The 248,762-nt window shown below is 48.1% G+C and overlaps 4 protein-coding genes and 4 long non-coding RNA genes across 15 annotated transcripts; 4 read left to right on the forward strand and 4 right to left on the reverse strand.

Moving 5' to 3' along the window:
• Positions 1-10,835: 10,835 nt before the first annotated feature.
• On the reverse strand, positions 10,836-31,747 carry TRIM25 (tripartite motif containing 25). The gene is made up of 9 exons (XM_026517405.4): positions 31,021-31,747; positions 27,022-27,117; positions 24,293-24,526; positions 21,565-21,736; positions 19,967-20,032; positions 18,283-18,309; positions 17,865-17,942; positions 17,685-17,783; positions 10,836-14,567 (listed from the first exon to the last, which is right to left on the reverse strand). Exons 1-9 carry the CDS (start codon positions 31,621-31,623, stop codon positions 14,038-14,040), a joined length of 1,905 nt encoding a protein of 634 aa, XP_026373190.2. The 5' UTR covers positions 31,624-31,747; the 3' UTR covers positions 10,836-14,037.
• Positions 31,748-43,266: 11,519 nt separating this feature from the next.
• On the reverse strand, positions 43,267-47,516 carry LOC130544730 (uncharacterized). The gene is made up of 2 exons (XR_008961263.1): positions 47,427-47,516; positions 43,267-43,973 (listed from the first exon to the last, which is right to left on the reverse strand). It is a non-coding gene; the product is annotated as an uncharacterized LOC130544730 (long non-coding RNA).
• Positions 47,517-50,599: 3,083 nt separating this feature from the next.
• On the reverse strand, positions 50,600-67,235 carry COIL (coilin). 2 transcript variants are annotated; one of them, XM_026517406.4, is made up of 7 exons: positions 66,956-67,235; positions 58,853-59,966; positions 58,645-58,731; positions 58,167-58,214; positions 55,779-55,848; positions 53,099-53,187; positions 50,600-51,569 (listed from the first exon to the last, which is right to left on the reverse strand). In XM_026517406.4, the coding sequence occupies exons 1-7, from the start codon at positions 67,198-67,200 to the stop codon at positions 51,486-51,488; spliced, it is 1,737 nt and encodes a 578-aa protein (XP_026373191.2). In that variant the 5' UTR covers positions 67,201-67,235; the 3' UTR covers positions 50,600-51,485. The 2 variants fall into 2 exon arrangements, with proteins under 2 accessions (XP_026373191.2, XP_057174088.1); XM_057318105.1 differs by having other exon boundaries at positions 50,600-55,848; positions 66,956-67,220.
• Positions 67,236-77,172: 9,937 nt separating this feature from the next.
• Positions 77,173-109,409, forward strand: SCPEP1 (serine carboxypeptidase 1). Its single transcript, XM_026517409.4, has 13 exons — positions 77,173-77,309; positions 80,531-80,679; positions 84,628-84,717; positions 88,737-88,892; positions 89,219-89,293; positions 94,776-94,848; positions 98,886-98,923; positions 99,375-99,503; positions 100,109-100,202; positions 100,985-101,098; positions 103,490-103,627; positions 105,118-105,281; positions 108,826-109,409. Exons 1-13 carry the CDS (start codon positions 77,240-77,242, stop codon positions 108,886-108,888), a joined length of 1,353 nt encoding a protein of 450 aa, XP_026373194.1. The 5' UTR covers positions 77,173-77,239; the 3' UTR covers positions 108,889-109,409.
• Positions 109,410-109,514: 105 nt separating this feature from the next.
• On the reverse strand, positions 109,515-171,531 carry LOC113268849 (uncharacterized). 5 transcript variants are annotated; one of them, XR_008961164.1, is made up of 7 exons: positions 171,233-171,531; positions 169,590-169,797; positions 163,208-163,318; positions 147,167-147,289; positions 130,861-131,632; positions 128,223-128,391; positions 126,334-127,025 (listed from the first exon to the last, which is right to left on the reverse strand). It is a non-coding gene; the product is annotated as an uncharacterized LOC113268849 (long non-coding RNA). The 5 variants fall into 5 exon arrangements; XR_006411518.3 differs by lacking the exon at positions 126,334-127,025 and adding an exon at positions 127,644-127,761; XR_003321281.4 differs by lacking the exons at positions 126,334-127,025; positions 128,223-128,391; positions 130,861-131,632; positions 147,167-147,289 and adding exons at positions 109,515-109,865; positions 109,978-110,109 and having other exon boundaries at positions 171,233-171,519.
• LOC130544696 (uncharacterized) lies at positions 114,378-120,462 on the forward strand. Of its 2 annotated transcripts, XR_008961166.1 has the most exons (3): positions 114,901-115,791; positions 117,804-118,247; positions 119,341-120,462. It is a non-coding gene; the product is annotated as an uncharacterized LOC130544696 (long non-coding RNA). The 2 variants fall into 2 exon arrangements; XR_008961167.1 differs by lacking the exon at positions 117,804-118,247 and having other exon boundaries at positions 114,378-115,791.
• LOC130544697 (uncharacterized) lies at positions 157,762-163,397 on the forward strand. The gene is made up of 3 exons (XR_008961168.1): positions 157,762-157,966; positions 158,390-158,630; positions 162,219-163,397. It is a non-coding gene; the product is annotated as an uncharacterized LOC130544697 (long non-coding RNA).
• AKAP1 (A-kinase anchoring protein 1) lies at positions 171,433-207,429 on the forward strand. 2 transcript variants are annotated; one of them, XM_044390755.3, is made up of 11 exons: positions 171,433-171,556; positions 190,504-192,118; positions 194,673-194,806; positions 196,388-196,514; positions 197,100-197,227; positions 199,275-199,452; positions 200,871-201,021; positions 201,478-201,545; positions 202,764-202,837; positions 203,066-203,128; positions 203,687-207,429. In XM_044390755.3, the coding sequence occupies exons 2-11, from the start codon at positions 190,528-190,530 to the stop codon at positions 203,759-203,761; spliced, it is 2,589 nt and encodes an 862-aa protein (XP_044246690.2). In that variant the 5' UTR covers positions 171,433-171,556; positions 190,504-190,527; the 3' UTR covers positions 203,762-207,429. The 2 variants fall into 2 exon arrangements, with proteins under 2 accessions (XP_044246690.2, XP_026373193.2); XM_026517408.4 differs by lacking the exon at positions 171,433-171,556 and adding an exon at positions 171,582-171,779.
• The last annotated feature ends 41,333 nt before the right edge of the window (positions 207,430-248,762 follow it).

The following is a 248,762-nucleotide window of genomic DNA, read 5'->3' on the forward strand; positions in this document are numbered from 1 at the left end:
CTGCCCGACCCCGTCCCCGCTGCTCTCTCACCCCCCCAGCAGCGCGCCGAACAGACACAACAGGTGTGGGCAGACGCACCGCGCTGCCGGGCACTGGGACGGCCGGGGTTTGTGGTAAGCCCTCCAGGGACCCCCACACAAGGAGAGGGGCCACATACATACTAAAGATGAATTGCTTGTGGAAGGGGGTCCAGAGGTTTGGAGGAGCCAGAAGCCTTCCGCGGTGGCCGTAAAACTGAATGTTTTCGGCAAGTTTGGGAACCAGGAGATAGAAACAGCATTAGTTAGCCTGTGAGAAAGCTGTAGACAGTCTGAGCTCCTGAGCGCAGGGAGCTCCCCTTGTTCATCTCTGCATTCAGACTCAAGAGCGTGTGCGCGTCTTCTGTGAAGATTCTGTTCTATGCATTCTAGAACACTTACTCTGCAGGAATCACTCTCAGCCTCCAAACGAAGTCGCTAGGGCACCGTCCTGGGGGGGCCCAGGCCAACCACATACCTGCGTGTGTCTCACACCCCACTCCCTGGGAAGGGCCCCCAACCAAAGACTCTGCCAAAGGGCCGTGCGATCGTTCTTCCCTTGTGGCTGATTGGACCCGGGGAGCCCATCGGCTGACCCGTAACCAGATTCTCTGCAGGGCCTGGTTTTCATGTACCCTCTAAATCCATACAACTCAAAGCGTGGCCCACAAATTGCTTCCATCAGGAAGTACGTGCAGAAATTGAGTAAGAGTTGAGAAATTTTTATGGCTTATTTTGACAGTTGATTATTGAATCTAATGATAATAAAATGTGGTTTGTATTTTATATGTCTTTTTCATGTCATTTTTCTCTGTTTCCTAAAAATACCAATACATGACATATTGGAAATTTTAAAAAACAAGAACAACAAAAAAACACCCTGGTCCTCCACAGTTAGTTTTGAGAAACCCTGCCTGAAATCCTCACTTCCTTCTGTACAGGAGGGAGGCCAGTTGCCGTGAGTTTCCTTGTAAATAAGCTCTGACTGAAATATTGCAGGAGGCTTGCTTTAATTTGGTGATAGAAGCGGTGACCTTTAGTGTCCTACCAAAGCTTGTGACCATGACTCAGGTAATGACAATGGACTCTGAGCCAAGGAAGCACTCAGATCACAGGAGGGAGCAGGGAGAGAGGACCAATGAGGACTTGTCAGCTCTATTTCAAATCAAAAAGACAGGGGCGCCTGGGTGGCACGGTGGTTAAGCGTCTGCCTTCAGCACAGGGCATGATCCCAGCGCTCTGGGATCAAGCCCCACATCAGGCTCCTCTGCTGTGAGCCTGCTTCTTCCTCTCCCACTCCCCCTGCTTGTGTTCCCTCTCTCTCTGGCTGTCTCTCTATCTGTCGAATAAATAAATAAAATCTTTAGGTTAAGGAATTGTGTGAACTGGAACCTATACCCAGAATGATATGGTTTGGAACTAACCAGCATAATAACTTAGGTTCATAGAGCATTTGATCTTTTATGAAGCAATTTCATATATTTTATTTATTCCTCACAAAAACCCAACTGAGTAGGGAGGGAGAGGAGGAATCATTTGCTTTCCAAACGAGTGCACCGTGATTCAGGAAGGTTCGTGACATGCCAGTGTCTCACGCAGCTGGAGTCTCGTGACTCCAAACTCTCACGGGGCTTGCTGCTGCTTTGGCCCTAAGTTATGCCAGGTTCTTTCCAGGTCTGGGGTTCTCACCCCTTCCTGGGTCACAGGCAGCCCTCTGTAAGAAGCTGGTTGTCATTATGGACACACACACACACACACACACACACACACACACGGTGTTAACAGTGCTGCTGCACACACAGCAGAATTTTACAACCAGCTTCAGGGGCCTCCCGACCCCACGTAAGAACTCCTGAGCCCAGAACGTCAGTCCCAGCCGGCACGCCTCGGACAGTCAGTACCAGCTGGCAGCGAACTTGCTTACTCTGTCTAGTTATCCTCTGCCGTCTCTAGTCATTTTCTTTTCAGACTCATCCACGAAGCCACGGGATACTACAGAGAACTCAGTGGCGTGCAGGTGCAGGAGAACGAGGGGTAAAGAAAGGCTTCAGGAAGGAAGAAAGGGGCACTTAGCTTGAACTTCACGGGAGATGCCATCCGGTTTATTCCAAGAACATTGTGGTGACCAAGCTGGTGAAAAGAAAAGGTTAGCGTGGAGGATGCGTGGAAGATGAATTTGGAGATACAGCAAAAACTGGAGAGCCTTGAACAAGAAGCTAAAACATGTCAGCGTTAAGCCTGTAAACCTTGGGGTGTCACGTATGAAATGGCATCTTGACATTACCCAGGCACTACTGTGGAAGATGAGTTACAAGGAGAAGGATTAGAAACAGGAAGCCTAGTTCAGAAATTTTACTACCATGGAGGAGTGAGTGGACGAGGGTTTGAATTCAGGTAGAGACAAGAGATGGGAATAGAGGCAGAAATGAGAACATTTAGAGAGGAAGGATTGACAGGTCTGGACGGAGGATACCTCAAGGAAATCGTTGTTGAGATTTCCAGCCTTGGCAGAACGCATTTGTTCAACAAAGATTGTGAATACGTAAATGACAGGAATGGGGGAGGTGCAGGATTTCGAGCTCCCACATACAGGGCCAAGGCCAAGGCCTGACTGATTCAACCAGTGAAGTTCAAGGAAACACTTCAAGATTTGAAGAATTTGTTACTTAAAGACAGCAAAAAGAATAAACCAAAGGTGCAAGCTCCCTGTGAGTTTTGCCTCACACACCAAAAAGCACACCAGTAAAAACCAAAGGGGCCAGGTGACTGCAGTGTGAGCGTGGAGCAGCCCACACTGAGCAGTGACTCCCATCCTGCAGGGAAGTGGTTTGAAACTCTGAAACCCACGCCTCGCCAGAACCTCAGAGAAATGAGCAACTTTCTCATGACAGCCTCCCAGGAGAAATAAGGAGGCCAGCAGAAGATGGCCTTGCACCCACACCTCGCAGACCGCCCATCCTCTCGTTTCTGGGAGGATCACAAGGCCTCCTGCCAAGATTCAGCGGAAGCGTGGTTCAGGACTTGGCCTAAGTGGGTTAGCCCAAGGACACCACGATACCCGGCGGTTTTGAGCAACAGAAGATAAGCGTGGTTCTCAACGCTCTGGATACGGACTGTGAAGTTACAGTAGGACATTCACGTAGGACTGGTTGGGCCCGGCCAGGAGCACACGTGCAGATGTGTGTGTCATTGGCGGAGAAGTGGGGGTGCTGAGTGCGTTTCAGCTCCGGGTCTTGGGTTCAGGCTCTGTCACTCACTACATGTGTGTTCCAGTCACCATGGCCGTGCGACCAGTTACCTGAATACCTAGTGGCTTGAGTAACGATGTTTATGCTGCTCCCGAATCTGCAGCTTGGGCGGGGCTCGGAGCCTTTCCCATGAGCCTGTTTGTCTGCCCCCGGGGTCTGCTGTGGGCTGAGCTGGCGGAGAGCTCGATCCGTCACACACCCCGTGGGTAGGGACTGAGTTCCCAGGAAAGCGTTCGGAGAGCGAGAGCCAGGCAAAAGCCCTAGCTCCTTCTGTGACCTCGCCTGAGAAGTCACACGGTGTCACTCTTATCACTTTGCATCACCAAGGTGGTGACAAAACTGCCGAGTCTCAACAAAATGAGAAATAGGCTCTGCATCTGAGTGAGGGAATGAGAAGGTTCTAGAAGAGCATGTGGGAATGGAAAGAGGGCTGTAGCCATTTTGGGAATCTCTCTCTCTCTCTCTCTCTCTCTCTCTCTCTCTACTGGTAGAATACACATAACATAAAATATATCGTTTCAACCATTTTTAAGTGTGCAGTCCAGTGGCATACGTGCATTCCCACTGTTGCATCACCACTGCCACCATCCCTTTCCAGAACTTTCTCATCTTCCCCAACCAAGACCGCCCACCTGTGACACATGGCCTCCCTATTCCCTGCTTCCGCCAGCCCCTGCGAGCCACTGTGCTGCCCCCAGCTTCACGAGTGCACCTGTTCTGCATACCTCATACAAGGAGCATTGAACACCACTTGTCCTTTTGCCTCTGGCTTACTTCACATGGCATAAGCTTCCAGGGTTCTAACATGATCTCTTGCGCCCGTGTTCCTCATCTACAAAGAACAAACAAAACAAAACAAAATGGAACCCACTTCTCAGGGTTGCTTGGAAGACGTAATAAGGTAAGATGTGTTATGGTCCGCAGTGTCGTGACCACGTGGAAATGCCTACAACCTTTGCAGTCCCTCTCTGACCACGAGGTCAGCAAACCTGTAGACAAAGCCAATAGGCCAAGAACGGCAGTGTGGAAGGAGGGAAAGACCCACTGATGACAGTGTTGAGGCACTGAGTCAGCCAACGCTGGAACTGTCCTACCTTGGGACTACCTAGTATGTGAGATGAAAAGTTTTCCAGTGTTTTAAAGTTGGGTTTTCCGTTCATCGGCATCAAAAGCAGTATTCTCACTAATATGTGTGTAGAGTCTGGTACGTTACCAGGAACACCTTAGGTGGAAATCAGTGTTAGCTATGGTGATGATGATGATGATGGTGATGATGATGATGATGATGGTGATGATGATGATGATGATGGTGATGATGATGATGGTGATGATGGTGATGGTGATGATGGTGATGGTGGTGATGATGATGATGATGATGATGGTGATGATGATGATGGTGATGATGGTGATGGTGATGATGGTGATGGTGATGATGGTGATGATGGTGATGATGATGATGATGGTGGTGGTGATGATGATGATGATGATGATGGTGATGATGATGATGGTGATGATGGTGATGGTGATGATGGTGATGATGGTGATGATGATGATGATGATGGTGGTGATGATGATGATGATGATGATGGTGATGATGATGATGGTGATGGTGATGATGGTGATGATGGTGATGGTGATGATGGTGATGATGATGATGGTGATGATGGTGATGATGATGATGGGGATGATGATGATGGTGATGATGGTGATGATGGTGATGATGGTGGTGATGGAGATAGTGGATGGGTTCCTGGAGGGCAGAATGCTAAGGTGGGTATAGCAGGAACCCTGGACACTTAACTTTAAGGGGGAGTGGACAAGTAGAATCAACAGAGGATGAAATGACATATAACCAGGAAAGGAAAGGGGAAGTGAAGTATGATGCAAGCTGAGGAGATAAGAAATATCTGTACGCATGGGAAGTCTCCACCGTACAGAATGCTACAGAGTGAATGTTCTTCCTCTCGTCTTAGTGGACCTCAAAGGGGCCCAAACTGGACACACAAAAGCCCAGATGGATGTATTTATTGATCCCCCCTGAGGTGTTTTTCTAGACCAGTGATTCTCAAACTGTGGTCCCCAGATCCACAGCCTGAGAACTTGCTAGAAATGTAAAGTCCCAAGACCTACTGAATCCGAAACTCTGCAGATAAAGCCCAGAAATCTGTTTTAACAAGTCCTCCAGGTGATTCAAATGTTTCTCATGTCTGAGAATCACCCAGGCTAAATACCTAGGTGCTGGGAATTTGCTCCTAACGATGTCGTGTCCTATGAAGCAGGGGGATGGAGAGAACTAAATCCCAGGCCAAAATCAGTCCCTTTGAGGGGCTGACGAGAGGGATGGAGGTTTTCTCTGTGTGAGGTTGAAGAAAGGGCTCTCTCCTCCCAATAAAATCAGATGGACCCAGAAGAGAAAAGATAGGCTAAGCTCCAGAGTGCTTCAAGAGAATGCCTGTAAGGATTTAACATTTGCTTTTGCTTTTTTCCTAGGACTCTGGGAATAGTCATGCTTAGCATCAGGTGTTAAATATTACTTGTTTGCTCTGTTATAAATTCCTCTGGCTGACCCCAAACATAAAACAGTCTTTTATGCACGTTGGAGCTTGTATTCACGATGTTCATTCACAAATCTGACAAACATTTCTTGTGCATCTACTATGTCCCACTTTTCTGCGTGTTTATGAAATAGCCATGAATGAGAGAGACAAAACTCCAGCTCTCGGGGAGCTTACTTTCTGGAGGGAAATGAGAGAGGGGGACTAAAGGAAAGTGTGGCCTTCCTCGCATTACCTCACACTTGGAATAAAATCCAAAACTCTGCCACAATGTCCTCCAGACGACAGACACATTCCTGCCACAGGGCCTTTGCTCTTTTCCCCGAGCTTAGCTTCACGTGGTCGAACCCTCTACATCACTTCATTCTGGATGTTGATCAAATGTCGCCCCATCAAGGGGGTCTTCCCTGAACATCTTATCAAGACCACCACATACGCACATAAATCTATCACGCCATGTCCTAACCTTGCTTTATTTTCTTTATAGCACGTTTTCCCTAACTAATATTTATCTGTGTTGTCTGTTCCCTCTACTAGAATGTTTATTCCATGAAGGCAGGGATTTGGGTTTGTTTGGTTTTTTTTCACTGCTGTATCCCCAGCATGAGAATACCTGGCATAGAGTAAGGACCCCAAAAGTATTCACTGAATGAATAAGTCACCCCTCCAGGAGGCCAGTGTGGCAAGAGTAGCACTGTAGGGAGGGATGTGGAGTCAGAGTTCCACGCAAGGAGCCACTAAGGACCCACAGAGGCGTATCCGGGGCAGGGGCGGGACAAGAGTCCTAAACAGAGCAACAGAAGATGACCTGTGGCCTGGCCAGGCACGCCCTTGGGCTACACCCGATCTGGCAAGCTGGCTTTCACTAACTATTGCTGCTTTGTTAAGGAACACAGGACCTACTCGGCAGCCTACCTCGTGGAAAGGGAACCATCAAAACTGCAACAGAGAAGAGACAACTGTGGAGTACAATTCCAGCACGTACTTTTCACCTTCTGCTAGTCCCCACCTTGCCATAAGGTGGGGTTAGCGCTTCCAGGATTCTCTCCTCTTTCCCATAGCAAAGCCCGCTGTGTCCTAAGTACAACCTAATACTGTTGTACTTAGTTTCTGGTTGTTGGCCACCTACCAGAGAGGCAACAAATGAAAGGTCACTTGTGTGTCCCTGTTTGAAGGTGCTAAAGAAACATCCACTGTCGGACATCAAGAGCAATGTTTCATTATGAGTCATTATACAAAAGCGAAACAGAAACCACCCCACCCAAAAGGCAGGACTCCTGGAAGAGAGCAGAGGTCTGCTCATAGACTAGTACGAGACAGTGCAGCCGTCCCACAACAGGGAAATACACGCAGACGCTTTTTTGTTTACATTTCATTGACTTCTTCAAGATGACATCATTGGCATCTATTTCTGACTAAAGATAGTTGGCACTTCCTCTATCATCAGGAAATTTCAATTTATATTTTTAAAAAATAACTTTCCAAAAAAGCAGCAGAGCACAGACTGCATTAGGTGTTGCCTAAAGAGGCGTCATTCCTTCATAAATGAGTGTTTTGTGAAGTGGGAATGCATTTCTGAGCCATTTCTTTTTTTAAAGAAGCAATCCCTGTTAACAAAGCATTGATCTGGTTTGGTTTTTTAAGAATTTAGTTTCTGGGGGCGCCGGGCTGGCTCAGTGGGTGGAGTGTGTGACTCTTGATCTCAGGGTTGTGAGTTGGAGCCCCATGTTGGGTGTAGGGATGACTTGAAAATAAAATAAATTAAAAAAAAGAATTAAGTTTCTGTGCAACTAAACAGGTGATGCTACTCTTTGTGTCACTTCAAGAGTTACTGCATTTGGTAGTTCCAGAAGCATCAGGATAATCCAATATTATTAATGGACATTGGTAGTGAGGCTCAAATGCTAGTGTGTGTGTGTGTGTGTGTGTGTGTGTGTGTGTGTGTGTGTGTGTGTGTGTGATTCTTTTACATAGAGAAGATGAATGTAAAATTTTTCATATGAACATTTCCCTAGCCTCAAGAGTAGAATAACAGTAATTGCACAGAACAGAAAATAAATTAGCATACATGCCGGCAAACCTGAAACCGGTATATAAGTGTTCAAAGAGAAAAAAAAAAAAGGAAAGCAGTATGGCAGTTTTTCCCCCCCCAAAGATGACCACAGCATTATTTCCCATTCTACATGCTTTGTTACATTAAGTATAAATGGTCTAAACACACAGTTAAAAACAAAGGTTGTCAGATTGCAAAAAGAAGCAAGAACTAAATATATGCCATCTATAAGAAATACACTTCAAATATAATGACACAGGTTAAAAGCAAAAGGATGGAAAAAAGTTATGCCATGCTAATATGAATCAAAAGAAAGCTGGAGCATCTGTATTAATATCAGACAAGCAGTTTTCAGGGCAAAGAATTTTAGCAGGGACATAAAAGATTGCTTCCTAAGGATAAAAGGGTCACTTCAACAAAAGGACATAAAAATCCTAAATATTCAGGCGCTTAATAAGAGAGCTTCACATTTCATAAACCGAAGACTGGTAAAAAGGAAAGTAGGTACACCCACAGTTTTAGTCAAAGATTGTAACACCCTTTTCCCAATAATTGATACAACCAGACATAAATCAGTAAAGATATAAATAAAAGACTTGAACAACACTATCAACTAACTTGACTGACATTTACAGACCACTCCACCCAGCGAAAGCAGTATACACAATCTTTTCAAGTGCACGTGAACATTTTCCAAGCTAGATCATATTCTGAGTCATAAATCAAAACTTGATAAATTTCAAACAATTCAACCAATGGAAAGTATATTCTCCAACCAAAACGGAATTAAATTACAAACCAATAGCAGAAAGATACCTGGAAAACCCCCAAATATGTGAGAACTAAAAAAACCCACTTCTAAATAACTGATGGGTCAAAGAAGAAATAAGGGAAACTAGAAGTAATTGGAATGAATAAACATGAAAGCATGGATACCCAGTTTCCAGTTCCACACACAGGAAGCTTGGAAGTTGCAATTCCCTCCTATAAAGTAAAAAGCTGACAGACTGAACGATCCACCACTCTCCTTGGACCCATACGGGGGGGGGGGGGGGGACACAGGGCAAACTGCTGTCCCCAAGATTGGAGACACAGGCAAACACCAGGAATCATGAGTTCTGAAAGCAGACTCACCCAGTGGAACCCGTGCTGGAGTAGACAGCTGGAGACGAAGTGATGAATGGCTGGGGGCTCTGTGTGGACGACTCTGAAGGTTCAAAACTCCAAGGGGACCCCGTCGCACGGGGACTCCCACCATGCTGAGATTTACTTCCAAGAGCTCAGTCAGGTTCCCACAGTGAACATGGGAGAAAAGTCCTCCCGAGCTTCCAGGCGGGTAGGGAGGAGGAGCCGTTTTGAAACACAGCCGAGCTCTCTGCTCTCCTTAACAAGGCCTGTCCTCAGGAGAAGCTACTGAACCACAGCCGGCCCTGCTGGGGTTTTAGCAGAGCCTAACGGATCTGGGGGCAGAGCCATACCCCCCTCCGGCCCCCTCCAGCCACCCTGACCGCCTTCGGGGGAGGAGAACACAACTGTGAAATCCTGGCGAAGCGCACCGTCGAGGCACGGGCTCACGTCGAGGCACGGGCTCCCGCCGAGGCACGGGCTCCCGCAGCAGCGCCTCCACCCAGCACGCCACGCCGGGAAAAGCTGCCCAGCATACCAAGGGCAAACACAATCTGAAGAGAGAGGGCAGACATGGCAGGGATGTTGCAATGGTCAAACCGGGAATTTAAGACAACTATAATTAATGAGCTAAGGGCTTTAATAGATAAAGTAGGCGGCAGACAGGAACAGCGGGCACTGTAAGCAGAGAGATGGAATTCCTTATAAAGAACCAAAAAGATGGGGCACCTGGGTGGCCCCCGTCGGTTAAACGTCTGCCTTTGGCTCAGGTCATGATCCCAGGGTCGTGGGATCGAGTCCCACCTCGGGCTCCTTGCACAGGAGGGAGCCTGCTTCTCCCTCTGCCTGCTACTCCCGAAGCTTGTGCTTGCTCTCCCTGCCCCACCCCCTCCATGTCAAATAAATAAATAAATAAAATCTTCCAAAAACACACAAAGTTTGTGATCCCACCACCTCTATGCTGACAACACCTGGCGCATAACAGAATTCTGCTGACAGCCTAGAGTTTGGATTCTACAGGCTGGAGGATGCTGTCCCAATGGGACCGCCTTTGCTTCAGACAGCAGCCACACTTCGGGGGTCCCCAGGCCACCGACACTTCTGACTGGCCAATCCAGAAGGTAATGCTAACCTTGAAAATGAGAGTTATATCACCAGCAAAAATAGATTTATTCAGGAATAGCAGAGAATTGCAATTAGGGACATGCAAGTCATGGCAAAACCACACCCAAGTCCTGAGAACAAAGGGGAGGAACACTTTTATAGAGGAAACGGGGGTAGCTGGGAAGGCTGTTATGAACGAAAAGTCTGTTGGAGTAAACTGGGAGTTCCAGGTGTAGTGGCTTTTCACTGGCTGAGTTGTAACAGCCTCTCGTTGGCTGGGCTGTTGCCGGGGGAGGGCAGTAAAGTTACTACCCCTCCTGCTGGGGTGGTGAAGTGTAGGCTTCTTCCTGCTGGGGATGCAAGGTACTCTCTTCCCATTGGGTCTGCAAAGGGCTGCAAGGAGTGGTATAGCCTGAGAGCTCCCCCTGCCAGCCTCCCAACTCCATTTTTTTTTTTAAGATTTTATTTATTTATGAGAGAGAGAGAGAGCATGTATGAGCGGTTCGGGAAGCAGCAGAAGGAGAGGGAGAAGCAGACTCCACGCTGAGTGTGGAGCCCGAGGCAGGGTTCAAACTCACGACCCTGAGATCATGACCTGAGCTGAAACCAAGAGTTGGACTGAGCCATCCAGGTGCCCCCCCCCCATTTTAAGGAAGGTTTCCTTTATTCAGTTTTGCAGCTCCTGAGGTGTCTTAGTCTGAAGTGCTATGACAAAAAACACCAGAAATGGGGTGGCTTAAATCACACACATTTATTTCTCACAGTTCTGAAGGCTGGAGGATCCAGCCAACATCCAGTGCTCGTTGATTCGAAGTGTGGTGAGGAACTGCTTCCTGATTCAGACACCCGTCTTCTTGCTAGGGCCCCACATGGCAGAAGGGGTGAGGGAGCTCTGGGGGGGGGGGGTCTCTTTACAGGGGCACTCATCTCATTCCTGAGGGCTCCGCTTTCATGACCTAATCTCTCCACCCCTTACCATTATATTGGGTGTTAGGTTTCAACGTATGATTTTTGAAGCAACACAAACATCCCATCTGTGGCATATGACCACCCTCGGGCTCAAGAATTCATGAGAACTTCTTTTAAAAAATTAACAAGAACTCAGAGAACTTAGAAAATGCAATACTTTTCAGCGTGTGTAGACACTGCATACAATGTCCGGGATGGGAGAAGTACCAGATGCTGCTTTGTTACATTCACAGAGTCTAAGGCTTGTCAACCAGCCTCAGCCCTAGTCGTTCTCGTGGGTTTTCAAAAGATCCGTGCCTACAGCCCTAATTGTGTCCTGAAAAATCGACTCCTTTAAAAAATCAGCCCATGAAATAATAGCTCGAATATTCCGAATTAACTAAAATCAATATGGGGGGGATAAAGTGATGACATCGCATTATTAGTTACAGATCACAGATCCATTTCAGAGTAATGAAAACAGAGGCACCGGCCGGTCTTGAATAATACAAATCCCTGACCCTGACCTGCTCATGCCAGAGTGGCCGAGTCAGTCCCTGATACCTGCGTCTGGGGTAGTAGTTTTATGTTTGTTTCTGGGGATTTCTGACTCTTCCCCAGGGCACCAGGGGGCGTCTCCTCCATGATGGGATGGAAAGAGTAGCAAGCGGAGGAACCCAAGACCTCCTCATCTGACTTACTTGCGAAAGGAGAAGTCAGATGAATACAAAGTTGCCCCAACCTCGAGGACTCTGTGTGGGGCAGGGGCGAGGGAATGCTACCGTCTCACCACTGCAAACAGAATGGCTCGAGACAGCAAGGGCTTCCATCTCCAGAGCACCTTGCACGGAGCTCAGCTTGGGCTACCTACTTGCCTCTCTCATGCACGGGGGGATCCGTGCTTCCCTGTCCTGAGCTGTCTGACCCCGGGCGAAGAGCGCTCTGTTGCCCTCAGCTCGGCAGAAGACAGCCACGGCGGGACCCCCAGATTCGTCTTCGGCATTCTCCTCCTCTCAGCCCAGCTGTTTCCAAGGAGGAATTGGCTTCAGACAAGGCTTTTGTTTCAGAAGATCAATGAAGATGCTTTGACCTGGGCCAACAGCAGAGAAGAATCACCAAAGAACTCTTCTTCCCAGGATCAAAGGAAGAAGACTTTTTAAAAAACCACATCTTGGCTACTGCAGGGATCTCCTCCCTACAAAGATCATCTCCCTCCCAAGGAAGTGAAAGTCCTTGCCGGGAGAGGACACAGAACACCTCTGTCAGGAATTTCCGGTGCTCCGGGCCTGATTGGAGTGCCCCGGAATTCCAGAGCAAGGCCAAAGATGTGTTACATTCTCAAATATTCATAGGAGAGGTCTGGGGTCCCCATGCCCCCAATGGTGACCCCTTTTTTATACCACAAAGAGCCTGATCCGAGCTCCCCCTCTTAGGAAAGTCCAGAGCAGGATTCGTTTCACCAACAGGAGGCTAAATTCCTCCCACTTCTGGATTGGGAATTTACATCCTGACAACATCAGGAGACAAGGAGCTCAGGAAATTCTGGCAATCCATTCCCTCCTCCCCTTTCGCAGACTGGGGTTATTTTCACTGCACAGAAGCACTGCAGGAAAGTTAGCCCCTTGTGCTCGAGCCCTGTTTCGCGTTCTCTCCCTGGCCCTTAATTAAAGTCTCTGTGCCCCCGTGGCCTGGTCAATCCCCACATCTGGAATTGGTTCAAAGGAGGAAAAGAGAAGGGGCTAGAGCCAGTGACAGGTATCTGACGCCCATGCGGGCCAGCACGGGGCGTGCAGCCGGCGGCCAGGGGTAAACAGGAATGCTGCCGCTTCCCAGGGATCTGCTAGAAGACGCTTTGGGCCATAGGTAGTCACCCTAGCAGGTGAGCTAGCATGGTCCCCGAGGCAGCCCCGCATGACCTGTTCGCGTGATTACAGGCTACAGAGATCAAGCCCAGCTGTCCACTCGGACTGTGCTGGCCACCGAGGTAGCTCCACCAGCCAGCCCAGGATCTCACAGTCCTGGGGAGCAGAGGCGATCACTGAGCCCGGCTATCAGTAAGAAGGCAAGACGACACTCTACTAAGAGCAAAACATCACGCCGTCAAGCCAGAGCAGGGTCGCTCTTGCCCTGTGGAGTTCCTTGCCCCAAAGCCTACGCTATGGGAAGCAGGCCTCCCACGAGGCTCTGTGGGTACAGCCAAAGAATGTCTGCCGAGAGTGGGAATGGGAGGGGTTTGCATCTGTGGGACCTGGGTCACCTTGACCTTGAATCACAAATTCCACAAAGGCTGACTCAGATCATGGTTCAGAACCTTAGCCTGAAAAGCTTCCTGTTGCATTAAACATTTGGAAAACCATCGGCGGGGTGTCAGGTACGAGGAGAGGAAGGGGAGCAGGGCTATTTTCCAATGGAGGGAGAGGACACACTTCTTCCAGAAACTCTGATCTGGGTGGAGACCTGCCATGGGTAGTTTCTCTTAAGGACAGAAAATAACCAGGAGTCTGAGCACACACCCAAATCCCCACATGTTGGGGGGGGGAGGGTGTTGGGTGAATAATATTGAAATTCAATTACTTTGGAATTTTTTTTAAATCTATTGAGTTGAATAGCCCTATAGAGAATCATCAAAAGCTCCAGAGAGCAAAGGCACTTATACCACGTCGCCTGAGAAAGAGCGTGTTGCGGCTACAGACTCCCTCCCGGAGGAAAGGGTACCCCAAAGCCCCGTCCGGTGCCAGCACCTGGACACCTACCAGAGCAAGGAGGAGGCGGTCACCCTGCCCTGACGGGCACCAGGAGGTGGACGTGCTTCCTGGTCCACCACGCCATCACCCCCACCCCTTCCCCCGGCCAGATCTCTCCTTGTACCCCATCCCCCGGCCCTCCGCCTTCCACCAGGTCCCTTCCCACACTCTCAACGCTTGGGAGTCTCAGGAGGCTCGCGGAGCGGTCGGCCGGCGGCTCCGTGGCCGCGGCCTGGGCCCACCTACTCGTAGGAGCAGATGGACAGCATGGCTCCGGCGGAGAACACCCAGAAGGCGGGGTACAGCGCTTCTGTGAAGTCCACCTTGAACTTGTACATCAGGTGGACCTTGTCGGCGACGGCGAAGAAGAGGACAAAGCCATGGTCGCAGTTGAGAAGCACGCCGACCCGCGTGGCCTTGGTGGGGGGCAGCGTCTTCTCCACGTTGCTGTGCCACGCGGAGATCTTGGTGTTGAACCACTCCACGCACCACGAGGCACTGTTGCGGCCGAGGCGGCTCTCGGGGCCCTGGCGCGGCATGCTGCCGTAGCAGACGCCCACCCCGCAGAAGTTGTTCCTCTGCAGCTCCACCTCCCAGTAGTGGATGCCCTTCTTGTAGCAGTGCAGGCCCAGCACCTGGGAGCAGTACGTGAACCTCTTGGGATGCGGCTGGTAGGTCAGCGGTGCGTCGGCCACAGAAGCGACAGTGTAGTTCTCCGACAGGGCCACCTTGTTGTGCGCGGTGTTGTAGTCCAGGCTGAATTTAACGGCATCTAAGCAAGCATCACCCAAGGGACCGATTACAAGGAGCCCGAAGCGCTCTCATGTCTAAGCCTTTCCCCAACCAATAGTCCTTCTTCATTTTATCCATCCGTCCATCCTTCCACCTAACCATCTATCTACCCACCCACAGATCCGTATCTCCATCCATATCTCCATCCATCCGTCATCCATACACACGTCCATCCATCCCTTCTGTTCAGCCAGCTAGACATGTGTCCATCTGTCTATCCAGCAACCCAGCCAACTGTCCATCTATCAGTCACCCATCTGTCTATTCGTCCACTCAAACCCATTTACCAAGCACCTGATTCTGGGCAAGACACACAACTCTGACCAGACATGGTACCTGACCTCATGGCAAGGCAAGCCCATCAGTGACAACACTGTGAGGCCGCACTCTGCTAAACGGTGGGCACACTGCTCTAGGGACTAGTGGCTCTACTTGAAGGGTGCGGAGAGCACAGGGGAACATTTAGCAGGTAGGCTGGAATCTGAGCCAAGCAACAGGAAGCTTAGAAAAATTAAAAAGCAAGCAGAGTGGGGCAAGGCTATTCTGGGCAGAGGGGACAGCGAGAGCAAAGCTTGGAGTCACAAGGATGGTGGGCATGTGCTGTGACCAGGGAAGGTAGGGCAGCTGGGAGAGAGGCCCTAGCAGGAGAAGGGAGACAGGTCAGGGCCACAGAGCAGAGAGCTAAAGGGTCTAGACTACTTGGTGGGCAGAAGGGAGCCAAACACAGCAATTACCTAAATATTATTCCTGGTCGGGACACTCTCATGGCCTCCCTACCCTTCCTGCCACACTTCAACCAGCTCCAGGAGATCTGAAGACTGGGCTCAGCTGGGTGTTGTCTTTACGCTCAGCCTCCTTCCCCGGACACACCCATCTCTCCCCTCCCGTCCCAGGAGACCCTGCCCTGTGAGAGACAGGTCTCCAGGCAGCCCGACAGAAGGGAAATCCCTAGCTTGAGAACGTGGAACCAAGACACTGGGGTTTTCACCACTGCCTGCCACTCCCTTGCTAGGTGGCTCAGGGCAGGATGCTTTTCACGGAGGCCTGAGGTTCCCCCTCCCTCCAGGGCAAAATGAACGGAGGACGGAAAACGTTCTCTAAGGTCCTGCATTGCTAGAATTCCCTCTCTTTGCTCACGTGGCTGCTCTCACGGAGCCTAGGGCTCCAGAAACACATGGCTCAGCGTGCCACCAGCAGCCCTGCGGCACTCAGCTCTGGCCAGCACCAGGCCTGGCTCTTGCACGGGGGCGGGAACAGCCCGAAGCTCCGCGGAGGCAGGCCCTGAGACAGCCCGGGCCACCGCAGCTGCAGAGGAAGGAGGGCCAGGGGCGTGCGCTGCAGCGGGAGGTCTCGGCTACCGCATCCAAGGGCGTGCGGATGCCTGCGTGAGCTCGAGGGTGCCGATGGGAAACAGGAAGAGCCAGAGCTGGAAGAGCCTAGAGCCGGTGCTGACGAAGGAACGCCAACCACTTCCAGGCGGTCAAGGGAGGACAGGCTCACAAAGGTGCTTAAGAAGGAGCACCCACGGGGCGCCTGGGTGGCACAGCGGTTAAGCGTCTGCCTTCGGCTCAGGGCGTGATCCCGGCGTTGTGGGATCGAGCCCCACATCAGGCTCCTCCGCTAGGAGCCTGCTTCTTCCTCTCCCACTCCCCCTGCTTGTGTTCCCTCTCTCGCTGGCTGTCTCTCTCTCTGTCAAATAAATAAATAAAATCTTAAAAAAAAAAAAAAAAAAGGAGCACCCAGACGCCTGGGCGGCGCAGTCATTAACCGTCTGCCTTCGGCTCAGGGCCTGATCCTGGGGTTCCGGGATCGAGCCCCGCATCGAGCTCCCTGCTCCGCTGGGAGCCTGCTTCTTCCTCTCCCACTCCCCCTGCTTGTGCTCCCTCTCCCGCTGGCTGTCTCTGTGTCAAACAAATAAATAAAATCTAAAAAAAAAAAAAGAAGAAGAAGAAGAAGAAGAAGGAAGCCCAGAGGAGCAGGTGGTGCCCAGGGGGAGCACAAAGACTGCGGACAGAGGGAGTGTTCCCTTCTAGAAGGATGAATGCCGCTGAGAGGTCCAGCCAACTGAAGGCTGAAAGGTGTCCTCGACGTGTAGCTGCACGGAGGCTGCCGCCAGCCTCAGCCAGAGCTGGCCCACTGGAGGGCAGGGACAGAGGCCAGACTCGAGGCTCCCGCCCCTCCACAGGGGGGCTTTTGGCAACACAGAGACGTGCAGCTAGCAGCGGGAAGGGGGTCAAGCTCCCCGGGGGTTCTGACACGCAGCCACAGGAAGGTGGCTGTATTTTTCTGACTTCCCTCAAAAGGATCACGGGGGAAATGAGATTACCACACGGCTTTCTGCACTGGTCCCCTGTAGCCAGATCTTGCAGCCCTGGCCCGGGGCCCAGAAATTTGTATTTTTCACCAGTATTCAGGTGAAAGGGAGGCTTTTTGCATTGGCCGCTTTTGTGTTCCTTTGTTTGCTTTTGCTTTCACGATGAGGGGAATTTAAACATGCTGTGCAGGGGCAGGCTCCAGGAGAGCCGGTGAGGGTGAAGAGGTGCGGGTGGAAGGCCTAAATGAGAGCATGAGTGCAGACAGAGCAGGAGGAGCGGGACTGATGCTGGGGAGGGGGCAGGAGAGGGCAGGTGGAGATGCAGGAGAGATGGCAGTAACAAGAGGACAAGGGGCCCCTCTTCTCTGTGAAGCGGAGGAGGTTGGGTGGGACAGGGAGGAGACTGGTTATGGCAAGTGGGAAGGTTCTGGAATGGCTGCGGAGCCGAAGAGAAAACTGGAGCCGGAGTGCTGGCAGTGGGCCCCCAGCGATGCCCGAGGCACAGCGGTGGGCTGCAGGTGCGAGCCCAGAGAAAGGGGCAAGCTGGGCTCACACAGGGCTGGGTGTTCAAAGTACCACCTATGGAGTCTGCGCTGGCGAGGCGGGGTGTGGGGGAAGCGAGTGAGGCTGCGGCAACGTGGAGGGGGACAGGCCAGTGGCTAAGAAGGGGAAGGGGGAACCAAGCTGGACCGCCAGACAGAGGCGAGGGCAAAGAGGTGAGCAGAGCTACACAGGAGGGCCCGAGAGCAAACGGGATCGCTCCTCAGAGTGCCCGCTACTCACACTCCAGGAGCTCGGGCCTGGACTTGGCTAAGAAGGTCTCCAGCACCTTGGCCTTGACGGCCACCGCATCCGGCTGCATGGTGGTGGCTTTGCCTACATCTGGGTGAGGACACAGAGAGCGGTTTTCAGAACAAACTCAGCGTGGACATCCCACACTGCCCCCTGCCCACAATAACTCACTCTCCACGCCGGGTTGTTTTAGACCCGGTGACTGCTCCGGGGCTCCGAAGGTGGGCATCTTGGTGGCAGAGGCAGAGGCTGGGGATGAGGAGGAGAAACATGAACTGGACACATGACATAGTGACCAGATGGTCTGTCCTCCCCTCCACACTGATCTTCGAGAGGTGTTTCCGCAAACACACACCTGGGCCGTCGGAGCAAGACAGCCGCGTCCAGACAGGGCTGCGCTCATTGTTCGTCTCACTCACGTGCCCTTGGGCTCACCCCCGACCCCAGGCCCGCCTGCCATGATAGATCAGAATCACAGAACTCGGGCCCCATCACAAAACCCCGACCAGAGAGGTCAGCCTTTGCGGCCGGCATTTAGTTCCACACTTGGGCAATCTCAAGAAACAAGAGGCACAAATGCATAACTTACGAGGTTTCTTGGATTTCTTTTCTTCCTCTGAAAGAGAAAATTTTCTGAATTAAGATATTGTCAAGCACAGCACAATGACACTTTGAAAACACCATAATAGGGGCGCCGGGGTGGCTCAGTCAGTTAACTCTCCGCCTTCGGCTCAGGTCCTGATCTCAGGGTCCTAGGATCGAGCCCCAAGTCGGGCTCACTGCTCATCGCAGAGTCTGCTTCTCCCTCTCCCTCTGCCTCTGTCCCTCCCCCGCTCATGCTCTTACACTCTCTCGCTCTCTCAAATAAATAAAATCTTTTTTAAAAAAACCACCGTAATAATAATCATTTGCATGAATGTGACCCATACAAATAAAGCCAGGATGTTTCCCTGAAAACAAGCAAATGAATCTATGGTGACAGAAAACTGCATCAGCAGTTTTGGGGGCTGGGACGGAAAATGAGGAGCATGAAGGAATTTTCTGGGGTAATTCTTTAACTGGATTTGGGTAATGGTAACACACATACACGCTTACCAAAATTCATATTACTGCACATTTAAGATCTGCACGTTTTAGTGTAGTGTGTATCTCTATAAAAAAAAAAAAACAGGGGCGCCTGGGTGGCACAGCGGTTAAGCGTCTGCCTTCAGCTCAGGGCGTGATCCTGGCGTTCTGGGATCGAGCCCCACATCAGGCTCTTTCGCTAGGAGCCTGCTTCTTCCTCTCCCACTCCCCCTGCTTGGGTTCCCTCTCTCGCTGGCTGTCTCTGTCAAATAAATAAATAAAATCTTAAAAAAAAAAAACAAACAAACAAAAAAACCCCCACAAGAACAAAAAGGGAGTCAGCAAAGAAATGTGCTTGCCAAATATCACAATAGTTTTTAAACACTGTCCGGAGTGTATGCCTATGAAAACTGAGTTTAGCTAAAGCAATGACTCCCAAGCCAGCAGCATCAGCACTGCCAGGGAATCTGGAGGCAATGCAAACTTGGGTCCCACCCAAGAGCCTGCGGACTCTGACAGGCTGGATGTGGGGCCCAGCAACCTGGGTTTTATACATCCCTGGTGAGTCTGAAACATACTCAAGTTTAAGTGACCTAAAAGATTTCGGGTTCCCTCCGCCACCTTCCCCACCACTGGAATGAAACAGGGTGTTGTGGGTCTTATCCCTGCCAGTAAACAAACCCTGCTCTCTCCTATCAACCTCTGCTTCCCCGCCCGCCCCCACTCAGCCCCACAGGACCCTCTAGATCCCACTTCCGAGTCGTATTTCCAGACGCTGTCTTCCCTCTGGCCCCATCTCCTCCTCTCCCGCCCACTCCCACAGGACCAGCATCCTGGGAGGACCCCAGGCTGTGCGGCAGGTGTAGGGCACAGGCCCCCTCTGAGCTCCCGGCAATGGGGAGCCACTGCTCCTCCTGGACCATCGCCAGGCTCCTCCAGGGGGCGCTCTGCCCGAGTGCCAAAACTTGGGTGTCAGCAAACATTTCTCAAGACGCACGGGTGTTGGTAACCTTGCCGGCCCAGGCCGGCCGCATAGCCAGTGCCGACGGGCCAGTTCTCCTAAGCACCCCAGGGGAGCCCCTGCGACAGCCCGTCCATCTCCACTCGGTTGGGGCCATGGCCAGACTCATCTACAGAAGCACTCGGGCCCCTGCGGCCATGTGGGACGGGCTGGCGGGAGCCCCAGGAACAGCAGCAGGGTTACTTACTCAGGACCTTTTTCACGAACTGTACGGGTTTGTGCGTGGATGCTGGGCCATGCTCTCCGGGGTTCCCTGTGCCAAAGAAGAAGGGGTTAGTTCATGCCGCTCTTCCGAAGCAGCCCTAGGGCCGGCTTTGCCAGGGGCAGGGCAGAGAGGGTTTACAAAGCTGATTCCCACTGACTTTCCTTCTCCAGTCCTTTACAAGAGCGAGAAACAAAGGTGACAAAAAAATGAGTTTCGTGTGTCCCTCTTTTCTTAGGCTTAAATTGTAGCTGGGGTCAATGTTTTCTCCGCCAGCGCCCTGACCTCTGAAGCCTCTCTGAGGTTCCAGTTCTTCCTGTGTCAACGGGGATGAGCCCTTTGCTTGTGGCGATGAGGCCAAGAGGCCTCGTTCCTCTCTCTCTGGTTTTTCCATCACCCTTCCCCAGACCAGCAATCACTGATATAGCAGGAAAACAAATATGCATGGTCAATTCATCAACAGCTGTACCTTCCACATACAGCATGCCATGCCTGTTTCCGAGGCCCTTCTGCAAGGACTCTCAGCTCAACACGCTGAAACTCAAGCCCCTCCCCCGGGGTTACACCGTAAGTAAGAGTCACTATGTGCCAGGCTCTGTGCTAGGCACTGGGGAGAGCCCCTGCCCTCACAGAGACTGCAATCTAGTGGGGGAAGAACAATATGACAGATGTGCAAAGGCTCCCAAGGGATGATAAGGATCCTGGGACCCAGTCTGAGGAGTGGGAGTGGTGGTGACAGGAGGTTTGCTGAGAAATACAATGTTTCAACTGATCTCTGAAGGGTGAGAGGAGTGAACTAGTGAGGATGGTGGAGTCTAAGCCTTCTGGGCATTGGGAAGGGCACGTACAATGGCCCTGTGGCAGGAAGCTGAGCATATGCGAGGGACTGCATGCAGAGAGATGTGTGGGAGGAGGGGGCACTTCAGGGCTGGTGACACGGACAAGGCCTGACCAGGCAGGGGTTTGTAGAACAGTGTCAAGAGTGTGGTCTGAAATCAAAAAGCAATGGAAATTCTCTGAACAGAGTGAGGGGAGATGGTCCCAGGAGATCAGATTTGCACCCTGAAAAGCTCTCTCTGGCTGCAGCAGGAGTGGATGTGAAAGGGCTATCTAGAAAGCCATGCAGTTGGGGGCAACAGAAAGCAGGCAGGTGGCAGCTGGCAGGGGGGCCGGCCGACTGAGTCAGGAGAAATTTAGGAAGTAAAATCTGTGTGGCTTGGATACAGGGGGGCAAGAAAGAGGGTGTCAGAGAGGAATGCCAGGTTTCTCTGACCCAAAACTAGCCATCCCCACCAAATACACTGAGAACCCAGAGTCCATTCAAAAGCCATCGGAGCCAGCCTCAAGATCACACACAAGAACAGCCCGTCCAGAAAGTCCCGTCGCTAACATCGAGGCGCCCAGAAACGTTTTCGGAAGGGTGGCTATAACTGAGGAGGATTCCCTGCTACCTCCCAGGTGGAGGGCTGATGTGTCCGGACCCCTGCGACTCAAGCCCCAGTGCTCTGGATCAAGACCCTCTTCCCCATCCCCTCCCATTCCAGAGGTCCCAGTTGGGGAGCATGGGGGTTGCTAATGGTCACCTGAGCCGGTGGGTTCCTCGGGCTTCTTGTCCTGGGACTGCTTGATAAACCGCTTCAGCTCGGCTTTGAGGTCTGAGGTGCCCTGGCAGACACCCTTTATCAGCTCCTGGTTCAGCTCCACCTTGGGGACGTAGACTGGCTTTGTGGAGATGCCCTGCACTTTTATCCCTTTCTGAAACAAGGCGGGGCGTTAGTTCAGCAGCTCCAGGGAAGCCAGGGCCCCGGCTCAGGCCTCAGGAACCCCAGGAGGAGCTTCCCTGTGTCTGATCGGCCTTCTCAAATTACAGGCCAGAGATTGCTGGGAGCTAACATGCCACTGTTGGTCACAGCTGCCTGGATCTAGAAGGGCCCTCAGAGGCCACTCACCTACCAATGGAGAAACTGAAGTCAAGAAATAACACGTGTCAAAAAAAAACAAGACAAGAAAGAAGAGAAGAGAGGAGAAGAAAAGAGAAGAGAAGAGAAGAGAAGAGAAGAGAAGAAAAAAAAGAAAAAAGAAACAACAGGCATCCTGCCAGGAACTCTGCCAATTAGTGGCCAGGACAAAGTTGGGACACGAATCTCCTGACCCCCGTGGATAACGCTCTTCCGCTCCTCCCCCTGTGGCTGGCCAAGTACAGGAGATGCAGGACCATCTCCGGCCCTCCAGGACCTCTGAACACTCGTTCTAAAACTGGACAGGGATGCCTCTGGGGGCAAAGGGTTCAGCCAGGGCACAGCCAGTGAAAAGGAAGGCACTGACAGAGGCTCCCACACTTTGAGATAAAATCGGGTTATACGGCATCAAGAGGCCCCAGGTAGGGACTCAGAATCCTTCTCAGAAAGCTCTAGGCAGCTACTCCAACAAACAGGAGGGAACACGGAGGTGAAAGTCACTGGCGCCCAGCCCAGGCATGGAAAGAAGTCCATGCAGGGAGAAGAGAAGGTTCCCAGTCACTCCTGTACTCTCCCCAGGACCTAAACAAGGACTCTGGTCCTCTGAGGTGTCGCCGCCCCATCCATGGGGCTCACCGGAACACCCGCTGCATGCCAGGAGAAGGGGGCGGTAATACGGGCAGGCCTTCCCGAAGCAGCGGACGGCCTGAACACGTACGACAACAAGCACATCTAAATCCACGCCGCTGAGTGCTACAGCAGAGGCAGTGTGACCTGCTCGGTCACCAGTAATGCCAGAATAACGGGACCCAAGGAAGATGGCGGGAAGCTGGAGCGGCCCCAGAGAAAGGACAGGATTCCCTAGGCAGAGCAGGTCAGCCACGGCAGTCCCATCCGATGCCCAGGGTGTCTGGGGAATGGTGAGTGCTCTGCCGTGCTTACAGCACGGGGCATGGGCCGGGGGTGGGTAGCAAGAGAGGAGGCTGCTAGCAAAGACAGGGCCGGTCACCCAGGGCCTTTAGAAGGACACTTCCAGGGTCCACGGGGAAGAGGCATGGAGGGAAGGGGGTGGAAACGTACGCAGTAGGCAACATTCTAAGATGGCCCCCAAGAGGCCCACCTGCCCTGGGGTACGCACCCTGTATAGTATCCTCCCCCTGAGTACGGGCAGGACAGTGAATATGGTAGGATAGCACTCCTGTGATTCGGCTCCCTTGTATGGAAATACTGCAGACATAATGAAGATCCCAAATCTGATGGTTTTGAGTTCATCAGAAAGGTAAGTATCCTGGTGGGCCTGACTTAACTAGGTAAGAGCCGTTAAAAGGAACCAGGCTTACAAGAAAGAATGAAATCTTGCCATTTGCAACAACATGGAAGGATCTGGAGAGTATCATGCTAAGCAAAATAAGTCAGAGAAAGACAAATACCACATGATTTCACTCATTTGTGGCAATTTAACAAACCAAACAAACAAGCAATGGGAAAAAAGAGAGAGAGAGACAAAGTCAAACAGACTCTTAACTCTAGAGAACAAAGTGGTGGTTACCAGAGAGGAGGGGTGTGGTGGGATGGGGGAACTAGGTGATGGGGATTAAAAGCACACTTATCATGGCAAGCACTGAGTGATAATATGGAATTGTTGAATTCTAAAACTAATATAACACTGTATGTTAACTAGATACTGGAATTAAAATGTTAAAAAAAAAAAAAGAAAGAAACAAGAGGGGCACCTGGCTGGCTCGGTTGGTAGAGCATGTGACTTCTGATCTCGGGGCCGTGAGTTCAAGCCCCATGTTGGGCGCGGAGCCTACTTAATTAAAATTTTTAAAAAGGAGAGAGAGAAGACCAATAATCTAAGTAATCTAAGCAGAAAAAAAAAGGGACCAGGCTTTCCTGGAGGGAGAAATTCTCTGCTGGCTTTGAAGAAGTAGCTGGCAAGCCGAGAGAGGGCCACGTGCCAAGGAACGGCAGCAGCCGCTGGGAACCGAGAGCAGCCCTCAGCCGACAGCCCGCGAGAGAGCGGGGCCCTCGGGCCTGCACCACGGGCACTGAATTCTGCCACGAGCCGCAGTTCCAGAAGGAATGCGGCCCAGCCAGCCCTCAGACGGAAAGCCCCTAGCCGTGTCCTGACCCCCGAGCCGCGGGGAGTGTGAGACAACACACAAATGCTCTTCCAAACCACTAGTTTGTGGTAAGCTGTCACGGAGCGCAGAGGACGGACCCGGCGTGTGTCTCGGAGCTGCTTCCAGGCACGTCTTCCAGCCCCGACTCCTGGCGGGCCCACGGCCCCCGCCGTCAACAGCATAATGGCGGGCGGGAAGCGCGTTCCACCATCTTCGTTGAGACCTACCTCCAGAAACTCATACTCGTCCCCCTTGGTCAGGGCAAGCTCAACTTCCTCCTTCAGAGCCTGGATCTCACTCTTCTTCTTGAGAAGGATCTGGTAAATGTTGTCGAACTTGGTATTGACCCTCTTCTCCTCTTCCTTTATCTTTCGTGTGGAGGTGGCCTCTGCGGCGTCGATGAGCGCCTTGATTTCCATGTATTCCTGTCGAAGCTGCTCTGTCTTCTGATGTGCTGTCTCCTGACAGGGCCAAGACACAGGGGCACCCATCAGACAGGCAAGAAAGTGAAGCCTGGGTACCAAGTGCTGGTGAGATGTGCAGCGCCAGACTCTTACCGGTACCCCGCGGGAGGACAAAGGGGCACAACTGCTCTGGACGGGAATGTGGCAAAGTCTAGTGAATCTGATCCCGGGAATATCCTCTGGAAAAACACTCAGACGCCCGCCCCAGAGACAGACACAAGAATGCTCTGCTGAATGCTCTGCTGAATTAGCAGAACCCCGGGAACAACCAAATGTGTATCGATAAGATACAAATCTGCAAATCATTCATAGGATAGAATATTAAATAGTAATGAAAGTTAATGAACTGCGGCAACGCACGGACAAATGTCCACGAGGGGAAAAAACAACGTGCAGAAGAAGACATAGGGCGTGGTGCCCTTTGTATAAAGCTTAGGAACAAAGAGAATGGCTTCCTCTCGGTTAAGAGAACACCCTGGAGTTTCCCAGGGCACATGGCTGCCCCACCACACACGACGTCCCCAGCCTCCCCTGCAGCCAGACTCGGCCACGGGGTGCAGCGTGAGCAGAAGCGGTATGAGCAACACTCTTCTTCCCTGTCCCCTCCGCAGGCGAGAGCAGAGACGTCACGGCGGCCCAGCTTCAACCAGGGGTGAGAAACCCCCTGCAGTAGTCGGGGAGTAAGACAGACTGAATCCTCAACGATCACGTGGAGCCGAGACTAGCAGAGCTTGTCTAGGCGGCTCACGTCTGGCACTGAACTGCCAAAGGGAGCAAAAGAAACTTCTATTTTATTTAAGCCTCTGAATTTGGTGTGGGAGTTGGGGTTAATCTCTGTTAGCAGTTTGGCCCGCCCCCTCCAAGCAGCACATGCACCTTCCGCACATGCCCTCACCTAAGCCGCACGGCCACCGTCACGAAAAAGTTGGGACTCCGTTGTGCCGCTGGGAAAACCGAGGCTCGGAGATCTGCCCGCAGGAGGCAAGTAGCACAGGCTACCATGTAACAGAGCTGGTATTCTAACTCAGAACTCATCTAATCACACCGCAGCTGCCACAATAAAACCAGACGCTGCCGCTCTAGAGGAGGGTATAAGCTCAAATCTTCTTTCAATATATTCCTTTAGGGGCGCCTGGCTGGCTCAGTCAGACGAGCATGCAACTCTTGATCTTGGGGTGTAGAGATTACTTAAATAAATAAACTTAAAAAATATATATATTTAAATATATATCAAATATAAAATATAAAAATACATATTTAAATATATATTATATATATGTATTCTTTCAATATATAATATTGAAAACCTTATAAAACTTGGGGCGCCTGGGTGGCACAGCGGTTGGGCGTCTGCCTTCGGCTCAGGGCGTGATCCCGGCGTTCTGGGATCGAGCCCCACATCAGGCTCTTCTGCTATGAGCCTGCTTCTTCCTCTCCCACTCCCCCTGCTTGTGTTCCCTTTCTCGCTGGCTGTCTCTATCTCTGTCGAATAAATAAATAAAATCTTTAAAAAAAAAAAAAACCTTATAAAACTTATAAAAACTAGACCCCCCAAAATCTCTAATTCTACCACTCCAATGCTTGTACTATAATTCTGTTACTATACTTCCTTCCAGTCTTTTTCTCCTACACTTTCTGTAATGGGTTGAACGACCCCCCTTCTCCCCCCAAAGATAGGTCCAGATTCCAGAACCTGCAAAGGTGACGTTACTTAGCAAAAGTCTTTGCAGATGTAATTAAGGTAGGAATCTGGAGAGTAAATTATCCTGGATTACCCAAGTGGGCCCTAAATCCAATGACAAATGTCCTTATTAGTGACAGAAGAAAAGACACGGAGGAGGAGGCCATGTGAAGACAGAGGCCAGGGCTGGAATGACACCAGCCACAAGCCTAGGAACGCCTGAGCCACCGGAAGCTGGAAGAGGCAAGGAAGGATTCTGCCCTAGAACCTGGAAGGGCGGCCCTGCCTTTGATTCTGAACTTCTGGCCTCCAGTACTGGGAGCGAACGCGCTTCTGTCCTTGTACGCTGAGTTGGTGGTAATGTGTTACGATAGCCCTAGAAAACGAACACGCTTGCTTTTTATAAGCAGATGTAACCTAGTGGGTATACACTCTGCTTCCTGCTTTTTTTCTCCATTAAATCGTGACCGCTTTTTATATCAGTACTTTTTTCTCACGATCTAAGTAAGCTCTATGCCCAATGTGGGGCTCGAACTCACAACCCCGAGATCAAGAGTCACATGCTCTACCAACTGAGCCAGCCAGGCGCCCCTCTATTACTACTTTACAGCCCTGATTTTTAGTGATCGCCCCCGTCCTTCCCGCACCATGGTCAGGGCTTGTGGACAGTCTTCAGTTTAGGTCTACGAAGGATCTTTCCTGGGGACATAGCTTTCTGGATGTCTTGCAAGATGGATGTCTATTCCCGACACCGGGCGTGAAACCAACCCAAGCCCGGGCCGAGGCTGGCGGTGGGAGCCCTGCCGCTCACCCGGACATCCCGCTGCCTGGCTCTCACGTCCTCGAGCGCCCTCGACGCACCGTTGATCTGACTGTATATGACGGTCAGTTTATGCTTCAGCTTGGTCTGCAGAGAAAACAACCAGCATGAGAAATCACCTCCCCCCGCCCCCACACCAGGGACTGCCCCTGGAATCTGTCCCACAGGTGGTTCTGCCACCCCACGTCTTGCCTGCCCATAGCTTTTTGAAGCATTCTCATTTTTATCGCCTCCCTTCAAACTGCTTGAGCAACAGTACAAGAAACAAGTTAGGAGCATAGGACTTGAAGACAGATGGACCAGGGTGCCAGCCCCTGCTCCCAGCTGTCCAAGCATCTCTCACCTGTGTCCTCGGCCAAGAAAGAGATACAAATGTTTCCACCTCCCGGGCCAGTAGCAGAATGACTGAAACAACGTGAGAACGCAGCACAGTGCCTGGATTTTAGTAAGGACAAACTAAACGGTCAGCTTGTATGATTAGCGGCTTCTTCAGTCGCACCCATTTTACAGACGATGAAACAGAGGCAGGAAAGTCAGCAAGGGGGCTGAGCGCACACAGAGCCAAGAACAAGCTGGAATGGTTGCTTCAGTGATGGCAGATGAGGTCATTCGAGCTAGCCCTTCCACCACAAACAACCAGAAAAGCAAACTGCTGGGAAGAAAAATCTGCTTCACCAGCAATGGAGAGCTAACCAAGCCGGGAAGGCTGACAGAGCCAAGAACTGGGAGAAGGCAATCCAGAGAGATAAGCCTGGAATCTGGGGGTCCTCTCCCAGAACCATCTGCCAATTCCGGAAGGCAGCTGGAAGAGTCACTGTTAACCTCGGGGAAGCATGGGGACAAGAGTCAAAGTCCAAGGCTCATTTGTTTGGCCCCACGGGTGGGGACCTCCACAGGCTACACACTAGGAATAAGGATGAACAAGCAGCAGCCCTGCCCCCCAACAGCTCAATCCCTGAAACTGAATTAAGGTGACTCAGAATTGCTAAGTCCCTAGCCACCTCCAGGAACCAAGGCCGATTACGCATGAAGGAAGATAATATCATCTGAGGCCTCCTAGTATTTCTATAAATTTCCAGAATCAATATGGGGAGTGTCCTCCCTCCCTGCTCAGGGCATAGACATGGGGAGGGAAAAAAACCCCAGCACCAGAATAATACCAGCCAGGGTTTCTCTTACATGCACTGCAAGCCAGGCACCGCTCTGGCGCTTCGCAGGTGCTAACTTACTGAAAGCTAAGAACAACGCTCTGAGGTGGGAGTTACCCGTCCTTTATAAACAAGGACATCGAAGAACAGAGTCACATCACTGCTAACTGGTGTTACAAGGTCTCCGTGTTATAATTAAAGCACTGAGTACACAAGAAATGTCTAGGAAACAACATTTACCTCCCCTAACGAGCTGGCTCAACACCCTCCAGCCTGCCCCCTCCGCTTTCCTGCCTCTCCCACTTCACCAGAGGTATTCAGGTCCTAAACCTGACCTTGAATCTGGATTTGAACAACCCAAAGACAGTCACCTATAAGGGCTGGAAGCAGCCAAGGCCATACTAACTTGACCCTGAAACCCCAAGTTATGATGATGTTTCAGATTCAACCTCTGTGACAATGCCCTTTGACCTGGGCCCTCACAGTGGCCAAGACAAACTGTGGGCCAAGGACAGAAGTCCAAGCCAAGGCAGATCCGGACTCACAGGTCCCAGAGCTGGAAGAGAACTCAGAACACCCGGGGGCTGCCAACGGTTCCACCTCCAACAGCCGCTCCCAGCAGTGCACCCCAAAATGCTATGTTTTGGAAAATTTTATCCACCATTAATGAAATGCATATATGACAGTCTCCTGATGGCAGAGAGGGGAGACTACGTGGCTCCAGACAAAGGAAAGTGGCCCAAGGACTTTGAGGGGCAACAATCCCCTCACTGAGGGTAGAGAACTTTTTGAAGTTCTGAGGATGTGTTCACAGCTCCGGGACTTGAGTCCTCCCTGAGGACGTGGGAGGCACAGAGTCCCGAGTCCACCCCGCACCACTGTCCAAGACAGCCACCCAGAGCTGGGGCACTGCCCAGATGGGGCTGGCTCTGTCCCAGTAGGGAGCAGCAGCAGGGTTAGAGGGGGAGGCTGATCAAAGGACTTGGCAAGCCAGGACAATGGTGGGGAGCGGGGAGGTGGCAAGGTCAGGCCTGTTACAAGGATTACAAAGCCAAGCGTGCATGATAAACGAGGACGCTGGGTGCAGACTCCAGCTCCAGGACAGGCTGAGAAGAACCCTCCGGCCTCTACTTGCCTTCTGCCTTCATGGATAAGATCTTCTAGAAGAGCCTTTTGGCAGGAGCCGGCCGCCCTGGTCCTCAGGGACAGGCCCGTGTACCCCGAGGCAAAGAAGATATGGGCAGCCTGACGCCCCCACCCCAGCAAGCGCTCTTCCACTCCAGGTGCCCAGAAATTACCCCTGCAGTGCTTAGCGCTCGCCCAGCGAGTAAGCAGACTCAGAATTCAAACCCAGGTCTCAACACCCAGCTCAGGTCGGGGCCAACCAGCCATCCGACGCGGGGACCCGCCTATGAAGCACTTCCCACGCCCTCCCAAGCTCATCGCCCTGGAGCCTCCTGACCACCTTGCAGATTGGGAGGGAATGCTGTTAATCCCATTTTACAGATGAGGAAGCGGAGGCTCAGGGAATTGCAGGGGCTTGCCCTAAACCACAGCTGATACAGGGCAGCGCCGGGCTTCTGGCTCGAAAGGCTTGGCAGGTTCTTTAGGACGGCAGGTGAAGACGCAGGTGGCCGCTCCTGACATGGTTGTGCCTCAGAGGTCAACTCTCAGACACTGCTTTGAGGTCTGGCCTCTGAGACTCAGGGAGGAAGTCCTGAGGGACCCAGCTCCGACAGAGAAGCAGGCCGGGCCCGGGAAGGGCTATGGCTGTTCAGGAGCAAGGCCTGCACCCTGGTCCTGGTGCTGCCGCAAACCTTGGCCAGGCCTCCCATCTCCTTCGACAACAGGACAGCCCTTGTTCTCCACGACAGGGCCTCGAGAATTACAGGCCATCAGGCCATGCGCTGGAGCTCAGGCTGATACAAAAAAGGTGGTCTGATTACACCTTTTCAGCCTCTGCCTTGAATCCACGAGGGAAGATATGATTTTCCCCCACACCACTAAAATCATCACAGACCTGGAAGGCCCCTTAGGGTCCCAGCTCCTAGCTTTACTGATGAAGACTCAGGCCCAGGGGCCAAACGCTGTGCTCAAAGTCACTCAGCCAGGGCAGAGGGCACTATGGTGCAAGAGTTTGGCTCTGCCTGTGGGTCATAGCCAGAGATAGCTGGCACTCTGCCCACCCTTCTGCTCGTAACGATCCTCCCTGCTCATTAGAACTCTCTGGCTCACGAAAAGCTTTTGTTCACATGACCTCAAGCCTCCAGGAATGTCCCATGTTCCAGGAACTTGGATATCAGGCTGGTCATGGGGAAAAGCAGCCATCTGTAGAGTCGAACCAGCCGGGGTCCCAATGCCTGCTTAGCCACTTACCAGGTCAGCTCAGGCTAAATTAACTTCTTGGCACCACCATTTCCTCAACTGTAAAATGGACCTAATTCTACCCACGTCTTGGGTGCTGCCAAGATTTAATGAGGGAACACAGGTAACCTCCTGGGCTCCTATCTGATGTTGGAAACCCTCTACTAAACACCACCAGACAAGTACTAGGCTTCAGGCAAGCGACTTCACCTGCCTTCAGCGGTCCCCTCTGTAAGACAGGAAGTAGGGGGAAGAGGGCGGACCACAGATGACAGAGGAGGGCTATATGTTCTCCTTGCCCCTTTCTATTCTGACATCCGGGACACCCCTGCCCCAGTTCTCAGGCCCAGCAAGACCCAGCAAGGCCCATCCTCCTATCCCAGGTCATCCGCAGTGGGCCAGGATGCCCACGGTGGCTCCCTCTCCACCACCCAGCAGGCCCAGGCTGCCTCCCTGTGCCCTCGCCCACCACCCCTACCTCCAGGTCGGCGCTGGCCTGGCTCAGGGACGCGGGCGAGCAGGCCTTGTGCTCCACCAGGCAGATGTGGCAGATGCACTCGTCGTGCTGGGGGCAGAAGAAGTCCCGCAGCCGGTTGTGCTGGGGGCACTTGCGGCGCATCAGGTCCTGGACGGGTGGCTGCAGCTGGTGGTCCCGGAAGGCGGGACTGTCGAAGTGCGGCTGCAGGTGCTCCTGGCAGAAGGAGGCCATGCACACCAGGCACGTCTTGACGGCGGGCTCCTTCAGGCAGTGGTCACAGGCCACCTGGCCCGCCGGGCTGGACGCGGGAGTGCGGGCGGGCAGCTTCCAGCCGTCGGGGGGCGGGGGCGCCGCCGGGGCCTGCTCCGCCTGCAGGAACTGCTCCACCACCGCGCACAGCACCGTGTTCTTGCGCAGCTGCGGCCGCGCGTGGTAGACGGCGCGGCAGTGCGGGCACAGATACGGCGGGCCCTGGGTGGCCCACGTCCCGTCCAGGCACGAGCTGCAGAAGTTGTGGCCACACGGGGTGGTGACCGGCACCTTGAAGGGCTCCAGGCAGATGGAGCACGACAGCTCCTCGGCCAGGGGGACCAGCTCCGCCATGGCGCTCCTGGGGACGCGACGGGACGCGCTGGAACGGCGGCAGCCACTGCCCCGCGACCGCCCCAGGCCCGCGAGGAAATGAAACTGAGCAGCGGAGGGGCGGGCCCCGCGGCCCTTCAGGAAGTCACATGGGCGTGGGGTGGGGCGGCTTGGGGCGGGCCGCGAGGGGGGTCCCGGGGCGCCGGGGGTCGTGGCGCGCGCCGAGCCGCTCAGCCGCGCGGGGAGCCCCGACGGCTCCGCCCGGTGGGCGCGGGCGCCGGCTCGGGGTCTCAGTTTGTCCCGATGAGCCGCGGCGGTTTCTGCCCGCCCGCCCCCACCCCCGGCGGAGGAGGAAAGCCGCGGGGCAGGTGGAGAACAGAGCAGGCAGCGCGGGGCTGGGGGAGTTCCCCGCAGGAAGGCACTGGGTGCGGGCGAGACTGTCAGTCCGCACTGGCCTTCAAGACCTAAGTGTAGAACGGTGAAGCTGCCCCTCCCCGCCCCCTTTTTAAACCCTTCCTTCCTCCCCCCTGGTTGGGCTCTGGCCCATCGGCGTCCAGCCCCTGAAGGCCGGAGCCCCGGGGCACACACTCAAAGAGCTGGCGAGTTCTTTCCATACCAACCAGGAGAATATGCAGTTTTGTTTCATTTTAATTTCCAGTCCTACTTTACTGGGGTTTGCAGATATCCCAGTTTTAACAAAGGTTTTCTCTCTCTCATTGACCCACGGGCGCGCGCGCACACACAATAATTTTGAAACAAATGTTTTTCTCAAAATAGTTTCTTTAGATTTATTTCCTTTCATTCGTTCAGCTCTGTTCCCCTGGCCTGGGTGCAGGAAAAGTGGGTGTACAGGAGAAGAGAAGTATTCAAGAGACCGGATGGGGGACAGAAAAGAGAGGTAGGGTTTTGGGAAGAGTTAGCTGGAGTTTGCCTTAAGGACAGGGTGAGCCTCAAAAATAAGGAAAAGGTGAATGTCTTAAACTGCTAAAAGTAAAAGCTGCCGTTGATAGGGCACCTACTCCGTGCAGACAAGTCACGTGCCTTATCTCTTACAATCCTATCGCCACTAGAAGACAACTTACTATGTCCATTTTACAGAGAAGGATCCCGGATTTTGTTTTTTTAAGTAATCTCCCCGCCCAAGGTGGGGCTCAAACTCGGGACCAAGAGTCTGCTGCTCAAGGATTGAGCCAGCCAGGCACCCTCCCCAAACCATTTTTTTTTTTTTTTTAAGTAATCTCTCCGCCCAAGGTGGGGCCAGACTAGGGTCACATATTTTATACAAAACAGAACTGAGATTCTAACTCAGGATTGCTTTGGTTAAAATTCTAATTCCTGGTTTTCCTATTTTATTCATCCAAGACTCTTAACCCCATTTTTTCTCTTTTGTATTGCGTTGCTGTTCTCTGCTTGGGGAGGAGGAAGGCGGAAAGCAACGAGGGGTTAGGAAATCAGATTCGTGCATAGTATCTCATTTAATCCTCACACTAAATCTTTGAGGTAAGTATTATTATCTCATGTTACAGATGAGAAAGCCAAGGCTTAGAGAAACGAAATAACTTGCCAAAGACAACAGATACCGGCATGCAGACTATCCCATTCTAGAAGCCAAATGTTTCCTACTAGATGTCACCCCCTCAGGGGAAGGATGGAGCCGTTTCTAGGAAATAAACTCAGTGAAACACCCAGTGACTTAGCTCTTGTGGGTGAGGTGGCCTGGTGACTCAGCCAGAATGTCTGTAGAATTTTCTGAGCGTTTAGAAGGACTAGTGAGTGAAGAGGACTCAGGGGCACATAGTTTATGTTTATCAAATTCCGTGCAGTAGATACTAAGACCTACTGAGCCAGGGAAGCTGAAGAAAGGCCCCATTTACTCACGCTCTATAGTTCACCTTGCATCTGGGTAAACCAAAGAAGCTACTTGCCCACTCCAAGGGGGAAGCAAGGAAGTGAATTGTTCTCTGAGTTTCATCCTGGCCCCTAAACACCTGATAACATCTAAGAAGATCCGGGTCCCAAACATGTTCCAGGACATTAGCTTCGAACAAACCTCGGCCCACGCTGGCATCGATTCCCCTACCTTCGGTGATTTATGCAAGAACACCTATTGTTCACCTGACGCTCCCTTTCTTTGGACCGTACCCTGGATTCCTGAAGGAACACATACCCTGGACCCCTTTCCTGTATAAACCCCTAGTCCCAAGTGACGGGCACACTCACTTTTCCTTTTCCGAGTCTCCCAGACACTCCGTCCGCTACACCCTATCACTACTCGGGAAGCCCTGTGTTCACTTCCTCCTGGCTGGCACCTGATTCCTATCCTGCCCGAAGCCAAAGGCCCTCCTGACTGGTCCTGTGAGGACCCCCTGTGGGTCCTCAGACCAGGCCTGCCAACATCACTACTATGCTAGATTCATCCCACTGTGGTTAGAGAATAGGCTTTGGATTCTTTCAATCTTTATTTTTATTTTTTTTTTAAGATTTTATTTATATATTTGACAGAGCGAGACAGCCAGCAAGAGAGGGAACACAAGCAGGGGGAGTGGGAGAGGAAGAAGCAGGCTCCCAGTGGGGGAGCCCGATGTGGGACTCGATCCCATAACGCCAGGATCACGCCCTGAGCCGAAGGCAGACGCTTAACAACTGAGCCACACAGGTGCCCCAGGATTATTTCAGTCTTTTAAAATTTACTGAGACTCGTTTTATTTCCCGAATGTGGTCTATCTTATTGTGGGTTACTGTTTGCATGGTATCTCTTCTTCCGTCTTTGTACTTTCAACCTACTTGTGTCTTTGAATCTAAAGTGTGGCTTTTGTAGCCAGCATATAGTCAGATCGTGTTTTTTTATGCATCCTGCCAACCTCTGCCTTTTCATTGGCGTGTTTAACTCATTTACATTAAATTAATGATAAGGTAGGACTTAGATTTGCCATTTGCTATTTCTTTTTATGTCTTACATCTTTTTTGATCTTCTGTTTCTCCATTACTGCTTTCCTTTGTGCTAAATATTTTCTAGTGTACTATTTTTATTCCTTTGTTATTTCTTCAAATATTCTTCCTGCCCTCCCTCTCTCCCCTCTCCTCCAGGAACTCCCATTCTGTGTACGTTGGTGTGCTTGTTGGTGTCCCACAGGTCTCTGAGGCTCTGTTCGTTCTCCTTGATTCTTTTCCCTTTCTGTTTTGCAGACCGGATCATCTCAATTGATCTGTACGTCCAACTTCACAAATTCTTTCTTCCGCCTGCTCAAATCTGCTATTGAACTCCTCCGGTGAATTTTTCATTTCACTTCTTTTACTTTTCAATTCCAGAATTTCCATTTGGCTCTTAAAAAAAAAAAATTGGGTAGGGGGCAGGCACCTATTACAGCTGGGAAGTATCCAACTCATGGTTTTGGCTCAGGTCGTGATCTCAGGGTGGTGAGATTGAGCCCCCCATGGTGCTCCACGCTCAGAGCAGAGCCTGCTTAAGACTGTCTCTCCCTCTCCCTCTGCCCCTCCCCACTGAGCGCTCTCTCTCTCTCTCTCTCAAATAAATAAATCTTTTTAAAAAATAATTTTTTTCTATCTCCTTACTGAAATTCTATTGAGAGAGACATCATTTTCATACTTTTCTGTATTTCTTTAGACACGTTTTCCTGATGTTCTTTGAACATATTTAAAATAGCTGATTTAAAGTTTTTGTCTAGTAAAGTCCAACATCCGCCCTTCCTCAGAGGCAATATCTATTGATTTTTCTTATTTCTTTGTATCGTGATTTTTTTTCCCAGAACTGGACATTTAAAATAATGCAGGGTGGCACTGTGGACACTGGATTCCCTCCTTCCCAGGATTTGTTGTTCTAACCGTGTTGCTGTTTTTGTTTAGTGACTTTCCTGAATTAATTCCATAAAGTCCATATACTGAGTCTCTGCTCAGTTGGCTTAGTGATCACCTAACAACTGGACGGACATTTCCTTAAATCCCTAGAACCAATAAGTTTTCCAGTATTTTCCAAGGGCTCAGACTTGTTTGCAGCCCCTTGGTTTTTAAAACTACCATGGAACTGGGGGATAGGGGTAATGGGAACAGAGCAATTTAAAACACCCAAAGCTTGCTGTCCTCACCAGGATTAAGCCACTTTTTTTAAAAAAGATTTTATTTATTAATTTGACAGAGAGATAGAAAGCACAAGTAGACAGAGTGGCAGGTAGAGGGAGAGGGAGAAGCAGGTTCTCTGCTGAGCAGGGAGCCTGATGCAGGGCTCAGTCCCAGGACCCTGGGATCATAACCTGAGCCAAACACAGATGCTTCACCGACCGAGCCACCCAGGCACCCCTAAGCCACTTTTCTTAAATAAGCATTCCTGGAATTATTGCAAGCTCTTCACTAATTTCCAGAGTTCTGAAAAGGTTGATCCTGACAATTTTTGTTAGTTCTGTTTTATGGAAACAGAATTTTCAGAGGTCCTTCACAACATAATGATTTATAAGAAATACCTATTTGGCCATTCAAATGACCAAAATATATTTCTCAGATACATTTGCTCTTCACCCACAGTTCCTGAAAACACCTCAGATCCATAAAGGTGAAATGGGTGGCTTGTTATTAATGAAAGGGACTTTTGGACCCCACCCAAGGATGGGGGATGGTTGCCAAGAGGACCAAGTGATTAGAGGGTTGGAAATTCTTTTTTTTTTTTTTAAACATTTTATTTATTTATTCGACAGAGATAGAGACAGCCAGCGAGAGAGGGAACACAAGCAGGGGGAGTGGGAGAGGAAGAAGCAGGCTCATAGCGGAGAAGCCTGATGTGGGGCTCGATCCCAGAACGCCGGGATCACGCCCTGAGCCGAAGGCAGACGCTTAACCGCTGTGCCACCCAGGCGCCCCAGAAGGTTGGAAATTCTAATCCCCCCTGTCCCCATCTCCAGAGAGAGGTTGAATCAGCCAATGGCCAATGACCTAGTCACTCATGACTGTGTAATGAAGCCCCCATAGAAATCCAAGAGAACAGCTTTTGGGTCCTTTCCAGAGAGCCTCCATGCTTGGGGAACCAGAACGCTTTCACGTATCACCAAGCCAGGCCCCAAGCTCCAAGAGGACAGAAGTTCATCTGTTTGGGATCTTGCCCTACGTATCTTTTCATCTGGCTATTGATTCATATCCTTTATCATATCTTTTTGTAAAACGGTAGACTTAAGTAAGTAATTTCCCTGAGTTCTGGGAGCTGCACTACCAAATTAATCAAACTTGAGGAGGTTGTTGGAACCTCCAGTGTGTAGCTGGTTGGTCAAAAGTGTAGGAAACAGGGGCGCACTGGTGGCTCAGCCATTAAGCTTCTGCCTTCGGCTCAGGTCATGATCCCAGAGTCCTAGGATTGAGCCCCGCATCGGGCTCCCTACTCGGCGGGAAGCCTGCTTCTCCCTCTCACACTCCCCTTGCTTGTGTTCCCTCTCTCACCGTCTCTCTATGTCAGATAAATAAATAAAATCTTTAAAAAAAAAAGTGTGGGAAGCAGTCTGGGGCTTGCGACCGGCATCTGACGTTGGAGACAGGGAGCACTCTTGTAGGACTGAGCCCTTAACCTATAGAATCCGGTGCTATCTCCAGGTAGAAAGCGTCAGAACTGAGTTGAATTCTCAGACACCCTGCTGGTGTCCAAGAATTGCTTGGTGCTGTTGGGGGAACCCCTCAACCATATCCGAATTAGGTGTAGGAACCCTAGAAGATTCTTATTCTGCCATTTTTGCTGATGTCACCATGTCAGTAGCATCTGCGGTAATAACTCCTCTTTCATTCCTGAGATAAGCAATTTTTGTTTTCTTTCTTTTTCTCTTGATAAATCCGTCTAATATGTTATGAATTTTAATGATTTTTTTGAAGAATCAACTTTTGGCTTTAATTTTCTCTGTATTTATGTTCTCTTTTTTTTTTTTTGCATTGATTTCTTCTCTTATCTGTTATTTTCTATTTACTTTTGGTTTAATTTGCTCTTCTTTTTCAAGCTTATGAAGTTGTAACATTAGATCATTATTGCTAAACTTTTTTTCCCTTTCTAATAAAAGCATTTAAAACTGTACATTTCTCTTCAAGCACTGCTTTAGTTATATTCCACAAGTTTTGATATGTGTTTTCATTATCATTCCGTTCAAAATATTGTCTGATTTCTTTTGTAGTTTCTTCTTTGATACATTAGCTACTTATAAGGATATGGCTTCATTTCCAAATATCTGGAGCCTTCCTGGATATCTTATTGTTATTGATTTCTAATTTAATTCAATCTTAGCTCTATAATCTAAGATGCTTGTCTTTTGAAATATGTTAAGGCTTTTTTTATGGCTCAGCGTTTGGTCTATCTTCGTGAACATTCCTAGTGTACTTGAGAAAACAAGTGTGTTTTCCAATTATTGAATGTATAAATGTCAGTTATATCAAGGCTCAGATCTTCTGTATCCTTCCCAATTTTTCTTTTGTCTAGTGGTTTTACCAATTTCTGACAGGTGAATTGATAACGATATGATAATGAACTTGCTTCTAGGAAGAGGCAAGAAGAGTCCCTCCTACAAGTCCCAGAGGGAGCATGACACCTTAAATTAGAACCATGAGAGAATGAGATTTTGTTGTTTCGTATCACCTAGTGTGTGGTACTTTATAACGGCAAACCTAGGAAACTAATACAGGTACATGCCATTAAGGATTTTACATATTTCTTACTACTTAACCCCTTTATAATCATAAGAAATCCCCCTGTGGGTCACCTGGCTGGTTCAGTCAGTGAAACATGTGATTCTTGATCTCGGGCTTGTGGGTTCAAGCCCCATGTTAGGTGTAGAGATTACTTAAAAATGAAGTCTTTAAAAAAGAAAAGGTCTTTATCTCTCAAAATAATCTTTCTCTTAAGATCTATTCTGTCTGACAGCAACAGTCACACCAGCTTTATTACCTTACTCTTTGTATGGTGTATCTTTCTATCTTGGTACCTTCAACTTCTCTGTGTATTTATGTGTAAAGTGTGTCCCTTTTTTTAAAAAAGATTCTATTTATTTATTTGACAGAGAGAGAGAGACAGCCAGCGAGAGAGGGAACACAAGCAAGGGGAGTGTGAGAGGGAAAAGCAGGCTTCCTGCCGAGCAGGGAGCCTGATGTGGGGCTCGATCCCAGGACCCTAGGATCATGATCTGAGCCAAACGCAGACACTTAACGGCTAAGCCACCCAGGTGCCCCATAAAGTGTGTCTCTTGTAGACTGAATATACTTGGGTTTTTTTGTCCACCCTGATCATCTCAGTCTTTTAGAGTATTTAGTCCATCTGTAATTAATGTACAGATTGATTTTTAAGTTTGTCAAATTGCTACTTGTTTTTTAGTTATCTCTTTGGTTTTTGTTCCTCTTTTCCTCTTTTCCAGTCTTCCTTCACATTAATCAAATATACGATCGATTTCAGGGGCACCTGGGTGGCTCAATCAGTTAAGTGCCTGCCTTCAGCTCAGGTCATGATCTCGGGGTCCTGGAACTGAGCCCTGCATGAGGCTCCTTGCTCAGCGGGGAGCCTGCTTCTCCCTCTCCCTCTGCCCTTCCCTCCCCACTTGTGCTCTCTCTCTGTCAAATAACTAAATAAAATCTTAAATATATATACACTATACATTTCATTTTTGTTTCTTCTTAATGACCTTTTACCTATACTTTTTATTATGTTTCTAGCAGTTTTCTACGAGTTATAATATGCATCTTTACCTTATCACAGTCTATTTAGAATTACTATTGCATTAATAATTCATATAAAATATGAGAAGCTTATTACATTAAAATTTCATTACCACCCCTTTGGCTATTGTTGTTCTCTTGCTTTTGTTGCCATATATGTCACACACACTTGCGTAATAAACCCCACAACTATTGTAAAAGTCATTGAACGAGGAAGTCATTAGACTGGGATGGCGCTGATGTTTTGGCATCCAACGTGAGCAAGCCAAAACCCAAGCCGGAGTCCGTTCCTGTAACTGCCTTGAGGTTAGGAATGCAAAACTTAAGAACAATCACTCGCAAATGGTGAACTAGGCTTTCCCAAATAAGGCAGCTGCTTAAGCTGTAATTAAATAACACAAAGCTTTCTCCCAGTTCCTGCCAGTAGAGCACTCCCAACCTGGCACTGCCTGATACAAACGTTCGTTTGTTCACATAAACTCTTCAAAAATGTAATGTGCCTCAGTTTCTCTTTTAACAGTATTCTATTATCGCATTTCCTTTAAACAGTCAGCTTCCAAAAAATAAAAAAAAATTAAAGAACAAGAAAATATGATTACACGTAAAAAGATAGCTATATTCCCCACACATTTACCATTCCCAGTACTCTTCATTCCTTCTCGTGGATAGCAGTTTACATCGGCATATCCTGTAGTGAGGGCCATCTGGCAACGACGTCTTGCAGCTTTTGTTTATCTGAAAATGCCTGTATTTCATCTTAATTCCTAATGGATAATTTCACAGGAAATATAATTCTAAGTTGACTTTCTTTCCTTTCAACTCTTTATAAAGATGTCATTCTGGGGGCGCCTGGCTGGCTCAGTCGCTTACGCAGCTGACTCTTGATTTCGGCTCAGGTCATGATCTCAGGGTCCTGGGATGGAGCCCTGCGTTGGGCTCCCCACTCAGTGGGCAATCTGCTGGAGAAGTCTCTCTCTCCCTCTGCCTCTCCCCCTGCGAGCACTCTCTCTCTCTAAAATAAATCTTTTTTTTTTTTTTTAAAGCTGTCATTCTATTGTCTTCTGGATTCCATTTTTCTGATGAGATGTCCACCGTCATTTGTCTGGTGTTTCTCTGCAGGTATTTTATCTCCTCTCGTGAGTTTTGAGATTACCTCCTTATAATTTTCAACATTTTAACTATGATGTCCTTAGGTGTCTTTTTTTTTTTTTTAATCCCACTTGGAGTTTGCTAGCATTCTTGGATCTGTAACTTGAAGTTTTTCTCCAAATTTGGGCAATTTTTTGGACTTTGTTTCTTCAATGTTTTTGGCCCCATTCTCTCTTTCCAGTTAAATATATGTCAGCTTGCTTGATACTACCCCATAGGTTGCTGTAGCTTTGTTAATTTTTTTTTCTTTCTATTCTTCAAATAAGATAATTCCTACTGATCTGATTTCAGGTTTATTCCGTCTTTCTTCTGAAGTCTCCAACTTGCTGTTAATAGCCTACAGTTAAATTTTAATTTCAGATATTTTACTTTTCCATTCTTGAATTTCCACCGGGGTTCTTTTTTTATGGTTTCCATTGCTTTGCTGAGATTTCCCATCTATCTACTCATTTTGACTATATTTTCCTTTAAGTCCTTAAAAATACTCACAATAGCTATTTGAACATCCTTGCCTGTTAGTTCCAACATTTGGGTTATTTTGGAATCTGTTCTATTGATTTTTTAATTTGTTTGTTTTCTTGGACAAAGGGTCCTCTGGAATCCTCCCCCACTCCCCGACAGCTTCCTTTTCTTCGGTAACCTGCCTCTAAATTTTTAATTTTTCAGTATCCTATTCATCCAATCTCTGTCCCCTCAGCTCTTCAAGACACTTTTCCACTTGCGATCTGCCTCCTGTCACACAGCAGAAGTTTGGGGTGATTATGAGGCTTACTTCACATGTTCCCCTTCTCTGAAGGATCAAAGGCCTACCCTACTTTTTTGCCCAATGCTTGAAAAAAGTTGCATAACATATTTTGTTCAGTTTTGTAGTTGTTTGGTGGGAGGGCAGTTCTTGTACTAATGACTCTGTTATAGCTAAATGGATGTTATCTAACACCAAATTCGTTCAAAATAGTTTGTTTCTCATGTTTTTGCTGATCCTTTTCCTGGTGCCCTGAACTTGGGCTTTAGTCCACTATTTGGATAACCTAGCACCACCCTGTCTCCTATTTATTTTTTTCTTCATGTTTTATCACTCTGTTCTGATCTTGTGTCCATCACCTTGGAGAAATTTTCCTGTATTAGTTCTTTGATAATTTCCTCTCCTGTTTCTTTTTTTTTTTTTTTTAAGGTTTTATTTATTTATTTGACAGAGAGAGAGCACAAGCAGGGGGAGCAGCAGAGGGAGAGGGAGAAGCAGGCTTCCCGCCGAGCAGGGAGCCCGATGTGGGGCTCGATCCCAGGACCCTGGGATCATGACCTGAGCCGAAGGCAGACACTTAACCCGACTGAGCCAGTCAGGCGCCTCAAGACAGCACTTGTTTTATAAAAATGGGATGAGGGGGAGATTATTGTATATGTCGTTGTTAAAAATCTTAATATGGTCAGACATGAAACAACATGCATTTGAACTTATATTGAAGGAAAATGAAACTTAAAATATTGCATTGGTCACTATTACAAAGAAGTTAAAAAAACAAACCCACCGAGCCCCTTATTCATCATGTGCAGACAGAGTAGCTGGTTCTAATTATCTGTCAGGGGCTTGAAAGCACATTCTTGCACTCATTTGTATTTCACTTTTTCCCTTTAACAGTGTTTGCAAGAACATGTTCGGATTCAGCTCCAAACATTTTGCTCAGTTCCTAATGTGGAATTTGCTATTTGTTTCCTCTTGTTCGTTCCTCACTGGGTGATGGGACCCAGCAGCCCGGGTTGCAGATGAAGCCTCAGCCGGCTGGCGGGATGCCAACAGGTCTGGGTGTCCTTTTCACTTCGTACTCCATCTTTTTCTTCCCTGGAATCTTCTACTGCTAGACAGGTGGTCCAGCGAGAGGACAGACTCTGGAGCAGACAACCTGGACTTAGACCTCCTTCGTTCCCTAGCCATGCGACTGTGGGCAAAAGCCGCACTTCTGTGCCTCAGTTTCCTCTTCTGTAAAAGGGAACTAAAAACAGTACCTAACTCATCCGCTTATTATGTAAATGAGCTAATACACGTATACTGCTTAGTAAAGCAGCTGGCATGTAGCTACTGTTACCATTTCTATTCTCCAAAGCTTCCTTGTGATGATCACCTCAGCTCCACGGGTGGGTCTCAGTCTGGGGCTGTGCTTCTCCACGTTAGGATGGTGACCAGTCCAACATGGTACTGGGGCCGCTCAGGACTGCTCAGGGCTTGCTGGATCTGTTCCCTGCTCCTACCCTGGACTAGCTGCTGTGCCCAGAAACGCTGGTGTGCGGCTCGCGTTACGTATGTTCCAAGACTTTGATCCCTACGGCTCTGATGCAGCCAGAAGCTGGGTGGTTGGCTGCCTCAGGCAGTGAACAGCATTATTTGCTTATCCCAATGTGCAAATATTTTCCACGTGTGCTCTGATGTGAAAAGTGTCGGGAAGCACTACTTACAGCACTTAACTGAATGTCAGTCCTGATCAAAATAAAACCTTTAGGGGCACCTGGGTGGCTCAGTTGATTAAGCATCTGACTCTTGGTTTCGACTCAGGTCATGCTCTCAGGGTGGTGAGATCGAGCCCCACATCAGGCTCTGTGCTCAGTGGGGGTCCACTTGTCTCCTTCCCTCTGCTCCTCCCCCTGCACTCTCTCTCTCAAATAAATAAATAAATTTAAACAAAATTTTTAAATAATAAAAAGATAAAACCTTGATCCTTCTGAGAGCCCTGAGCCAGCTCTTTGTTGGGGCAGCCTGTGTCACTTCCTTTTCCCTCTACAGAGAAAGAGAATCTCAGGTTTGCCAGGTTAGCCCCTAAGAAACACCTCACCGACACCAGGTTTAGTCAAGCAGGAGTAACTTTTATTAGTCTGATGAGCGGGAAACAGCGCCGAAGTCCCAACTGTGTCCTCCCCTGACTCAGAGCGTCCCAGAGCTTCACACGCACGTGGCACATGGGGTTCTGCTAATACATCCTCCGATCCAACCCGTCTGGTGGGGCTGTGACCCTGTTTTGCTAATCAGCTCCCAGGAAGTGGAGGCTGCTGATCGGCAGACCCACGGATGCAGCACGGTCCTGGCTTAGCCCACGCGGCGCCTCCCCTGACGGCTCAACCAGGCTTCTTCGGCAGACTCCGCCCAGGAGCAAAGGCGCTGGCACGTGCCATTGGCCCTGACGGTGGAGCTCCGTGAGGCTGACCGGTTTCAGCAGACACGTGCTGGCCGAGATAGGTAACCCGTACAGCCTGTGGTCCAGCCTCTGGACTCGCACATGGTTGGTTGGTTAAAACAAAACAAACAAACAAAAAACCACATACATTACCTTGTAGCCACATTTGTTTATAGTAAAACCCTATCAATGGTGTCGCCCAAATCCAGTTGTTCAACACAAGGGGTTGCATTGCTGCAAGGTTAACAAGATGACCGGGGATAGGAGCTAATCACCAATCCCATCAGAGCCCCCAGAGCATTTTTCTGGGGTTTCATTGTCCGTGTTTTCCTGTAAGCCCCCACTATTCATCTCCAAATGACGTTTCTCTCCTGTTCGCTGGGGGAGGAAAAGAAACAGACACAAACAAATAAAAAAACCCTGAGTTGTGTTCTTAGTATACCGTCTTTGAAAGTGGGGATCATGTGTTTAAGAAGCTAAAGCCACAGGGGCAAACTACACCATTCAGGAATGAGGATAAGCACAACGGTTTGGAGATAATGGACGGATGGAGTCAGAGCAGAAATCTCCCAAGCCTTCTGGAATAAACGCATCACTGATCAGTATTAGGTGACTTGCTCCTACCTAAAGATGTAATTAAGGGGGCGCCAGGGTGGCTCAGTCGGTTGAGCTTCAGACTCTTGGCTTCAGCTCAGGTCATGATCCCAGGGTCATGGGATCGAGCTCCCCCCTGAGACAGGGGCTCCGCGCTCAGCTGGGAGTCTGCTTGTCCCTCTCCCTCCCCCTCTGCCCCACCCCCTGCTCGTGTGCGTGCTCTCTCTCTCTCAAAAATAAATAAAATCCTTCAAACATAAAATAAAACAAAGATGTAATTAAGGAACACGTAAACATAGCCACTGTAACATGAACTATGGCGTGAGGTGTTTCTGACAGATGAAAATACAATTTAAAAATTAAGATAAATTCAGGGGCACCTGGGTGGCACAGCGGTTAAGCGTCTGCCTTCAGCTCAGGGCATGATCCCGGCAATCTGGGATCGAGCCCCACATCAGGCTCTTCTGCTATGAGCCTGCTTCTTCCTCTCCCACTCCCCCTGCTTGTGTTCTCTCTCTCAGTGGCTGTCTCTATCTCTGTCACATAAATAAATAAAATCTTAAAAAAAGAAAAATAAAATAAAATAAAAATTAAGATAAATTCAAAAAAAATTTAAGATAAATTCAAAAGAAGGGAATTCAAATTCTGCCCAAAATTCAGAGCCGGACCTTGGGCAAGCCACATAACAGGAACATGAATAAATGACAACTCATGTCTCAACAAGCACCTACTGTGTGCCAGGCCCTGCTCTAAATCCTTCTCGTGCGCTCTTCTCTCCCGCAGTCCTGGCCACTCCTGCGGGTGGGCACCGGGCTGAGGAAGCTGAGGCTGCCGGAGGCTGCCGGGCTGGTCGAAGGCAGTGACCACACAGAGAGAGAGAGAGACAGAAGTTGTACCGGCCCATCCCATGGTAGAGCGCACACGCTAACCCCATCCTGCCTCTGCCGTGTCACTTCTCTGGCTCTGTTGTCAGTGTGAAAAGGGGATTCAGAGGACGCCTGGCTGGTTCAGTCAGTTAAGTGACCCAACCGACTCTTGGCTGTGGCTCAGGCCATGATCTCAGGGTGTGAGATCGAGCCCCGTGTCAGGCTCCATGCCCAGCCCGGCGCACAGCCTGCCTGAGATTCTCCGTCTCCTGTTGCCCAGCCCCCTAAAATCAATCAATCAATCAATCAATCGATCTCTAAAAAAAAAGGGGGGGGCGGGTGTAGGGGGAGGATTGGGCTTCATTATTCTGAGGGTGGCTTCTGGCTTGAACATCGCATGACCTCCAGTGCCCCAAGTAAGCACCCACGGCTTTGACTCATGGCTTTGACCAGAGCTTTAGTTCCCCTTGAGTCCTTGGTCATAGCTGTCACACTCCCATGGATTGTTCGAGCAACTGGGCGCTCACTGTAACTACACTCTTGTTTCTGCAAGAACATTTTCCAGCGGGATGCAGGATTTGGGGGCATGTTTAGCAGATCCTTCTGACTGAATTGACGTCACTTTGCGGTGAAGTGAGTCCGCCGTCAAGGTGATCGCATGGATCACCCCCCTCCCCCGATCTCCCCCCCCCCAGGATCTCCCCCCCCACTCAGTTGTGACTTTTCTTTCTGAATGTAAATGAGTTGGAGTTTATCAGTTAGCCTCTCTTGAGTCTGATGAGGGGCTTAAGAGTAGACCAACCCTCCCTGAATAGCGTCACATTTTGCAAACATTATTTTGACTTTTCATTGTCAGCCGAGGGCGGGGCAGGCCCATTGTAGTCATGAAGACACTCGCTTTGTCTCGGGGCTCAGATGGGGCCCCCAACCCTGACTTCAAAACCTGTCTCCTTCCTCGAGGCCAGCAGGTCTCTAAGCGTCGTCTGTGGCCTCCTGCGCGTCCTCCAGACGCTTTCAGGGGGCGCACGAGGTCAACACCACGAAGGTGTTGTCTGTTCTCTGCGTGACGTCTGCAGCGATGTGCGAAAGCAGGGCACCGCCGCACCCCAGAGCCAGCGGAGCCGTGGAACCGCGTGGCCTCACACGTCCGCTGGGACGGAAAACGAGGCCCCTGAGAGAGCGGGGACAGCGCCTGTTACGCGGTCGCGACCTTCGAAGGCACGTCTGCTGCCGCAAGCCGGAGAACGGCGGTTTCCTCACGGAGAGGCGCGTTGCGTGCGGAGCCCCACAGCCGCGCTTTGCGCGAGCGCCACGGTGACGCGAGACACCGGCGCACGGAGCCCCTGGTGGCTCAGACACGGGCCTGGCAGGCAGGTTCCTGCAGCGCGCGAAGCGAGCCCCTCACTCCAGGAGCCGCTGACTGTGCTGGTTGCCAATGAAAAGATGTGAGCTTTCCAGCAAAAATTAGAATTTTGGACATGTACCTGCTATAGTGAGTTTCCTAATACTTAGAGACTGGTGTGACGAGATCGGATATTTGGCAATATTAATAAATGTAACTTTAAAATACCACATAATGAAATGTGTGGGAGAGGGCAGATTTCCAGCAAGTTCTGCCAGGACAGCATCACAGAGACTTGGAGGGCCATGACCCTCACCAGCGCCTCATCATAAGAGGCCTGGGGGGTGGGGGCGGCGGGCGGGGAGTCTTGGGGACTCTTCCCTGGGGGCTCTATCTCAGCCCCAGGAGGGGCCGCTTCTCCTGTCTGCTATTCCCTTAGCGCCCTCTTCGTTTCCTACTGGCCGGTCCCTCATTACTCCAGTCCCTGTTGGAGTTAGTAATTCCTGATACTAAACTTTTCCTGTTTGAATATCTGGGTGGTTTCTCTCTCCTAATCGGATGTAGGCTGATCCAGGAGGCTTTGCAAGCCAGTGCTGAGAACAGAGGCCCCGGAAGAAAAAACCAACCAGTACAGTCATTACTGTGAAGGGAAGGGGATTCCTGCCGGTCCTCCCCCTCTTTGCGAGGGGCAAGAGCTCATGGGGGAAGGAGGGTCTGGGTGGAAGGAGAAAGTCTGGAACAGCTCTTTTAGGTATAAATAAGGAAGTTAAAAGTTAGAACCTGGAGCACCTGGGTGGCACAGTGGTTAAGCGTCTGCCTTTGGCTCAGGGCGTGATCCCGGCATTATGGGATCGAGCCCCACATCGGGCTCCTCTGCTATGAGCCTGCTTCTTCTTCTCCCACTCCCCCTGCTTGTGTTCCCTCTCTCTCTGGCTGTCTCTCTCTCTGTCAAATAAATAAATAAAATCTTTAAAAAAAAAAGTTAAAACCAAAAAGTACCTACATTTTGAGAGTACATAGTTCTCTCACCTGGGAAGGGTTTTTGTGATGTCATCCCTTCAGAAAAGTGAAAAAGGGTTGGGAATGAATGTTCCAACGAATCCAGGTTTGGACGTAGCTAAAAAAAAAAAACAAAAACAAAAAACTTAGCAGGTAAGAAGTTACCACCACCGCGCCCCTGATGAGGACAGCAAAGAAGAGATCAATCGTATCAGGGACGTGAATGGAGTTGGAGAGCCTGCAGTTTTCACAAGAAGGGAAAAAAGATCCAGTGGGATATTGCACTGATTGAGTAAGGGTCACAGTCTTTGTATACAGAGTTGAATGTCTTAAGAGCTAAAGCGGTTTAGAATTTAACGGTGACCATGGTCATGGCAGCGTCATTTACAACAGCCAAGATGTAGAAACCTAAATGTCCACCCACGCATGAATGGATAAAGAGTGTGGTACCCACAAACAGCAGGGTATTATCAGCCTGAAAAAAGGCAATCCTGTCATCTGCAACCACACGGGTCAACCAAAGGGCCCGATGCTAAGTGAATAAGCCAGGCATAAGGGACAAATACTACATGATTCCACTTTTATCAAAACTTAGGAGGGTAGGTCTCGTGTTAAGCCTTGTTAACATGCATATACACACAAAAAACAAGCACAGGAACAAAACAAGGTGCAAGGAAACTTTTGGAGGTGATGCTTTATTAGTTTGATCGTGGTGACAGTTTCGTGAATGTATCCGTATGTTCAAACTCATCAAATGGAACACACGTAATATGTGCAGTTTTTCTTTTAAAATAATTTTAAAAATCTAAACAAAAATCATAAAAACAGACACTCAATTAAAAAACAAAAAAGAATGTAATGGTGCGCAGACAACCTGAAGATAGACCGAAGCAAGTCTCGGGGGCAGAAAGGTTGTGAGCCGGAAGTTTCCTGCTCCCAACAACACAGGCGGCAGTGGGGGGAGGGTGTGGAGAGCGCCCTACTGCTTACGGTCAGGCCAGGACACGGCAGCTTTAGGGACAGCCACTGAAACACCTTGGGGAAAAACACTGCTCTGAAATTACACTAGACGCTCTCCTCTAGCTGTGTGGTCTTTGGCGAGTGACTCAATATGACGTTGAGAGAAGTTAGATGCGTCACCACTTGAGTCCTGTAATATTCAGAGCTGGCGTCTGAGTACTTGCTGTTTCCGCATCTAGAACAGGACCACCAACCCAGGGCAAGTGAGGCAAAGACTTCGTCTCTGGCGTGTACTTTTTGCCCAGCACCTTCCCTCATCTCCCCTCTTCTCTCTCACTCCTGGAATAAACTGTATAGTTTATAGTGTTTCCACGTGGGACAATGATCTGATTTCAAGCAAGAATAAATACAGCTACAGGGGCACCTGGGTGGCTCAGTGGGTTAAGCGTCTGCCTTCGGCTCAGGTCATGATCTCAGGGTCCTGGGATCGAGCCCCACATCGGGCTCCCTGCTCGTGGGGAGTCTACTTCTCCCTTGGCCTCTCTGCTCCCCCTGCTTGTGTTCTCGCTCTAAGAAATAATCTTAAAAAAAAAATAAAAGAATAAATACAGCTACATTTTACATAATGATCCAGTACACACACAGCTATATATAAATTCTGGGGTTTAAGATTTTGTTTATTTGAGAGAGAGAGAGAGCTTGCACACACAAGCGGGGGGGAGGGGTAGAGGGGGAGGGAGAAGCAGACTCCCCACTGAGCAGGGAGCCCCAAGCGGCTTGATCCCAGGCCCCTGGGATCATGACCTGAGCCGAAGGCCACGCCTAAACTGACTGAGCCACCCAGACGCCCCTGTAAATTGTTTTATAAAGAAAACTGAAATTTACTGGATAGTGTTTTCCTATCATAATGCATCTTTCAAAGAGGTCATGACCCCTCACTTGACATCATGACCCTTCTAGGAGGCTGCTATCTGTCGTTTGAAAAACACCACTACGGAGGGAAAAGGAAACCGAGAAATTGATTATAATCTGAGGAAAACACCCTGAGGTCAACACTTCTCTTTGATCTAGTCAATGTTTACTAATTATCTTTTTCAACTGAAGTATAATCGACATACAACATTAGTTTCAGGTGCACAGTATGACTCGGTATTTGTATACACCCGTTGCAAAACAAAACCCACGATAAACCTAGGTTAACATCTACCACCATACACAGTTACAGAAAACTTTTTGTGATGAGACCTGTTAAGATCTACTCTCCTAGCAACTTTCAAATATGGAATACAGTATTATTAACTAGAGTCACCACGCTGTACGTTATGCGCCTGTGACTTATTTTATAACTGGAAGCTAGTACCTTTTACCCCCATTGCCCATTTGGCCTCACCCCCTACCACTGGCAACTACCAATCTGTTCTCTGTATCTGAGTTCCTTTTGGGGGGGGGGGGGTTAGATTGCATATATAAGTGAGATCATACAGTATCTGTCTTTCCCTGTCTGACTTATTTCACTGAACATACTACCCTCAAGGTCCATCCTTGTTGTCGCAAATGGCAAGATTTCATTCCTTCTTATGGTTGAATAAAAAGTACAGACATATAAATATACCACATTTTCTGTATCCGTTCGTCCATCAATGGACACTTGTTTCCGTAGCTTGCCTATCGTAAATAACCCTGCAACGAACATAGGGCTGCATACTGTTTTCCCAAGTGGCTGCACAGTGGATTCCCTTTCTGCCACATGCTCACCAACACTCCTGATTTCCTGTCTTTTTGATAATATCCATTCTAACAGGTGCGAGGTGATATCTCGTTGTGGTTTTGATTTGCATTTCCCGGATGATGAATGACGTTGAGCATTTGTTCATATGCCTATTGGCGCTTACTAGGTCACCTTCATTTGTTTTTCAGGCCCTGGAAAGAAAGCACGCTATGCAAGAACCCCAGTGCCAACCTCCCATCATTCACACTGATCTCACACTTTCTGGAGGATTACTTCTCATTACAAATCAATAAATCGACACTTGATACACATCAATGTTGTGCAGGTTAAAAGTAGACTGCATCACCGGCCCAACAGCTCCTAGATCTGAGTCTCACTGGACTGAACTTTGCAACACCAGACTCTTCAGTCAAAGCACGGCCTCCTGTTCCAGAACCTCTGTATCTCTCACGTTATTGTGAAACAAGACAGCGATTTGCAATAGTCCACTAAACATGATGACTCAGCATGGAAGTTTAGTTCAATATGACTTTATTTAAAAATCTGCAAAGCTGAAGGAGGAACCTGGTCTTTTGTTAAAAGGAAGCAATTTTCACAGTATAGATTTAGCCACTTTAGCTTTGTGTTGAATAATAACAGAAACCGAAGTTTGTTTGGTCCTCACTCCAGCGCACTCAGCCAGGTGCTTGGGATCTTGTAGCAAGATAACACATTCCCTGGTCTGAACTCACAGCAAACCCTCTCACCTAGGTGGAACACCAGTTCGTCCCAGGCAAACACACGAGGTCTTATTTTCACTGCTCTACACAGGGCTCTGAAAATCCTCAATTTTAAAGTTGAGAAAAATGTGAAAGGATTCCTTAACTCATCGCCTGCAACAAACCCAGCTACTTTTTAATTCTTGACAGTTACAAGTATAAAATACTTGCATTTTATAAGATGTTCCATATTTAATGGAACAACTTGAATGTTAAAAAATTAGGTCAAGTAACATGCTTTCATGTTTTAAAACGTTACTTAATAAAACCTACTGAGACAAGATATGCAGCATTTTCTTGTACTTGGTGTTATAAACTCCTACTGACGATGGCTACTTGATGGTCAAAAAATAAATTAAAAAAGAGAAGAAACCATATATACTGATATATAACAATGCCTGCAGGGAATGTCATGTTTTAAATTTTGTTACTGAATTTAAGCCTTGGAAGAAGAAAAAAAAAAGATCTACAAAAAGCAACACCCATGTTATTTTAAATGATGAGGTAGATTTTTTTTCCTATGCAGTAAAGTGAACAAAAAATGCATACAACTTTCGAATCTTTTTTTTTTTTTTTAAAGTTCAGGTTATAGCCACTCTCACAAACAAGACATTTATAAACTATGAGGTGGAGAGGTCATCCTCAAGCAGGCTCTGTACTTGGTATGGTACTCGGAGATTCAACAATCAATCTTGGATCAATTAACTCTCTCCAAAAAACAGTGATCTGAGGAAAAACACAAAATATTTGGTTTAGAGGCTTCATTTTGAGATCATACACGTTTCAATCGGTTTAAAAACTTCAGTCAAGTAAATTTCCATTTGTGCAGAATGGCTGAAGACCTGGAATGATCTGAGTCCCAGTAAGCTGAGTTCAATTAGGGTAGAAGAACTGTTTACCTAGAATGCAGCTACACTTTACACTAAACACATTTCACCTTTCCTTCATTTCGAATGGGGCTACGGGTGGGACGGGCCGGGGTGTGAGGCAGCCAGTTACCCAGGGTCAAGAGGACTTGCCCAACAGGACACTGTGGCTCAGCGGCCCACAGACTCTTCACAGGCAGCTGTGGCCCTTAAGGGTTATCAGTGGACTCCTTACGCTCCATTGCACAGCTCTATCCTGCGCTGCGTAAAACTAGGTGGTTCACGGTTTACCAAGAGCGAACAAATGCGAACTCAGCCACGTGGACGAATCAAGAGGGCCATCTAGGGCCAGAGAATGGTAATGACAAGCTCTGCTTCAAGCCCCTATTTAGTAAGGCATAGAGAGGAAAGCTTCCAAGGTTTAATTTTCCAATGTAGTTTCCAAGAATACATTTCAACAAAAAAGTGAAGAGGCATACATTGCAAATAAAGAAGTACAGGAGACTTGGCCAAATCTGCTGATCCTACCACAGACCCTAAAAATGTGTTTTGGAATAAATCTCTAAGAGTGTCATCTATCCTAAAGACAAAGCAAAACATAGTCTGGTTAGGGTTTCTACAAGTTTACATTTCTAAAATGTGAGCTTGCAATGCTAAAAGTTACAGAATAATATCCATAACATTTCAAATATAAGCACCGTAAGAGGCAGCATTTAAATATAAATTCTATTTAGTTTAATGCTAGCATAGCCTAATGAGCCAGGCATTGCCAGCAACTCTGGAAGTCTGGCTGCCTAAAAGCCCTAAACCAGATATTTCCTAAAATGGCAATTTAAGGATTTAAACAGAAGTCAAAAGACAGAATCATCATTTTATGTCATTCTTCAAAACCATCTATGCTGTTCTAAGTCAGAATCATGGTAGTATTTGGGAGATAGTAATGACTGCAAGGAGACATGATGATGATTTCCGGGGGGGCTGTTAATGTTCTGCTTCTTGACCTAGGTGCTGGTGACATGGGTATATTCATTTACAACAATCCTTCAAGCTATATACTATATATACTTTTCTCAAAAGTTTTTTAAATACGCTACCGTTCTCTACTGAAACGCTTACATAACTATGCTTTTATGCAGCTCTCTAGTCTTCAATAAGACTTTGTTCTTTGTGCACTTGTCATGTAGGCTCTTTGAGATCCAAGATGGCACCCTAACTTGGCACTGGGCACCGAAACTGCCACCCTGTAGGCAGGCCAGGGATCCTAGGGCCTAGATCTTTTATGACTTTAATATAGGCAGTTCAGGAAGCTGCGATGTCACCTTCCAGACCACCAGTAGCCAGTCGAGAGAACGGACGACCAAGCAATCCCAAGAAGAGAAGCACGCCTACCCTCTTCTCCTGCGTCACAGCGTACTCCACTACCTCAGTTCCATTTTCGTTGTGATAAACCAAATCAAATTTCCCAGGTTCTTTCATGGCTGAAACCAGACGGTAGGAAGGAGAGACAATAAGTCATTTCCCAGTAGTGAAAATGTTCCTCTACAGGGAATTTATATCATTAGAAAAACAACCACAAACAAATTGTCCGCTGATGTGGAGGCTGGGACGCACATGAAAGTATGGAGTGCTCAGTGACAGGAGACCCTTAGAAAACCCTGTAACAGCAGACAGGAGCTTCGTGGCCATTTATCAGAAGCAATCTTTCCTTCATCAAAAAAAGAAATGAGCTTGATACACTGTTATTAGTACTCTCAGAAAAGAATATGTGTAACCATTAGATAATCCAAAAGATAACTGATATGTTCCAGGTGGGAAAGGTAAACTGAATTCTGCAAAATTTGTCTATCTTGCTCTGTCGTCAGAAATTAAACATACTTACTACTTGGTAATACAGCAGTCCTCGCTTTGTACGGTAGTGCGGGGTCATAAAAATGACCACGCAGGCTGAAATTATGTACAACAATCTGAATAATCAGTGGGGAAAATTATGATGGTCTCATGACATTTTTAAAAATTGTCAAAACATTAAACCTCTACTGTATTGGGAGATGAAAAAGAGCAAAACTAATATTTATGTAGTACACTGTAATCTAAACCACCAGAAAGACAGAATTAGTGTTCTATTTCTTTGTTAAGAAACTTATCCAGGCACCAGTCAGTACAGCATGCGACTCTAGATCTTGGGGTCATGAGTTTGAGCCCTGCTTTGGGTGTAGAGATGACTTAAAAATAAAAGTCTTAAAAAAAAAAAGAAAAGAACATGCTATTATCAAGGTGGTCTGAACAGTGCTTGCCTTCCTGTCGCATAACGACACAGAGTGAGAACCCTTTCTACACTTGGCAGAAGCAGCAGACCCCTTCTAAGTGTGCATCAGCTCTCAGTAGTTCATCCTTTGAGCTCTTATCATCATGAAATAGCTCTTAGAGCTTCTTCGCTTCTTTTCTGCAACTCTCTGATGTCTTTGCTGATGTCACTTTGGGGACCTCTTCATCCCTTTTGTCACCACCACCCTTCCTCATTTATGTCAAGAAGTTCACAGGGACTGTAGTGCCAACGTGCCTACAGCCAGCTGTTTCTTCTGACCCCACTTCACTTGAACCCCACCTGGATGTCACCTCCAGAATCATCACTTTGTTTCTTTGTTGTACTTTCAGCTTTGTTGACCAATTCCCTACCTCAACATCCATTGCTGTAAAATGCCAGTGCCATGTGGGTTTATCCCAGGGAGACAAGGAGGCAGCACAACCATACGTACTGCAGTGTGTCTGGGGACAGGGTAACAGATGCACGGGGACCAATCACCAGGAGCCAGAAGACACGAAGTGACGTGACTGGTCACTGCTCATGATGGCCACCTGTTATTGACGCAGTGGTCTGTGGACCGAAAAGCTAGCAGAACTTGATGCAGTACTCACAGCTAACAGCAGACCGAATATCGCTGGGAACTGGTGTTACTTAACCAAACCATGGTAACTAAAGTTCCTATATATATATCAGAACCATGCAAAGCGAGGACTACCTGTATTTCTATTAGTGAACACATAAAGCCACTTCTAGAAGCTCCAGAGAAGACCAGTTCTAATTGGATGTTCTCACTGCCAATCACCGGACAAGCAGTGCTCAGGCTGCGTCCATGGAGTCTGACCATGGACAAACGCCTCTGACCGCCATTCCTAGGAAGGGGGACTTCTTCAAATAAAACCTAATCAGAAGAAAGCTGGAAAACCAATTTAAGTTATAGCTAATCATTTATTAAGATTTTAATTGCCTTAGGGTCTGCTCTCTGGCCAGGAACCCCTACAACGCAACCCAAGTGAAGCCACATATACAGCAAAAGCTCTCTTAGTCTCAGACTTTAGAACCGATGATGGGTGAGGTGAATCAGGGATAAAGCAGGGAAGCATCTGAAACGACGTGTGCGAGTGTGCATGCACATAAACTTCAGACATTTTATTTTGACTTAACACACAAAAGTATGCTCATTTACCAATTCTTTTGAAATACAGTAGGTCTTAGGAGCCTGCTGACTAGAGTTATCTTTCTTTTATAAACCCTATACTTAATATTTGTCTGCAATTTCTACAATTTCCAGTTCTGAGTTTTTTTAAAGGGATGCAAGAATGCAAATACTAGCAAGGCAGTCTGAGCTCAGAACCTTCCTAGATTTTTACCAGATTCCCCCAATCTCTTTTGGCACATCCACCCCACACGTAATTCAATAAATTTCTTAGTTACGCTCTTGGGTCAGCATTCAATTTGGGTTTCATAGAAATAATTATTTTTGCAATCAGTGCTCATCAGTTTACATAATTTTTATGAAATTACATAATTATAGGAGTAAGAACAGCTTGCCTAACAGTTTTGGAAACAAATCCAAAAACCCTTAGCAGACACACACCTCCACTAGGGGGAGCACTGGTCCCCAGGGCTGCTCTGTGCGGACAAGGGGTAGTGGAGAGTTAGTCACTGAGGCGAAGGCAGAGAGCAGCTCCTGGGTATAAAAGCTATTTAGAAACCAACGTTGATATGAAGAGCCTAAATTTTCAAATTCTTTTCTAGAAGACTCACCTGGTAAGGATGAAAGAATTTCTATATCTACTTGCTGGGTCTCTGGATTGTGGCTTAGTATTTTTCCTTCCTTTCAAAAATAAAAGTCCAAGTCAAAAACCAATATGTGAAACATTGAGAATATACTAAAACCACCAAATTATACACTTCGAAATGGTTAAAATGGTGAATTTTACGTTATATAAATTTTATCTCAATATTAAAACTTTTTCTTTAGGGGATGCCTGGGTGGCTCAGTCAGTTAAGCGTCTGCCTTCGGCTCAGGTCACGATCCCAGGGTCCTGGGGTGGCGCCCCACACTGGGCTGCCTCTTCAGCAGGGAGTCTGCTTCTCCTTCTCCCTCTGCCCCTCCTCACTCCCCACTTATGCTCTATCTCTCTCAAATAAATAAATAAAATCTTAAAAGAAAAAATTTTAAATAAATCAACCTGTAGGAGAAATAAAACTCCCAAGGCAGTATTTTCCCTGGTTTAAATCATCCCAGAGGCAAGCACCACACAACTAGGGCCAGCCCCTATAGCCCAAAGCCTACTAAATATTCAAACTAGCCAATCCTAAACTGTTTCCCCCATCCTGGCTTGCCTATCCCAAGGAAAGCCCAATAAAGGCCCTGGCACAGGCTTTCTCCTCACTCCTGTTTCCGCCACCAAATGACGTCTAGGCGCTTTCCCCCGGCGGCCTACATGACATGGCATTCCCCGCTCTCTCGGGAAATGTAAGCAATAAATTCTTCTTTCATTGCACTGACTTCTGTAGTGTCACCCAGTCACCTGCAGCGATTATAATCCTGCAGGTAGGTATGTACACGTGACACAGGGTCAAGGGCGGAGGAGACTACATTCTTTGAAGACAGATTTGACTTCTGAAGACAAGCTTGGGGAATAAAGCCAGTGATCAAGCTAGATAACAGCACTTGAGGTCAAAGCAGAAATTGGGACTGATTTTCACTCTGCAAATGGTTTTGAAAATAATATCCAGAAAGTTCTAAAAATACCGGGAAAGTAAGCAAGTAGCTTTCCAAGGTAATAACTATGGTGACCAACATCGATTTAATATGCATTTTTAAAAATCAGTATCATCTAGACTCATACTTCGTAGAGGCAGTAGTATGTATTAATTCCATATTTAGCTATCTCCCCATATATGACAGAAGTAAAGTCCTTACCTACCGTAAGGTGACAAAACATCCCGGTTTGCCCAAGACAGGTCCATTTACATTTCCTTCCAGGATAGTTAATATAATATTAATCCTTTTCACTCACAAGTATCCTGTTGTTTTTTTTTTTAAGATTTTATTTATTTATTTGACAGAGAGACAGCCAGCAAGAGAGGGAACACAAGCAGGGGGAGTGGGAGAGGAAGAAGCAGGCTCCCACAGAGGAGCCTGATGTGGGGCTCGATCCCAGGACCCTGGGATCACGCCCTGAGCCGAAGGCAGACGCTTAATGACTGAGCCACCCGGGCGCCCCATATCCTGCTTTAGATGATAACTTATGTGTCACCTATATTAAGGGGCTAAGATGAAAAACATGATAAAACACCAATTACCCAGAACTGACCTACCAAACCCCTTCATGAACTGATTCTTCTTCTAGTCTGCTTTTGAAGAAAGGTTCTTACCAGGATTTTAAAAGTCTTCCAAGGTTTAAAAAAAAAAAGTCTCCCAAGGTATCAACTCAGATTAAATCGAATCTCCTTGTACTTTCTCTGTATTACTATGTTAACATTACCACTTATTATTTTTTAAATGGACTTCTATTCCATATATTACATCAAAATAAGAAATTTACGCATTTTAACAAAATTTTGAATGGGTGAAAAAGGGAAGGAAATATGTAATTCTGTAATCTCACTAGAGTTAAGCTCTTACTGAACTATGATAAAGCTCACGCCAATGTGAAGTCCCACACAGATGTGTCGTGAATAAGTTCCAAGGATAATATTTGTGAATTACCTGTGGTTAACGGATAATGCAAAAGGGGCCATGTTAGACCATAAGAATCTGCAGTAATTCACAATTATATAAAAGAGATTCCTATGATGAAAATAATCAAATTTTCTGGCTGAGAGCTATTTATTATTTCCTTTAGGATCCTGGGGGAGTAGCATTCAAATAAGTTTGTGAATGTCTAAGCTGGTTAGAAAAAAATGACTTAAAAAAATTAAAACTCATCATTGTCCTACAACATTCATCCCCAAGCGCAAGGAAAACAACACTGGGGGCTCCACAGTGATACTATTAAAAAGTTTACATTTTAATAATGCTCCCGTTTTCTAGTTTACAACATTATTTACTCCAAAAAATCAAAATAATCCATATTAGCAGTACGAAATATGACTTTGGCTTCTTTAATATACCAACAGTTATTTTTAAATAAAAAGCCTTACCTTGTAGTCAGAGACATCAGGAGAATAATCGGACGTTAGTTCCAAAAGCTACAAAAGAAGAAAGAGCCCACAAATAAACAAACTCTTCGGTTTCTCCCCTCTGCCGCCCGAGAAAATGTGCCGGGTGGGGGAACCCACCCCGCCACCCTGGGGGCCCTACTGCGAACCTGCGGCAAAACAGGGGGTCCAGCGGGAAAGGTTTCTTTGGTTTGGGGGAGGATGTTGGGAGGGTTGGTGATCCGTAGAGCCTTTTTTTATTGAGCACTTATTATGTTCCAGACACCAGGCTAAGCCATGTTTATTCACTCACTAAACAATAAGTAGGCACCTCCTACATGCTAGGCCCAAGAACAGGACAGACACGATCTGGAAAGGGTCTATGGACATAAACATATATAATCCTGAGCTGCTAATGGGTAAGTTTATTTGGAAGGAGGATAATCTTTCCTGTGGTAATTGCTGTGCTTGTAAAATATACCTTGAACGCAATCTTTTCTCCAACCTGCGGAGCAGCCGCTAACAGCGGTAACAAGCTGTAGTCCTTCTTCTGTGTCTCTACTGGGTTCTGAAAAACAGCATCGGTCATGGGGCTCTTACTGGCGGGAAAGAGCACACCCGTGACATCCACTCCGGACACAGCCCGTGGGAGGAGGGGAAGAGGTAGGCTCAGGAGAAAGAATACTTGCCTGGATGATAGTAGATGAATTTGTGACCATTTCATTTAATTGCTGGTGCTTCTGATACTCAGCGTTTCTATTTAACACAAAGGAAACGGCCTGCCCTCGGCCTCGGCCTCTTCCCCGCATCCCCCGACCCCTCGCCCCCTTCCAAGAAAGAAGGTCCTCTCCTCTCCCCCAGCCTCTTCCCAAACTGGCGAGGAGAGTCACGTTGGGAGGAGCAGCAGGAGGGGCGGGCCTGGCACCGTCGGCATCGGAAGGCTTCCAGGCGGCAGCACCGGGAGTCTGAGAGCAGGGCCCCGGGCCCGGACAGCCCCGGCCTGCAAAGAGGCCTACTGGCTTTAGGAAGCCTGCGGCGCGCTCCGGGGCGCTCTTGGACACCGTGCACTGGTCATCGGACTCTGAGCTAGAGTCCGAACTCGAAGACGATGCTCTGCTTGTCTTGCCCTTGACAGCGGCGGAGTGAAAGCCAGTTTTGGCGGCCACTTTGGTGGCGGCTGTGTTTTTGGTAGGAGGGCCTTCCTTTGACGACTCCATTGATACTTTCTCTGAGGAATTTCTGACCTCCAAGACGACGTGGCTGAGGCCGTCGCTGGTCGATTCATGATAAGACTCGGACTCGGAGGAGGAAATGGGACTATCTTTTGTACGAATGCCCACGCCCCCTTTCCTTTTGGCTTTGACAAGGCTGTTCCTAGCAGCCGAGCCTTTCGGAGGACCACAGTTCGGGGTGGCCCAGTCCTTCAATGTCTGGGCTTTGGAAGACCTGGAGTTCTTTGTCTGTTTTTTATATTCACATTTCTCCTTTCTCTTTGGTGATTTTCTTTTGGTTTCTTCGTCATCACCATCCACTACACTACACGTGGCTTTGTTTTTCCTCTTGCTTTTTTTCCTCACACTCAGAACCGTGACAACTTCTGGTTCTAGATCCAAGGTCTTCTCATCATTATTGTTCTCTTGCCTCTTCCAATGCTTCTTTGAGTTTTTGTAATCTAGTTCAGTTTCTTCATCCTCTTCCAACCTAAATGCCCTCTTCTTTGCTTTTCTAGGTAATAAATGGCTATCCTCACCATTCTTGGCTGTCACGGTATTCTCCGCAGCTGCTCTCTCTTCTAGCTTAACTCTATCAAAACAACGAGAGAAAGCCGCCGTGAGGAACTCGTAAGCGCGTCTCCAGGACACAGTTATATACTGAGATGACTGCACACTGTCCCTAATGCCAGGCAATGAAAAAATGTCAAATCACTTAAGGATAAAAGACTCTTTTTGACAAAATGGCCTATACGGTATCACTTATGGTCAACTTTCAAATGACTGGTTTTATTTATTGAGTATCTACTGCATCCCAAATATTTTCTAGACCTTTCCTCTAATCTAAATGGCACCATGAAGGAGGTAGCCTTCATTTTAAAACAGATCACAAAATGACAGTTCACACACGTAACCAACCCAAGATCCACAGCTAATAAGCAGCAGAAATGGGATTCAAACGACAGTTTGTCTAACTTCAAAGTTCACGATCTTTCCACTCTATTACGTTGCCTGTCCCAAACGGTGATAATGCAGAGCATCCATTTTTGTTTTTAAATGTGGGCTGCTTTTTCTTAAAATCAGATTTTACTTTTATTCTGTTGAAATGTAGGAAAAATTTTTCTAACAATTCTTTTCTCTGGGATAGTGACAAGCCATCATAAAATTCCATGATATTCCGTGATCCTCAGTTTTATGTGTCAACTTGACTGGGCCATGGGTGCCCAGAGATTTGGTTAAACACTGTTCTGGGTTTGTCTGTGAGGGTGTTTCTAGATGAGATTAACATTGGAATTGGTAGACTAGGTCAAACAGATTGCCTGCCCCATTGTGAGTGGGCCTCACCCAATCCACTGAAGGCCTGAACGGAATTCCTTCTCTCTGCCCAACTGTCTGACCTGAGACTTTAGCCTTCTCCCGCCTTCAGACTCAGACTAGGACTGGAACTTACACTATCAACTCCCCTGGATCTCAAGCCTTCGGACTTGGATCATCAGTTCTCCTAGGTCTCCAGCTTGCCAGCTGTGGATCTTGGGACCTCTCAGCCTCCATAATCTCATGAACCAATTCCTTATAAGAAGTTCATATCTATCTATCTATCTATCTATCTATCTATCATCTATCTATCTATTATCTCCTATTGTTTCTATTTCTAACTACCTACCTACCTACCTACCTATCATCTCCTACTGTTTCTGTTTCTCTGGAGAACCCTAACACACACTCCATCCAAAATTACTTTTATAGTAAAGAAACTCTGTTGTTCCATGAACTGGCAACAGCTAATTCTAGGATGTATGGTCCAATGATGGAAAGCTAAGAGTGTCCCCAATGTCACGTACATAGTGGGTGCTTCAAATTGCCTGCTAAAAACAGACATTATATTTTTAATATCAAGTATTTGTATCAAGCTATACAGTTTGTATCAAGCTATACAGTTCATCAAGTTTTTTAGTGACCACAGAAAGATTAGATAATCATATTTGAAAATAGAGTATAATTGGGGAATAAGAAGACACAAGCATTTAAAACAATTTTTTTATGGGACAGTAATCCTGTGATTTAGCACAATGTGGTAGCTGAAAAAAACACCCACAGATACTCTTCAGAATACACAAAAACACAAACACATACAAATCAAAGTAAAATCAAAGCTACTGATACCAGGATAAAGAGAGAAATAAAAGTGTGAAACATCAGGGATTTAATTTATAAAAGCCTCTACTGCCAGGATGGACCTCAGCATCCAGCAGCAAAGAAGCAATTCTCAAATGGGCAAAACCTAGGCTGGCATCCTGTGAATCTAAGAACTACTGAGGAGCTTACAGAGTGTTGGGACTGTCCCTTGACATTCTTGATCAATTTGTTTTACCTGTAGCAATGTTACGATTCATGCTTCAATCCTGAGGCAACCAGTGAGGACCAAATTTCCCATCGAACTTTGGAAGTGGTTGCAAGACTCTCAGTTCAGTCATCGTGGTTTACTAACCCACCGGAACACAGCACCCGCTGCCTTTCAGAGGAGCCTGTGCGACCACCACACGTTCAAGAGCAGCCCTTGGCATCCCCTCACCTATTCTGAAGGCATCGGATCTGTGGATATGGGCAAAAAGGTGCGACCCGTGATGGCTACAGCCTCGCTCACTATCTGCTATATTCCAGAGGAGAGTCACTTCCGTTTGGAACACAGTAAAAACTGCCATCAGAGAGTATGAAATGGTTCATCAGGGTCTGTTGAGCTACCGTTCCTTTAAGAATGTACGCTTGCCCTGGGAATGTCCTTCATTTCTCTACTTGGATCACAGAAACAAATGTAGCTGTCCTTGTACGAAGAGAAGTGAATTACCTATGAAATTAGCAATAAAAGAGATTTAATTCCAAGAAATTTTTAGAACAGACCTTCACTGTTCATGCAAACTCTTTGTAGGCCAGGCTGGGTGGTATCAAATTACGAGGCACTCCCTTTATTAATTAATTAATTTATTTTAAGATTTATTTATTTGAGAGACAGAGAGCACGTGCCTGAGCAACTGGGGGGAGGGGCAGAGGGAGAGAGACGTCAAGCAGACTCCCCACTGAGCACCGAGCCCAACTGCGCGCTCAGTCTCAGGACCATGAAATAACGACCTAAGCAGAAACCAAGAGTCCGATGCTCAACCAACTGAGTCACCCAGGTGCCCCAAAATGCAAGGCACTCCCTTTAAATGTGCAACTTCACTTCTAGGATTCTATCATACAGAAATACAGCCACACCCAGCTGCACAGCCTGAGACCCCAAACCCACTGCCTGCCAAGGCCAAAGTGAGTGGATTCAAATCCTTCCTCTGCCACTTTAAGTAAAATTTTTAAATATTACCTCACCTTTCTCATTTGCAAAAATGGGGACAGTGACAATTATTGTAATACTCAGATGAGCTATCATCTATGTTTAGAGCAGTGCCAGGCTCCAAGCAAGTACTATCCAAATATTAACTCTAATTTTTATTAATACAATAATTGTTTGTTTTTTTTAAAGATTTTATTTATTTATTCGACAGAGATAGAGACAGCCAGCGAGAGAGGGAACACAAGCAGGGGAAGTGGGAGAGGAAGAAGCGGGCTCATAGCGGAGGAGCCTGACGTGGGGCTCAATCCCATAACATGGGATCACACCCTGAGCCGAAGGCAGACGCTTAACCGCTATGCCACCCAGGCGCCCCTATTAATACAATAATTGTTAGTCTTCTGAGGGCAGGACATGGAGGGTTTTTAATGAATTTGTCCCACCAAATGGAGGTGAAATTCAACAAAGAGAATGAAAACATAGAGCTGCACCCCCTTTGGGTCCCCTCAGTTCCCTGTAGCCTCCCTCCTGCCTGGCTACTGCATTATCACATTCAGAGAGGTAAAGGTCCTTGACCAAGGGAACACAGCTAATGAGTCATGATTCAAACCTAGCGTTCTGACTCCAGACCTTGAACTCTTTATCACTCCGCTCTCTTACCTTTCACACGACACTGAACAAAAGTAACTCATATATTGTTGGCATAAATACAGACCTGTACAACTTTTCTGGAGGCCAAGTTGACATTACTTATTACAAAGTTTAAAATCTGACCCAAAAGTACCTCTTCTAGGAATGTATCCTGTTGAACCACTGCCCAAGTACACAAGGACGTACAAAAATGTTCACTACAGCAGTATGTACCAGTGAAAAGCAGAAAACCATCATAGCCTGGGGGGGGGGGGCAAGCTGGCTGGTTTAGTCGATTGAGTGTGCGACTCTTGATCTGGGGTTGTAAGTTTGAGCCCCACGCTGGATGTAGAGATTAGTTAAAAATAAAATCTTTAAAGAAAAAAAAAAACCCGAAAACAAAAAAACTGCCATGGTCTAAATGTTTGTGTCCCTGCAAAATTCATGTGTTGAAACCCTAACCACCAAGGTGATGGAATTAGGAGGTGGGAACTTTGGAAGGTGCTTAGGTCATGAGGGTGGAACCCTGATGAACTAGATTAGTGCTCCTATAAAAGAGACCCTTACAGCTCTCCCTAGTCCCTTCCATAGCGAGGGCACAGTGAGAAGGTGCCATCTATGAACCAGAAAGCTAGCCTCACCAGACACTGAATCTGCTAGCACCTTGATCTTGGACTCCCCAGCTTCTAGAACTGTGAGAAATAAATTCCTGTTGTTTATAAGCTACCCAGTTTATGGTATTTTTATATTGCAGCACAAATGAACTAAGATAACAACCTAAAACACCCATTAGTAAGAGGTTGGTTTAAGAAATGGACATGGTCATGTAAAAAAATACTACATGGCATTTAAAAAGAATGACGCAGGGCACCTGGGTGGCTCAGTTGGTTAAGCGTCTGCCTTTGGCTTGGGTCATGATCCCGGGGTCCTGCGTCATCTCCCTCTCCCTCTGCCCTTCCCCCCGCTTGTTCCCTCCCTCTCTCTCTTGCAAAAATAAAAAATAAGAATGATGTACACTACATACTATATACACTCAAATAAAAGATACCCATGATACGTTAGGTAAAAAAGTGAGGTGCAGGGGGCGCCTGGGTGGCAGAGCAGTTAAGCGTCTGCCTTTGGCTCAGGGTGTGATCCCAGCAATCTGGTATCGAGCCCCACATCAGGCTCTTCTGCTATGAGCCTGCTTCTTCCTCTCCCACTCCCCCTGCTTGTGTTCCCTCTCTCGCTGGCTGTCTCTATCTCTGTCGAATAAATAAATAAAATCCTAAAAAAAAAAAAAGTGAGGTGCAGGACAATATGTTTATTAGGATGACATGTGTATTTAAAAACGATATATGAGGGGCGCCTGGGTGGCACAGCGGTTAAGCGTCTGCCTTCGGCTCAGGGCGTGATCCCGGCGATCTGGGATCGAGCCCCACATCAGGCTCTTCTGCTATGAGCCTGCTTCTTCCTCTCCCACTCCCCCTGCTTGTGTTCCCTCTCTCACTGGCTGTCTCTATCTCTGTCGAATAAATAAATAAAATCTTAAAAATAAAAAAATAAAAAAAATAAAAAAATAAAAACGATATATGTTTGCATGTGTATGGAAAAAATCTGGGAAGATAGACCCCAAACCTAACTGAGGGCACTTCTTGAGAGTAGGCTGTGGGAAGAATACGTAAGAAGAGAAATAAGGGACTTTTTACCTTGAGCTATCTTGAAGTATAACTTTTTTTCATCTGTCAGAGCAGAAAAAGTCAGATTCTGGGGGCTTGAGAGAACGAGGAAATGGCCATGGGGAAATGGCCTCTCAAGCCTCCCACCACCTGGCTCCGCCTCTCAGTACTCCCAGCAATCCCTACAGAATCCTTCTGTAGTCAGACTTATCTCTTCAGGGAGTCAGGCTAGCTCTTGAATCTACAACTCTCCTGGGCCATCTAGCATTTCCATTTCCAACATGTCCATCAAGGAACTGCGAAATTCCCTGACCATTTGTGTTCCACGATGATCTCTCCCTTCTCAGTCATCTTCTGCACTTAGCAGCACAACCTAGTATAATTATCCGGGCTGACTGCCTGCATCACACAAGAAGGTAATATACAGAAACAAGAAACTAGTTATTTTGTCCACTCCAACAATACTAGGAACCTTTAAGAAAAGACACTATGTTTTCTTCTGTAGCTCTGAAGAAAGGTGAATCTGTTGGAAGACAGAATGATTGAAAACAGGCAACCACAAAAATACACAAAATTTTTCCACATTCAGTTTTTTCCTAAGGTCTGCCCCACTTACCACCAAAGCCAGCTGCAGAGGTATTTCTTACCACACACAATTACGCCTCTGAAGTGTTCTGGGAGAAATTCTGCCTGCCCTTGTGCTGTATTTACTTCCTATAACAGCTTTCATGGTTTGCTTTTGACATTAACTTCACTATAAGGAGTATAATTCCCAGATGATTCATTAATTGAGGTGTAACTGCAGTTAGTGAGCAGGAAGTTATTAATTTATTAGGCAGGGGATAGTTCAGAAAGTAAACTTAATAGGAGGGGAGGCAGTCCTTGCAATTGAATTGTAGTATTGAAGTAGTCCCTGAATTGCAAAAATAATGGAGAGCCATTACAGTGAAAGAAAAAGGAAAAAGAACTCTTTTTTGAAATTTGGACGATTTCAAATTGTCTTTAGAAACAGCTAAACATTAACAAATCACAGCATTCCTGATTTTAAGAGAGAGACACACACACAAAGATGTAGGTATTGTTCCAAACTGAATTCCCTGACGTTCTGAAGAAATCTCACGGATCTGACATTATGTTCTAAGGAAAAGAATATTTAACAAAGAACAGGCAGAGGAAGTAGCCTGGTTCATAACTCTAGAATTTTTTCATTGTAGCTGAAGCTTTAAAAAGAAACCCTGAGTAAATTAGTCTAAAAGTCCAAACCGATATGATCATGTCTTACCATTTTATTGAGACAACTCAACCACACATGGGCAATTCATACCACAATGGCTTCTTGATACTCATCTCGGTATCATTTTTTTTTTTAATTTTCAAAAGCTTACTTAAAACTATTTTATTTTCCAATTCACGACCCAAAAGGTCCCGAACACCTATTTAAAAGAACCGCAAAACACCCACGTATGACAAGAATGACACCGTAAGTCTCAAAAGAACTCGCAGGAGCACAAAAGTAGGACGAACGGCACGCTTTGAAGGAAACACGAATGTTCCTCTTTGTCTGGGTCCCCGGCACCTGACCCTGAGAGCCGCCAGGCTCTGACGTGCATCAGGCCCACGTTAACACTGTCTCAGTGAGTGCCCGCTAAATCAGGGCTGAAAGAAACAGAGGCCCGGCCCACGCACAAGATCAGGGTCTTTCCAAGTTTGGTCCACCAATCACCTGGCTCAGAAGCACTCGGGGAAGGATGCTCCTTACCCTGCGGCTTCCTGAGCCCCAAACCTACCTAGACCAATCAGCGTCTCCCGGGTTCACGAACCTGCAGCTTGACAGCCCCACCCCACGCCCACCCCAACTCCCCACCCCATACCCACGCGCGGCCTCCAGGGGCCCGAGGCGCCCCGGGCGTGCGCAGGCGCGTCCCCGGCCCGCCGCCCACCCCGCCACCGCCAACCCCGCGCAGCGCGCACCTGAGGCAGTCGTTGTCTCGTACCAGGCGCGCGCTCTCGGCTGGGGGCAAGAGCCCCCCCTCCAAGTAGAGGCCCAGGAGGGCCCCAGAACTGAAGCCGAAGCGCTGGCGGATGAGACTAATGAGATCCGTGACCACTCGGCATCTGTTCAAGTCGACAAGGAGCCAGAAGGCCGTGCAGTGCGGGGTAGCTGGCGGCGGGTAATCAAATTGAAGCCGTAGCCTAACCGTCTCGGAGGCCGCCATCTTGCCCGATGCTCAACGGAAGCCGAGAGACACCACAGGGCTACCGAGAGGCGTGCTCGGCGGCCCGCCCCCTGGGACCTTTTAACGTATGCCCCCTATAGGCTCCAAGTGGCTACTACAGGCTCCGTGACCGGCAAGAACGCCCAGCCGGGTTGATTCGATTCAATTCTGTTCAACACTGGGCTAGGGAAGAGTCTAAATGAATTCCTTTCCCGCTGAGCTCTGCGCAGGGTCCGAATTTAGGCAGCTCTCTGGATAAACAAGCACTTCTCAGTAGTTGTCCTCTAAGATATTTGCTTTATACGGAAAAGAATTTCAAAAACCAGTAACTCCCAATACATTTAAATGACAAAATTTTTCATTGTAAGGAGTTGGAAAAGAAGCAATTCCTAGCTTATTGTAAATATTGACGTTTTAAAATAAAACCATTAATCACAGTGGAATTTAGAGACCCATGCAATATAATACCTACCACCATCCATATTTTAAAATATAAAAATAAGCCCTCTTACTAGCCACTAGGTAAGTAAATCAAAAATTGTACATCATTTAAATTTCCATTCTCTCACATTGTATATTAATTCCTTTAGTTTTTATGACAAAGATATGAATTATAAACTATTAGTATTCCCATGTTGAAGTTTTTTTTTAAAGTTCAGAGAGATTAAGCTACTGACCCAAAGTCATTGGACTAGTAAGTGCTAATACTTTGTAGTCAGTGGAAACGTTGAAAAAACTTTTTTTTGGTAAGTTTTGTTTTCCTGTAACCTTATGCTGTAGGTCTTCTGATTGAATTATCATTACTATTATGATCAAAATAGCACAAAATATCACACATTTTGGTACATAATTATTAAACAGGGAAAATAAAATGGACATGGAAACATACCTATTAATGAAATAAATGGAGCTGTGTGCTTTTTTTTTTTAATTAGTCCAAGTCTCTCTAGATGAATATTCCTAAATGAGACAGGGCTCCACATGAATTCTGGATCTATTTCTTGTTTTTATAGATGTAAAGCCCTAAGAAAACTTGTTTGTTACGTAAGTAGATAAGACTAGAAGGACTTATGTCATTGGTAATGTCAGCCAATTCCTTAAATTCCCGCCAAGTTACATGCTAAAGTTACCTAGCGATCTTCCTTTAAAAATTATTTTCAGTACTCCATCAGCCAACAATTCAGTTATGTTCAATAATGTTAAAAACAAAGAATTGTTCAAATGTAACAAAGAAATGTTAAAAACAAACACCTGACTTCCTAAGGGAGTGTTTACCAAGTCACTAGATTCTCAATATCTGGGAAGGCTCCACTAAGACTTTAGTGATGATATCCTTACTCTTATATTTAGAGGTGCCTGCTTTCTGGGGCTAAAATTAGATGAAACTCGGGTAAAAATGACAGTTGCCTTGAAATGGGGATTGTAATCAAAGACTTGCATATTCACGGATAGGGAGATGGACATTTGTGAACTGTTATGGATTTATCAGCAATTTCATCTGATAGTTGAAATCAATTAGGTTTATAAGCCCTCATTTGAATCAAAAGAGCACACCAGTATCTAAGAGAAAGGAGTTAATCCCAATAGAATGAAGCGGTTCTCAAGTTCAGGGCATTGCTGGATTTTACGTATCAGTGATTGCTGTCATAAGCATTATTTACAGTAGAATGCACTACATTTTTCCCTAAAGTTAATGTAAATTTAATAATACGTGGTAGAAATGAATGACCAATAAAGTAGATGCCAGTGAGGCTATATGGATGGGACAGGAGAGAGAGATACATTTCTTCTGAGAGAACAGAAAGTGCAGTCACATTCTCAGTCAATCGGCTTTAGGAAGAAATTCAGGTGAAAGAAAGAGATGTTTAACTTCATTTTCTTAAAACTGTGCATGCCTGTTTCTCCTTAGAGAGTGTTCAGGTACTCTTGGGGAGTGACTTACCCCGTCTGAAGACTGCTACTCCAAAAGTAGAAAGTTACCCAAGCAGCAGGTGGCTCGTAAGTACCTGCCTGCCCATTCTTTCCTTCCTGGAGATAAGCGAAATGCCACCATTCCCATTACTATGGGAACCTAGAGTGATGACAAAGGATTAATCCTAAACTGTAAATCTAAGAGTCAGCTCGAGTCTTAGATATACAATCCGATTAAATCTGATCAGATCTAATCTAAGACTCAGAACCAAAGTATTAACATTTATTTTGATAAGACTGGGTGGTAGGTACCCAATTCTGTGTATTTATCTGTATTTTGCCATGTTCATGACTGCGAAAATTTATAGAAAGGGCCTATTCTTCTGTCAAATGACCCTTTAAAACCTTCTAAAGGGTCTTTGACAGCATTTGTCTAAATCATAAATTTATGTACCCTTTTTTTTTTCGTGTACCCTTTGACCTAGCAACTCTGTATTTAGGCATTTATCCTAGAGATAGATTAATACTATGAGCAAAGACTCCTGTACAATGTTTCCTGAAACATTGAAAAAGCAAGGAACAAGAAATAAAGTAAATAGCCATCAACAGAGATTTAATTGAATAAAATTAGTGAATATCCAATGGTCATATAGAATTTCACGGTATCGAAATTTATGCAATTAAATCCCTATTGAGGTAGTTCCAAATATACTGCCATGGAAATGTACCTAGGATATAATGAGAGAAAAGAGAAGGAGCAGAGCAGCATATGTTTTATGCTTCTATTTGCTTTCCTTTTTAAAATTAAGCTTTTTTTTTTTTTTTTTTTTAGGGGCACCTGGGTGGCTCAGTCTTAGTTAAATGTCTGACTCTTGATCTCAGCTCAGGTCTTGATCTCAGGGTTATGAATTCGAGCCCCACATTGAGGAGAAGCTCACTTTAAATAAATAAATAAATAAATAAATAAATAAATATTAAATTAAGCATGTTTATATTAGGTTTTTTATGATTTTATTTATTTATTTGACAGAGCGAGAGAGCACAAGTAGCGGGAGCAGCAGGCAGAGGGAGAGGGAGAAGCAGATCCCCCGCTAGGCAGGGACCCCGATGCAGGACTCATCCCAGGACTCTGGGATCATGACCTGAGCCAATGGCAGACGTTTAACTGACTGAGGCACCCAGGCGCCCCTAAATTAAGTTTTTTAATCTGAGGTAATTACAGATTCACATGCAGTTGTAGAAGATAATACAGAGAGATCCCATGTTCCCTTCACCCGATTTTCCCCAGTGATAACCAGGATATTGGCATTGATACAGTCGAAACACAGAACAGTTCCATTATCACAGTGATTTCCCTGGTGCCGTTACAGCCACCACAGTGCTTTCCATTTCTATGATTCTGTCATTTCAAGAATGTTATGTGAGGGAAATCATAAAGCATGTAACCTTTTGGTATTGGCTTTTTTTCTCCTCAGCGTAACTCTCTGGAGGTGCATCCAGGGTGCTGCGTCCATCCATAGTTTGCTCCTTATCATGGCTGAACAGTACCCCGCGGCAGGGGTGAACCGCGGTTGGTTCAGCCATGGGCAGAGAAGACCTGTTGGCTGTGTTCAAGGCCATTTGGGTTGTTTCCAGTTTGGGGCTATTACAAATAAAGCTGCTATAAACATTCAGTGACAGGTTTTTATGTAAACATAAGACTTTATTTCTCCGGGATAAATGCCCAGGAGTGCAATTGCTGGGTCATATGATAGTTGCATGTTTAGTTTAGTGTTGTGTTTGTTTGTTTGTTTTAAGATTTTATATGAGGAACGCCTGGGTGGCTCAGTCGTTAGCGTCTGCCTTTGGCTCAGGGTGTGATCCTGGCGTTATGGGATCGAGCCCCACCTCGGGCTCCTCTGGTGGGAGCCTGCTTCTTCCTCTCCCCCTCCCCCTGCTTGTGTTCCCTCTCTCGCTGGCTGTCTCTCTCTCTCTCTCTCAAATAAATAAATAAATAATCTAAAAAAAATTAAAAAAAAAAAAGTGAAGCCGGGACGCCTGGGTGGCTCAGTCATTAAGCGACTGCCTTCAGCTCAGGGTGTGATCCTGGCGTTATGGGATCGAGCCCCTCGTCAGGCTCCTCCACTATGAGCCTGCTTCTTCCTCTCCCACTCCCCCTGCTTGTGTTCCCTCTCTCGCTGGCTGTCTCTCTCTCTGTCAAATAAGTAAATAAAATCTTTAAAAAAAAAAAAAAGATTTTATTTCAGAGAGAGGGAGAGAGCAAAAGCACGCCCAAGTGGGAGAGGGGCAGAGGCAGAGGGAGCCGCAGACTCCCCACTGAGCAGGGAGCCCGACATGGGACTCCATCCCAGGACCCCAGAATCATGATCTGAGCCCAAGGCAGACATCTAACTGACTGAGTCACCCAGGCGCCCCCTGCATGTTTAGTTTTTTAAGAAATTGCCAAACTGTTTTCCAGAGTGGCTGTGCCATTTTGCATTGCCACTTGCAATGTATGACGTGATCCAATGTCTTCATATCCTGGCCGCCATTTGGCATCGCTGCTGTTTTTCATTTCAGCCATTCTGGTAGATGTGCAGTGGTATCGCACTGTGGTTTTAATTTGCATTTCTCTAATGGCTACTAACGTTAAACACATTTCCAGGTGCTTATTTGCTATCTCTTTCGGTGAAATATCTCTTCAAGTCTTTCACCGGTGCTCTCCTTGGATTGCTTGCGTTGTTTACTGTTGAGTTTTGAGAGTTCTTCATATATTCTAGATCCTCCTCCTCCTCCTCTCCTATTAGAAATGCTGCTTGCGCTTTCCCCCACCCTGTAGTTTATCTTTTCATTCTGTTGACAGGGCTCTTCATAGAGCAAAAGTTTTCCAATTTAATGAAATCCAATTTATCAGGTTTTCCTTTTATGAGTCATGTTCTTGGTATCCTTTGATAACTCGGTAACTCTTTGCCTGGCACTATCCCAAATTTTCTGTTCCTCCTTCCCCCATAAACTGTTATATTTTTCGTTTAAGACTGTGGTCCATCTTGAGTTATATTTATTTATGTACTTATGCTTTTTCATGCTCCTTTTTTTTTTAATTATTAACGTATAATGTATTATTTGTTTCAGGGGTTCAGGTCTGTGATTCATTAGTCTTACACAATACACAGTGCTCACCACAACACATACCCTCCCCAATGTCCATCACCCAGCCACCCCAACCCTCCCCACCTCCACTCCAGCAACCCTCAGTTTGCTTCCTGAGATGAAGAGTTTGAGTTATTTTTTGTATAAGATGTGAGATTTATATTAAGGTTCCTTTTCTTTGCCTCTGGATATCCAATTGCTCTAGCACCATTGGTTGAAAAGGCTATGTTTCCTCCATTGAAGTGCTTTTGAGCTGGAGACATCGAAGGCAGGTCATCCCAAGGCGGACCACTTTGACATGAAGATTATCTTGAGCTGGAGGGAATCGAGATCCTATGGGTCCAAGAGAAACTTTTGCCCCTCCCTTAACTACATGGAAGAATTTAAACTGGAGGATCTTTCCCAGAATAAGGGTTATTAGCAGAGATCAGTTTTATCTGAGTGACCCACCTGTATGGCAGGACAAATATCTAATTACCAAACATCTACTCTTCTTCTTATGGTTCTTTTTTTTTTTTTTTTAAGATTTTATTTATTTATTCGACAGAGATAGAGACAGCCAGTGAGAGAGGGAACACAAGCAGGGGGAGTGGGAGAGGAAGAAGCAGGCTCATAGCGGAGGAGCCTGATGTGGGGCTCGATCCCAGAACGCTGGGATCACGCCCTGAGCCAAAGGCAGACGCCTAACCGCTGTGCCACCCAGGCGCCCCTTTCTTCTTATGGTTCTTATCCTTTTCTCTGAAGTCGCAGACCCCTACCCCTTTCTCCTGAGTTCGGGATGACATAGGTACCTCATTTTCCCTGTCTTTGAATTTCCATGTCTATATGGATTCCCCATCTGTACACTATTACATTTGATTTTCTCCTGTTAATCTGTATCATATCAATTTGATTCTTAGTCCAGCTAGAAAGACCTTCGAGAGGGCAAGAATTCGTGCTCCCCAAAAGAAACTTTGTTAAAAATCAGTTGACAGGACTATTTCTGTGTTCTCTCTTTGGTTCTCTTGATCTGTGTGTCTATTCCTCTACCAATTTGCACAGTTTCTTTCTTTCTTTCTCTCTTTCTTTCTTTCTTTCTTTCTTTCTTTCTTGAGAGGGGTGGGGGGCAGAGGGAGAGGAAGAGAGAGAATCCCAAGCAGGCTCCATGCCAAGCAGAGAGCCCAACGTGGGGCTGGATCTCCCACCCTGAGATCATGACCTGAGTGAAATCAAGAGCCAGACCCTTAGCCAACTGACACGCAGGTGCCCTGATTTATATGAGTATATGATTTTATCCTGTTACTATGATGGATCACATCGATTGATTTTTTAAAAAGATTTTATTTATTTATTTATTTATTTATTTATTTGTCAGAGAGAGAGAGAGAGAGCATGTGCAAGCAGGAGAGCAGCAGGCAGAGGGAGAAGCAGGCTCCCCACTGAGCAAAGAGCCTCCCCAACGTGGGCCTCAATCACAGGAGCCTCCAGGCATCCCTGATTTTTGAATTTTGAGCTAGCCTTACATTCTTAAATAAATCCCATTTGGTTATGACAAATTCTTTTTATGTAATGCTAAGAAAGAAAAGAGAGAAAAAGAACAGACTCAATATGGAGTAACTTGCCCCCACAGCAAACTGAAACTTAATTGCAGAAATGTGACCTCTATTTTTTTTTAAATATCTCATTTTTTTTAAAGATTTTATTTATTTGACAGAGAGACAGCCAGCGAGAGAGGGAACACAAGCAGGGGGAGTGGGAGAGGAAGAAGCAGGCTCCCAGCGGAGGGGGCTGATGTGGGGCTCGATCCCAGAACGCTGGGATCACACCCTGAGCCGAAGGCAGACGCTTAACCACTGCACCACCCAGGTGCCCCGATCTCATTATTTTTTAAGATTTTATTTTATTTTTTAAAAGATTTTATTTATTTATTTGAGAGAGCGTTCACACAAGCAGGAAGAGGGGCAGACGGAGAGGGTGAAGCAGGCTCCCCGCCAAGCAGGACCCAGAGATTATGACCTGAGCCGAAGGCAGACACTTAACCGACCACACTACTCAGGTGCCCCTAAGATTTTATGTTTAAGTAATCTCTACACCCTACTTGGGTCTCAAACCCACAATCTTGAGCTCCAGACTCTGCTGACCGAGCCAGCCAGGTACCCCAGGTATGTGCCCTTTAATAGTCAATTTAGAAACTCCTGGTCAGCACTAGTTAGGTAATCTGCATAATAAATGCCACCTCCCCCCACCCCCCAAGAAAGGGGATCTTGCCTGAAACAATATATTTTTTCTTTTGTTAATAACTGCCTTGGTCAGAGGTTTCTGCCTATAGAAACCCTTCAATTTTGTACAGCTCCTTAGATCCTCTTTCTATCTGCCAGATGGTATGCTGCCAGAATCATGAATCATTGAATATATCCAATAAGATCTCTAAAATTTACTCAGTTGAAGGGCACCTGGCTGACTCAGTTGGAGGAGTGTACAACTCTTGATCTCAAGGTCATGAGTTCAAGCTCCTTGTGGCTCTAGAAATTACTTAAACAAATAAAACTTAAAAAAATAATGAAATTTACTCAGTAGTATTTCATTTGTTCAACACACCTATCAAAATATACAACATTACTGTTATTTCAGGAAATTACCTTCCACCCCTTCCCCCTGTCAGCGTCTGCCCTTTACCCCGAGGGGCAACCATAGTTTGTAGTTGACGTTTACACCATTGTTTTTGTTTGTTCGTTTTTAAGTAGGCTCCAACCCCAGTGTGGAGCCCAATGCGGGGCTTGAACTCACACTCCTGAGATTAAGACCTAAGCAGACATCAAGAGTTGGACACTTAACCAACTGAGCCACCCAGGTACCCCATACACCATTGTTTTATCAGGCAGTTCCCTGGCCCTTACCTGTATCTCCATCACCCCTACTGAATAAGCCCATCCCATGATTTAAAGTTGGAGTGCCTGGGTGGCTCAGTCAGTTGAGAGTCTGGCTTTTGATTTCCACTCAGGTCACAATCTCAGGGTCTTGAGATCAAGCCCCACATAAGGCTCCCTGCTCAGCGGGGAGTAATTCTCTCTCCCTCTTATTCTATCCCTCCCCCTACTTGCTCTCTTTCTCTAAAATAAATAAATCTTCAAAAAAATAAAATGAAGCTATATAACATTTGTAGACTTTTATACAAGAGTATCACTTCTATTTTATCTTAAAGAAATAATCCCAAAAATACCATATAGAAAATATATTTACATTAGTGTTATGTTTGCAATGAAAACACGAAACCCCGAAAGTCTAGCTATAGTGGAATGATTAAGAGTATTTGAAGCTCTGGTGACACAGACCAACTTGGAAGCTTTGGATAGGGAAAGCTTTAGACAATGTTTGTAACATAGTTATTTCTGTTTAACTAAAGGTGTAACCCATATGTATATTTTTCCAATGTTCCTTTAGAAGAAGCTTATCCCCAGTACCCTCATTGTGACATTTAACACATTCCAGGACCATCCCAAGCTAAAGCTTCAGAGACTCTGGTCACCTAATTCTTTTCTCTGGCCCAAATCTCAGTGCCCTTGCCCTTCACTGGCAGGACTGTGTCATTTCACAAGGTTGTAGATAAAAACATCTGTCCATTTATGAGAGTCAGGAGGAGAGGGGTACAGAGGGGAACAGGAAAAGGAGTCGTTGTCACATGGACTTTGTTTTTCTGTTTCGTTTTCTGTCATGTGCACTTTTTGAAATACAGTATTTAGCAATAACCTGACCCTCACACTGTCCTTGTATTATCTTGTGTCCTAGTTCTACGAGGTGAGTTATTTAGTATATCCTAAGGGGAAAAAATGACCTTTAGACACACACACACACACACACACACACTACCATTCATTTCCTCCCTTCCCCTACCCAAACCTACAATTCCCTCTTTAAAATGACTGTTGTGGGGGCGCCTGGGTGGTCTGCTAAGCCTCTACCTTCAGCTCAGGTCATGATCCCCCGGGGGGCCTGGGTTGGAGCCCTAGGCCAGGCTCCCTGCTCAGCAGGGAGTCTGCTTCTCCCTTTCCCCCTGCTCATGCTCACTCTCTCTCTCTCAAATACATAAAATATTTTAAAACACAAAATGGGGGCGCCTGGGTGGCACAGCGGTTGAGCGTCTGCCTGCGGCTCAGGGTGTGATCCCCGCGTTGTGGGATGGAGCCCCACATCAGGCTCCTCCTCTAAGAGCCTGCTTCTTCCTCTCCCACTCCCCCTGCTTCCCCCTCTCCCACTCCTCCCTCTCTCGCTGGTTGTCTCTATCCTGTCGAATAAATAAATAAAATCTTAAAAAAAAAATGACCGTTGTGAAGACAATGTTAACACAGAATTATGTGAATTACAAATTATCAACAGGAAAAAAATAAAACTTTTTATCATTGTACTTAAAAAGATGAAAACCAGAGAAAGATATATTCCAAATGCCAGCAATGGTTTTGTAGGATCTAAATTTTTTTTGTAATTTCCAAAATGTATACAATATATGTAATTTTATAGTTAAAATAATTTTAAAGCTAGATCTGCGAAAATGGAATCACAGTGTTCTATGACCAGCTGGTTCAGCTTCATCGGGCTCGGAGGGACATGGGGTAGCTTTGGAAATGCCAGGCCTATTTTGGGTGAGGGAAGAGATGAGCCGGGCGGGAAGGACGGTTCTCGCGGTTATTAGTCCGCAGTGTTTCAGTCCTGTCCCACGACCCAAGTCAAACAAATGCATTAAAGGCCTCAACTTCTCTGATCCGTCCCCAGAACGGCAGAGGAGGACGTGGTGGGGCCAGCAGAACACCCCGCGCGCCGCCACCCGCCCCGGGGTGCGCCAGACCAGCAGGGCGGGTCCGGGACACTAGCAGCCGCCGGTCACCCTCCCACCGCCCAGGCCCCGCCCCCGGCCCCTCAAACAGGCCCCGCCCCCGGCCGGGCCGCGGCCAGGTCCCACCCACCGCCGTCACGTGGTGGGGCGCCGGTTCCAGCCTGCGGCTGATGCTGCCGCCCGGCATTCGCCATGGAGCTGGCGCCCCGACCCTCTTCTGTGCTGCGGCTGCTGCTGCTGCTGCTTCTGGGCCTGAGCACCGGTAGGTTCGGGCAGAAGGTGCATCAGCGGCCGGTGCCTCCTCTGTTCAGGGATGAGCGTCTCTTAGTGGGTTTGTGCTTTTGAAAGCAAATCTCTTTCCTCCAGTTTCTACCTTGCGTAATTATACTGCTTTAGAACCTGGCTCTTTTTCCTTTTTTCTTTTTTCTTTCTTTCTTTCTTTCTTTCTTTCTTTCTTTCTTTCTTTCTTTCTTCCTTCCTTCCTTCCTTCCTTCCTTCCTTTCATGCTAAGTGCTTTTTCTACCCCTTTCTGGCGCTGAGTGGTCTGGTGCGCCTCTCTTCCCTACGCCTCGGTAGAAGCAGTTGTGCAAAATAGATGACTCGGGGAAACTGCTGATCGATGAGGTTTCCACGATCCTAAGTCCACCTCCCTTTTCCTGCGATGATTGGCTGCTAAGTGGGATTAATGAGGACTTTTTATTTTGAGCCGAAACATGCGGTGTGAAGGACCCTGAAAAACCGGCCCTACCACGAATGGAACGTTTCATTGAGATGATGTCTTTCTCTCCTTATCAGAACAGACAGCATTAACATCTCCCCTCACTGCCATTCTTTTGGACAAAAACAAAATCGTGTTTAATAGGATGACTTGCAAATCGATTTTCAGTCGTTCAGCAAAATGTTTCCTGGTCTGAATCAAGATCCGAGAATTTGAACTGGCCACAAACTTGCCTTGTGATCTTAGGCGGACTGCTTACGAGTGCTCCTCTTGCCTTTCGTAAACTGCGGATCATCTGGTCCTTCAGCTTGGGTCTAGGAAATGTTGTCAAATATGTTGCCCCCCCCCCCAATTTTAACAGTGGTCACTGCCAGGGAACGGAGGAGGGCCAGCAGTTAAGTCAAAAGGGACCCGGCCTCATCTGTCATTTTCCAGGAGACTTGTACTCTTAGGTCACTTGCGTGGAGAATCTTCAGCTACGTCTATGATCTAGCCACTGTTTTCCTCCTCAAGCCACTTTCTGGTTTTCTTAATTTACATCCTTCTCACTCACAAAACTCCGTTGTCTCCTCCTCTACTCCCTTCTCTTTGAGACCAGTTTTTGGGCTTTTCCTTGTCACGGGGGCTTGAAATTCAAGAAAAGAGGAAGTGGAAGGCAGGAAACTCCGATCATGGAGGGTGACCTCCCATCTTTTTGAACGGCAGCCTTTTCTTACTCCAGAGGGGTATTTGAGAAAAACAACTGTAACTCGAGAGCTGTTACTTTAGCAAAGGTGACATAGAGAGTGTATTGCACCTCCTCTCTGCTACAAAGTTAACTAGGGAGAATTGGAGCTGCGGGATTAAAGGATATACGTGCATATATGTGGCTTTTGATCTGTGGAATATCTTTTGATATTTGGAAAGCCAAGCTGCCTTCTCCAAAAGTGATGCCAGTGTGCACTCTTGTCAACAGCGCTGAGGACTGGTCTCCTGTATCCTTGTGGCCACTGAGCACCTGCCATTATTTTTTTATCTATCAAATAAGCAGAGATTTTTTTTTTAGTGACCTCATATTGGTTTGATTTTCATAGCTGAATATTAGTGATGTTAATCCTTTTTTTCACATATATATCAGACATTCAAATTTCCTTTTCATAAATTATTTCCTCAGAGCCTTTACCCATTTCACTATTAGGATCTTCCTTTTTGAAATTGATCTACACGAGTAAGGAAGATCATCCTTTTTCATATTTGTCACAGATCCTTCTTTGTTGTATGCCTTTTAATTTCTGATGTACATAAATTTTGTTGTACAGAAAATATAACAAGCCTCTGTCTTCAACTCTGTTGATCTTTTTCTTTATAGTCTCTGGGGTATGCTTACATCATTTCCCCATCCGGAGATCAAAAAAAACCATTCAGGGGCGCCTGGGTGGTGCAGTAGTTAAGCATCTGCCTTCGGCTCAGGGCATGATCCCGGTGTTATGGGATCGAGCCCCACATCAGGCTCCTCCGCTATGAGCCTGCTTCTTCCTCTCCCACTCCCCCTGCTTGTGTTCCCTCTCTCGCTGGCTGTCTCTCTCTCTTCAAATAAATAAAAATAAAATCTTAAAAAAAAAACCATTCAATTATATATATATATATATAATTTTTTTTTAAAGATTTTATTTATTTGAGAGAGAGAGTGAGTGAAAGAGAGAACACAAGCAGGGGGAGCAGCAGGCAGGGAGCCTGATGCAGGACTCAATCCCAGGACCTTGAGATCATGACTTGAACCTAAGGCAGATGCTTAACCAACTAAGCCACCCCGGTGTCCTCAATTATACTTTTGTATTCTGTATTATTTTAATATCTAAATTTCAAAATTGAAATACTTGATCCACTTGAAATTTATTTTGGTTTATAGTGTCAAGTAAGGACCTACATTTTTTTCCTCCTTTACAAAAGCTAACAGTTGCCCCAGCATAAGATAGTGAATATTGGTCCCTCTCATTTGGGATACCACTTTACTCATATATGAAATGAGATATAAAGGTCGGCATTTTACATTTTGCGATTTTCCCCCCAGAAATGTGAATCTGTCTTTCTAAAACAGAATTGTAAAAGTGTTTCATGCTTATTGTTAAAAATCTGATTACAGGGGTGTAGAAGGAAAAGTGAAAGCCCACAACTTCCTATGCTATTATTAAGTTTGGTCTGCTTTTTTTTTTTTAAGATTTATTTATTTATTATAGAGAGAGTGTGTGGGAGGCTCAGAAAGAGGGAATCTCAAGCTGACTCTGCTCAGCATGGGAGCCTGATGCAGGGCTTGAACTCACAGCCCTGAGGTCAGAACGCGAGCTGAGATCAAGAGTCAGATGCTTTTTTTTTTTTTTTTTAAAGATTTTATTTATTTATTTGACAGAGAGAGACAGCCAGCGAGAGAGGGAACACAAGCAGGGGGAGTGGGAGAGGAAGAAGCAGGCTCCCAGCAGAGGAGCCTGATGTGGGGCTCGATCCCATACCGCCGGGAAAACGCCCTGAGCCGAAGGCAGACACTTAACGACTGCGCCACCCAGGCGCCCCAAGAGTCAGATGCTTAACTGACTGAGCCACCAGGCGCTCCTAGTTTGCTTCATTATAACCGAAGTGCCTTTCCTTATCTCCACAATATAGTAGCGTGAGTAAAGTGCCTCAGACAGAAACCAAGTCATCTGCAGCTTATCATGGCCGTCTCTGTGGGCTTGGAATTGACCCGGATGTCACACATTCTTCGGGAAGATCACCTTGTGCTTCTGTTTCAGGAGCGGTCACCGCCCGGCCCGCAGAGGAGGGAAAGGAAGTATGGGATTACGTGACCGTCCGCAAGGACGCCCACATGTTCTGGTGGCTCTATTATGCCACTAACCCCTGCAAGAACTTCTCAGAACTGCCCCTGGTCATGTGGCTTCAGGTAAAAGTGGCTTGGCTGCCTGGTCAGGTTCCCCCACTTACCACTTTGCTTGCTCTTGAGGACTCGCAGCTCAGCGGTGAAGGACTGATGTGATCCAGCAGCCAGTGGGGGGTCGCCTAGGCTTGGGGGTTCGGTGTCCTCCTGAGGCAGGCCAAGGCAATGGTATACCAAGGGGGCCGAATCCCAGAGTGAGGGCTTCTAGCCTTTGCAGGGCTGTGCTTGTATTGAGCGCAGTCGGTGGCCGGACGCCTTCATGGGAGCTTCTGAAGACGCATTGACTGTATGCTGACAGAAACGTTTTGAAAAGTTCCAAAGCAAAGGCTGAGGTACCCTGAGCAGCCCTGCCTCTCCCTCTTCTCCCAGTCCTTCCTCGACCCTCACTCCTCGCCCCCAGAAAAGCTGATCTTTTGAAAGGACTCAGCCTTTTGTACCTTAGTATTAAATATGGCGCCCTGTCCTTCTCCCTGAGTGTGTTTGCGTTTTAATCTTGAGTTCTGATTGTAGGATGGAAGGCAGAGAGCTGGTCGAAGCGTATCTGGGGGCAGGCAGAGGGTCCTTTCTTGCCTTCCTAAAACACCTGTCCAGAGGTGGCCCACACCCGCCTGAAGACCAGACTCTAGGGAGGGGTTGAGGAATGCGCTCTTGCTTCAGCTTCTGGAAACTAGACGTATGGCCCAGATTGGGCTCCAGGTTGCTCACCGGTAAATGGAGTGTCCTGCCACTCCCCTCCATGGGATGCAAATGTCACTTCCTCCCAAAATGTCAGTATTCACAGGCAACCTGCCAGTACCCTGGACTTGGCCTCCTTAGCTGGCCTCTATAGACTTTTCTAGTGAGATAGAGCTCAGAGGAGCCCTTTGCCGGGAGGGCCCTTTCTCTTGTAGCATTATCACAACTGTCTCCTTTGAGGGCTGGAGGTGAGGCCCGGCCCGAGGGTGCAGATATGAAAACGTCTGAGAAAAGATCCCATGTGTGTATTCCAGGGAACTTCTGTTCACCCCGGGCTGCCGGAGGCGGAGATGGGGCAGGGTTCCATTTTCTGAGCTTTGGTTTGTATTTTATTTTTTTAAAGATTTTGTTTATTTATTTGAGAGACAGAGTGAGAGAGAGATCCCAAGCAGGCGGCAAGGGTAGAGGAAGAAGCAGACTCCTCACTGAGCAGGGAGCCCAATGTGGGACTCGATCCCAGGACCCTGAGATCATGACCTGAGCTGAAGGCAGATGCTTCACTGACTGAGCCACCCAGGTGCCCTGCACTTTGGTTTTTAATCTGAGGAATTTTGAGGGTTTTGAACATTTTTATTAATCAGCAGGACTTTTTCAACCCTCAAGTGAAAGCCGACATACGGAGCCGAAGCAGAAAGCAGAGGTGCATGCTGGCGTGTCGGCCGGGAGCTGCCAGTGCGCGGCCCCTTGTCGCTGCCCCCCTGAGGCACCTTCTCAGGAATTTAAAAACTGTTCCATTTCAGAGGCTGCAAACCTTCCCTTTGGCTGATGGCAGAGTCAGGTGGTGGTTCTGCCTGAATTACTTGCCAACATTTTCTTAATAGATCGACTGATTGATTTTAGAGGTGGGGGGGAGAGGGAGAGAATCCCAAGCAGACTCTGGGCTGAGCGTGGAGCCCGGCACCGGGCTCGATCTCATGACCCTGAGATCCCGACCTGAGCCGAAACCAAGAGTCAGACGCGCAACGGACTGTGCCACCCAGGCGCCCCGGTTGCCAACATGTTAAGTTCAAGACATTTCTTTCCTTTTTCCAAAAATCAGGAGACTTGGCACCTTGGGGCCTGACCCTGCTGTCCCAGAGCTGAGTGGCAGTGGCCCCTGTCAGACAGGGCAGGAGCCTCCGCCCACAGCTGATTTCGTGGCCCCGGAGGCCGCCCAGTTTGTGACCTTTGGTTAGGTTAACCCTGGCTGAGCTGAGGTACTGTTCGCAGGTTATCACCAGGCTCACTAACCAACCTGCCCGTCGGTGCTCAGAGGCCCACGGGAGAAGGAAAAAGACGATATGACTAGGGAAGAAATCACTACTTTAGGCTAAAAGGGGACCTACTTCAGCAGCCAGCTGGCGACGCTCATACTGACTTCTGTGGGCAAGTCTTTGAGAATCGAGGTCCTGTCACCTGAGTGAAGTGGCTCTGAGCGAGTCGTGAGCTGTTTTACACACACTCTCAAGTCCTTTCAGCATTTCGGTTGGTCTGCTGACACGTTCCCCATATTTCAGAGTCACTGGGTAGTCCTGGGTCGTGACAGCACCCCATCCCAAAGTTCTAAAGGAAAAAGGATTTTGCAGTAGGATGTTCTCAAATAGAACATTCTCCGGCCAGTTTCTCATTGCCATGGGGGGGGGGCAGTGCGGGGAGTGTCGTCTCCTGCCGCCAACCACAGCTTATCCAGAACAGGACAGGAAATTGGGATTTGTCCCCCCAAGGTCAAGCCCCTGGGACTCCCAGCTTCGCTCCTTTCGCTCTGCTCCTGTCCTCCCGTCTCCCGGAAGGGGCCCAGCACTCCCGGGAGGATACACGCGAGCTCTTCACTTACCGCGTGTTGCAGTATAAGCGTTTTTCAGTGCTTCCGCGTAGTTCCGTGTAGTCTGTGGTTCTGAATGGCCGTTTCATGGTCCGTCTTGTAGACGTGTCGGAACTTCCGAACCTGTTCCCAAGCGAGGGACGTTGCAGGTGCACCCTTTCGCTGTTGCAGATGTCACTGCTGAGCAGCTGCGTCTGGTCGGTGAGCTTTTACCACGCTGTTGGGAAAGCTTAAGATACAGCGTGCACATAATTAGACGGATTATAGCCACCCCGTTTTGTAATAGTTTGGTGTTGGTTCAAAACATTGCATAGCTTCATACGGTCTTTCCGTATTGGGGTCCTCCACTTACCCCTAAGCCCTGACCCTATGTTGTCTTTTTTTTTTTCCTTTAGCTTTCCCCATACAAAGAGCCCTGGCTTCTGTTTTGCTGGAGGGGTTCCTTCCATGTTTGTGTATCTCCCTTTCCTGTCCATCCTGCTTATGCACGGGGAGGCAGTATCCTTTTATTCGAGGCTTATCCCCTTGGCTCAGCTGGCCCCTGAGGCTTTGTCCAGAAGAGCACTGACCATGCTTTCCCCTAACCTTCTCCTGAAGGGTCTCCCTCCCTCCCTTAGCCCTTCCCAACCCATAGGACCTCCACCTCTCATGCTTGGGCCCCAGCACCGAGCTCCGGTCACAGCCCTGCCCTGCCCTGCCCTTGCTCCTGCGTACACGCGGTATTGGGTCCTCCCTGCACTGGGACCTTTGCATTTGCTGAATTCTGTCCTGGGGACCCACGTGATCAAACTGCCCCTTGGTCTGGGTCCCTTGTCAGTCTGCAGGGACACTGAGGAGAGGGTGGTGGGTGGAGCGTCACAGGGCCCCAGGTCCTGGCCTGGCAGACCCCTAATTGCCATGCCCCTTCCCTGGGCCTTACTGCTCATCTTAAAAATGAGAGGGGGTGGACAAGGTGTTTTGAAGCTCGGTGAACCCCATGGCAGGCCAGGGTTCAATCTCAGAGGATCGGAGGAGGTAGGAAAGTTCCCTCTGGGGCTGTTAGGCCAGGTCTTTTCCATGATTGATTGATTGATATTATTATTATTGTTATTATTATTATTATTATTTTATTTTATTTTCAAGTAATTTTTACACCCACAACCTCAAACTCACAACCCTGAGATCAGGAGTCGCAGGCTGAAATGACTCAGCAGCCAGGCGTCCCTGGGTCTCTTCCCTTGAAAAGGCTTGAGCATTACCAGGGGGCTCCGTTGGTACAGGCACCATGGTTCACCAGGTCATTTGGGTCTTTTGTATAACATTGACCCAGCCATGGCTAAATCATAAATTGTTTATTGCGAATGTGGTCGTCATTATAATGACTAAGATTTGACTGATGTTCTCTCTGGGTTTATTTTTGTTTATTTTCTCTTCCACAGGGTGGTCCGGGAGGTTCCAGCACTGGATTTGGAAACTTCGAGGAAATTGGGCCCCTTGATAGTGATCTCAAACCACGAAGAAGTACCTGGGTACGGTGAGCACAGCCCCTAACTGCAAGGGCCCTGTGGCCTCCCCAGGGGTGAGCCCCACCTGGCCCTACCCCATTCTGGGTGGAGTCACAAGTCTAGTCATCCTGCCCCAACCCTTTCCCCATGTGTCCTGAGGTCTTGCACACTTGTCCACAGGCTTCCTCTCTCGCCAGCCTCTTCCATTTCTTGGGAAGCTTGTCCCGCCCCGGGTCTCTCTGACCTTCCCACATCGCTGACCTTTCTTTCCACTTGGCGGCAGAAGCCTATTCTAGCCGACACCCTGGACCTCGTCACTCCCTACATCTTGGCCATCTCTCTAGTCCAACTGCAGGGTCCCTGCTTCCGTCCAGAGCCCCCAATCCTGTCCCTTCTCCCCTCGCCTGCCTTGCTTCTTGACTCCATCAAGAGCTCAGACCCCTTGTCCTCTGCCCTTCTGGTGTCTCCCTAGTTCTGTCTCCCTCGCTCCCTCATTCTTAGTTTCACTTCCTGCCCTAACCCCTCTCTGCTCACCCCCTGCCTCCTTCATCGTTCTCCCGGAAGAGCCCTGCCACCCCCAAGCTTGGGTCAGTCCCACTGTCCATCTGCTTGGTTCCGACTCCCAGGTGCCAACACCGCAGCGTTGGCGGGGTGCGGCTGTTGCCCGGCTGTGGGCTTCGCCTGGGCTTAGGGCCGCCTCTGCGGTGCGCTGCGACTCCGCTCCCTTCCCTGTCTGACATGTTGTCTCCCTGCCTCCCCGAGAGAACAGAGCCGGCCCTGTGACCAGCCACCCCCATCCTTGCTAGTAAGTGCTTTACCTCTCTGCCCCGTACTGGCCTCCTGCCCAACTCAGAACAACACGTGAGGCTCCTCTCTGCTGACGTCCCTTCCTCCGGGGTTCCCCTCGGACAGTTACTGCCTTTCTCTATCCTTACGCTGTCTCTAGACTCGCTTCTTCCTGGGCTGCGGACATGCACAGGTTTTCCCCAACCTACTGCACCAGCCCCTCCAGCTCCTGCCCTTTCTTCAAAGAATCCTTTATACAGGCATACCTCGGAGATACTGTGGGTTCGGTTCCGGATCACCACAGTAAAGCGGGTCCAATGAATTTTTTTATTTTCCAGGGCATATAAAAGTTATGCTTACACTATACTGTGGTCTGTTCCATGGGCACTAACGTGATGTGTAGAAAACAGTGTACGTACCTTAAGGGAAAAGGGCCCTATTGCTAAAAAATGCTAGCCATCATCTGAGCTTTCCCTGAGTGGTCACCACTGGTCACAGAGCACCATGACAAGTACAGTAGTAATGAAACAGTTGGAAATACTGCAAGAATTACTAAAATTGGCCCAGAGACACGAAGTGAGCAGATGCTGTTGGGAAAATGGTACCGACGGACTTGCTCCATGTGGGGCTGCCCACGAGCCTTCAATTTAGAAAAAGTGCGGTAAAATTAGGTGTGCTTCTGTTTACTGCTGTCTAGTCTTTACCTCTTCTTTATGTCTTTGCCTAGAGCTTTCGGGCTGGGGGTGGGGCTGGGGGCAGGAGACAGGGGGTGCTAGGGAGCCCGATGCCCACGAGCTCTAGGGTGCTGTACATGAGTCTCCCCCCGGCCGTGACGAGGTTGGGCAGCCCTGTCCTAACCCACTGCGCTGTCCCCGTAACTGCTGGAGCTCCTGTCCCCGGGGGCATGCTGGCGTCCCAGTCCCAAGTCCAGCGGATCCTTCATGGGATTCTTTCCATGGACTTCTTTGCCACCCTGTTGACCACTCCCCTGTCTTAGATGTTGCTGTTTCCCGTTCTCTGTCCTTGGCAACATTCTCTTCTGTGCACCCTTTGGGCAGCTCTGTCCTCTCAAACTGCTTTAATGACACATAGAAGCTGATGACTCCCGAGTCAGTATCTCCAGCTCAGAACTTTTGCTCCTGAACTATTTCTCCATTTGCTTCTGAGATGTCTCCATGTGGGTGTCCCTCATATATCCCCTATTCAACATACCCCAAACTATATTTGTTAGTACACCAGACCCTCTGCCCACCCACAAGAGCACGAGCAGAGGGAGAGGGAGAAGCAGACTCCCCACTGAGTGCGGAGCCCAGTGCAGGGCTTGATCCCAGGACCCGGGATCATGACCTGAGCCGAAGGCAGAGCCACCCAGGCGCCCCTAAAAATGAATTCTTAAAATACAGCCTTATTGAAATATCATTCAGATACCATACGACTCACCCATTTAAAGTGTATGGTTCAGTGGCTTTCCGTATATTCAGAGTTTTACAACCATTACCACAATGAATTTCAGAACGTTTCCAGTACCCTCCCATCCCAGAAAACCCTTACCTGTTAACCACCAGTCTCTCCTTAGGCCACCACAAGTCAGCTTTCCGTCTCCGTAGACTCGGCTGTGTTAGCCATCTTACCACAATGGAGTCGTGCGGTATGTGGCCTTTGGTGTGTGGCTTCTGTCACTTCACATGGTATTTGCAAGGTTGATCCGTGTCGCATGTGCCACTACTGAATAAAACTCCATTGTGCGGACAGACCACATTTCGTTGTCTCTTCATCTGTTGGTGGACACCTGGGTTGTTTCCACCCTTTGGCTCTGACGACGAGTGCGGGGGACACTGGTGTGCAAACCTTTGTTTGAGTTCCTATAGTCAGTTTTTGGGGGAATCTACCTCTAAGTGGAATTGCTGGAGCGTAGGATAACTCCACGTTTAACACCCGCGTGTCGTTAATATTCTCCATCCATCCCGCTTCCATCCTCTCTAGTGGCTGCTTTCAGGGCGCCTCTCGGTAGTGCAAATCACTCCTTAGTTCCCAGAAGATCAGCGCCGGATTCCTGGGCATAAACTGGTCTCTGCCTACCTCCTGCCCCATCTCCCAACGTCTGTCCGCGTACACTCTGCCTTCAGGCCTCTGCCTGGCCAGTTCCTTGGCTTGGACCTCATTCCTTTGGCCCCTCATTCACTCCTACTTTACCGACTTACATCTACCGTTCAAGACTCGGTGCGGGGCCACCTGTTCCTTAAGGTCCTCTCTGAGGCCTTGGATTCTCTTTGTCTCCCTGCTGGTCCTCCTTAAGTGCAGTTTACTTTTGCCTCAGGTCTTTGCACATGCTGTTCCCTTAGCCTGGAACATTCCTGAACTTGCTGCGTGTGGTAGCAGAGTGCCACACCGGCTTGTCCACAGGTGTCCCAGAACTCAGGGCATGGTACGACCCCGGCAGAGAGCGTGAACGAGAAGTGAGGAGGCCCGGGCCTAAGTGCTGGTGCTGCCATTCCTTGCCCAGCTTGCGACCTTCCTTGGACGAGTCCTGGGTCTTTTCTCAACTTGAATTCCCTGATCAGTAAAGGACGTGGCTGGACTGTGTGATCAGTGAGGATCCTTCCAGACAGAAGAGTTGATAGCTCTGAGCCTCTTTGGAAAAAGTATTAGGATAAGTTCCGTACCTGCGGTGTACTGGAGGCCAGGCTGGTGTGGAGAGTGGATTCATCTTGAAGAAAACTGGTGTGTGATATTCAGACCTTGGAAGTACTGTCAGTCCTTCGAGCCGTGGTTCTGACTGACACTGGGCGGTTCTGCCTGAGCTCGTGGATTACATTTAGGACACTACTGTGCGAAAAGGGGCAGCTTAGATGCCTTGGTCCCTGTGTGTGTGTTAATCTTTCCCTCTCGCCTCTTCTTTTCTTTGCCTTTCTTTGCCTTAGTAGTCTATGTTCTTGGTCCTTCTTACTTATTATTGTCTTTTTAAGCAGACTCCAGGCCCAGTGTGGGGCTTGAACTCACAACCCTGAGGTCGAGAGTTGCCTGCTCTGCTGACTAAGCCAGCCAGGCGCCCCTCCCATCCCATATTATTTTTTGAAATCCCTTTTAGCAGTAATCATAAGCACACTGATACCTTCACATGCATGGGTTCACATGCATAAAAGATGGTGGAAATTAAAAAATTAAATTAAAATAAATTTAAAAAAGAAAGACGGTGGAAAGACAGTCGGTGACTAACTGAGTGATGGTACCACTTGACTATCCTGTGCGACATGTAGCTCCAGTCGGCCAGTCTCCTCTTTGTGGATAACCCTGTGGGCACTGGTTTCAGTTGCGTGAACAAGAGTGACGCATACGCCAAAGACCTCGCCACCGTGGCATCAGACATGATGGTTCTCCTGAGGACTTTCTTCTGTCGCCACGAGGAATTCCAGGTGAGCAGTGACTCGGGGACGCTACTACAGTTGTCTGAATAAACTTCAGTTTCCCCAAGAGTTCAATGTCCAGCCATTATCAGAGAAAACCTTTCTGCACCCGAGAGCAGATTGTGGCCTTTTGTTTCTATCATCTCTAAAGGTGGTTTTGAGCTTGAAAGAAGGACCTTGGAACCCAGTATTCTAATCAGATATGGGGGAAAAGACTAAGAAAAGCCGATTTGTTTTGTCTGGCCATTACATGTAATAGAAATTTGAAATTAATTCGTGTGGAAAAAAAAGGCATTCGGGATATTTAATTCTTCATAAATTCCTTTTCTTGCTAGACGATTCCGTTCTACATTTTCTCAGAGTCCTATGGAGGAAAAATGGCGGCTGGCATTGGTCTAGAACTTTATAAGGTAACGGGGAAGATGACGTTGTTATTTTGGTTTCAGACAGAAACTGATTCTGTTCCTTTCTCTATCACCTGATACTGAATATACTTTGAGTGGGACCTTGTATAAAGTCTGTAACAGACTTCAAAGAGTTTCAAAGAGAACAGTGAAGGTTGCCCTAGCCGATGTGGAACAAGCTATAAAGCAGGCTACAGCGAGTAAACCAATGTGGTGCGAGCATAGCAGCAGACTAACGGCTTCAATGCAGCAGCGTATGGTGTGTACATATGTGTACGTAAATAACATGTATGTGTCGTGCATGTGATCACATGGCATTATACTAGCCGATGATAAGATGGCATTTCAAATCACTGGGCAGCAGATAGAATATGCTTTGAAAAACCGTAACGTGAAATTCTTTCTTTCGTAAAACGTCAGTTCTAGATAGATTAAAAATCTAAACATAAAAAAAAAAATCTAAACATAAAAATCAAAACCGTAAGAGAACCTGAGGCTTTCCTTCATTTTTTTTATTTTTTATTTTCTTTTAATTTTTAAGTTATTATTATTATTATTTTTTAGAGCAGGTGAACCAGGGAGGGAAGAGGGGCAGAGGGAGAGAGAGAGAGAGAGAATCTCAAGCAGCCTGCATGCCCAGCACGGAACCCAACATGGGCTCCATCTCATGACCCGAAGATTCTGACTGGAGCCTTAGTCAAGAGTTGGACACAACTGACTGAGCCACCCAGGCGCCCCTGAAGCTTTCCTTCGTATGATGGAACGCCTGAAAGTAAAAAATGATAAGGTTGGGGGCGCCTGGGTGGCACAGTGGTTAAGCGTCTGGCCTTCGGCTCAGGGCGTGATCCCGGCGTTATGGGATCAAGCCCCACATCAGGCTCCTCGGCTATGAGCCTGCTTCTTCCTCTCCCACTCCCCCTGCTTGTGTTCCCTCTCTCGCTGGCTGTCTCTATCTCTGTCGAAAAAATAAATAAAATCTTAAAAAAAAAAAAAAAATAACAAGGTTGACATATTTAGACCACATTCAAATTTAAAACTTAAGAGTTCCATAGATAATTTCAAAAGATGTTTGTATATACACACACACAAATACATGATAGAAAAAGTATTCATATTGATAACCATAAAAAAGGACAATATCCTAGTAGCAAATTGGAAAAGAATATAAACAAGCCACTTATAATAAGGAAAAAATGAAAACAGCCCGTGAACATATGACAAATGCTCAACTTTTGTTAGTAGCCAAAACTATAAGGCTTCTAAATATTTTAAAGATTGGTGACACCCAGTTTTGGTAAGAAGTCAGGGAAATAAGTGCTCTCCTACAGTCTTGGTGAGAATGGAAATTGGTAAATCATTTTAAAAGGGCAATTTGGCAGTCTCTGTCAACTTTTAAAATCTGTATGCCCTTGGACCCAATAATTTCAGTTCCAGGAACCTGTCCTTGGGAATTCTTATATGTATGTATGTTAGAGGATTTTTTTTAAACATTCATTTATTCATTTATTTAAGAGAGAGAGTGAGAGTCAGAGTGTGGGGTGGTGGGGGAGCAGGGGGAGAAGGAGAGAGAATCTTTTAAGCACACTCCACACTGAGCGTGGATCCCGATGCGGGTCTCAATCCCATGACCCTGAGATCACAACCTGAGCCTAAACCAAGAGTCAGACACTTAACCGCCTGAGCCCCCCAGGCGCCCCAGGTCAGAGGGTGTTTAATATACTCTTGCTTACAATGTCCATCAACTGAAAACAAGGTCAGTAGCTGTCCACAGAGGATTCGTTAAATAAAATAAGTGTATCCTTCCATGATGGGACACTTTGCAGCCATTATAAAGAATGGATGTGTCTTTATATACGTGTGTGTATAAGCTTGTGAAAGCAAAGGAAGGATTTAGAAGGGTATGTACCCTGTGAACTGGGGCTAACTGGTGAGTGGGAGGGCTCATGTGGGACAGAGGGGAAAGTTTCTTCACATTTTCTCCTGTCCCCTGCGGTGTTCCAGTTTGTTTCCAGTGAGCTTGTATGCCCTTCACTTTTTTTTTTTTTAAGATTTTATTTATTTATTTGACAGAGAGACAGCCAGTGAGAGAGGAAACACAGCAGGGGGAGTGGGAGAGGAAGAAGCAGGCTCTCAGTGGAGGAGCCTGATGCGGGGCTCGATCCCAGAACGCCAGGATCACGCCCTGAGCCGAAGGCAGACGCTTAACGACTGAGCCACTTAGGCGCCCCTGCCCTTCACTTTTTTTTTTTTTTTTAAGATTTTATTATTTGACAGAGAGACAGCCAGAGAGAGAGGGAACACAAGCAGGGGGGAGAAGCAGGCTCACAGCAGAGGAGCCTGATGTGGGGCTCGATCCCATAACGCCGGGATCACGCCCTGAGCCGAAGGCAGACGCTTAACCGCTGTGCCACCCAGGCGCCCCTGCCCTTCACTTTTTAAAGATTTATTAGTTCTTTTAAAAAATGAAACTTTCATAAGAAATAGTATATGTGCATAACAGAAAATTAGAAAATACAGCAAGCACAAATTAAAACTTAAAACGTGACCTTCCCACCAGGTGGAGAGGCCGACTAACACCTTAGTAGATGGACTTTACATCTTTTCCTGCACTTTTATAAAATACTTTTTAAACCAATATGAGATCATCTTAACCTAATGTCTACAGCCTGCTTTCTTCAGTCACTAGTCCTCACCTTCCCATTTCAGTATATTTTCATCTCAAATATTCAGATTTCTTTAATGATCCCAGCGTGTGCTTGATAGCCGGTTAGTCTAAACCATTATTCAAAGCAGACGCAGGAATTGGCTGCAGGTGTCCCTAAAGTGTGTTTTCATGTAGCACAGCCCCTTTATTATGACTCCGATTTGGTGAAGAAACCACACCACTTAGCTTGTCTCCTTTTCTGGATTTGACTAGTAACATCTTCATGGTGTTTACTTATTTACTTTATTTCTCTCTTTATTGTATTTCCTACGAAACTCTTAAGTTATGTATAAAGGTCTAATATATTCAAGGTAAAAGTTTCGGATAGCATATATTGTAATAGGGCAGGTTTCAGGAAACTACAGCTCAGAGGACAAATCCAGCTGTTCTCATACGACCTGTGAGCTAAGAATGGCTTTTACCTTTTCAGGTCGTGGGGGTTCGGGGAGGGGATTAGAAGCAGAATAATATTTCATAACTCGTGAAAATTATATGAAACTCGGATTTCAGTGTCCACGAATAAAGTTTTATTAGAACTCCTCACTCGCTTACATACTGCCGTTAACTGCTCCAGCGTTACCGGCAGAGCTAAGTCATTGCAACACGGACTGTTTGGTCTAGAAAGCTGAAAATATTTTAAATTCTGGCCCTTTGTAGAATAAATAGCCAGCCTCTGATAATCCGTGATGTTGTGCACTTCGTTGTGCTTGAAATCAGAAAGGACGTAGTATCTAGACCTAGTCTGATTTTTTTCCACGGGGCTCTCTCGCCGTCTGCCTGGGTGGAAAGTTACCCGAGTCGTGTTCTTTTCTCACTCTACGGATGTCCAGTCCTTCATCCATCTTTCACCTAATGGCTTTAACGTCATTTTTAATTCGCCTGTAAGTCTGTAAGTTCATGAGGAGTTTCAGAATGATGGCTTTCTCCTCCTGTCTTGGTGTTCACATCCATTAGCTGGCATTCTTCTATAAAGTGGAACTTTCCTTCATCGTCCGGACTACTTAGGTAACTTAAGAAATAAGTTCCTGGGGGCACCTGGCTGGCTCAGTCCAAGGAGCGTGCGACTCTTGATCTCAGGGTGGTGACTTTGAGCCCCACGTTGGGTGTAGAAATTACTTCAGTAGATTTTAAAAATAAAATAAATAAAAAGAAGAGAGGAGCTAAGTTCCTTCTGGAAAACCCAGATAAATGCATAATTCTTTCTCTATAATTACTGGTGTTCAAAGTCAGCATGTTCATTGTTTTATTTTAGATCTCTGAATAGTCTGTGCCTGTGCATAGTTTAAAGTCAAAAAATGAAAAAGGCGTTCTGTAAAAGATCTCCCCCTTGCCTCCATCCCCCTCCTCTAAGGCAGCCTCTGGTAGTAGTCGCTTCTGTATCATCCCAGACGTATTCCTTGCCTACATAAGCTAATCCATGCATAGCTGACCCTTGAACAACCTCCTGCTCAGTGGAAAATCCACATCTCTCTCTCTCTCTCTCTCTCTTTTTTTTTTTTTTTTTAAGATTTTGATTATTTGAAAGAGAGAGAGACAGAGCAGGAGCCGGGGGAAGGGCAGAGGCGGAGGGAGAAGCAGACTCCCCAGTGAGTGCAGAGCCCGATGCAGGGCTCAACCCCAGGACCCTGAGATCATGACCTGAGCCAAAGTCAGACGTTTAACCACCTGAGCCACCCAGGCGCCCCCACATACATCTTTTTTGTTTGAGGACAGTCGGCACACAATGTTACATTAGTTTCAGGTATGTGACACAGTGATTCACTTTCTCTTTCTAAGTTGTGCTATGGAAAATCCAAATATAACTTTTGACCCTCCCAAAACTTAACTACTGATAGCCTACTGTTGACCTGAAGCCTTAATGAAAAATAAAGTCAATTCACATATTTCGTAGTTACATGTATTATATACTGTATTCTTACAGTAAAGTAAGCTAGAAAAGAAAGTGCCATTAAGAAAAACATAAGGAGGGGCGCCTGGGTGGCACAGCGGTTAAGCGTCTGCCTTCGGCTCAGGGCGTGATCCTGGCGTTATGGGATCGAGCCCCACATCAGGCTCCTCTGCTATGAGCCTGCTTCTTCCTCGCCCACTCCCCCTGCTTGTGTTCCCTCTCTCGCTGGCTGTCTCTATCTCTGTCAAATAAATAAATAAAATCTTTAAAAAAAAAAAAGAAAAAGAAAAACATAAGGAAGAGAAATACATTTGCATTGCTGTATTGTATTTGTTGGAAAAAAATCCATGTAAAAGTGGACCCGTGCAGTTCCAACCTGTGTTCAAGGGTCCACTATATATTCTTTTTTCTCATTTTTATACAAATGCTAGTATAGTCCTGAGGCATCCATTCCTCCCTCAAGGACCTCCCGGGGAGGCCTGCCACCCCTTCAGCGACTGCCGTGTGGACAGTGACCGTTGTACCCAGGTCCCCCCCCCACCCCCCCAGCACCTTGTGAGGAATCCCAGACCTCAGGGGAAAGAGTGCCAGTGACCCTCGGAAAGAAGCTGGGGCTGCACCACACCCCATGCACATCCTTCCAACACTCTCGTGAAAACAGTCGAGAGAGACTCGAGCAGTTCTTCCTCATTTTGCAAATGGCAGCAGGAAAGAGTTACTCTCTCTGTCTACTGGGTCTCTTATGTCTTCGGATACCCAGGGAGTCTTAGAAAGGCTGGGCAGAAGTTTTCTGTGCTCGGGAAAGGTGTGCGTAAAGGCTTGGCTCCCTCCTGCTGAAGAAAGGACAGAGGTCTGTGGGTTCCCTTGGTAAGAATGTTTCTTGGCTCTTCTTTCAGGCCGTTCAGCAAGGGACCATCCGGTGCAACTTTGCCGGTGTCGCTTTGGGTGACTCGTGGATCTCCCCTGTTGGTAAGCACAGAATCCTCAGATACTCCTTTACTCCTTTTCTCCATCCTTCCCTGGGACTTTGGGCTGTGTGGTCCAGATCAGAAAACAGAAACAGAATTTTCTGGGTCCTTAGAGATGTCAACACAGGAAGTGTTTGTCCCAGGAGTGTCCAAGAAATTTGGGGACGAGAGCTCATTTATAGAGCTCCTACCATGGACTGCTGCTGGCCTGACTGAATTCTCTTATTTGATTCTTACACCAAAAGACTCAACATTTTACAGTTGAAGACCTTTTTTTTTTTTTTTTTTTAGAAGGGAGGGCAGAGAGAGAGAGAGAGTATCTTAAGCAGGCTCCATGCCCAGCGCAAGCCCAAGGCAGGGCTCGATCTCACAGCCCTGAGATCATGACCTGAGCCAAAATCAAGATTTCAACGCCTAACCGACTGAGCCACCCAGGCGCCCCTACATTTTAAAGTCTTGAGAGGGAGTGGGATTGGCCCTGTAACGCACAGCATGAGTGGCCTGGTCAGGATTCCACCCCAGTCTGTTGGTCACTTGTCACCAGCACTAGCATGAGCATTTGGGGTGAAATTCCGGTCTGTTGCTCGCGTTGGTGGTGGAACAAGGTCACCATTAGGTCCTGCTGCTCAGGTTCATGGTTTCCTAACCAGAGTGTCCTCTGTGGGAGCACAGAAGCTGTTTGTGATGCAGGCATCTGGGCTGTGGCTTCCGACATCACGTTGGTGGGGTTGACTCTGACACAGGATTTCTCAATCTCAGGGCTATTGACATTTTAAGCCGCATAATTCTTTGCTGTGGGAGCTGTCCTGTGCATTGTAAGGTGTGAGCGTCTGTACCCCACAGATGCCAGTATACCCACCCCAGTGTGACACGCACAGACTGCTCCAGACGTCCCTGGTTGACAACCACCTGAACCTGACAGGAGGTGACTTTTCACAGGCAAAACCAAAGTACAAAGCAGGAAATTAGAAGAGAAGTTACCTCTGGAGGAGAGAGGGGAATGAGCTGGAAAGGGATGCCGACAAACTTTCTAGGCTGTGTATGCTCCAAATCTTCATTGGGGTGTTTGTTCCATGGGTGTGTGCATTCATCAAAACGTCTGCATGTGCATGTGTGATTTTGGATATGTGATGATGCCTCAGTTTTTTAAAAATAGTAATTTATAAAAAGTAATATTTTTCCCTAAAAGGTGGGGATTCAGTTTGTTACAGAGCTGTGTCCCTAATGGATTTGGGATAGTCTGATGCTACTGGGAATGGTATTTCTTGCCGTTATTCTTGCCATCATCCGGGGCTGAAATGGTGTAAGTGGGAGCTCTTGAGATGCTCTTAGCATCGGGAGAAAGGCTCCTCTTTGTTTTTCTAACTGGATGGACCTCCTAGGACATCATGAAGCTTCAGAAGCCTTGATCAGAGGCGTGAGCCCCCCCCCCCCCCCCGTCTCACTCAAAATCACAGCCATTGGCCTCGTGCTGCTTTTTGGGCTCTCATCACAGTTTCCTAACAGCACTCAACACTGTGCATGTGTTAACTTCATTTAACGCTTACGACAGCTCCATGGGATGGAGACTGTTATCATCACAGTTTTGGAGATGTTGAAACTGAGACTCAGAGAGGTTAAGCAATTTTCCTGAAGTCGCACAGCTAAAGTCGGCATTCATCTCCGCAGCAGGCTCCAGAATCTACGCTCTCACCCACACCACTAGCTACACAAGACTCAAGGCTTTGCAAGTGCTACTCAGCCTGTCCAAAACCTACCTTTTTTCACCTTGCTGTGACCTACTTCCCCTTAGAAATCCTCCTGCTCAGGAGCGCCTGGGTGGCTCAGTCGGTTAAGCATCAGACTCTTGATTTTTGGCTTAGGTTATGATCTCAGGGTTGTGGGATCGAGCCCCATGTTGGGCTCCACCCTGCCTGTGGAGCCTTCTTAAGATTCTCTTTCTCCCTCTCCCTCTGCCCCTCCCTCCCCAACCCCCCACACCCCTTACTCCCTGTTAGTGCACACGCATGCTCTCTCTCAATTAAAAAAAGGGGGGATTGGCGCCTGGGTGGCTCAGTCGTTGGGTGTCCGTCTTCGGCTTGGGTCATGATCTCAGAGTCCTGGGATCGAGCCCCGCGTTGGGCTCCCTGCTCCACGGGAAGCCTGCTTCTCCCTCTTCCACCCACCCTGTTTGTGTTCCCTCTCTCACTATCTCTCTGCCAAATAAAATCTTTTTTTTTTTTTTTTTTTACTGCCAAATAAAATCTTAAGAAAGAAAGAAAGAAAGAAAGAAAGAAAAAGAAAGAAAGAAAAAGAAAGAAAGAAAAAGAAAGAAAGAACTCTTCTGCCCAGATCTGAATCCCTCCTTTCAGATCCACTTAACTTCCACCCCTCCATCCCAGAAATACTCCATTTTTGAGGGAGAAATACTGTTAATTTGTATGAGCAATTATTATTTGCTAGGTAGTAGGCATGGTGCTAGGTGCTAGGAAGGACGCACAGACATGCTCCACATCTTCAAGAAAAGCTGCACAGTTCAAGATGGTGGCCATAGCCATATGCAACTAAATTTAAATTAATTAAGATACAATAAAAATTTCGATCTTTGAATTGCACTCTCCACATTTCAAGCACCTAGTAGCCACGATGTGGCTATTGACTTGATCCGGACCACATAGAGAACATTTCCATCATTGCAGAAAGTTCTGTTGCACATCCGAGGTTGGCAAACCACAGCCTACAAGCTGAGTCTGTCCTACCGCCCTTTTACTGGGACAAGGTCACACCCATTCGTTTGCATGTTGTCTCCAGGGGCTTGGAGGCTGCCAGGACAGAGTGGAGTAGTTGCAACAGAGGCTGCCCGACCTGCAAAGCAAAAAATGTTTGCTGTTTGCTCCTGTATAGAAAAGTTTTGTCCCTCCCTGGTCTAGATTAAGCAGGGAATGGGGTGCATTGGAGAATTGCAGACGATTCTCTATTTCAAGAAGCTAAGGCACGAGCTTGATAGTTGAGTTGGAGAGGTGGCCGATAGCGAGGTTCCGGAGGACCTGGCATGCCTGCATTTCTCGGGGTGTACCCTGAACGCTACCACACCAGGGAGGTACCGTGCAAAGGGCTTCGCAGTCAAACAAGTTGCCGGGGTAAATACGGGCTCCACCTCGTCAAGGTTTCACAGGCATGTTAAAGGCTCTGAGAAGTCATTCGGGGGGGAAATGTTCTATATTTTATAGCCTCAAAGGTATTTAACTGAAGAAGCATTTTTTCTTCTCTAATACCTAGGCTGAATTCCTGCTGTACTGAGGTTACTTGAAACATACTTTGAGATGCTTGGTCTTAGGGAACGACTGAAGGCTTTTAAGCAAAGGAGTGACGTATTCAGACGTGCAGGCTGTGGTCCCTCGTTCTGTGCTGGCACATCTCGGTGGCCCTGGCCTTACCTCGAGTTATGGGAACTGCGATCTGTCAAACCAAACCAACTCTTCTCTTCGAGGGCGGGCGTTGTTTTACTCATTGGTATCTCCTTGCTGGCTTCAGACCCTTTATAAATTCTCAATATGTTTGTGGAATTGAAAAGAATTGGTTGACAGTATAGTCAGAGGCACGTGAATTACAAAATGCTTAGTCTTCTTCCTTAATTAGCTCCTTGGCAGGAGCTAGTGGCCCCAGACTGGGGAAATGTGAGGGCGGGGGAAATACTCTGAGCTGGCAGAAAGCCTAGAGGTCTGGCAGAGAGGACCCTGCACTCCGGGCACACGCACGCACGCACACGCAGATGCCTGTGGGGATGCCGTCGCTGGCGGTGACTCACTCGTTGCTCCAGTATCAGGCCAAATTAACATCATTAGCCCTGAGTCAACAGAAAGGCCCCCACATCCTCCCACCTCCCGACCACTGAGACCTCGGCCCTGCAGGGACACCGGTGAGTTAAGGAGCCTACAGACCCGAAACCACCGGCTTTCTTGCTTCTGTCTCTGCTTTGGGAGGAGGAAGCTAATTGGGTTTCCTCTGGGAGGGCAGAGCCACGGCGGACTGACTTTGTACGTATGTGGTTTCCTTTAGATTCGGTGCTCTCCTGGGGACCTTTCCTGTACAGCGTGGTGAGTAGAGGAGTCCCCACATCTGCACCCTCCGTGGTAAGCAGCCCAGCTGACCTCTCCTGGCTCTGTCCCCAGGACAAACAGGCTGGCTGGGTTTACCTAGGAGGTTCACACAGCTCCCTCGGGGGAGATTTAATGAACCCTCAGCCCAGTTCCCCATTTCTCCAGGTACAAGAAACACAATGTTGAAAATCCCCTCAACTTTTTACGATAAAAATTTTCACATGTGCAGAAAAGTTGAAAGATCCCTGTGAACACCCGTATACCCGCCATCTGGACTCCACTGATGTTTTGCCATATTTCTTTCATCAGTGATGACGTGACTGACAATACGCTTTCATCTGTAGGCCTTTCTCCTCCCACTCTCTCTGCCGCCCGTCCCAAGCGGTGGTGATGCCAGGTCTGTGTCTCGGAGCAAAGTGGGCCTTTTCATTCTCGGTTTGCATTCCAGTCTCTTCTCGACGACCAAGGCCTGGCAGAAGTGTCTCAGGTTGCAGAGGATGTCCTGGATGCCGTGAATAAGGGGCTCTTCAAAGAGGCCACCCAGCTGTGGGGGAAAGCAGAAATGGTCGTTGAACAGGTAACGGGACACACTCGGGGGAGCCCACTTGCCTTGTTCCCGTGGAGCCAGGGCCCGCTGGCCGGTGCCGTCAGGATTTGGCACTATCCTGAGACTCCCCGCAGATCTGAAAATCATCACGTGCTAAATGATAAAGCCGATGAGTCTGAGCAGGGCCGAGGTCAAAAAGCCACCCGAGGCCTGCAAGACCCGCTTGTCCCTTGCCCGAATCTGTGGATGCTATAAGGAACGATATGTCTGGCAAACGTGAGCGTTCGAACCCTTGCCGGGCAACATTCTGCCCCCAGCGAGCCAGGAGGGAAGGATGCACAGCCGAGGACGAGTGTGCAGGACCCTCCCCGGCCCTGTTCTCCCCGTAAATGAACACGCGGGCCCTTGGTTTTCTCCAGCATCGGAGCTCCGCTCGGATGAGCTGCTCACTCCCCCCCGAGATAGGGCTGACGGCTGGTCTCAGCCCTCAGAGCTGGGTTTCTTTCGGGTCCAGGCGAATTTACAAAGTTTAAGCTACCCTTGGGTAAGGTGGAGAGCGAGTGCCTTTCGGTTATGCCACTTCTATAATGGGTAAATAAAGAAGACAAACAGCCGAATATGATTCTGTATTTCAGAACACGGATGGGGTAAACTTCTATAACGTTTTAACTAAAAGCGCTCGCATGTCTGCCGTGAAGTCGAGCCTAGAATTCACCCAGAGCCCCCTAGGTGAGTGAACCTTGACATTGCTAGACCCCTGTCTCCATCTCCATGCAAGAGGGAATCAATTCTTTTAGCTTTAATTTATATAACACAGAGCTCACCCATTTTAAGTGTATGATTCAGTGGTTTTAGTGCATTCACAGAGCTGCACAGCCATCACCACAGTCCACTTCTAGAAATTTCCATCATGCCAGAAAGATCCCGTGTCTCCTGGCAGTCGGTTTCTATCCCCACTCCCAGCCCCAGGCAGTCACTCGTCTGTCCATGTTTCTAGATACGCCTTTCCAGGACGGACGTTTCATATAAATGGAACCATGCCGAGGGGGGTCTCTTTGCATCGGGCATCTTTCGTTTAGCGTAGTGTTTTTGAAGTGTGGGAACCAAGTTCGGCACGTTGCGCGTTACAGTCCTTCTGAAGGCTGCATTGAGCTGCCTTTCAGCTGAGCCAGCTTCGCTGTGGGTGCCGAATGCCTGGCGTCCTCCCTCCATAGGAGGCCTCTAAAGGCTGCGGGAGCCTTCAAGGCCACTTCTCAGCTGACTCCCTTTGACCGGGCTGGGAAATCTCCATAGCCCCAAAGCACACAAAGGGCAGCAATCAAACTTAATAAAGCATCTCCACTTTCAGCGTCTGTCTGGCTTTCTTCCTCCATCTGGGGTGAATGAAGGTGACGCTTTTCATTTTCCCGCTGAAAGCCTCCCTCTTAGCACACCATGCCGGCAGCTTGGGAGAGACGTTGTCTTAGTCGTATTTCCAGCCCTTTGACTCACCGGGTGCCAGTTTGTTTCAGTTCATCTTTACCAACGCCACGTGAGACACCTGCAGCAGGACGCCTTGAGTCAGCTCATGAACGGTCCCATCAGAAAGAAGCTCAAAATTATTCCTGAGGATTGCTCCTGGGGAGGTACTCCCGTGCCCTAATTAAGTGCCGTGTGTGGGGTTGCGGGGCAGTAGAGGTGCCAGTGCAAGGGCCTTACTTGGAAGAGGGGGTTTTGTTGGTGGTGAGGACAGGTTGCAGGCAGGACTGAATTACTGGTTGCACTTTTAGACCAGCAAACAAATACGGAGACAGTAAATAACGTGCCCAAATTGGTTCAGCATGAGAGGCTGGTAGGGAGGTGGGTGGGAAGGGAAATGAACGATGGGTTAGGTGTTGGTAATTGTTGGAGGCAGATGGTGAGCCCCTGGGAATCCTCTTACTCTTCGGACTTTTGTATCAGTTCGAGGTTTTCCATAATAAAAAAAAAAAAAAAAAAATTGAGATTAAAAAAAAAAAAAAAAAAAGCTGGGGCGCCTGGGTGGCACAGCGGTTAAGCGTCTGCCTTCAGCTCAGGGCGTGATCCCGGCGTTATGGGATCGAGCCCCACATCAGGCTCCTCTGCCGTAAGCCTGCTTCTTCCTCTCCCACTCCCCCTGCTTGTGTTCCCTCTCTCGCTGGCTGTCACTATCTCTGTCAAATAAATAAATAAAATCTTTAAAAAAAAAAAAAAAAAAAAAAAAAAAAAAAAGCTACACCCAAAAGCCGCAGTTGGTTGTGGGTATGACTTCCAGACAAAGGTCCTTTGGGGCAGGTTTTGACCAGCTCCCTGGCCAGGCTCCCCCTGGTCCTGATGCTGGATGTGGTTCCAGGGTCTACTGCATTCTCTTGTGGGTGCCATGTTAGAAACTCTTGGGGGTCCTCAGAGACCAGGACCAGGTAGAAATCTTGGATAACTTCCTGCTCCGTGCTATAGGGAGGCCGTGAGCCAGTGGGACTCCCACATCCCTGGAGGGGAGACAGGCCAAGCTAAGGAGGGCTTCCTTTATGTTTGAGTTACCCCAAGGCAGTGCCTTTCTGGGGCAGCCCCTTGACAGCTGCTGAGAGGCTAAGACTTGGCTCCAGCCCTGGTCCTCAGGGCACACGGGCCATCCTTCCAACCTGCAGTTCACAGAGGACTCCTCCCAGCTCCAGTGTCTTCATTTCTGCCTCACCCCTTAGAGTTTTCTAGAAATGGGAGGGGGGAGTTAATTAGATCAAATAAAAAGAATCTGGTGTCAGAGCTTTAGGGTGGGTACCACCACGGGGAGCCGGGTGGCACTGAGAATAGGGGTGCGGGCCATCACAGGAAGGCAGCTAAGGTCGAGCCTGCCAGAGCACCTTTTCCTCTCCACCCCTTCCGTTGATCCCTGTGACTGCGTTTTCCAGCCCCATCTTCTCTGGTTACAGGACCCTCCCTGCCCCGTGCAGCTGGACGGGCCAGGGGACTACATTTTTGCAGGCGATGACTGATAGAGAAAGCTCTGTGTGGCCGCAGCTGTGTCTGGTCCGGAAAGGACAGACTTGCCGGCGGATACCCACACCCAGCGTCTTGAGCTCCGGTTTGCAGTTCAGCCTACGTACGCACTGGGGAGCCCAGCAGGCCTGGGCTCACAGCCCCGCCTGCCACTGACGAGCTCGTTCACCCTGGGCATGTTTCGTAGCCTCGCGGGGCCTGGTTTGCTTTAACCGCTGCACAAGTTCGGACTCCTTACCTCCCAGGGTTGGTGACGAGGAAATGGGATGTTTGTGAAGTGCCTGCTTAACCCAGTGACTGGCGGACAGAAATGAATAGTAGCCGCTGTTACTGTGGGGTTCCGTGTGGCGGCGAGGACGGTCAGCAGTCCGCCGGGGATGCGGGGACGCGGAGCCGACCATCTCCTCTCTTGCCTGGGGCTCGTCCCCCGTGGCTTCCCTGAGGGCTGGCTCCGCGTTGGTTTATTACTAGAGTCGCGCCACTTGCACAGAACTTAACAACGTGGCCCCGGTGTCACTTAGCAAAGGAGGAAAGCCGACACCTGCCCCAAAGCAGAGAGTGTTCCCGAGAGCCCTGGCCTAACGAGTGTTTCGTGTAGCTCCCTGTTCGCTTAGGCATCAGCCTTCCGTAGGTTTCAGTTCCTCATCAGAAATGACATCTGGGGGCGCCTGGGTGGCTCAGTCAGTTAGGCATCCGTCTCCTGATTTCAGCTCAGGTCATGATCTCCGGGTCGTGGGATCGAACCCCACATCAGGCTCCCTGGTAAAAATGGGCCTGCGGTCATCACAAGCACTTGAGTGAATAGAGCGCGGTGCGGATATGCTTCCCTTTCAGGTGACTGGCTCCGGCATGGATTTCTGGGCCGGCCGGTCCCTGTTGGTGAAGCACGGGCGTGTCCGGCCTTTGTTAGGTGAAGTACAGTGGCTCTTTTGGGTGCCAGAGCCCAGGATGCTCTGGCTGAAAGGTGCCTCTTGTTCTGGCAGATTGTAGGCTCTTACCGCTTTCTCTTTCCTTGTGTGCAGGCCAGTCTGCCAGCGTCTTCCAGAACATGGAGGGGGACTTCATGAAGCCGGTCATCAGCATCGTGGACGAGCTGCTGGAAGCGGGGGTCAATGTGACCATCTATAACGGACAGCTCGATCTCATCGTGGACACCATAGGTAGGAACACGCGCTGCAGGGCACGTGGAGGCATTTCTGTGGGGTGAGCTGGAAGGGAACTGGCCCCGGACATGCCAGTCCTGGGTCTGGTGACATTGAAATGCCAGGAGGAAGGCCATTTCCTGTTCCGTGCATCTGCCCCAACCTTGACCTCTTTGAAGAGGACAGAGCTGTGGGCGCAGTTTTTGAATGTAGGCGAGGTGCGGAGCTGACGGCCAAGAACGAATTCTTGAGACGTCTTTGGTGCGAAATGGTGATTTTATGAAAGCACAGGGACAGGACCCATGGGCAGAAAGAGCTGCTGCCCTGGGGTTGTATGGAGTTGGGGGTAAGGAAAAAAGGTTTTCAGAAGAACTTTTGTATGCTAAAGAGGACCTACGAGGTATTGGAGGCCTGGCGCTTGTCAGGGTAAGGTGGTTTCTCCCTCTAGTGAAGCATTAACATTAAGACAGTTGGGAGTTTCCTTCTGGAAGTTAGGTTATTGATAAGGGTTTTTTCTTGTAAATCATGAGACAGTTGTAAACTGAGGGAGGCAGAGGTCTTGCTGGACTGTGATTTGTTAGTTAACCATTTGTTTTTATTTCCCTTAGCTTTAGGGCAGCCCGCAGGGACTGCGGAAGGGCACTCAGATGGGGGAGTGGGGCAGTTTGCAGGGTGTCAGCCTGTGCTTGCCCTCAGCCAGCCTTCTGCTCTCTCATCACGGTGCCCCTTAGAGAAGCCCGGGCCTGCCAGGTTTTGAGGCCCTTAAGTATAATTAAGAAACGCACGACACCTACTCCCACCACAGAAATAGGAAAAGAGACCCTTTCCTGGCCATGGGGCCAATGGGCTATTGAGTCTCTGGCACTGTCAGCAGGCGGTAAGCCCTGCAAGCTGGGTTGTAACTAAACCCCACTGCCTCTAACCCTGAGGACCCGGGGAAGTGGCCTTTGTGGTTCTGTTTCAGTAGGACCGGGTAAAGACGGAGGCAGGTTCTCCGAATCCCCAGGTAAATCAGGGCACACGGTCTGACAGGTACGACACACCCCTTGAGGTCCGCGGGATTGGCTATTTCCTCCAATTGTAAGCCAAGGGTGCTGAGGGCCGCTTCGAAGGGGACCTGTGTTTCTTCCATGGCCTGCGCAGGTGGTCCACGTGCGCGTCCCCCGACCCGGCGACCTCTCAGTCCTCCGGCGAGTCCTGCCGCTTCCAGACGTCCCCAGTTTCCTTCCTTCAGAGCATACAGCGGTGGGAAAGGCAGAGGCAAGAGTAGTTAGGCTTCTCAGCGTTTAGGTTTCTCCCAGGTATCGTGGGCATCACTGCGAGTTTGCTGGAAAGGCAGCGTCTCAGGCCCTACCCAGACCTGCCGACTCCGGATTTGCCTTTTAACCGGATCTGGGGATGAGTTCTGTGCACGTTCCGGCTCAGGGAAGGCGAACTGATGGGCTCTAGAAGTTTGTTTCTCCCCCACCCAGCTGCTAATGCCGGCCCCGCTCTGTCCCCCTCGCCAGGTCAGGAGGCCTGGGTGCGGAAACTGAAGTGGACGGGGCTGCCCGAATTCAGTCAGCTCAAGTGGAAGGCCGTGTACAGTGACCCCAAGTCTTCGGAAACGTCCGCTTTCATCAAGTCCTACAAGAACCTGGCCTTCTACTGGATCCTCAGAGCCGGGCACATGGTGAGGCCGCGTCCCTCAGCCTTGGTCGTGGGCTCTTAGGTGCTCTCGGGGTGAAGCACGGGCTGCTGATTGTGCGTGAGGGCGCTGCCCGGGCTGGTCTGAGAAGTGCTTTGGGCTGGGGAGTGTTTCCAGGTCTCTCATGAAATCCTGCTCTTAGTGCTTCATTCCTTTGGATCTGGAGATTCTCACTGAGAAAACCTAAATCCTTCTGAGAGCCTGAAGCTGGGCTCTCTTTTACTCCTTAGTTGAAATGAGTTTAATGTTACTTTCCTCTTATGCACTTGCCTTGGGGGAGGAAGGGAGAAGCCGTCTTTCCCTACATTTTCGGGGAGTGAAAACCCAAGTTCAGCGCTCTGAAAAGCTGAGTTGCAGTGCATGGTACAAGGTGGGGGGAGTGTTCGAGCGGCAGTAGCTTCCAGAATTCCAGTTTGGAAGAGGCTCTGTGTGCAAAGATGAGGTTGTCTCGCTCCTGCATTTGCTAAGTGAACACACTACCTCCCCTTAGGGTGTGGGTTGACCGAGTGGCTGTCCGTGGGCCGGGGGACGTTCTGGAGGGGTAAGTCCACTGCACGTCCGCACGCAGACACCTGCAGAGCTGCCTAAGTGGTCAGCTGCTTCCCTCACGGTTAGGCTTTGGTCTGGCCACTTAAATGCAGGGTCTCTGTTCTTCCCAGGACAGCGGTTGCCTGGAGGAGAGTCTTAGGGAGGGGTGGTAAGGTGCCCTCTGGGCAGCTCTCTCCGCTTGAGAGCCTGGTGCTTAGGACAGAATCTCCATAGAGAAGGGGCTGCGGGGTGTGGTCTGCCGAGAAAACTGGTCTTTGAACTCCGTTTGTCCATCAAGCAGACGGAGCGTGTTTACTCGGATGGCCAAGGAGATGCTAAGAGAGGTTTCAGCAGGAACTGAAGTGCCCTTTCCAGAACGCAGCTCCTTAGGGGCATTGGCTAGGCAAGGGGAGGCATAGGAGAAAGGAGAACAGCATGGATAGGTCCAGAGGAGCCTCAGGGGGCCCTGGCGAGGGATGAGCTGGGGATACCTCATTAGGGAGCTTGCGTGTATCCTGAAAGGAACGGCGTGCCATTGAGGGTCTTAAAGCAAAGGAGTAAAATTGCCAGTTTGTCTAAGAAACGGCATTCTAGCAGCAGAGGGCCTGGGATGAGACTGGGACAAAGAGCCGATCTAAGGCACTTTGTGTTTTTTTTAAGATTTTATATATTTATTTGACAGAGAGAGAGCACAAGCAGGGAGAGCGGCAGGCAGGGGGAGAAGCAGGCTCCCTGCTGAGCAGAGAGCCCGAAGCAGGCCTCCATCCCAGGACCCTGGGATCATGACCTGAGCTGAAGGCAGACGCCCAGCTGACTGAGCCCCCCGGCGCCCCTCTAAGGCGCTCTTGTAGTAATCCAGGAGGGGGAGAAGTAGAGGAGTTTGATGACGTGTCAGAAGGGAGAACGGGCAGGGCTTGGTACCTGTTTGCCTGTAGAACCGCCAAGTGGGACGCTCACAGGGAGACTGAATAGATACGCTGTGTATATATGATCCCGAGTCGATTTTTGTTCTTGGAGAGAGAGATCTGGGAGTTGAACATAAAAAGGGCCAGGGATGGGCCTGGGTACCCCAGTATTTAACAGGCAGGAAGTGAAAGAAGGACCTGCAAATGAGAGTTGAGAAAAGGCAGCCAGAAAAGCAGGAGGGAGGCCAGGGACGTGGGCACCTGCAAAGTCCCCAGAGGCCGCTGGTGTCCCAAGCTGCCACCAACTCAGATAAAGGAGCGAAGTGTCAGCAGTGGTTTGGGCACAGCGGTATTCCTAGTGCTTGTAGTATTCGTGGCAAGCGCTCTCAGTGCAGGGGCAAGCCCGGAAGCCAGCATGGAAAGGGTGGAGCTGATGAATGAGCAGTGAGGGAGGAGGACAACGTCCTCTCAGAAACTGGAAGGAAGTAGTAGCCTGCCCTGCTAAGAAACTTGATCTGAAGAGACCATGAACAAGGCAGCAGGGTTAGGAGGGCATTTCGTTAGGGCGCTTTTTTTTTTTTTTTTAAGATTTTATTTATTTATTTAAGACAGAGAGAGAGAGAGAGAGAGAGAGAGAGAGAGAGCGCGCGCGCGCGCGAGCAAGCGTGCGTGTGCACTTGGGAGCACATGAGCTAGCAGGAGGAGAGGGACTCCCCGCTAAGCAGGGAGCCCAATGCAGGGCTTGATCCCAAGTCTCTGGGATCACAACCTGAGCTGAAAGCAGGCGCCTCCCCATTAGGGTTTAAGTATTCTGAGTACCCTCAGTATCAACTAGGGAGGAAGCTAGCAGGAAGTCTTAGGGCACAGTGCTGTGAGAAGTGTCCCTGCGGGGGCAGGTGGGAAGGGAAGGAGGAGAGGAGAGGAAGGAGAGCACATGCTCTCGCTCCTGTGCTGGAGTTCAGCCCCATTTCCTCTGGCTTGTCCCCGAGAGAACCAAGACATCAGTTAGGGTAGCCTTAAAATAGCTCCTGGAAACTGTTATTAAATTCTCCCCAACCACTTCCACTTTAGTTGATGAAATGTCTTTTTGGTATATACCCCACTGTGCCTGTGCTTCCAGGGGACCTTGCTGGGCAAGAGGGTTGGGGACAGCAGGGTGCTGTAGAGAATCATGGAGCCATGGACGCTCAGAACTTGGGGCCGTCAACTGGACGCCCATCTTTGTGGAGGAGAAACTGAGGCCTCTGTCCCTCCCCTTTTCAACGGTGTGTGGGAAGGGGGTTTATAAAGGAATTATTTGAAAAATGTAAGGGATGGGGCGTTTGGCTGGCTCAGGCAGTAGGGCATGTGACTCTTGATGTCAGGGTCATGAGTTCGAGCCCCATGTTGGGTGTGGAACCTATTTGAAAAATCTAAAGGAAAAACAAAAGAAAATTGAATAATAACAATAATACCAAGACGGGTCGCCGCCCAAACAAAGCATCGTATTTGTTGTATCTGTTGACAGATTTGCCGTTCGCTTCCCTCTTGGCTATTTTGTACTCTATTCCCAGAGGACCCTTTATACGTTTAGACTCTCCCCTCTTCCTTGAACAGGCTGGGTCCTGGTAACATAAGCACAGGTCTTACAAGGAAATCAGCAGGGATGCCTGGGGGGGCTCAGGCAGTTAAGTGTCCGAGTCTTGATTTCCGCTCAGGTCGGGATCTCAGGATCATGGGACCGAGCCCCAAGTCAGGCTCTGCCCTCAGCGGAGAGTCCGTTTGGGATTCTCTCCCTCCCTGTGCCTCCACCCCTCCCTGCTCTCGATCGCTCGCTCTCTCTAAAAATAAATAAGTAAATCAACAGATCAGCCCCAAATGGGGCGGCAGGTCCTGTCCTAAGTGCTAACTTCTTTAGACCCCTGCAACCTGATGAGCTTCTGTCCCACACAGGGGTCATTTCAGACATGGAACCCTCCCGTAAGGGGCGCACTCGGGTGCAGATGTCCCTCCCAGGCTGCTGTCTCGGAGCCCACACTCCTCCTGGGAGCAGGGTCTCACATGTCGCGCCTGGACCGAGAACCAGGAGCGTGGGCTCAGATACCGTTTGGTTCCAGGTTCCTTCTGACCAAGGGGACATGGCTCTGAAGATGATGAGGATGGTGACTCAGCAAGAGTAGGACGGACCTGCGGGGAGTTGCTTGGCCCCAGGGCACGGGGGCTGGAGCGAGAACCCTGACGCTTAAGGGGCGCTGCTGTCCCGCGGAACCCGGCCTGCCGGCGCCGTGAAGGCTCCTGCCCGCTTCTCCGGAGAACAGACTCGCTGCCCCCGCGGCAGCTTGGAATTCATTTCTGCTTCTGAAAACCTCCCATTTTTTTCCCAAGGGATGTGTTTTAATCATTTTAATCAAAATGAAGGGTTGAAATAGGTTGACATTTTGGTATTGCGAAAGCAAATCATGTGATTTATGGGGAAAAGAGAAATACAGGTAAACAAAATAAACACTCGTTTACTCCCTTCCCTGGGAAGCTCCGTTACCAGTTTAGTGTCCATCCTTGCAAGCCTTTTTTGCTATCTATGCATATATATTTTTTACAAAAGTGGAATCATTACTATATGTTGTTTGACTCCTTGACTCCTATATCAGCTTGTCCTAAACACCTCTTCATGTCAATAAATGTTCTCCTGTGACATTTTTAATAGCTGCTGAGCATTCCATTTTGTGGACGTACCCCAACGCACAATGCAAAATTACGTTCCAGGTGCACACGTGTTGCGTGTGAGCAATGTCCAGTGTGTCACTGCTAGAGACAGTGCTCTGGGGAGTCATGCTGACAGTTCTGGCTTCGGACACATCCTTATTATTTTCTCACATAAATTCCTAAAGGCGCAATTGTTTAGTCAAAGAGTTGTAACATCTCTTTAAAATTAAAATGATGTCTTTAATTTAAAAACCAGGACCTTTAAGTTTTACTTCGCAGCTCACCGTCTGCAGAAGGGATGTCATGGCCTCTGTGATGACCGTGAAGGAAGCACTGTGGCTTCTGGTTGCTGGGCCGAGATACTGAAAACCAAACCCAGAGTCCTCCCGTGGAACATGAGGGGAGTGTTCACAGCGGGCGATGCATCTGAAACTAATACTGTGCTGTGTGTTGGCTGATTGAATTTAAATTAAAAAAAAAAAAATAGTGGGTTATGTCCACATGACCAGCCCCCTCGGACCTGAGACTAAAGCCGGCCTCCTTGGGCATGGGCACCCCGCACTTACCCGTGGTTCGCTATTTGGTGAAGCATTCCCGTGTGCTCTCGGACATGGAAAAACGTGACAGGCTTACGCTGGATCCCGCTGGACCCCACCAGTGCATCTTGTTCTCTTGCCGCTTCTGCTCGGTGTCCTTTGCTGGAAGAAAATGTAGCCATGAGTGTAACTACTTACCGAGTCTTGTGAGTCCTTCTGGCATTGAATTACAACACAAATGAATCCCAGCCTCACAGGGTTTCTTTCATTAGAAGTTAGGGTGTTAGGGGGCGCCTGGCTGGCTCAGTTGATAGAGTATGTGACTCTGGATCTCAGGGTCCCGAGTTCAAACCCCATGCTGGGCTTGGAGCCTAATTTAAAAAAAAAAAAAAAAAAAAAAAGGAAAAGAAGCTGGAGTATTACTTGGAAGGAACCTGAGTTTGTGCATCAGGATGGCCACAAGGGCAGATGCCAGGGAAGCTAGGGACCTCAGACCTTTTTTGCCACTAGACGCAGCCCTTCCATCCCTGCCCGAGGAAGTCAATCTTCTCCTGCCCTGAGGTCCTGTCACCAATTCCAAGATGCCCAAAGCCCTCTTCCTGCTACACTACATTCTCTCGCAGCCCACACCCATGCCTTCATGGGCAATTCCCTGTGACAGTTCACGGGGCGAGGAAGTCTGGGGCTTCGTTTACAGATAGCTCTGCGTGGTGGGCATGCATCACCTGAGAGTGGACAGGGAGTGGACATCCTCCCAGTGGACAGAACTTGGAACAATGTACTTGTTTGTTCATTTTGCCTGGAAGGAGAGATGGTCAGAAGAAAGGGTCTGCACCAAATCATCGTTTGGCTGGGTAGTTGGACTTGGAAAGGACACAACTGAAAAATCAAAAGGCCTGAGGAAGAGGTAGGAGGACAGGCCTTTGAATGACAGAACACAAAGCTAACTTGTGTTCCCCGTGAATGCTCGCCAAAGGGCAGAGGAAGATTTTAATAACCAGATGGATGGAATGACCCACTCCGTAGACATCCGACAGCCTCCTTCCCCAGCAACTCCTGTGGACTCAACGCCAACCGAAGTGGCCATAGTGACAGCAGTGGACTTGTGCTCACCCAGACTGACCTGACTGCAGCTGCTGCCGAGTGATCTGCCAGCACAAGAGACACACTGAGCCCCTGACACGGCGCCATTGCCCGAAGGGATCAGCCAGCTACCTGGTGTTAGGCTGATTACATTGGACCACTTTCATTATGAAAAAGGCAGCAAGTTGTTCTTATTGGAATTGACGCTTGCTCTGGACATAGATTCGCCTTCCCTGCCCACAGGGCTTCTGCCAAAACCGCCATCTGTGGCCTTAGAGAACGTGTCATCCGCCATAATGGTATTCACAGCCAACGAAAGGCAGAAGTGCGTTCATGCCCTTGGCATTCACTGGTCTTACCATGTTCCCCCATCATCTTGAAGCAACTGCCCTCACACGTGGCTGAATGACCGAAGATTCGGTTACAGTATCAGCTAGGTGGCGATACCTTGCAGGGCTGAGGCAATGTCCTGCGGCACGTGGTATATGCCCTAAATCAACATCGTGCTTCTCCCACACCCTGGATCCAGGAGTCCAGGGGTCAAGGCATAAAGATGAAAGTCTCTCCTCTCCCTATCAGCCCCGTTGATCCAATAGTCAAATTTTTGCTTCCCATTCCTGCAACTTTGGCCTCTCTACTGGTCTAGAAGTCTTAGTTATAAAGGGAGAAATGCTTTCACCAGGAGACACAGCAAGGATTGCCTTGAAATGGAGCTGGAAGCTGCCATCTGGTGTCTTTGGGCACCGAATAAACAGGCAAAGTACTGGCTGGGTGATTGATCCTGACTATCCATGAGAAATTGGGTTGTTACCACACAGTGGGGATAAGGTGGGAGAATACCCGAGATCCTTTGCAGTACCTTATAGTACTTCCATAGCCCCTGATTAAAGTCAAAGGAAAACCATAATAACCCAATTTATATGGTAATGGCCCACACCCTCCACAAGGTTTGGGTCATTCCACTAGGTGAGGAACTATGATGAACCGAAGTCCTTGCTGAGGACAGAAGTATGGAGTAAGTAGTGACCGATGGTAAGTTATAAATACTAGCTGTGACCTCGTGACCTGTGGTGGGACACAGACTGTGATAGATACGAGTGTTCCTTCCTTATCGTGATGTGAATATATTTTAATAAATATTAACCAATTCTTTGATCTCTTCTCTCCACCCTTTATCTTCTAATTTAAGATGTGCTCATAAGAAATAACTCTATATGTAAGTATTTAAATTTTAAGATGTCAAAAAGGGAGTATGAACCAGCTTGGAAAAGAATGAACATTCTTCAAAGACAAGCAAGGGACCCTGCTGTTGTTCTGGGGAGAAGGTCAGTGTGCTTTTGGCCATACGGGGGATATTGTGTCGTGTTACTCAGAAGTGTGATTTTGCTACTGTCTTTCTTTGGAGAGTGTGGTTTAAGGCGATGTGTACAGGTGCCAAGTCAAAAAGGGATGGACCGTGGGGTCTTTGTAACGTTCCCACTTGCGTAGGCCAGATTATATTTTCCAGAATTACCTTTCCTGTATGTTTCTGATTAGAATGGCCCCAAAGACTAGAAATTCTCATGGAGACCTGGAGGATGAAAATGAGACCAGCAGCCAATTTTGGCTCCAACATTCTGTCATGTCTCTGCCGGCTCAGCTCAATAGCAGCCAGGCCTGCCACGGCCCCACCTTCCCGTGGATCCCCCCAGAGCATCTCTGTCTCTTGGGCCGGGTGCGGGTGCTTAGCCCTGGGAGGAGGGCCCTGCTGGCATGAGTTTCTGCCCCGCGGACTGTCCTCGTGGACTCCAGCTCCCGGGGTTCAGATTGCTCTTGTGCTTTCTCTGTTATGTCTCCTGTCCCTTCCTGACGGCTGGCCCGGTGGCCCTCAGTCCCCAGCATCACATTCTGAAGGCACCAGCCTTAGGAAGACTGCCGACCCAGCTCCCACACTGCAGGAGTCAAATCCCTACACACACACACACACACGCACACACACACGCACGTGCACGCACACAGTTCCACTTCTCTGATCGAATCCTGACTGATTCCATAAATTAGATTCAGTTATTCTTTCATGGATTCAGAGTTCTCACACCTGGAATGTGCATGTGAGATAACGCCTTTCCGTTCTGCACCTTGTGAGCAGCAACCGACGCAGCGGCAGAGCCCTGGGTCGCATCTCATCTTCGCTGTTGGCATTAGCTGTTGCTGAGAAACTGGAAACCAACTTGACTTTTTTTTAAAAAAATTTTATAAACAGTTAATTTTGACACCGGGTTGCTGTATGCTTCTTTGTTTAATCTTATAGATTGATAACTTCAGATAGTACGTCCATGTTTTAATTTGGGTGGTTGTTTTTTTTTTTTTTAGAGAGAGAGAGAAGGGGGGAGGGGCCAAGGAAGAGGGAGCGAGAGAATCTCAAGCACTGTCCGTGCTGAGCACAGATCCCGACAGGGGGCACCATCTCACAACCCTGAGATCATGACCTGAGCTGAGATCAGGAATCAAGTGCTTAACCAACTGAGCCACCCAGGCGCCCCGTTAGTGAGCTTTTCGATTCCCAGGTTCAGATCTTCAATTAGCAATGTTTTCCTCTGTGTATTTGAATTTTGTTTCAAGTTCTTTTTTCCACTTTTTTGTCCTTCGGTTTTCATTCTGGGTACTTTTTTTTTTTTTAAAGATTTTATTTATTTATTTGACAGAGATAGAGATAGCCAGCGAGAGAGGGAACACAAGCAGGGGGAGTGGGAGAGGAAGAAGCAGGCCCCCAGCGGAGGAGCCTGATGTGGGGCTCGATCTCAGAACGCCGGGATCACACCCTGAGCTGAAGGCAGACGCTTAACGACTGCGCTACCCAGGTGTCCCCCGTTCTGGTTACTTTTAACCAAGACTGCCAACAGCAGGTAGTAAGCACTGTGGTGCTAACCATTTTGCAACTTATAAATGTATCAATACACTGTACACCTGAAACTCACACAATGTGTCAATTATATCTCAGGAAAAGCTGGGAAGGCGCGCCTGCGTGGCCCAGTCGTTAAGCGGCTGCCTTCGGCTCAGGGCGTGATCCCGGGGTCTTGGGATCCAGCTCTGTGTTGGGCTCCCTGCTCTGCTGGGAGCCTGCTTCTTCCTCTCCCACACCCCTGCTTGTGTTCCCTCTCTCCCTGGCTGTTTCTCTCTCTGTCAAGTAAATAAATTAAAAAGTCTTAAAAAAAGAAAAAAGAAAAAGCTTGAAAAGCAAGACTACATTAACATCACTACAATTTTTGGTAAACTCTGGTCAATTTTGTTTGGTCGATTTTTTTTTTTAAGTTTATTTATTTATTTATTTATTTATTTATTTATTTTTAAAGATTTTATTTGAGAGAGAGAGAGAGAGTATGAGCGGGGGAGAGGGAGAGGGAGAAGCAGTCCCCCTGCTGAGCGGGGGGCCCGATGTTGCCTCGATCCCAGGGCGCCGGGATCGTGACCTGAGCTGAAGGCAGATGCCCAACCAACTGAGCCCCCCAGGCGCCCCTAAGTTTTCTTTATTTAAGTCACGTCCACACACAATGTGTGGCTTGAACTCACAACCCTGAGATAAAGAGTTGTACGTTCTTCCAACTGAGCCAGCCAGGTGCTCCAAATTTGGTCAAGTTTTGACATTTCTAAAGTGCTTTTATTTTCTGTAATTATCATTCGCCTTATTTTCCCCAGTTATGCTGCTGCTGCTCCACCTTCTGACTGATGTCTTCTTGTCTGCTCCTTCATTTCCTGTTTCCTGGACTCTGTGTTTGCTCTAACCTCCTTGAGAGCGAGCAAAGTATTTAGACTTTCCTGGTACAGACCTTCGAAGGAATGTTCCTCATCTAACTTTTGTATCTCGCATTAACTTCCTCCATTTGAGTTGAGTTTCGGTTTTTGTGGGTGTTTTTCATGTTCGTGTGTTTGCTTTTTGGTGCCCACCTCTGTTTGAATGAGGGCGGTAATGGGAACCCTCTAATATCCCACCCAGTTCATCTGGTTACTTCTTAGGCTGTCCGCTGAGTCTTACTCAGGAAGATGGGGAGTCGCGGATCTATACGGTCTCTCTGCTGCCTGAGGGAGGGGGATGCTGGCAGCTAGGGCAGTAATTACCGGGACCGTATTCCCTGTGGCCCACTGACAGCCGAAGCACTCAGATTTGGTTGTGTTTCCTGGATGGACCAACCACTTTGGGAAGGAAGCCTAGTTAAGAGAGACTTAGGGACTTGTTATTTGCTGGGCGTACTTGTTATCTCTTGCTGCATAATAAGTTACCCATAAACTGTGACTTACAGCATTTACTATCTGATAGCTTGTGTGGGTCAAGAACCTGGGTATGGCTTAGCTGGGTCCTGTACTTGAGGGTCTCTCGCGAGGCTGCCAGCAAGGTGTTGGCCGGGGCTGCAGTTGAGACCTCAAGGCTCCAGTGGGGGGGGACCCGCTTCCAAGCTCACTGGTGAGGTTGTCAGCGCGATTCAGCTCCTCAGAGGCTGCTGGACTGAGGGTCTTGCCCAGTTGCTCGCCCGGGGAACATCTCCCTCGGACAGCTCCCAGTGCGGCAGCTTGCTGCATCAGAGCAAGCAGAGAGGAGGCAGTTCGGGCGGGATCAGGGTCACCGTCTTTTACGACGGATCTCGAAAGTGCTATCTCAACACCCCGTTCTGTTCTTTAGGAGCAAGTCGGCAGGTCCGGCCTGCGCTCGGGCAGAGCGGATGACGCGAGGCCATGAGTACCAGGAGCTGACCGTCACCGGGAATCATTTAGAAGCCAGCTGTCGTGGTGGGTCGACACTCGGTCTTCTCGTAGTTCTGTCTTTCCTCGCCTCAGATGTCTTCTCGTCGGGAGCGGGGTCAGTGGAGAAAGCATGGTGACGTGTGGCCCTGTGGGCTCTCCTCACTCCCCACACGCCCCACACTCCTGTGGGGGAAGGCTGAGCTCACCAGGCTGTTGTCCATCTGTCCTGACACCTGCCCGACGTGCAGTCCATCTTACAAGTGGAGGGAGAGTGGTGCGGCCCCCAAGAACGGCTTCCGCTCACTGGGCACCCCACCGCGTTCCTGCCTTGAGGGGAGGAGCTGTGTCTCACACCTGCTCCTCTGACGGCGGGGCCCGGATTGACCACCGGTAACGTGAGCACCGTATCGCAGCCTCTGGACGTTTATTCTGTACTAGATGCTGTGGGTGGGTTTTCTCATCTAATTCCCGAAGGCTTCTAAGTGAAGTACAGTAATTTGTTGCCATTTTAAAGAAGAGAAAACCTAGGCTGGGAAAGATCCCATAACTTGGCCGTGGTCCCACAGCTGTGATGGCAAATCCGGAATGTAAATGTGTGGCCGCCGTGTAAAGTTTCAGATACTCTCAAGCCGACTCATCGTTTGGGGTTTGGTTTTAGAGAGAGGGTGCTTTACGTTACTCTGTTGTCGTCCAAATTCATTTTGCGAACTTGCTTCGTTAGTGATTACAGTGTTGGACTTGGGTTCAGAGTCGACCTTTTTCTGGCAAGGACCATCCTAGGCAGTGTTCCCTTTTCGTTCTCCTGAGATAAAGATTTAATTATGTCCAGTTTACAGATGAAGAGACTGGGACGCAGGGGTCACACAGCGCACGAGGGGCAGAGTAAGGAAACCAACTCATTGTACTTCCCGCAATGATTTTCTCCTTGTTTTGCTTCTTTGTCCATTTAATGCGTTTTAACTTTAGGGTCGTCCCTTCAAATATGCTTCTCTATGACTTTTTCATGGCCTTATGTTCAAATCCACTATCCTTAGTAGACCCAGAAGACCTAATAGAATCATCCTCTTCAGTCTCATTTGGTGTCTATCCTCAGCTCTTTGCACTGCAGCGTATTAGAAGATGGGTTTTTGGGACGCCTGGGTGGCTCGGTTGGGCACCTGCCTTCGGCTCAGGTCATGATCCCAGGGTCCTAGGATCAAGTCCCACATTGGGCTCCCTGCTTGGTGGGGAGCCTGCTTCTCCCTCTGCCTGCCGCACCCCTCTGCTCGTGCTCGCTCTCCCTCTCTCTGGCAAATGAATAAATAAAATATTAAAAAATAAAAAAGAAGATGGGTTTTTGGGAGGACCCTATAAATTGTATTCTTCCCTACCCACATTCTGAAACAACTGAAAAAAAAAAAAAAAACCCAAAAAACAAAGTCAGCAGGTAAGAAAATCGAAAGAGATTGGAGGACATAGCTCAGTGTTTGAATCCAAACCCACTTGCTATCACCCAGTCCCCAACCTTGACCTTGGACTAGCCCATCTAAGGGCAAGGTGGCGTGTGTAGGGCAGACACCGCCTCCCACTCATCCCGGTAGAGAGAGAAAAAGAAAAACCAGATCCCGAGATCCAGAACCTCTGCTAGCTTGGGTCTACCGGTCACGACCACTGTGACAAGTGCGGTGGCTCAGCTCTTCCAACCTCCAGCCCTTCCTGACTACAGAGGTCAGAAAGCCAAAAACTGGAGTCACAGACTCCTTTGTAGCTATGGTTCTGGTTGGAAACAGGTGCATATCTGATGGGTGGCCCTTTTGATTTTTGTTGTTGTTGCCGGCCAGTCAGGGTGAGGTTTTCCTGCGGCAACTTTCCAGCACCCATCCGTGGGGCCTATCAAGCTGTTGTGTCGGCTTCCTGACTAAGGTCTCCGGGTCCCTGCCTTGCAGCCATGGCGGTCTGCGTTCGCTCAGTCCAGCGCAGGGCTCCGAGATATAGCTCCGCTCGTGGGCCATTTCTCCTGGGCTTTTGGAGTCACCCTGGAGACCTTGTCCTCGAGCCAGCTCTTCCCCCCCTTCCAGTCTTTCCAGTGACGCGAGCATGGATACCTGGTGTCCTTTCCTACCCAAAACATCTGGAGAGCTTCCTGTTTCCTGCACTACACGTCGAATGATACTCTAGCGTCCGAGCCTGGCAGTTAGCTTTTAGACTGTAACACAAGCGCCTGCCATTAACCAAGCCTGCGATCGCCAAGGCGTCCGTCTCAGGGACCTCCGTCTCCAGTAAACGTGCCGCCGGCGCCACACACAGCCAGCCAGCCAGGCTGCCCCATCCATGAAGCTCCCCTCAGAGAGCCCTGGGGGACCCACAGAACTGGCCACGTGAGGGACCCTGCCTCTCCCGTCCCGTGCTCTAATTCTCGCTCTTATATTTTATTTTTTTAAGTGTTTCCTTTTCTTCTGTTCATCGAGGTGTAACTGATACGCAGCATCACGTAGGCCCCAGGTGCACAACGTGTTGATTTGGTACGTGTGTATGTTGCACTATGCGCACGCGCACAACGTTCGCCCACGCTCTGTCATGTCACAGAATTTCTCTAGTGAAAACGGTTAAGATCTAGTTTCTTAGCAACTTTGAACTTTAGGGTACAATTGACTGTAATTGCTATGCAGTGCGTCCGATCTTCAGAACTTTGTTTTAAATTCACCAGTAAAGAGTGAACTTGTGAACCCCCCCACCCCCTCCACCCGCCGCCCAACCCAGAGAAGGCCGAATCCCAGGTCGGCTGCACTCTCGTTATCCCTGACCTCCGGGCGGGGCCCTCAGGCTGCTGTGTACCCTGCAGGGCTTGTGGGTCATAAACCTCATGTCGTTAAGGTTCCCTGAAGGTCGCTGGGAGGTGCATCTTGCAGTCTAGCGCCAGGTTGGCTCCCGTGGGAGGAGGGGAGGCCTGCCGCAGTAGTAGGGGTCCAGGCGAGTGCCCCCGGGCATTCCCAGCGGGTGACCTCACATCACCCTCAACAGGCTGAGACCATGGCAAACAGATACCCATCAAATAACCTGCCCTTCCTCACTGCGGAGGATTAAGGGAGGGCCAGAGGCCAAGAGTCTTCAGGGAAGACTTATGACCAGAACTGGGGAAGAGGCATTTCCCCTCCTCAGCCCAACACCCAGCGCTGGACTGGTCACGTGCCCTTCTCGCTGAAATACGTCCTGTTCCTCCCCACCTGGCTCCTTCCTCCCTTACCTTTCAGGTCTCAGCAGAAACAGGACGCCCTCCCGCTTTCTCTGGTCCCCCACACTAGGTTAAGCGTCCCCTCCCTTGCCTTCCTAGCTCTCTCCCTGTACCCTGTAATCCTCAGGCTTCTTGGGATGGTGTCCTTGTGTCCCTGGTACAGGGCAGGCCGTCAGTGTTCCTGAGATGGCTGGCTGACTGGCATTCCAGTGGGGACGGATTGTGCAGTGTGGCCCCCAAGCTGCATTCTGGGCCCACTGGGGTTGGCTCTGCTGCAGGCTCCAACCTATGCACTTGCTTTGGCTGGGATTTCAACATTTCATGACGACACCCACTTTTTGCCTCATCTGTTTATGAAAATTAGCCACGTTTCCTCCTTCCAGAAACTTGGTCTCCTTGTGGGTGCCGCTCTTCTTCCAACTCTCGTGGCAGATGAGACTCCCCGGAGCGGGCTCCTCGGAGTAGTGTCTTCAGTGACAGCAAGAAGGAGGCGTTGCTTGCAAGGAACTGTGCTGTGACTTCGGGCTGCCCGCTGCCGGGCTGGACGTTACGGAGGTCCATATCCATGCCGTGGTGTAGATCTTCAAGCAGGCTGCAGGCTGAATGTGCCAGAGCTAAAAGCCTTCTCTGCCTTAAAATGGATTTGTCTTCTGTCTTCGAGCACTTCAACTCCCTGGACGGGTCCTCTCCGACTTCACCTCCGCGTCGTCCCCAGATGACTAAGACTCTGCCACCTGCTGCAGCTTCTGACGTCGGACTGACTCCCCGGAATACCGTTATCCGTTTCCGCCCGCAGGCTGTGAGCTCTTCAGGGGAACGGAAAGTGTCTTACTTGCCTCTGCACCCCAAGTCCCTGGCCCAGTCGGTGCCTGAGACAGAGCGCGCTCGCTTAGTCTTTGCTGAACTGAACTAAACTGTGAGCATCACGTTGGGAGCACGGAGCCTACCGAAGACGTGGAGAAGTACATGTCCCGTTCCATCTGGGACTTCAGTGATGTCAATTTCCCGTTGCCATGCGGTCCGTCCCCGACACGGATGGCTGTCTTTATGAGAAACCGTGTACCTCCCTTTCACCCATCTCTCAGGATCCCCTCCTGCCAGGTGCGCCTTCTTTGTATCGCCGGGAGAGCTCTGCCTGCTTGACCTTAGCATGATCCAATGTGGGAAACAAAGGCAGAAGGAAACGTAGATAAAATTAAATGTCCATATAACCTGCAGCCCTTGGACAAATACTTGAGGCAGGCAGAGTAGAACCTTCCTGCAGGAAACTCCCAACTGTCTTCAAGTGAATGCCTCCCTGGAGGGGAAAACAACCTTAGCTCGACAATCGACAATCGCCAGGCCTCCAGGATCCTGTGAGTCTTCTTTAGCATATGAAAGTCCTTTTAGAACTTCCCTTTGTCTCACTTCCCTCCACCCCAAAGTATATAATCAGTTGTTCCCCACAATCCCAAGGCAGCTCTTTCTGCCAAGTCGTATCCTATAAAACCACCTTTTGCACCAAAGATGTCTCAAGAATTCTTCCTTGGCTGTCAGCTCTGTACCCCAACCCACCAAACCACATCAGCCTCACTGGGAACCAAACTTGGGTGCGTGGTTTCCATTATCTCGTTAGGGTCTTGAGGAGGCCTTCTTGGCCTGTCAGGTCTTGGAGATACTCAGGACCCCAATCAGGTCATCCACAGACACTTCGGTGTTTTATTAAATGAAGCAAGTTTTCTTTTCTCTTTTTTTAGAAGATTTTTTTATTCGAAAGAGAGAGCATGAGTGTGTGGAGGGGAGGTCGGAGGGAGAAGCAGGCTCTCCACTGAGCTGGGAGCCCTATAAGACTCGATCCCAGGACCCTGAGATCGTGACCTGAGCTGAAGGCAGACGCTTAACTGACTGAGCCACCCAGGCGTCCCGTGAAACAAGTTTTCTTACAGTTTTGTTTTTCTTAAAAATGTTTGACCTTGAAATAATTTTGCAAAAAATTTTGCCCTTCCCACCTTATCGTCTTACAGTTTGCATTTCTGACTACCATACCATCCTAACAACCAACATTTATTGAGCACTTGTCATGTATGAAATGCTGGGCCGAGTGTATACATGCGTCATTTGTCTTCTTTCTTCTTTACGCCAACCTCATGAAATGGACACCCGAAAAAAAATCATCCCGTTTTATTTATGAGGAAATCAGTTTAGAAAGATGAAGTATAAGCTCTTCCAACTTTGATCCCTACGGAATTTAATTCTGTTATGTTTTTAAACATTGTGGGTTTCTATTTTATGCCCTACCCTGTTTTTCATCGAATAGTATTGCATAGAAAACTTTCCAGTGATTGGAGCTTCCAGATTGTTGAACGGAACGAGGTGCTGGGAGGTGACGCACTCAGAGAGGGCAGGGAAGCTCCACGTGCCCCTTACCCCGTACCCCGCCCTTTGCGTTCCTTCCTTTTGGCAGTTCCTGAGTCAGAGCCCTTCTAATAAACCAGTAATAGTAAATAAAACAACTACAACCACAACAGCTTTCCAGGTACTCATGTAAATTTTATAGTTCCCATTTTCTGGACTCAGAGTAATTCTATGAAATTGATTTATAATGGTTCGTGTCATTCATCTTTATGTTTCGGTTAGCTTCTCTTTACAGGTACTGCCACGAGCATTCTTCATCTACAGCAAGACAATATTTTGAAATGTTAATCCTTGTGATTTTCTTCTGTATCTTACTGAGCGTATGATCCTTCACCAATCATCCAGGGACATCTAAAATGCCTGGAGAGGGGCGCCTGGCTGGCTCAGTCCGAGGGGCACGCGTCTCTTGATCTCGGGGTCATGAGCTCAAGTCCCACATTGGGCACGGAGCCTACTTTAAGCGAATGAATGAAGAAAGGAAAGATTGGAGCTATTAAAACAATGCACACGGGGCACCTGGCTGGTTCAGCTGGTAGGGCATGCTACTCTCGATCTCAGGGCTGTCTGCGGTTGTAGTCACTACTTAAAAAAAGGAGGAGGAAGAGGAGGAGGACAAAGAAACATTAGGAACCATAGCTTTTGATTTGCAATAGAAAGGAAGAGGTATTTGAAAATCAAAAAGACCCTGTAAGGAAAGGGCAGAGAATATGTGCCTTAACAGCAGATGGTGTCAAAGGTCAACAAACCTGGACCCTAATGAAGGCGGGGGTGTAGATCCAGAACGGAGAGCCAGGAAAGTAAGGCTCTGGCAGCCGGGGACTGTAAGCGCCCCTTCAGCTGTGCAGAGGTCTGGGATAGAATCGTGGACTTGGGATCAGCAGTGTATCAATGGCGTGTTGGTTGCCTGTCCAGTATCAGTCCCCCTCTTGTGGTCTCACGGAGATATACCAGACATCACAGCGCGTACGTTTAAAGCGTGCACCGTGTTGGCTTGCTACATTTGGACACCGCACTATAATTACTCTAGCAGCGTTAGCTAACACCTCTTTCATCTCACATAATTGTCATCTCTTTTTCATGGGGAGAGCAATTAAGATCGAGTCTCTTAGCAACTTTGAAGCTTATAACACAGTATTATTGATTATCGTCACGATGCTGTGCAGTCTCCAGAACTTGTTTACTAGTTGCAAGGTTGTAACCTTAAACGTCTCCCCAGTTCTCCCATCTCCTGAGCCCTGGTAACCACCATTCTATTCTCTGTTTTTATGAGTTGAGCTTTTTAAAATTCCACATATAAGTGATATCATACGGCATTTCTCTTTCCTTGTCTGACCTCACTTAGCATGGTGCCCTCAAGGTCCATCCATGTTGTTGCAAGTGGCTGAATAATAGTCCATTGTACATATATAAATTCTCTTCATTCTATCAGTCTTACATTTGTTCCGAGTGCAGTGTGCCTAGTTAAGGATGCCTTCCCCGACTTCCTGGCTGCTAGGAATGGCCGGCTCTGCCCAATGAGAGGTAAGCAGAAGTAGGTGGACGGATTACCAGGATACTTTATACAAAGGGATGGATGAGACTCAGGTGAGGTTTGTTTGTTTTTTAAGATTTTATTTTATTATTTTTTTTAATTTGACAGAGAGAGAGACAGCCAGCGGAGAGGGAACACGAGCAGGGGGAGTGGGAGAGGAAGAAGCAGGCTCCTAGCAGAGGAGCCTGATGTGGGGCTCGATCCCAGGACTCTGGGATCGCCCTGAGCCGAAGGCAGATACTTAACGACAGCCACCCAGGCGCCCCTCGGGTGCGTTTTTGTCTTTCCCCTGTCTGCCCAGAACGCAAACTTGCTAGAGCAGAGCACCTGTCTTGTGATAGAAGACAAAACGAGCATGCGAATGCAAGCCACACAGGAGGATGGTGCAGAAGAACAGAAGGGAGTCCCTGGGACAACGACGACATTGTAGAGCTGCTGTGCCAGCCCCCATCACGTATTTTCAGTTTTACTGAAAAAATAAGCCCCCCAAAAATAACTAGTTTTGTTAAACTAGTAGAGTCACTTTTTCTGTTGCACATAGTCAAATGCTACTCTGCTACTCATGGCCACTGAATCCAGGGGCCTTAATGAGACGGCCCAGGGGGAGTCTAGACTGAGGAGAGAGGGGGGCCTCGGAAGAACCCAATGGGAATGTGAAACGCTGAACAGCCAGGGAGGAGGACTTGCAAGAGAACTTCGAGAAGCAGGAAGAAACTTGAAAGTGGTGTTCAGCAAGGAGTGCTTGGAAGTAAGCATCTCCAACACCAGGAAGCAGAAAAGTTAGAAGAGGGGTGCCTGCGTGGCTCAGTCGGTTAAACGTCTGCCTTTGGCTCAGGTCATGATCCCAGGGTCCTTGGATTGAGTCCCACGTCGGGCTCCCTGCTGAGGGGGGATCCTGCTTCTCCCTCTCTCTTTGCCCCTCCCCCTGCTCGTGCTCTCAAATAAATACAATCTTTGAAAAAAAAAAAAAAAGAAGAAGAAGAAGAAAGAAAAGTTAGAAGAATCATCTTGTAGCCAGATTACCTGGATTCAGTTCTGGTTCAGGTCACTGCTACCCAGGTGACCTGTGCCTCAATCTCATTTGTAACTTGGGGATAATAATAATCACCATCGGGGTCCCTGGCTGGTTCGGTCGGTACAGTGTGAGACTCTTGATCTCAGGGTTGTAAGTTCGAGCCCCACATTGGGTGGAGATTACTTTAAAAAATTAAATTAAAAAATGAATCATAAGGCTGTTGTGATGGTTAAGTGTGAAGGGCATACAATAAACCCAACGTCAGCATTAGCTGCTATCATTCCCCGGAAGGAGGAAGGTGTTTTTGTTTTTGTTTTGTTTTTGGTAAATGCTAATCCCTTGGGAAACTTGCAAATGGTGTTATCCCCCACGGTATTAACAGACATTAGTCATCAGACAGGCCTAGTGAAAGACCGTTCCCCCTGGGGTGGTGCAGAGTTCCTCCTCTGAGTCTGGCTGGCTCATCTCCTTGTTGCACACTGGCAAACAGTCGTCCATTCAAAGAAGCATTTAGAAGCATTTGTTGAACCCCGTCCACGTGCAGGGACTGCGTTGGATGACGGCGGGATACAAGGATGTACGATAGAGTGTGCACGCATGTGCGTGGTTGGGGAGAGCCCTCTGGGGGACCAACAGCAATGCTACTTTTTTTCTGCGGGGCTTGAACCAGGACGGATGTGACCCTCAGGAGACATGTCAGGAAACCTGAAGATGAAGCTTACTTGGCACAGGGCAGAGCCCAAGAGATGGAGAGAAAGAGTCCCAAAGCAACGACGTATTTGGGCCCTGTATCAAATAACATTTGAAGGGAGAAGTATTCTCCAACTCTTCCTCTGGGATCCGATGAATTGCTTAAACCATTTTGAGTTAGATTTTCCTTCACTTGCAACTGAATCAGTCCTAAATGTTACAAGTGACACCTAATTCGTATTTGCCTCCTGTCTTAAATTTCACTGCTTTGTTCACAGTTGTTAATGCTCAGTTGAATGAAGGTTGACATGGCCTGGCTAGCCGATTTCAGAAACTGGAGTAAATCCTAGGTACCATTTTTCACAAAATTATATTATGGAAAATGGCAAACAAATACGATTGTAGAGACAACAGTATAATGAACCGCCATGTTCCCATCATTCTGTTTGGACAATGATCAGCTCATGAACAAACTAATTTTACCTATGCTACCTTCCACTCCACAAAAATGGATTATGATTGTTTGTTTTTTGAGAGAGAGAAGAGAGAGCACACAATGAGGGTGGGAGGGTCCGAGGGAGAGGGAGAGAGAGAATTTTAAGCAGGCTCCACACTCGGCATGGAGCCCCCCTGAGATCATGAGCTGAGCCGAAATCAAGAGTTGGATGCTAGCCGACTGCACCCCCCAAAGTGGATTATTTTTAAAGCCTATCCCATGCTTTATGTTATTTGATCAGTGTGCTTGGGTCACAGGATGGCACTGTAACTGCCAAGGAGCCCAAGACTTCTCTAGCAGAGCATTCCCCTTGATGCTGGAAGTCAAAGTAGTACTCTCCATTACAAGTGGTATTAACAGTGATGCCGGGGAGAGAGGGAAGGATCAGGGGAAGCTTTTAGATAGGAAGAAGGATTAAACTGAGCCCTATGAGCTGGGTAGAAGGTAGGTACCTAGAAGGATCAGAGAATAGGATTTATAGTTATTTCTAATAGTAAGTATAATTGTAGGACAAATTGGAAAATAAAGAAATGTAAGAAAAAATAGTTATTGAAAGTCTCATTAGCCAAAGAGGTCATTGGAGTTGGTTTTCAGTATTTGGCTGTTTTTATGTATTCTTTTGCCCTCTCTCTCTAGGTTAGTTGTAACTGTACTGCAAATCTTTTTTTTTTTTTTAAGATTTTATTTATTTATTTGACAGAGAGACAGCCAGTGAGAGAAGGAACACAGCAGGGGGAGTGGGAGAGGAAGAAGCAGGCTCCCAGCGGAGGAGCCCGATGTGGGACTCAATCCCGGAACGCCGGGATCACGCCCTGAGCCGAAGGCAGACGCTTAACGACTGCGCTACCCAGGCGCCCTGTACTGCAAATCTATATCTCTGTATTTTTATTTAACAGGATAAGCAGTTTTCTGTTACTGTGGACTCTTTGTAAACCTAATTTTTAACAGGTGCATAATAGCTCATTAAGAACATATGCCACAGTTGATGTCCTCAATCCCCCATATTTTGGCATTCTAATTCCATTTTGTTGTGTGATTATAAATAACCGCGTGATGAATATGCTTTTGTTTAAAACTTTTTCTGTATTTAGAGGTATTTAATGACTATGGACTACCAAAAGCAAAATTACTGGTAAAAGAGAATGAATATTTTAAAGAGTGGGCATTTCTTTTTTCTTTCTTTCGTTTTTTCTTTCTTTCTTTCTTTTTTTTTTTTTTTTTTTTTGCCCCCTGCCCATCTGTGTGGGGCATTTCTTTTTTTTTTTTTTTTTAAAGATTTTATTTATTTATTTGACAGAGAGAGAGACAGCCAGCGAGAGAGGGAACACAAGCAGGGGGAGTGGGAGAGGAAGAAGCAGGCTCATAGTGGAGGAGCCTGATGTGGGGCTTGATCCCATAACGCCGGGATCACGCCCTGAGCCAAAGGCAGACGCTTAACCGCTGTGCCACCCAGGTGCTCCTGTGTGGGGCATTTCTAATACTGATTTTATGTCATCTTGCAATGTTATACAGTAATCTCAGGAGGTGTTCCCATTTTTTCAAGATAAATTGATAGACACTGATGAATTTTAAGAATAGAAACCACAGAGTATGTGACAAAAAATAGGATTTTTAACTGGGCACACAGCTGTCTAGAAAAAAAGGACTACATTGGCCAGCCTCCCTTGAGGCTCAGCGTGACTATGTGACTAAGCTTTGGCCAATGGAATAGAAGCAGAAGTGTTCTCCTGGTCGTGGCTGGAAACCTTCCCCATCAGGTGTTTTTTGCCCTCTCTTTTCCTTTCTTTCATTTTACTGGCTAGAAAGTGGATGCCACCTTTTGGGGGTAATGAGCATAAGGACCAAAGCACAGCCATGTTGGGGAGGGAAGCTGGAAGAAGCCAGGGTCCCTGAGAACTCTGAAGAATACAGCCACCATTCCACTTTTCCACCACTTCCGTCTCTGCATGGAAAGGAAAGAAAGTTCTATCTTAAGCCCCTGGTTGTTTGGGCTTTCTACCACATAAAGCCAAACCCAGTTCTAATACAGTGTGGTTTTAGAAACTACGAATGGCATTGCTACACTCTGTTTCAAAAGCCCAGAGACATTGAGAATTACTGCCAGGGGAAACATTTCAAATGTATTTTGAGACCATATCATTAGGTTTCGCTTCTTAAGTCTTCCTGATCCCAACACAAAATCTAGTAGCAGCAGCAGGTAATTCCGAGTTCAACTGTGAGATTCACTACGTCCAACCTCTAATATAGTTGCCTCGAGTGTAAAGGAAAAGAAAGGACTTGGGGCAGGGTAATCTTCTCCCCGTTTATCCTGTTTCCAGAGATTACCATCCCCACTCCAAGAACTATTAAAAGGCCCTCTTGAGAGAACTGCAACCAAAAATAAAGTGGCATTTGGCATCTCTCTGGGAACACATTTAACTCTGCTCCTAGAAGAATAACCTGTTTTAATTTGCTAAAAAGCTCAAGTCAAGCCGTGTTTTCATCTGGGCTAGGAAAAGGAAACCACTGAGAAAATATTTTAAAATAAAAATGCCAATCTAAAAAAGAAGCAAACGCCAAGTCCAAAGAAGGTTGTGTTAGAATGTACTTTGGTTACAGTAAATCAAGTCTGCTGAAAACACACTTTGGGACTCAGATCTAAAATATGTTAGGATTGGGGAATCAGGGTTTTTTTGTTCCTAAAAAAAAAAAGAAAGAAAAAAAAAAGATGGTTATTGGGGCGCCCGGCTGGCTCAGTCAGTAAAACGTCCAACTCTTGATCTCAGGGTCGTGAGTTTGAGCCCCATGTTGGGTGTAGAGATTACTTAAAAAAAAAAAAAAAAAAAAGTTATTTGTGGGCGTGGCAAGGGGAGTGCAGTATTTTGCTGTGATGTTTAGAGCGATCCTGGTGCTTGCTCTTTCCTGCCAAAGTTAGAACGGGTCAGCAGTGAAAGTCAGGGTCAGACTCAAAAGCAAAGAGCTGTACACAGGTGACCCTCTGCAGAATTGAGTAGGGACGTCGGGTTAGCTTAATGTGATGTCCTCTGGTGTACAGAGCTCTCTCACTTTTCCAAACTCCCTGCTTACTGTCCCCTCTACCAAACCACATGTGAGGGGTCTGGCCAGCTTCTGCAAGATTCCGTCTTCCCACCTAACTCACTATGGACTGAAGCTTCCGGTGTGTGTGCACAGCCGTGCGGTCCTCTCTCGAGCGAGCCGAAGAGCGGCCATGCAGTCTGTGATTTTGCATAGGGCAACGTGTGAGCCCGAGCCGGCCGTCCTCTGCCAGTCTGCACACCTCTGGACTACTCCAGTCAGTTGCCACCCACCTGAGGAAAGCAAAGAAAGCGAAGTGTTGTTTTAGTCAAAGCCTAACAGAGGGAGCAAATCTGTCTCAAAAGAAATCATGCAGTGCAGCCCAAAGCCAATATGATGAAAAAGAAACATGCAACCATCTTTGGCCAGTCTCTTATTACGATAAATCATTAAACTTCAGCAGGTCAAATTGTCCATTTATGTATGGACTTTAGGAGGTTTCTCGTATTATAAGGCTTTTTCAGAATAGATATTTCTCCTCTAGGGTAAAGGAGACCCTGGCAATGAAATCTATACTCTCTTGGGGAGCAGGGGCAGGGTGGGTAAGCCCCACAATGTACCTGAATCGGTGATGGGTTTTAGCATTATGTTCCAGTGTGTTCTGCCAGGATAACGGCTCATTATTACCTTGTGCTTTCTAAAAACCACCTGCCTGCTGCCACGGCACAGGGAAGGGTGTCTCTGTGCCTCGCTCACTATCCCTTTAAGAGTTGTTAGCGTTTCTGCTGGTAAAGTGCCAAGTGCCCTCCGGACTAATTGGCACAATATGAGAATTTTCCAATTTGGAAGAGAAAGAGCCTGTTCTCCAGGGAAGGCTCTTCAAGGTAATTGCTCTCTGAGAGATTCCTGCCACTACCTTTGGCAGCCGTCACCAGAGACAAATCCCTCTCGCTGTTAGGAGGAGCTAGAAACCCACAGATGGAAAAATAGGAGCTCAGGACAAACTTGCTGAGACCTTTGAAGCCAATGACCTTTCAAAAGGGAGGAAGTGGGGAAAAGGCCAGTGCAGGCAAAGGCAGCTGAACAGCCCCTCCCCACCCCCCAAGACAGGCGCCACCGCTCTGGCTAGACTCTCCGGCTGTCCTCTTCCGGAAGAGCTGCGAGGGCAGGGGGCAGGAGAGGGAGCTCATGTATTAACCAGCGTTCTGAGCAGGGACAGAACAGCTCTTATTTGGAACAAATATTTGCACACATTACTTGGGCTAGAGGGAGGGCCCAAAGGATGTACTGGATGAGAAAAGGCTGTGGTTGGGGCATCTGGCTGGCTCAGTCGCTAGAGCATGGGACTTTGATCTCAGGGGCCTGAGTTCGAGCCCCACATTGGGTGTAGAGCTTACTTAAGTTGAAAAAAAAAAAAAAAAGATAGTGGGTAACCCAAACAAGTCTCCAAGAGGAATCTGTGTGTGCCCAGGGGGTGAGGGGAAAGTGAGAAGCAAAGACACAGAGAAGAGAAAAGGGCTTTCTGGACCACCATCTGCCACCCCAGAGGGCAGGGGAAATGCGCGGGGAAAAGGCCAAGAGGGGGATGACCATAAAATGGATAGCAGGCTGGAAAGAAGGGTTGAAGAATGAAAATGGAATAAGGGTTTTCTGTGAGTCGTGGGCTGCAGGTCCCCTTCCCCAGCTGCGCTTTCAAGTCTTCATTCAAGCTGGTGGTGCCCCCTCTTGTGCGCGTGGGTGAACACCGTCTTTCTGGAAACTGAGGAGTGCTGAGTTCTGCGGTCTGTCGACATGGGGTGAACAAAAGAGAGAACACAGGAGGTGGGAAAGCCCTAGCAAGGCTGTGGCGCTTTTGTTCCTCTGCGCATTCACATCACGGTCCTGGAAAATGGCAGGAAGGAGATGGCAGCCAAAGGTGTTCTGGGTGGAGAAGAGGAGGCATGGAGCGGAGTTGAGGGGCAGCCCCCCGTGAGGTCGCCAGGCTAGAGGGGGCTTCAGCGCCGCCTGACTCCATAGCTCCCGCCTCCCTTATCTGGACAGTCACGTCCCCCCTGGACGGGACTTTGGAGCTGCTGCAGCTAGTGTCTAAAAGCTGCTGGCCTCTGTTCCTCTTCGCGGGAGCACCGCGTGGGCCTTAAAGGGGTGTGTCCTGCAGCAAGAGTCTCTGGGTTTGAATTCTAGCACAGGTATTGACTCGACCCTGGACAAATTATTCTGATTCTCTGGACTTCAATCTCCTCATGTGCAAAAGCAAGACAAATACAATAGCATCTCCTTTATATCAGGGGGAATAAGTGCGATTACGGACATAGGAATTGTAGCACCAGGCCAGGAATATTAGTTGTTATTTTCATTACTAACGCCACAGGACCATGCCATGAGCCGTCCTCAAGTTCGGCAATGCTGATGCTATCCTTTTATCTATCTCTCTGATCCACAGAAAGATTTTCGGTTCTGGAGTCAAACAGATTTGGTTCCAATCCTAGCTCTGCCCCTCTAGCTGTGTCACTCTGGTCACATGACTTAACCTCCCGGTGAAGGGGTGAAAAACACCTCCCCTGCCCTGCAGGGTTGCCGGGAAGATGAACTACCACGAAAAGCGCCTGGCCACATCTTGTCCCTCTGGTCTGATCGTGAAATGGCCCAGTGGCTTCCCTGCTCCACTCCGCTCGATGACACACATATTCTAAACAGCTCTGGGGTCTCCTAGACTTTTCAGACTTTTCCCACATTCGGTTAAGTTTGGCTGAAGTTGAACTCACTTGCTGGTAATTGTTCTGTGTTGTCCAGACACGCCATTAGCCTCGGCCTAGATCTTGCCAGGCAGGTTGGCTGAAATCGGACGGGGTCAGTTCTTGAGAAGCACGACGGGCTGTCTTGAGAAGCACTAGGAAACATAAACTGGCTAAGATGGGAAACACGGAGTCAAACACATTTATTACGAGCCGTCTGTTTCCCCTTCTCCTCCAGCTTTGGGTTGCTGTCCGTGAGAGCCGCGCCTCCCCTGCTTCCGGGGACCTCCCCAGAGGCTGTCCCTGAATGCTGGCATCCGTACTCTTTACTCCTCGTAAACAAGGATGCCAAGCCCCATTACAGCCCCTCCCGAAGGCTTGATTTCCCTCAGGGTGTGCGTGGGGACCAAGAGGTTCTGTTTGGCCATTAAAGAGTGCCCACAGAAAGCTGAAGGACTTGGGAACATATATATCCCTATATAGGTGGCTAGACATGCATGATAATTGCCCTAGAAGAAGGTATCTGGAGACCAGTGGGGGCTAGCTCCAAATGTGGGATAACACGGTCTTATCCTTTTCTTCGATCTGTATTTTATCGTCTTTTCTACAATGGAAAGGTATGGCTTTTGCAATGGGGGAAAATGACCGTTAGAGATAAAATAGATATTCTTAGCTGGAAAAGTCATCCGACAGATGTTCGCGAAGCCTGTGGTTATGGCCAGTGCTGGGTTTGGCCCTGGACGAACAAAAGGGATACGAAAGACTGGTGCACTCGAAGAAACTGCAACACGCCGAAGAAAGCCTTCAATAAACAAATAAATATGACAAATTGGGATGCAGGCAAAAACAAAAAAAATGACCAGGCTGCTGGGTTAACAGAAATGGGAGGAGGCCATGCGTGGTGGTGAATAGGTGCTGTGTAGGCCCAGACCTGAAGGAAGAAAAGGAGCGTGCAATGCAGAGTAGGTGGAGGGGAGTGCCAGGCACAGGAAGTGCCTATGGTCCTCCAGCAAGAGCGAGCTTGGCACTCAGGTGTGTCTGGGGAGTGGAGGTGGTATTGGGGAGGGGCAGGGCCCGGCTCATGCAGAGCCTCTAAGCCTTGGCAAAGATTGTGGTCATTCTAAATGCAAGAGGAAGCCAGTTAGGAGCTTCTTGAAAGAGAAGAGGCCAGAGTGGCATCCGTGGAGCTGGAAAAAGGTGCGTGGGTTCAGGGCATTTTGAAAGGAAAACAAATAGACAAAGCACGCTACTGGATTGGAGGTGGGAAGGAGAGGGAGGGAGGTGCCATGGATGGCTTCCTATTTTCTGGCTCGGAATTATCTACCGAAGTGAGGCAGGTTGTGGGAGGAACAGGTTTGGGCATGTTAAATTTCAGATGTCTGGGTTTATTAAAAGGGCGGTATTCAGAGGTGACTCAGGCCTCTGATGTGATGAAATTCAATGCAAACAAAAGAAACAATTCACCAAATTGCTTTGGCATAACTTAACAGCTGTATAAAGGTTTAGTTCCCTATTTATAGAACTGGTAAAGATCTAAAAGAGTCATATATAATTTTCAGTTGTACTTTATTTCATTTTATGGGTGACAGTATGTGCTGGGGGCATTTGGTAGTTTGGGGTTTCATAAGGATAATGGGTGTAATCCTCATGAATGTCAGAGATCTACTACACAATATAGTGAACCGATTTCTGATACAACCTTATGGGAAATGTCAAGTGGCTGGTTGGTGTGTGGTCTGTGGATATACCATAGTTATCCTTTATTCAGCCCTTACTCTGTGCTTCACATTCCGGGACACATTCTATAAATATCTCACTTGAGCCCCACATTACTTATCACCCATTCTACATGTGAGAAGAAAAAGCTCAGAAAGTTTACGTAACTTGCCCAGAGTCACAGAGCTGGGAAGGGGTGGAGTCTGTATTGGACCCAGGTATGAGCTGATCAGAAAGTTTGGATTTCTATGAAGTAGATGTTGCCCTTGGTTACAGCATGGGTGAAAGCAGAGGCTGACATGGGACTGAGGCTAAGAGAGGTTTACGGGGGACTATCACCTGCAGATGGACAAGACCGAGTGCAGACCAGTCAAAGTCTCTGGCAGCCCAACATGGAGCTCTGAAGCAAAGACTGCCCATGTCAAGGGGTCCTGCACTTGGGCAGAAATGAGTGGGCCCTTGTACCACTACTTCAGCTCACCCCTTGGCTGGGAAGAGCACTCCAAGAAGACCATACAATGTAATTCCATTTATATAAACTTCAAAAATAGGGGCTTGCTTAGCGATAGACAAATAGCAGACACATTGAACAGAGTAGCAAAAAATGATTTTCAGATTTCCACAAATTAGGGTGGTGGCCATCTGCAAAGGGGGGAGGGGAATGTGAGGAGGGGTGGGTCCCAAGGGGCTTCCGGAGACCTGAGTAATCTTCTGGACCTGGTGGTGGCTGTCCACTTTATAATGACACCTGCAACCGTACACATGTTCTGTTTGCTCCTCTGTACGGATGACATAGTTAACAATAAAGAGATTTACAGCAAAAAACAACTGTGTGGTGAGGGATGTGACTGGCCAGGTGCAGGCGCCTATGATGGCAGGTAAAGAGCTCTCTTTTTCAGAGACACAAGGGGCATAAGGTCTTTTTGCCTTCCACAAATGTCCCATGCAGGGGACCCCGCAGGCTGGCTCACTGCTATGGTAATGTGCATCAGACCCAAAATAAATTCGGAGGAGGACAGTGCTGGGTGAGATCATCTTGCCGTTTGATCCAACGTGTCTGAGCATTCCTAAAAGGGCTGCTGAAGAGTGAGACCCCGTTCACGCTGTAACAATAGCCTCTTGGAGCTTTCCACAGCAAAGTGCAACTCTGTAGAAAAGTGTGAGGGAAAGCTCGCTCCCAGGTACCTCAGATTAATTAGGCTTTAATTTATTCTCTTTCTGAGCCTGTCAAAAAAGCACAGTGAGGTGGGGGGAGGGGTGACGCCTGGCTGGCTCAGTCAGAAGAGCATGTGACACTTGATCTTAGGGTTGTGAGTTCGAGCCCCATTTTGGGTGTAGAGATTACTTAAATAAATAAATAAACTTAAAAAAAAAAAGGCAGAGGGGAATTTTGGGTTGGGTTTTGTGTGAGACTCTGGAGCCAGAGCAGTTGGAAATACATGAGAGGAATGTGGGGGTTAGTCTCTGTCCACAAGGATGGGGAAGACGAGGGGACTGGGACGAGACGTCTTATCTCCTTTGGGGATTTTGAGCTCATTCTATCCAGTCCCACCTTAGTCAAGATGGAGCTTAGCTTTCTGAGTTCCCAGCCCTAGATGCTTCCTGAGCTCCAGACAGTGTTCTATGTACAGACTTGGGGGCGGGGTGGTCACCTGCACTGAAGGCAGGGTCACATGGAGCTGAGGTGTGTTTAGGGCCTAGAAGAGCATCTTTTCCGTATCAATGTGTGTGTGTGTGTGGGGGGGAGAGGTGTAGGATTGCCAGATAAACAGCCATTAAATTTAAATTTCAGATAATAAATAACTTTTGGTATAGGTGTTACATGGGACATACTTTAACATACTTAAACATTATTCATTGCTTATCTGAAATTCAAATTTGCTAATTCAACTCAATAACCTGTATTTTTATTTCCTAGATCTGGCCACCTGACGGAAGGGCATTCAGCATCCGAAGGCCAGGTGCAGGCAGGCTGCTCCTGAGCGCCGTGCAGCTAGCAGTCGATACTGCTTGCTTGATCTGCCCGCAATCCCTGCTTCTCTCCCCTTCCCCAGCCTTGGGAGGCTTCAGCCTAGTGTGCAGGCTGTGCACCTGCTTTGCCACTGGATGTTTAATACTACTAAATTATTGCTAATTACGTTGTGTGATAATGGTATTGTGGTTATGCTAGGTTTTTCTAAAGGAGGTCTTACATCTTAGAGATGCATACTAAAATATTTATTAAAAATAAATCAATAAAATATTTGTAGACAAAGTGATAAGCTATCTGACATTTGCTTCAAGATAATATGAGAGGAGATATGTATTGTGAAAAAAAGGCTGATCGTGGTGGTCTGCGATTAGCAGCAGAAGGAGGAAGAGACTGCAAAGCGGAACAAGAGAATTTGGGGGATGATGGAAATGTTCTGTGTTTTGATTATGGCAGTGGTTTCAAGGGTGTATATATGTTAAGTCTTATCAAATTGTGCACTGAAATGGGTGCAGTTTATTGTAAATGAATTTTACCTTAATAAAGAAATAATCTCAAGAAAGGGATGCCTCAATAAAAGTACTAGTTGGAAAACTAAAATGTGGGAGGGGGAGTGGACAGGGTTATGGATGAGACAACTTGGCCACAAGCTGGTTCCCAGTTGGTGGGGCTGGGTGGTGTTTACACGTTGGTTTCAAGACACCGATTATCTGCTCTTTGAACTGTCTGTATACAACATTTTCCATAATAAAAATGTTCTCAAAAGATAATAAGGACAAAAGAAGAAAATTCTAAATTAGGTGTTTTGGAATTTCTCAATAATGTAAAAAATATCATTGGAATTAGATTTGGTTGATTGAGTCTTTCATTGAAATTAGATTGATAACTGTGAATGACTGACATAAAACTTTAATATCTAGAAGGAGTCTATATTCAGATTTCCTCTAAGCGACTTTGAATTCTCACTGCACATTAAGGGAAAAAATGAGAATCCAAAAAAGCAAGAATGCATAATGGTACAGCCACTTTGGAAGACAGTTTGGCAGTTTCTGAAAAGCTAAACATAGTCTTACCATACGATCCAGCAATTACACTTCTTGGTATTAACCCAAATGAGTTGGAAACTTATGTCCACACACGAACCTTCATATGAATGTTTATAGCAGCTTTATTTATAATTGCCAAAACTTGGAACCAAGCAAGATGTCCTTCAGTAGGTGAACGGATAAACAAACTGTAGTACATGTAGATGGTGGAATAGTGTTTGATGATTAAAAAAAAAATATGAGCCACTAGGGGTGGGGGAGGGGGAAATGGGAAGACACTGGTCAAAGGGCACAAACTTCCATTTATAAGATTAACAAGTCTGATGATCTAAAGTACAGCTTGGTGATTATAGCTAATAATACCGTATCATACGATGAGGGATAGAAGCAGAAAAACGTTCATCTTCGGTTCAGAAGGTTGCCCTATGGCCCGCACAGCTTTGATAAGGATCAAATATGTGTTGGCTGCTGTATTCTCAAAGGGTCTTATGACCCTTAACTCGCTGAGAGTTAATATCAAACTGAGTAATAAGCACCAGAGAAATCTTGCAAAAATAGTTTTACGTGTAGAAATTAGAAGACATTTATGATCACATACGCCCTGCGTGTCCTCTTCTCCTTGGTCACTAAAGCATCTGAACACCAGCTTCATACAGCAAAAAGTGCAGCTCTTTCTGCCCACGGGTCCTGCCCCCGTGCTACTTAAATAAACTTACTAAGTTGCACAGTGGAACAGCTCAAGAATTCTTTCAACGATCCTGCATCATTTTTGGTGGCCCGTATGGTGACAATGGAGTGAACCCAAGACCGCTGGTGTGACAATAAGTCTTCTTTACCCCCAGTCTTTATTTCTTACCTGAAAGGGACCAGTGGGCACTATTACCCAGGAGAAGCACTCACCCAAGGGGGGACTGCTCCCTCGGGACTGGATCATGGATAAAGCTCATGAGAAAGGTGCCTGGATTAGATAGGAGTTCCATACTTTGCGTTTTTTCATGTTTCTCATTTGTCTTCCCCATGGACTGTTTGGCATTCTCCATCCTGCTCTCAGATTGAAAGTACTTCTACCTGAGATATATGACATTTAATACAATATAAAATAGCTGCCCCTTCTTACCAAAGGCCATGGCCTCTACCCCACCTGTTAATACTAGATCTAGAGGCTTACAAGTGTAGTATCATTGGTCACCACATGCATCAACTCCCTCAAAATGGAAAGAGGCAGCCCCAATCTATGTGGCAGTTCAGTCCATTCACCAGCATCTACTGTAGCCTAGATGCAGCAGGGAAGTGAGGGGAGGTCAACATCCCTTCTCAAGTGGCACAAAGGTGTCAGAGCAGTTGAGAATGAGAGACACTTTCCGATACTCTGAACCCCAGGAACCTTTGGCAATACTCCTGATGGGACACCATTTGGAAGCTGAGGGGGATTTTGGCAATGGACTCCGAGTTAGTTAATGTACTGTCTTCATTTTATAGGAATTAATTACAGGATCAACTTCCTTGATCCCAGAGGATTCCCCTTTGGCCTGTCTCCTAGCACACTGGAGTCAATTTGGACAACAGGATTTAAAGAAGAAGTGCCTCATCTTCTTCTGTAAGAATGCCTGGCCTTAATGTTCTCTGGACGATGATGAAAAATGCCCATTAACAGGTCCCTAATACTTCAATACTATTTATCAATTAGACCTTTCTTTATAGGCATCAGGGAAAATGGACCGAAGTGCCCTACAACCAGGCCTTTAAGCCACTGAGTCAGGATCCTAATCCAAGAGAGACGTGTAGGATGTCTCTGGTAAGATTCCAGGCCCCTCCACTTTTAGATATTTTAGGTGATGATTGTTTAAGTAGACTACCCCAATCAAAGAAACCAACTGAGTCAGACAAACAAGAACATCAATCAGCAGAAGAAAAAGTTAATAAGCCTGCAAATTGAGCCCAGGTCCCTAGTAACGCCCCCTCCATACAAATCTGTGGAGCCTTCCACTTCTAGTCTAGCAGGACATATGTAAGTGGAGCTTCGTACCTACCAAGCACTCAGACTAAGGCAGGATTGTATCTACTTCAGGAAGTAGCAAATGGGGAAATGGGCACAGGTCCATGTCCCATTTTCCATGTCAGATCTGGCTCAAATAAAAACAACAACTAGGACGATACTCAGAGGATCTAACCAAGTTTATAGATGGATTTCACCAGGTGTCCCTAAAGTTTGATTTAACCTGGCAGGATATCTATATTATTCTAACACACCGTTGTACCCAGAAGGAAAGGCCCAGATTTGGGCTGGGGCACAAGAATTTGCAGATGAGCTGGCAACTGGGGATAGAAATCATTATCTAGTAGGAGAAGACACTTCCTAATGCTGAGCCTCACTGGAACTACCGAAAGGACAGATCTGGCACGGAAAGATGAGACCATATGGTCACCTGTTTATTGGAGGGAGTGAAAAGAGGATTTTCTAAACCTGTCAATTTTGATAAAGTTAAGGAAGTAACCCAGGCAGATGATGAAAATCCAGCCTTATTTCAAGGATGTTTAATAGAAGCAATTCATAAATATATAAACTTAGACCCAACCACACTGGAAGGGATGGCTATTTTAAATATGCATTTTATGAGCCAGTCAGCACCAGACATTGGCCATAAATTGGCAAAAATGGCCTTAGGCTCTCAAACTCCAAACCAGTGGCTGCTGGAAGTGGCCCATGAAGACTTAAGTAACAGAGATATGGCTCTAAGACAGGAAAAGGGCTGCAGGGCTAAAATACAGGGCAGAATGCAGGCTTAAATATTGACTGCACTATTGTGGATTCCCCACAATGCCAGGCTAGCCAGGAGCAACAGAAGAAGGCAGTATCAGGCGGAAGCCCAGGCAAGACCCCATGCTATAGGTACGGCCAAATTGGACACTGGAGTAAACAATGTCCTGATAAGTGCCCTCCACCAAGACCATGTCCTGCCTGAAGGGCAGAGGGACATTGGAAAAGAGACTGTCCTTGTCACCAGAGGAAGAGGAGGACAGGAACTCATTTCCCTCTTTTTTTTTTTTTTTTTAAAGATTTTATTTGTTTATTTGTCAGAGAGAGAGAGAACACAAGCAGGGGGAGCAGCAGGCAGAGGGAGAAGCAGGCTCCCCACTGAGCAAGGAGCCTGATGCAGGACTTGATCCCAGGATGCTGGGATCATGACCTGAGTGGAAGGCAGACACTTAACGGACTGAGCCACCCAGGTGTCCCAGGAACTCATTTCCTAGCCTGAGCGCAACAACTTGAAGAGATGGCATGACGGGGCCCTGAGGCTGGTCCAGCTCCCCTGAACATCAAGATGGTTGAGCCCTGGGTTACCCTGGATGTGAGAGGTAAGTTCATAGATTTTCTTATTGATACGGGATCCACTTACTCTGTCCTTGTTCAGCATTCTGGCCTGACCTTTCTAAACATAAAATTACTGGAATAGAAGGAGAACCTAACTCACGCTTACAAACTTTTCCTCTAATCTGTAAATATAGAGACCAATTAATTACTCACTCTTTCCTAGTTCTCCCTTCCTGTTCCACTCTCCTATTGGGAAGGGACCTCGTGTTGAAGTTGGGAATCTAGTTCAAACTAACTAGACAGGAGGATGGTCTCTTCTCCTTGCTGGCTGAAGAAAAACTAGACATCCATCCTGGGATTTCCTCTAACGTTTGGAAACAAGGAGACCCACGAGTTTGGGATTGTGATATCCCTGGGAAGGCAATAGAGGTCCGTCCCATCAAAATAGCTCTAAAGGATCTTGCTACTATTACATGCAAAAAAAAAAAAAAAAAATCCTTTTAAGACAGAAGCTAGGGCTGGCCTGCAATCACTCCTAGATAAATTTCTTAAATGTGGAATTCTTAAATCTTGCCAATCCTCTTATAACACTCCCATTTTGCCTATTAAGAAGCCTAAAGGAGGGTATAGAATGGTATAAGACCTTAGAGTAATAAATGAAACTGTCATCCCTATTCACCCCACAGTGCTAAAGCCTTATACTATACTGACTCAAATTCTGCGCGATACAAAGTGGTTTGCCATGCTTGATGTAAAGGGTGCTTTCTTTTGTAATCCCTTAAGGGGAAGGGGCCCAACCTCTATCCACCTTTGAATGGGACCCATTAGGAGGACACCAAGCATTCCAGCTTACAAACACGGTCCTACTGCAGAAGTTAGAGACAGTCCCCATTTGTTTGGTAATGCACTCAGGAGAGAACTGACAGTCCTTACATGGCCTCAGGGAACAACGGTATAATATATCAATGATATTTTGATATGTAGCCCCACGAAAGAGGGCTCAGACTATAATTCTAGTGTTGTACTAAACTTTCTTGGGGAGAAAGGATACTGAGTATCATCAAAAAAGGCTCAAATTTCTTTTTTTTTCCCTAAAGATTTTATTTATTCGACAGAGATAGAGACAGCCAGCGAGAGAGGGAACACAAGCAGGGGGAGTGGGAGAGGAAGAAGCAGGCTCATAGCGGAGGAGCCTGATGTGGGGCTCAATCCCATAACGCTGGGATCACGCCCTGAGCCGAAGGCAGACGCTTAACCGCTGTGCCACCCAGGCGCCCCAAAAAAGGCTCAAATTTCTAAACAGAAGGTACAATCCTTAGGATATGAATTAACTCCTGGACATCATTCCCTGTTAATTGAGAGAAAAAGAGCTATAATAGAATTGGGGTCACCTGCCACAAAAAAACAACTCTGAACCTTTTCAGGAATGGCTGGATTTTGCAGCCTATGGATCCCAGGGTTTGGAATCTTAGCCAAAACTGTATGAGTTCGCTAGAGGGCCAGATGAAGAGCCTTTAAAATGGGATAAAGAACAAGAGGGGGTCTTTCAACAACTAAAAACTAAACTATCCTTGGCCCTGGCTCTAGCTCTACCGAACTTAGAAAAGCCATTTACCCAAGGGGTGCCTGGGTGGCACAGCGGTTAAGCGGCTGCCTTCGGCTCAGGGCGTGATCCCCGTGTTATGGGATCGAGCCCCACATCAGGCTCCTCCGCTATGAGCCTGCTTCTTCCTCTCCCACTCCCCCTACTTGTGTTCCCTCTCTCACTGGCTGTCTCTATCTCTGTCAAATAAATAAATAAAAAAAATCTTTTAAAAAAAAGAAAAGCCATTTACCTTATTTGCTGCCGTCAGACAGGGCCAAGTCCTAGGAGTACTAACACAAAAATGAGGGTATGAATTGAGACCTGATATTCCCAAAGCCATTGGCAAGGTAGCCCAAGGATGGCCAGCATGCCTCCAGGTAGCCCAAGGATGGCCAGCATGCCTCCAAGCAGCAGCAGCTACTGTGTTACTAGGAGAAGCATCTAAACGTTCAATGGGGTGGCCATTGACGGTGATGACTCCTCATCAGGTTCGAGCAGTTTTAGAAGCTGAAGAGCATCAATGGATGACAGGGGGATGACTAAGTATCGAGCTCTGCTTTTAGACTCTTCCAGTATTGCTCTCAAAATCTGTCAAACCCTAGCCCCGCATCCCTCATGCCTGGATCAGACCATGCCACTATTGCGTCTGCACGTGACTGTAAAGAGGTCATAGAACTAGTCTCTTCCAGCCTTCCAGATCTAAAAGATCAAGCCATAGCCAACGCTGACGATAGTTGGTTCATGGGTGGTAGTATTTTTATAGAAGGAGGGCAGAGAAAGGCTGGCTATCCAATGGCCAGTTTAATGAAAACTATTGAGGCCAACCCATTACCAATCGATATATTTTTAAAAGATTTTATTTTGGGGGTGCCTGGATGGCTCAGTCAGTGAAGGTCTGCCTTCAGCTCAGGTTATGATCCCAGGGTCCTGGGATTGAGCCCTATATCAGGCTCCCTGCTCAGCGGGGAGTCTGCTTCTCCCTCTGCCTCTCTCCCTGCTCATGCTCTCTCTCTCTCTGTCACAAATAAATAAATAAATTTTTTTTAAAAAAGATTTTATTTTTTAAAGATTTATTTATTTATTTGAGAGAGAGAGAGAGAGAGAGAGAGAGAGAGCATGAATGGGGGGAGGGGCAGAGGGAAAGAGAATGCTCAAACACACTCCCCACTGAGCCCGGAGCCTGATGTGGGGCTCGATCTCTTGACCCTGAGATCATGACCTGAGCCAGAATCAAGAGTTGGATGCTTAACTGACTGAGCCACCCAGGCACCAAGATTTTATTTTTAAGTAATCAGTACACCCAGTGTAGAACTTGAACCCACAGCCCTCAGATCAAGAGTCACATGCTCCACTGATGAGCCAACCAGGAGCCCCCTGATCGATATTTCAGCTCAAAAGGCAGAACTGATAGCTCTCCCTCGAGCTCTGCAGTTAGTTAAAGGCCTAAAAGTTAATACATATACAGACTGAAAATACACCTTCCTTGTACTCCATGCACACGGTGTCATCTGGAAAGAAAAGGGGATTATTCACTAGTCATAATTTCCCTATTAGATATGGACCTGAAATTGTAACTCTATTAAAGGCAGTTCATCTCCCTAAAGAAGTTGCTATAATGTATCTTAGAGAGGACATCAAAAGGGAAAACATTTCGAATCTAAAGGAAATAATTTAGCCGATCGGGCAGCCAACCTGGCAGTTCACGCTAACTAGTTATGAGTTTGATACCAGCAGTCTCTAATCCGTAAGCACTGTTGTTCCCGCGTGTACTATAGAAGAGAGCAACAGAGCACTTGGGGAAGGATCTACGAAAACTGCCAATGGATGGTATACGGATGATAAAGGAAAAATCTCTGTCCCTAAGGAAAAACAATGGAAATTAGCAACAGGTCTGCACCAGCCTACTCATATGGAAAGAGAAGCTTTATGGGATTTCACCAAATCCTCATTTGATGGACTAGGATTAAGAGCCCTTTTACAAAAGACACGTAAGTCTTAATGCAATACGTGCCCAGGTTCACTGAGAAGGTGCATTACAATCACCCTCCCCCCCTTTTTTTACGAGTTTTTAAATTTTTATTTTTAAGTAACCTCCACACCCAACATGGGGCTCAAACTTCCATCCCCAAGATCAAGAGTCAAATGCTCTACCAACTGAGCCAGCCAGGTGCCCTGACCAGCTCCTCTTTTAACACTTGAACAAAGACATGGAACATAGCCTGGGGAAGACTGGCAAATTGATTTCACACAAATGCCACCTTGTAAGGGATATAAATATTTATTAGTCTATATAGATACCTTTACTGGATGGGTGGAAGCCTTCCCATGTAAGACAGAAAAAGCTACTGAGGTAACAAAGACTTTATAAGAGAAATTATCCTCGGCTTGATCTCCCTTGATCTCTTCAAAGTGACAATGGCCAATCCTTTACAGCCCAAGTAACTCAACAGGTAGCCCAAGCCCTTAAAATTAAATATTTGTTGCATACAAGCCAGCATCCTCAATCATCGGGCAAAGTTGAAAAGATTAACCATAACTTAAAAAGACACCTCACAGGGTACCTGGATGGCTCATTTGGTTAGGTGTCCATCTCTTGATTTTGGCTCAGGTTGTGATCTTGGGGTCGTGGGATCAAGCCCCACAATGGGCTCCACACTTACCACAGAGTCTGCTCCAGATTTTCTCTCTCCCTCTCCCTTTGCCCTTCCCCCACTTGCTCTCGAAAATAAATAAATGAATGAATAAATAAATAAATAAAATCTTAAAAAAAAAAAAAAGACATGTCACTAGGATGAGCCTAGAAAGACAAGAAAACTGGATAACTTTTTTTTACCAGTTGGTCTCTTAAGAATTAGAACCACCCCATGGGAAGGGCGCCTGCGTGGCTCCGTCAGCTAAGTGTCTGACTCCGGCTCAGGTCAGAATCTTAAGGGCCTGGGATAGAGCCCCATGTCAGGCTCCACGCTCAGTGGAGAGTCTGCTTATCCCTCTGCTCCTCCCTCCACTTGCTTTCTCTCTCTCTCCCTCTCAAATAAATAAAATTAAAAAAAAAAAAAACACCTCATGGGAAAGATTGGGGTTAAGCCCTTTAAAAATTTTTTTTAAAGATTTTATTTATTTATTTATTTGAGAGAGAGAGAGAGAGAGAGAGCAAGCATGATATGGGGAGGGGCAGAGGGAGAAGCAGGCTCCTTGCTGAGCAGGGAGTCCTATATGGGGCTCAATCCCAGGAACCTGGGATCATGACCTGAGCTGAAGGAGGACACTTAACCAACTGAGCCACCCAGGCACCCCTAAGCCCTTTTGAATTAATACATGGTAGACCATTGACTTATCCTTGGACCCAGATTATAATAACCTCTTAAATTTTTCATACGAACATGGATTAATCCATATAACGCTCAACAAATATGCTAATAAGGTACTGCCAAAGCCAGACCTAAGGAGACTCAAATTTCTTTGCAAGTAAGCCCTGGACAACTAGTCTATTTAAAAGATTGGAAGGCAAAGAACTCTGGAGAACTAATTCCTAAGTGGAAAGGACCTTACAGGGTCACATTAAGCACTCCCACTGTGGTAAAACTAGAAGACCACTTGACATGGGTTCATATTTCCAGAATTAAACTTATACCCCCTTCAACACAGGCTGACAACAAGCTGGATGACGCGCCCTCATATTCTGTGAACCGGTGGAAGATCTCAGACTCCTCTTCAAACAATGAGATAAGACAACATGAAGGTCCTTTTTCTTCTACTTGCCGTCTACAAACCATACCGAAATGGTAACTCCTTTCTATAACGGGCGCAATGTTACTCTGAGCTCCAAAACCAACCTTCATGCTGGATTTGTGGCTTACTGCCCGTATCAAGCACTTCAGGCCCCCTTGGTGGGCTTCTCCATGACAAGGTGCAGACTGGCATCATTACGTCAGTACACTGCCGACATGATACATCACCCTAACACCAGCACATATAAGGATATTTCTGTTAGTAAAAAGGATGTTTCTTGCTGGCCTATGCTATGTGGTAGATGTTACATGGGACTCTCTAGGCTATATGAGACCTTTCTCTTATCCTCAAGCTATCCAAATTATAACTGAACATGCCAGTCCACAGAGGGGCTCCTGACAACAGATTTTCCGACTACATAATCTTCCTATCAATACACCTTGGAAGGGTTATATCAAATATAGGACAGATATATGTGGCTTACTCCCACAGTAGGACATCTAAGCCAAAGGCCCTTTAATTCTTGGAACAGAAAAAGCATACCCTTTATTTATGGCCCAATAATACTTGCCAAATGGGATGGCTTCCTCCAGAAGCCCGTGACCATACCATTATTTTAAGGCAACCAATTGGTTTGTTACTGACTGGACAAGGTGACCAGACATCAGATGGCTAGCACTTAATGGAACCCAGTGGTTATGTGGGTCAAATTCATGGCCATGGCTTCCACGAGGCTGGAATGGAAGATGTACTGTAGATTATGCCTGGACTCATGGCTGTAGCAATAAGACTATCATAAGTCCAGCTAATCTTCCATATCTAAAACAATGCTGGACAAGGTCTGCGTTCCACGGGTATGACCATCTGACATCTATTTTTCTTCCATCAGTAGGTCTATAAGATGTTAAATGGCACATGGAGGCCCTGATAAATACACGATTAAGGCCTTAAATAGCTCTCAAAAGAGTATTATATTATGACCCAACTGGGTAAAACAGTTACAAAATAGAATGGCATTAGATGTTTTCACAGCAGTGCAAGGAGGAATATGTGCCATTATTAGAGCAGAATATTGCATCTACATTCCAGACAATGACAAAAATATAACAGGGTTTCTTACGATGTGAATAATCAAATGGGTGTTCTTACAGGCCCTACATTGCCACTTAGTGACTGGTTACATTCCTAGTCAGGAGGTGGGCTATGGTCTACACTAAAGGGTTCTCATTACTCTTCTTATTTTCGTCATAATAATAATCCTGACTCCTTCGCCCAGCCAACAGATGGCCCTTACTACTCTAAACAAATTCACCCTCATGTCCACTCTGGACTCTATAGCAATGGCCTTCTGTTATAGTTACTTGTAAGGATAGATTGTGACCAATCTAGGTCACATCCCTATGGATGTGGGGACACATAGGAACAGCCCTATGACCCCATCCGCTTGAAGAAGTTACAGGAGATGAGCCCTTTGTCCTTCAAAAACCTAAAGATGTAAGGACTGAAAATTGGTCAGGGGAGAAATGATGAGGGATAGAAGCAGAAAAATGTTCACCTTTAGCTCAGAAGGCTGGCCTATAGCCTGCATAGTTTTGATAAGGATCAAATACGTGCTGGTTGCTGCATTCTTAAGGGTCTCATGACTGTCTGTACGTCTCACCTATAGTTAATATCAAACTAAATAAAAAGCACCGAGAAACCTTGAGAAAGTAGTTTTACATGTAGAAATATGAAGACATTTATGATTTAATACTCCCTACATGCCCCCTTCCCCTTGGGCACTCAGCATCTGGTCACCAGCTTCATACAGCAAAAAGTGCAGCTCTTTCTGCCCACGGGTCCTTTCCCCATGCTACTTAAACTTACTAAGTTGCACCATAAAACGTCTCAAGAATTCTTTCTTGACCATCACACTCAATGATCCTACAACATATATACTCGAACGTTGCTAAGAGAGTAGATCTTAAATGTTCTCACAACGAAAAAGAAGTGGTAATTATGTGATGGGATGGAGTGGTAGTTAATACTACGGTGTAATCAGTTTGCAGTTTATAAATGAATGCAGTCAGTATGTTGTATACCTTAAACTTACACAATGTTATGTGTCAATTATTTCTTAATAAAGCTTGGTGGGGGGAGGTGAGGGGGTGGGAAGGCAGAAATGAGCCACCAAGCCTGGAAAAGACATGGAGGAAAGTTAAATGCCTATTACTAAGTGAAAGAAGCTGGTCTGAAACGGCTGCATACACACTATGATTTTAACTATATGACATTCTGGAAAAGGGAAACTATACAGTGAATACATCAGTGGTTGCCAGGGGTCAGAGAGGAGAGAGGGAAGGGAGCAATCAATAAGTGGAACACGGGATTTTAGAGCAGTGAAACTATTCTGATAGTGTGCATGACATTATGCATTTGTCAAAACCTACAGAACTATAAGGGTGCCTGGGTGGCTTAGTTGGTTAAGTGTCTGCCTTTGGCTCGGGTCATGATCTCAGTCCTGGGATCAAGCCTTTCGTCCTCGGGCTCCCCACTCAGCAGAGAGCTGCTTCTCCCCCTCCCTCTGCCCCTCCCCGCCCTGCTCGTGCTCTCTGTGTGTGTGTCTCTCTCTCTCAAATAAACAAAATATTTTAAAAAAACCCTATAGAACTATATAACACAGAGAATGTGGTGTAACGTAAACTATGGGTTTTAGTTAATAATAACGTATCAATATTGATTCATTAATTGTAACGCATGTCCCACACCAACGCATGATGTTAATAATCAGGAAAAGTGTGTACTTGGGAGAGGGGGTATATGGGAACTCTCTGTATTTACCACTCAATTTTTCTATAAATCTAAAACTGCTCTAAAAAAAAAAAATCAAGTCTGCTAATTTTTAACAATATAAGGGAAATAGAAGAAAACAAGCCAAATTGTATGTTTTGGAATTTCTCGAAAAGGGAGAATTGCTTTAAAAAAATCGCTGAACTTACATTAGGTTGAGAGAACGATGAATGACCGAAAGAAAATTATTATCATCTAGAAGGACTTTACATTCGGATTTCCTCTAAGTGACTCCAAGTTCTTCTTGCACCTTAACAAGGAAAACGGAAATCCTAAAAATGTAAAAGACAGGCAGAAAGATCCAATCATTCTACTCTGCAAATGTGTCCTCCAATCTCTCTTGTTTAGCCCAGCAGTGCTATTGTTCGTAACCATCCTGTATCTGCTGCCTTTGTTTTCTGGTTCCAGGGAGGGGTGACTCATATTCACAAAGGGTGGGGGGTACAGGGAGCCCTCCAGAAATTTGAGGAGAGTGAGGAAGAACTTCGAAATATTAATTCCAGCATTCACATTGCACCTGCATTTATAAACACTGTTGATATGGCTGGGAATTGCCTCCAGAGGTTGGGATACTGTGCTATTGGAAGATTCCCCAGCAGCAGTGGTCTCAGTTTTATGACTTTTTTTTTTTTTTTTAAGTAGGCTCCATGCCCAATGTGGGGCTTGAACTCACAATTCTGAGATCAAGAGTTGCAGGCTCTACCAACTGAGCCAGCCAGGCACCCCCCAGGTTTGTTGCTTCTTAACTGTTGAAAGCCATATTCCCGCCAAGTGTCTGGGAGGACACACCCAGTTCCCCAGCTCTGGCTAGATTTGAAAGTGAAAGGTTCTCGCTGAGCTCACTGGCTGGGAACTAAGCCACCTGTCAGAAGGGAGAACGGGTCGCGCTTAACTCGAGGGTGCTCCCAAGTGGCTGTGGACCAGCAACAGTCCCCTGCAAAGAGAGGCAAGATGTGTGAGCCAAACTGTAAGTACAGAAGTACCAGTGCATAGGGAGCTGGAGAAGTCCAGGGTGCAGAATCCTTGACCATAACTTCCACTAGTGGGCTGCATATGCCAGCATCACAGGGTAAACCAGGAGCTCAGAACGACTCATCAATCACTAATATTTTTTCAGCACTTAATCTGTAGCAGGCATTGGGCTAAATGCTTATATGAGATATCTCATATCTTCGCATATAATCTTCGCAACGATCCTAAGAGGCAGGCTTTGTATCTCCAGCTGACCGACGAAGAGGTGAGGCACGGAGAAATTAAGTCACCTGACCAGGTCATGAAACTATTATGTGGTAGAGCAGGGAATTGAGTCTGGCTTGCTGGACCTGAGACCTCGTCCTGAGACCACGCTAGTGAGGAAAAGGGCAAAAAGATTAGGAAGAGCAAGTGTTCCTTAAGTGGCTACGGTGGCTTTCAGCTATTACTGCTTGATATGGGCTACAGATGGGTCTATGATAAAGCAAGAACCTAAGTGGGGCTGGCAGGGGTGGGGGGTGGGTGGGCTAGGATGGCGTACAGTTATGATGAGGGCTTTATTATAGGAAGAAAGCTTTTCAAGGTCAGAAGTATAGTCTCAGTACCACTAGTGCCTAGCATGGTGGTGAGCACATAGTAGGTGCTCAATAAAAGTTTGCCAAATGGATGCAGGAAAAGACCCTTTTATGGGCCATCACAGCCATTTACATGGAATTACCCTTAGGGCCCTGGTTAATATCCAATTGCCTGCTGATGATACTCTTATTATTATTATTGTAAAATATAGATAGCATGAAATTGACCAGTTTAATAATTTTTAAGGGTATAGTTCAGCCTTAAGTACATGTTGTGCATGCTGATGATTTTTAAATGATACACAAATTAAGAGAGCAACAATGCCTTTTCTCCCTAAACTAGTCAGCAGTGGTATTGGTCAGGATGTCATAGGTTATGCTGCGGTAACAAAAAACTCCAAAATCTCAGTAGCTTTAAAAAAGCAAAGGTTTAGAGGGCACCTGGCTGACTCAGTCGATAGAGCATGCAACTCTTGATGTCAGGGTTGTAAGTTCAAGCCCCACATTTGCCATATAGCTTACTTAAAAAAAAAAAAAAGTAAAGGTTTATTTCTTGCTCATGCTTACATATCCATTGCAGGTCGCTGGGGGCTCTGTCCCACATTATTCTCACTTTGAGAGCCAGGATGGTGGGCGAAATCATTCTTAAGGGTATAGTTCAGTGGCATTAAGTACACGTTGTGCATGATGATGATTTTAAATGATGTGCAACTTAAGAAAGCATCTGGAGTGTTGCTGGTTCTGTGGCAGAGAGAAAGGAGTAGCCAATCTTGCACCTGCTCTTGAAATGTCTGCTCACATGTTACTGGTCAGAGCAGGTGCCATAACCATCCCTAACTTCAAAGAGGATGTGGCAGTGTGCTCCTATCATGGGTCTGGAAGGAAGGAAACAGAAAATTTCTGAAGAGCCTGGTGAATGAGTACTGCTAGTCTCTTTCGGTTTCAAATGAGAGAAATCAGATTCGAACTGGCCGATGCCTTGATCCTGACTCCTGTTGATATGTCAACGACTGGCCGGGTAGGTGGAGGAAGAAGCTGGGAATTGGGGTGACCACAACTTGGCAACTGATCCCCATGTCTGAGAAAGTCAGGTGGGTGGATAGCACCTGGGCCTACTCCCAACATTTACTGGGCCCAGGTAAGAATACAAATCTCTATTTGTATTCTCACGTACCACGTATTAAATAACTAAAACTTAAAATCAAACAAATAAAGGGCTAAATGAAATATATACTCTCTACTTTAACAAATACAGCTTCATCACAATAAAACATACTTTCATGGCAAGAGAATAAAAAAAACATCCATAAGGGGCACCAGCTGGTTCAGTCAGTAGAGCTTGCGACTCTTGATCTCAGGGTTGTAAGTTCGAGCCCCATGTTGGGTGTAGAGATGACTTAAAAATAAAATCTTTAAAAAAATCCATAAAACTATAGTTTTTATATGACTGAAAACCAGCAAAATAGCAAAGATAACTGAATGTAATTATTACTGCAGATGTAAAGCCATGAATATTAACTTCAGTTTCCTTGTTTATTTTTTTCTTTTTGGTGATTCATCTATATATAATATACATAAATAGTCTTCCATGGCTTTTGAAATGTATTACTTTTAAAATAATAAAGAAAAAGAAACATAATATTTTCATTATATTTCATAATATAATCTAGGTAAATTGAGTAACAAAGATTTACTTCTAATTATGTTGTGTATGATTTCTTCTCTTATGTTGAAACACATTAAATTAATAATCTCATTTTTAAAAAATGATTTTATTTATTTATTTATTTGCCAGAGAGAGGGAGAGAGCACAAGCAGGGTGAGTGGCAGGCAGAGGGAGAAGTAGGCTCCCTGCTGAGCAAGGATCCTGATGTGATCCGAGGACCCTGGGATCATGACCTGAGCCGAAGGCAGACACTTAACCGACTGAGCGATGCTGGTGTCCCAATAATCTCATTTTGAGTTCTTCATTTTATTTATTTATTTATTTTTATTTTTATTTTTTTAAGATTTTTATTTATTTATTTGACAGAGACAGAGACAGCCAGCGAGAGAGGGAACACAAGTTTCATTTTATTTTTTTATTTTTATTTTTTTAAGATTTTTATTTATTTATTTGACAGAGACAGAGACAGCCAGCGAGAGAGGGAACACAAGAGAGGGAACACAAGAGTGGGAGAGGAAGAAGCAGGCTCATAGTGGAGGAGCCTGATGTGGGGCTCGATCCCATAACGCCGGGATCATGCCCCGAGCCGAAGACAGATGCTTAACAACTGAGCCACCCAGGCGCCCCAAGTTCTTCATTTTATATAGTGATCATTTGGTGCATTCTATCTATCTATCTATCTATCTATCTATCTATCTATCTATCAGGTTCCACGTCAAGCATGGAGCTCAATGCAGGGCTTAAACTTACAACCCTGAGATCAAGACCTGAGCTGATATCAAGAGTCAGACGCTTAACTGACTCAGCCACCCAGGAGCCCCTCATTTCGTGCATTTTATTTTATTTATTTGTTTTTAAAGATTTCATTTATTTATTTGGGAGAGAGAGAGAGAGAACGAGTGGGGGGAGGGAAGAGGGAGAAGGAGAAGCAGACTCCCCACTGAGGAAGGAGCCCAACACAGGGCTGGATCACAGGACCCCTGGATCACGACCTGAACTGAAGGCACAGGCCTAACCATCTGAGCCACCCAGGTGTCCCCATTTAGTGCATTTTAAAACTTTTATTACATGTTGAACATATTTGTATCACATTTTGAAATAATTTCTGTGAAACCTAGAAAATTTCCATTGTTTTCTATACATGTTGAGCTGCCTTGCCACAAAAAGCATCGTTATCTTTCATTAAATACTGCACACACATAATTTTATAAGAACATCATACATCACAGAAGAATTTGTCTACGTTGAATACTATTTTTATTTTGCTCTTTGTCTACGTTGAATACTATTTTTGTTTTGCTGTTTATTCTGTCTCTTAAAAAATTAATTCTAGTGGTCATGTAAGTATTTTTTGTGTGTATGTTAAGTTTCACTTCATTCAAGAACCTGTGTGTTTCCAGACAGAAACACCTTAATTGGCCAAGGCTGATCTCAGGATCAGTTGTAAAACTGTCACAGCAGGACTAACAAAATATTTGTTTTGGGATCTAGGATGTACAAACATAAGAGCTATTTCTACAATTTCTTTCCCCATCTAAAATAATTCTGCTGTAAAGTGGAATACTAAATTTTCTGCCATGTTCATGTGATTGACAATTATAACCATTATTATTTTTTAAGATTTTACTTATTTATTTGACAGAGAGAGTGAGAGAGCACAAACAGAGGGAGGGGCAGAAGGAGAGGGAGAGGCAGACTCCCCAATGACCAAGGAGCCCAATGTGGGGCTGGATCCCAGGACCCTGGGACCACGACCAGAGCCAAAGGCAGATGCTTAACGACTGAGCCACCCAGGCGCCCCTATAACCATTAATTTGAATTAGATTGTACTTTGCTAGGGATGTATCTACACTGTCAGAAAGATGTGACAGGCATTTTCAGGATCACTATCCAATAAGCATCATAAAGCTCCAGAGGTTTTTGGTTTTCAAATGCAACTGCAGATTTTATAAATGCAATTTTCTTCATGTGCAAATGGACTGCCCAGAATTGCACTTGGCTTTCTGAGACATGACTTTGTTATGAATAATTCTTTTTCTTCCCCTCATTGTTTTTTTTTTTTTTTAAGATTTTATTTATTTATTGACAGAGATAGAGACAGCCAGTGAGAGAGGGAACACAAGCAGGGGGAGTGGGAGAGGAAGAAGCAGGCTCATAGCGGAGGAGCCTGATGTGGGGCTCGATCCCATAACGCCGGGATCACGCCCTGAGCCGAAGGCAGGCGCTTAACCGCTGTGCCACCCAGGCGCCCCTCCCCTCATTGTTTTAATCAATAATTAAGTCTTCGTTTAATGAAGAATGAGAAGTTGCAGGAATTTCAGCTGACCTTTTCAAATTGTGGGTTGGGAGATTTTTTTGGTGGTTGTTTATTTTCGTTGTTCGTTTGATTAGTAATGAAATCTTTGTTAACTAAAGATTTGTAAAGTCCTGTCTGCAGTTTTTAGGTGGGTCATGCTCAGCTCACTTTCACTGTTTCCAGGTTTTAGAAATTTAAACTGATGACCTTTCCATTTCCTCTTCTTTCGGGCTCTTTCTTCTCTGAACTCCACTTCTGCATTTTCTGTTCTCTATGATAATCTCACTTTCAAAATTATTTCAATAAAGCTGACATTTATATCCAAATTTTTGGAAAATTTACATTCTTACTGAAATTTTTATAAAAACTCATAATTCTAGCATTCACTGTGCATCTAGTTGCTACTGTATTTGTCCATCCAGTTGCCAATTCATATAATGTTTCATAAATGTTGCATCTAGCCCTGCACATATACACATTCAAGAGTCATATGAATTATTTGATGTTACAAAGTATTCCTTAGCTGTCACTTGCAACTGTTGCAAATACCAGAACCACTGCACCCCTGGGAAATGATACCTTGTTGTGTAAGAACCCATTGCATTCATTCTAGCTGGGACGAAGGGTTTAACAAGTTGACCCATTTGTCTTTCTTTTCTTAAATGCTTCCTCCTCCTTGTACTCTGGAGCAGTGTCTAGCTCTGTGTTAACAGCAGCACAATTTACAAATCTACATGGCATTTGGTTTCAATCCCTTCTTGTTTCAAGGACATAGGGCTGGAAATGTAATGAAACAATTTCTTGGGACCTGAACAGTGTTAGTCACGAGAACAAATGTTCAGGGTTTGTGGGTTATGCTGTGCCAGCCCTGAGCGCTGAATCCCAACTGGTAGGCGCCCTTACATTCTTTAAGATACCTATCTGTTGTGTTCCTGTTATGTGATGTCCTCCAAAGTTCAAGAGCTGAGGCTCTTTTGCCTGGGGTAAGGGCAGTGGTGGCCACTTTGTATGTTGTCTTAGGAAGGAATGAGAGATCTTTGGAAAATGGGACCCCTGGCAGTCTAGAAACTAGGAGAGGGGTTCATGACTGGCTCAGTCAGAGTAGTGTGTGACTCTTGATCTTGGGGTTATGAGTTTGAGCCCCACGTTGGGCATAGAGACTACTAAAAAAATTAATAAACTTAGAAAGAAAGAAAGAAAGAAACAAACAAACAAACAAACAAACTAGGAGAAATGAATTAGTCCAGGTGAGATTTGGGAGTGGAGTGAAGACAGGCAGATTCACAGTACGGCTAATGAAGCTTTGAGGTCCTTCACTTGACACAGATTACTCCAACACGCATACCTAATTTTGTGTTCTTTTTCTTAAAAATGGCCTCAGCCCATAAAACGTTAAGTTTGAAAAACTTAAAGCAGGGTACCAAGACTAAAGCCACGCAGGTTCAAGGTAGTTCATGGCCTGTCCCCCTCTGGCAGCGTCCTGGCGTACTTGCTGGGAACCAGAGGTGTATGAGCTGCAAGCACAAGGCCTGGGCCAACCCAGTCAGGTTGCACAGTAATGTCTGAAACAGCAGTAGCGAGATTCATCCAAATCTCCGATCAATAGAAATATGATGCAAGTCACACCTGGAATTTTAAATTTTCTAGTGGCTACATTGAAACAAGTAAAAATAAACAAATGAAAGTATTTCTAATATATTTTATTTGCCCTGATGTATCCAAAATAGCAGTGAAGTCCTAAGATGCGGTATGTATTTCACCCTTGCTGTACATCTCAGTTCAGACTCGTCATATTCCCGGTGCTCAACAGCAATCTGTCACTCGTGGCCACCATACAAAGCAGTGCAGCTCTCCATAACCCCATGGTCTCTACTTTTCAGTCAATGCTGGCTGGGGCACTGTATTCCTTTCCTATTGCTGCTGTAACAGATCACCCCAAATTTCATGGACTAGGATGATACAACCTTATTCTCTTACAGTTCTGGAGGTCAGAAATCCAAAAATGGTCTTACTGGGCTAAGATATTGATCAGGCTGCCTTCTTCCTGGAGAAACTGTTAACCTTGCCTTTTTGAGCTTCTAGAAGGCTGTCTGCATTCCTTGGCTCATGGCCCCATCACTCCCACCTCTGCTTCCATAATCACATCTCCTTCCCTGACTCTAACCCTCTCACATTTCTCTCATAAGGACCCCTGAGATTATGCTGGGCCCACACAGATAATTCATGATAATCTCCCTACCTCAAGATCTGTAACTTAATGACATCCATCAAGTCTCCTTTACCATGTAAGATGGTGAATACACATGTTCTGGAGATTAAGATGGGACATCTTTTTGAGGCAGTATTTGCCTACCACAGGTGCTTAAGAGAGGCTGAGGCTTCAGGGGAAAGATGCTAGGGACTTCAGCCAAAGTAGGGTCAGGGAAAGAAAGAATGGCTCCATTTTGTCCGGAGTAAGAGCAAGAATAAGTTGAAATTCCATAGGCGAAAAATGGAGGAAGCTGAAGGTGTTGGGTCTTTGGGGTAAAACCTGGTTCAAGGTTGTCCTAACCAGCAGGCTCCCTGTTTTCTCTCCTCTCCTCTCCCCTCCTTCCCTCCCCTCCCTTCCCTCCCATCTTCCCTCTCCTCTCCTTTTCCTTCCCCTCTCCTCTCCCCTCCCCTCCTGTCCTCTCCCATCTTCCCCTCCCCCTCTCCTCCCTCCTTCCCTTCCTTCCTTCCTTCCTTCCTTCCTTCCTTCCTTCCTTCCTTCCTTCCTTCCTTCTTGCTTTCACTGTTTAGGAAACCTGTCACAGTTTCCTAAATGGAGCTTCTCTTCAAGGATCATATCCATTCCACACCACCTCCTTCTTCCCTGCCTGCTACGCACACACATCCTCAGTGCACAAATCAGGCAGAACTCTCACGATGTGCTCAGTGGCAGAGTGGACCATTCAAAAATTAAAGTATTCAGGGCACCAGGTGGCTCAGTCAGTAGAGGATGCGACTCTTGATCTCAGGGACATGAGTTCAAGCCCCACGTTGGCCATGGAGACTACTTTTTATTTTTATTTTTTTAAGATTTTATTTATTTATTTGACAGAAAGAGAGGCAGCGAGAGAGGGAACACAAGCAGGGGGAGTGGGAGAGGGAGAAGCAGGCTTCCCGCTGAGCAGGGAGCCTGATGCAGGGCTCGATTCCAGAACGCTGGGATCATGACCTGAGCTGAAGGCAGACGCTTAATGACTGAGCCACCCAGGTGCCCTTGGAGACTACTTTTTAAATTAAAAAAAATTTTTTTAAAGATTTTATTTATTTATTTATTTGAGAGAGAGAGAGAACATGAGTGAGGGGAGGGCAGAGGGAGGGGGACAAAGAGACTCCCTCCTGAGCATGGAGGCCTACTGGACACAGGGCTCAATCCTAGGACCCTGAGATCATGACCTGAGCAGAGTCAGATGCTTAACTGACTGAGCCACCAAGGTGCCCAAATATTTTTAATTTTTAAATTTTTTTAGAGAGACAGAGACAGAACGCTTGAGCAGGGGAGAGGGGGAGAGGGAGAGGGAGAGAGAGAATCTCAAGTAGGCTCTACCCCCAGTGTGGAACCCAATTCTGGGCTTAATCTCACAACCCTAAGATCATGACCTGTGCCAAAACCAAGAGTCAGAGGCTCAACAGACTGTGCCAGCCACCCAGGCACCCCTGGAGCCTACTTAAAAAAAGTAAAACATTCATTGAGTGAAAGAATAAATATGCATTCATGTTCTCGTGGGAATACTATTACAATAGGACAGTGGACTCCTGACCGAGGACTTGGCACTGGATAAATCAGAGATATGGCCAAAAATACATCGTAAAAGATTATAGAATCTGTAATCACCTAGAACAATAGAAGTGTGCGACTCCACAATTTCCATAAGACGGACTTCAATGTACTCTCTGCAATGATCACACAAGGAGTCCAGTGAGCGGTGGAGTATGTAAAAGTGCCATTGCATCATATATTTGATCTAGAGCCTAATTGGATGGCTATAATATGGCCAATGAAAATCTTGCTCAATTTGTTGGAGTTTAGGATGGCCCGTACGAGATGCTTTAATGATCCAAACTATCTCATAGAGCCTTTATTTTCTCTTGGTGTATCTCCCTGGAGCCAGCAAAGTAATTTGAACTATTTTCGTGAGTCAGTGCACCCAGTGCTCCAGTGCTCAATGTGTTACTGGTAACGGTGGTCATCCTAGCCAACTTGGCCCAGAGCACTGAAGGAAGACACAAGGGAAGGGGTGGAGACCTGGTACTTCGCACACCTGCTCAGGGGTGCCTGGCTGGCTTAGTCGGTAGAACATGTGACTCTTGACCTCAGGGTCATGAGTTTGAGTCCCACGATGGGTATGGAGAGTACTTAAAAAAAAAAAAAAAAAAAACCCACTCCGGATATACCCAGGGGAGATGGTCCACAAGTGTGGGTTCTGGGAGGCTGTCCAATCTGTAGGCAGAGCATGGAATCTGGGGACCAGGACAATTGATGATAATAAGCATTTATTTAGTAAAGCAGGAGGTATCAGGAGGTATCTGATATGACAGAGGTTGATAGAGGGTAGCAACAGAACAAGTAATAAATTAACACCCTTGGTACTCTTGGATGCCACACTCACCGCTTAAGATGCTTTGGAGTGACCTCCAAAGATCTGTGACATGTAGTCATTTGTCATTTTGCCAGGACAAGCATCTTAAACACCTGACACATGGGAACCAGTTGAATGAATGACGAGTATCCCATCCCACTAAGACTCTGGTTCTTAGCTCATCATTGGGCGTGCAGAAACTTTCTTTACATAATAAAAAAAAATAACAAAAAACACAATTTTTTTCTTTGGAAAAGAAAGTCAGCTGCTGATGCTAGTATTAAAGTAAAGAGAAATTCAGTCAGAAAATGAAATATAACTGAATGTCAGAATCAGCTGTGCTGGGCTCAAAGGGAGGAACATTCCAATTGGACTCTATACAAAAAAACAACGAAGAAGCTGTTGGACTATGCCACAAAAGCTGGTGATCAAGGGAAAGTTACATTTCAGTGAAAGTTGAAAAGGAGACGAAAATGTGATGAGGCCATGTACAACAGGCGGGTGACTGCTTCTGGAGAAGAACCACTTGTACAAACGATGTCGGGGTTCGAAGTGGCTTGGAGGAGTATTGCTCAAGCGTGTCATGGGTTGGCTGCAATAGGAACTCAAACTTGAAGGAGCTGATATCAGGAAAGCCTGTTTGCAAGGAGTGCCCACGGCTCCTGGGTGGAGTTCAGAAGACTTGGGGGGGGGGTTGGTAGGGTACAGCAAGTCAGGGACTTAGTCCTAGGAGGCCTAGAGAGAATGCTCAACCGATAATCAAAAGGGCATTTTTGGCTCCGGGAACAAGGCAGAAGCCAGCCAACGGAGCCTAAGAAAGGGGAAAGAAGTCACAGGTAGTCTCTGAGCAAAATTAACTTTGTGTTGTGTCCCTGAGCAGCAGACTTAACATCCTTAATCTTCCTTTTCCAAAGTTAGAATTTGTCCTAAAAATTATGACAGGGCTGAGCCTCCAGATCTGGGAGGAGGATTGAGGGCTCTCAGGTGTAGCCTAGAGGGCTGCAGAGCCAGGAACCTGGAAGGGTATGAGAATAACTGCCCAGGGAGAAGGGCAGCGGGTGGCTCGGGGTCAGACTGCCGCAGAACCCCTAGGCAGATCAAGAGCTACAGCGTCTGATTCTTTCTTTACTGGACGGCCTTTACATGAAGCTCTCTCCACGCGTGGCTGCTTGGATAAAGCTCAGGGCAATTTGTGTGGTGACGGTTTGAATAAGTTGGGATCTATATTTCCCAGAATCCTTCTCTCTGTGTGATTCCAGGTAGGAGTTGGCCAGAAGAGGAATTTGCATAAGATTCGGAAGGTGGAGGTGAAGCAGCAGCCATTACCTTGTGAAGGCTGTCAGGGTTGGAAGCAGTTACAGATAGATGCAGAGTGCACGCGGGTTCCAGATTGTTCTTGCTCTCCTCCGCTCCGGATCGGCCTCTTTTTACCAACTGCTGACCCTACTGATGGACGGCGGCCCCAGACTCACCGCCAAACGCTTGACAGAAATCCTCAAAGTAAGTAACTACACAGGGGCACAGCTTCCCATTGACCTCCAGCGAGCTTGCCTTTGCTGTCCCATTTCAGTGCTGGATGTGTTTAGCTTCTCAGTTTGACCAAGCAGTGACCTCTTCTCTGATCCCGGACTTTCCGACTGGTCCTGTACTTCCTGAGTTACTCCCACCATTGTCCACGCTCTCCTTCCTGTAATCACTTCTTCATCCCATAACTTGTAGGATTTCTGCTTCCCTGAATAACTTCTGACTCTATTACTAGTAGCCTGCGTAGACTCCAGGGCAATCGAAACATGGAAGTTTCCACCTGCTTACTTATTACGAAGATTCTTTGGTTGCAAGAGACAGAAAGCCATATTCAACAAATTTAAGCCAAAAAAAAGGGGACCTTGCTCGGCTCCTATCCTCAACCCATGAAAGTGCAGGGGTGACGAAAGCCAGGAGTTTAAAAACGGTTGGTCTCCTCTGCTCTTTTCCTGTTAGCTTTATTCTTTCCTCCATCAGGAGAGACTGATCAGCCCAGCCTGGGTCATATGCTCACCACCCTGTCCAGTTACAGGCCAGAGGAATGAGGCATTATAACTGACCCAGCCTGGACCACCTCCTCCCCACCTTTATGTTTTGGGGTTCAGTCTATTATCAGAGGGAATGTAGCACCAGTGTGGCCCCTGCGGTATTGCTGTGAGCTTCATCTACAACGACAGCACCCCATTTAGTAGATTAAATGGGGCAGTTTTGAGCATGGATAAAGCCCTTTCTAGCTAAGGCATCCAAAGAGAGATCTAGTGTTTGGAAGACACAAGCAAATTGCATAGGCTGCTGAGAGACTCTGACAGTACACTAAAATGCTTCAAGACCTTTTCACGCTGTACGGGAAACCCTACAAACAACCCCCAGGATATTACTGGGCATCTTTCTTTCTTGCTTGCTTGCTTGCTTAGATTTTATTTTTTAAGTAATCTCTACACCCAACATGGGGCTCGAACTCACAACCCCAAGATCAAGAGTCGCTCTTCCAACTGAGCCAGCTGGGTACTACTGGACATCTTTAGATGGATCTCTGAAACATGTCTCATGAGAGGCTTGCTAAGACAGGCAGAAGACATTCTGACAATGAAAGAGCAGAGACCATCTTTGCTCTTAGACATTACAAGAAACAAGAGAATGAAGGGAGAAATACAAGTTTTAATCAGGAAATGAAGCAAGGGAAAGATGGAGACCATTACATCCTTACCACGTTGTCTCTCCAACCACAAACATGGTATATAATCTCTCTGTTTGTTTAGGAATTCTTTTATGTCTTTGAATAAAGACTTGAGTTTTTCTGTAGTAGTTTTGACCTCATTTTGTTAGACTTCTTCCTAGATAGTGTATAGATTTTGGCCCTATTATAAATGGTATTTTTTAAATTAAATTTTCTAATTGTTTGCTACTGGTAAATCAGAAAGCAATTTGTGAGTGGGGACAAGGATCTTATGTCTAGAAACTTTAGTGAAATTTCTCATCAGTTCTAAGAGTTTATCTGGAGAGGCTCTTGAATTTTCTATATATTATATGACTCCTAATTTTGACATGAAAGTTAATTTTTCTTAGGTGAAAAATCCAAATGAAATAATACAAATCTAGGACCATAATACCCTGTACTAATTTTCCTCGCTTTAATATTTATACATAAACTAGCATTTATTTAGCTCTGACTAGAAATCTTATGGTCTATGGAAGTGTTTTGCAAAGTGTGTTGCATCCACCAACATAAGGTTTTCATATTTCATACTATATTCTTTCTTAGAGATACACAAAAGCTCTGAGAAGTCCTGCAAAGAAATCTTTCTAACTTGGTTAAATCCTACATTCCAAACTGATTTCATCATGAAACCCCTTTTCAAGCAATATCTTCCAGTCTTCTGAAGAACTACTTTTTACAAAGGGCACACTTTGGGAAATGATGGTCTTAGGAAACATAGTCATTGTGAAAATTGCTTAACACCAGGATTTTCTTAAAGAATCTACTGTCTGTTTCACTATATTCTCTGGAAGCTGGGCTGGGTGGAACAAGGCTCTACTTGGCATCTTCATTTTCTACTCAGTCTTTAACAATAACTCCCTATGGGTTAATGCCAGGATTATAAAAGAAAGAAAAATATGCATATTAAATCTCATGAGACTACCAACTACTTCTATTCCTCAGGAAACGTCCACAGCTGGTCACAGTGGGAGATCATCCTTGAAACTGTCAATATATTTTGACTGATATGGAGATGAGATCTTTCTTTGCTTCTGTTGCTCTTCCTGCTAAACCCCAGGCCATCAGCTCTTATGCCATGTTTTTTTCCTTACATTGTGCAGAACCACACATGTTTATCGAAAGCTGTCCTTTCTGTGTTCTGGATTATGTACAAAGGCTACAAATTTATCAGAGCACAAGTAAATAAATGGAAATAGAAAAAGCCTACAAGTAGGAACATATTTTATTAGGGGGAAAATGTTTTAATTATGTAAATCTTCCTTGTGTTACTGTTTTTTTAAAATAAACTCTATGCCCAGTGTGGGGCTCAAACTCATGACCCTGAGATCAAGAGTCACATGCTGTAACACTGCCAGGTACCCCTTGTATTACTCTTTCTGATCAGAGTGTTTATTTGATCATTTGAAAGGATAATGATGTGTCCATCTCAGTGGGTCTCACCCTGGTGTACACCAAAATCACTTGTGGAGCTCTGAAAAAATATAAATAGCTGAGCCCTCCCTGAGTCCGTCTGAATTAGAATCTGTACAGAGAATCTTAGGCACCTGTATTTTATTTATTTGAGAGAAAGACAGTGAGAGAGAGAGAGTGCACGAGCTGCCGGAGGGGCAGAAGGAGAAGCAGACTCCCCACTGAGCAGGGTGCCCAATGTCGGGCTCAATCCCAGCACCCTGAGATCATGACCTGAAATTGAGAGGTGGACACTTAACTGAGTGAGCCACCCAGTGCCCCAGGCACTTGTATTTTTAAAAGCTTTGCAATTTATTCTTGACCATTTACTCCATGGCCTTTCTTTTTTAATAAACCATTTTTCCATATGGCCTTGTCTAAATTTTCCTCTGATTTTGATTTTAAATAAATTTTTTTTTAAAGAAAATAAATCCATTCCAAACCCACGAAAAAAATTTTCCATGTCTGGTTCTAGTCCGTTTTCATGTAGAGACATTTTTTTTTTTAAAGATTTTATTTATTTATTAGACAGAGACAGAAACAGCCAGCGAGAGAGGGAACACAAGCAGGGGGAGTGGGAGAGGAAGAAGCAGGCTCATAGCGGAGGAGCCTGATGTGGGGCTCGATCCCATAACACCGGGATCACGCCCTGAGCCGAAGGCAGAGGCTTAACCGCTGTGCCACCCAGGCGCCCCTCATGTAGAGACATTTTTGAATTCTGAATTTGTCGCTTAGCATTTTATCTATAAAATTTTCCATGCTATCATATAATGATAAGAATTGCCATTTTAGGAAATATATAATATTCCAGAAAGTATTTATTTGTATCATATTTTAGCTAACCATTCCCTTACTATTGGACATTTAAGCTGTTTCTCTTTTCTTTTTTTTTAAAGGATCTCTATACCCAAGGTGGGGCTCGAACTCACAACCTTGAGATCAAGAGTCTGGTGTTCCACTGACTAAGCCAGCCAGGTTCCCCTTGTCTCCATTTTAGACTGCTCTAGAGAAAACGGCAATGAAGAGCTTGATGTGTATGTTGCTTTTCTTTTGAATCAATTTCCCTGAGATACTTTTCTGAAAATCTAGTTATTGGGTCAAAGGATATGAACATCTTTTATGAGTTTTCAGGGAGGAGCAGGCAATACTAGAGGCCTGTTGGGTGTTCCCATAACAGGTGGAAAAAATGTTTCCAAATGCACCAGTCCTATTACCCTCGTTAGGAAGTAAGTCAAGAAAACGAATAACAGTATTCTGTCACTGCTCAACTATCTCGTCTACCATGTGACAGTATTTTCCTTGCATTCTAATTCTCAAAACAACACAACCCAACACAACATGAAACAAAACCCTGGCAAGTTAGAACTTATTGCCCCTCATTTTACAGAGGAAGAAAGGGTGGAAGAGATTTTGAGTAACGTGCCCAGATTTGGGTCTGGGTCTTAAGACACCGGCAGCCTCAGCCTTTCTCCTCTTGGAGCCCCAGGCCCTACGAAGGGAGGTCCAGCAAAGAGGGAGGTCTGGAGAGATCACAAAGAGAGAGAAACAGACACTGGGCCAGCCCAGCTGTTGCAGCTATGACAGCCGAGGCACTAGACACGTGAGGGACGCCATCTCGGATCCCCCGACCTTAGTGGAGTCCCCCAGCCAACAACAACAGACGGAGCAGAAACAATCCACCCCAGTGAGCTAACAAACAGTGGCTGTTTGACGCCATTTCAGTTTTGGGATGGTCTGGTATGCAACAACGACCAACGGGAGCAACACGTTTTATTCTGGCGAATGTCAAATGCAGAAGGAGTACCATTCGAGCTTCCCTGACTCTAACACAGGCGGAATAAAACTCACTGGCATTTACCACCTTTCATCCCACCTCTGTACTCACCTCTGTCACAGCACCGAGCCCACTGCACACGGCCTTCATGCATCTTCGTGTCTGCCTTCTCTACCAGACTGGGGGCGTTCACCTTGGTAACCACAACACCTTACACAAGACCTAGCACAAAATAATTGTTAATACATATTTGTTGAATGAATCTTGACTTGCTCTTGATTGCTTAATAAAAGCACTTGAAATGGAATAATAGCTTTTATTTCTTGGGCTCATCACTGTGCAAAATATTTCATATGGATTATCTCACTTCATCTTCACAAAAATCACATGAAGTAGGTCCTGTTATTACCCTCATTTTACAGACGAGGATGCTGAGAGGCTAGGTCAAGTTACTTGAGTTTACAAGTGTTTTTTTTTTTCCTTTTATTAATTGATTAATTAGCAAGGAGATCGAAGTTTACTGAACACACTGCAAGGGAGCAGAGGGCGGGACAACAAAGCAGAGACTGTCTGCCAGGAGGTGGGGGGAGCTGTTGTTATTGGGGGGCAGTGAGAAGGTATGGGAACATATGGAATATTCTGGTCCCTGTTCCTGATTGTAAGTAGCTCACTGGTCACCTAAGGCCTATGGCTATTTTGAGGTGGGTTGCCTGCTGGGCCTGCCTGTATTCAGCCTGGGGGTCACTGTGGACCCTTCGGCCTTACTCAAGCTTCCATTGCTCAAGCCTGTTCGCCTGAAAGCGGCCTCTACATTCCTCCCTGATGGATTGACGATGACAAATCTTTGGCATTTGGGTGGAGGTCTCATCTTTAGTAGCTGCTTCCTGCTGGATGGGAGTGGGGGCTGTCTCTCCCTAAACTGTCCATCAGGGGTTCTGTGAAGTTAGAGACCAGAGTGTGGCATTAGATTAACATGCTGAGAGGAGATCCGAGTGAGATTCTCTGGTGGCCAGGTCCATGGGATTTTGGGGGAGGGGACCCTCCGATGGCATGGGCTGGAACCCTTGTGGAATAATCATTCATGTACGGAATTGTTGGGTTCACTCAGACCAAGAGGAATGTGTGGTGCCTACGGATCAAGATGGCGGCCAGACCCATGGGGACAAAGGAAAAGGGGGTGCAGAAAGAAGCAAGGTGGCTGAGAGTCAGCCAGCTTCAGGGAGGGTCCCAATCAAGTTTGCAATATGTGCAGATTCGCCCTGGACAAGCTGTCACTGCCAGCTGTGCCACACATTGGGAACAGAGGCCTCAGGGGGACGGAGTGGGAGAGGCAAGGACATGGACAGTCCAACTTGTCCACCCTCAGTCCACACCGGGGAGCCACCCTGGCCAGACACCGTCAGTGGTCTGAGGAGTACTAGGGTTAGGCTGCCCCAGGGCCGAAAGGAGAAAGGAAAGGGAGGGAAGGATCCCTCTGAAGGGCAAGGGGGAAAATCCCTCATCCTTTTGGGCAAGGGTGGTCTGGCAGGTTTCCCCTGGGGCTTTGGATCCTCATGGAGGAGTAACCTCAGCTAGAGGTCATCAGATCCCCAAGGAGTACTACAGTCAGTCCACTGAGGAAGAGTCCCGAGAAATTCCTAGAAAATCTGGGGACAGTCCTGGCCTGCACGGCAGCGGTTCCCTGTGAGGGCCACCAAATGGGGGGTGACCTGATTGGGTGGAGGCCAGCTGTGTGGGCAGTGACAGAATTCACCCAAGGCAGAACAAAGGAGATAGAGGTGTACTGAATACACTGCAAGGGAGCAGTGGGCAGGCCGGCAAAGGAGAGACTGTCTGCAACAAGCGCTTTTTAAAGATTTTATTTATTTATTTGACAGAGAGAGAGAGAGCCAGTAAGAGAGGGAACACAAGCAGGGAGAGTGGGAGAGGAAGAAGCAGGCTTCCCTCTGAGCGGGGAGCCCGATGCGGGGCAGGGAGCCCGATGCAGGGGCTCAATCCCAGGACTCTGGGATCAGGCCCTGAGCCGAAGGCAGATGCTTAATGACTGAGCCACTCAGGTGCCCCCACTTTTTAAATACGTGTGCTGAGGGATGCCTGGCTGGCTCAGTGGGTGGAGCATGTGACTGTTGATCTCAGGGTCGTGAGTTCAAGCCCCATGTTGGGTATAGAGATTACTTAAAAATAAAATCTTAAAAACAAAAACAACCAAAGAAAAATCTATGCTGAACAAGGCAATACTGTAGGCTTCGGCAGCAATTAAGTGAATGAAGCCATTGCAGTGTTGTGCACAAAACCCCCGGAGGTCCGGTTGGCTTATCGTGTCATAATAGACAGCACTTGTTCTGTTAGGACTCACTCCCAACTGCAGGAATGTCATGGACAGTTGTGCAGTTTGTGTCCTGTACAAGGACATCTAGCTCAAGGGCAGGTAGAGGCTGAAATCCAGCCTGTGCTATTGCACTCTGCTCACTGTGGAGCCTGGCACAGAGCTGTGTCTGTCTGGGGGAAGGGACACCTGTTAACTAATTTGCACAATGCCACTGTGTGGGCTAGTGGCAGTCCTGGGTAGAACACGTTAGTTTGTAGGGAACTGGAGTGTCTCATGAAACAGAAGACAGAAACTTGCCAGGTTTTAGAATAGATAGAGCAAGAAAATGGTTCCAGAGAACTTTCGGAACATGTGTGGAAGTTGGGGACAATGGAAAATTTGGGTCCAGTATCTGAGCTCCCATGTCATTATGTGCTCTACCCCATCATTCCTGGAGGTGGGTCACCTTGGCAGAAGGTCTCATCCCCATGGAAGTTCCTATCCCTGCAGTTATCTAAGACTTCTAGATCTTGTTGTTGCAGACAATGCCAGCTGCAGTGGCATACAAAAAGGTATGCAAACTAACAAAATAAACACTGCACAACAGATTATAAACCTTACCAGAGAGGGCTCACCGCGGCTTTCTTATAGAGTCCAAGCAACTCGAGTATCCCTACACAGACACGCAGCACGGTCAGGTGGCCTCCTGGGAGCATCATGACAGTGGGCCCAGAGGAAATCCCGCCCATGGGATGAAATGAAATAGGTAACAATCTCTGATAATTAATTGCTTCTCTATATGCATGAGTTTGGCTATAAGTGAAGGACCTGCATTGCTTTTGGGTACAACTTCACTCGGTCTGAAGTAGTTTACAGAGTTTCTTAGGCTCCACTTCCCAATTGTACTGCCACTGGAGGAAGCTGAGAAGAGTGGAGTAGGCTCTGGGAAAGAGCCAACCATACCCCTGCAGGATGCCCACTGAACAGAACCCGAATCAAGGTCTTAAATATATAGCCAAAAAGTCTCCGGAAATATATGGAGGTGATGGTGCCAGAGCCTGGGTACTGGTTAGCTGAGGCCCTTTCAGGACAGCCACTTGGATAGGACCTCTGTCCTGTGAAGCCACGACACCTTGGGTCCAGAGGGGAGGAAGGGGGCAGCCCCCTTTTATCACCAGCTGAGTGACTTCACATTCCCTTTTTCCGACTGGCTTCCGTGGATTTAAGAAAGAAAGGTACTGTCTCAATGTCTTAGGCTTGCTGGAACAAAGTATCACAAACTGGGTGGCTCAGAAACAACAGAAATGTGTTGTCTCACAGTTCTCCAGGGAAGAAGTAAAAAAATGAAGGTGTTTGAGAAGTGGTGTCTCTTCCTCACTTGTGGTGGTTTGCTGGCAATCTTTGGCATTCCTTGGCTTACAGATGCATAAATCCAATGCTCTCTTGTACCGTGGTGTTTCTCCCTGTGTTTCTTGTCTTCCCGTGGCTGTCTTCTTATAAGCACTCTAGTCAGATTGCATTAGGGGTCAAAGCTACTCTGGCATGACCTCAGCGGAACTTAAATCTGCAACAGCCCTATTTTCAAATAAAGTCACCTTCTGAAGTACCGGGGTTGGGACTTCAGCATATCTTTTTTAAGGGGACACAATTCAAACATGGAGCAGACAGGTTCCTGTATCAAACCGCTTGCTGATTTTCTAGGTCTGCCTCCAGTAGCGCTGTAATGAGTTGGTAATCCATGGGCTCCAAGCCAGATCTTTGAGGTTAAAACCTTGCCTCCACTGCTGTGTGACTAAGGGCTGCAGAATGGGAACGCAGCAGAATGAGAGCATCTAGTATTTGAGGTTGGTGGAGGATTAGGAGAAAATACTTTGTATAGCGCTGGGCATTAAGTGCTCATTCATATTTGCTATGGGTATTATTATTCCCTATTTTTTTTTTTTTTTAAGATTTTATTTATTTGACAGAGAGAGAGAGAGGGAGAGAGAGACAGCAAGAGAGGGAACACAAGCAGGGGGAGTGGTAGAGGGAGAAGCAGGCTTCCTGCCGAGAAGGGATCCTGATGCGGGGCTGGATCCCAGAACGCTGGGATCATGACCTGAGCAGAAGGCAGACGTTTAACCAACTGAGCCACCCAGGCGCCCCTCCCTAACTCTATCTATTGACTTCTTTAGGAGTAGATAATTTACTCCTCTCTGTAGACACATGATCCTGGGGCATAACTGGGGGAGAATGGGAGGGTTTTGGTTTCACTTGTTTATTCAGTGAAACTGAAGGTGCTAGGACACTCCTTCGCTGTATTGCCCATTAGGGAGACAGTTCATATTTGCTAGCACTGAAAAAGTTCCTTCTGTAGATGCTTCCGGTAGGAAAGGCAGGGCATTTCTCAATATATACCCCCTGAAGTTGAATGTGCTGCCAAGAGAAGACAACTGGTTCACTTTGTAATAGCCTCACAGGGCTGCCTGGCTGGCTCGGTCGGTACAAGTGTGTGACTCTTGATCTCAGGGTCGTGGTTCAAGCCCCACATTGGGTGTGGAGCCTACTTAAAAAAACAAGAACCTCACAACATGATGTATTGATGATGTTTTGATGAAAGTTGCCATGGTCCTGTATCAAGCCCTCACTCAACTTTATGACAGGCTCAGAACCTCCACATGTTTGGGGTCCAGAACTGAAAGCTGACTCAAACAACAAACCTTCACAGGGTCTATGAGACGGAGAAAACAAGAGGGCCATTTCTGTAATTTATGGTGACCAGAGTCTACCCGTAAGGGGGACCAGCAACCTGCCACAGGTCCAGCCATGGCTTCTCTCCTTGGAGAGAATTATCAGAAGGTTGCTTGGTGGGTACGGAGTCAGAACGAGGAGCAGAATTCAAGGATGCAAATGAATAATAGCATTGGGTTCTGATCTGACCATTTCCACTTACAGAGAGGACAGTGTCTTGATTAGATTGGATTGAGTACCTTCTCCCTTAGACGGGCACTCCTTACTCCCCAGGTTTTATTTTGGTCTCCTTTGTCACTTCATCCTTCTGACTGACATATTCTTTTTTTTTTTTTTAAAGATACAGTGTTGCCTTCTGTCGTGTTTACCAAATTCTTACTCTTTTATTTAAAAAAAATTTTTTTTATTAAGTAAACTCTATGCCCAATGTGGGGCTCAAACTCATGACCCTGAGGTCAAGAGTCACATTCTCTACAGACTGAGCCAGCCAGGTGCCCCTGTAATTATTACTTTTTAGCATCAGGGTTAGAGAATCTGATAGAAGCTATCCATGACTATTTTCACAGAAAAACATCATACTTAAAAAACCATGTGAGCAATTTCAGGGGGTTCACACATCCTTGAAGCTGTTTTATGTACCCTAGCTTAAAATCCCTGCCTTAAGCAGACTTTTGCCCATTTTGAGCTGATGTTAAAGTTTAAGTTCTTTTCCTCAAGGCCAAGTCCTTAGGATGGCCCTCCATTCTCACCTCCCTTCTCATTCCTCCACCTTCTCATCTCACACTAGGGCCACCTTGTGACCTGTGCACTGCCCTGACCTTGTGGCCACCTCCTCCGCAGCCACAGCTGCTGGGTTGATCTTTAGCTGTGATTATAGTTAATCCTGTGTTTTCAGCTTCCCTCCTGTGAATTGTGTCTTGCACTTTCCCTAGTACTCCAGTTACCCACTTCGCCTCTTCCTCCGCTCATGTGTCCACACCGAGGATAAGACTAACATATTGATCTCGTTTGCCCCTGCTTTTCTGCCCCTCCTCATAACCATTTTCATAGTCTCATCTCCCTCTTCCTTCTACTTCCTCCCTCTCCCCATTTTTTCCTACCAATGCTTCCAGGACATAATGACTTCGACCTCATTATACCAGGTTCTCCCCTGTAGACATTCCATCCCTCCACCACCATCAGGGCATTGTCTTTCTTTAAAATATCCACTTTTTATATGATTTTCAATACATATTTGTATTTCCAACCTGGGCCACTTTTCTGAGCTCCAGACTTCCATATACAACTTAACTACTGATTTGCACTTGAATGTCACAAAACACTATATACATAGTGGGTCCCATATGAAACCAATGATTCCCTGCCCCCATCTTCCCTTATCTCAATAAATTGTACCCCATTTAACACAGTGATCCAAGCCAGGGGAAGCATCGTTCATTGTTCTCTTTTCCTTACCCCCAACAACATGAGTGAAGTAGTCTTGTTGGTGCTCCTTCCAAATATATCTTGTGTCCAAAGCAGTCTCTGCATACCCACTGCCATGACTCTTAGCTCAGGCCAGTACCATTTCTCATCTGGCCCATTGTAGCAGTTTCTCTTCTGGTCTCCCTGCTTCTGTACTGGTCTTCTTTCAATCCATTCTTTCCATAGCAGCTTCAGTTCCCTTTTAAAAACAGAAGTTATATTGTATCACTCACTCTCTCTCTCTCTCTCTTTTTTTAAGTAGGCTTCACACCCAACACAGGACTTGAACTCATGACCCTGAGATCAAGACCTGAGCTGAGATCAAGAGTCAGATGTTTAACTGACTGAGCCACCTAGGTGCCCCTACTATTACTCTCTACTTAACCTTTTTTAATGTCTTTCCGTTTATTCACTAAACATCTTTTTTACTGAATGCCCTCCATATGCCATACCCCCAATGATATTAGCTCTTGTGAATAAATGAAGTATATAGAATGTAGATAGTGATAAGAGCTATGAAGAAAAATAAAGAAGGGGTGAGGGACAGAGAATTGTGTGGGTGTGTGTGTGTACATGTCATTACAATTTTAAATAGGGAGAACAGGGAGAGTTTCACTGAGACTGAGTAGATAACCATTGAGCAAAGGACTTGAAAGAGGTGAGTGAAGTTTGCAGAGGTCTGTAGAATGTTCCAGTTGAAGGAAATAGCAAGCACAAAGGTCCTGAGATGAAAGCATGCTTGGCTTTGGGGCTGAGCAGAGTAGAACAAAACCCAAGCTTTACTATAGTTTATAAGGTGGTCTAGTTCTCTTACCCTCTCCCCACAACCCTCTTCCCTCTGTCTGCAACCTTCTTTTTCCAGCACGGCCGCCAACCCCCACTGTATTCCATCCACACTGATCCTCTAGTTCACCAGAAGCTCTTTCCTCCTTTTGCCTGTGTTGTTGCCTCTGCTGGAAATACTTCCTAATCCTTATTCCCAAATCCTATTCGCAAGGCTAACTCCTTCTCATCCACTACGTTTCAGTTTAAATTTTACCTTATGCCTTTGGGACCATAGAACCTTGCTATTTCTTTCCTATTTCAGCTTCCTCTTTGTTTCCTTCATAACACTAATGGCAGCATGCAATTGGGATTCATATATATATGAATTTATACTTAAAACTCAATAGGTAAATGGGATCTCATTGTCATTTAAATTTGCGTTTTGATCACTAACGAGGATGAAGCGTTTTCCCAAGTAAGGGTTAGTGGTCGGCATGATCTCTTTTCTGCATTTTGCCCAAATGTTTACTTAACGTCCCTATTTCTTAAGACTGAGAACAGGCCTAGCCAACTGCGACCCCATCCTGTCACTTGTCTGGGGGCAATTTATTTTCCCAAGTTTCCTGGCAGAGTTAGTGGCTCATGGTGACCTCCTCTTCGCAGGAATTTTTCCAAAACCCAAACCCATTTAGAGGAAAGCGTTTCGGTTCAACATCACCGAATGTGAAAATGGGCAAAAAAGTTGCATTTGAGCAGCGCCCGGTACTCCCTATTATGCAGTCATTATTGAACAATTATTAATGGCCACCTGATTATGCATTACAAAGTGCGGACAATTCCGGGGAAGCAAGGGGAGCCCTGCCCCTCACCGGCCTCTCCGCCTTTTCCAGGGGGCTGTCCGCGACAAGGCAGGCAGATGGTCTAACTGACGCCGGGAGACCGTCCAGAGCCGAGGCAGGGGACGCCACACTGCGTTCGCGGGATACACCTTTGAGATTCCGCGACGTCTCCCGGGCTCTAGCCAGGCCGCTTTCCCCAACCCCGCCGAGATTACAGCTCCTCTCGCGAGAGCCCGAGCGAGGCCAGGCTGCGGGCGGCGGCTGCGGGATGTTGGCGGAGCGCTTCAGACCGCGCCCTCTCTGGCGCAGCTGGGAGAAGCGCGGGCGGGAGAGGCAGGCGGCGCGCACGCGCAGGTGAGTGGGGCGGTGCGGGGGCACCAGGGCGGGGGGCGGGGCCTTGCGTCGCGCAGCGGGCACGTAGCTGCGCGTCCTCAGTATTTAATGTCTCTGTGTTCCTCCGGCCTGGGCAAGCACGTGGGGGAGCGGCCGCAGCGCAGCGGGGCTGTGCTGCTGGGCCCGGGGGCGGGGGGGCGGCGGCGGGCGAGGACTGTGCATGCCGACTGTCGCCGAGGACCTGGTGAGTTGGGGCCGCCGGGGCGGCTGGCCCGAGAACCACCTGCCAGGCCCCCGAGGGCGGCGCCGTCGGGCGCAGGGGAGTCTAGGGTGCAGGTGCGGTGTGCGACGCGCGCTCCAGGTGTCCCGGAGGCGGGAGGCTGCGGACGCCGAGCTCGTGCGGAGGGGCTCCGGCCCGCCGCCTGCTGTGAAGCAGGCCCTTTCCCTGCCGTCGCCTGCGCGCCCCCTCGTCCTCCCCCGCCAGGGTTGTCTGCCTGCGGGCTCCTGCTGACAGGTCGCGTGTGCGCGGCTGGGGCCATGGTCTGCGGCCGCGTGGTGCCCCCCACGCGCGTCACAGTCCTCTGGGGCGGGGGAGGCGAGGACGCGGCGCCCGAGGCACCCCTCTGCGGCTTAACTTTCCCCGAGCGCGCACACCCTCCCGTGAGACAGACCCGAGCGCGTCCCACCCAAGGTCGCCCAACCCCACACGCATTTACTTTTCAAAGGTCGTGTGTACCCAAGTCTGAGCCGGGAGAGGCGGCGGCGGGGCGGGCTTTGGGCAGGGCCGGGTGCTTGTAAGGGCGAGGAGGTGCCCCGAGGCCCGCGGGCACCCCTTTCTTCCTCCTGAAGGGCTGGAGTTGAAATGGTCACTTCAGGAACCTTACCCAACTTCTGGGCCCCTTTAGCTCGCGCTGGGTTGCTCCCCACCTAGGCCCGGCGGTGGCAAACCCGTGCAGGTAGCCTAGCCCTGGAGTTCAGTGCGGCGAACCTGGGAAGAGACTAGGTTTGCGGTACGCGGAGGATGGGCTAGGGCACGGTGGTGATTGGAACCCTGTTTTGGGGGCAGGGACCTTTTGAACCGAGTTAGGGTCCTGAGGTCAAAGGCTTGGTGTCTGTCGAGAGGATTAGCATTTGCAGCTCCTGCAAGGGTGTTGGGAGAGGTGGAGGCTGTTCTGCCCGGTGTGCCTGCTGACTTCATGCCCCGGGGCGCGTGGGTCACGTGTCACAGTCGACCTGCACCCCTCCCCCCCACCCCAGGCCCGTGGTGTAGAGGGACCACGCTAGTTTCGGGGTTATGGGTCAAAATGTGCTTGGGAAGACTGTGGTCTGAACGCCTCGGGGGCAGGCTTTCATCAGTCCCATTGTGCCTTAGGGTACAGTCCCTCCCTATCCCCCTTAGAGGGATGCTTAGGGAAGGAAAGGCGCTGTTGATGGTGGGCGGTGCCAAACCGACCCGGGACTGCTGGAAGCCCTGGGCATTTCAAGCTCTTCCTCTCCTGCGGAGATGCCCAGGGTGGCGGGTGCCTTCCTCCCGCTCCGCAGCGGTTAACAGAAACCCGGTGCTGTTCACCAGGTGTGAGTGGAGGCGGCTCAAGCCGGGTAGGGGGTATGAGCAGAACAATTAGGTTAAGCCAGCTATCTTTTCCCTACTGAAGTGCAGGCTACTTAGTATTTAAATGTATCTCATGCAGGGAAATCTGGGCTGCTGGACACCTGGTACGGTCATATCTGTTGGTTTGCTATCCTCCCCTCCCCCCTTGTCGCAATTACTGATCAAGGAACACCATTCAGAAAAAGCTGTTAATTCTGGCAACTAGTAACCTTACTGTGCTCTTGTAACCAAGTGCTTCCCAAATTAGTTTTTTTTTTTTTAACTCTATTCAGAAAGCAAAGCTTGGACTCTTAGTAAGCACCACCCATCCCCTTTGCTCTTAAAGGCACAGAGCATCTTTGAAATGAGTAGAAGGCAGCGTGAACATGATCGTTTATCAGATTTCTCTGTTTCTGGCATTCAAGTGGTTCACCTGCTGATTATTTAAGACTTCCTGAGGGACGCCTGGTTGGCTCACTGGTTAGAGCATGAGAGTCTTGATCTTGGGGTTGTGAGTTCAAGTCCCACATTGTAGAGAGAGTCCTAAAAAATAAATAAAACTTAAAAAACTTTCTTAGCATTGGAAACAAGTGAAGTTATGTTTGGGGGGGGGGGCTTTTGTGTTGAACTTTAACCTCTTTCACCTCTTAACTAGTTTTGTGGGTTCTGGGTAGTTATTCCTGGATATATTTTCAGGCGAAATAATGGCTCTAGGATAGAAGAGGGCCTTTTGATGCTAGAGGTATGCAAATCATTGAAGCTTCAGTGCCTACCTGGATTAAACTGGCTCCTTTGTCATGCAGTTGCTAGGTGATGGCCCAAAATTTGTGGAGAATTGATCCCATCTAAGCCCTTGAGTGAGACATCTCTGAGTCGCTGGAGCCTTTTGTATGAATATCCTCTCCTTCTCCCAGCTGTATCTAGGAAGTCAACGCTTGGCCACTGCAGGGCGAGCACGTAGGTGTCTGTTGTCAAGGGGGTCTGCTCAAGTACCAAGTGAATGTGGCTCCAGGGTGAGATCGCTGAGCATCAGTATTTTGAAGCAATTTGTTTTGCTCTAGTTGGTAATCTAAATTATTCGTGGGTGTTGGACCCAGGCCTGGCCATAGCCATCGTTTGTGGGTGAAGGCTAGTTTTAGCCTTTACAGTGTTCCCTCTCATCCTAAAGACAGATTGAGATTATATTTTAGACTGGGCACTGTGCCTGGTTCATGATGGCTGTTCAAGCATTGCTTTTTTCCTCCTCTTAAAGAATTTCTGAGATTAACGTTGTTTCTCTTGAATCACTTGAGTGATTTGGATTTTATTAAAAATGCCCCTCCCCCTAGACTCTGACCCGGAACCTTGGTTGGAAGGAAAACAAATTGGTTTCCCCACACTGTGCTACCAGCCTCCTGGCTCTGGCCTGCAACAACATGATACGGTCGAGTGCATGTTTCAGGGTTTTGAGGAGTGGGCACCCTATGGGCCTGGCCAGCTGGTGCCTTCCAGCCCATTCTCCCCAGGCCACTCCTTCCTGATCTTTCTTGTGAGTCTAGAATAAGAGGACCTCTCTGTAGCTTGGTCTGTTGTGCTGTTGTGAGGAAGTCAACAATTTTGTATTATGAGTTAACCACCTTATGTCTGCCATTCTGTTTTCCTCTATTCTGGAAAGGCAGGGGTCCTCTGGGCCTCTTGTCCCACTGAAATCCCCTCCTACCATTTGAGTTGCTAATCTGCGTGGGATGTATTTAAATCCTAAACTTGGCTTTCTAAGGCAAGTTCTTTTTTCCACAGCCCTTTCTGGTGTAATGCCTCATGCAGGTTTCACCTTTATGATCATTTAACATTAAGTACCCATTGTGTGTGGGACTCCCAGGAGCAGCTCTGCTGGCTCCAGTACCTGATTTTCTTACTTGGGTTTTGGAAAACAGGATCAATGACAGTGTTTTGAGTGGGACAGAGTCAGGCTGGAGAGGTAGCTGGTGGGGATGTGGGAACTATAATTTAAAGGATGCCTTTTCCTTGACAGTTACTGCCTTATGCTGGGAGAGTTGCAAGCAAACACCTCCCTGATCCTTTAATCCTCACACCTCTGAGTACAATTGAGGTGGGTGACGCTGGAGGTCAATCGGGATTGTTTCGATGGCTAATATAAATACAAATTGAGGGGCAGAGATACTGACAAGTATGGCTTTGCGCTTAAGCTACGTCCTCTGGAGGGCTTTTGTGAGAAGAACCAAGAAATAGTGAAATCCGTGGGTTTTTCTCCTAATCTTTCTGGTGCTTTCTAAGCAGATTGTTGCAATGAGAGTGTATGTTATCATGCAGCATTTTGAAGACTGGCTTTCAGTAATAAGTAGCTTTCAAGGTGTCCTTTTCCTTACTTTCTTTTCCTCCTACTAAATGGTCTTTCTTCTGTCCGAATCCTGGCCATTTGAGCATTTCTACAGCTCAGTTTGGTAGTTTGCAGCAGTTGATAGTAAACATTCTGTCCCCATCTGGTAATACTGGCTGGCTGCCTTCACTCAGCCCGGTGTTGCTGAGGCCCATCCATTCAGGAACGAAGCCCCAGGTGAGTTGTAGACGAAAAATGTACAGTGCTGAGGGCTCATGAATGAGGCTTGTTTCAACACTGGGTTTAGCTGGCAAGAGCCCTGGTTTGTGGGTAAGGACGGGGTGCAGTTTTCAGGGCTGAAACCTGGCAGTGGTTCTGGACTCTTCTGGGGTCTCAGTTTCTTCAGCTGGTAAAGGGAGGGTTGGTCACCATCAATCAGGGATGTTCGGATTCTGCTCCTTGAATGCCTCTGGGCTGCTACAAGGTGGGTTATCTGCAGGGTTGTGTATGGGGAGGGGTGTGTTTGGGCTGGAAAGCATAGCTCTGTGGATAGTGAAAGTCAAAGACTAAAAAAATGCCACAGTCCACTGTTTTAAGTGCATCTCGGGTTCTCTTAGCTCTAAGATGCTACTGTGCTAAATATTTTTTTTTTAAGTTTTTAATTTATTTAAGTAATCACTACACCCAACATGGGGCTTGAACTCCTGACCCCGAGATCAAGAGTTGCATGCTCCTCTGACTGAGCCAACCAGGTGCCCCTTATTATTATTATTATTATTATTATTATTATTATTATTATTTATTATATCTCTATTCTTATCTCCTAAATCTATCTTTAGGGAAGAGGGTCTAGGGCTGCCTTGTCCTATAGGGTAGCAACTAGTCACGTGTTGCTGGTTCAGTTTAAACTTTTAAGCATTAAGGGTGCCTGGGTGGCTCAGTCAGTTAAGCGGCTACTTCGACTTGGTTCGGCTTGGGTCAGCTCAGGTCATGGTCCCAGGGTCCTGGGATCGAGTCCCACATTCGGGCTCCCTGCTCATTGGGGAGCCTGCTTCTTCCTCTCCCTCTGCTGCTCCCCCTGCTTGTGCTTTCTCGCTCTGTCAAATAAATAAAACCTTAAAAAAATAAAATAAAACTTTTAAGCATTAAATACAGTTTAAAAATCCATTCCTTGGTGACATTAGTCTCATTTCAAGTGCTCAGTATCTTCATGTGGCCAGTACTGGACAGTGCAGGCCTGGAACATTTTCACCATCACAGAAGGTTCTAGTTGGACAGCGCTGGTCTTAGTTTTGGTCCAACTGTACACGCTTGATTGCCTCACTTTGTATAAAGTATCACATGTTTGGGCTTAGTCCTCTAGAGTCCACAAATCCATAGCTTTGGTGACAAATTATTTATCATCTCTATCTATGGCATGTTAAGAAGCAAGTTCTGGTCTGCCAGTTTGGAAGGCAGTGATCAATTAAGAAATGGTTCTAGAGAGGAGCGTCCTGAGGAATCTGGGGATGGGGGTGTGAAGCAGGAGGGGCAGATGCTAAGCCCTCAGAAAGCTGTTTCGGTTTAAAAACTTATTATCTTAAAGGTCCTTGCTGGTTGTCTAAGGCCCGTGCTCACTGTCAGCGGATTTGCTACTTGGTCCCTCACTCACACCTGATGACTTCCTGCAGGATCCTACTGCAGGACTAGTGCTGAACCAGACTGGCAGGCTCCTTACAGACAAGCGTCGTTTTCATTCTGTCCCTCCAGTCCATCTGGGGGTTAGGCCTGTTTTTACAGAAGGTGTTGGGGAGAGTTGGGCCACACTGGGGGTCCTGAAGTCTTGGTGTGGGGCTAGCTCTGGGGAGTGAGCTTTATTTCCAGATACCCCCTCATCTAGTCCGGGGCATGCCTAGTTTGAGCCCTGCTAGACAGGCATATAATGTGAGAGCTCTCCTGTCTTGAAGCCAGCCAGCATAGGAGGCATTAACAGGTACCTGTTAAGCACCTACTGTATACCTGGCATCTTAGGTTTTTTTCAAACTATAGTTGACCCTTGACAACATGGGGGTTAGGGGCACCAACCTGCCCTGCCTCCCCCCGCCCCATGCCTTGCAGTAAAAAAACAATCCCTGTATAATTTTTGACTCCCCAGAAACTGAACTACTAGCGTAATGCCAGCTAGAAGCCTAACGGGAACATAGTAGTCAGTGGACGCATATTTTGTATGTTATGTATATTCTATACTGTATTCTTACAAAAAAGTAAGCTAGAGAAAAGAAAATGTTATTAAGAAAATCATAAGGAAGAGAAAACATTTACAGTAATGTACTATATCCCCAAATCCACATACAAGTAGACCCACGCAATTCAAACCTGTGTTCAAGAGTCAGCCGTGTTCCCTTTTTATTTTATCTCAGCCCTACGAGGTAAAGTATTTCTCCTTCGTGTGTGAGGGAGCTGAGGCCCTGAGGAAACTAAGCGGACCCCAGGACGCAGGGCTGCTTTGCGCTTAAGTGACGGTTCTCTCTTTACCCGCATGCTTAGAGACGGTTTCTCACTTACTGCCCTGTTATCCTTCCATCCTCATCTGGAACATGAAACTGGGTTTTTCAAAGATTAAAATGATGTACCCCACGAACAGAGGCTCTTGGGTGTTCTGAGTCATCAGCCTCATTACAGCCCTATGGAGGGATTCATAATCCATTTTACAGGATGTTTTCATGTTACGGGAAACTGAAGTTTAGGGTCCTGCTCGAACACTCTTGTCTTTTCCAAGTCCTGTTTTAGCTCCAAATTATGCAACTGTCCAGTGCCTTTGAGCAGCACAAATCATGACTGTGACTAAGTCAGCCTTGTAGGCTAGGTCGCTGTGCCTTAGGGCCTGGAAACGGCTCTGCGCCCTCTGGTGTAGCTCAGTCACCTGGTTGAAAAGACAACCTCAAGTCCCTCATTCCTTGGCTCATAATAATGCAGCCTGCCAGACCTCACATGAAGGTCATGAGACCCATCCCCGAGCCCTCAATGGGCTGCTGCCTGGCAGTAGCCTGGTCTGTGCTGGAGGAAGCACAGATCTGTTCAAGCCCAGCCCTCAGCATGCCGCCTCCCCCACCCCTGCTCCTCCAGCCTTGGCCTGGGCAGTGGATCGGAAGGCCAGTCCAGTCTTCCGTAGACCTCCTTCCTGTCCCTCCACAGAGAAAGGAGCAGGAGTGACTTGCCGAGCTGCCTTGGAAGGAGGCCTGCACCCTGATGTGCCTTGAGCTCTGATGAGAAAAGGCTGTGCTGAGAATAACCTCCTTGCTTTGTCCTTTGACTTTGGTGAGGCCCACCCAGCCAAGCTTGTGCTGTGTGCTATTTTTAGCAGGTGGCATCCTTTAGGAAGGCCAAGTACATGTGGTTTCAGCATGCAAGCAGGTCCTGGTGCGGACACTGCTGCTGTCTCCCAGTCAGGGGAGGAAGGAGAATAAAGTCACCCTTGAAACTCTTGTGAGGTGTGTGTATGAGGGGGGAGGGGGCGGTGGCTGCTGAAGAGGTCCCTGGGGCTGCCTTTTCTGTTCTGGATCTGTGGCAGAGGCCCAGTTCTGCCTCCTGGGCCAGGGAGGCCTGTGACGCAGGCAGCTCAGGAGCCAGGGAACTCCCTAGTTTTAGGACCTCTGGTTGCCCTAGTGGCCAATTTCTCTGGAAATGACATTATCCATTTTCATGGGAAGTCACTGACTCAAGAGCAGGCCTCTATCTACACAGACGCTAAAAACTCTGTAATAAAACTGTGGTTTTGTCAGCAGCCTGATTACTGGTGTTCTCTGGCTTAAAAACCAAAACAAAAACGAGAGTCGGTAAGAGCCATGCCCCTTACTAGGCATTCTTACTGGGGGGCCGCTGAAGCTGAAGAGATATGAAGGAGTTGGATGAATTCTGCTCCTCACCCCCGTCCTGTTTTCTCCCCCTTTTTTCTGTTCCTCCCTTCCTCTAACTCGGAGCTGCCAACTCCAGCCCATCTATCTTTTTCTGATTAAGAAACCTTCGAGCCGTATAAGGGCCTCTGTTGCCTATGGTTTATGTTGGCTCGAGACCGAGGTTGTTTTTGCAAAGTCTGGTTCAGAGAAGTAGCAAGGGGTGTGTGCGCACGCATGCATGCATCCATTCCCATCTGCTCCCTGGGGCTGGACTGCCTTCTTGGAACACATTCATCTGAGAGGGTGGGGGGCTAGGGCAAGGGCCTAGCATTGACTCCAACGCTGATGTGTGGTGTGACCCCAGGGCTTCCTGGCAGATGCATTTGCTGAGAACTCCAAGTAGAAAGTGAGCCCCTATTGGACTCACATAATGTGTACCAGCTGATCTACCAGCCAGGGGAGCACCCTATTTCTGAAATAGATTCTAGAATTTGCTCCTGTTTATTAAGAAACTACAGGGACATCTGGCTGGCTCAGCTGGAAGAGCATGCAACTTGATCTCAGGGTCGTGAGTTTGAACCCCATGTTGGGTATAGAGATTATTTAAATCTTTAAAAATAAAATTCAAGGGATGCCTGGGTGGGTCAGTCGGTTAAGCGTCTGCCTTCGGCTCAGAGTCCTGGGATCGAGCCCTGCATTGGGCTCCTTGCTCGGCAGGAAGTCTCCTTCTTCCTCTGCCCCTCACCCCCCTCATCCTCACTCGCTCTATCTCTCTCAAATAAATAAATAAATACTCTTAAGAAAATAAAATTCAAAACTGCATCACTTAGAAAATTTAAAAAAGAAAAGAAACTACAGCCCCATGGCTCTTTGGGCAAGTCCGTTCTCCTGTCTGGAGGAAGTTGGGTGAACCTGTCCCTCCGGGTTCTTGACCTTTAGCACGGCTTCGGCTTGGTGATGGAGGGGAACGATTTCTCTGGCAGCAGCCCTTCGACCTCATCTTCACCTCCCCCCTTGTTGCTGTCGCTTGAGTCAGCCAAGTTTGTTCCTGCCTTAGTACTTGGCACATGCTCTCCCTGCCTGGAACTTTCTCCCCCTCTCCTTTCCCTGTCCTCCCAGATCTTGGCAGGGCTGCCCCTCGCTGTTCCAGCTCTGCTGCCACCTTCGGAGAGGCGTTCCCTGACCCTTCGGTCTGAAGCTCCCTCTCTTCCAGGCACACTGGACCCAGCTCTTCTCAACCTGGGTTCCTCATCTACACTACAGAACACATGATTGAGTGGCTAAATCAACTAGAATCCTTCCAGACGCACAGGAATATAGTTAGTTCTTTACGTACAAAGAGTGCCTACACTCAGTGCTCTGAACACCTTTTGAGAGGCTGCTGGTTTATGCCATTGGGCTGTTGTGTCTTCCCAGCGTCTTCTCTGAAATGTGACTCCCTACCCCTCCTGCTACCGTTGCTTTCTGAGGGCTCTTTCCACCACCTCAGCCCCCTCTCCGGTGGACCCTGGCTCACAGTGGGAGTTAAAATCTTTATTGAATGACTAGCCCTGAGGGGTCCTGCTACCTGATGCTGGTTAGCCTCGGTGGGGTGGGGAGACCCAGTGCATTGGCTTGGAAAGGTCTTACCATCAATAAGCCCCTGCTCTTTGTGATTACTACTGTTATATCAGCAGGTCAACTGGGGGGCTCTGAAGCAGAATTGACATCAGTTACGGGGAAATTACAGCATTACAAGTTTGTACGTAGATGCGTTGACGCTACGTATTATACTGGTTAACAAGAATCCTAAAGCTCTATGGTGATAGAACATCTCTTGTTATTGAATAGTTAAGAATGTGTTTTTTTAAAGATTTTATTTATTAGAGAGAGGGAGAGAGAGAGAGCACAAGCAGGGGGAGCGGCAGAGGGAGAAGCAGACTCCCCACTGAGCAGGGAACCCAATGTGGGGCTCGATCCCCAGACCCCGAGACCGTGACCTGAGCCAAAGGCAGATGCTTAACTGACTGAGCCACCCAGGCGCCCAAAAATGTATTTTTTGTTCTATCAGAGCACTGCTGGTAGAAAGATTGGTTACACACGTTATACATAGACTTATTCTTTGAAAGACCAGCCCTTTGCCCTGAGTGTTCCCCAACCAGTCCTCTCATCTAGAGGCAGCTGCCCTCAGTTCTTCTAGGCTGTCCTCCCTGCTATTTACGTCTGTATTTCTAAGTGGGATGCTTTTCCTTTCCTTCCGTTTTTTTTTTTAATTTTTTTTTTAAAGTATTACCTGATTTGTTTTTCTAGTCTGAACGGTAAGGACGTGGCTCATTCCTACACTTTTTCTCCCTCCCCTCATCCTCTTGGTATAGAGGGACAGCTAGCACAACTTCTGGTCAAGCTGCCCTTCAGAGTGCACATTATGATGTAAAGTTGTTAGTTTTCCATATTTCCTTTCATATCCAGCCCCTCCCCCCACTTTCCTCTCCTAGTTAATTTCCTGTGTTTCTTTAACTCCGTTGTCTGTTTCTCACCCGATCTCCAGCTCTCCAGTGCGCCTTGGCTGTTGCTGTCAGAGCGCCTCATTGTTCTTAACCACAGCAGGTTCTCAGATGTTCATGCGATTCCTGGGAAGCACCCCTGTCCCTGGCTCTGCTTCCTCTTCATCCGGGGAATCCATTCTTCCCTTCTTTTGTGTTGCTTTGTGGATGGGTGCCCCCTCCTTTCTTGGTTTACTCCCTTGTCTTGGTGGAGCCCATCTTTCAGTAGCTTGCTGAGAAGAAGTGGGGGCCGGTAGGCAGCCAACAGAAGGCAAGCTGATTCATGCACAAGGACAAGTCCTTTTGAAGGCATGGGTTTGGGGTGTGGCGGAGCACTTGGTGGGAAGTCAACAAAGACAACGTGGCACCCACAACCCTTTCACCGTGGCAGCAGGATATCTGGCTTCACTTCACGGAATAGTTTAAATGAGAGGGGTCTGGATTTGGGCATCAGGTCGTGAGGAAGATGGGTGTGGAGCGAAAGTGCATATTGAATGGGACAACCCAAGCCTTCTTGGCTCTCTCAGTACTGGTGTTCAGGCTGCTAACCTCTCCACCCCAGGACATGAGAACTTTCTAATCTGTGGAAACTGGCAGCCTGATTCCTGTTTGCCCCCCACCCCAGCCAGGATACTTGCCTGACTCTTGGACCAAAATGGTCAGTTGGTTAGTGGCAGAGGGTGGCACCGACAGGCCCACTGAAGAAGATGATCATTGGCGGGGTGGGGGGGTTGCCCCAAAAGAAACTGTGAGATTTGAAAGTGCCTCGAAAGTACGTTCTGTCTGTTTCATTTCCGTGTTCTGCTGTGCTTTGTACCCTGTAGGTGCCCATAAATAGTGTTGGGTAGGAACGACCTTAGGCCTCTATGTGATTTCTGAGTTGGTCGTATTCTGCTGTCTGCCGTTTGAAAATCGGTGTCTCACCTGTTGCTCTGCCCACCTGAGGTGGTGGTGTGATGGGCTGCTTGCCTCACACCATCTTTTCTGATTCCTTCTGAAGGCATGTGTCATCTTCATTAGCTTTTTTTGGTATGCTTGTTGTCAGAGCACAACTTCCTATCTTTTGGGCAGTCTTGGGTAGTGTTCTGTGGTCATGGGCAGGAACTCTGTGTACCTAGGAACACTTCCCTGCCACCTGCTTTATCACTATCCTCAGAAATCTGTCAGAATTTACTGGTAAAGCGATTTGGTTGCCAAGAGCAGGGGGTAAGGGGGTAAGGGACAGGACAGATGTGCCATGGTTGTTATTAAAGTTTTTGAAAACCACATTCCTACCCCCCCAGATGAAGCAGTGGGAAGACCTTTGTAGAAAATGCTGATTCCCCCCACCCCCCACTTTTATCATTTGAAACCTAATGAGACTGGACCTGCCAGGTGTTTGGTCAGCAGAGCAAGGAAGACTGGGCATGTCACCTTTGTGTGGGGTTCCCTTTTTTACCAAGTTTTCCAAACTGGGAGTTAGTTTAATTTGTAATCGAAATAGAGGAGAAACAGCTCTTAATTTGAGAGCATGTCCAGAGAGGAGATTTTTTTGCTCCTGGCTCTTCTTACCTGGAGCTCCTAGGATTGGGCTCTGGGTCTCCATTTTTGGCTGGAGAAGGCTTCACTGAGTAGGTGCTCCCACCCAGACGGTACTGGGTTAAGCCTCCAGTTTCCTGGAGAGCAGCCCGGGAAGTGTTCTGTGACTTTTGGACAGCTGATACACCGGGAACAGGGAGTGGGGCTGGGCCGGCCACGGTGCCTCACCTGACTGCTCTGTGGGGCCATCACAATGAAGGGTGTGGGGGACAGTATGGGCCAGGACCTCACAGCCCCACTGTGAGCTAATGCGGAATCTTTAGGGTGCCAGCATGAGTCACAGCCCACACAGGCCCCCTACGGATGAAGGTAACAACTGCTTGAACATCAAGGCTGGGCTGAGACCTACATCCCTGAGGCATGGCTCCGGCACTCTGATTCCTGGGCCCCAGCCATGCTGCGGAGGGTGAGTGGCCCACCGTACCATCGTTCTCCACCCTCAGTGGCAGCACCAGACACCACTCGGCAAGGTGGGCTTTGGCTGTCAGGGCATCTGTCCAGCTCTTGTGTCTGTTTCTGGTCTGCTGGGAACACCCTCTGGGACTGCTCTGTCTTGTAGGGAGCCACGAGCTATATGTGGCTGTTTAAATTTAAATTAATAGTAAATAAAATTTAAAATTCAGTTTCTCAGTTACACTCGTCACATTTCAAGTGAGTAAGTAGCCGCCAGTATTGGACTGTAGTTGCCACTTAGAGATCACCCGGGCCTTTGCCTCTTGTGACCTGCTCTGCTTTGGCCGTGTTTCAGCCGCTGCCACTTGTTCCCATTGCCTTGGCAGGAAAGGTCAAACTGCTTTTGTCTGGCCCCCTACCAGCTCTTCAGCCTTGGCTCCCAGGACTTGTTCTGCTCTGCTTTGCGACTGCTGCTCCCTTCCACCCCCAAAGGCATCTTGGGTTTAGAACCTTACATTTATGTCATTAACCCACCATTGCAACCTAGGCAAATTCTGGCTGCCTTTGAGACCGTCTTCTTTGGGTTCTGTTTGCCTGCTTCTGAAATTGGGCTCAGCTTGGTGCAGGTGTGAGAGACACAGATTCTTCAGCATGCACTGTGAGCTTCTGGTGGACAGAACCTTTTTCTTGCAGCAGCTTAACCATATTTATGTGTGAATTATCACATGAGTGAGTGTATGTGTGTAGCCTCCACCTGATGAGGAATCAGGTAAACGCATCCTGTAGAAACCCAGAGGCCCTCTTGTGGTTTTGCACAAGTCCTCCAGTGGACTGGTGGGGGTGGAATGGGAAAGGGGGAGGGGGACCGGGTCGGGACCTTGACCTGGCCCACAGCCTCTGCTGTTCTCTGAATGTGGTGGCAGCACATTGAAGACCCCCTTCAAGGGGAGAAGCCCCTCAGCAACAACTTAGTGGGCTGAGCATTCTAGAGATGGAGTGTCTCAAACACCTGGGGACAGTCTTTGGTAATACGAACACATAACTCTAGAGTAATGGAAATATTCCATTTCCGCTGGGGGGAGTGTGTACTAGAAAAGTCCATTCAGAATGCTGAGTGGATGTGACTTCAGTGACCAGGCCCGAGTCCACACTGGACTTGATAGCCACTTGGCTCCTAAGTGCTTGTTTTTATGATCAACTTTCCCATCAATTAATTACATGCAGCTCTTTTTTTTTTCCACAATAACTGCAGCCAAATGGGCTTAGTCACTGGGACCAACACTGTTTGTACTGTTCCCAGAAATTTGTTTTCTTGTTTAGCAGAAGGCTCTAGACTGCAGTAACTGGGTTGGTCATCGGTGCTGGGAGTGAGGCCATTACTTTTCCAGAGGTAAACGTTTCTAAGAAGTCACAGGTTCCTCTGGGAGAAAGGAAAGGAATCCTTTCAGAACCCGGACAGCGCAGGTGAACCTAAGGCTTTGTGGGGCCGCGGCACGTGCCTGCCTTGGGCTGTGTGTGACCACCGGGCAGCCAGCCAGCGTGCATCTAGTCCCGGGCAAATGGACCTGCTAAAAATAAGCAGGCAGCTATTTAATTCCAGCAGATTCAAAATAGCCACGTCTCCTCCCCACCAGCCCTCAGGCAGGGCTCTGCATCCTTCTGCAAGGCTTTTCTCTGGCTTGCCTGAGTGTCTGGGGCCTCGGGAGGGGGAGGCCCTGGGGGAGGTGGCTGCCTTCAATTAGCTTGTGAGTGTGAAGGCTTTTAGACCAACGGTGTTAAATGCCACTTATATCTTGTAGTTCAGGTTTTTTACAGAAAACAAAAACCCAAAAACCAGGGCAAAGAGAACACCTCAAGAGTCTGTTCCCAGAGGAGGAAGGTAGGCTGAAGTGTGCACATGTGTGCATGTGGGCCTACGTGTGTGTGCACGGGTGAAGGCGGCCCTGCCTGAGAATTCAGAGAAACTTGGGGCCTCTTGCAGCACCTGTCTGGGCCTATCAGACCAGGTAAAGCAGGGAGGATGGCACCCTGCTGATCCACAAGAAGTCTGTTTGAGGTGAGATTGGCTCCAGTAAGACCCTTGGAAGTGAAGGGCTGAGGAAGTGAGGGACGTCTCATGACTGGGGGTACAGTGGGGGGCTTCAGTCACCTGGCACTCCCTGAGCAGTGCCTTCAGTGAGACCCAGCGAGTCTCCTTTGGGTGGGGTGGCTACTGATCCTGGGGTTCTTGGCTCTGTTCTTGGTGGAGATGGCTAATATCTCTAATCACAGTCCCCAGGTAGCGACGAAGAAAACAAAGCACGCCTTCTCCTAGCTGGGGATCTCACACCTCTTTTCTCAAATTGCAGGAGCTCTTCAGTTGGGCAGTTCCTGTGCCTGGAGGTCTTCATGGAGAAAAGGGCTTTCCCTGGAGGAGCAGGGGTCCTGTCTCCTGGCTCTCCAGCTCTAGTCCGAGGGGGCAGTGGTGGGCACTGGGGATCCAGGTGGGGCATTCAGTAATCTTTGTGTTGGCTGACGCCGTTGGCTGGTACCCGTGTTAACACACCTTGTCAGGGCCCTCGTGCCACAACAGTAGAAGGCATCTGGCTTGGAAGTGGTGCAGAAGCGGTTTCCTGAGCTGAAATGGCCACGTAGCTGCAGCGGACTGTCTGTAGAGGGCTGTGGAGGGTGGGTTTGAGGGCTCAGAGCCTCCATCTCTGGGGAACAAGTGGGCAGGTGGGAGGGTTCAGTGGGTGAGTGGTGGAGGTATCCAGGCAAGCCGCAGAGCAGTGTTGTGTCCCCAGGTGACTAGTTCTGCGCGCAGTGTGAACTGGGGCTGGGAGGTGAAGAGGGGGCTGGGGGACAGTGATGCGGGGGCCAGGGTGTGGGCTGTGGTGTGGATCAGCGAGGGTGCAGGACCTAAGCCAGGCCAGGACTGTCTGCTTGAGTGTGGGCCTCTGCCTTATATAGCCCGTTCCTGGAATCTCCAGAGGCGAAGCGGGGGTCACCTGCTGGACCCTTAGGATCTGTTTCTCGTACCAGAGGGGTGGGGGCTTCTCCCAGCTGTTTGAGGGGCAGTTTGTATCTTGGGTAGCAGCTCCCTCTTTAGACACCTCAGCTTGAGTTTGGCCTTGGGCCCTTGGTGTGTAAAACAGGAGACTGCCCTCTGTGCATTGTTAAGCCTGAGGATTCTTTATCTTCCTCTCTGCCCCATTCCATGGAATCTTGTTTCTCAGATCAGAGAATCGGTAGAAGACCATGGCAATCATAACTAAATCTGCTGAAATGAGATTGTCTAGTTAGTAAGGAATCAGAACCTAAATTGACTGGCAAGAGGAGAAGCCAGGGTGAGACCCCAGCCACACCTACTGTTGCAGGTCACCTGTCGGGTAGGACTGATGTGACAGTAGGCCATGTCACAGGCCTGCCACCTTAGCCTGAGAGCACCCTTCCCCCAAAGCCTCTATTCCTTCTCAGATTTTATTTTTATGTGGAAGACACTGACTACAAAGCAAATACCCTAATGTAGTCTACCACTTCTTCGGGGGTGTGCACAATGTTCCAGGAAAGTGATTCTCCAACTTGCATGTACACTGGAGTCACCTGGGTTAGGGGCACCTGGCTGGCTCAGTCAGTGGGATGTGCGACTCTTGGTCTCCGGGTTGTGAGTTGAAGCCCAACGCTGGGTATAGAGATTACTTAGAAAAATTTTATTTTATTTTATTTTATTATTATTATTTTTAAAGATTTTATTTATTTATTCTGACAGAGAGAGACAGCCAGCGAGAGAGGGAACACAAGCAGGGGGAGTGGGAGAGGAAGAAGCAGGCTCCCACCGGAGGAGCCCGATGTGGGACTCGATCCTGGAACGCCAGGATCACGCCCTGAGCCGAAGGCAGCCGCCTAACGACTGCGCTACCCAGGCGCCCCAGAAAAAATTTTAAATAACCACCCTCTGCCCCCACCCCAACCAAACAAACCAAAAAACCTGGTGCTTTGGTCTCACTCTCAGAGATTCTGATCGAATTGATTTGGGTGCCACCTTGGCCTTGGGATTTTAAAAGCTTCCCAAGTGACGCTAACACGCCACTGAGTTGGAGAACCGCTGAGAGACTTTAATTCTCTCTCCCCAAAAGGAAGAGATTTTTATCCTATATTAGCAGATGAGGAAAAAAACTACTGGAGCTAGTAAGTGAGGTCAGTAAGGTTGTAGGATACGAGATCAATGTGCAAAACGGTCTCCTGTCCTACAACCCGAAGGCTTGGCGTGTGTCCTTCCTGGTTTTTCATTAGGATTATGTGGACGTACACATTCCACGTATGGGGTCTACGTCTGTTTTCTGCGTCGTGGCAGTTTTTCCACGTCCGTACATGAGATCAGCCTACTTCTCGATGAATTCTGCAGTGTATTTAGCAGTGATGCCCCAGAATTTTGTTTCAGTGATGCCCCAGTGAGCCTTTATATAGACCTTCGCCTGTACAGAGTTGTTTTCATTTTTTTTTTTTTTAAGATAAGATTGCTGCTGTGGGGTTTTTAGGTCATAGGTTACAACGTTTTAGGAGCAATATGAACTTCCCCTTTCCTTGGTCCATATGCTGCCTCATTTCCTCAGACACGTTAGTGCGGTCCAGACTTAATGTGGGCTAGAACCCGAGTTCTAGTCCTTGGCTGTATGACCTTGAGCTTGCTTTTTTTTTTTTTTTTTTTTTTTTTTAAATTCTTTTAAGTTTTTATTTAAGTAATATCTACACCCAATGTGGGGTTCAGACTCATGACCCCAAGATCCGGAGTTGCATGTGCCACTGACAGAGCCAGCCAGCTGTCCTGACCTTGAACTATTTTCTTTCTTTCTTTTTTTTTTAATTAAGCAGGCTCCACACCCAGCATATGGAGCCCAGCTCGGGGCTTGAGCTCAGAACCCTGAGATTGAGAGCTGAGCCGAGATTGAGTGAAACGCTTAACCAACTGAGCCACCCAGCCGCCTTGCCAACCTTGAGCTGTTTTAACCTTGATGATGGCAATACATTCCAGACCAGGTGGTTGAGGATTAAGTGACACGAGGGAGAGCATCTAGTGAGGTTCTGTGTTTGAATCTAAAGTTAGGAGAAGCATCATCGAACTTTCTGCCTAGAGGGGTTGGTAGGATCTTCTGAGTCTGGCCACTGCTTAGCTCTGCTCGATATTTTCCAATCCCACAGATTCACTTCCAAATATTAGCAAGAAGGTTTATGGCTTTCCCCACCCCCTCACTTTGGGGCAGAACATGTTTCCGAGTGTTCTTCACTGTAATGTGTTTGTGAATCCCCTCGGGGTCTTGTTAAAATGCAGTTTGTGATTTATTAGGTCTGGCCTGGGGCTGTATTTCTAGCAGGTTCCCAGGTGATGCTCAGTGCTTCTGGTCCATAGACCACTCTTTGAGAAGCAGAGTCCTAGAGCGGTGGTTCCCAGTGGAGGCGCAAATCCAAATAAAGCACACTAGGGCACAAACCCAAATTAAGGTATAATTCACCATATCGGCGGAGGATTTTTGGTTTTAAGAAGGCTTGTGATATTTGCAGACAGAATAAAATTTACTGGCATGGGAGGTACTGAATTATAAGCATTCTAAAATAAGTCTGTCACAAACCTCTAAAGAGAGCTAACCCAGCTTAGCACTTAATACATATCTCAACTAATCCTCGTACCAACCCTCCTTTATGAGCTGTGTCCCCTCTTATGAGGAAAGGAACCTCCATCTTCATCTCCTTTATGTGTCTGCTGCCTTCTCCTGGCCCTTGATCATTTCTCCTGGCCCAGATCCAATTGATTTAGGTGTCCAGGTTCCTGTCCCTCCAATTGCTGTTCCTCCTACTCCCAGGATCACCTGGGAACACAGTTTGGTTCTCTGTTGCCTACAGGATAAAGTCCAGACTCCACGGTGAGGCCCCAGACCCTCATTGGGTCCACTAAACAACTTGATTCTTCAAGCATGACCTGTAGCTCCATGCCACTATATGTTCTGCAGTCTCTCACCCTGGAGCCTCCCCCTCATCCTTTTGAAATATTACTCATCCTTTATTCCAGTGCTTTCTTGCTGCATCACTGTTTCATTGAGTTATGATTTTGTGGGTAATGTGAGGGACATACATACATGTGGTTTCACGGGTCTTTAAAAATACTCCAATGTCGGGGAGCCTGGGTGGTTCAGTAGGATAAGCGTCCGACTTGATTTTGGCTCAGGTTGTGAACTCTCAGGGTCGTGAGATCGAGCCCCACCTCGGGCTCTGCACTCAGCAGGGAGTCTGCTTGAGGTTCTCTCTCCCTCTGCCTCTTCCTCTGCGCACTCTCTTTCAAAAAATAAATAAATAAATAAATACTGCAATGTCACCTGAATAGATAAGTGTTCTGGGAGTTTAGAGAACTAAAAAACACAACACACTATCCCCTTGGGGGGAGGATGGAATTTGGCATTGAGAAGTGAAGGAAGGGATTTGGGTCCAAGAGAAGGCTCATCTTGTTTCAAGGGAGTGTGCGCGGATGAGGAAGCAGAAGGGCGTATGTCTCCCTGCCCACCCGCCTCCAGTGGATCATGCTGTGGGTACAAGAAGGGGGAGGGATGCCCCTTACATAAGGGGCAGGGAAGGGGGGAGACAGCAGGTTGTCTTTCTTTGCAGTGGCATCAGGACCCCTCTGCTTGGCTCTCATAGCATCCCTCTCTCCTCCTCCTCTCCAGGTATAATTTCTTCAGGCCTCCAGGATGGCCATCCAGTTCCGTTCCCTTTTCCCCTTGGCATTGCCTGGAATGCTGGCAGTCCTCGGCTGGTGGTGGTTTTTCTCTCGTAAAAAGCATGTCAGCAGCCAGGACAGACAGGTGGAGGCTGTGGAGCTGAGGGCTGGCCGAGCCATCAAAGAGCCACGCCCCAGGGCGGACCCCTGTCCTGGAGTAGTGTCCACGACGCCCAGCCTTGTACTGCCGGCCGAGAAGGAGCCCTCTACTGGGAGCAAGCCTCCCGCGGAGCCCCCAGCCTTGCTGCGGCCACATCTAACCTGTCGCAGGTCCGAGTCCTCAGGCAGCCTTCCCAACACCACCGACCCGAGACTCCGGCCAGGAACACGCAGAGATGACAGCGCAAAGGTGGAACTAGCCCTGACGCGTGATGAAGTCAGGTCCGTTCCCCTGGAGTGTCCCCTTCCGACCCCGAAGAGTGTTCCTTTCCCCCACGAGGCAGCCGAGGTGTGCAAGCAAGAGCCCCCCTTTGGTGCAACAGGAGGTCGGGGCTGGCAGGGCCAGGCTGCGGCCCCCCAAGAGAAGCCGAGAGAGACGGGTGGGGCCGAAGGCACCGGTGATGCGCTGTCAGGAGAAAGCGTGCTGGAGGAGGGTGTGTTGTCCCAGGAGCACGACTCTGAACCGGCAATCAGCGAGGTGCCCAGTCCCGCTCCCTCGGGAGGAGCGGGAGAGAAGGGGAAGGACAGCCCCACGCAGGCGAAGGAGGATGCCGTGGGGAAGCTGCTGAGCAGCCTCATCGAATCGGCTCACACGGAGCTGATGGAGGACGAGGAGCGGCTGGTGCCACGGGTCCGTGGCAGAGCCCGCGACGCAGACTGCACAGGGGAGCCGGGCCAAGACGAGGCTGCAGAGCAGAATGAGAAGATCGAGCAGGCTGCTTATCAGATCATCTCCAGAGTGATCTTGGAGGCAACTGAAGAGGTGCTGGCCACCACCATGGGCAGGATTGCAGATCGGGTGTACCAGGCCTCAGCCGGTCAGCTCCCAGGGCAGAAGGAGGAGAGCTGTGTGCCAGTCTGCCAGAAGACGGCCCCGGGGCGAGATGCTGGGGAGCCCGCACCGGCCACCGTGGAGCCAGAGGCGGCCTCCGGCGCAGACGCTGCCCTCCGCTTGCCGGACCTGCCCGCAGACGACCTGCCACCACCAAAGACCTACAGGAGCTGCCTGAGCAGCCCTCTGTCCAGCCCCAGCAAGGACAGGAAGCCAAAGAACTCCGCACACCACATCTCCCTGGCCCCCTGCCCGCCGCCCGCCGCCCCCCAGGGAGGGTCGTTAGATGAAGCCAGTGTCCTGGCAGAAAAGGCCGGATGCACCCCCTGCACTTCTGACTACAGCCGGGATGTCCCTTCGGTGGCCTCTGAGCCGTGCTCAGATTCCATCAGCACTTCGGGGCTGGAAGACTCGTGTACAGACACCAACTCAAGCCCCAGGAGCAAGGCCATCTCCTCGCCGCTGCCGGAAAGTACTGTGCCCTTCAGCAACGGGGTGCTGAAGGGGGAGCTATCAGACTTGGGGAATGAGGATGGATGGACCGTGGATGCAGAAGCAGATCATTCGGGAGGTAGGAGGGTCTTGGATGTTCCTCGCTTGGAGGGACGGGGTGGGGATTCTCCCATTGTTCGGCAGGCAAAGGCTGCCGGTCTGCCTCTCCTTCTGCAGTAGTAATGCTCTTCAGCTCCGTGTCCCAGCTGGCCTGCGGAATGTCGAGGCCCAGCGTAGCGCTGGTGGGTCACTGAGAAGTTAGGCTCTCCTGAACCCCCAAAGCCACGGGAGCTGTAACTTGGTTTAGCAGCCAGGGACCCTCCCCAGTCCTCCCGAAGGAGTCCATGTTGGGTTTGGTGATGAACCTCCCTGTGCCTCTTTCTCTCTCTTAAACCTGACCTTTTAAAGGTTTTTGTAATGGAGAGGCTTCCTTAGCTTTAATTCCCAAGTACCAGGAATGGGTGTGAACTTTTTTTTTCAATGGTTTATTTCCTTTTAATCATGTGCTTGTTCCCATGTCTTCACCTGCCTTCCTTCTCCAGAAGCTCTTACCGGGTAAGTGCCCAGAGAGCGGCCACAGCCTTGACACTTGAGGGAGGCTCTCGCTCTCCTGCCTTGTTGTCGCCACTATTCCTCCGCAGAGAGCCTCCGCCATTTACTTTCTGTGCAGCTGCAGTTCCGTCCCCGGGAAAGAGGGGCACTTTGGTCACGAAGTGTCCACTGGGGTTTTCGAGTGCTGACCCCAGCATAGACAGTTCAGATCGCTCACATACAGGTCAGCAGCTCCTGACCCTGGTTTCGCAGCCACCCTGGGGTATTTTCAGTTAGTTATCTCCCGCAAAGAGGCCATGAATTCCCTGTGGGGTCTCTGACTTGCTTGTCCTGGAGCCGTGCCCCACTGTCTCCGCTCCAGGAAGGTCGGGAGTCTTTAGGGGGAATGTCACTCCTTCCAGCCGCATCTGGTGTGTATCCCACACCACATTTGTCACCTCTGAGATGGCTAATGAATTTAGACACCACTGATTTCTGTACCTCTAAATGAAACAAAGCTCATCATTGTGACCGTGGTTGTAGAAGGCCAGAGACTATAAGATGCATCTGAATTTCAGGGATGTTAGGGTTTTTTGTTTTTGTTTTTTTGGTTTTTTTAAAGATCTTTAAATGGTAAACAAAAATCTTTCTAAGAATGAAGGAGTTTCCCTTTATCGGCTGGCCGTCAGCTGAGTTCAGCCCGTCAGCCGTGTCCTGCCACCTGCAGGTGGATTGTGGCAGCTCCTCGGGTGTGGTGAAGGCCTGGCGCTGAGGCCTCGCGGGAGAGCAGGCTGACGGTCGGTTGGAGGTACAGGGACAGCAGATTGGAGGCTGGAGTGCCATTCTTTTGGCACTCCGGCGTGCAGAGCACAGGCTCCTTCCTCCCGGTCATCCACACCCGAGCGCGCACAGCCCTGCCCTTGCGTGAGGAAGTTGAAACCTGGGGAGCCTGGGGACCACCAGCTGAGGAAGCTGGCCTGTGAACGCAGCCTGCTAGTGTCCCGTGGGGTCTGAGCCACCTCTGGGTGTGCCTGGGGTGACCCATATTGGCCAGTCCTGTTCTGTTCAGGAGAGGCTGAGGCCCCTGATGTTGAGGGACAAGGTCACTTTGAAGGTGACTCGTCCTTAGCTGGGGACGGAATCTCATTGAAGCCTTACTCTGCATCCAGATAGTACATGCAATGCTTGGAAAGGATTATGTCCAGGGTTTGGAGAAATCATGTGGATAATAACCTAATTAGTAGAATCTCAGGAGCGATCTATTTCTGGCAGTTAAGTTGTCCGTATTTAAGCCGAATCCTTCCTCTTAAGCTGGTCTGGACCGTGTTTTTCCGGGATAGCCGCTCTGGCACACTCTAGAGCGGGAGTGGAGCAGACCCACGCTGATGCCAGGGCCCTGCTTCCTGCCCTGTTGTCTGGGGCATGAGCTTCAGCCCAGTCTTTGACCAAGGGGTGAAGACCCGCCATGAGCCGGAAGAGCATTCAGGGTTCACAAGTCAGGCCTAAGCAGAGGGAGAGGAGGGCCTCCTCCCTTCATCTACGTCCAGTAGGGCCCCGGGGCAGGATAAGAATGGGGCCCTCAGACGAGCCAGCAAGGGAGGCCTGTTCTAGCTCTGCTTGACTGATGTTCACCAATGAGCCCGGGCCCGGGGCCTTGGGGCACTAGAGTCCCTTGGTCCGAGTGGCTGACGTGGTTGGAAGGGTGTGGGCCAGTTGTGACTGGTCGGTCTCTGTGGAGGCCTGCCCTGAGAGCAGGCTCCGGGGACCATGTGGACCTTTTGGCCCGCTCCCCCCCACCCCGTGGGCTCCCCTTCCCAGCTCACCACTTGTCTCTGCTCCAGCAGCTGTGGCTGGGCGTGGCTGCCAGTTCAGCAAGTGGGGATGTGAGTGACAGGCTAAAATTAGGTGTATCTACACCCCCAGTCCTCCTTTCATTGGGGTTGTTCTAAGCCTTGTAGACTTCGGGTTGACAGTCACCTGCCAAGCTTGAGGAGGGGGTGTGGGGCGGGGGCCTCCTGGGAATGTGGATTTGGAAGTTCTGCGTTACTGACTGCTCTTAGCTGGCGTCTGTGTGTCTGTGCATGCTGCTTCCTCCCCTGCAGGCTCGGACGGGAACAGCATGGATTCAGTGGACGGCTGCTGTGGCCCCAGGAAGACTGACAGTTTCCAGAACGCCCAAGCAGGCTCCAGTCCTAAGAAGGTTGACCTCATCATCTGGGAGATTGAGGTGCCAAAGGTAAGGGCTGCAAGCTCCACGTTCCCTCAGGCCCAGGGTCATTGGGCTTAGGGGGGAGGGACAGTAAACTCAGAACAGCCCCTGAGCAAGCCAGAGGCTGATGGGAAAGGGAGGGCCACACTCTGCCAGGGCCCAGAGCTTCCTGCGATGTCGTGGAGTCCCCTCAGCTGCCCTCAGGAGGGACCTGTTCTCATCTCCTTCAAACTCACTCATTCTCCCCCTGGGGCTTCCTTGTGTGTGCTGGAGCTCTGATCTGTTTGGAGATGCTAGCAAACACCAGACTGAGGGCATGGGCCAGGCAGGAGTTCCTTCACTGTGCTCTGCTCAGAGCTCCCCAATGCGAAGTGTATTTGATAATTGAGCACAGCATAAATCCATATTTCAGAGAGCTTGAAAAGTATAGACATGTATGAAGAAAATAACAAGCTGCTCTAAACTCACCCCCCGGGAGTGACTGTGAGGACGTGTATTTCCTTCTCGTCTTGCACCCTGTGGTTTTTAAACAAAACTGAGATTATGTTGCTTTAATTAATGCTTTTAAATATTTAACAATTCAATTTTCCTGTGTTATTCTTTGAAAATATGATTTTAACTGCATTATTCCTTGTGTGAATGTCAGTTTACTCCACCAGTCCTCCAATCCAGGCTACTGAGTGGTTTTGAGCTTTTTGCTATCTAACTCAACAATTTTATTAGCTTGATCTTGATGTTTCTCGCTGGGGCTCATAAATAATTGGCCAACTGAATTCTCCTGGGCACTTAGCTCCCTGCCGCTGTGGAGACTTGGCTTGGTTTGAACTGTGGGTCAGGCGGGCTGCTTTGACCCCGGGGTGCTGGCTCCCTAGGTGTTTTCTCCCCCCGTGACCCTGAGAGCCACCGTGCCCTCTTCTCCTTCATGGTTGCAGAGGGCACGGGCAGGCAGCTCTGGGTACAGCGTAACCGTGTCCCTGGTGGCTCTGCTGGGGTGGGGTCATTTGGGATTGTCTCAGAGCTTGTCTTACTTACATCATGGCTAAGTCGGGCTGCTCCTGTCTGCCTTAAGCTCTCGGCACGCTGGGCGCTTCTGCAAGCCTTGTGCTCCGAAGGCTCCGGGCTGCTATCAGTTGGCAACAGAAGTGCAAGGGTTCTCAAATGGAGCCTCTTTATCTTCAAAACTGGATAGACTTGAAGAGGTCTGAGGAGTGATAAATCGACCCTTGTGGCTGGCAAAACCTCTCCTAGTATAGATTTGGGAGGAGAAGACGCTGGCTTTGCAGCTTTCTGGATGTGGGCCAGGTTGTCAGGGAAGAAATGGGAACTGCTGAGTCCAGAGCCGGACTGTGTAGTTCAGCCACTTAGTAGCTGTGTGATGTTGGGTGAGTTACTTTGCCTCTTTCAGCTTGTTAACCTCATCTGTAAAATGGTGATAAAGGTATCTGGTTCAGAGCTAAGTGCTCACAACAGTGCCTGGCAAATGAGTGCTGGCATGTTCACAGTTAATGATGTGTTTGAGCTTGACCTTGCGTAAAACGAAGGTAGGTCTTTGGGAACGTAGGGAATTGGTTTCCCATTAACTCCTCCAATGGTCTCTTTCTGTCTCAGCACTTAGTTGGTCGGCTCATTGGCAAGCAGGGGAGGTATGTGAGTTTTCTGAAGCAAACGTCTGGTGCCAAGATCTACATCTCAACCCTGCCTTACACCCAGAACATCCAGATCTGCCACATAGAAGGTCAGTGGCAGCTGCTGGCCCGGGTTTCATTGTCTTCCCTGAAATGTAAAGCATTTGAGTCCCAATTATTCCCCTTTTGGAATCCAAGTCTCTGAATAGAAAACCCTGCTCATCCTGGGTGAAGGGAACATGGGCGGGGAGTCTTCCTTCGGCCCTCCTCTCCAGTTCAGCTCCCTGAAGGAGCCTCAGCACCCTCCCCCAGGTCTTCTGGCCAGGAGAGGCATGGGCACTCAGACGGCAGGCTGGGGGGGGGGGGGGCTGGGTTTATGGTGCCCACTGCCTCACACGGCTCCCTCACAGAGCAGAGCGTGATTCTCCTCTGGTCGGGCAGGGCTGGGCCTTTCCCATCTGCTAACCTCCTATTGTGTTCAAAGCATGGACACAGCGGCAGGGGTACCATTAGAAAGGTCAGTGGGTTGCAGGCCTCTTTAGATGCCTTTCTTCTTAAGGCGAAACTTAGCTTTCTGGCACCTTAAAGACATACTTGAACGCTAGGAAAACTCTTGTGGAGTGGGGTATATACATGCGTTTGGTTTTCCTGTTTGTCATACCCACTGTGACTCTCCTGCCTCTACCCCCATTTAGGTTCTCAGCATCATGTAGACAAGGCACTGAACTTGATTGGGAAGAAGTTCAAAGAACTGAACCTCACCAATATCTACGCTCCCCCACTGCCATCCCTGGCACTGCCTTCTCTTCCAATGACTTCCTGGGTGAGCATGCACCTAGGGGACCAGATAAGACCTTCTTGTCTCCCTTTCACTCCAGCCTTTCCCAAATAAGAAACTCCCAAGACTGTGCTCGTTGATGCCTGTGACCTCTCACCTCTGGCCTCCTCTGGTCGGTTTGGTTCTGCTTCTAGCTTGTGTTCTCTGCCGCCGGGCTCTGGGGCTGAAGTGCTGGTACAAAGCCAGACATGCCTCTGTCCCCACTTGGAAGGACTGTTCTCGGGCTCTGCTGCCCTGGCACCTTTTGTGTTTTCAAGACATTTGCCTAGAAAGGATTATAGTCTGTCCAGGAGACTGGGTGCACCCAGACTGGCTTGGGTCCCTTCAAAGCTGGTGATGTGTCCAGAGTCCCAGCCTAAGACCTCTGAGGCCTGGGTGGGACCCACTGTTGTGGGTCTGGATGGGCTTGGAGTGGGTTCTTATGTTCCTTACTCCTAGTTGAGTGGGGTCTAGTGGTGGCCCTAGTGAAGGATTCCCTTCCCCTTCTCACAGGAGGTACCTAGGTTATAAAGGAAAAGAAATCCTCCCCACCCGGCCCTGGGAGCCAGGTGGCTCTTTGGAGGTTGCTCCTGGAGTTTGGCAGGAGGGAAAGCTGACATCTTGGGGCCTTTGTGTGCTGGGGGCTGTGAGGTCTCTGGGGCCTATCACTCGAGATCCTGCAGCATGCCGCTAGCTCTCTTTGAGCCTTCTGTCCCTCGTGGAAGAATTGTAGGGCTCTGTAGGCTAAGATGACAACAGCACTTCACACACAGGCTGAATGTGCTGCTTCAGGAAAATTGTCTCCTGGTGTGTGTTTGGGGGGGTGTGACTTCTTGGTTCTGTATCTCCAAAGACACTCGTGCCGTGGGGGGAGGGATGGGTGTCCTGTTACTTTCCTGTGGATATTGGGGAGTGGGCTGAACCCCACTCCATGCTTTACTTCTGAATCCTAGCATTTTTTCCCCAGCAGGCTTGGACCAGACCCACTCTTTAATTGTAAATAATTGAGCAGCTGGGATGGCTTCCTTCCCTTGTTCTCTGTGTGGCTTGGTGGAGCTGGTGAGGAGATCCCAGGTGCCTTTCAAACAGCTGTACTGGGGGGAGGGGTGGAGGTCAGGACTCTTAGCCAGAGGCCCTGCCAACTGACTGGAAGGTGGTCTCAACATCTTCCTGTGTCCAGAGCACCTAGGGTTGCCTGTAACTTGGCATTGGGAAAACTAGTGTCTAGGGACAAGTCTTTTTTTCCTTTTCTTTTTTTTTTTTTTTTAAGATTATATTTATTTATTTGACACAGAGAGAGAGACTAGAGAGCACAAGCAGGAGGAATAGAGGGGGAGGGAGAAGCAGACTCCCCGCCGAGCAGGGAGCCTGAAGTGGGAGTTGATCGCAGGACCCTGGGATCATGACCTGAGCTGAAAGCACATGCTTAACCAGCTGAGCCACCCAGGCGCCCTAGGGACAAGTCTTTTTGAGAGCAGTCTTGGCCTCTACTAGGGCCTTTAATGTAGGGCCTGGCCACTGAGCAAACCTACATTCCAAATCCAGAGTGGGAATGAGTTGGAGGAGGTCTGTGGAGTGCAGAGAGCAGGAGACAGAATGCCTCAGACTGTTGGATTCTCGCTGGCAGGAAAGCAAAGTAGAGGGACCCTGTGGGACTTGGAGCTCCTGGGCTCAGCTGCAGGGCCCAGGTTGCTGGCTGACGGGCCTGGGGCCTGCCCACCTCTTATTCTCTGGTGGCTTGTTCTCCGGGCCCTTCATTCCCTTGCCTTCCCTGGGTGTTAGACTCCTCAAGAAAGGCCCCTGCCCAGCCCTGGGACGAGGCCTCCTCTAGAGGTCACTCTTGGCATTGCAGGACAGGGGCCACAGGTGCCACACTTTCCATGGTTGAAGTAGTTGTCCTTGGGCTTCTGCCATTTGGGTGCCATGTTGCTTTGGGCTGCGATGCCCTTCTCAGAGATGTGCCAGTTCAGAGGCTTGCCCTGGGGCCTCAGGGCTTATCTCAAACATGAGAAGGATTGCTGCAGTGCCTGCTGCTCCTTTCCCTTCCCTACAGCTCATGCTGCCCGATGGCGTCACCGTGGAGGTGATCGTGGTCAACCAGGTCAACGCCGGGCACTTGTTCGTGCAGCAGCACACGCACCCTACCTTCCACGCACTGCGCAGCCTGGACCAGCAGATGTACCTGTGTTACTCTCAGCCCGGAATCCCCACCTTGCCCACCCCAGTGGAAAGTAAGTGCTGCCCTGGGGTCAGCTGGGGAGCCTTGGGCTCTGGCCAGGCCAGGGGGAGGAGTTCTGGGGGTGGCCTGTTCTGCCCTTGGTCTTGACCCAGGAGGAGGCTGTTCTGGGATCCTTCACGGGAACGGCATCCCTGAGTCTTGCCGTCAGTGTGGAGTCACTCCTGGGCTGAGTTTCTCAGCTATCCCAATGGAAATGGTCTTCCCACTGGCTGACAGAGTCCCATGGGATTGGAGTAGATCTTTGACACATGAGTTCAGATCCCAGCTTTGCCATGTATCAGTTGAATGGGGCGATGCCCACTTGTTTGAGGAATCAGGGTTGGATTGTATGTGTGTTATATGTAAAGTCCCTGATCCAGATGACGGTTCTCGGAGAAGCTCCCTGAGAGCAATAGACCCCCTGCCGTGGGGTGTCTCCCCTCCATGTGACAGGTGAGAAAACAGGCTCTGAGTCAGGTCGCTGGCCCAGGGGATACCTGAGCGAGAACTGGGGTCTAAACGCAGTTGTGCTCCTGAGTCTGTGCTTGGGCACTATATTCTTATTGCCCTTGTTGCAAGAATCCCGTGTCAGAACATCTCTTCACCCACCCTAATCTAGGGACTCCTAACCTGGACCACTCTGTTGGGGTTTTAAGGCTTTAAGGGAAACTTTGAAGCTACCTGTAGCAGAAATAAGGATTTAATTGTCGTCAGAGTCTCTTAACGTTGCTTTGATCCATCAGTGAAGACCAAACTGGGGTCTAATAGGTGACTGTACCAGGGGTTCCCTTTAAGGGTCAAGGCGAGGACCTAATGTGGTCAGCTGTGTGTGCAGGCCCTCACCCTGTAGTTCCACCTGTCCTGGCCCAGCTGCCGCAGGGTGGGGTTGGTGCACTGCTGGTGCACTTGCTCCCTGGCCTTGGCTGCCTGGGACACCTTCCTGAAGCAAAGGCGAGAAGAGGTGGGCTTAAGCCTGGGGGTCCTCTTCTGATCGACTTCTGAGTCTCCACAGGCCAGAACAGGCTCCAGATACCAGGCCAACAAGATCTGCTGCACTTGGAGGTTCTTGATTCTTTCTGAGACTTTCCCTTAAGAATATAAATCCCCATTCCCTGAGTTTTGGATTTTACTTGTTTCCTTCTGGTCAATCCTTGTCCATCTCAGGCTTTAGTGGGTTTCAGAATAAATGGATCTGGAAGAACGCTTTTTGGTCTGGAGAGCTTTTTGGGTGGCATACATGGGAGGCCAGATTTCCCACGTGCAGGTCTTTCCCTTGGCCAGTCTCGGACTTCAGGGAAGCTTTGGAGACTCCTGGCTATTCCCCAGCCCTGTGGAGACACAGGGCCCTGAGAAGTAACGTGGGGAGGTGGGTGACCCTTGGTGCCCTGCACCATGCCAGGAGTATCCACACACTCTCTTCCTGACCTGCAGTAACAGTCATCTGTGCTGCCCCCGGCGTGGATGGTGCCTGGTGGCGAGCCCAAGTGGTGGCCTCCTATGAGGAAAGCAATGAAGTGGAGATCCGCTACGTGGACTATGGTGGATATAAGAGAGTGAAAGTGGACGTGCTCCGGCAGATCCGGTGGGTCCACACTCCTCAGACATGCACATGCCCCGGGTGTTGGGATGTGGGATTTCTGCAGAGCTGGCTCAGTTCTGCCAAGCCTGGGACCTAGGTTGAGTCTTTCTCCTGCTGCCTACTCTGGTTTGGCAGAGTGCTAGAAACAGACTGCATGCTCGCCTCAGCTAGAAAGGACTGTCTTGTCGCAGAGGTCCCCCAAGTATCCTAGGGCAGACGTGAAGCAGGCTTCTCTCTGGGAGCTTGACGCCAGCAGTCCCTCTGAGGTCAGGCTGCTGCAGGGGGAAGCCTGCATTCAGGCATGCTGGGAGCTGCAGCTTGCTGCCCGTCGTATATGCCTCGCCTGGCTTTGTCTTGGGTTTGCTGAGGTCTCACAGGGCTAACGCACGAAGTAAGTATTGGCCTGAGGTGGTGTCAGCCTTCAGGTTCATAAACAGTGCTCCTTCTTTGCCTTTCTAGATCTGACTTTGTGACTCTGCCGTTCCAGGGAGCAGAGGTCCTTCTGGACAGCGTGATGCCCTTGTCAGGTAACAGATGGGGCCCCTGATGTGGTGGGCACAGTCGTTGAGAGTAGGTCTTTCTCTCTGAGAGCCTCGTTTGTGCCCGGAGGTCTTAGGCTAACACAGCTTGCTGCCTCTGTTTTGGATTGGATAGGTCTAGGCTGAGGCCTGAGGACGTGCCTCTCTAACAAAGACTCAGGTGATGCCAGTGCTGCTGGCCCATGGACCACCGTTCTGGACTTTACCCAGGCTGCCAACTTTGAGAGGTTTCTAACATAGGCACTTTCCAGAATGTAGCTGAGACCCAGGGTCCTAGTATCCCTCCGTGGTCGAGGGTAGGTGTGGAGGCGTGTAGCATTGCTCAGCTGGGCCTCAGCTCCCAGGCACCGTGGGGACCGTGTGGACACTCACCTGTGTGGTATCCTAGACTGACCCTGTCCCCAGACGGAAGGGGGACATGGTGATCCTGGGCAAGAGAGTCAGCCTCACCAGTTTTTTAAACCCTCTGGAAAATGGGGCAGTACGAGCCCCCGCCTGTCCTTCAGGGTGGCCGAGGGAATCCCATAAACCCAGGAGCTGGCATGTGGACGGTGGTCAAGTCGCAGCTGCCGATACCAGGGAATTTGTATTTGTAGGTGATAGTCGGGTCGTGCCACACTCTGGTCTGCATCCGGGAAGGGCCCAGAAGCCCTGCAGGCTGGCTGCAGCCCTGGCGGCCTGCGCGCTGGGCCGACGCCTGCTTCTGTTTTCCCTTATTGCTCTTGCGCGGCCCCCGCTCCGTTTCCGTGCGTCCCCGCGCTCTGCGCAAGCCCGGCTGAAGCGCGCGCTCCTGCGTCCGTGCGGCCGGCCTTCCCGACCCTGCGTCTCCGTCCTTCCGCCTCTGGCGCCGCGCCCTCCCCGCCCACGCTGCGCTCGCCCGCCCGCCCTGGTCGCGGCCGCGGCCTCGCTGCGGGAAGGTTCAGCCCGGTCAGCGCCCAAATTCGGCGGCGGCGGCGGGAGCCTTCCCCTTGAAGGCAGCGTTTCTGTCGCACTGCAGGCCGCACGCAGCAGAGAGCCGTGAGCGTGTCCGCTCGCAGCCCCGCGGAGGCCTGGCCTCCGTGCTGCCGCAGGGGGCTTCCCGGTGACGTTCTGCGGAGCCTGGCAGTCGCAGGCATCCGCCCCGAGAAGCCCCGGAAGCTGTGGGAGCGACAAGGATGCGTTGCCTCCGGGAAAGCCTAAATGCTTCTTTTCTTTTGCCTTTCGAAGATGATGACCACTTTTCACCTGAAGCGGACGCAGCCATGAGCGAGATGACCGGAAACACGGCGCTGCTGGCTCAGGTGCGGGCGTGGGCGGCGGGCCGCGGGCCGGGGTCTGTCTGACGAGCCCCCGCCTGCCTTCTGTGCCGCGCCTGCCGGCCTCTCTTCCAAGGACCTTGCGTTCTTGCGAACTGACCTTTGAATTCCTTACTCCTTTGTGGCTTGGGCCCTGGGTTGGCCAGCATTCTTTAAGGAGGGGTGCGTGGGGTGGCTTGTCAACAGGCTCGTTTTCTTCTGTTGTTTTTCTAGGTGACAAGTTACAGTCCCACTGGCCTTCCTCTGATTCAGCTGTGGAGTGTGGTTGGAAATGAAGTAAGTTCTGCTCTTCCCTTTGAGTTATTGGCCAGCGGTCATGGCTGGGCTTGGAGCTGAATCTGCCGTTGTCTCCTCTTGAGCTCCTCAGAGGATGTGACTGTAGACCAGTGGCCCCCCCGTTCAGCAATGTCCGGAGATGGTTCTTGGTTGCCCCAGTTGGGGGTGGCGATGCTAGCGGCATCTGGCAGGTAGAGGCTGGGGAGGGGCGCGAAAGCTCCCGCAGTGCACAGGACAGGCCCCACCGCAAAATGTCGGCGGTCCTTCCTGGACGTAGGACCTTCCTGGACCTTGTGTCCACTGGGTTTTTTTCCACCCCATTTCATGGTGTTAACACTTAGATTTCTTTAGTGTATTGAGCAGCCTGCCCTCATGCTGACAGAACATTCAGTCAGTGCCCGCATTGGCCTGGAAGAGTCCTGTCCCCCACCCCCTACTTCTCTCCTACCTTCAGCATGCCGTGGTCACCTGGGACCGAGAGGGGGGGAACCCGAGTTGGCCTGACAGCTGGCCCTGAGATGCAGTGGGCAAAGCTCTCAAGGGAACTTTGTTTTCTAGGCGGTGTTGATAAACCGGTCGCTGGTGGAGCGAGGACTTGCTCAGTGGGTAGACAGCTACTACGCGAGCCTCTGACCCCCGTCCCCCACAGACGCTTCTGGAGTCTTTTTGCACTGTTGAAATTGGGCTTGGCGCTGAGGCAAAGACGTTACATCAGAATAACAAACGTTATCTTCCCCAGAAAGTCGTCTTTTTTTTTTTTCCCCACACTGTTGTCATGTTGAGAAGTCTCCTCTCTGAGACAAGGAAGGAACCATGGGTTCCTTCAAAGCCATAGGATGGTGTATAACAAGCCAGTCAGTTTAGCCTGGTTCCAAGCCTTTAAAAAAAAAAAAAAAAAAAAAGAGTGAAAGTAAAACTGTCTGAACCAGGTTGTCCTCCACCACCTCTGTCCCCTTCTTCCTTCCCACCTCCTCCCCTCACTCAGAGCCAGACCACCTGCAGCAGATGGGCCAAGGGATGTGTTGCCTGAGGGTTTCTTTTCCTTCAAAATCTTTCTTCAGGGAGCAAGACATGAAATCACTAATTGGTATTGATTACTTGTACAGCTTATGTCAATGAATTTATGATGTTTAACCAGTTTTTATAAACTTCATCTGGGTCTCTAGGAAGGCGGACTTTTTAATGCATATGTAAATATGAAGCAGTTAGACCTTCGGCCTTGGTCGGTGGGGGAGGGGAACGGTTATCTTGCCAAGCCTGGTTGTAATTTGTAACCATTTTCTATTTGTGCAAACTCTGTAAATATATGTTTAAAAAATGTAATATTTTGTATAAGATACACTGGAGAACAAAGGGAACTAAAGATTTTTCCACACCCCACATCATCTGTGAGCAGAAGTAACTTCTGCAGCGCACAGCTACCCCTGCGGGCTCCTCCTGTGGCTTCCCGCATACTGGACAGGGCGACTGTAGGGTATAGATTGTGAGCGGGGATTTTTTTTTTTTTCCCTGTACAAATTTGTTAAAAAAAAAAAAAAATCAACTCATTTGAATTACCTTCCTGTGGTGTGTTTCTTTTTTTAGACTGGCTTCAGCATTGTGCCGACGTAAGAAAGTAACTTATATAAATCTTGAACTGTATACACTGTAGCTTTGAGTCCATTTCTTCCAGGGTGAGAGGGTTGGGGTGGGGAGTGAGGAGGTGGTGGTGAGTGGTGGGCTGGAGGGGCCCCTCTAAAGGAGCCCCAGGGCTCTGGGAAGACCAGTTAGCCAGAAATTTCCATTTTCCCCTCTCCTTGCCCCTCAAGGTGGCAGCCAAGCTTCCTCTGGCTTTCCCTGGTGAGTGTCTCAGATAGCCAGGCCTGAGTTTAAAGCACTGGTTTCCACAATTCTTTGGGCATTCTCAATAGATCTTTGAAGTTACGTCATCGGTTGCAGCGGTAGGAACAATATATGCCTACATGGGGAGAGCAGAATGACGTTTGATTTTTTATATATTTATTTATTTTACAGAGAGCGTGTATACGTAGGAGGGAGGGGCAGAGGAAGAGGGAGAAAGAGAAAGAATCTGAAGTGGACGCCCCACTGAGCCCAACATGGAGCTCGATCTCAGTCTCAAGACCCTGAGATCATGACCTGAGTGGAAATCCAGGGTCTGATGCTTGACGGACTGAGGACCCTTCACCCTGAGGGAATCCTCCCACAGAGCTGCAGCCACTCCCCTAGCTGTAGGTAATGAGTGCTTGCTTACCCTCATCTGTAGGATCAGCTCATGGGACTAACCTCAACCTCAGGGCGATGAAGTAAAATCATGGGAGTGTGCTCCATTAGAGTTTGGCCCAAGGCGAGCTCTCATGCGATCATAGCTGCAGGATGACCTAAGCCCCAGCAGTAATGGGCTGTGACATTGGCCAGCTTGGGTTACACCCAGTCTCAGCTTTTTCTGTAAACTCTGCATCACTGGAGCAGACAAGGGGGTGTGGGAGCCTTCAAGCTAGTTTGAGGAGAGTCGCAAAGCCTGGTGTGCAGATTTGGCCTTTGGGAGCTATTGAGAGGTTTTAATGGAGGGAGCCCCAGAATTCTGGTGCCTGGTGGGGGATGGGGTGGTCCAGACAAGATAAGGGCTCCCAGTGAGACAACTCCTGGGGTGACAAGTGATGGGTCAGGATTCCTTGGACAAGGCCCCCAGGATTGGGGCAGATAGGTAGTGGGGATGAGGAGGTGGGCTGCTCAGGGCTTACAGTCTCAGCCCGAGGGCTGGGTCCATTTAAGAAGGCTTTGGTATATGGGAGTAAAGTAAGTTTGGAGGTTGGTGAAGGGCATGTACTCTTTGAGTTAACCCTTCTCAGATTCCGGAGTTGGGAAAAAGTTGATTTTGACCATTTTGTTGGTCATCTTACAGAGGAGTAGATTTATGGAGGTCCCGGCTCCCCCATTCTGGACACCAGTCCTTTGGCCAGTATATTTCAGACATGTGCTCCGAGTTAACCGGGCCATCCAGGGGACAGCTTAAGTATGACTGAAAACTCATGGTGCTGGAGGGAGACTTGGTCACCTGCCCAGGGTATGGGGGAGACAGGTGGAGAGCTGGGCGCGGGAGGCTGGAGCTTCCAGCCTGTTCTCACTACAGGTGTTTATTTCAACTGTTTCTCACCCCAGTCCTCGGGGCCCTGCCACGTGTGGCTGCTCCCAGCAGGGTGTCAGCCTGGAGGCTGGGGCCGGGGTTACTGCTACGCCTTGTACAGCCTCGCGCATGCCCCTTAACCATCACGGGCTTGAGATAAGTCAAGATGAGCCGGGGTGATGGGGAACTTACTGTGTCAGTGTGCTGTTTTGCGGGAGATACTTGGTCCTCATGAAACCCCAGGGAGGCAGCGACTGACCCTGGAAATAGATGGTGACTTCAGAGAGTGGTTTGCAGTTGGACCCTCAAAGCCAGGCTGTTGTCCCAAGGCAGGTCTCGACCGCAGCTCCTCCGGAGCAACGTGAGAACTGATCACACTTCGTTCCGCATCCCCAAGTAGAGGCTACAGTCGTTAAGTCATCAGCCCGCAAAACAGTCTTAAACTGAGAATGGGAAAAACACCATGGCAGAAGGTGATCAATCATTTTGCTTCTATAAGAAATTAAAATTGGAGAAATGCAAATAAAGCCAAGAAGAAGAGGTAGCATGTAGGCCAGAGTGAACGTTTTTGATCTTTGATGATCTAGAAAGGAAAAAAATCTCCACTGGGAAAGGTCGTCAGGGATATGGACAGCTAAGAGAACATCTGGATGGTTTCTGGACCAGCACTGTCCAGTAGAAACGTGTGAGCCACGTGTGTGTAATTTAAAATTTTCTAGGAGCCTCATTAGGAAGGAAAAAACCAGGTGTGACTAATTTGAATAGTTTGTTTAGCCCAACATTTCAACATGTCATGCACATTGGAAATATCAATGAGATTGTATAGTATTTTCATAGTAAGTCTTGGGAATCCTGTGTGTATATTTCACATTTCCAGCCTGTCTTTCCCGACTAACCACGGCTCAGGTGCTCAGCCACAGGTGGCTGCCTTGTTGGGTACCAGACTGTCCCACTGATCAGCATCACACCAGTACTGACGGCCTTAGGTTGACCTTTGTTTGTCCGTATTCAAAAAGCTCTAGGTTCTTTTGCACATTTATTTTTCCAGATGACCTTTAGCATGATTTTTTTGAGAGGCAATCATGGTGAATGTTCTACCGACATTTGGAAAAAATAATGCATGTTGTTGGTTTGTTATAAAGTTTTATGTACTATATTAAATTGAGCTTGTAAATTATTCATATCTAGTTTTTCGTTCTTGCCCCCTCCCTTCACTTTTTTTTTTTTTGGGGGGGGTCTGTACTTTCCATTTCCAAGAAAAGTGCATTAAAAGATTCCGGTATTATCAACGTTTTCCTGTTCTTCTTAGGTGGAAACTTCTGAAAGAAGCCCATGGGTGATATTTTCTCATCGTTGGTGTTCTGTCTGGTGCTTTTTGTTTTAAATTTTATATTTTTTTCTGTCACTTAACTTAATGAGGTGGGTGGGTGGCTTATAAACAGCACACTGCTAGAAGTTTTTAAAATTTTCTTTTAGTGAAATCTAAGAGGTCAGGTGAATGTGGCTTGTTCGTTGTGGTCACTGTTGTGATGTTATTTGCCATGTAGTTCATTTTTCTGTTATGTTTTGGTTTTGGGTAGTTTTTGTTTTTGCTTTTCTCATTTGCTTGATCAGAATTTTTCCTTGTAATGATTTTAGCTTTTATTTTTTAAAAGATTTATTTGAGCAAGAGCATGAGAGAGGGCAGAGCACAAGCAGGGAGTGAGGGAGGGGGAGGGCAGAGAGAGAGGGAGAAGCAGGCTCCCACTGAGCAGGGAGCCCAATATGGGGCTTGATCCCAGGCCCCTGGGATCATAACCTGAGCCTAAGACAGATGCTTAACTGACTGAGCCACCCCCTAAATTTAGCACTTAACGTCTTATTTCTTTGTTATCAGTGGATATCAGTTATTCGCCAGTAACTTTGAATTTGTATTTCTCTTAATATCACATAGTTAAGTCCTCCTTTCCCCCCAAAAGGGAGACTCAGCAGAAAGATTTTTGCCTTTCTTCCTACAAGTGTGAATGCACACACTTTCTCTGTCTCCTGGGTTTTGTTAGAATCCTCTAGAATCCAGTTCAGAATTCAAACTTTTTTCATATCAGCATCTATCTCAAGAGTTTTAGAATGGTGACATTAAACTTTAGTCATGTTACCGGGAAACATTTTTGCATAAATGGTGCATAATGCACCAGCATTACTCCTACTATTTCTTACACACCTGCTCCTGAGGTCCTTATTTTGATTTACTTTCGTGTGGAGTAGGCCTGACTTTTTTTGGTTTTCAGAACGCCTTGTACATCTGAACATTTCTGTCTTTTTGTCCTGACACCAGCAGTTATTCAGCTGAGCATTTCTGCTGGAGTGAAGGTCTCCCGCCAAAAAGCCTGCCCCCCCCCCCCCGCGGTGGGACGGTGCACCCTCGTACACGTGTGCTCGGCAGGTAGAGGCAGAGTGTGTCCCGAGGCGGACTCACTTGCTCTCTCCCTCCCTGCGGCGGCTGTGCTGCAGGTGGAGCCCAGTCCGTGCACCCGGGTCCCGGCGTGAAGACGACCGAGCAGCAGACTTGCAGCCAGTCCCGCATGGATGTTGGTGTGCGGAGCAAGTCTGTCCTGAGTCACTGAGGTTGAGGTGGTGTGTTCTCTGCAGCCTGTTCTAGCCTGACTTGATCGATGGTCCCTCGTTCTGGGCCCCTGACCTTTCCTCTGAGGACTCAGAGCTCTGGCCATGGGGCTTGGGGCAAGTTTCTACCCCTCTCTACCCCCCTCCTTCCATCCGTAAAACCTGGGGGTGAGTTAGATGAACACAGAGGTCTTGCCAGCTTTGCCTTTAGACTGATTTGTTCTGTAAATAAGAGCCTTCCTGGAGATTCCCGTTAACGAGGCTGGCTGACTTTGTATTTTTACAAAGCAAATTATCTAGGCGAGATCTTGGCTGTTCGTTGCTAGAAATAGGCCCGGCTGACATCTGGTCGGACAGACACCATTTGAGAAGCCCTGGAAGGCCCCGGAAGGCAGACACCTCCTACCTCGACCTGGGATGGATTTCTTGCCTTTCTTCAGCTTCCTTGGCTTGGTGACAGGCAGGAGCTCTGCCTGCTCCCACTCATGTCTTTCTCTCCACTGAGAGCCTGCTGTCTGCCGGGCATCCTGCGAGGGGGCTGCGAGGGAGACACGCCGGTCCGTAGGAGCATTGCTCCCTGGGGAGGGGGGCTCGGTGATCTCTACACAGATGGTGCTTTCCTGTGGAGGTGCCTTCCCTCACTTCCTTAGGGGGTCCTGGCAACTGCTGGTGAGGTGGGAGACGGGCTGCAAACCAGCAGCGCCAGGACGGGGACTCGGGCCTTCCAGACTCCAGATGCCGCTCTTAACCACAGGGCCATGTTGCCAGGACGGTGAGTGAGGCTGGCATTCCCGTGTTTCTGGGCGGGCTCCTTGTGGGAGGTGGCCTCCCACCACCTTGAAGGAAGAGAAGGCCGAGGAAAGAGGTGAGGGTGGTAGGGGGCAACTGCATAGCAAGGGCCACCCTCCCACAGGATGGGGGTTGTCCTGTAGCTCTGGCTCAGGGCCACTTGGAGAAAGAGATGGTAAAAGAGGAAGCACGTCTTCACGGGAGGCTGTCTGTCCTCATGTGTAGAAGTCCTATCTTTTCGTCCTTGCAGTTTTTTTAGCAGGTGATAGAATTCGTGATTCCAAAGGTATCGAAGGATAACCAGTGAAAGGTGTCTCCTTGCCGTGTGCCCCAGGCCCCCTCGTTTCCTCTCCAGGGAGATGATTTAGTTTCTCGTGTTTTCTCCGAGAGGGCCCATCCCTCACACACACAGATGACAGCGTAGTGTCGGCCTCAGGCCACAAACCAGACCTGTGTTTGTAAGTACAGTTTTATCGGTCCACAGCCACGGGCATTGGGTTGCATAATGTCCATTGTGCTACAACCACCGACTTGACCTGCCATAGAGACCGTATGCCCTGCGAGGTCAGAAATACCCAGTCCTTGGGGCGCCTGGGTGGCTCAGTCGGTTAAGCATCTGCCTTTCGGCTTACTCGGGTCATGATCTCAGGGTCCTGGGATAAGTTCCACATCAGGCTCCCTGCTCTGCAGGGAGTCTGCTTCTCTTTCTCCTTTCTTCCTGCAGCTCCCCATCTGTGCTCTCTCAAATGAATAAAATTAAAAAAAAAAACACAAACAAAAACTAGTCCTTTACAGAAAAAGTTTGCTGACCTCCCCACTGTAAACACCCCTCCATATTTGCCCCCCTATTCAACCAAACTTAAATGCGTCCTTAGTATTTCCTGCCTCTTTTCCAACCGTGAATTCTTTAGACTTTGAGCATTACAGAATCTAAAGGGTCCCTAAGGTTCTCCGCGGTGGGCAGCTCTGTGTCTTGTAGATCCCCTCCCGGTAGAAGCCTTGTTCCCGGTAGGGTGATCCAGCACAGAACTGTCCACTGATGCAGGGTGGGCACAAACCCAGGGTAGACCAGGAAGACCCTTTTTGGGCAGCAGAGTGTGGTCCACCATCCCAGAGTGCCGGCAGCACCTGGGAGCAGAATCCCAAGCCCCACCGTACTGAACCCACTCTTCCTTTTACTAAGACCCGTAGGGGTTTTATGTGCTCACACGAGTTCGAGAAGTGCTGTTCCGGGCCGGTAGTGTCCAACTGTGGCCGCATACTGGAATCTCTTTGAAAACCACCGGTGCATGGACCCGTTCTCAGAGATGCAGAGTTTGCTGGGCTGGGTGGCAGCCTGGGCATTGAGATGTATTTTTTAGAATTACTACTTCTGGAGTGTAACAAACACCTCTGTTAAACTCCATAAAGTGCACAATGCCTGAGGGTAGGACGCGATGTGCTTATACGCAGATACACCTGGGTCACCCTAGTCAGGGGAAGAGGGACATTCCCAGGACCCCGGAGTTCTTCTCATGCCCTTGTCTGGCCAGCACCCTCTCCGCGGTGACCATTATTCTTTGACCTCTGTAAGGTTAGCTTTGCCTGTTCGGAACTTTGAGCAAGTACTCTTGCATCCCGCTCCCTCCACTGGCCGCCGGGTCTGACGGTGTGTGGCTTCTGCCTCGTGAACACCACACAACTTCTCTTCCCATTCCTTCATGAGTGTCCATTTAGGTGTCCCTCTGGGGCTGTCGGGAATAAGCTGCTATGACTCCTTCCTGGGTTTTCGGTGATGTACGTGTACATTTCTCTTGGGCCTGCGCCTGGAGGACTCCTGGGCCGGGGGGTCGCAATATGTTTAGCTTCAGTAGTTATTGGCACATCAGGATTTTTTAAAGCTCACCGGGGGGGGGGGGGGGCGCCCTGGCTGGCTCAGTCGGTAGAGCATGTGAGTCTTGAGATCAGGCTCGTGAGTTCAAGCCCCACGTTGGGTGTGGAAATTACTTAAATCTTTTAAAAAAATAAAATCTTTAAGGAAAAAAAAAGCTCACCGGGTGACTCTGATGTGCTTCTGGGACTGAGAATCCTGCTTGAGAGAGAGACCGCTCTGAGCTCTTCCTACCCAGTTGCCCTTCCAGCTGCTGTCCTGACGCCTTGCCCAGTGGCCTTCCTGGTGATAATCCCTAATCCATTTCTGTTGCTTGCCACTATAAATCCTATCTAACCAGGTGTGTGGTTCCAGGCCAATCCCGCCCCACCCCTGAATCCACTTCATCCCGGTTGATTGGATTCCAGCCTCGCCCCAGCATCTCTCCCGCCAGAGCCCACAGGACCTGCAGCGGTGGAATCACGCTCTTCCTTCTGCGTCCTCTGGAGCCTCCGGACATGTGGCCATGGTGGTGGCAGTGGACGATTCCCAGCATCCTCTCTATCTCAAGAGTGCTAAGAGGGTTGGCATGAAACCACTGGCATAAAGCATGGAAAGCACTTAGCACAGAGCCGGGTGGAAAGTGTTCAATAAATGATGCCTAAATGCAGATCATGGAAGAACATTTCCATTGGCCCCAAGTTTCAACGCATCAAGAGCGGCGCTGTCCATCATGGTAGCCACTGGCCATGTGGGGCCACGTGGGGCCACGGAGCACTTGAGGCATGACTTGTCCAGATGGAGAGGTGGTGTAAGTGTAAACGATAACCTTGGGAGAAAAAGCACGATTAGAGAAAAAGAATGAAACATTTTGGTTATAGTGGGTTAAACAAGATACGATCAGTCACACGTGTTTCTTTTTGCTTTTTAAAGGGTGGCTGGTGGACGCGTGGACATCTCCCGGGGCTCCTGTTGGAGCCTCAAGTTGGGGCTCAGGCCGTTTGTTTCAGAACTTACCTGGAGGGCTTGCTTAAAATGCAATTTGCAGGAACTTGGGGTAATTTGATTTCCCTCTTAGAAGGTATGCTTCTTTGCTTCAGATTGGGACAAGATGAAACTCTTTATTTCCTCCCTTGACTTGGCTACCAGGAGTTTTCAGGACCAAATTTTGGGTTAAATTAGGGTTTGAGTATTGTGTGACCTGGATGGCTGTTTTGCTATCTTTCAGTGTGCTAGGATTGTCACGCCTTTGGTTAGCAGTATTTGGAGGACAAACACCAAGGTCTGTTTACACTGTGTCACTTCTGGCCTCAGAAGATTTCAGTCTCAGTTCTGCCCTGTGGTTGTTCCGAGGGTGAAAAGAGATCATTTAATTTCAATAAAAATCTTAGCAAGAACGTAGAGATAACAAAAGTGAATGCCCTCCACTCAAAGCAAGACGCTCTTGGTGTGCGGGGAGGGGTGAATTTCAGGGTCTTGCAACTTTCCCTGTACAGGTCGCCGCCTCTGTGGCCTCAGACCACTAGATGGCGCCATAGCACAAGTTTCTGGAAGGATGCCCTCCCTACACCTGCCTCCACAGTGGTTCTCCAAGTATGGTCTCATTCTCAGAACTTGCCAGAAATGCAAATTCTCAAGCCCTGCCTCAGACTCACTGAATCAGAAACTGTTTTTTAACAAGCCATCCAGGTGGTTCTGGTGCACATGGATGTTTGAAATCACTGTCCTAGAGTCGACCTTGGGGTAGCTTGGGTAGATATAAGTAGGAAATTGGATTGAGGGCTTGCTGGAGAAAAGGTGGGAGTGAGGTAAGATGGGGGGGAGAGGGGAGGAGGGGTGGGGGAGGCAGCGATAAGGGGAAGAGTGGGAGAAAGTGAAGGTACCCATCGCAGGAACAACTCCAAATTGTCCAAATTTGGGCAGGGCCGTGCAAATCGGGGAGCAGTTAAGGAACAAGAGACTGGGTGGCAGATTTGTATTTCTTTTAAGGTAAGGCATGCCAAAGGGTGTCATATGGATGGAGGAAAGAGGGGGTCATTGGGTAACCCCCACTCTGGTTGGAAGGCCAGGACCAGGAGCAGAAACAGGCCAGCCTATGTCCCCACTATGGCTGTTTCCCTCTGTCCATTCTGACATTTCACCACAGCACCACTGTGTTAATGGACTAAAACCTTTGCAACCCTCCCAGGACAATCCAGGAAAATGGATGCTCAGAAATCAAAAAGAAGCTAGAGTAGGGGGAAAAAATCACTGGTGAATTAAAATCTTATTTCTATCTTTTCAATCCTATCTGTATCCTCAGGGGAGTCCATTGCCAGCATGAATTTATATCTTTCTTTCTTTTTTTTTTTTTTTTGACACAGACAAAAATTTCTTTTGCAGGTGGCTACCGAGCTTTCAGAGGGGCAATGCATCACGCAAATAATTTTTTTCAGCTATGACGTGTACAGTTCAGTTTGATTTATTTTTGATGTCAGAAACAAAATGGAAAGTTGGGGCTTTAAAAATGAGCGTGGCTGGCTGAATAAATAAATAATATACTGTTGGCCAGAAGCTGCCAGTGCCTTCTTAATTGGCCATTGATTCTTTAATTCTCTGCACTTTAACATCTACGGAAATTAAGAGGCCACAGAGCATGGAGATGTCTTTTGTTAAACAAATTAAGGAAGCCGGGTTTTAGAAGGTGTAGTCCTTCCTGGGCCCTGACACAGCCTTTCAAGGCAGGAGGACGTGAAAGCCAGGTGCCCTCTGCGGTTTCTTCCGGAGCACAAAAGGACCGTCACCTTGTTTTTGCAGCCATGAATATTTATGGCATACGCACGGACCTGAGGACATACAGAACACGGTGCAACTCGGCAACAGGGACATGGCGCGTCCCTCCTGTGGTTTTCCGGGGGTGTCCGGAGGTGGCCCGGCGCGGTCACCCTCCAGGAGATGCGGTGCGCAAGTTCAGATCCTGTGGACTAGCCTGGGTAGCCCCGGTTAGGGGCCTGGGGAGTCTCTTCCATTTCTCTTGGGGGAAGGTTTCTTTATCCCCATTTCCTGGGTGAATGGGGGCACCGGCCATTCTCACCATCCCCAGGGGAGATCCCTGATGCCACCGAGAAGGTCTTCCAAAACCCTGTGGGCCTCCAGAGCCCCCGGCTCACTGCCACCCTCAACCTTCAACTCCCGTTGTTGCAGACGGGGGAAAGTTCTGCCTCTCTCCCTTCTGAGCCTCTGCGAGGGCTGTGTCCCCTGCTGGTTCTCCCCTTCTTCCCCTAACACACTGAGGCTCCCTCCTCCAGGAAGTACTTCCTGCCTTCACTCCTTCCTCGCACTCGTGGGATGCAGCCCGAAGCCCACTCATTCCCAGAGCAGGCTACTTTTCCTGCTGCCGTGACGTCACTTCCTGGCGGTGTGCGTCCCTTGAGAGCAGGGCACATATCTTTTATTTCTGTGACTCTGGCATGTGAAATAGGACCCAGAATGTCAGAGGCCCTCAAGAATATTTGGTTTGAATGAATAAGTGATTGAGGGCATTTGCTTTCAAACAGATCCCACAGAAACTCAGTGTGTAGGATGAAATGCCCAAAAGGGATTCCATGCCTCTTACCTGGTCTTGGGTTCCAGCCTCTCCCCTCTCTGTGTCAGGAACCTTCCTCATATCCTGTCTGTGCCAGTGAGAGCTGCGTTCGGGTGGAGCTGGAGGAGGTTATGGGAGAAAATGTGTGCGGGGCCGTTGGCAGGTGGCTCACACCAGCGGCGGGGAGGTCTAGGACTGGTGGATCCGGGCTAGGTTTGGCAGTTCAGGCATGAGGTTGTATGGTAAAAAGGACATGTCCTGCTGGGTTTGAGGCCCTGGAACACGAGGTATTTGACCACTGGTACATGCCACTAAGACTGAAACCTCCCAACTTCAAAGGCAATCTACATATATGGATGCCTCTGGGTTGGCATACCAGCTAAGAGCTGTGTGGTCTCAGGGAAGTTACTTAACGTCTCTGGACCTCAGTTTGCACATCTGTAAACTAGGGTCACCTCTAGTTGTGGGAACTAAATGTTCCTGGCATCTAGGAGGCACTTGATAAATATTTGGTTTTTTATTTGTACCCTTTGGCTTGCCCCATGGGGTAGGTATGGGGATAAGATCTGTAGAAGTCTCTCAGACCAGTTGGTCATCTTTGCTTCTGCGGGGTGTCGCAGGATGAGGTCTCCCCACTCTCTCTGGGTCCAGGAGGCCTGTCGTTTCCCCCACGTTGAAGACCCCTCTACCCATCTCCTCGACTCCCTGCTCGTCCTCTGGAACCACCACGGGATGCCTCCTTCACTGTAATTCCATCTGCAGGGGGCACCACCATCACCTGCCAACCAGGCCCCTGTTCCCAAATGCCCTCTCGTGAGCCAGGCTGTGGGAGAGGCTGGGACCCCCCCACCCAGGCACATGTCCTCGGCTGGCTGCCTCCGGGACCCCTCACCTGCCTCTCCTCTCTCAGTCCTAATTCCCCTTCCCAACAGTGTCTTCATTCCATTAGAATTCTTGCCCTTCTACTTCCCAAATCAGCAGCGCACCAGCCTGTCTCAGCCACCGGCAACATCCCGCGTCTCGTGTGTCCTGCCAGGCACCCGGCGCTCCTCTCTCTCTGGCAATTAGGATTCCCTCCCCAGCTCACGTTGAAGGTCTTTGTTCTTCTCCCTGAACGTTCAAGTTAATTTCTACTGACTGTTTATTCAGCCTTTGTGCTGGCTGGCTTGCTCCTTACTCAGGAAGCTCAGCCCCCAGAGGGGGAGACAGGGGACACCGAGCCCCAGTTTAGGACAGGAAGGGAAGGCACATCAGAGCGTAAGGGGGGCAAGGCAGGGGTTCGGAGCCCCCACGTCCCAGAAACGTGGGCGTGGGCAAGGGAGAGAGGAACCCAGAGGGGCGGCTTGCCCATCTCAGGTGCTGCTTTTTGGGTTAGCACGGGATTCATTTGCACAGGAGGGGAGGAGATGGGAGGGAGGAGGGCTGGGTTGGTGTGGCCAAGGAGAATCCCACCCACCCCCACCTTCTCAACCAGGGCGGCTCAAGGAATATCCTGTCATTTAAGCTATTTGCCATGAAATGTCCATGTCACTCCCGAGTCTTCATGGAAAATTTGGTTTTTAGGCATAGCCTTGTATTTGAGTTGCTTAGGGCGTGGGCGGGGAGAAGAGGTGTGTGTCTCATTTGTGAACAAATGTCAGGGTGTTGATAAAGCCACATCCGGGAGACAGGGCTGAGAGCAAGAGCCAGGGGAGGCTGGAAGTCTAGAACTTCAGGCAGCTGGGGATTTGGAGAAATCTTGGGGAATCGTGGATGGGGCAATCCTATCAACGTTACCAGTTATGGAGCCAAGAGCCCTGCCATGGTCTCTTGTGGCTGACATCTGGGATTAAGTAAACACACACACATACATGAATATATTCATAATATATAAAATGTATAAATGCAAAATTATACATTGCATACAATATGAATAAATGATATATAATATGTATAAATATATTTATAAACGTTAAAAAATCACATAAAAGAGATAACATGTAAAAGATATAAAAGGTAGGGGTGCCTGGGTGGCTCGGTTGGTTAAGTGTCCGACTCTTGCTATCAGCTCAGGTCTTGGTCTCAGGGTCATGAGTTCAAGCCCCACGTTGGGCTCCACATTGAGCGTGGAGCCTACTTAAAAGATATGAAAGCTAACTATATCCCATAATACAAATGTAACACAATAAAAGCACACATTATAGTATATAATCATGTATATAATTATACATAAAATATAGAACATGTAAGAATGTTTTAAATATGTAATTTATGTATATACATAAAATATTCTATATATAAAATCTTGGGACACAAAGTCAAATCTTTTATTTTCCCCACTCTGACCATCTCTAACTTTTACCTGGAGCATTCAGTCCATTTACGTTTTTCAGCTTTATTGCTGTGTAATTGGCATACAGTCAGTTGCACGTATTTAAAGTATACAACTTGGTAAGTTTCGACATGAACGCCCTGGTGAGCGCATTGCCACAGTCACGATAATGCACATATCCAGTCACCCCCAGTAGTTCACTTGAGTCCCTAATCTCCCTGTCCTTCCCTGACCCCATCCCCAGGTGGTCAATAATCTGCTGAATGTCACTGTCGATTAGTTGGTGTTTTCCGGGGTTCTCTGTAAATGGAATTAGGCGATGTGTACTCTCTTCCTACTGCCTCCTCTTACTCAGCACGCTTTGAGGCTCATTCGTGCCGGTGTGCGACCAGCTCTTTCCTTTTTGTGCTGCGTTCCATTGAATGGATGTACCACACTGTTTATCCAGCCACCTGTGGAAGGATGTGTGGGTTTGATCTTCAAACGAACATATGTCCAACGCCCCTCGTGCCATGAATGGCAAGATGTTTCTCTCTTTCCAGGCTTCTCCTCAATCCTTAAGAGCCCCAAAGGCTGTGGGGTTCACTTCTCTGTCTGTTGGTTTTCAGAGTCTGCTGCCAGCACGGGGAGACCCGCCCAACCTCAGGCCCTGGGCCATCCCGGGCCTCACTCTGCCCTTATCGTCTTATCCGCATCGGCCACCTGGGCCCTGGATGTCGGGGGCAGGCTAACACCTGTTCCTCCTGTCTGTGGCTCCCCAGGGAGCTGGGTCAGAAGAGGACCTGGAGACCGCCGAGCATGGTGTCCACGCTAGCCCTGCTCTACCAGTTTGGTCCAAGCTGGACACAGTTGTGCCTCTCAACCGTGCCAAGGCATATTCTGGACCCCGCCCGCAGAGGTGCACAATGGTCACACTCCTGTGAAGCTCACATACGAACATCCAGCCCCTGCTACCAAGCTAGAGCCTCATTGCTGCCCCGCAGGGTGCCCAGCTATTTCTGGAAGGCTCTGGGCTTTCTCATCGGCATTTCTTCGTGTTCCATTCAGCCTCCTGACTGTTCTCTCCTTTTCATTCAGTCTCTCCTGCAGCCACCCTGGCCCCCCTTACTCTTCCTCCAACACGCAGGTGTGTTTCTGCCTCAGGGCCTTTGCACTTGCTTCCCCCTCTGCCTAGAATGCTCTTCTCCCAGATGTCTGCTAAAATTTCCCCCTCACCAACCTTTCATTTCCCCCTCTCCTGTCTTGTTTTTTCTCTAGGCATCACACTATATAGTTTACCTCCCTCTCGTTTGTCATCGTCTCCTCTGTCGGAATAGAAACTCCACAAAGACAATCATTTGTCTGCTTTGTTCACTGGTATTTCCAGCTCCTAGAGTTGCTGGCACATAGCAGGTCAAAAGAAAGAATGAATAAGTGAACAGCCGGCTCACGTTCATTTTATTGGAGAAAAGCGTCCCAATCCCCCCCAGGATGAACAATAGAGATAATTTCATCCTGAAATGGGTGTGAAACTTCCACCCTGTGAGCTGAAGGCCCTTGGCTGTCCTTGGCAAGTCCCAACAGAACTAGTTCTGTGCTGGGGCTGCGGGCCACCGGGCCATCCGTCCGACCCGGCCTCTAGGAGCAGCCCCTCCACTTGTTCGCAAACTTCAGAAGAGAAAGCAGTGGATCCCTTCTTTTCTCCCCTCTAAGAAATCTTCCTAGGATTTCATTTTGCAAAATAAGATAAAATTGGTATTTTATTAGTACAAAACTCCAGGTTTACATTTGTAACGTTTACTCATGAAATGAGTATGGATCGGTGAAAATGTAAGTCTGACTAATGGCAATGTGGTAGCCTCGATTGACTGGATCCTGGAACAGAAAAAGGACCTAAGTAGAAAAACCAGCGACATCTTTTTACTTAATGTGTTTGTGTCTTTTGTTTTGACAAACGTATATCCTGTCTGACAATGCCGTCCTGTATGATAGCAAATAGGCAGAGGAACGGAAATGGGGCGAAGGGTATTCAAGAACTCTCAGGACTGTCCTTGCAATGTGAGTGTCAATATAAGATGACCAAAAGAAAAAGTTTTTTTAAACTTTTTATTGGGACCCCTGGGTGGCTCAGTTGGTTAAGCGTCGGACTCTTGGTTTCGGCTCAGGTCCTGATTTCAGGGTCATGGGATGGAGCCCCGCACTGGGCTCCACACTCAGTGGGGAGTCTGCTTCCCCTCTGCCCCTACCCACCACTCGTGCTCTCTCAGAGGGAGAAGCAGACTCCTCACTGAGCAGGGAGCCCGAAGTGGGTTTCGATTCCAGGGCCCTGATATCACGGCCTGAGCTGAAGGCAGACGCTTAACGACTGAGCCACCCAGGCGCCCCTTAGGCACTGTTCTAAGCTCGCTTCCGATATTCCATTCTGTGCTTAGACCAGTTCCTGGTGGGGAAGTGCCCTCTAAATGTTTTATCTCAATTAATCCTTCCAACAGTCCTGCAAGGGAGTTCTCATTCATTTCTTTATTCTGCAAGTATTTCTCGAACATGACTACGTTCCAGGCTTTGATTAGGCACTGGAGGTCCATCGGGGAACCCAACAGTCACAGTTCTCTGCCTTTACACAGCACACCGCGGTCCTGACGTTCTAGGTAAGGATGCTGGAACAGAGACGTTCAGTGCTTTTCTGAGCCCACACAGCGAGTGGAGCACATATGCTTGCTTTGTCTGCTGGCTCTTCCTCGCAGAGCTCCCCCACCTCCGTCGGAGCTCTGCTCCTTGTCACACCCGTCTGTCCTGATGCCTGCGGCAGCTGCGCAGGGCTCCCAAGAACCCGCTCACGACCCCTAGACCAAGCAGGGAGCGTGAGTCCCCTTCCGGGGGGTTTTGTATTTGGTTCCAGAGAAAGCACAGAGTCAGCCCGTGGAGGCCACTGGCTGTCCTGTTTTCTTCCATATGGAGGCTGTCACTCTGGAGGAAGAGAGAATGGACTTGGGGAGGGGCAGAGTTGGGAGAGGGGAGAGGCACCCAGGCGTCCATCTCTCCAGGCTCAGCCGTTCCTGACACCCAGCCACATTCCTCTCTGACTTCCCGGAGACACCCAGTACCCTCATAGAAACGCCCCCTGTTTTTGCTTAAACTAGCAACCAGAGGAATCCTAGTTAATAGCCTGGGACACGGCGAGTGCCTGTGAGCAACAGCTCTAAGATGCCTTGAGCTCCCGACACGCCCTTGATTGCCTTTTGGCATGTGGAACGGAGTGTCCTGTTCTTAGATAACTTTGCAATACATTCTCTACCTTCAGAGCATGTGGCTGCAACCTCACTCAATAAATCAGACGGCAGCTTTCTGCATGGAAAAGAGCCTCAGCCATACACCATTTTTGTTTTCCTCCTGGGGAGAACAACTATGCCACAGCAATAACCTGTCACGTATATGTCTCAAAGCCCTATTTATATAGCCATATGGATAAATATATATAAATAGGACTGTGGAATAATAGAGTAAAGGATCTGCTCATCCATAGAAGATGTATGGGGCTTTCAGGACCTAATGGCGGCCTGATTCAGTAAGAAAAATGGGTCTTCAGCAGGATGTGGCCAAGAATGAGATGAGCCCATGGCTGACAGAAAGCCCACCAGAGAGATGAGAGGTGGGGAGGACTGTGTGAGGAGCCGGGAGCTCTGGCTGAAAGAGCTGTAAGAGGCAACGAGCAGGGCAAGGCTGTGGCGAGTCAGAAGCCCTGTGCTGTCTTCCCAGTGGAGCCCCTATTCTGCTGTGTGACCTTGGGCAGGTCACTTGCCTTCTCTGAGCCTCATAGATGGATGAGAGATGTGGACTTGCTGACCTTTAAGGTCTGTTTTTTTGTTCTTGTTTTTAACTCTGGCATCTAAAATGACTGAGCTCTATGGCCACTGCCCTTGAAAGGTTGAGAAGATCTCATTTAGATTGAGGTTTTCCTTAGGCCTTGAGCAATCACTCGTGCTCCTCATGGGTCTCCTGCCTTCTGGAGGCTTCCTCAGAAGGGATCTGCAGTCATACGACCAAAGTCCCTGGGGCAGTCTAAACAACAACAATGACTGGCATTACTGCTATTCTCCCATGATTCTGCGTGACTGTGACTGGGTGCGTCACACGCATGACGTGCGGCTAATATTTATGGAGTGCTTACCATGTGCCAGGCACCATTCTCTACACTTTTCATGTATGAGCTTGCTTCATCCTCATGAGAACCCCGGGAGGGAATTACCATTGGTATCCCTATTTATGGGTGAGGAGGCAGAAGCACAGAGAGGCCCAGTGCCTGGTCCCAGGCACACAGCTGGGGAGGAAGGGTGTTAAGACACCCCCCAGAGTCTGACTCGAGCATCTGCATTCCTAATCTCTGCTGTGTATGTCTGCGTATGAGGGCAGAAAGGAGTCTGGAAGAAGTTAATTAATATGAGAACACACAGGATCCGTGGAGTTCTCAGACCCTTCAATTTCGTGGGAAAGGATATAGAGAGAAAGTATTCTCGCTGCTCCTCGTGTTTCTTTCGTTTTTTTCCAAGTCAGTCAATTCTTTTTTTTTAACAAAAGTCTATTTACAGAAGTGACACCTAGGACCCAAGATAACCACGCGTCAGCCATGCTTCAGTGAACCCCCAAATCAAAGATGGACTGGATATCGTGTACCTGACGCTATTGGCTTTTTCAGGATTTCAGACTATTTTTTGTTCTCTCCCTGGGTTGAAACCAGGCTTTTGTGACTTGATGAGGACACATTTCTCCTGGGGTGTAATCATGCAGCTGGTGTTAGACCTAATGCCGAGGAGAGAACACTTGCTAGTTTCGAAGAGTTAATCCCAAAGCTTCTTTCTTTGGCTCCTGCCTTTAGAAAAGGCATTTCTGAGACAGGTCCAGGCAAGACTGCGGCCTCAATAATCGGCCCTCAATCATCTTAACGCCAATCACAACACTTTACTGAGTGCTTGTAATGTGGCAGGCCCGCTGTTGCAGCTGCTTTAATTCCCCTAACGGCTCCTGAACGAGTCTTGCTGTCACCCCCACGTTACAGACCGGGACCTGAGGCACGGACGGGAAGCAGTCTGGCCCAGGTGCCCCAGCCGGCGAGGGGCCGAGCGGGGACCAGACCCCAATGCTGGACACGGGGTTGTTAACACCAGACTCTGCGACTTCCAGGACTGGCCGTCAAATCTGTGGGGAAAAATGAAAATGGGGGGCCCTTTGTCCGACAACTATTAAGAATTTTGAGACAGGGACATCAGAGTATTAATCATTCAAGGGTCCTGTGTGTCTGCACACAACACATGCCCAGGAAGTCTGTCTGGACTACCCACTTCGGGCAGTTTGCTGGCATTTTCCATCTCCTGGGCCTCTCTTCCAGGGTTGGGTTCACGCCGAGAAAGCTGTGGAAAGGACCAGCATAGCCTGGGCTTTAGGAAGTCTGGGATGGCGGCAGGTGCCTCCCAGACAAGAGCCAGGAAGGGCTCAGTGTGTGGACTGGACACTCTGAGGTCGCCCTCCTGCCTCATCAGCATCCCCAACTGGGCACTTGGCCAAACCCCACTGCTTCTCCAGGCTCTGCGTGGGGGGTCCTGACCGTCTTTATTCATCCTGTGGCTGTGTCCATGATGGGGCCTCTCAGAAGCTCAGAGAGTGCCAGACCGTTGCTGCCTTTCTTTAAGCTTTGGTTTGTTAAACAAGGAAGCAACGTTAAAACAGGCTGCAAAAATCGTAGCGTATTTCTAATGTGTACCTGTTTAAAATTAAGGCCATTTGCACAAAAAAATAATATAATACAGGGGCGCTTGGGTGGCTCAGTCGTTAAGCGTCTGCCTTCGGCTCAGGGTGTGATCCCGGCGTTCCGGGATCGAGTCCCACATCGGGCTCCTCCGCTGGGAGCCTGCTTCTTCCTCTCCCACTCCCCCTGCTTGTGTTCCCTCTCTCGCTGGCTGTCTCTCTGTCACATAAGTAAATAAAATCTTAAAAAAAATAAAAACAATATAATACAATGTAAGTGTGCTTTCCCAAGACAGTTACTGGATTCCTTCATTCCTCTATACACAGTAGAATCTGGTAAAAGAACATAATCACTTTCCCCGTTTTTATTGAGATACGGCACACATACATAAAGTGTGTGTAAAGCGCACTGATCCCAGGTATACAGCTTGCTGGTTTTTACATATGTCAGCACCCCAGTAACACCACCCCGATCGGATAGTTACAGCCCCCAGAGAATTCTCGCATGCCCCTTGGAAGTCAATACCCCCAACAGGCAACCACCGTTATGACTTCTATCACCAGCGGTTGGTTTTGCCTGTTCTTGAATTTCATATAAATGGGGTATTTTTTGAATCTGTCTTCTTTCACTGAACATCATGTCCCAACTCATCCATGTTTTTGCATGTGGCCGCGGTGCGTTCTTTTTACTGCTGTGCGGGCGTGGTAGTCCGCTGTACGACTACGTGCAGTTTGTTGCCCCGTTCTCTTTCTGATGAGCCTCTGCGTTATTTCCATTTTGGGGCCATGACGAGCAAACTGTGATGAACACTGACGACAGGCTGAATGTCTGTGTGCCCCAGTGTGATGGTGGTAGCAGGGGAGGGCTTTGGGGAGGTGATCAGGTCATGTGGGTGCAGCCCTCAGGAATGGGATTCGTGCCCTTAGAAAAGAGACCGCGGAGAGCTCCCTCGTCCCCTCCGTCCTGCGAGGGCACAGTGAGAAGACGGCCATCTATGAACCGCGAAGCAGGCTCCCCCCAGACACCAAATCCGCTGGTGCCTTGACCTGGGGCTTCCCAGCCTCCAGAACAGTCCGAAATAAATTTCTGCTGTTTATAAGCCACCCAGTCTCTAGTGTTTCTGTTCTATCAGCCTGAACGGAGAGACGAGGTCCTGCATTTGGGGGGCCGTTGGCAGGCACTTGGCTGGGACGGGGTGTGTCTATGTTCGGCCGCACTTGCCTCAAGCGCTGGGACCGGCGCTCACGCTCGGGCAGCACGCGAGCGTGTGGAACACACCGGAAGGTGTGGGGCGCCTACCGTCCTCCTTCGCCCCTTGTGGAGCTGCTCTGGGAATGCAGTGCTCGCAGAACCCGAAGGCCCGAGGAGCAGGAGCGCGACGTCTGAGGGCAGCAGGTGGAAGCCCTCGCGGCGGAGGAGGGAGCAAGTCCGCTCTTCCTGCGACTCCTTGTTGTGTCCGGGCCGTCGGCGGACAGGATGACGCGCCCCCTCCACGGGGAGGGTGACCCCTCTCAGTCTACCGATTCAAGCGCTTCACCTCTTCCGGAAACACCCCACAGACACGCAGAAATCATGTTTCCCGCTCTCTGGGCCTCCGTCTGCCCCATCGAGCTGACACGTACAATTACCCGTTACACGGCCACACCTCAGCCTTTGGTCATCACCCTCCTGCCACCAAGCAGATTGTGCCGGGAGGGGGGCAAGGGGGACCCCCCCATCCCACCCTTCTGTCAAAGTAGTAGACGGGGGAAGGGAGAGCCAGGTGGGAGAAAGGAGGGGGCAGGGGAGAGACCCCGGGTTACAGCTTCTCATCGTGGGGTCTCAGTGTCTGACTCAGGGTCCTCGTCCCCTTTCAGGGGACATTTTGGGGGCCACTACCACACGCCAGGTGCATCCACTCTGGCCGTTCTTACATCCTTGCAAATTTGCTGTCGTTAACTATTACCCTGTGTCAGGCACCTCGTTAATATTCATTATCGCTCATCTTCACAACTCCTCCGCGTGCAAAAGAGACAAAAGGCAGAGCGGAGAGGTAAGAAACTCGCGCAGGGTCACCTAGCTAGTAAGTGTCATCACAGGACTTGAGCCGGACCGCCCAGCACAGCAGGGAAGGGAAACGGGGAGCCTCTGTTGCTGTAGGTTTTACACACGCGCATGCACGCCGGCGTGTGCACACAGCCATGCAGGTGCGTGCGTGGGAACGCTACTTCCCTGGACAGGCATGGCTCTTTCCCAAGAGCGAAGCGCAAATGGATGTCTTGTAAATTGAATTACAGTATTTACCAGGAGACCTGACTTAAAAAAACAAACAAAAAAAGACCTAAGAGGAGATCTTGGGGGAGGCCATTGGAAAATGTGACCCTCTCTTTTCTTCTGTGTAAGTCTCTGAGTTTTTAGAGCTGGAACTTGTAAGACAGGAAGGAGCTACCTGGCCCCCCTGCCAGCCCCTGCCCCCTGCCATTCACCCCTGCTCCGGGGCCATCACGAGCATACCACGGGAAGCACAGAATCTTGCCTTGGTTTGCGCGGCCTGATGTGGGCCAGGCCCTTGACTCTGGCTTGCAGCTAGGGTGGGTGGGAGGTGTCTATCATCTTCAGGGTGGTGCACGAGGGGCGGGCTCTTGCGCTGCCCCCCACCTCCACACCCACGGAAGGGCCAGTCATTTCTGCCAGATCTGATCATTTCAGAGTCTGTAAGATGAGCCAACGCAGAAAAGCAATAGAAAGTGAGGCTTTCCAGTCCCAAAAATAATTGTCCCTCTCTCCGTCCCCTCGGGCGGGTGGGAGGAGCAAGTCACCGGCCCTGTGTGGGGCTCACTCGAGTGGAAGGCCAGCAGCCCAGGGGAGCCCCCAGTGCCTGCGATCCCTCGCTCACCCAAGGGAGCGGCTTTGGGGCCGGCTGCGCAGCCACGGGCCCGGGCCTTCGCTCCCTCCCGCTGCCCGCTGCCTGCTCCTCCTAGAACATCCCCCTTGAACTGCTCAGATCACAAAGGGTCCTAGGCAGGGGGCCGTGGCCCCCACTTCCCAGGAACAGCTGAGCCAGCAGCCAGCAGCCACAGCAGGCCAAGGCCAAGTAGTGGGTGGGGGAGGGCTTTGCTGTAGTTCCCAGCAGGACCAAGCTCAAGGGTGAGGGCTACAGCCACGTGAGCCAAGAAAGCTTATCCTGAGAGACAACAGATGGATGGAAGAGGAGGGAAGATGTAAGGGGCGGGGTGGGGGGGGTACTTGTATTTTTTTTTAGTACCTAGTACGTGCCAGGAACTGTAGAACGTGTTTCTACACACCTTATCCTATCTGGTCTTCACCACAAACCAGTGAAATAGACACTATTCCTTATTACACCCAGGCCCAGCGTCCGGGCATCGCAGCCAGTGTGGTCACTCGGGGAGCCCTGTGCTCAGCACACACTTTAATGCTCTGCTCGTCAGCACCTTGAAATTCCCAGTAATTCTTTAACAATTTTACATGGGACCCTGCAAATGTGGCAGCCAGTCCTAACTATACCCACTTTACAAACAAGGAAACTGAGGCTCTAAAACTGACGTTGCAGGGGCACCTGAGTGGCTCAGTTGGTAGAGTGCCCGGCTCTTGGTTTTGGTTCAGGTCATGATCTCAGGGGCGTGAGATCGAGCCCTGCACTGGGCTCCGAGCTCAGCGGGAAGTCTGCTTGAGATTCTCTCTCTCCCTCTCCCTCTACCCCCACCCCTTGCTCTCTTTCTCTCTCTCTCAAATAAAATAATTAAGTAAAATCTTTAAAACTGAGGTTACATCACCTGCCTAAGATCACAGCTTAGCAGTGATGGACTTGGTACTTGGACCCAGGGCTGTCTGACTCCCAGACCAGACCGTCCAACCGAGTAGCTAGCAAGGTGTGTGGCATGTTAGCCCAGTGGTTCTCAAAACGAGGGCCCTGGACGGACAGTATCGGTACCACTTGAGAACTTGCTAGGCTGGGGCCCAGCAGTCTATGTTTTAACAAGCCCTCCCGATGATTCTGATGTGATTCAGGTTTGCGAGTTCCTGAGCTGAAAGATGGTACAAGAGCAGAGGGAGGGAGGGAGACAGAGAGGGTGTGCAGTGGGGGTTGGTCTGCAAGTATGGAGAGGATGGTCGAGGTGGGGCTCAGTGAAAAGGTGACATTTGAGCAAAGATGTGAGGATGAGGAGGCAGTCTGTGGGCTCCTTGGGGGAAGCGTGAGCCAGGTGGAGACAGAGGCCGGCAGGGGTGCCCGCAGACAGGAGCATGCCCAGCGAGACTGAGGAGCAGTGATGAGCCCACTGGGGCTGGGACCAGCCACAGTCACCAAGCCTCTGGATCCCAAGCCCCTGTTCTTCCTTATTCCATCCATGTGACTGTTGCCTGGGGAGACAGTTTGGGAACAGTCACCCAAGCGGGACAAAGGAGGGGCTGTTTCTCTCTCTGGGAAATCACACCCTTCGAGAAGGAGCTCTGAGGACCCAGCTGAAGGTGCTGCTTCCGGACAAACTGATGGGGTCTCGTTCAAAAGCTGACGCTCCACGGCCAAGGTCGTGGACATGGAAGTTTTCCTTCCTGGAGGGCAGCCCCCAAGGACCGGTCAGGAGATATTTTCATTAGGTCTCGCGGGTGCCTGGAGCACCAACAAATCACACGGGAGGCCCTGGGATGCATTCTGCTGCAGGGACGGCAGGTCTATCGTCTCAAGGGTTTTGTTCAAAATTTCAGGGCCACACTTGTCACCCAGCATGAAATCCTAGGAGAGAAAAGATTGGCACAGTTGACCAGCAGGGACTCCCCCTCTTCCTCAGAAGCAGACTCATGTCCTAGGGAGGCCCCTTGAGCTCCCCTTTGTCTCATTCCCTTTGTCTTCTCAGGCCTCGTGCAGAATCTGTACCTCGCTCCGTTGGACCCCAGGGCAGTGGTGGGATGAAGGGAGGAGAAGGGAAGAAATAGATAGACTTGGCCAAGGATAGACTCGGCCAAGGATCGTATGAGGCGGTGCAGTGCGGAGGGAAATGGGAGATACATTCCAGGTGGGGCACCTGGGTAACACAAGCCAACATTTAACGAAGTGCCGACTTGCGTTGGAGAATATCTTAAGTGCACTCTGTGCATTGAACGATTTAAATTTTCATTATACCCATTTTATAGATGTGAAAACTGAGCCTCATCTAGGAAAATGCTTGCCTCAGGTCACAGAGTTAATAAGTGGTGGATTTGGGATGGAAGCCCAAGCCTGACTGAGTCCGTGACACTAAGTGGTCCTTAAACCTTAGCGTATATTAGAATCAGCTGGAATGCTTGTTAAAATGCAGATTGCTGGGCCCCACCTGCAGAGTTCCTGATTCAGTAGGTCTGGGGTGGGACCCAAAAATCTGCATTTCTAACACGTTCCTGAGTGATGCTGAGACAGTTGATCCAGGCACCACACTTTGGGAACCACTGCATCCCCATACAGCGGTGTTTTTCAGCCTTGGCTGTGCAGTGGAAGCACCGGAGCCCTTCAAAATTCTGATGCTAGCTGGCTCCGCTCTCTGAAAGTCTGGCTGAATTGGTCTGCAGTGGTGTCCTGACTTTGGCATTAAAAAAAAAATACACCCCAGGGTGTCTCTAATGTGCAGACGGGGATGAGAACCACTGCTCCAAAGTCTGTCAATAGGGAATACAGGAGGAATAGCAGGTTCCTGGAGGCAATAATGGTCCCTTTTCACTCATATACCCTAACATAATGACTTCTGCTTTCAAGCTCAAAATCCCCAGCATTACGAGCCAATCTGCTCAGGCCCAGCTAGATGCTAATTGAGTTTCCTCTTTGGGCTGGGTGCTTGTTCACCTGAGTGAGGGCCCACTGGGGCCAGCAGGTTGGTGGGAATGACCAGATGGAAAGCCACTGAGAAGCTGATGACAGGTCCATTCTACCTTGCAACCCGGCATTTTCCTTACAAATAAAAATCTGTGGCGATTTCTCTGAAGTTTGCGGGAGATGTTTTATGACCAAAGTCCTCGCATAATTATACAACGGAAATGTATTTGAAATTGCTTGAATGGTTATATCTAGGCAGGATTTGCTCAAGCATTTGATGTCCTTTTAAGAAGTCGGCGTTCGGCTGGATTACCTTTGAAATGTGCTTTTGAAATCGGGCGTTTGCTGTTCCCGGTTGAGCGCTGAGAAAGAGGACAGTGCTCTGCATAACCGAAAAGTGATAGTGCTCTTCTAGAAGGCTGGCGTTGTTTATAAGGACGGTATCCAGTGATTAATGTCACGGAATTAACCGGGGAGGCGTGTGGGTCCTGCCTTGTTGTGGTAGTGTCAGCCAAGTAACACGACTAAACAAGGAAAGTTGAATTTCTCAATTCCTTGGCTCTCACCAAGATTAGAAAACAAACAAACCCAGTGATGATCGGTGGAGGAGGAAGAGAAACTGGAATGATGGAATGGTAGAGCCTCGGACTTGGAGGAGAACAAGGCACCTAGACCCGGAAACTCAAGTCCAATGCCTCCAGAAGCCTAGATGAGGGAGGGGCCCCAGCACGTGCAGCCCCTCAACAGAGCAGCTGACTGTTCCAGCCCCAAAGATGGGCCCCAATTTGCCAGATGGCCTGAGTTTTCGAGACAAGACAGAAATCAAGATTTTAACATAAAGTTTTCCAATTGTAAAATGCTTGCTTAAATACAATCAGTACAGTGTGGGCCAAGTAGGGGTGAAGGCCGTCTTCAGACAACATCGATGAGCTTGTCCAACCCCAGGACTTTATGGAGGAGGAGGCATGTTCCACAGGGCGGTCTCGGTTATCGGTTTAAATAAAGGCAGTCAGCCGGGAGCTTCTTTGCCTTCAAGGCGCCCCCAATCTGGTGAGGAAAAGGCAGGGAGCCGGGGCAGGTTTTGAAGGAGTTGGACCCAGGAGGCTGTGAGGACTGAGAGGGAGTGGTTGCACCCAGCCTGGGATCTGGAAGCTTCTGCAAAGACCCAGGAACGTGTACATTTGGAGAATGGCAAGAGGTGGTAAGACTGACCCCAGGTACAGAACAGGAAGGGTCTCAGGCTGAGGAGCAACGGGGGGATTTTGATACGGCTGGAACTCTCGTCCACACCCGGGGATGTATCCTCACTGTGGTGCAGGGAAAAGATGAGCTAAGTGTCTGAGAATCTGAGAGTGGGGCTTCGCCAAGCCTGGAGAAAAGGGTGACAATGTCAGGTGATGAAGTATAGTTTTGGCTTTTATTTTTTTCCTACTTGCTCTGAAATGAGCATTCCAAACTCTGTCATCATAACCCCTGAAAGGCTGCCTGATTCCTCCGTGGAAATGGCTCATTCTGCTTTTAACAGCTCCCAGTGCTTGGAGTGGATGGATCTTTATATTTCAATAATCAACGTGATTTCCCTTCGGTAACCTTGGCATTCATCGCACCTGCCTGGGGACGCTTTCTTTTTCAGTCCTGATGCCTTAGACTTTGGAGGAGGGGAGGAAGAAAGAAGAAATTCATATTGTCTTTCTGTGCCATCCTGTGTTTGGGGGAAGTTCCCTTTCTCCGTTCATGTTGTTACTTTAAGAGGCACCGATGGATTTGGATAAGAATAAAGGTGGTCCCGTCTTTCTCCCTGGGTCAGTCGTTGATGGGCTATCTCTGTGTCTTCTCTAGGTTTTGAGGTCCCACTGTTTTCAGTGGCACTGTGATAGACGACAGGATTTGGAGTCTGTCCCTGATGGTGACAGACAGTAGCTATACTCGTGGCGAGCACAGCATAGCGTAGAGAGTTGTTGAATCATTGTTATGCACCTGAAACTAATGTAACAATGTGTGTCGACTCTACTTCAATTAAAAAAAAGGAGTCAAAAAAGAGGAATTGAGATAAAATTCATGTTACATAAAACCTGCCCTTTAAACCACGTTCAAGTATACATTTCAGTGATTTTAGTTCCATGTTGTACAGCCATTCCCCCTATCTAATTTCGGGACATAATCATTACACCCAAAACAAACCCCATACTCATTAAACAGTCATCGCTCATTGTCCCTTTCCCCAACCCCTGGCAAACAGTAATCTACCCTCTGTCTCTATGGATTTATCTGTTCTGGACGTTTCATATAAATGGAATCACACAATATATCACCTTCATGTCCGGTTTCTTTCACTTAGCAGCTTTCCAGGTTGCGGTATGTATCGGTACTCCATTGCTTTTTATGGCCGAGTCATATTCCATTGTATAGATAGACCACATCATGATTATCCATTCATCAGTCGATGGACATTCGGGTCATTTCCACCCACCTTTTGGCTATTGTGACTAGTGCTGCTATAAACATTTGTATGCCAAATTTTTGAGCACCTGTTGTCAATTCTTTGGGGGTATATACCAAGGAATGGAATGGCTGGAAGATGTAGTAATTCTATATTTGAGGGTTTTTTTTTTAAGATTTTATTTATTTATTTGACAGAGAGAGAGACAGCCAGCGAGAGAGGGAACACAAGCAGGGGGAGTGGGAGAGGAAGAAGCAGGCTCCCAGTGGAGCAGGGAGCTCGATGCGGGGCTCAATCCAAGGACCCTCGGATTACACCCTGGGCCGAAGGCAGACGCTTAACAACTGAGCCACCCAGGCGCCCCTATATTTGACTTTTTGAGGAACTGCCAAATTATTTTATACATTGGCTGAACTATTTTACATTCCCACGAGTGATGTCTGCAGTTCCAATGTCTCCACATTCTTACTGATACTTGTTACTGTCTTTCGGATTATAGTCACTGAAGTGTGTGTGAAGGGGTATCCCATGGTTTTGACTTTCATTTCCCTGATGACTAATGATGTCAAACATCTTTTCTTGTGCTTGCTGGTCATTTGTATACATTCTTTGGAGAAATGTCTATTCAAGTCCTTTGTTCATTTTTTTTTTTAAATTTTATTTATTTATTTAACAGAGATAGAGATAGCCAGCGAGAGAGGGAACACAAGCAGGGGGAGTGGGCGAGGAAGAAGCAGGCTCATAGCAGAGGAGCCTGATGTGGGGCTCGATCCCATAACGCCGGGATCACGCCCTGAGCCGAAGGCAGATGCTTAACGACTGAGCCACCCAGGCGCCCCCTTTGTTCATTTTTTAAATTGGGTTGTCTTTTTATTGTTGTGTTGTAAGGGCTCTTCATATATTCTGGATACTAGACTCTTACAGATACATGATTTACAAATACTTCCTCCCATTCTGCGGGTTGTCTTTCATTTTCATGGTAATGTCCTTTGATGCACAAAAGTTTTAAATTTTGTTGAAGTTTAATCTATCTCTGTTTTCTTTTGTTGCTTGTGCTTTGGGTGCTATATTTAAGAGACTGTTGCCTAGGGATGCCTGGGTGGCTCAGTCAGTTAGGCATCTGCCTTCAGCTCAGGTCATGATCCCAGGGTCTTGGGATCAAGTCCCATATTGGGCCCTTGTTCAGCAGGGAACCTGCTTCTCCCTCTGCCTGCCACTCCCTCTGCTTGTGCTTTCTCTCTCTCTCTCTGATAAATAAATAAATAAATAAATAAATAAATAAAATCTTAAAAAAAAAAAAACTATTGCCTAATCCAAGGGCACAAAAACTTACACTAATGTTTTCTTTTAAGAGTTTGATAGTTTTTGTTCTTTCATTTAGGTCTCTGATCTATTTTAGAATTAATTTTTGTATATGGTGTGAGGTAGGGATCCAACTTTATTCTTGTGCACATGGCTATCCACTTGTCCCAGCACCGTTTGTCAAAAAGACTATTCTTTCACCATTGAGTGGTCTTGGCACCCTTGTCAAAAATCAGTTGATCATAGGGGCACCTGGGTGGCGCAGTCGTTAAGCATCTGCCTTCGGCTCAGGGTGTGATCCCGGCGTTCTGGGATCAAGCCCCATGTCAGGCTCCTCCCCTGAGAGCCTGCTTCTTCCTCTTCCACTCCCCCTGCTTGTGTTCCCTCTCTCCCTGGCTGTCTCTCTGTCAATTAAATAAATAAAATCTTTAAAAAAAATCAATTGATCATAAATAGATGTATGAATTTATTTCTGGATACTCAAATCTATTCCATTGATCGATCTACCTATACATGTCCTTATGTCAGTACCACAATGTTTGGGTAACTGTAGTTTGGTAGTAAGTTTAAAAATCAAGAAGTATGAGAATTCCAACTTCATTTTTTTCAAGATTTTTTAAGGCTATTTGGGGTCCCTTACAATTCCATACACATTTTAGGATAAGCTTGTCCATTTCTGCTATAAAAAGGCAGTTGGAATTTTTTTTTAAGATTTTATGTATTTATTTGACACAGAGAGAGAGACAGCCAGCAAGAGAGGGAACACAAGCAGGGGGAGTGGGAGAGGAAGAAGTAGGCTCCCAGCAGAGGAGCCCGATGTGGGGCTCGATCCCAGAACGCCGGGATCACACCCTGAGCCAAAAGCAGACGCTTAATGACTGCGCCACCCAGGCACCCCGGCAGTTGGAATTTTGATAGAGATTGCACTGAAGGTCAATTTGGAGAGTGTTGCCATCTTATCAATATTAAGTGTTCCAATTTATGAACACAAAATATCTTTCCATTTATTTAAGTTTTCTTTAATTTCTTTCAACAACGTTTTATAGTTTTGAGTACACAAGTCTCGCACTTTTTTGGTTAAATTTATTCCTTAGTATTTTATCCTTTTTGATACTATTGTGAATGGAATTGTTGTCTTAACTATTGGATTAATTTTTGTCTTACTTTGTCTTACTGCCTAAACTTTATCTTAATTTTTGGATTGTTCGTTCCTAGTGTATAGAAACACAGCTGATTGTATATATTGATCCTGTAACTTTGCTGAACTTGTTTATTAGTTGTAATAGTTTTTTGGGGTTGGTGTGTGTGTGTGTGTGTGTGTGTGTGTGTGTGTGTGTGTGTATGAATTCTTTAGAATTTTTCTATATGTAAGATCATGTCATCTGTAAATAGAGATAGTTTTACTTCTTCCTTTCAAATCTGGATGCCTTTTTTCCCCTTGACTAACTGCAAGAACTGGCAAGAACTTGCCGGCTACAATATTGAATAGAAGTGGCAAGAGTGGACTTCCTTCCTACTTCCTGATCTTCGGGGGAAAGCGTCAGTCTAAGTGTGATGTTAGGAAAGGGTTTTTCATAGATGCCCTTATAAAGGTTGAGGAAAGTTTTCTTTTAGTTTGTTGAGAGTTTCTACTATGAAAGGGTATTGGACTGTTTTTTCAGATGATTTTTCTGTATCTATTGAGATGGTCACATAGCTTTTCTTTCTCTATTAGTATGGTACTGGCCACATGATAAAGATCGAGCGAATACTTAATGATATAAATGTTGCTGCCTTAACAACATCAGAGCAACATTGCTGCGTATTTTAATTGTGTTTATGTGTTGTTGGCTTGTTGTTGTTGTTTCTGTGGCATCTAAAGTGGATTGTCCCCAGTTGTGACTATCCTTTCTTCCAGGGAACCTATAACAACTTCTTAGAAGTGGCTGTCTAGGGGTTCAGGTAGCTGAATTCCCCAGGTCAAACCAGGACTGACAACTATACAGGAATCCAATGACCTTGACCTTTTAAACATTTGGGCTAGCAAACCTAGACAACAGATCTTTGCCTTCCGAATGTTCAGGGCTAAAGTATTAACACTGAGTCCTAATTGCGTTGTGCCTTGAAAAGCTACAAAGAGTTAATTCCCAGAAGCCATTCCTATTAATCTTGGTGTCTGGATAAAAACTAAATTTGGGACCTCAATTACCTGATCGAGTCCCATGTAGACTCAGCCGGCAGTAATATTGATGAGGACGGCAATCATTTCTCCCACTTGGAGACCCGATTGCAATCCCATCCTCAGCAATCTGTCCTTCAAGTGCATGGAGAAGTGGGCATTATTTTTTCTTTCTCTTTTCTTCTGTTCTAGAAAGAATTTTTGGTTCCCAAGTCCTTAACCCTTTGGGTGCCACCACACAAGCCGACTTGACTGAAAGAGGTGAATAATACCGCTAAGCTTGGGATTGTCTGGCACAGTTCAGGAAGCACTTCATTGTTATCTCTCAAGCCTCATCACCGCTTGCTGCGTGTGGCCATCCCCATCTGTCAGGTTAGGAAACCGACTTGGGAACTTGACTTTCTGGTTCAGGTGGTTCTTGTTTCTCGAGGCTACAGAGGGCTTATTTAATAGGTGTAGATGTTTTCAAAGGGCCACAGGCAGAAAAGATCAAACCTTTTCCTTGGTTCAGCAGTTTGTGGGGGTGATGAAGGACAAAGTCTGATTGAAAGGCTGTGTGAGAGGAGAGGGAAGGATCTCGAAGAGGAAGCTGGAATGGGCACATTGGGCGGGTAGGACAATACTGCCATTGGACATCGAACATGTCCACCCCTCCCGCAGCGGCTTGTGTCGTGGGGCTCCATTTATCTGTAGTTCCCCTCTGCTGACCCTTGTCAGTTACCTCCCTGGTGAATTACTGGTGGCATGTTTTTGATCCCAAGTCCCCTGGTGCACATCTGTTCACCTACCTGGACAGTGAGCATGTGATCAGAAAGCACGAATTCCTCTGAGTAGATGTCTAAGCAAAATGAGTCGTGGAAGCAAATCCTCATCAAAAAATAATCAAGGAGGGGCGCCTGGGTGGCTCAGTTGGTTAAGCGTCTGACTCTTGACTTCGGCTCAGGTCATGAACTCAGGGTCGCGAGATTGAGCCCTGTGTTGGGCTCTGTGCCAGAAGTAGAGCCTGCTTGAGATTCTCTCTCTCCCTCTCCCTTTGCCCCTCCCCCACTTTGCACATGCTCCCTCTCTCTCAAAAAAAAAAATGTCAAGCAGTGATGGAGAAAGCCGTGCACCCAAGAAAAGATTAGGAGCCTTCCCCAGGCCATGTTCCAAGACCAGCTTTATGCTTCCTATCCTCCTTTACCTTTTGACATTGAACAGAGGGAAGGAGAATGAAACCTGATGAAATCCTTTGTTCATTTATTCCTTTGCATTAATCCTATATTCCTTCACTCAATAAATATGCATTAAGCATCTACTGTGTGCTGGGCCTGTGCTGGGCACTGGAGACACAACAATGAGCAAGCCAGACATGGTCTTTGACTTCATGAACTTGGAGTCTAGTAGGGGGAAAAAACCCAAATTAAATAAACAAATAAATAATTGCAAGTCCAAGTATAGTACTCAGAGGAAAATACACCAGACCCATCTGCTAGGGAGCAAAGAGGGAGACTTAGTTGGATTTGGTGGTCAGGGAAACATCTCTTTGAAGACATGACATGCAAGTTCTATTTTAAAGGTAAGAAGAAATTCAAACTAGGAGCAGGGGAAGAGATTAGGGGGGAAAGAGTTTTCCGTGCAAAGTGTAAGAAGCAGTACATGCAAAGGCCCTGAGGTGACAACAAGATTAGAGCCTTCAAGAAAATGGAAGAAACCCAGTGTGGCTAATGTGTGGACAGCAAGGAGGAGAATGGTAGGAGAAAATGTCAGGGAGGTAGGCAGGGGCCAGATCATGCAAGGCCTTGTGTCTCCTCTCAAACCTCTTACTGCCCCATCCCAGCAAGACCATAGAAGAGTACGTTCAGTGTAAATAGGTTAAGGACAACAGCGCACAGGGAAAGTGGGCAGTGGGATGGAATTATTGTCTCATTTCTTCACCTTTCTGTATTCTATATCCATGCCCTTGTCATGACCTCTTGATTTCGGGCTTGACCTTGGGGACTTGTTTTGGATGATGGTTTGTGAAGGCAGCAAAGGCTAGAAATATGCTTACACGTGTGAGTATATCCCCGCACACTTCTGCCTTTGCCATCGAAAGAACGAGACTTGGGGAGTCCAAGGAAGATGAGAGACAAACACCTGGAGCTGATGTGAAGCGTGGAGTGAAGCCCCACCAGGCCTCGCTTAAGGTAGTGTGCCATCGAGTGGCTTTTCCCACTGAGCTTTTGGAGAGGTTTGTTACAGGGCATCATTCTGGCAGTAGCTGACCGATACAAGCAGGGTGGTGAGGCCTTCTCTGAGGAACGATTGACAGAGGGTATTTCATCTAGAGAATGGAAGGTTGAAAAGGAACTAAGATCCGCCATGGCAGAAAGATTGGGTTTGTTGTTTGTGACTCAAAAGCCCATGTGTGAGATCAAGGGGTGGGTAGACAGGAAGGCAGTTTGAGCTGTACTTAGGGAAGAACTTTTTTATCAACTGAAGTGCCGGGAAAATGGAATGCATTATCTCGGAGACTATTTTTCTTTCTTTCTTTCTTTCTGTTTTTTTTTTTTTAAGATTTTATTTATTTGAAAGAGAGCAAGGGAGCACATGCAGAGGCAGAGGGAGAAGCAGGCTGTCCACTGAGCCAGGAACCTGATACGGGACTCGATTCCAGGACCCTGGGATCATGACCTGAGCCGAAGGCAGACGCTTAACCAACTGAGCCACCCAGGTGCCCCTTGGAGACTATTTTTCACCACAAGAGGGCATGAAAACAACAATGTAATGCCCTACTATGTGCCAAGATCGCTCATATTTTTTCTTTTATTTTGTAATAATTTTCAGTAAAAAATCTGTGAGATAAGCATTATTTTAAAGGGAATTGAGGCTCAGTGAAGGTAAGAAATTTGCAGAAGCCTGTATAGAGCCAGTAAGTTGCAAAGGTAGGATTTGAACCCACAGCTCTATGGCGCTAAAACTTGATCGGTTGAGAAGCTGTTTTCCAGAGTTGGTTTGAGGAAGATTCAAGTGCTGAATGGGAGGGGTGCCCAAAGCCCAGGCCCCAAAGCCATCCCTGTTCCAAGACAGTTTTCCCTAGTGTTTGGCAAGTTTTCACGGGGTGAGGGTGGTGGGGAGGAGAAATGCAGTGAGTTTTTCATCCAGCTAAACTTATTCAGTTTAACAGCTTCTCTTTATTCTGATATCCTGCCTCTTCAATTTGTTAAAAATCAAATAGGATGTTAATTTTAAAAATTGTCTTCATTTAGCAAAATAAGAAGCTGTCAAACTTGTCAGGCTCCCCAGATATTTTGGAATGACACGGGCTATGAAATCTAGAAGTCTAGAAGCCACTCTCTGGATGACCTCCAACGTCAGTTTCAGCTCCGAACGTTTATAACTTTTTTTTTTTTTTTTTAGTCTAAAGGTCAAGCCCTGGGCTCCAGGGTCTCGGGAATCTGCCTTGGCCTGCCCCTTGCCTCCGGGCTGAGGGAGGGATGGCTCCTCCCAACTCCGAAAGCAGAGCGAGGGTTCCCACATCACAGCCGGCCTTTCCCTCCCGCCGGCCCATTTTGCTGATTCCCGGGCAACAGGGCAGCTGCGTCCCCTCCGGGCTGGTCTCTATCACAGTGTCGTGACGGTGAGGGTGTGGCTTGTCAAGGTGCCCACCCCGGGCAAAGCACCTGCTAGACAGCTAAGCCGAGGGGTGTTGCCGCTGCGGGGGGGGGGGGGGGGGGGCGGGGGCAGAAACCTGGGCCCCACCCCTCATCCCTTGAGATGCAGAGTCCAACGTTTTCCTTTAGAGAAAGGCTTGGGCTGGGGGTGGGGCAACCTCAGCCGCGGATGAAGGTCATTAGAAGGCGCTTCTGGAAGGCTGCAGTTCTAGATGCTTTTTTTCTTTCTTCCTCCCTCTCTCTTTTCTTCCTTCCTTCCTTCTTTCCTTCCTTCCTTCTTTCTTTTCTTTTCTTTTCTTTTCTTTTCTTTTCTTTTCTTTTCTTTTCTTTTCTTTTCTTTCTCTTCTTTTAAAGCTTAATAGAGATATAATTTCTATACCATACAATTCATCCATTTCAAGTGCAGGATTCAGTCATTTCTAGTATCTTCACGGATTGGTACACGATCACTACAGTCAATCTTGGAATATTTTGATGAACTCAAAATGAAGTCCCATACCCGTTAGCTCCTACCCCTCCATCTGTATCCCTACCCTGTATCCCCCAGGCCTAAACAACCACTATTCTGCTTTCTGTCTCTATAGATACTTTCCTACTTTGGACTTTTCATATAAATGGAGTCAGCTGAGATGTGGGCTCTTGGGACTGGCTTCTTTCACTCAGTAAAATAGTGTCCGGGTTCATCCCTGTTGTAACATGTGTCAATACTTCATTTAATTTTTTTCGGGTTTTATTTTTTTTTTAACAAATTTAGCTTCACAGAAAAATTGAATGGAAGGTACGGAGAGTTTCCATGTACCTCTTGGCCCACCCTGACCCAAACCAGACTCCCTCACTATCAGTATCCCGCACCGGAGTGGCGGGTTTGCTACAATAGAGGAAGCTACTTTGACACCTCATCGCCTAGACTCCGTAGTTCACATTAGCCTCACTCTTGGTGTTGTGCATTCTGGGGATTTGGACAAGCGTGTAATGATGTGTACCCGCCATGGTAGCATAATACAGAATAGTTTCAGTGATCCTCTGTGTTCCAACTGTTCATCTCTCCCACCAGCCTCCAACCTCTGTCAACCACTGGTCTTTTTACTGTCTCCATATTTTTTGTGTTTTCCAGAATGTCACCTCGCTAGAATCGTATAGTACATAGCCTTTCCAGATTGGCTTCTTTCACTTAGTAACACGTCTTTTGATGACTTGATAGCTCATTTCTTGTTAGCATTGTATAACATTCCATTGGGTGGATGGACCACTGTGGACCTATCCATTCACTTACTGAAGGACATCTTGCTGGCTTCCAAGATTGGGTAATTATGAATAAGGCTGCTATGCTTCCTTTTTACAGTCAAATAATATTCCACTGTATGGATATACCTCACTTTGTTTATCCTTTTTTTAAAAAAAAGATTTTGTTCATTTATTTTGAGAGAGAGAGAGCAGGGAGAGGAGGGCTAGAGGCAAAAGGGGTGAGAGAATCTCAAGCAGGTTCCCTGCTGAGCACAGAGCCCAGTGCGGCGCTCGATCTCATGACCCTGCGATCAGGACCTGAGCTGAGATCAAGAGTTGATGCTTAACTGACTGAGCCACCCAGGTGCCCCTTATCCTTTCATCAGATGATAAACACTTGGATTATTTCCACCTTTTGACCAGTGTGACTCATGCAGCTATGAGCATTCCTGTACACATTTTTGAGTATCTGTTTTCAATTCTTTGGGGTTAATACCTAGGAGTGGGATTGCTGGCTCATAGGCTAACTATGTTTAGTCATTTTCAGGAACAACCAGACTATTTTTCAACGTGTTCACACCATTTCATATTCCCACCAGCAGTGTGCGAGGGTTCCAATTTCTGCACATCCTCAGTAACACTCGCTCGTGCCTGGCTTTGGTGCTAGGCATCCTCGTGGGTGTGAAGTGGTATTTCACGGGGGTTTATGTTGCATCTCCCTGATGACTGTTGATGTAGGGCATCCTTTCACGGGCTTGTTGGCCGTTTGTGTATCTGCCTTAGAGAAATGTCTATTCAATTCCTTTGCCCATTTTTTAATTGGGTTGTCTTTTTATTATTGAGTCGTGAGAGTTCTTTATGTATTTGGGATACAAGCTCCTCATTAGATATATGATCTGCAAGTATTTTCTCCTACCCATCCAAGCTGATGTAATGCTCGCCTCCCCCTCCCTGCCTCCTGAAAAGCTAGAAACAGAGTGTAGAGTTTTGATTTGTTTTTGGAAAACTCACCCACTTCTGGGTCTAGACCCTGAACAATTGAAAGCGGAGACTCAGATAATTGTACACCGATGTTTACAGCGGCATTATCCACAGTGAGCCAATGTTGGAACAACCCAAATGTCCACTGACATATGAATGGATAATAAAACATATAGTACACACACACAACATAATATTATTCAACCTTAAAAAAGTATGAAATTTCTGGGGCGCCTGGGTAGCGCAGTCGTTAAGCGTCTGCCTTCGGCTCAGGGCGTGATCCTGGCGTTCTGGGATCGAGTCCCACATCGGGCTCCTCCGCTGGGAGCCTGCTTCTTCCTCTCCCACTCCCCCTGCTGTGTTCCCTCTCTCGCTGGCTGTCTCTCTGTCACATAAATAAATAAAATCCTTAAAAAAAAAGTATGAATTTCTGATACATGCTACAAAATGGATGGATCTTGAAGGTATCATGGTGAATGAAATGAACCAGACCCCAAGGGACAAATAGTGTATGACTCCACTTCTATGAGGTAGCTGGTTATCAAATTCATAGAGATGGTGGTTGCCAGAAGCTGGAGGTGAAGGAGAAGGGGGAGTTATTATTTAATGGGTACAGAGTTTTAGTTTGGGAAGATGAGAAAGTTCTAGAGTTGATCCTGGTGATGGTTGTACATCAGTGTGAATGTATGTCACTGAATGGTACACTTAAAATTAGGTAAAATGGTAAGCTTTATGTTATGTATATTTTAACACACACACACACACACACACACACACACACACACACACACACATCAATCAACCAAATCAAAGAAAATGGAAAACCCCGCAAACCTCATCCAGTGATCCTGCCCAAGGAGCATGCTTCCCGGCGTCTGGCCGCATGGGGTCAGCCCAAGCTTCCTCTAGAGTGAATGTGAGCAACTGAACGGAGGGCCAGCACTCGCTAAGACGTGAGAACAAGTCGGTGGAACAGGCAAGAACACGGACACCTCGGTCTGGGGTGGGGGTTGAGCCCCTGGGGAGGCTGTATATATCGTTGGAAAGAGATCTGGCTTTGAGTCAGTTTGCTTGGGTTTGACTCCTGGCTCTGCCATGTGACCTCGGGCAAGTTACCTTCCCTTTCTGGGCTCCAGCTTCCTGCAAAATGAAGTGGTAATAATTCCTTCCCGTGAACGAAAGAATGTGCCAAGCAATGCCCAAAGTCAGAGCCATGTGGTGGAGAGAAACACTAAAGTTGGAGACAAAGACCTAGAGGGAGCGTCCACTTGGCCCTGTCCTTGCTGCTGGTATGACCTCAGGCAGGACCCTTGCTTGATCTCTCTGGACCTCAGTTTCCCCATCTAGAAAGCAGGGATAATAACACCGGCTCCCACTACATGCTGGGAAGTTGTGAGGTTGCTAAGAACGTGTACTGTAAGTGGAACAGCCTTATATAAAAGTAAAATGGAGGTTAAAACATGAAGAAATACTTGACATAATGATAAACAGTTAACCCAGGGTGCTGTTGTTCATTACGAGCGATCCTGCATTATAAGCGGCCATTAAAATGGACAATTACGCAGGCTCCGTAGACACCAGCAACAGCACTTGTGAGAGGTAGAATGCTTGCAGAATTATATGTACACGAGGATCAGAACTACGCAGAATTTTGTAGAATGTAGACAGACTAGAAAGGATCACAGAAAAACATGTACGTAATTACGGTGCACAGGCATGGGAAGGATTATGGGTGCTTGAAACACATTCCTCTAAAACCATCGTTATGTTGTTTTTACAACAAGAATATGACTTTTAAAAATAGGTGTGGCAGGGGGCTGTTTGGGGACAGTGTGTATTTGAATTCTGGCCTTAAGGGCCACTGGCCCTGCCGGACACTGGGGCCTGACGTCCGTGTTCTTGCCCTGCGAGGCCCTGCGTGTCTGTCCCACCCACTGGCCCCGCGTGCTCCTCACCCACAGATCTTCCTCGAGGGATGGGTCGAGGACCCCTCCTGGCCCCACACTGCGCCAGTGACTCAGCCTCCCAAGCTTGGTTCCTGTCTGTACTGTAGTCCCCTGCTTCCTTCTTCTTCGACCACTAGCTGTACCCGAGAAACCTCCGACTGACTTTCCGTGCACTCACGCGCCTCCCCAAATAAGACATACAGAATATAGCTGTGCTTTCATTTAAAACTCTTTCTTTTTTTTTTTTAAAGATTTTATTTATTTATTCAACAGAGATAGAGACAGCCAGCGAGAGAGGGAGCACAAGCAGGGGGAGCAGGAGAGGAAGAAGCAGGCTCACAGCGGAGGAGCCTGATGTGGGGCTCGATCCCATAACGCCGGGATCACGCCCTGAGCCGAAGGCAGACGCCTAACCGCTGTGCCACCCAGGCGCCCCTTAAAACTCTTTCTTAAGTCAAAGTAACCGCGTCCAGTGTTCTTCCAGTCCATTCCCCGGAGCCACCGTCTCTCCCGTTTTTAGCTGTTTCTTGTGCATGCTATCTGCATATCCCTCAGTAAACACTGCTGTTTCTTTATTTCACGTTTTAACGGTGCACTCACTGACTTCCTGCTACGCTGGAAAAGGGCTTAGCTCACATGCACTCACCTCCATCTCCCTTCCTCTTGTTCTCCCAACGTAATCATATCACTATTTTGGCTACGACTGTCGCTTTAAGAACTACACGACACCCTTCTTGTTCACTATTTACTAATCCCGAGGTCCCCCACCCATGCTGCAGGCTTCCCCCCAGTTCTGTACTTTCTTCTCCTCCACATCTCTGTCACACGTACTTTTGCAGGGTCTGATAGACGGCATCCTCATTCTGTTCCATAACTGAAATCAATGTGTTGCTTAAAGATTGATTCTAAAATCAATGAGCAATATCGCCAGTATTGACACTTACATACATACCCATATGGTTCTCCGCCTGGCGGGTAGTATTCCCACTAATGCTTGCTTCCTTGTAGTACTTTTCTTTGAGCTGGAATGTCAAATACCTTTTTTTCTTTCTCGAACTATTTGACTTCAGCATATTCTCCATTTCCCCCTAACTTTCCATCCCAACAGGCGTTCTATTGAGTTTTTTCCCCCCACCCCAAGATCTTCCTTCTAGAACCTTCTGTCATCTTGCTTCAATCTGGACAGTAACCACCTGGGAGCTTCCTTTCACTGATTTCCTGATCTCAACCCACAGTTCCTGAGATTTGGGTGGTTGTTCTTGATTTTCCCTGCCTGATTTTGCCAGAGCGTACCAATAAGTAACATCCTAGGAAGAGGTGTATTTGGGTACAATTTCCCAGAATCTTTTATGTTTGGAAATTTATTTAGGGGCACCTGGCTGCCTCAGTCGGAAGAACATGTGACTCTTGATCTCAGGGTTGTGAGTTCGAGCCCCATGTCGGGTGTAGAAATTACTTAAAAATTAAATCTTAAAAAAAAGAAGGAATTTATGTATTCTGCTTTTATGCTTGATTGATAATTGCACTGGGTATTGAATCTTAGGTTGTAAATCAAATTTGCTTATAACTTTTTAAAAAATATTTTATTTATTTATTAGAGAGAGAGAGCACAGAGGGCAAGTGAGAGGGAGAAGCAGGCTCCCCGCTGAGCAGTGAGCCTGACACGCGGGGCTCGATCCCAGGACCCTGAGATCATGACCTGAGCCGAAGGCAGATGCTCAACCGAGCCACCCGGGTGCCCCTAAATTTGCTTAAAATTTTGAAGGCACTGCTTATAGCTCCTTTTATCAATTTTCTCATTGAAAATCCTGATCCACTTTCATTGTTGTCTCTTTATAAGGACCCTGACCTTCAGTGGAAGCTTTTAGGGTCCTCTCCTTATTCTTGGTGACCTATTATTTCAGTGTGGTTCCCAGGTGTGGGCCTTGCTTCATTCACTGTTCTGATCTTGTGTCCATCACCTCTGAGAAATTTTCCTGTATTAGTTCTTTGATAATTTCCTCTCCTGTTTCCTTTTTTCTTTCTTTTTTTTAAAAGATTTTATTTATTTATTTGACAGAGAGAGGGCACAAGCAGGGGGAGCAGCAGGCAGAGGAAGAGGGAGAAGCAGGCTCCCCGCTGAACAAGGAGGCTGACATGGGACTCGATCCCAGGACCCTGGGATCATGACCTGAGTCGAAGACAGACACTTAACCGACCGAGCCACCCAGGCGCCCCTCCTCTGTTTCTTCTGTCCTCTTTTTCCATAAACTTCTCTTGGTTGAATCGTCACTCATTCCTCTATGTGTCTTATCTGTTGGCTCCTTTTTTGCCTTTGTCTTGATATTTTCAAATCATGCAAGTATATTTAAGCTCGAGAACAATTTGTCTTTTCAGCGTAGTCTCATATGAAAATATTTCTTGTTATATTGTTTCTGTAATAACAGAGTGACAGACATTTCAAACAAGTTTCACTTATGAGTTTAAGGATCACCCTAAAACATAAATCGGAACTGCCTCAAATGAGCAGGGCTCTGAAAGTTTAACTACAAGATGAGAACGAGGGCTTTCAGAGGCATGAAATGAGGATTTGGGTAACTAGGCAAGGCAGGAGCCAGGTAGAAAAAATCATTGTGATCTTAGCAAGTGATTTGGTGCTCTGTCAGTTCACCGGGCTCTTGGGACACGCTGCCCTCTGCTCCCTGCCCAGGCCAAGAAGAGGGTAGGGGCAGCCCATACCCAGAGGAGCTGAAAGGGTCAAACCCATCTGTGATGGGATCTTCCCTGAGCAAGGCAGCTGGACTGAGAATGGCAGGGCGTCTTCCTGCCAAGGACAGAAAACCAATCAAAGTACGAGACAGGGGAAGCAGGAGCCAGGCACACAAATGGAGAGCGGGCTCCGACCAGGGCCCAGGGCTATGCTTGAGTGGATGTTGGTAGCCGGCCAACAAACTGACAGGCTCTGAATGCGGGGGAAGGGGGCGGGGGGGGGCACCCGAGGCCGGTGGGACAGGAGAGGCAGCACTCACCGAGCTCACGGGGCTGAGGCTTTTCCCCACCTGAAACCTGTCACCTCCTGCTGCAGGGCATTCCTCTAACGAAGATGGAACAGAATAGAGAGATACAGCAGAGGACCTTCTGAAGGCCTTGGACCCCGAGTGCATGACTTATCCTCAAGCCTGTGTCCATCCTGTGTGCACGCTGTGATGTTGCCCGAAGCTTTGTATCAGGCCCCTCCCCAGCCTCACCTTATTTGTAGTCGGGCTTCACTGTGAGGGGGAGTAAGAGGCAGTGTGTGCGTGCACGCGTGCGCGCACACACACACACTCACACACCCCATTACCACCACCATCACCTCCCCCGCCGTACCACCTAACTCTTTCCTTCATGCGCAAATGCGTTGAGCGTCTGCCCCACACGGCGCCTGCACAGACTGGGGCTGCCGTCCCACACTGCATCGGCTGCCCTTCCTGGTTCTGTGTCCCGTGGGGGAGCAGACGAGTGCACAGAAGGGGGTTGGCCATTCCTTCCTGGTTCAGCTGCCTCCAGATGAGCTGGTGGTCAGGAGAGGAGGCCTGCAACCTGTTGTCCCTGTGTTCCTATTTTTTTGCTAAAAGAATATTTTAGATAATTAGTCTTTCATGCAAATGTTTACTTACTCAACAAACATTTACTGCGTTCCAAGAATGATAGTAATGAGCACTCGCTGAGTGCTTACTGCGTGTCAGGCTCAGTGCTGAGCCCTTTGCACTCCACCGTGAGCCAGAGGTCAGGACAGCAGAAATAAAGATGCATGAACTGCCCTCAAGTTGTTGAGAGGCTGGTAACCGGCATTGTAACCATTCTGTGTAACCTTCACAACAACATCCCTGTGGAATCTTATTCTTGCGAGGAAGTGGGGTACGATGGTTAAGGGTGCGGCCTTTCATGGCAGGGACTTGGGTTTGAAACTTGTTTATATCACTTTTTAGCGGTGTCACCTTGGCCAACGTACTTAACCTGCGGAAGCCTCAGTTTTCCCATCTATACAATGGACATGGCATTAATAACAGCTACACTTCATGGAGTCGCGAGGATTAAATGAGATAATGCATACCAAGTGCTAGCACATTGCCTGGCATGTAAGGAGTTATTATTAAGGTACTGTGGGTACTATTACTATTAAGTCATGACTAATACTACTAAGGTACTATTACTAAGGTACTACGGGATCCCCGGAATTCACTTAGGATACTGTTAAATTAAGGCCCCCCAAAGGCATTAATACGCACAGGACGACTGGAAGACAAGGAAGGAAGTGGAGTTAGTATAAATGGCTTATGCTGTTCTGGCTGGAAAGCCAGCCTCGGCCTCTACCTCCCATTAGTACTTCCGTGTAACGACACACACCTCTTCAGTTCCAGGTTCTGCCACCGTAACGCAGGTGTAATTACACGAGGCCTTGGAGAAGTATCTTCTTGCTTCTGAGATTCAGATTCTCTCTCCCTTTTAGAAAATCGAAGTATAGTTGACACACAGCGTTACCTTAGTTTCAGGTGGACCACACGGCAGTTCAGCAAGTCTGACGTGCTGTGCCCCCCGCGAGTGCAGCTCCCATTGGCCCGCGTACAATGTCATTACAGGACCACCGACTAGACACCCTATGCGGTAGCTCTTATCCCCGTGACTTATTCATTTCGTTCAGATCCTTCGTCTTCAACCAAGTACAGGCTGTAACAATCCCACGGAGGAATTTATCCCCCAAGTGTGTTCACTTCGGCATTGTTTACAATGGCACAAACTTGAAAGTCTATCTATAAACGTCTGTCGGTGGGGAAATCGTTATAAACTCTGACGTTCATAATGGAAGACTATGGAGCTGCTAAAAAGGGAGAGTGAATCCACGTGAGCCGCTGTGGAGGAATGTACTCTATTGAGCCATGACTTACACGCAGTAAACGCACCACTTCTGCGAATAGAGCTCTGTGCCTTTTGGCAAATGCATTCACCTGTTACCATCACCCCATCAAGCTAAAAAACCAATTTCCATCATCTAAAAATTTCCTTATGCCACTTTTCCATCAATCCCTCCCCACCACACAAAAGTAATCATTATTCTGATTACTTTCTTGTTTTTGAGATTTATATATTTATTTAAGAAAGAGAGAGAGAGAGAAAGAGGGAGCATGAGTAGGGGGAGGGGCAGAGGGAGAGAATCTTCAAGCAGACTCCCTGCTGGGGGCAAAGCCTGTTGCATGATGCTGAGATCATGACCTGAGCCCAAACCAAGAGCTGGATGCTCAACCGACCGAGCCAACCAGGTGCCTCGATCATTATACTGATTTCTAACACCATAGATTTGTTTTGTCTCTTCTTAAATTTTATGTTTTTGGAATTACGGTTTTTAAAAATACTCAGCCATGTTGTTGCAAGTAACAGTAGTTTCCTTTTTGTTCCTGTTGTGCCCAGAATATTTGTGTCCCACTCACCCACCAACCCCCACCCCCAAATCATATGTTGAAGTTTTAAGCTCCAACACCCCCCGCCCCGTGCCTCCCCTCTGTCCCCGCCGGCGTGGCTGTATTTGGAGATGGGCCCTTTAAGGAAGTAATTAAGGTTAAATGAGGTTATAGGGGTAGGGGCCTGATCCCACAGGGTTAGTATTTTTTAAAGAAGAGGCACCAGAGAGCTTGCCCTCTCCCTCTCTCTCTCTCTCTCTCTCTCTCTCTGAAGGTACAAAGGAAAGGTTATGTGAACACAGAGCAGATGATGGCCTCCTATAAACCAAGAGAAGAGGCCTCAGAGACCTCCTTTGCCAGCATCTTGATTTTGGACATCCCAGGCTCCAGAACCGTGAGACATAAATTTCTGTTAAGTCTGTGGCACTTTATGGCAGCGTGAGCAGACTTGCTGGGTAGTATTCTGCTGTTCGCGTATCGTGGTTTCTTTATTCTCTAGAGACGGACGTTTGGGCTGTTTCACTGTGGGGTCATATGTATAAAGTGTGTGTGTGTGTGTGTGTGTGTGTGTGTGTCTGTGTGTGTGTGTGTCTGTGTGTGTGTGTGTCTGTGTGTGTATGTCTGTGTGTCTGTGTGTGTGTGTCTGTGTGTCTGTGTGTGTGTCTGTGTGTGTGTGTCTGTGTGTGTGTGTCTGTGTGTCTGTGTGTGTGTGTCTGTGTGTGTGTCTGTGTGTGTGTGTCTGTGTGTGTGTCTGTGTGTGTCTGTGTGTGTGTGTGTGTGTGTGTGTGAGT

Source organism: Ursus arctos, unplaced genomic scaffold (assembly GCF_023065955.2).
Source record: "Ursus arctos isolate Adak ecotype North America unplaced genomic scaffold, UrsArc2.0 scaffold_24, whole genome shotgun sequence".
In the NCBI taxonomy this organism is placed as follows: domain Eukaryota; kingdom Metazoa; phylum Chordata; class Mammalia; order Carnivora; family Ursidae; genus Ursus; species Ursus arctos.

Bases quoted from the DNA above. Each gene is read 5' to 3' on its own strand.
- TRIM25 (XM_026517405.4), bottom strand. From the start codon at position 31,623: ATGGCGGAGCTGGTCCCCCTGGCCGAGGAGCTGTCGTGCTCCATCTGC. The intron at 21,737-24,292 runs GTAGGTCTCAAC...GCCTTGTTTCAG, and splicing joins ACGAGTATGAGTTTCTGGAG to AAAGGGATAAAAGTGCAGGG. The intron at 18,310-19,966 runs GTAAGTAACCCT...TTTCTCTTTCAG, and splicing joins GTTCGTGAAAAAGGTCCTGA to AGGAAGAAAAGAAATCCAAG.
- COIL (XM_057318105.1), bottom strand. From the start codon at position 67,200: ATGGCGGCCTCCGAGACGGTTAGGCTACGGCTTCAATTTGATTACCCG. The intron at 58,215-58,644 runs GTATATTTTACA...CTTCTTTTGTAG, and splicing joins GAGAAAAGATTGCGTTCAAG to CTTTTGGAACTAACGTCCGA. The intron at 55,849-58,166 runs GTAAGGCTTTTT...TATTTTTGAAAG, and splicing joins CTGATGTCTCTGACTACAAG to GAAGGAAAAATACTAAGCCA.
- SCPEP1 (XM_026517409.4), top strand. From the start codon at position 77,240: ATGGAGCTGGCGCCCCGACCCTCTTCTGTGCTGCGGCTGCTGCTGCTG. The intron at 88,893-89,218 runs GTGAGCAGTGAC...TTTTCTTGCTAG, and splicing joins GTCGCCACGAGGAATTCCAG to ACGATTCCGTTCTACATTTT. The intron at 98,924-99,374 runs GTGAGTAGAGGA...TTTGCATTCCAG, and splicing joins GACCTTTCCTGTACAGCGTG to TCTCTTCTCGACGACCAAGG.
- AKAP1 (XM_044390755.3), top strand. From the start codon at position 190,528: ATGGCCATCCAGTTCCGTTCCCTTTTCCCCTTGGCATTGCCTGGAATG. The intron at 194,807-196,387 runs GTAAGGGCTGCA...TTTCTGTCTCAG, and splicing joins GGGAGATTGAGGTGCCAAAG to CACTTAGTTGGTCGGCTCAT. The intron at 196,515-197,099 runs GTCAGTGGCAGC...ACCCCCATTTAG, and splicing joins CCAGATCTGCCACATAGAAG to GTTCTCAGCATCATGTAGAC.